The sequence below is a fragment of the Tachypleus tridentatus genome, chromosome 4 (assembly GCF_004210375.1).
Source record: "Tachypleus tridentatus isolate NWPU-2018 chromosome 4, ASM421037v1, whole genome shotgun sequence".
NCBI lineage: Eukaryota > Metazoa > Arthropoda > Merostomata > Xiphosura > Limulidae > Tachypleus > Tachypleus tridentatus.
Window position 1 is genome coordinate 6,456,601 of NC_134828.1, and position 231,323 is coordinate 6,687,923.

At 32.9% G+C, this 231,323-nt stretch overlaps 7 protein-coding genes and 1 long non-coding RNA gene across 24 annotated transcripts in view; 4 read left to right on the plus strand and 4 right to left on the minus strand.

Annotated features, from left to right (window-relative positions):
- The window catches only part of LOC143248503 (vacuolar protein sorting-associated protein 26B-B-like), a 17,958-nt gene extending 14,298 nt beyond the window's left edge, over nt 1-3,660 (plus strand). The window contains exon 4 of the mRNA XM_076496919.1: nt 2,914-3,660. Within this exon, the coding sequence (XP_076353034.1) occupies nt 2,914-2,985 (72 nt within the window). The 3' untranslated portion in view covers nt 2,986-3,660. The remainder of the gene's footprint in view (nt 1-2,913) is intronic.
- LOC143248506 (uncharacterized) overlaps nt 1-88,949 on the plus strand; it is a 167,629-nt gene extending 78,680 nt beyond the window's left edge. The window contains exon 2 of the long non-coding RNA XR_013027028.1: nt 88,540-88,949. This is a non-coding gene — a long non-coding RNA (uncharacterized LOC143248506). The remainder of the gene's footprint in view (nt 1-88,539) is intronic.
- LOC143248500 (SPRY domain-containing protein 3-like) lies at nt 18,004-56,363 on the minus strand. Of its 2 annotated transcripts, XM_076496916.1 has the most exons (12): nt 56,217-56,293; nt 54,841-54,996; nt 52,959-53,134; nt 44,545-44,693; nt 40,898-41,101; nt 35,528-35,675; nt 32,462-32,647; nt 31,584-31,733; nt 26,315-26,372; nt 25,834-25,896; nt 24,595-24,782; nt 18,004-20,636 (listed from the first exon to the last, which is right to left on the minus strand). In XM_076496916.1, the coding sequence occupies exons 3-12, from the start codon at nt 53,073-53,075 to the stop codon at nt 20,502-20,504; spliced, it is 1,398 nt and encodes a 465-aa protein (XP_076353031.1). In that variant the 5' UTR covers nt 53,076-53,134; nt 54,841-54,996; nt 56,217-56,293; the 3' UTR covers nt 18,004-20,501. The 2 variants fall into 2 exon arrangements, with proteins under 2 accessions (XP_076353031.1, XP_076353032.1); XM_076496917.1 differs by lacking the exon at nt 52,959-53,134 and having other exon boundaries at nt 56,217-56,363.
- On the minus strand, nt 62,917-106,614 carry LOC143248504 (uncharacterized). 14 transcript variants are annotated; one of them, XR_013027025.1, is made up of 7 exons: nt 106,457-106,614; nt 97,779-97,956; nt 95,808-95,897; nt 92,641-95,487; nt 86,266-86,494; nt 65,239-65,431; nt 62,917-63,118 (listed from the first exon to the last, which is right to left on the minus strand). XR_013027025.1 is itself a non-coding variant. In XM_076496920.1 (3 exons), the coding sequence occupies exons 1-3, from the start codon at nt 65,963-65,965 to the stop codon at nt 63,061-63,063; spliced, it is 417 nt and encodes a 138-aa protein (XP_076353035.1). In that variant the 5' UTR covers nt 65,966-65,968; the 3' UTR covers nt 62,917-63,060. The 14 variants fall into 14 exon arrangements, 1 of the variants encoding a protein (XP_076353035.1); XR_013027023.1 differs by having other exon boundaries at nt 92,638-95,487; XR_013027018.1 differs by having other exon boundaries at nt 92,634-95,487.
- LOC143248502 (transmembrane protein 53) lies at nt 74,127-88,949 on the plus strand. Its single transcript, XM_076496918.1, has 3 exons — nt 74,127-74,656; nt 81,582-81,798; nt 86,117-88,949. Exons 1-3 carry the CDS (start codon nt 74,487-74,489, stop codon nt 86,594-86,596), a joined length of 867 nt encoding a protein of 288 aa, XP_076353033.1. The 5' UTR covers nt 74,127-74,486; the 3' UTR covers nt 86,597-88,949.
- A 1,401-nt stretch (nt 106,615-108,015) lies between the features above and the next one.
- Nucleotides 108,016-159,868, plus strand: LOC143248508 (uncharacterized). Of its 2 annotated transcripts, none has more exons than XM_076496923.1 (3): nt 108,016-109,249; nt 151,837-156,310; nt 159,282-159,868. In XM_076496923.1, the coding sequence occupies exons 2-3, from the start codon at nt 152,629-152,631 to the stop codon at nt 159,311-159,313; spliced, it is 3,714 nt and encodes a 1,237-aa protein (XP_076353038.1). In that variant the 5' UTR covers nt 108,016-109,249; nt 151,837-152,628; the 3' UTR covers nt 159,314-159,868. The 2 variants fall into 2 exon arrangements, with proteins under 2 accessions (XP_076353038.1, XP_076353037.1); XM_076496922.1 differs by lacking the exon at nt 108,016-109,249 and adding an exon at nt 129,242-129,664.
- wls (Wnt ligand secretion mediator) lies at nt 159,848-195,542 on the minus strand. Of its 2 annotated transcripts, none has more exons than XM_076496924.1 (13): nt 195,178-195,542; nt 193,110-193,424; nt 192,275-192,405; nt 188,195-188,356; nt 186,958-187,094; nt 186,562-186,602; nt 178,265-178,392; nt 175,559-175,656; nt 173,452-173,515; nt 171,795-171,938; nt 168,484-168,567; nt 167,098-167,248; nt 159,848-164,122 (listed from the first exon to the last, which is right to left on the minus strand). In XM_076496924.1, the coding sequence occupies exons 1-13, from the start codon at nt 195,281-195,283 to the stop codon at nt 163,998-164,000; spliced, it is 1,686 nt and encodes a 561-aa protein (XP_076353039.1). In that variant the 5' UTR covers nt 195,284-195,542; the 3' UTR covers nt 159,848-163,997. The 2 variants fall into 2 exon arrangements, with proteins under 2 accessions (XP_076353039.1, XP_076353040.1); XM_076496925.1 differs by having other exon boundaries at nt 159,848-164,190; nt 195,178-195,421.
- An 11,498-nt stretch (nt 195,543-207,040) lies between these two features.
- On the minus strand, nt 207,041-229,885 carry LOC143248510 (histone chaperone asf1-like). The gene is made up of 4 exons (XM_076496926.1): nt 229,101-229,885; nt 221,601-221,716; nt 208,582-208,758; nt 207,041-207,373 (listed from the first exon to the last, which is right to left on the minus strand). Exons 1-4 carry the CDS (start codon nt 229,207-229,209, stop codon nt 207,173-207,175), a joined length of 603 nt encoding a protein of 200 aa, XP_076353041.1. The 5' UTR covers nt 229,210-229,885; the 3' UTR covers nt 207,041-207,172.
- Nucleotides 229,886-231,323: the final 1,438 nt, after the last annotated feature.

Below are 231,323 nucleotides of genomic sequence, written 5' to 3' on the forward strand. Positions count from 1 at the left end.
TGATAGGATTATTAGTTAGAGTTCAAAGATCAATAAAACAAAAGTTAGTAAGTTTAAATAGATGTATACTTTTATGAGATTTAAGCTATTTAGAATAAACATATCTGGTTTCTTGTTACAAATTGCAAACATTCCTGAAAGAAAAAAGAGTAGTTTAGATTTATTTTCTAATTGGTTACAAAGTAGGTCAAACTGACCAATCCTACATAGAGTTAAAGTTATAGTATAGCTACTTTGGTGGTTATGTAGTTGGTTCAGCACACACAGTCCCAGAGTCAAAGAGTTAACTGTTCATTTCTAAGAGTGATTGCTAGCAAAAGTAGTAGGTGTTTGAACAGTGTTACTTCTGTTTTGCTTTACATCAAAATCAGCTCAGTGTCCTCTGCAAGTATAAACTTTGACATTCATCCTTCCACTAATGAGCATGTGTAGACAAACAGTGCATTGCAGAGTATCATATCTAAATTTCACAATGCTTTAGCAATATTTTGTGAATTATGAATCAGTCTATTTCTTTTCTGCAGGATGACGATGATTTGAGATAGTATTTAAATGTCACTACAGTTGCCAAAAGCTAATTAACTTATACATAGAAATTTATACATTTTCTATGAAAATATAACTAATGCTATCAAATAATTTTTTGAGAATACTATTTCTTGGACAAATAAAGTTTCTTCTGACCTACATTCTATAAAACTGGTTCAGTTGATTTCTAAGTGTTACTTCTAACCTACATTTTATGAAACTGATTCAGTTGATTTTTAAGTGTTACTTCTAACCTACATTCTATAAAACTGATTCAGTTGATTTTTAAGTGTTACTTCTAACCTACATTCTATAAAACTGATTCAGTTGATTTCTAAGTGTTACTTCTAACCTACATTCTATGAAACTGATTCAGTTGATTTCAAAGTGTTACTTCTAACCTACATTCTATGAAACTGATTCAGTTGATTTTTAAGTGTTACTTCTAACCTACATTCTATAAAACTGATTCAGTTGATTTCAAAGTGTTACTTCTAACCTACATTCTATGAAACTGATTCAGTTGATTTCTAAGTGTTACTTCTAACCTACATTCTATGAAACTGATTCAGTTCATTTGTAAGTGTTACTTCTAACCTACATTTTATGAAACCGATTCAGTTGATTTCTAAGTGTTACTTCTAACCTACATTCTATGAAACTGATTCAATTGATTTCTAAGTGTTACTTCTAACCTACATTCTGTGAAACTGATTCAGTTGATTTCAAAGTGTTACTTCTAACCTACATTTCATGAAACTGATTCAGTTCATTTCTAAGTGTTACTTCTAACCTACATTCTATGAAACGATTCAGTTGACTTCAAAGTGTTACTTCTAACTTACATTTTATGAAACCGATTCATTTCATTTCTAAGTGTTACTTCTAACCTACATTTTATGAAACCGATTCAGTTCATTTCTATGTGTTACTTCTAACCAACATTTTATGAAACCGATTCAGTTCATTTCTAAGTGTTACTTCTAACCTACATTTTATGAAACTGATTCAGTTCATTTCAAAGTATTACTTCTAACCTACATTTTATGAAACTGATTCAGTTGATTTTTAAGTGTTACTTCTAACCTACATTCTATGAAACCGATTCAGTTGATTTCTAAGTGTTACTTCTAACCTACATTCTATAAAACTGATTCAGTTGATTTCAAAGTGTTACTTCTAACCTACATTCTATGAAACTGATTCAGTTGATTTTTAGGTGTTACTTCTAACCTACATTCTATAAAACTGATTCAGTTCATTTCTAAGTGTTACTTCTAACCTACATTTTATGAAACCGATTCAGTTGATTTCTAAGTGTTACTTCTAACCTACATTCTATGAAACTGATTCAGTTGATTTCTAAGTGTTACTTCTAACCTACATTCTATGAAACTGATTCAGTTGATTTCTTAGTGTTACTTCTGACCTACATTTTATGAAACTGATTCAGTTCATTTCTGGATAATTTTTTTTCTCACGTAGTTAAATCTATTTTGTTACAATTTCTGAAGAATGTTCATCTCATGCTATGTGGATCTATGGAGCTCATGTTTTGACACAACTCCACATATTTAATCAATTTAGAACAATAAAATAATTAATAAAAATCTTCCTTGGCCGTACAAAATAGCCCCTACATATAACTACCAAGATTTACAGTTGTAAAAACTAATTGTTGATAGACATAAATACACTAGGACCAAACAACATTCATAAATTACATTAAAATATACAAATTATCCAGATCATGGTGTTTGGTTATGAAACAATCAGTTATCTGTTTCCCAAGAACAGCAAAATATTTGGAATGAGTAACCAAAATGGCTCATAAACTAGTTAAGAAATTGTTTTGGTTCCGAAAAGCCAAGAGTTACATATCTGACATCCTTGGAATTTGGTTAAATTTATTTTAGTAATGTTTAATAAACATTTAACAATCAAATAGAATTGAGGTAAAAGTTGTAAACAGAATGTTTACTTGTTATATTCTTTTTTAAGCTTTGTGATAAAAAAAACTGAATATGTTTTTACACAGTCATAAAAGTAGGTAAGAAAGGTATATTTGTTGTTGCAAAAATAATGTCCTCTTTGTGTATGCGTTTGGTCTGTAATGGACTATAAAATAACATAGTCTATACATGTTTGGTCTCTAAAGAACTAAAATAACATACAGTCTGTGCATGCTTGGTCTGTAAGGTGATGATGCTTCACATAACAGATATGTATTTTAAATCTAAACTTACTTTAAATGATAATAGCTTGTAAGAATGAGTTTTCTTTTTTTACTTTTGGTTTTAGGTGGATAATTTAGTGAAGCTGGTGCTTCTATAACTATTTGAGCCATGCTGTACAGAGGTAATGATATATTCTCTTTTATTTCAGGAAATAGTCTTGTGGAGGAAAGGTGAGAAAACCAGAAAACCAATACAACAGCCCCAGTCAGAAAATAAGTAAGGTACCACTTTAAACCCAGATTGTAATGGACCTAGTGATTTTCTAGACTCAAGTGTGGGTATGGGATTATAGAGAATAAACCTCCAGTGGTTGGGAGGGATTCCTAAAAAATGTGGAAAATGTAACTCATCAGACACTTCAGGCCAAACTGTCAGGAACAGCTGGCTGGCTGGTAGGTTAAGACGTTCAGTCCAAAGTCCTTGCAATGTTTAGATTGCTTTCTGTAGAAAACTGAAGAATTTCCAAACAGTATGTTGTTTCATTATTTTGTCTTGGTTCAGATAGTATCAGATGGTTTGTGTTATCTGTGATTATTATTGTAAAGAATACATGTAATTTGAGCTTCATAACCATGGTTTCATATAATTTCCTTTATATAATAAGGCAAAATTGAGTATTTACTTCAAAGAATTGCAGGACATCTGTCAGTCATAGCACATGCTTTCAACGAATGATGAGTAAGAAAATTGGTTATTTGGTCTTATCAACTGATTTATACAAGTAGTTATAACATTCTATAATATGTTAGGTTTATAGTTAGTTACAAAACTGTTTAAAGTGTCGATGGTCCATAATATTTGCTTCCTCTATATAAAATACAAACTCTGAATGTTTCTTACAACTACTTTGTGTGTTATTCAGAACTGTTTTTTGAATATTAACAATTACTCGTGAGCTGTTAATAATTCATAGTAAGTTATTTTCCACACCTCAAGAGCGTTGTGTATATAATGGTCTTGTAATTCCGTAATAGAATTTCAATTTTCTTCACAGTTGCTGAGTGTTCTAAGTAGAGCCACTGATTGTTAAACATTTATTAAACCATTTAATCATGATGATAGAAATAAATGGAGACAAAATATTCTTATATTTAGTCCTGAGTTGTGAAGCTCTAATTTGTTTATTAGTGAGAATGATACATATTTGGAATAACTACAGCTTTTTAAAATCTTGCATTTTGACATTTCATGTGGTAAGATGCACATGTGCATTTTAACATCCAGAAACTGTTAACAGAGTCTTCTCAGACGTCAAAATTACAATGTATATCCAGTTTTGGTTTCCAAATGAACTGATAATATCAAAGTACAGTATTTTCAGATATGATAGAAAATACCATGGAGTTTGTATTTCTTTATTCCATAAATTATGTTGACTTTCTTGAATATTTGTAGCTTTTAATATTTAATTTGTGAATTTTAGTTTTTACTTGATAGGTAGTAATAATAGTGAAAATAACAGATATTTTTACATAACAGTCTGAACAATACTAACCAAGTAACCTGTATGCTACATTGTATTGATAATATCTGTTTATTATAACTAGTTTCCTAAACTTCAGACACACATCTCGGCTGTTAAACAGAAAAGATATAGTTTCAAATAGTCAAGATCTTAGTTATAAGCTGTGGGTTTGTTAGAACAGTTTATACTTGCCATTAGATGGGTTTTATATGTCTGTGTCAAGCTAACACGGTGCACCTCTATCCCCGACAATCATTACGGTAGGGTGTACAAGAAATGTCGGGTGTCCTTGTATACTAAAGTATTTTTTGGGCTGCTAAAGATATTTTAACATTTTGTAGCATACTAGTTGTTATATTAATCATAATTTTATTAATTCTTGTTTTTAGAATATTATTCACCATAAAGTTAAGTATTTGTGTTAGCTGACCTTATTTGTACAGGTGAGAACTTATTACAAAAAGGAGTTTTTTGGTTTTTAAATTAACCTCTAAGATAGCACCTTGACAAATATTAAAATTTCCACATACATGTAGCAGTTACATCACTGTAAAAGTACTGTGTAAATATGATATGTTATAAAGTACTAACATTACACTGGAGTGAATCTAGAAATGCTTTCTGTAGCTCTAACAACATGTGGTTAAAGAATATATACATTATCAGGTAAATTCTGTAACCACTAACATGTGTATAAATAATATATGTGTACATTATTGGATATAAATTGTTGTAACTGTTGTTAAAAAACAGCATAGCTTGTAGGATTCAGTTCATTAGTAATAAATATTATCTCTAAGCCATGATTATAAGCAACATAACTAGGAAGGTTATTACAGTGAAGTAATACATGAAAATTACTTTTACCATCTGTGTTTTGGGGCTGAATGTTTATTTATTGTGATTAGCATTACACATCAGTTGTGAAGGACAGTGGTTTGCCAGGACTGTTAGTGTCAATCACAGCTTCATGTTCATTTGAAGGAAAAGTAATTTTCATTAAACCTTTTAGAAAAGTTGAAAAACCTGTACATTTGTAATATACAACTCTGAAAGAAACAAAACATTCACACTGAAGAAGACACTGGATGAATGTTAATTGATTTTTTAATATAGATATGTAATGAACAGTAAGAAATCTGTAAGTGGATAAAATTATAATCTATTATTGAGTTGCTAAAGTAATATATTCACTAGAGAAATTGTAAAACCAACAACATGTACACTAGTATGTTGTACATACCAATAGCTAATGTGAAATGTTAATTACTACCAGTGCTCATAACTTTTAATATCATATGAGAAGCTGTGCTCAGTGTGACTAGTATTGAATAGAATCTATACTGTAATGGTTTTAACAAGAACTGAAAACTTCACAAATATTTTTTTATCAAGTGTGCTAGTTTGTGTTTGAAGTTCTTACAGAATGAATAGACTCATTATAATGTTATCTTTGTTTCAGTTAAACAATATTCATTATACTTTGATCACCTAAACAAAACTCCTTTATATTACCAAACTGTTGTAAAGTTCTGGTGAGAAACCAAAACTTTATTAAGACAAAAGGATTTCTGTTTGTTGTTACACATCACAGAAACTTTTCAAAATGTATTATATTTGCAATCATTAATAACACGTTTCTTAAACTAAATAGGACCTATTATGAATTAACATAGCTTGATCAAAATGGTAACAAATAGTTTTCAGAATTCAAACTTGTAGCTTCCAATAATATTTTGTATGCCTTGTTTTGTGACACTGATATTTTTAGAACATGTATTGAAATATGATAAATATAATCTCTCTCTGTAAAGAAATATTACTGTGGAAATTTCTTTGTACTGCTTTGGTCATCTGTTAAAACCACTGAGAGTGTAATTTCTTCAGCGTATGTTTTCAGTGTTCTGACATAGCTGCTCTCTGCATGAACCTGGTATGTTTACTTATCTTCAGTGTAGAATATTTGTTTGAAAAGTTTTTAATTTAGTAACAGTGTTTTGCACATTCAGCATTTCATTAAGCTTTTGGCATTAGTGTTGAACTCCGTATTTTGTAACCACATGCATTTGTTTAGCATCTGAAATTGTCTTTTTCATAAATACTGTTCCCACTTCAAAGTTTAAACTACTGCCTAACTTACAAAACTGCTAACTTGTTATAGTACACCACTTGCTATGTCTTGTCCCCCCTTTATGATGATGAAGCCTGCTTACCATATGTATCCATAATGCCTCCCCAGTAATTAAACTAGCTGTTTTTGTTAGATTGTTGTTCTGTTGATTTTGGTTTGTGGACTGACCTCTGTATCATACCTGATTGATGATGTAAATATTGATTGCTGAAGTTGTGCAAGGCTAAATCTGAAAGTATCATTTTGAAATTGTAAATCATAAAAATATTAATAAAGGTGATTAAAATATATGATGTATTTGTTTAAATAATATTATGCTGGTCTACTACTGTGATTTAGTAAAAATGTAATACTGTAGTGAGAAGAATGCTTCATAGCACTAACTCAGCATTCTGGTCATATAGCAAGGAGTCAAGGAAGGGCAGTGTTAAAGAAAGCTTGCCTGCTTACATGGATTATCCTTCACCATTTCTGCAGTGGCTCCTGTGGAACATTGAGAGCCAGATGGTAGTGGGTGGTTGATGGTTAACCATGTTTGCTATTAGTTGCATGTTCTGCAGGAAATTATTACCTTGAACCCCTTTCAGATGACTGTGGTCATCCACTGATTACCTCTAAAAGTAGTTTCTTTAGTGATTATATATTTTAAGTTTACATATTTGGCTGACCTGACCAATTGGACAATTTATCTTTCTTTTCAAACCTAGAGTTTTACTGTTGCACATCAAACTTTTAACCACTTAAGAACCTTGTTCTTCAGTTAGCCAGTAATGATGTCCATTCTTGTGTGTGCTGAAACTTTTCTTCAAGTTTAACCTGTAATGCAAAAAAAAACTACCAATATATAACCACCCCATGTCTCTAGGTGCTGTTTGATGCAGTGGAACACTTGGCGGAAGATATACGTTTTAGCTGGACAGTTAACACTTATTGTCAACCTGAAGTTCAGAAATATGTAATATGTTTGTTGTGTATTACAGTACTGATTTTAAATTCCTCATTTAATCTGTATGTGTGCAAGTTTGATGTAATAAGTGATTCAGAAAGCAAGTTTCTCATCCTAGCTGCTGTTTTACCTTTGTTCTGAATATGGGAAACATTCTTGTAATGTTGCAAATTGGGATCTTATCAGAAGTGTTCTTCAGTTGTAGGCAGGCTAGGTTCAAAGTTATGACCTCACCCGTGTGTGAAAGAGAGTTACCAGGTGTGGATATTGGTAGGTGCTGTGTTTCTTCCTAAGACAAGCCATCAGAGAGGAGACATACAGAATCCATATAAATGATAATATTCACTCGGTAAAATCAAGAATACTATATACAAACTGTGTTTTATTAAACGTTCATTCTGTATTTTAATGCGTGTCCAATCTCATTTATACAGAGATTTTGCATTATTCCACAACAAGCATCTTGCCAGGCAACCTATCCCAATACTCTAAAGTTTATTCTGTTCAACAAGCGTTGAAAAGAACATAACACAGCAGTAATGATATTGGGTTATCTGATGAACAAGAAAGTTTCATTATGCTCTGTCTAGAAGAATAACTTTGGAGATAAATGCCTGAGTTGTACCAATAGTGTACCACCTAATGGGACAGATACATCTGTTTTTTCAGACAAGATGGTAACCAGCTTGGCATAGAGCAGTTTTATTTCTGAATAATAGACAAAATTGTTTGTTAAACAAAAGTAAACAAACAAAATGGCTGTCTTTTGTTTTAATATTTTGAAACTATAATAATACCTACACACACAAAATTTTTACTCACAAATACAAAATGTTGTCTCTTTTTCTGCTTTTATTTAACTCTGTCTTGTTCAGGTTTTGATATCGTAAATTGTTAAATATGTGAAACATAACTAATAATATGACCTCACACATGCATATAAACTAAATATATAACTGCATCCTTGTAGGATTTAGACCTACCACAGTTACCCAATGTAAATTTATTCCAAATCTCTCTGAGAAACAAATTCTGTATTTTACTAGTATTTGTTAAAAGCACCATGAACAAATTACATCTTCATAAGACTACAACAGTGGCTAATGATTCATCTATAATTAAAGGGTTATATTTATTATTTAATGTCTTATTTCAGATACCATTTTGTAATCACTGATGGTTAGTGTTTACATACTTTACAGTATCCATTATGTTTCTCATAAATTACTACCTTATGCACGTGTCAGAAACTTGACATTGGACAAAAACAATTATTACTAATAGGATAAACACTTGTAGTGTGTCTACAAGAAGGTTAATTGTAATAACCCTCAGCTATCTTTAGATTTGTTAACCAGAAGGTGTAACATACAAAACAAATCTTACTCCGTTCCACTATTAAAAACTGTTTCTCGAAGCTATTATTTACTTTTATCTAAGTTTAAAATATTGACTGTGGAATATCAGAAAAATCAGTTCAGAATAACCTGAATTATTAGTACTGAAGACCAAAACTAGCAATAGATGCTAAATCTTAAAGTGAATATGACTGGAGAACCAAACTGCCATGTCTTACAAGGCCATGCATACATACAGTTACGTGTTTATACAAGATCGTCACTGGTGGAATATATTTTAACTTTAACTTCCTTCTCAAGATATTAAAATCATACTTAACACTAATTTATGACAATCTCTGAATGAAATTTCTTTTATGGCCAGATGGTTAAGGCACTTGAATCCGAAGGTCATGGGTTCGAATCCCCCTCACACCAAATATGCTCACCTTTCAGCCGTGGGGTTGTTATAATGTAAAGGTCAATCCTGCTATTCATTGGTAAAAAGAATAGCCCAAGAGATGGCAGTGGGTGATGATGACTAGTTGCCTTCCCTCTAGTTTTACACTGCTAAATTAGGGACAGATAGTCCTTGAGTAGCTTTGTGCAAAATTAAAAAAACAACAACATATCCTTCTTGTATAGTTATCATCACACAAGAAAAAAGAAAATCAACTGTCATTTTCTCTACCAAAATGACTAGGTGTGGTAATTGCCACAAGCTTTCATAAGTATGTAATTTAGAATAATAATGCTTTCAGAATTATGTTAAAACAGGAGTTCAAAATTTTCAGAGTAATTGTTGGTAGTTTGATTCACATAACCTTGTGAAAGAAAATAATTAACAGCCACAAGTAATGTTAATTAGGAACATCTGGTTCAGTACATTTGTATTATAAAACCTTATCTACAAAGTTTAAAAATAATTAACGAAGGAGAGTAACCAATAATACACACACTAAAAAGTCAAATGTTTAAAACAGGAAGTAAAACCTTGGTTATGTCAGACAAATCAAACTAAGTTCAGTTTCTAAGAGTACAGCTGTTAGCTGGCACATGAGGCTTAAGGGCTCAATCTGATTCAAGAAAGAGCATGTAATGACACTTTAACATTCCAGGTGGGGCTAATGACTTATGAAGGACAGAGAGAACTAGGGTCTCAATTTTCTCTCTTCTATTATCTTAAAGTATTCAATAAAGCAGCCTGACATAAGATAGCTGTGGAAGTTTCAAAGCACTTGCCAAAGAGAGCCAGGTCAAAAAACAATTTCATTGTCACTTTTAAATGAAGTAGGTTCCACCTCCATGCAATACACCATTGTCAATATGTGTGCCATTTCAACTATTAAATCTCAGTTGAAGAACAAAAAGACAGACAGGTGCATAGTGACCTTACAAATTAAGCGCTGATGCCTTGTGAGCGACTGCATGACTCTAAGCATTAGGATGGTTGGGTGTATGATTCTGGATCATGGCTGCTTTAGAGGAAGTGGAAAGGTACCATGAAAACAGAAACCAGAGTTGATCTAATCATTCTGGTACTACCAACAGAATCCAGCAAGGAGTTGAATTAATCACAGCTAACATACAAATTATTTGGAAAGCATAGAGATGCATTCCCATCCAGTACTGACTGAAAACATCCATTGCCACTGCCTAAGAATGAAGTATCAGAGATCAAAATGCTGGTAGTTAAGTCACAAGTGACAAACACATCGATTATCAGCATCCCAAATGGAACACATCCAATGCAAAACCTTGAGATGCAGCATCCACAATGTTATGAGAATACAGTTTGGTCAAGACAATTGATCTGCCACCAGATTCATCATCCTAGCAGAGGAACACCTATCAGAGAATTGTTCCAATCAAAATGCCACTTGAGAGCGAAGATGTTGCTAAATACAGAGACTAGCATGGTTGTTCATGATTTTCAGTCCCATATGGACAACTGAATGAGGAATACATATGGTGCCTACCCCCCCAAAAGAACCATCCATGCAGTTGAAGGGGGGCATGAATAAGTTAAACTGTCTGTTCCACAGGGTGGAGCCAGATAGGAATCAGCTAAAACCAACTGATATACAAGTTGAAAAAACACCCAGAGGGACAATTTATTGTATTTGAGTGAAGATGGATTTCTTGGTTTTGATAATAAAGCCTGCCTTAGTTGCTTCTGAAGATAGAATCAGGATTTAACATTCTTCCAACTGACAAGATGGTACCAACAGTAACCAGTCCATACATGTAATGGTGTGAGCACAGACCTTAAAATGGAGGTGACAAGAAAGCACTTGTACAATTTAGTGGAACATATATGGTGCCAATGTGTGTCCAAAGAGCAGAGCCCTGAACCACAGCACCTGACCCCTGTACACAAAACACAGCAGTATGATGATTCCACTATGGAAGCATGCACTTGATCATCCACAGTCCTGACAAGAAAAGTGAGAAATAACTCCATTATGAACTTTAGAGGATGTAGGAATCGATGTAGATGAAAATTATTGACAACTGAATGCCAAAGTCCTGTCTTTTTTGGACATAACTAAGAGATAGGAATAAAACCTTGGAAGAACTTGGATGTCTCTCTCCGTTACTCCCTTGACAAAAAAATCTGATAGTCCTGGAATGAAGTTCTGAAACCTAAGGATCTTTAGAAACACTATAGATTGAGTGGATAATAATGGCAAAGATGTGAAATGAATGGCTAATCTTAAAGCAATGACCTGCTGAGCCACGGATCCAAGCTTTTTCACATCCAGAAATTCTCAAAACAGACCCCAAAGGCATATAATAATCACTGCTGTCCTAATGGCATTTTGACCAAGTGGAGAAATCTTGTAGATATAGTCAGAATCTATTTTTATTAACAGTGCAAAGAGGGGCTGATGACAGGATTCATGACACACGAATAGGGGTGGAACTACAACTCCCTGTAGGAACTGAAGAAAGTTGAAAATCCAAAGACAAGGATGAATGTATATGGGCAACATCAACCCTAGATTATCAAGACTCTGGAACAACTACAGAAATCAAGGGTCGAAAAAGGGAGTCTCACATAACTCATGGAAGGTAGAAGCTGGTAGATGAACACCCTGTAACAACGTATCTCTATCCAACATACAAGCTAAGAGACTAGGGAAAGTGCAGAAACTGACAACTGAACCATAGTAGATGCTAACGATAATTTGGTGAATGCAACAAAAGTTAGAGGAATGATAAATATCTGTGCATTATTGTTAGGGTCAGACAAGTCCTAGAAAATTGTGATCCATTTAGGTTGATCATAGACTGTTTTGGAACTCTACATTTTCAGCATTGGGACTATTCTTTGATTCTAAACATGCACCACGTGGTGGTGGTAGGCTAAGACATGTTCTGACGAACATGGCAAACAAAACATAGCTGTCCCTTCAGGAAACTGAGCAGTAAACCTTCTTGCATGAACCAAAATTTCAGTGGATGGAAGAAGAACTAGATGTCTGCTATCAAACTCAAAAGTCACAGAGAAAGACCCACAACATCACATGTCCAATCTATACCAACAAAAAGGAGATGACAGAATAAAGAAAGGTGTTGAAAAAACAAATCTAAGTTCATTCCAGAATGTCCAAGATTGCTCATAAGTGTAGCCTCAGAGCCCAATGGAGAAATGCCATCAGACTGAATTCACATCTCCATCTCACTACTAACAAGACCATGGAGAGTCTCAAATAAGAGTGCCTATTGGCTCTTTGGCTGTTGAGTGATGTTAGACATCAGAGGTGGAATAGAAGTTAGTTGATCTGCCCCTGTCAGAAATAGTAAACTGGGAATTCATGCCACATGTTGGATGCCAAAAAAATATATTTTAAGAAAATCAACAAGATAACACAAAGGATACTCAAAGTATCTTCAATAACCACATTACACAAAACTAATCAACAAAGAGTTATAGCATTATTAAAATGAGTTATTTATATAGCGTACCACACAGGAGAGTGAATTAATGTAGATGCTGAGTGTCATGAGAAGAATATGCTATGGGGAATAAAAACACTCACGCAAGACAAAATGATCTGTTACTCAGACCAAACTTTTCAGGACCATAAGTTATATGATCTGTTACTCAGACCAAACTCTTCAGGACCATAAGTTATATGATCTGTTACTCAGACCAAACTCTTCAGGACCATAAGTTATATGATTTGTTACTCAGACCAAACTCTTCAGGACCATAAGTTATATGATTTGTTACTCAGATCAAACTTTTCAGGACCATAAGTTATAAAAATTGTTTTACCAGAAAATCCACCAATGAAATTTCCAAATTACCTGATAATGTGTTCACATCTGTTTCTTCCTCATTCTCTGGTACCTAAAAAGGAACTGGAAGTAACAACAATAAACAGTGATAATACCAAATTTTGAGTCTACTACACTTTTCTTTAATAACATTTGATTTTTATGGTTTTTCTCTTAATCTCACAATTAATATTCACCAACCAGAAGTAAGCATAAAGTATTTTAATGTGGATATATTCTGTAACAAACATCCTCACTAGATCATTACAAGTTGGCACCTGGATCAATAAAAAATTTCATCATATCTAGAATTCATACCAACTGCATTTACCCAAAAACTGTAATGGTACTATCAACTAATATCACCAGTACGTACAAGAGAAAATACCTTAAAATAGCAGCATTAAGTACCAATATCTCAACTTAAATAATTACAACATACACGAGAGAGTCTGTCACCAAAACATACTTCATAATTATAACATGCACGAGTCTGTCACCAAAATATACCTAATAATTACAACATACACAATAGAGTCTGTCATTAAAACATACTTCATAATTATAACATGCACGAGAGTCTGTCACCAAAATATACCTAATAATTACAACATACACGAGAGAGAGTCTGTCATTAAAACATACCTAATAATTACAACATACACGAGAGAGTCTGTCACCAAAATATACCTAATAATTACAACATACACGAGAGAGTCTGTCATTAAAACATACCTAATAATTACAACATACACGAGAGAGTCTGTCACCAAAATATACCTAATAATTACAACATACACGAGAGAGTCTGTCACCAAAATATACCTAATAATTACAACATACACAATAGAGTCTGTCATTAAAACATACTTCATAATTATAACATGCACGAGTCTGTCACCAAAATATACCTAATAATTACAACATACACGAGAGAGTCTGTCACCAAAATATACCTAATAATTACAACATACACGAGAGAGTCTGTCACCAAAATATACCTAATAATTACAACATACACAAGAGAGTCTGTCACCAAAATATACCTAATAATTACAACATACACACGAGAGTCTGTCACCAAAACATACTTCATAATTATAACATGCACGAGTCTGTCACCAAAACATACCTAATAATTACAACATACACGAGAGAGTCTGTCATTAAAACACACTTCATAATTATAACATGCAGGAGTCTGTCACCAAAATATACCTAATAATTACAACATACACAAGAGAGTCTGTCACCAAAATATACCTAATAATTACAACATACACAAGAGAGTCTGTCATTAAAACATACCTAATAATTACAACATACACAAGAAAGTCTGTCACCAAAATATACCTAATAATTACAACATACACGAGAGAGTCTGTCATTAAAACATACTTCATAATTATAACATGCACGAGTCTGTCACCAAAATATACCTAATAATTACAACATACACAATAGAGTCTGTCATTAAAACACACCTAATAATTACAACATACACGAGAGAGTCTGTCATTAAAACATACCTAATAATTACAACATACACGAGAGAGTCTGTCACTAAAATATACCTAATAATTACAACATACACAAGAGAGTCTGTCACTAAAATATACCTAATAATTACAACATACACGAGAGAGTCTGTCACCAAAACATACTTCATAATTATAACATGCACGAGTCTGTCACCAAAATATACCTAATAATTACAACATACACGAGAGAGTCTGTCATTAAAATATACTTCATAATTACAACATACACGAGAGAGTCTGTCATTAAAACATACCTAATAATTACAACATACATGAGAGAGTCTGTCATTAAAACATACCTAATAATTACAACATACACGAGAGAGTCTGTCATTAAAACATACTTCATAATTAGAACATACACGAGAGAGTCTGTCATTAAAACATACCTAATAATTACAACATACACGAGAGAGTCTGTCATTAAAACATACTTCAGAATTATAACATACACGAGAGAATCTGTCATTAAAACATACCTAATAATTACAACATACACGAGAGTCTGTCATTAAAACATACTTCATAATTATAACATACACGAGAGAGTCTGTCATTAAAACATACTTCATAATTATAACATACATGAGAGAGTCTGTCATTAAAACATACTTCATAATTATAACATGCACGAGTCTGTAACCAAAACATACCTAATAATTACAACATACACAGAGAGTCTGTCATTAAAACATACTTCATAATTATAACATGCACGAGTCTGTCACCAAAATATACCTAATAATTACAACATACACGAGAGAGTCTGTCATTAAAACACACCTAATAATTACAACATACACGAGAGAGTCTGTCATTAAAACACACCTAATAATTACAACATACACGAGAGAGTCTGTCATTAAAACATACCTAATAATTACAACATACACGAGAGAGTCTGTCATTAAAACATACCTAATAATTACAACATACACAAGAGTCTGTCACCAAAATATACCTAATAATTACAACATACACAAGAGAGTCTGTCATTAAAACATACCTAATAATTACAACATACACGAGAGAGTCTGTCACCAAAATATACCTAATAATTACAACATACACGAGAGAGTCTGTCATTAAAACATACTTCATAATTATAACATGCACGAGTCTGTCACCAAAATATACCTAATAATTACAACATACACAATAGAGTCTGTCATTAAAACACACCTAATAATTACAACATACACGAGAGAGTCTGTCATTAAAACATACTTCATAATTATAACATGCACGAGTCTGTCACCAAAATATACCTAATAATTACAACATACACAATAGAGTCTGTCATTAAAACATACCTAATAATTACAACATACACGAGAGAGTCTGTCATTAAAACATACTTCATAATTATAACATGCATGAGTCTGTCACTAAAACATACGTAATAATTACAACATACACAATAGAGTCTGTCATTAAAACACACCTAATAATTACAACATACACGAGAGAGTCTGTCATTAAAACATACTTCATAATTATAACACGCACGAGTCTGTCATTAAAACATACCTAATAATTACAACATACATGATAGAGACCATCATTAAAACACACCTAATAATTACAACATGCGAGAGAGGTTCTGTCATTAAAACATACCTAATAATTACAACATACATGAGAGAGTCTGTTTTTAAAACATATATGAGTGTCTGTCATTAAAACACACCTAATAATTACAACATACATAATAGAGACCATCATTGAAACATACTTAATAATGCACAAGAGAGGACGTTATTAAAACAACCAGTACTACACAAGTTTAAAAACACATGTAAAACATGATTTAAAAAGTCATGAAACATAATTGGTGATAACACAAAAACAATTTTACCATTATTTCCAGTATTGATATTTATCTTTGTTAGAAATATATGAATTAATTAAAAGTCAACTTTTCAAAAGAAAAACAAGGTTTATAATAATTGTTTTCAATACCTTCTTATCCAAGAAAGAAGATTCAATGTAAAAGTATATTTACATTTATTAACATCTTATTTTGTACCATAATATTAAATTCTTATATAAATTAACATGTTTAAAATAAGAAAAATGAGCTGAATTTCACGTTCATAATTTAACATAAAACTGACTACATTGGAAGCATTCATGATTTGACAGAGAACAATAACTTAACTTTACATGTACGTGAGAGAAGATCTCTAAATACCAGATATAGAACACACTTACAGAGTCAAGCTACACATGTTGTTGGCATAACTGGTAAAAACCTTTAGCAAACACATACATGGTGATAGATGTTAGCATGTTTTTCAAAACATCCAAAAATTCCACTATTTCTATCACATAACAGAACTTGGAATAATGAGTTTCTTTCAAAACAAATAATTACAATATGCTGTGGCAATTTTGTAACTGAACTTAAAGAAACAGTATGTTTAATAGTGAATTATCAGTTCCTTTTAATCAAAACTTAAACAAGGCACATATTTGCACCATTAGCCACCCTGAAAGCTGTCCCAGCCAAAATCTGTATCGACAAGTTTCACTGCTCTCCAAAAGCGCAATGAATATTTATAATGGCTGATTGAATATAAACAAAAACAAACAACTTTAGAATTACGTTTGTACACTAAACTGGCACTAAATTTAAGTAAAGATCGTGTGGTAAACATGTTTATAATTCTATTTTGAGTGATGTTTTTAAAACTTGCTAGAATATATATTAATATTGTAGACTTATCTTGATTTTGATAAAATACAAAACACATTAACTTTATTTTGATTAAAGATATTGTTCAATTACCAACTTGATTTTAAAATCTTATTTCAGAGTGTACAACTACCAACTTTAGAAAATGTAATATATTTGGTGGTTTTTCAGTTACCAACTCTAGAAAATGTAATGTATTCAGGGGTATCCAATTAACAACTTTAGAAAATGTAACACATTTTAGGATGTTCAATTACCAATTTGATATTAAAGAACTTAAATGTTTAGAAAATGTAACATATTTGGGGGTGTTCAATTACTGACTTAACTTCAAAGATCTAAAATGTTTAAAAAATATTTGTGGATGTTTAATTAACAACTTGGCTTTGAAGAACTTAAATGTTTAGAAAATGTAACCTATTTGGGAGTGTTCAATTACCAACTTCAGAAAACGTAAAGCATTTTGGGGTGTTCAATTACCAACTTCAGAAAACGTAAAGCATTTTGGGGTGTTCAATTACCAACTTCAGAAAACGTAAAGCATTTTGGGGTGTTCAATTACCAACTTCAGAAAACGTAAAGCATTTTGGGGTGTTCAATTACCAACTTCAGAAAACGTAAAGCATTTTGGGGTGTTCAATTACCAACTTCAGAAAACGTAAAGCATTTTGGGGTGTTCAATTACCAACTTGAGTTTAAAGAACTGAAATGTTTAGAAAGTGTAATGTATTGATTGAAATAACTAAACATAATAAACATTGTTTCAAGTTGAAACCACACAAATGACTCTCAATAAAAGTTAATGACTATAATTCAACCGAAACACTGACCAGTTATCTTTCTCACACTGAAGTGATAACCTTTATTGTTTAATATTTTCAAGATCCTATCACACCATCCCCACGTGTTTGTTACAGGTGTTTTGGAAACATACACCACAATGAAAAGTTTTTTTAAGAGTTATGAACATGCCTTTCAAGAAGCAATTTAACCATTTAATAAGTTACTTTGTAAGGTTTGTTTTAAGAATGAGAGAGAGAGTCAGAAGAAACTGTTCATTAGCTACCTAAGTTGGTTGAATAATTATGTTAATTACATGGTGTTGGGGCTCATGTTTCCACTGAAGTCTCTCACATGTCAGCTAAAAATAACCTTGGGATAGTAACACCCAACAACAAGTGAAACAATGACCTTAATATGGAAACTAATATTAGGTTGGACAATTTTAAAAGTTGCTTTGTAAAACAAAGTTTAGAAAAATTGTAAATAGTAAATTACAGTTTCTCCGTTAGAGTTTACTTTATTCAAACTGGGTAAAAACAGGAGGAACATGGTTTAGACATGAAACACTTACATTTTCATAATTATATATTTATATTACATTATTTAATGAATTTCATATCAGCTACTTATACACATCTGTTGTTAAATCTATTCTATTTAAGCAATTCCGTATGAGATAATTACTCCTTTATGTTATTCCATTTTCATTTAGCCGATGTAGTTTTATGAAAACTTCTCATATCGACCAGACTACAACTTCATCAGTGTCATGTATAAAAACCTACCCAAGAACAATTCATTTGTACTGCACATAACAAGCTGAAATCCAATTTCTATATAACTTAAGTTTCTCTTCTCTTTAGCCTAATACCAACAATCTAATAATTAAGGTTGTGGAAAGAAGGTAGATAGTTATCATTTTGAGAAGAAAAAGATTTATATATATAGAAATATATATATATACATATAATATACATTACTTCATTTAACAATCCTAACATTATCATTAGCACCTGGTATTTTCAGATGCTAACAAAATCAAATAATAAGTACAAACCAAATCAAGTTTACAACATGTGACCAGCCAAGTGCCACGTTTCTGCATTAGGTGATACTTTTTCATTTCTTTTTTATAAATAGTAGAGATACCTAACAATATAAAACCAAAATCTTTAATTTAATAACAACAACATTTAGGAGAAAATATAAATTAAAGTTGTTCACAGACTGAATATGTGATATCAGTTCTTCAGAGACAAAACTGAAATTTGATGTCAAAACTTTGGCTCTTACCCTGTACAAAATATTTTGCAGTATCCATTTTACCCACAAGTTTAGTATTCATGGTCAGGGTTTTCTGTTTGTTTATTATGGTATTATTAATAGTTTTTAAAGTGGCCTACACGAAGAATAGGAATAGATCATTAAATATTCCAATAAACTGTGACAGTCTCACAATTAGAAAACATTTTCTTAAACAAGATATTATAATAATTTATAATAATAATTGTTGTTTTTTTCTGGTACACTTACAGTTTGAGAGAAACAAACAAGTTTTAAAAATCTGATACAATCTTTTTTCATTATTATACCTACAGTTTCACCCAATTATATATTACATAGCTTATCATAACAATACCTTCATGAATTACTTTCATTTCGTGATATTCAATACTTTAGTTTCTAACAAGTTCACCACTACATCTCTAATGACAAACATATTTAAAATATAAAATTAAATAAACTTTACTTCTACACTCACACTTCCCTCTCCATAAAACATATCTAGCTTATACGTGAGTCCAGCTATATAAAGTTGTAGTAGTTATGCAATAAATACACTAACATTTCAAGGACTTAACAAGTCAGAACATTTGAAGAAATCTCACAGTATTTCCAAGGATATAAAAAACAAAGTTTGAAATACAAGCTAATAAAAATATGATTACCATATTGACCTGTAATGACAAAATATATCAGAAACTATTTCACACTACAGTAAAAAACAGCTCCTGGTTCCAAATCAACAAATACATCTGTCTGAAATAAATTTAATATACACGTAATATAAACAGATTTAACACGATACAAATTAATGATAGAAAACTAAACTTTTGAGGGCTACCAAATATTTATGAAGTCCATCTTTTACCAACCCATAAAGTTACATAAAATATATAGTATGATTTTATTAAGTAAATGAAGGAAAACTTACTATGTTCTTTTCCTAATATGATAAAAGAAACAAATGTACTAGATTTAGAAAGATTTTAGACACATTTCAGATAGCTGTTTTACTCACTTATATCCAGTTCATACAATTGTACAAACCCAAAATAATAAAGCTCTCTCTCATTCAAATGAAAGATTATAATAACTTCACAATTAAATCTATCATTACTACTCAATATTCACAGAAACAAACAACAAATTATTGAAGAAAATTTATGACAGTTACACAACAGTTTTGAAACCCATTTGTTCTTCACCAACTGTATGTACTCAACATCCACTCCAACCAGACACCAGTTTCTAAAGTACACTTCTGTCACCCCGTAAGAGGGTGGAGATCCACTTTTACCTTCTCTTCACTACTCAACATTCCTATAGTGGGGTAGAATCCACCTTTAGGTATACATACTTCTTTCCTGCCTATTGTTTTTCCATTCCTGGTAAAGAACACCTGTTCAAAGACCATACTATTTCAGTAATGAATGTTTTATCCCTTCAGTGTGTCATTATATCTGTCAAAACTTAGACTATAAAAAATATTAACTTATTTAAGTGTCACCTCAAAACATACACAGCCACAAGCAAAACTAACATTATTTGAAAATACAAAACATGAAACAATTATGTGTTTTCTAAGCTCATGTATTAACAGAGGATAACATTCAATATAAAATGATCAACCTCTGTACTACCTTGGTTTAGTGCAAAACCAACAGCATGTGTCCTATTTCAATCACATATTTCACAGAAACAACATGTATTGATGATAGCTACTTTGATACTATTTTACAGAAACAGTATTTGTTACTGATAGCTACTACTCTGACATATAAAACATTTTTGTAATAAACGTCAGTATAACAATAGAACTTGAGTAAATTATATAAAAATGATTTTTGTGGCTTCTCAACTTGTTATTCCAACAGAGTTTCTATTGAAAATGAGTTGGTAATACAAATCTCGTGTCATGGGTTTCCTTAAGTCACAAGATGTGTGAAAACAACAGTCAAATCACACAGATATTTAGAGACACTGCATTAGGTACTTGATATGTAATAACAGGAATACACGTCACTCTTCAGCTGCTTGAAGTATGTGACAGCTGGAGAGGTTTCTCATGGAACTAACACTTGTACATGACATCTGTTGTTTTTCTTCATGGAACACACTCTTTGTCATATTGGATACTGTTGCTTGGGGCACAATGACGATATTTACCATTGATGTATATATTTGTGGGTTCCATTCACTGAGGTACAACTTACTAAATATTTATTCCTGTATGGCAGTGATTTTCAACCTGTGTGCCGCAGTGTTTTGGAAACACATTCAACTTTCTTGGGATTTTACAAGCAAGTCGAACACATCAGTTAATAAAAGCTACTATAGAGACACTCTGAAACCTTCCAAAATACTCAATGGTTTTCAATGAACTCGAGCACTGAGAAGTTCATACTTAAAAATCATTCTCGACTGCAATGGTTCGACTGTTAGTTTAATTGTGGTGCAAAAAATGCTTCATACATCATAAATGATGCACCAAACAATCAAACTGCTTTCTGGAACATGTTCTCATTCTGTGGTAAGCTACAGCTGCTATGCTGTAGGTAGGAATTTTATATCTACTGCAGAACTTCGTGCTTATCGTGTATGAATTAGCTTTATCATTTATCCATGGAAAAATATTTAAGCAAGTCTGGTGCTGCAAAGGAGAATGTGTTGAATCAAAAGCAAGGAATGAAATGAAAGTACAAAAATGAATACACCGAATACGGTTTTATCACTTTGAAATCAGAACATTCTCAAATACCATTCTGCCTACTCTGTAATGCAGCTGTGAAGGATAAACCAAAAGAATACTTTGAGAATCTCACGGCTCAACAACATGAACAATCAAGGAAGCTTGTGAACTACACGAAGCTGCCTGAAAAATGATTGATTGCAAGTTATAAGGTTGCTCAATTGTTGACAAAATGCGAGAAAGCGCATATGGAGGCCGAATCAGTCATTGCGCCAGCGTTAGCAATCATCTTTGAAACTATGCTTGGAATGGATGCCGTCAAAAATGTTTAGCAAAATTCACTATCCAATGACACAATTTTGCTCAGAATTGTAGATTTAAAGGGTCAAGTTTGCAAACACTTCAAAGCGTCTGAAGATGAATTGTCTCTGATATGGTCTCTTCAAGTTGATGAATCTACCGATGTCAGTGGAAAAGCTCAAGTTCTCGCTTTTGTTCAATTCATAAAAGATAGAAAAATCATAAACGAATACTTATTTTGCAAAAATTTAAAAAGTACAACAAAAGGCCAAGACATTTTCGAGTTGGTGAATGAAAACATTTTTCTCTTCAAATTACATTGGAATAACTGTGTCAGCATTTGCACCGATGGCTGTCTTTCAATACAAGGAAAAAAGAAGGGATTCGTCACTCTGGTGCGCCAACAAAATCCAAACATTAGGATTGTTCATTGCATGATTCACAGAGACGCTCGCCACAAAATCTTTGCCGAAAGATTTGCAATCTGTTACGAATCAAGTTATTCAAGTGATGAATTTCATCAAGTCTCTGCCACTTCAATCTCGACTTTTCTCTCTTCTTTGTGAGGCGATGGATTCAGACTACAAAAAGCAACTTTATCACACTGAAGTTCGTTGGCTTTCGAAAGGAAAGGTGTTAAAGCATCTTGTCCAACTAAGAACTGAAGTAATTTCTTTCTTGGAGATTGAGAAAGCAGGTTTTGAATTTTCTTTTCATGATGAGATCTGGTGGCTGAAGGTTCAATTTCTCTCCGACTTGTTTGACAAATTAAATTCTCTGAACTTCAGTTTCCAAGGACCATCTGAAAACATTATTACTGCAACATCCAAACTGAAGGCCTTCGATGAAAAGGTGACGCTGTAAAAGAATAAGATCTCGAAAGGAGTCCTTGACTGTTTTCCTTCTGTTAATGAATGTCCATCAAAGAAAAAAATTGTCCCTCAAATTTTGAACACATTGAACGACCTACACTCTGCACTAAAACATTAGTTCCTGTCACTTGCTGTTGACGAATATAACTGGGTGACCTATCCATTCGGAATCAACGAGACAAGAAATCTTACAACTGAGGAAAAAGAACAGCTCACTGATTTACGAAATGACAAATTTTATCAGTCATTGTTTACCAAAAAGAGCTTGGATGAGTTTTGGATCTCCATTAAATATTCATATCCTGCAATCAGTTCAAAAGCAGTTAAAGTTCTGCTTTCATTTGCATCTTCATGGTTTTGCAAAATTGGATTTTCAGCACTGACAGAAATTAAAGCCAGAAAGAGAGTGAGGCTTCTGAGAGTCGATGATGAAATGTGAGCTTGTTTGTCTACGTTAGAGCCTCGCTTCAATTTGATTTGCTCTCGGAAGCAGGCACAAGCGTCACATTGAAAACATGTAAAAATAAAAAGTTTTGATTTTTCTGCTATACCACAAAATTGTTAAAAAGCCTTAGAACGACACTCATAGCCAAAGCAAGTGATAGTGTTGTCAATGTGCAGATGACATTAATATCGCTTGCTCTGACTGTGATTTTCGTTCTGAGGCTTTTTAAGTTAACTCTTCTGTGTTACATGTATCTAAACGTGATGCACAATGACATTATTATTGCTTGCTTTGGCTGTGATTTTCATTCTAAGGCTTTTAACACTTGGTTTCCAGGTGTGCCATGAAAATTTACAGATTGTCATAGTGTGCTGCAAGTCAGAAAAGGTTGAGAACCACTGTTGTATGGTCATGATGCCTACATTCATTCACAGTCCTTTCTTTACAAAACCATTATATATATTCTCTAACTTTAAATCCCCAGTTTGGAAAAATTTTTATGGTATGAATATTTTGTACAAATAGAGCTGTGACATAACCTAACTGAAATCAATAAATTTTTGGTTGCAGCACATTATCTATGAATTTCCATTAAAGGGCATGAGGTAGTTGTGATCCATGCTGCTCCAACATGACTATATCAGCTATGGTTGTCATCTGACTTACTGATTTGCTTATTTGCAATTATTTTAATATAACAGACTCAACGTTCTAGAGATTACTAGAATGATCTATTTTATACCACACTGCACTCAAATGCAACACTTGCTTTAAAACCAATCAAATTCATCCTTGTTTCAACTTATATGTTAGCTAATAATAAAATAATATTACATGCAGTGAATTTGATGTTCTAGTAATTTCTTAATGTACCAATTAATAGAAAAAACATTAATTTATGTAAAAGTCTAGCCTACGAGGTTCACTTACACCACTTGGAAATATTTCCTCCTACATGTTTGTGAGAAATATAAAGTGAAAAAAACAAGGATAAAAAGATAATTTCAACGAATTATTCAGGTCAATTTTAGAAGGTTACTCAATCAATCACCTGAACAAGTGATCCATTTTCAATGTTGTCACCCTCTCTCCACCATTCTTCATCTTCAGACTCACTTTGTGAAGCATACTCATCATCAGGGAACTCACTTGGTGATGGGATGATTTCTCTGGAGTCATCACTGTCATAGTTGCTCACATAATCAGATGGATAGATGATTCCACAACCCATGACATCACCTATTTGCAAGACAATCTATACAACTCTAGAAAATTCCAATTTTGAAAACAAAACAAAAAAGTTTTCAACTGTATGTGACAGACTGGTTACTAACAAGAACACTGAATGATTTAACAAGGAATTCCTTGAAATACTGTATAATCACCTTATACAAACAGGTTTATGATAATTTATACAGTATATATGAACATAATGATAATTAATAATTTCAAGACAAAAGATACAAACATGAATGTTCTAGTAATATAATTAAATATAAAAAAAGGTTTAGTTACATCAAATAGAATTTCATTGCTAAAGTGGAATTTTTCAAGTGAAACTAGTAATGTAAGAAATGTGTATCAAACTGGCATTAACCAAACTTCACTGTGTATTTATGTGTATTAAAACTGACATAAGAAAACTTAAATACTAATACTCATAGTAAAGGATTCTAGCCACCATATTAGGGTTGGAGAAATCTACTGAATTTGCCAGTAAAAATCTACTAAATTTATTCAATACACAAGTTTAATCCAGCATAGAGAAACAGATGCTATGTGGAAAAATAGAAGGGAGGAAAAGTAGAGGGTGTCAAAGAACTAAACATATCGAAGGCCTCAATAACTATGTCACCAAGGACTCAATGAGGAACATCGAGTTGATAAGGAGGATTGACAACAGAGAAGTCTGGCATGCCATGGTCGTCGATGTCTGCCGCAGATTTGACACATGAAGAAGAAGAAGAATCCACCATATTCTTCTAGTTTAAATACATTTTATTTTGTTTCATTAGCCATTAATATTCAATATGTATTTAAAAGTCTAGGTTAAAATTATTTTATCATAAACATGAGTGCAATTTTTAGGTTTTGAAAAGTGTCTCTTTAGAACTGAACAGGAATTTATTTCTTGCACTAGAAAACTTCTATAAGTGAAATATTACAAGATTTTACACTCATATTAAAAAAACGACAGATGTGGGTGAACAAACATCTTATACACAAGAAAGATTCCGTAACTGTGGCCAACTCCAAGTATACACAAGAAATACTTTATGAATATTCATACCTTTGTGACATCGGGGCCCAAAAGGGTCACCTACACCACTACCAACAAATATCTTTCCATCATCTGAAAAAGACAATCATAAACTCTTTATAGTTCTAAAATCTCACAATCAACATTTTTTAATCTGACTCGCAGTACAATAAGATGGTGAACTTATTACATCTTAAACTTATCTTTTCACTGGAAAACTTCATACCAGACATTTCAAAATTTGAGCCCTTAAACATTTAGAAGTAGGTAATATATGTGACTATATACATACAGGTATGTCAACAGATGTAACATTTTCTCACAGTCATATACCCTTTACTTTATGTGGTTTATAGACATTTATGAAGCTCTCTTTCTTGTCCATTGGATAACATAAAAATGCATTACTTATACAAATAGCAAGCAACAATAATTATAAAAATAATAAAGTCATTTATGTAATGACTAATATATATGAGTACTTGTAGAATAAGACAGAAGACAATAAAACCTGCATGGTAAGCTATGGATCCTTTATTCCATCCTGGGTGTCTACGTCTGGGGTAATCCTAAAATAAAAATTGTAAAATTTAATGTCATAAACAACAAAAATCATCAGATATTGGAATTTTGTCACCAACTGATAAAGCTTAGATATGTAAAACATTATTCAACTTTAAAATAGTTACATATACAGAAAGATGAATAACCAAACTGGTTATTGAAGTAGCAGAGACCTCTAATCCCCTACTTTATCACTGTATATGTGTTAATAACTAATTCTCTCAACACAAGCTTGCTCTACATGACCAACCACATGACCTCTTCATACTCATTTAGTCTTTTTTAGATTTAGTACTTTTAGCTTTCAATATAGTGTGCAGGTCTTCACAAACCATTTCACTTTATATATATGTAAAAACGGCTGGTTTGGGTTCAGAAAATGTTTTATTTTGAAAGATCAAAACGTTGTTCTCTCCTCTATGTAAAACATTTTCTCAACCCAAACCAGCCGTTTTTACATATATATTTTTACACATATATATTTTTACACATATATATTTTTACATATATATATTTTTACATATATATATTTTTACATATATATATATTTTACACATATATTTTACATATATATATATATTTTTACACATATATTTTTACATATATATTTTACATTTTTACATATATATTTTTACACATATATTTTTACATATATATATATATACATTATATATATATATATATTTTTACATATATATTTTTACATATATATATTTTTCTCTACAAGTGGGTTTTCTCATCACCACTGATTATTTTACTTCATATTGTAAGTCTTTAATATATAAACATATTTAACATATTTTTACCAAAATATTTACAATAAAATAAAGATTTGTCCATGAATAAACTGATTATTTGTTTTAAAGAGTCCATGTGAAAAAATAGATAAAATTTTCCTTATCTCAAACTTCCTTTGTGTAATCCCTAATACCTCCTAAATACATTTAAAATGTTTTTTGTTTTTTTTAAAGTAAAATATGATAGTTTATATATTATCTTCTCTAACCAAACTCAAAATGGGATTGATCAAATTGACTGACATAAATCACCAACAAATAAAAAATAAATTATAATTTTTTTCTTTCTAGAACAGCTTGATTTTGTAATATAAAACCACATCAATTAGTTTTAAGTTCATAACAATACACATCTATTTATAATTAAATTTATTCTTTTATTATGTTTTGTATTGCCCTTTGAACCATGAGTAACTACTGTTCACACCATTATGTAAATCCCTTGAGACACATGCAGCTCACATTATACTATGGAATTCAATTGCCAACTAGTACAAGCAGCTTGTGTGTGTGGGCCTCATGAAACATTTTTATAATAATGTATTTAATCTAATATTAATTAACATAAAAATATCCTCACTTTTTCCTAATAATAAATAAAAAGTAAGCATGAAAAACCAAATATTTAATATTTATCAAATATTTTTTATTGTTCTTGGTTGGAGTTCACACTAACTTTTTTATACTAATCAGACTATTGCAATTAATAATTTGTATTTAGTTGAATAATGCTCCAAACAATATAGACTAATAATGTGGAAATAACAGCCAGCCAAATTATCTTACATCTCAATAGTTTCTAACTCTGTGACAACAGTCGACACATCCAAGCTAGTTATCAACTTTCTTATGACATTCACAGTCTGAGTATAGTTGGCATTTAACTATTCAGAACATAACATAATACAACACATTATTTGATAGAAGAAACCCTCAAGTTTCCATTGGTAATACATAATTAAATGTAAGAATGAACTATCAACAAATGGAGGATATGACAGGTGGATGTAGCAGGAGGGGTTGATTTTCCATTCAAAAGCTCTGTAAGCAAACAAATTTGAAGGCTATAATAAATGTGCTTTATCTGACCAATGACAATATTATAGAGATTAATCTATATTTAATTTTGTACTTTTTGAGAAGTGGTTGATACAACAGGGATGATGACATGCCAAGGAAAAGTGTATCATGTGTTTCAAGGAAAAGTGTATCATGTGTGTCAAGGAAAAGTGTATCGTGTGTCAAGGAAAAGTGTATCGTGTGTCAAAAAAAAGTGTCATGTGTCTCACACTAAGGGAAATTCATGACTTTTTTAAATGTTACTTTACATACTTAAGATTAATAGAACTTTATATCATGTGCAGTAAGAAACACCTGATTTGATACAGGTTAAGATTAATAAAACTTTGTATCATGTGCAACAAGAAACACCTGATTTGATACAGGTTAAGATTAATAAACCTTTGTATCATGTGCAATAAAAAACACTTGATTTAAAACAGGTTAAGATTAATAAAACTTTGTATCATGTGCAGTAAGAAACACCTGATTTGATACAGGTTAAGATTAATAAAACTTTGTATCATGTGCAATATAAAACACCTGATTTGATACAGGTTAAGATTAATAAAACTTTGTATCATGTGCAGTAAGAAACACCTGATTTGATACAGGTTAAGATTAATAAAACTTTGTATCATGTGCAACAAGAAACACCTGATTTGATACAGGTTAAGATTAATAAACCTTTGTATCATGTGCAATAAAAAACACCTGATTTGAAACAGGTTAAGATTAATAAAACTTTGTATCATGTGCAGTAAGAAACACCTGATTTGATACAGGTTAAGATTAATAAACCTTTGTATCATGTGCAATAAGAAACACCTGATTTGAAACAGGTTAAGATTAATAAACCTTTGTATCATGTGCAATAAGAAACACCTGATTTGAAACAGGTTAAGATTAATAAAACTTTGTATCATGTGCAATAAGAAACACCTGATTTGATACAGGTTAAGATTAATAAAACTTTGTATCATGTGCAATAAGAAACACCTGATTTGATACAGGTTAAGATTAATAAACCTTTGTATCATGTGCAATAAGAAACACCTGATTTGAAACAGGTTAGGATTAATAAAACTTTGTATCATGTGCAATATAAAACACCTGATTTGATACAGGTTAAGATTAATAAAACTTTGTATCATGTGCAGTAAGAAACACCTGATTTGATACAGGTTAAGATTAATAAAACTTTGTATCATGTGCAACAAGAAACACCTGATTTGATACAGGTTAAGATTAATAAACCTTTGTATCATGTGCAATAAAAAACACCTGATTTAAAACAGGTTAAGATTAATAAAACTTTGTATCATGTGCAGTAAGAAACACCTGATTTGATACAGGTTAAGATTAATAAAACTTTGTATCATGTGCAATATAAAACACCTGATTTGATACAGGTTAAGATTAATAAAACTTTGTATCATGTGCAGTAAGAAACACCTGATTTGATACAGGTTAAGATTAATAAAACTTTGTATCATGTGCAACAAGAAACACCTGATTTGATACAGGTTAAGATTAATAAACCTTTGTATCATGTGCAATAAAAACACCTGATTTGAAACAGGTTAAGATTAATAAAACTTTGTATCATGTGCAGTAAGAAACACCTGATTTGATACAGGTTAAGATTAATAAACCTTTGTATCATGTGCAATAAGAAACACCTGATTTGAAACAGGTTAAGATTAATAAAACTTTGTATCATGTGCAATAAGAAACACCTGATTTGATACAGGTTAAGATTAATAAAACTTTGTATCATGTGCAATAAGAAACACCTGATTTGATACAGGTTAAGATTAATAAACCTTTGTATCATGTGCAATAAGAAACACCTGATTTGAAACAGGTTAGGATTAATAAAACTTTGTATCATGTGCAATATAAAACACCTGATTTGATACAGGTTAAGATTAATAAAACTTTGTATCATGTGCAGTAAGAAACACCTGATTTGATACAGGTTAAGATTAATAAAACTTTGTATCATGTGCAACAAGAAACACCTGATTTGATACAGGTTAAGATTAATAAACCTTTGTATCATGTGCAATAAAAAACACCTGATTTGAAACAGGTTAAGATTAATAAACCTTTGTATCATGTGCAGTAAGAAACACCTGATTTGATACAGGTTAAGATTAATAAAACTTTGTATCATGTGCAATATAAAACACCTGATTTGATACAGGTTAAGATTAATAAACCTTTGTATCATGTGCAATAAGAAACACCTGATTTGAAACAGGTTAAGATTAATAAACCTTTGTATCATGTGCAATAAGAAACACCTGATTTGAAACAGGTTAGGATTAATAAAACTTTGTATCATGTGCAGTAAGAAACACCTGATTTGATACAGGTTAAGATTAATAAAACTTTGTATCATGTGCAACAAGAAACACCTGATTTGATACAGGTTAAGATTAATAAAACTTTGTATCATGTGCAACAAGAAACACCTGATTTGATACAGGTTAAGATTAATAAACCTTTGTATCATGTGCAATAAGAAACACCTGATTTGAAACAGGTTAAGATTAATAAAACTTTGTATCATGTGCAGTAAGAAACACCTGATTTGATACAGGTTAAGATTAATAAAACTTTGTATCATGTGCAACAAGAAACACCTGATTTGATACAGGTTAAGATTAATAAAACTTTGTATCATGTGCAGTAAGAAACACCTGATTTGACATGGGTTAAAATTAATAAAACTTTGTATCATGTGCAACTTTGTAAGCAATATAAAACACCTGATTTGATACAGGTTAAGATTAATAAAACTTTGTATAAAACACCTGATGTGCAACAGTAAGAAAAGAAACACCTGATTTGATACAGGTTAAGATTAATAAAACTTTGTATCATGTATCATGTACAGGTTAAGAAACACCTGATTTGACATGGGTTAAAATTAATAAAACTTTGTATCATGTGCAGTAAGAAACACCTGATTTGATACAGGTTAAGATTAATAAAACTTTGTATCATGTGCAGTAAGAAACACCTGATTTGACATGGGTTAAAATTAATAAAACTTTGTATCACGTGCAGTAAGAAATACCTGATTTGACAAGGGTTAAGATTAATAAAACTTGGTATCATATGCAGTAAGAAATATCCAACTTGACACAGGTTAAGATATGTTACTTTTAGCAGCTGAGAAAGTACCAGTAAGTTATATCGTTAACAGTGGTACCAGTAATTTATATCATTAACAGTGGTACCAGTAAGTTATAATCATTAACAGTGCAAATGGAACTAAAAATATACCAGAAAACTTATAACTGTGTCAGATATATAACACAACATATTGACACACTAATTCCTGCTTACCCTTCTTGCAAGACCTATGGCAATGTAACAGTTTTCACCAGGTTCTACAATTTCAATCTCAAAGTAATGACTGGTGGTGTCAAGTGGGCTTCTTGCCTGGGCCAATCCTACATCTATTATGCTTTTACCTCTACCAGCATATTCTAGGACCTAAGCAAAGAAGATAGATAAAACAATGTCTCCTTATTAAATAAGACAAAGCACTCTAATTAAGTAAAAAAGTAATTTTATTAAACACATGTGTACAGAGTGACAATATGAGGCATGTGAGAAAATGTTTTATATATGTTATTTACAAACATAGCATATTACATGATCTTAAAAACTTCCCATGTACAATATAGAAGGAGAAAACAGTTTTTAATATAGTAAATATTTTTAAGCTAATTGTTTCTTTAACTTGAAGTCCAATCTTTAATGCTTAAATATGCTGTCGTAAGTAGCCAAACTTATTCTTAATGTCTTCAGTGCTTACAAGACATCACTGATAATGGCATACAGAACAAATTCCATTATACATGATACCAACTTCAGGAAACCCATACTTTGGCATTATAATCTCTCATACTTACCATGAGTCACCAGAGGTTAAAATGGTAACAATGCTAGTTAAATCTAATTTTATTGTTAAGTAGACTTCATAAACATCAAGATATTCTCAATTAACAATAGTTTTAAGGCTTTATTTAAAACTCCTGTGTTTTTTCAAAACACTTCTAAATCACTAGTTATTAAATATCTGTAACCACTGACAAGTTACCACTAAAACAGGCCATAGCAACATTTTAAGAATAAAACACAGATACTTCACTTGGTAATGTTTAAACAGTTTTAATCTACTTTTTCTGCAGTATCTCATAATATCCAAACTAACGTACAGAACCATTTAGTTGTATGTCATGTAGCCGAGCCCATTCGTCCTCGTTACTATCAATACACATGAAAATGTCTTCTTCAGCTGTCCACGTTGAACAGAGACTTATCCTAACCTCCTCTCCCAGTGAACTAACACCTACAGCTGGATAAAGACCTGAAAGTGGCCATGGAGCTGATGTGGAGTTAATCTGAAGTAGAAAACACAATCACTCTAAAATGTTTGTTTGTTTCAGAATGTTTGAACAAAGGTACACAAGAAGTTATCAGCACACAACCATTTCTAATTCTGATACGATAGATTAAAGAGAAGGCAGCTAATTAACAACACCTCCACCAGGTAAGATTTAGCCATTATTACTGAGTACCTATAGCCCTACAAACATAAATACTTTCTGACAACATACAGCAACCACTGAACAAAGGTACACAAGACGTTATCAGCACACAACCATATCTAATTCTGATACGATAGATTAGAGAGAAGGGTTATAGCATGCAAGTAAATATGTAGCTCTGGGGGTATGTGTTACACTTCTAATGCTTCACTTCATCAATAACTTATCCCACAATTATATCAAGCTACAAATTGAATATGAAACACAGAAAACAATAAAATATTTCATCTTTAAAATCTTAATGTAAGTTAATAACACAACTTCAGAGTCATACTTTATACACTCGAAAGTTTTAAAACATAAAATTGCATTTTTGTTGAAAAACTACATTTTGCATTTGGTCACATGTTACATTTATACTAAAAATGTTTCAACAAACTTAGAGGTCAAATTACATTACAGTTTTCTTATTTAAACTATATAATTAGAGTTACAAACTTAGGGTTTTTTCAGCAGAAGTTCTTTTGTTCTTTAAATTAGAACCATTTATATTATTCTATTTAAAATTCAATTTTAGTGTTATATGACAATATAACAGTTTCTCATTACACAATGTGTATTTGTTTCTCATTACACAATGTGTATTTGTGACTTGCATGTATGTATGACCTTACAATATAACAGTTTCTCATTACACAATGTGTATTTGTTTCTCATTACACAATGTGTATTTCTGACATCCATGTATGCTCATGAGTATCCATTTTCCTGTGCCTAATTACACAAATGTAAAAGTTATTCTTAAAGAATACAGTTATTATTTTAACACTAAGATTTCTGTACTTTCTTACATACTTTACATACTTACTTGCATTCTATAACCCCCACCAGTAGGAGTGTAATACATTCCCCCAGAGCTACATACTCACTTGCATGCTATAACCCCCCACCAGTAGGAGTGTAACACATTCCCCCAGAGCTACATACTTACTTGCATGCTATAACCCCCCACCAGTAGGAGTGTAACACATTCCCCAGAGCTACATACTTACTTGCATGCTATAACCCCCACCAGTGGGGTGTAACACATTCCCCAGAGCTACATACTTACTTGCATGCTATAACCCCCCACCAGTAGGAGTGTAACACATTCCCCCAGAGCTACATACTTACTTGCATGCTATAACCCCCCACCAGTAGGAGTGTAACACATTCCCCCAGAGCTACATACTTACTTGCATGCTATAACCCCCACCAGTGGGGTGTAACACATTCCCCAGTGCTACATTCTTGCTTGCGTGCTATAACCCCCACCAGTAGGAGTGTAACACATTCCCTAGAGCTACTTACTTGCATTCTAACCCCCACCAGTGGGGTGTAACACATTCCCCAGAGCTACATACCTACTTGCATGCTATAACCCCCACCAGTGGGGTGTAACACATTCCCCCAGTGCTACATTCTTACTTGCATGCTATAACCCCCCACCAGTAGGAGTGTAACACATTCCCCTAGAGCTACATACTTACTTGCATTCTATAACCCCCCACCAGTAGGAGTGTAACACATTCCCCCAGAGCTACATACCTACTTGCATGCTATAACCCCCCACCAGTAGGAGTGTAACACATTCCCCCAGTGCCACATACTTACTTGCATGCTATAACCCCCCACCAGTAGGAGTGTAACACATTCCCCTAGAGCTACATACTTACTTGCATTCTATAACCCCCACCAGTAGGAGTGTAACACATTCCCCAAGTGCTACATACTTACTTGCATGCTATAACCCCCCACCAGTAGGAGTGTAACACATTCCCCAAGTGCTACATACTTACTTGCATGCTATAACCCCCCACCAGTAGGAGTGTAACACATTCCCCAGTGCTACATTCTTACTTGCATGCTATAACCCCCCACCAGTAGGAGTGTAACACATACCCCCAGAGCTACATATTTACTTGCATGCTATAACCCTCCACCAGTAGGAGTGTAACACATACCTCTAGTAAAGCTGACTCCCTCAATGCAGTAGTACACTTACCTACACTTGAAGATAAGGTATGGAAAACACCACCACCAAAAATATGGAGGATGGGTGGAAAGTGTAAGTAGAGGAAAATGTCTATTGAAATACATTTTCAGTTTAGGAAAATATTAACTTCCATTACAATTACCTCCTGTCACAGTTAAAATCCTACATTAATCTGGTGTACGCACTTAGGAAGAGTACTCAAGAAGTGTGACATCTCAATGTAGAGGAAACACACATGGGAGGCTGAACTGCATTTGAACCACATGTCCCCTTCCCCAAGAATTTATCACAAAATGTGTGGAAATGGGGCACTCTGGCATATAAGGGCTAGAATACATCAAATGTGAGCAGAAGGTCAACTCTAGTCCAAAATTGGCAGCACTGAGGTTAGATCATCAACTGACCCATGGTAGAAAGAGGGTAATCAATCAATAACCTCTGACCCAGAACCAGAAATGAAGTACTTCCATTCTGAGAACCCAAGTCATCATGTGTACATAGGTTTATGTTAAAAGTATGTATGTATAATCTTCTATATTCCAAAGTCTAACTTAGGCATAACACAAGTATCAGGTCATTACAAAAAGTAGTCCTTTAAATTCACAATCCTAACTTTTAAATTTCTTGAGTTTTAATTGTCATTAAATAAAAATATACAATATACTTATATTTACAGCTGTTATCAACTGGTATCATACCTCTTTTCCATTTCTAGTAAAGAAAACAGTCACCACTTGTCGTTTCTCTTGAACTGAAGACTTTTCAAATTTGATACCACACCCAATTTTGTCACCAGTTTCACATTTAGGAAGACATAAAGACCTCTTAGATGCACCTTTAATTAATCTGAAATTCATAAAAAGAACATAATTAATGATAGCAAAAAAACGCATATCCTTGAAAACAAAAGTACTATTTCTATTGGCCTGGCATGGCCACGTGGGTTAAGGCATGCGACACGTAATCTGGGGGTCGCGGGCTTGTATCCCCATCGTGCCAAACATGCTCACCATTTTAGCCATGGGGGTATTATAATGTTACAGTCAATCCCACTATTCATTGGTAGAAGAGTAGCCCATGAGTTGGCGATGGGTAGTGATGACTAGCAGCCTTCCCTCTATTCTTATACTGCAAAATTAGGGACAGCTAGTGCAGATAGCCCTCAAGTATCTTTGCACGAATTTCAAAAACAAAAACAAACAATTTCTATTAAATGCCTTTTAAAATTTGCCTATGAAAATTAACAGTATAATATCCTATAAGGTCTAGATGTCAAGCCAGTTCTTCAGCAGATACACTAAGGCAAGGGTTCCCAAACACTTTGGACCTGCAAAGCTTCTCATCAGAAAGAAAAAAAAACATTACGGAGCCTTAATAAAAAATACGCTAAGAATAGAAACAACTGGTCACTAGCACCAGATAAAGTTCACTTCAGGCTTTTAGAATATAAATTTATTAAAAATATTAATACTTAAAGAAAAATCTGTACTTCTACTTACTTGCTCAAACATTTCTGCTTGCAACATTTATATCAGTAAAAGTCCAGTATATTTATTCATTTATTAGTGGCTCAGATGGGCTCAATTTTGTTCCCAAAGTAGTTCAATATTTGGTGTTATGGTTGTTATCTGGAAGTGCAAATCATCTTACCTGTTTCTAAATTTGATCTTTGTAGCTGTACACAGTGAAAATGTTTGACCACAAAGGTACGTTGTTGGAAAACACATCAACATTTTCAAAGCTCTGTTAATTATTTCAGGGTATTCTATAGGCATTTGAATCCAAAACTGCTGAAATTTTATTTTTAGGGTGTAATCAGTTGAAACTTCTATAAGCTGTTTTATCTCATTCAAAAGCAAATCACTGGTATTTGCAGAGTCAACAAAGGGGTTCTTAATCCACAGAAATTCTTCTAAATGAGGAGAGAAGTACACCCCAATAGTTGTACACAAATCAGATATATGCTGCAAGACTGAAACTTTTGCTTGGTGAAGATGCAATTTCATTCATAAGTAATAAAAAATCACCGAGATTTTCGAAGCAATCAAGTTCTTCCATAAGTATACATTTACCCAAAAGTTTTAGCTTATGTTGAAATGCTTCCATTTTACTGAGCTTTGAAGTACATTACCCTGCATTGTAGCATTCACTTCATTTATGTAGGCAAATATTCAGCATTTGTCTCTCAATTTGTATGCAAGTTCAAAATAACATTTAGATAAAAAGAAACCTATCTCCTAATGCAGTTCATAAAACCGAGCAAGCACTTTTCCCCGAGAAAGCTATCGAACTTCAGTATGAAGCAGCATATTTTTATACAAACTTCCATATCCTCACAGAGTAAACTGAATATCCTCGCATTGAATGGTCTTGATTTTATAAAATTAACTATTTTTATGACATCACCCAATACCTCTTCTAAGTCTTCTGGCATTCGTTTCATTACAAGTGCATGACGATGGAGACAGCAGTGGATACTCTCTATGTCCGGGTTTTCCTTTTTTATACATGCCACTGCACCCAAAAATTTTCCAATCATAGCTGCAGTTCCACCAGTACAAATACTTGAGTAAAGCTGTTATTGGATCTCATGTTCTTCCATAAATAAATTGATCAGTTTAAATATTTCCTTGCCTGTTTTTTAAGTAGGCAAAGGTTTGCAAATTAGCATGTCTGCTTCAAAACTAACTTCATGAATATAGCAAACAAACACAAACAACATCGCATAACCTGTGACATCTGTTCATTCATCCATCTGAAGCAAAAAGGTTGGACTCGCTTTTACTCGCCTTATTAACTCAGTTAAGCAATCTGCTGACGTATCCTTGATTCTTCGGAAAAAAACAAGTTGTCAGAAAGGGACACAGAGTTAATGTTTTTATGAAATTTCTCATAAATCATGCACTCTACCAAATCTTTTGCAGATGGTGTTATCAAATCTTCTGCAATTGTATGAGCTTCACCTACTTTTGCAATACAGTAACTAGCACAATGTGAAGCAATAAGAGCATCTTTGTTGTACTGATGGACAAACAAACAAAATATAGCTTTCCTTCCATTTAATTGCAAACACTTTCTTTTGAAACACTCAGAAGTTGGATTGGGAGTGTTTGGTTTCTAGATGTTTTAACTTTGCTGGATGCAAACTACTGTTACTCAACACTGTTCCACATTCAACACACAACCCACTAGGTCCATCTTCATTACCTGTCCATCTAAAACCATTTAAATAAAACTTTCATCATACTTTGTTTTATTTCTTGTTTCAGTACGTCTTGTATCATCCTGTGTTGAAGTGCTTGCACATGATGATAACGCTGATGAATTCGTATTAGGTCTAGGAAGATTTATACTTATATTCAATTTATTACTGATTTTCAGCTACTTATCCATTATAAGGGTGACAACTAATTATTAATTTGTCTAAAAATGTATTCTTATGTTTTTGGCACTTTAATAGTATTTTCATGGACACAAAATAGCTTCTTAATGAAAATTCGTTCAAGCACTTGAGTTTTATTATCATACAATGACATGCTGGCCTGAGATCAGTGTTGCTATAATGAAGTCAGAAATAAAAGATTCCTGGAAAAAAAGGCTAGGTCGCTAGAATAATATATTTTTCTAAAGAAAAGGGTAACATATTATTTTTACCAAATAACAAAATATTAAGCCAGCTCTGACGTGCATCTAAATCTCAAAAAAATAAAACATGATGTCATGTGGGTGTACGACATCATAGAACTCATTGGTACAAAGTTTATGTAATTAAACTACTATGAATCCAACCTAACCTAACATTTATCAATTATAATTGTCATAAATATAATTATACTTCATATAAATGTACTTTGAAATTGAAACAACTGATACTGCATATAATTACATCACAATGTTACAAAATTGGACAACTTTCAGCTATCATGTCATGTTTCATTTCATTTCATACGAGATTTAGCCGCTAATCCAGACCTGGCTTTTAAAATACAGTTGGCATCACTACCCAGGGTTGACCAATATTCCATACACAAATTACTCAGCTATCTTGCATCTCCAATGATGCATGAGATGGTGTCATATCTACTAGCAACCAGTAGTGCCACTATCGTAGTTAATTGAGATTGTATTACACTTTCACCACAAGAACTTCCCCTAAGCTAAATAAAATCATCTGGCTTAGTTTGTTTTGAATTCCCCACAAAGCTACATGTGGGCTATCTGTGCTAGTCATCCCCAATTTAGCAGTGTAAGACTAGAGGGATGGCAGCTAGTCATCACCACCCACCGCCAACTCTTGGGCTACTCTTCTACCAATGAATAGTGGGATTGACTGTCACATTATAACACCCCCACAGATGAAAGGATGGGCATGTTTGGTGGGATGGGGATTTGAACCAGCGACCCTCGGATTATGAGTTGAGTGCCTTAACCCCCTGACCATGCCGGGCGTCAAATCGTTTGGCATTTGGCACTATAAAATATTAAAAGGTCCAATATGCAATAAATGTGTTATATTAAAGATATATTTTACCTTTTTGTACAGCATATTCTGATTCAATTTTATAGTTTTAGGACAAAACTTTCATTGCAGAGCCCCAGATAACTACGGCAGAGCCCACGGGCTCCACAAAGCACAGTTTGGAAAACCATGTATTAAACCCTAACATATATTTTACAATCATACACTGGTTCAAGGACTAGTAAACATTGAAATTCTACAGAACTAAAAATCATTTAGTACTGCAAAAACCAAAGGTAAATTTCGATACCCTGTAATTTGGTAATACCAGAATCATACTGTTTCATTAACAATTAATACCTGTTGAAGTCTCTGCAAATGTTGTTTACAGACAAATATTTTTGATGCCAAATCAATCCTGTTTGCATCAACATAAGAACTGTTGTACATATTTTTGTTCACTTTATGACAGAAAACAATTAATAACTATGAGTACTAGAAGTGTTTAATACTAAATCAGAATTGTCAACTTGGCTTTGGAAGCCAGTTTTATTTGACGTATTTCATTAAAATGCATTTTCTGAAAATTCCAAACAAAAAGACTTGAAAGGTTAATTGTTAATATCTCTTTCAAGGTTTTATTTATTTGTTTCTAATCCCCATACAAAGCTACACAAGAACTATACGTATATATTGGATGTTCCTAATTTTAAACTGAAAGACTATAAACAGATCACTAATTAACTGCACCCACTGTCAACTTCTGGACTACTATACCTGAAAAGTATGATTTAAATATCAATCTAATAATGCATCAATAACACTACAATGTAGAACAAAATTTTTCAGAAATATTCACAGTTCAGTGCTAACTTGTCCATTATGCCAGACCAACCTTTTAAAGGTCGTCATAAAGTTACTCAGTCATCACAAAACTAGTTCATTACAAAGCTACAAGGTCATCACAAAACTGCTATGATTAGATTTAAAACAATATTTTTCATCTGACAGTTCAAGTTTTTAACCACATCTGCTAGTTTAGTGCACAATTAGATTTGATGTCTCTTCAGTTTTCATTTTATAAAATGGTGTGCAAAGATTATTTAATATAAAAACATCTTGATAAAGTCCATTAAATGGTAATAACATTAATCTAAATGTTATCAGGTTTGTTGAGTTACTTTATCAAAATACATATAAATCTGGTGCTCCCAACTCAGTGGTTCAGATGTTTGACAAATCTCCATTTAACAAGATTATAAGTTCATTTTAACCATAATTTAATTACAAATTATAAGATTTTCACAGTACTATTTAAACATTACTATCCTGATATTAGATAAGAAATGAAAACAAATACAAATATATCATCTGCATCTAATATTTTGTCGCTGTACATGTCCTTTTTAAACTTAGTTGATAGCTAAACTGAGATGAGAAATGTATTTATTTACAATTATTTGATTCTAGTTCTGTGTACATAATCAAACTTACAAATGTTATTTTAGAAACTTTATAAATATAAACAAAAGAATAATGATTAAACTTTTCCATTGTGGTCAACCACTAGAGAAGTTGGCTGTCAAGATGTCTTTCACCCACAACTCACCTACCACGTCCAGTATGATAACCTATAGACTGTATTGCACAACCAGGATGTTGCTGCAGAGAGTGACGAGACGTGACTAATCCTACAGATATACCACTCCCAATGCCCATGTCAAGGATCTCGACCTCAAAGTAGCTGTTTTCTGGACTAAGTGAATCAGCAGCAACATAGACACCAACTTGGTCTGTTTCATCAGGTACATAACTATGATATATAGAGAAAAATCAAAACAAACCAGAGTAATTATCTAATAACTGTATTCTATACCTATGTACAACTTGATTTACATTTGCAGGGTTTTGAAATTATTACAACACTTTTTTAAAAATTAGTTGATGTTCTGAATGGAGGGTCTTACCTTTTACAGAATATAAATAAACAAAAAATATTTTGTAAAGAAAAGTGAGGTGGGACCTAAAAGTGGTTGCTCAAAGTATAATTGAACCAGTTTACTTCGAAACTGATATTATCTATAAGGATCAATTCAAAACTTTAATTTAAACTTAAAAAATTTTAAAAATCTAACTTCCTTTTTCCTTAAAGTTCCTAAGTTCTTAAATTTTAGTAATTTTTCTTTAAACATACAAAGCAAATAAAAACTGCAGAAAACAATGATTTGTACTACTTACAATTGTAAAGAAGTTTGTACTCACTTACCGTACCTGGCATGTCATACCTTGCATGCTTAGCCTTGACAAGTTTTGCAAGTGGAGAATGTAAAATAAAGTAGTTTTTTTAAAGTTTTATACATACATTTTGAAATAAGTAAAATTATACATTACTCGACTAATATCTCAGAATTCTACTGTAATTTATCGAGCTTACCAACTAAATTGTATTTATGTTTAATACAATATTGTTTTATGAACATTTTCCCTTCCTAACAAGATTAGACAAAAAAACTTGGACCATTTCCACCTTCAACAGGATAAGAAAACCATATGGAGAAAATTTAGAGCTACTGATCAGTAATTTACATCATACATAGAAGTAGGGGTATGTAACCAAGTATTTCCAGAAATATGAAGAGTGGGGCCACACATAGAAGTAGGGGTATGTAACCAAGTATTTCCAGAAATATGAAGAGTGGGGCCACACATAGAAGTAGGGGTATGTAACCAAGTATTTCCAGAAATGTGAAGAGTGGGGCCACACATAGAAGTAGGGGTATGTAACCAAGTATTTCCAGAAATATGAAGAGTGGGGCCACACATAGAAGTAGGGGTATGTAACCAAGTATTTCCAGAAATGTGAAGAGTGGGCCACTGTGTTCACTTCTACAAATGTAGTGATATGCTAGCAGATATGAGATTCTTATTTTACATTCTAGCTTGTAAATGTAGGTAATTTGCGTTTTTAATTCGTAACATAACATTTGGACATCACAAACATCTAATCTGAAACAATGCTGTAATTCAACATACCATGTGGCATACAAAAACTGACATTTAGGATCTTTTAAAATATTTACATTCAAAATTAATCTTAGTAGTAAATGATTTTCTTTATTTCAAATATCCAAAATATTATTTGTGTGATGTCTAAAATGTCATAAATAAATTTTAAGTGTTTTATTCCAGTAAATCTTTATATTTATCTTCTCTCTCCTAACTTTATACAAGACTCTCAATTTGACCAATTTCATGACCACCAAAGAAAAAAATCTAAGTATCTCTATATGAGCCTTTTTTAGTTCCTAGAATGCTTTCTAATTGTAACATGAAACTACATTTGTTTATCCTAAACAGATTTATATTCATGTTACTCTACAACTATTCATAACCTAAATGTTTTGTTTTATTGCCTTTTGAACTACTATTTACACAATTATAAGTTGTAATCACTCATAATGTGCAGTTCACATTACCCTATTGAATTATAGTATGTACAATCTACTTGTAACAAAATATTATATTATTAATTATTTCACCTAATACAAACTTAAATAAAAAGTTTTCTATTCTTACATTTTACAATAATAAATAAAAAGTACACATAATAAATAAAACAAATGTCCTTACGTGGGTTATGTGGTCTGTTGATAACAATCAGTTTTTTTATAGTGATGACAGTACTGCACAAATGTCCTTACGTGGGTTATGTGGTCTGTTGATAACAATCAGTTTTTTATAGTGATGACAGTACTGCACAAATGTCCTTACGTGGGTTATGTGGTCTGTTGATAACAATCAGTTTTTTTATAGTGATGACAGTACTGCACAAATGTCCCACGTGGGTTATGTGGTCTGTTGATAACAATCAGTTTTTTTATAGTGATGACAGTACTGCACAAATGTCCTTACGTGGGTTATGTGGTCTGTTGATAACAATCAGTTTTTTTATAGTGATGACAGTACTGCACAAATGTCCTTACGTGGGTTATGTGGTCTGTTGATAACAATCAGTTTTTATATAGTGATGACAGTACTGCATTAAATTTTTCATTTAAGTAAATAATGCATCAAAAAACATAGAATAACAATATTCAAAAAGTAGATAATGTCCCACAAATATAACAATATTTCTGGCTTTCTAATTATGCAATAAAAGCTGTTAAAACTGCATTCAAACTTCTTGATGTGTTTCCCACAGAAATTAAGCTTGAACTGAAAAGGAAAGTGACACTTCTCTGTACAGAAATTAATATAATACAATGAATTATTTGGTAGATGAAAATCTTAACTTTCTATTAGTCATAAATAATACAGTATTTAACATATTTATAAAAGTTCATACTTCTTGAAGGGATGATAAATAGATTACAGAAGAGGGAATATACCTAGATAACAATAAATAGATTACAGAAGAAGGAATATACCTAGATAGCAATAAATAGATTACAGAAGAGGGAATATACCTAGATAGCAATAAACAGATTACAGAAGAGGGAATATACCTGGATAACAATAAATAGATTACAGAAGAAGGAATATACCTAGATAACAATAAATAGATTACAGAAGAAGGAATATACCTAGATAACAATAAATAGATTACAGAAGAAGGAATATACCTAGATAACAATAAATAGATTACAGAAGAAAGAATATACCTAGATAACAATAAATAGATTACAGAAGAGGGAATATACCTAGATAACAATAAATAGATTACAGAAGAAGGAATATACCTGGATAACAATAAATAGATTACAGAAAAAGGAATATACCTAGATAACAAATTCACAATTTATCAAAATTGTCATACCAGAGGAAATTCTAAACTTTTCTAAATATTACTTTAGAAAAGTAAGAACTTAAAAGTTGTATTCTATTCAAGTGTGGATCATTAGCTATATTGTTATGCTATATTTATTGGTGTATCGTGACAAAAAAATAGTTTAATTACATTTTGAATCTACTTTACTAAACAATGACACGAGCTAAAGAGGATGCCTGTGTTAAAAGAGTAATTTATTATGTTTTTATAAACTGCATATATTCATGTGCTGCTTTGTCAATGTGTCCTTGATAAGGATGCATATAAAATAAATATCACATTTTTATTTTTTTGGAACATTTACAATGCACTTTCACAATTAATAAAACTAGACTGAAGAAGCAGCTGAAACAGAAAGAAATAACTTCTGAAATGTCACTACAAGATTCTATGAAAATAACTGTTATATTATCAAATGATAGACTTACCTTATTAAATCCCCATCAACAGAAACCCTTTCATATCTAACATGCCTTTGTGTGGCTTCTTGTGGCCTCTCTCTCATGTCCCTACGGTAGATCCGTGAGAGCTGCCGATGAAGAGCACCATCCATTTTTTCTAACGATGAGGACAGGTGCTAAAAAAAGAGTGGAATTTTATTGTAGATCAATAGAAGTGACAGATGACTGCCAGAAAGCCTACCTGCCAGAAAGCCTACCAGATTTCAATGATGAATAAATTCATTACTAAATTTGCATGGAAGTCTAACAAAATAAATTAAAGTATTAAAACTGATACATTCAAAATAGATCTTAAATAATCAGAAACAACTTTTAATTTTCTAAAAACATGTACCGTGTGCAAGACTTGAGTCCAGCTGAGTTCTAACTATAACGACACTAAAAGTATAAATGGCTGATACATTTTCATTGATCTGTGGAACAAGTTTTTTGGGGGTTTGTTTTCACCAATGAAGAGGCAGAATATGTGTTTCAGTGACCCTAAACATAATGAAAGACACAAAGAAAGGTCTCTGAGAAACTAGTAAACTTAATATACTTCCAATTACCATCACATACAATAAAACCATTGGGCTTATCAAACAATTTACCAACACTGGAGTGGTAGTGGGATATTTGGTAGTAGTACCTGAACAGTGAGGTATTTGGTAGTAGTACCTAAACAGTGGGATATTTGGAAGTAATACCTGAACAGCAGGTGTCCGGGAGAGCTTTAATATCTTAGTGATGGAACAACTACTCTCAGAAGCAGTGCTACACTGCATTTGTGCTCTGTGAGGGCATATCTAGCTAAGATCTCCATTTTGGTTTTGGCTCAGCTAATGTACCTCTTAATACAGCTGACTCTGCTCTATCATCACTAAATTGAAATTCTGAATCCATTCTGTTAGCACTATCCATAAAAAGTGCATGTTTTCTTATAGCAAAGCCACATTGGGCTATCCGCAGAGTCCACTGAGGGGAATCGAATCCCTAATTTTAGTATTGTAAATCTAAAGACTTAACATTGTACCAGCAGTGTACATCAACAAAAAGAGAACAAATATCATGCAAGGCAACCATATGGTGAGATGTCTGTCAATTACTAATAAATAATCTTTTTAATAACAACATGTTCTGTCATCTATGTATAAGTCAATGAACTCTGGGAACACAGAACTGCTCAATCAAGAAAGTTAACATTTTTCTAAATTTAACATATTGGCTCCCACGTCTATTTTGCTAATACTTTCCAGGGTCCCACCAGTCATTTTACAATTACTTTTTTAGAAGAATGTATATGTAGCTGTTGTGCTACTTGTTGTACTACAGGTCAATGAGCGGCCTGTTGAAAAGAAAACAGAGCAACATCTATACACCCTAGACCCTGGAACAGTATATAAGCACTTCACTCAAATAATGTAATCACTTCTTCAAGACTTACAGCATCCCAATCACTAACAGCAGCTCTAAGGTTAGAGGAAGGGTAAGACAGTGTAAGCAGAGGTAAGTACTACTGGAAATACATTTTCAGTTTAGGAAAAGGTTAATTTTGATAGCATACTTATAATCCACTGACGATTTAGCTAGAATACAGCACTGAAAAGGTGGAAGAACCAGTGATGGCATGCTCTGTACAGAAACCTTCTGCATAGATCAAGGGTGTACCAAGATATGAGCAGTACAATAGTGATGGAACCACATTACAACCAGCACAGGTACACTCTTCATCCTAAACATAGTTCCTATATCAAGGGTAGAACTGTAAGTGATTACTACAATAGACCAGCACCAATCAAATAGCTGAGATTCCACAACTCAGGATTGGAATTAAAGGGTCTTAATGGCTTGGCAGTTGGACTGCAATAGTACATACACATATATTTTTAATTAGATCCTGTAGCCATAGAGTGATGTGTTCCAAACCATCATAACTGAAACAAGAATGTAAACAACACTAAAGTGGACAAACATTCTACTTCATCTGAAAAAGTCCAAAGGCTTGAAACAATGGGATGGTGTTCACCCTACTCAACCAAAAGAACTGAACTTATTTGCTCTGGAATTATGAACACTTATCCTCACTCCCTAACTAAGTGGGCAAGGAGAATTCCACTTTCCCAGGAATTATGGAGATGGTCTGGAACACTGTGCTCAACCAAGGATGGGATCACTCAAAACTTGGAATTATGTGAAGATAGTGAACCTCCTTTCATGAAAAATATACTGTACTGATATTGATCAAAAATGAAGAGAAATGGATACCTCAGATGCACAGCTAAACCAGTATTACAAGTAGGCAAGTGTCTCTCTTAATGAGCAATGCATACCCCAGCTGCACAGCTAAACCAGTATTACAAGTAGGCAGGTGTCTCTCTTAATGAGCAATGCATACCCCAGCTGCACAGCCAAACCAGTATTACAAGTAGGCAAGTGTCTCTCTTAATGAGCAATGCATACCCCAGCTGCACAGCTAAACCAGTATTACACGTAGGCAAGTGGCTCTCTTAATGAGCAATGCATACCCCAGCTGCACAGCTAAACCAGTATTACAAGTAGGCAAGTGGCTCTCTTAATGAGCAATGCATACCCCAGCTGCACAGCTAAACCAGTATTACAAGTAGGCAAGTGGCTCTCTTAATGAGCAATGCATACCCCAGCTGCACAGCTAAACCAGTATTACAAGTAGGCAAGTGTCTCTCTTAATGAGCAATGCATACCCCAGCTGCACAGCTAAACCAGTATTAGAAGTAGGCAAGTGTCTCTCTTAATGAGCAATGCATACCCCAGCTGCACAGCTAAAAACCAAGTGGCTCTCTTAATGAGCAATGCATACCCCAGCTGCACAGCTAAACCAGCAAGTAGGCTCTTAATGAGCAATGCATACCCCAGCTGCACAGCTAAACCAGTATTACAAGTAGGCAAGTGGCTCTCTTAATGAGCAATGCATACCCCAGCTGCACAGCTAAACCAGTATGAGCAATGCATACCCCAGCTGCACAGCTAAACCAGTATTACAAGTAGGCAAGTGGCTCTCTTAATGAGCAATGCATACCCCAGCTGCACAGCTAAACCAGTATTACAAGTAGGCAAGTGTCTCTCTTAATGAGCAATGCATACCCCAGCTGCACAGCTAAACCAGTATTACAAGTAGGCAGGTGTCTCTCTTAATGAGCAATGCATACCCCAGCTGCACAGCTAAACCAGTATTGAGCAATGCACCCCAGTGCTAAACCAGTATTAGAAGTAGGCAAGTGTCTCTCTTAATGAGCAATGCATACCCCAGCTGCACAGCTAAACCAGTATTACACGTAGGCAAGTGGCTCTCTTAATGAGCAATGCATACCCCAGCTGCACAGCTAAACCAGTATTACAAGTAGGCAAGTGGCTCTCTTAATGAGCAATGCATACCCCAGCTGCACAGCTAAACCAGTATTACAAGTAGGCAAGTGGCTCTCTTAATGAGCAATGCAATGCACCCCAGCTGCACAGCTAAACCAGTATTACAAGTAGGCAAGTGGCTCTCTTAATGAGCAATGCATACCCCAGCTGCACAGCTAAACCAGTATTACAAGTAGGCAAGTGTCTCTCTTAATGAGCAATGCATACCCCAGCTGCACAGCTAAACCAGTATTACAAGTAGGCAAGTCTCTCTTAATGAGCTCTCTTAATGAGCAATGCATACCCCAGCTGCACAGCTAAACCAGTATTACAAGTAGGCAAGTGTCTCTCTTAATGAGCAATGCATACCCCAGCTGCACAGCTAAACCAGTATTACAAGTAGGCAAGTGTCTCTCTTAATGAGCAATGCATACCCCAGCTGCACAGCTAAACCAGTATTACAAGTAGGCAAGTGTCTCTCTTAATGAGCAATGCATACCCCAGCTGCACAGCTAAACCAGTATTACAAGTAGGCAAGTGTCTCTCTTAATGAGCAATGCATACCCCAGCTGCACAGCTAAACCAGTATTACAAGTAGGCAAGTGTCTCTCTTAATGAGCAATGCATACCCCAGCTGCACAGCTAAACCAGTATTACAAGTAGGCAAGTGTCTCTCTTAATGAGCAATGCATACCCCAGCTGCACAGCTAAACCAGTATTACAAGTAGGCAAGTGTCTCTCTTAATGAGCAATGCATACCCCAGCTGCACAGCTAAACCAGTATTACAAGTAGGCAAGTGTCTCTCTTAATGAGCAATGCATACCCCAGCTGCACAGCTAAACCAGTATTACAAGTAGGCAAGTGCCTCTCTTAATGACATCTGGAAAAAAACATCCAGGGACTGAGATAGGAGAGACCCCAACTTTGCCCTCATTTCCAAGAGTAAAGGAAAATACACTAAAGGAAAAGCCTCTATCCAAAACCCGATATGTAGTAAACTCCTTAGCTCCACTAGTTAGAATCTGGAGGTAGGGTTAATGTACAGTAGAGTCCTGAGGAACAATGCAATAGATGAACCAAGTTCCCTAAACTTTTAAAAGCATACTGACTCTGATTTATTCAATTCAGGAATAAGAAGGGTCCCCCTTCAGCTTTACTCATAACAGTCCATGAATGGAAGTCAAGCAAACTATGGTAATATCATCTAGTGAGTGTCTAGATAGTCTAAAAGAACACTTCATTTCTACAGTCTTTTGCAACTGTTAGGAAGTTTAGATTAAGTGGTTGCTGGTAAAAAATTAAAAACTCTGGAAAGTAAAGATAAGACGAAGACAAAAATACTCACTCTTTATAATCTAGCAGATGCTGTAAAATGGTTACAGAGGGTCTTCAAACCCTCAGAAGAAGGAACTGCCAAACTGTGTAAAGATTATAGGAGAAAAATATCAGAAGTCCACACACCAGTCCGTCCTCCAGAAGTAAACTGAAATACGTAGTGAATACAGAAGTGTGACAATTCTGAAGAAGTCCATATACCAGCCTGTAAGATGCCCTCCAGAAGGCAATTGAAACAAGCAGCAAAAGACAGAAGTGTGACTCAGAAGATTACTTGTCTGTAAAGAAAGTTCAGAATAAACAGCATGGATGTTTGAGAATCCACCTTCTCTAAGTACTTGCAAAAAAATCTCTGGAAACAAAATGTGGATAATGGCAGGATAAATTCACTATATGAATGTGGGGAATGCATGAGCAGCATCAAACTTGGTTATTCATAGACCTGGTAAAGAATGCCAATGTAGGCTGAGAAAGAACTCCACTGTAAACCTGGAAGGATTGAAAAATTGGTTGAACCAAGTCTTCAGTACAACAAATAAATGGGAATAACATTCTGGAAGAATTGGATTCACTCTCATTACCACCTCTGACCAATGTATCTCTTACAGCATTAGAATGAAAATTCACACACTAGTGATCAGATAGGGGATGGAAATATGACAGGCTGGAAGAATGAAGGAGGTGAAAAAGTGAACAGAAAGCCCAACCCCAATGCAAGAACCTGAAGTACTCATGTATCTGCAGTGAAATAAAACCATATGTCTATCAACTGTAACCCCACTCCTACAAACCTACCTAAGGTGGACATGGACACCAACAACACTCAACTCAAATGAAGGAGCCTTTAAACAAAGGATGGCATCTATTCTGAAAATACATAAAGCCAGTGTCAAACAAATACAAGAAAGTGTGATCTGTTCATAGAATTTGGAACCCCACATATCCAAAATGAATCTAGTCTACAGAATCAAAATATACATCCACCAATGATAAGTCAAAGCATGCAGACAGAATATCAATGATACAAGGTATATTTATCCCATCTCATAATAAAGTAGTAAATCTCCCAACACGAATCAGCAATACAAAGGAAAGGAGAAAAACAAAGTAATTCCCCCACCCTTTCCACCAAGGAAAGAATAGACTCAAAGGCCACAAGGGAAAGCCTTAAAATCTTAAAAACTTGAATGACTAATTGAAGAAAAGAAGCAAAAGGTGAATAATCAAAATTGGTCTTATGAGAAGTCAACTTAGTACAGAAAGGTACTGGAAAAACTGAGTCCAAGTTCACCCCAAAATGTCTTGAATCACCAGGAAAAACACTCCCTGGTCAAATATATGTCTATCTCAGAATGGATCAAACAACCTTAATTGAGAGAGACTCTTCCACTGACCACAGAGACATGCCAGATAACAGAGTAGGGCTATTGGAGGTCTGATTGTATTAAGAAGAGTGACATGAAAAGTCATGCCTCCAGACAGCACATCAAAAATTAGTTTAGACTTTTATTAAAATAAACTGTAATGGCAAAGAAATCTACAAGATGCCAGCAAAACGTAACAAAGTCAGCATTGTTACCTCTTTCTTTGTGAACCTGACGATGACTGAAGAAGGTCGAAACATTGTTCGCTCTTCTATGTAAAATATTTTCTCAACCCAAATGAGCCATTTTTGCATATAAAAGAAGCTGTCTTTATATAGATTCTACATGTTACTGCAAAGCTAGTCATTTTGTAACAAGCCATATAAACATCCAGGTTTCACAGCATAGAACACAAATGGCATGCAGCACATATAAAGGTTTGGTTATTGTTCCAAGTACAGAAGAACATTCCTCCAAGTTGTATAAGAGAAAAACATTTCTTGCTAGCCATTATTCAGATATATTCAAACTAAACATCAACAAAAGTGTTACACCTGAAACTTAACTACTTAACGATAAATAAGTTTATAAAATTCCCTAAAATGGCAGCTGCACATATTCTCCAGTGAGAAGTCATTATAGTACCTAGCATTACACATATGAAAGGATACACTACACCATTCCATAACAACCAAAGTTGAGAAACACTGGTTAGCTGAAATCAGTAGAACTACACTGGAATTAAAGCTACAAGGTTCAAATAAACACTTCAAAACTATTTCAGCTTTCCTTTCAGGAACTATATGTGCTTATTATGCTTAGAAAATTCACAAACATTTATGTTTTCATTCAGATCATATTGAAATCAACCAAATAAATAAAATATTTTTTTAAAATAAATTGCAATTCCAAAGTTGTTTTTTAATTTGTGAAAGAATAATTAATATTATTTTTAATACAATTTTGCCTTTAGGGAAGGATGCACCTATCTGGATCCCAGAGAGTTCATCATTAATAAATGCAAGCATGCTCGGAAAGGAAGGCTGTTGTTTTGTAAACTGGCATATAAATAACCAATACAAGATTTTAAAAAAAAATGAAATTTGATATAAATATTTCATAATTAAAAAAAAATTACATAAACACAATACAATATGTGAAGAGAAAAATTCTAAATGTATTTTTTTTCTGTAAAGAAAATATTTTTGTTCACATTTACCTATCATTTTTAATGTCTTTACAGATCCAGCATTAATAAACATTTCTTTTAAAATAATTGAAATGGACAACTTTTAATACAAGACAAAACCTATTTTAAATGGTATTACTATAATGTGTATAGTGATAATCCACACAATATTCTGTAAAAAATAAAATATCACACCAGAATTAGAACAATTTCATTTTCAAATATTAACTAACTGTTGTCTCAATAACTGACTACTGTATTTTTATCATAAAAGAACTCACCTACCAGAAGGAATTTAAAAAAAACCTAAAAGATTTGAATGAGTCACATGACCTTAAAATACACCCCTGCTTCTACAAACCTAACATTAAACTATTTAAAGAATGAAATTTCTTCTCTGAAAGTACTGAGAGACATTTCAAACAAATTGTATAAATAATATACTTTATTACTCTAAAAAAAAAAAAAACCTCGAGTACCTAGTTTTGGCTTAGGCCCGCATTAGTTTCTTATACCAAATTAAATTTTGTGAAGTATTTTATTTCAAGAACAAATTAAGTCTTTAGTTAACAGTAACATCAATCTGATCTATAATAAAAATATCCATGTAATATTTTTATTTGTCAGGGGTTTTTCAGGGGAGATAATAAAGTATTACTTCCTTTTTGTATAAAATGTCCATAATCATATTATCATTTATAATTTAATCTTTGCATCAGAAGAACATAATATAAAAAAAACAAATGTTAGAAATAGCAATAAAATTTATTTAAAAAAATATCTATTAACCCTTTCACAACAGGTCACAGGTCAAGGGCCATGTCATCTCATTTGTTGACTTACATTCAAAATTTTATTAATCTACTATTTTAAGAATTAATGTCAATAAGTTTGGAATCAAATTGTAGATTATAATTCATACTTTAATATTATATATGAGTTAATTTCTTAATTTAAAAGTAAATGTTAAAAATCCCCACCTAAATACAAATTATAGTAAGTCATGTGATATCTTGAATGCAACACTGGTTAAAAATAGATATTTGTGATGTCAAAATACTATGTCTATAGTTTTGTAGAAATTAGGAACTAACAACACAAATATTAATAATATAGAATATAAAATAAGAACCTCGTATCTTTTTATCTTGCTGAGATAATTATGTATTGAATCAAACACAGCAGCCCCTTTCCCTCTTTCTGTATTTGGAAATGGTCCCTTATACACACACACTCCAATATATGGCATCTGAATAGCCAACTGACACCTTAGAGTGTCCCCTGAGGAGTTTTCTGAATCATTTGAATCTGTGAAAAGACTACCACATTCTTTAGATCCATGATTTCAAAAAGGTAGGTTGCATCTTTAATCTGCTCAAAGTTTCATACTGTTTTAATATACAATACATCTTATTTATTAAGCTTAATAAATTATATTGGAATTCTATGGTATCAGTGTAGTCATTTATGATTTTTTGGTTATTCAACTGTATATATAAAACCTAAAAATAATTGTGTTTGATATCCTCCATGTGCAAAATTTTAAAAGGCTTAGCACCCTGTGTCCAGTAATAACAGAGTTCAAAGGTCAGAGCTAGAAGAGATAATTGTTAGCTTTACTGTGTTCTATATTTTAAGACAAATAAGTTTCATAAGTTAATTCTAAATAGTCCTAATCTATACACGTATATAACTCATAATAATTTAAATGCTACTGTATAATACAGAATACTACTCCATTAAAACACGGAGAAGACTAAAGGTCAGTTTTATATTACTGGACACATAACATGAATACACGTGCACCATGTGAATGCAAGTTTATAATATTAACTAAACATGACTGGAAGTTAAAATAATAACAGAAAAGCAAATATGAATATATAATGTTATGAGACTTAAGCTTCTTGGACTATACATCTGTAATTTTGTGTTATAAAATGTAGTCATTCTAACATGAAACAAAACAATTTATATTTATTTCCTTTTACGATGGTTACAAGACTGGTCAGTTGACAGACCCCACATAGGGTATGGAAAATAGCACAATATACAGTGTCACTGAAAGCAAACGTTTGAAATGTATTTAGGAAGTTTTAGAGATTACACAAATATTATTTGAGATTTCTGGGACAAAGAATATTCTTTTAATTATAATATAAAATTACTTTGCACTCAAACTAGTAACCAAGCAGATTCAATATTTTCAGAAACAAATCTTTAGTAAAAAAATGTTTCATTAAAAAATCTGATTTTTTGTGTACAAAAAACTTGTAGTCTTTACTAAATGTCTACCAATGTTTGTGAAGATACACATACTGTATCAAAAGTTACAGGGTAAACACTTTCATATGTATAAATGTGTATACTACATGAACTCATGGTATACTACACTGAGCCTATTGCAAAAGGGTTAAACCAAGGCTTTCACTCATTTAAAGTGTGACAATTAACCAGCAACAAAATTAGCAACTGACCAGAATGTCCATCAATAAATGATAATTAGCACTGGTTGCTATGGAAATGGATAAAGACAAGGTATTGAGTTTTTCATTTTATTTTTCGTGCTTAAAAAAGTAAAACTCAAACATGAAAGTAAAGTGTCGAGAGAGTCACAGCAGCACTAATTATGGGCTCATTGGTCTGTATAATAGTAATGCTCCTTAAGGAGTTTCACTGTTATAGTGCAATGCTTAGTGGGAAAGGAGAAATTTGGTGTTGACTTTTGAAGCAGTTAAAACAAAGTGTTCAGCATTTAAAGGTGATCTGAGGTATTCAAGATGCTGGTAAAATACAATAAACCATAAAACCTATTCCACCTGCAATTCAATTTCCTCAGTAACCTCACTATAAAAACAGAAGTCTATAAACATGAATGTCAAAAACCAAACAAACTACACATATATATCAAATTTTCTAATCACACAAATTACTTACAGTTATTAATCATTAAACAGTGAAACTGTTGAACTAAATCTAGTTCAAAGCACATTGCTTATCCTAAAAAAACTTACCTTTTTCATCAAAGGGATAGGTTCTGTTTCCCAACCCTGCATCTGATAGTGTACCAATACTGTCTGTATTTTACCAACCCTGCATCTGATACTGTACCAATACTGTCTGTATTTTATAATCCTTTGTACCTTCTCTTTAATAAGCTACTTTCTTATCTGTAAGATATACAAATAAAGAAACCAATTTAAATATCCATTTCCAATAAAAGTTATCTAGAATTGGTAAAAGTAAGAAATATGTAGTTTAAAACACAGTTTAAAGTACTAGATCTTGTTACTATTACAAATGTTACATTTCTAACCATGTATGTTCACGCTAGCTATCAACTAATATTTATTTCAAATGTTTGATACTACGATTACATTGTATATTTTCTTGGCTTTCTTTTATGGCATTATCCTTACAGAATGGCTTGTAACCCAGCCAACATTGTACTCCAACAGCTGTTGTATATGGAATAAGTGATGTACCTTGGCAAATGGCATCATACTGAAGCCTTTCTCAGATTCTTAGCCTACCAAAATTAGTTATAACACAAGTACATATGTCATTCAATCTAAACCAACTAACAACTCACATGAAAGTGTGTTTATGAGTGTGTCACTGGTTCAACTGTAGTGTTTTAAGTTAATTTTTATCACACATGGTCTAAATCAATCATTCTAATGCTGTTATATGAAAATAGCCTAAATTTGTGTCACTGAACACTTATAAAAACTTGTAATCCAAATCCTGAACTCCAACAGTCTAAGTTAATTACTGTTAATCTTCTACTGCAGTAGTGGTAATGGAAGACTATAACACTTAATGAACTTGAAAATATTTTGTTGTTTTACATTGAAGAAGTTACCTCAAAAATCAATCACCAAATTTAATGTAAACCAAACAACCTTTTAACAAAATGTTCCGCCATCTTCAATTATGCTTCTTTTTTAGTAAGCACAAAGCTATACAATGGGCTATCTCAGTGTCTGTACTCTCCCTGCTACGAGAAATAAAAACCCAAGTTTTAGCCCGGTAAGTTCTCAGATTTACTCCTGAGCCAACGGGGAATTGTTATTAGTTTTAATCGATTTATCCTTAAGTCTCAGCCGTTCAATAAAAAACACTGCTTAGATTGATTCAACCATGCTAGCAAATTATCCAATACTTTTTCTGATATTTATTACATAATTCACATTATTTACTTTTCTTAGTGACTGCTAAAAAGGCTAAGCCTAATTAGTTAACATTATTCACTTATTGTAACTATTAACTTACTTTTTGAAGTTTTGTAACTAACTAAAAATATAAATTACACTACAATAAAAACTCAAAAACAATTTTTAAAAATCAAATTAAAAGTTTTCAAATCAAAATTTATAAATAATCTTACATTATATTTATTCCCAATCTCCAAATACATTTTGAAATACAGTTTCGCTTATCTTATCGTCGCACTAACACTACACATGACTAGCTGTTTACGTCTGTACCCAATATACGTTTCTACGTAAGCTCCGTCACTCTATTCGATACAGCTACACTGTAATATACGCATTCCACACCGTAAATATAGGAATGTAATCAGTCTCAGTACCGTATAACTTATGGTATAAGACATATAAAACAATAATAATTAATGGATCCGTAAAACTAGCAGTTTTTGTTTTTCAATTTGATTTAAATATGTGTTTGTTTATCGTTAAATATAAAGCTACATAATATGCCCACTACAGGTACAAGAATCTACTTTTTAGCGTTATTTTTGTTGTTCTCGTATATTGTACAGCTTTCGTTCCATTTCTAACGTAAATAATGACTCCACCTTTCACACATAAAGTAGAGCTAAATTAATATCGATTAGCATTCAATTAATTACCTTTATTTACTTTTTAAATAAAAATGATAAGATAAAATATAACAAAAATGTTCTGTTGTTTCTTGTCAAAATTACTTCACCACCCACCGCCAACTCTTGGGCTACTCTTTTACCAACGATAGGGGGCCCGGCATGGCCTACCGCGTTAAGGCGTGCGCTTCGTTATCTGAGGGTCGCGGGTTCGAATCCCCGTCGCACTAAACATGCTCGCCCTTTCAGCCGTGGGGGCGTTATAATGTAACGGTCAATCCCACTATTCGTTGGTAAAAGAGTAGCCCAAGAGTTGGCGGTGGGTGGTGATGACTAGCTGCCTTCCCTCTAGTCTTACACTGCTAAATTAGGGACGGCTAGCACAGATAGCCCTCGAATAGCTTTGTGCGAAATTCCAAAACAAACAAACAAACAAACGATAGTGGGATTGACCGTAACATTATAACGCCCCCACGGCTGAAAGGGCGAGCATGTTTGGTGCGAGGGGGATGCGAACCCGCGACCCTTAGATTACGCGCTTGGCCATGCCCGGGCCTGTACCAGCACAGGACAATTAGTTTAATAAAACACAACTCTTATTCAAGAATTTATGTATTGTCGCAAGACTGAAAGCTATATTTTCAACATTATAATTTAATTTTTTGTTGAGAGGGAATCACTAATAATGATGATGTTTGATAAATAAAGTTTATAAAAGTAGCTATAGAATATCTAGAAAGCTCGTGATGATCTAATAATCTAGAAATGTCATGGAATTTGGAGTAACGAAAATACGATATAAATAATGAGTAACTAGTGTGTGTATGTGTGCAAAGATTCATTAACATTTCATTCACTTATTCAGTGAATTATTCATTTCAGTGTTTGTAGAGATTTATTGTGTCTAATTAATTTTAATCAGTTGGTTAGTGGAGAAATTATTTAAGTGAGTTTATTTGTAAATTAAGCATCGCATCAGTCATGAAATTTCTGCTTTAACAACTTAGACAAAAGTAAACTTAGTTCGTAGTAAAAATTATTGTAAAAATGAATGAAGTGATTACAGTTACGTGAACAGAACTTAGCATTTTCGTCACGAGATAATTTCAAATAATCCAACACACAACATTTTTATTAGAAATGGGATTTTTTAATGTAAATAAATAGAAATTTGACTAAACATTGACTTTCAAAATTATCACACAAGAAAATAAGATGGGAAACCTGCTAGAGATGATAAGGCAATGAAAAAAAGAATAAGGTTCGATTTGTCATAAATTTCGTGTAAAGCTACACGAGAGCTTTCTGTGCTACCTGTCTCTAATTTAGCAGTGAAAGACTAGCGAGAAAGGAGCTAATCACCATCACCTGTCATCAATTCTTAAGCTACTTTTTTACCAACGAGCAATGGGGCTGACCGTCACAATATAATGCATCCAGGGCTGAAAGAGCAAACATGTTTGGTGGGAAAGAAAAATGAACTTAGAGATACAAGGTCAGTATGAAAGGGACATCATATTAAAAAATAATAAGCAAGATAGAAAATTAAAACAAAGCCAATGATAAATTCATAGGAAATTAAAATAAGGTCAAGAAGTAAGAAATATGAATTTAAGGAAATAGTTAAAAGAAAGAGACATGATATTTAAAGAAGTACTAAGGACAAAAATAAATGTTATAGAAAACAAAATAAATTAAGCCACTGGCAATGTACAGAGGGATTACTACAATAAGGTTGAAGAAAGACAAAAAAAAAATACAGAAAGGCCCAAGAAAATACAAAAATGATTTAAGAACAAACTTAAAGAAAAAGATTACATCACCAAAATCAATGAGGTAAAATAGAACATCATTGACAGCATACACCCTTGTGCAAATTAATTGAAACAAATGGCCATTTTACATTTTACAATATTTTCAACATGGCGGCCTGTGTAGGCTCGCTGGACCCGCTGATTTCCTTTAATAGTCATTTTTCACACAGACGGCGTCATTAGAGATATATGACGAAATTTTGAGGAATATTACGTCATTCGAAATTGCGTTAGAAGGGCGTGGAGACCAGTCAAAAAACAACTTCTTACCAATTCAATGAAGAAAAAACGGTATCAATTGGGTCTGAAATACAAGACGCAAGAAGAATGGAGGAAGGTGTTATTCAGTGACGAGACTCATTTCTTCGTACAGAATCAAAGACATCTGCATGTTCGCAGATCTCCAGGAGAGAAACTTCGAGAATCTCACATCAATCAGTTAGTAAAACATTCCCTGAAGATGCTTTGGGGCTTTTTCAGCTACAATGGCGTCGGAGGCTTACATATCGTAGAAGGTATGATGAGAGGACCACAGTAAATCGAAGTTTTGCAAAGAAGAGTTGTTCCAGAATTGAAAACGAGATTTCCGAATGGATCTGGCATTTTTTAGCAAGATCTGGCTCTGTGCCACACATCGAAACTTGTGAAGAATTTTATGACTACAACGCAAACAAAGGTGCTGGACTGGTCTGGAAACTATCCGGACTTAAATGCTATTGAAACTTTTTGGGTGATTTGTAAAGAAAGACTTCGGGAGAAAGACTGTACTACGAAAGATAAGCTAATTGAGGCCATAATTGAGGTGTGGTACTGCGATCCAAAAATTAGTAAAGATTGCAGTCAACTCGTGGACTCGATGCCAAAGCGGATTAATGATCTTCTGAAAAATAAAGGCGGTCATATTATGTATTAATTTGTGAGTAATTTTTGGATTCTCAGAAATAAAACGCAAATTTTCCGTCTTGTTTCAATTAATTTGCACAAGGGTGTATGTTGAAAAACGAACTGTTAAAAACAAATAGTAAAACAATTATTCCTTTTTCTGTATCTAGTGAAGAATCACAACCTAAAACACAATTCACTATAAATATTGGCTACGAAAACCTGTTTGGTATATTCTTTTTAGTCATTACTGATGCATCATCTGTGACTGCAGGACTTCATTGGGCTATATCATCACCAAACCCAGTTCCAGAGTTTAACTAGTCTATTCAACAACTTCACCCATTCAAAACAAAACAAACTAAGAGACTATAATGGTTATGTACAACGGGAAAATATGGTTTAAAATAACTTTCCAAGTGAAGAGATACAATAACGAACAACAAGCTATTCACCTCGCTAAACATATCAGGTTCTATTTAAAATAACTTCCCAAGTGAAGAGATACAATAACGAACAACAAGCTGTTCACCTCGCTAAACATACCAGGTTCTGTTTAAAATTACTTCCCAAGTGAAGAGATACAATAACGAACAACAAGCTATTCACCTCGCTAAACATACCAGGTTCGGTTTAAAATAACTTCCCAAGTGAAGAGATACAATAACGAACAACAAGCTATTCGATTTAACAGTTATTGTGTATTTATAGGAACTGTGGTTCATACGACAAATTTTGGAGACAAACCAGTAGGAAATATCTAGAGCAAAGTTTTAGAACAGGCTATGGAAAAAAAACAAGACCTTAAATGAAATTGCGAATGACTTGGAAAGGTTTGCTCAGTTGTCTTAAGCAGATGTCAGAAAAAAATGGTAGATTAATTGGTATGTGATAAACTTATAGATGTTATAACATTAGGTTGAAGCAAATTGGGTGTACATCTTTAAAGGAAACTCTGGTGATTCTTTACGTATTAGATATCTCATCATTCTTGCTAATAAGGTAAGTAAGAACTTTTTGAGCTTGTAAAAATATTTATAACACAAATTTATGTAAATAACTATGGTATATTTTAATATTTTAAAATCATTTGTGTAGCAAGGTGTGTAAACACCTCATATGCCACTTTAATATGTTTTCAATGTTCCGTACCAGCTACAGAAGCTCTTGGTCACGTCAGATACGTTACATACCAGTTATAGAAGCCTTTAGTTGCATCACACCACTTTTGATTATGTTGTTCAGCAAACATGATGATGGAAAAAAATACTTTACGTTTTTTACCAGAGCATGTCAACTTGTTGCGCTTGATTTTCAACCACTTAGATTTTTGTAATACCACGATGAATGAAACGAACGTCCTAATTTGTCTTATTTATAAGTATAATCCATGGTTACAGTCCCCGGTGATTCACGAATTAACTCATGTACCAGTTACGTTAGTAGCATCAGATGGATAGAACTCAGTCCAACCTAGAAGAGATTTTTGTGTGGAAACACTCAGCCGTTCAACTGTCTTAGGCTTAATACACTCATAAGTATTCCAGGTGTTTCAACTCTGTTAGATGAATCATCCCAACCCAGGTGTAGAGTTGTTAGGTGGGTCGTGTGAGGGTGTGGAATTTAACACAAATAACGGTTTTATAAGGTGTAGAGTTGTTAGGTGGGTCGTGTGCAGGTGTGGATTTTAACACAAATAACGGTTTTATAAGGTCTAGAGTTGTTAGGTGGGTCGTGTGCAGGTGTGAATTTTGACACAAATAACGGTTTTATAAGGTGTAGAGTTGTTAGGTGGGTCATGTGAGGGTGTGGATTTTAACACAAATAAAGGTTTTATAAGGTGTAGAGTTGTTAGGTGGGTCATGTGAGGGTGTGGAATTTAACACAAATAACGGTTCTATAAGATGTAGAGTTGTTAGGTGGGTCGTGTGCAGGTGTGGATTTTAACACAAATAACGGTTTTATAAGGTGTAGAGTTGTTAGGTGGGTCGTGTGCAGGTGTGAATTTTGACACAAATAACGGTTTTATAAGGTGTAGAGTTGTTAGGTGGGTCGTGTGCAGGTGTGAATTTTGACACAAATTATGGTTTTATAAGGTGTAGAGTTGTTAGGTGGGTCGTGTGCAGGTGTGGATTTTAACACAAATAACGGTTTTATAAGGTGTAGAGTTGTTAGGTGGGTCGTGTGCAGGTGTGAATTTTGACACAGATAACGGTTTTATAAGGTGTAGAGTTGTTAGGGGTCGTGTGCAGGTGTGAATTTTGACACAAATTATGGTTTTATGGACGAAAAGAAATGCAGAAAATAAATAAACAAACCGTGTTGTGTGTTAATCAAATTAAGATAATCTTCAATAAGATATTCAATATTCAATAGTAGATTAGAGATAATAGAAACTGCCAATGAAGTATGGCTTTAGGATTCTTTATGTAACACCTGAAATGGAATACTTTGCGTTAACGTCGTATTGAACAAGTCCGTTAATTTTCAACATATCACAAGTCAGCTAGTTTTTCAACATATCTTGATAACAAATTAAGCCATGTTTTCATGTCCACAACTTTCCCACGTGTCAAACTTCGGATGTTTAAAGTTCTGCAGACATATTGAGCGACTAAAACAGATTTCTCTATATAATAACACGTTTTGTTACGACAAATATTTAACTTTCATCTTGACCAAATGTCCTAAATTTTCGTTATAATGTGTGCAGCATGCTAGTAAACTGATCGCACTCAAGTATACGGAGCACGCAATACCTGGAACGAATTAAACCGCACAATACTGAAGCTATACTTATGAGCACATTATTTTAAGTCCCTCTATGGTCCCTTGTAAGTACACCGCTGCAATGAACATTATATCCAAGACAGTTTTTGTAACTAAATTTACTAATAATTAGTATTTTTATGTTCCGAAAGTGAAACACATTCTGTTATTTCTTTCATTAACAGTATTGGTCAGAATGTTTGATATATCATTGTCTAGTTTATTATTTCTGAATGTTATTATCAATTCGTATTATAGAGATTATTTTACATTGACATATTAGTATCTGGATTTAGAATGTACCTAAACTGATGGAGCATTATAGTAAGTATATTTAATTAGCTATGTTTATTTCACTTTTTGTTTAAGTAGCTAGCTTTCTCCAACTGAAAGTTAATTTTAATTTTATGGGTGATACGAAAAGTACATCTCCCAACGGTCTAGTCTCCACGTGTTTGATGTTAATGTGGAGATATTGGGATTATCTCGATGGCCAGAATGTGTTTCTGTCACTTTGATTGGGTGTTTTCTACCTTCAAGGTTCAATAAGAAATGTTTAAATATTATTTAGACATCGTGATGTTTTTTCATACCTAACAAACGACTTGGATTTAAATATTTTTATTCTTTACCTATTACAATGTATTGTTATACAATATGAATAATTATAGTGTGTAATGCGCGGAATGCTTAACATGCAGTAATGCAGAGATACGTGGCAGTAAATGTGAGTCTCCATGGGATACAAATAATTAGATATAACACTCCAAATCCAAATAATTGTGTGTATACATTTATTGAAGTAAGTCAATATACGTACAATAATATATATATATATGTGATTTATCCATAATCTTTCCAGCAAAGCCTCAAGCTAAGAAAATATATTTATTAAACTGAACATGATTCTTAGCTCAAAATAATTAATGACCTGGAAGATAAATGGGTTCTTCAGCGCTTCCAGAATTTAAAGGTGCAATTCTAGGAAAGAGAAAAAGGAATACCAGAAACATTCTATAAAATAAGACTGCAAAGTAAAACACAACAAACTTATAAGATCCAGACATAGTATAAATATTTAACTGAGGAATGTTACACACGATTAAGACAATATCATGTAACACGTTTAAAGTAAAAATCTGTTTCTTTTTTCCTTTCACTAAGTGATCTGGTTTAAATTATATTTAAAAGAAAATTACTAGTTTCTGTCTCAATTAAGTAAATCCTATGTTTCATTATTACCAGTGAAAATCTTTTTAAAAATATGATTTTACATTTTGTTATTTATAAGAGCCCTCTGATGGCTAAGTGGAAAAGTTTTGAGTCATCCTAAGTTTTGCGGCTGAAGATAATGGACATACTTCCTACATATAAAATCAATTTCCTGGATACCTTTTACATAAAGTAATACAGAAATACTGACTTAGGCAGCATATGCTATACTCCACTTTTTTAAAATGTGTTTATATCTCCAAATAATAGAGCTTTAAAATGTAGAAAAAAAAATCCTAGCAACAGTCTGTATTAAGACAACACTACAAAAGTAGAACATCTCAAATTAAAAATATTTATTTTGTTGTGGGACCTGATTAAAGAAAGAAAGAAAAACGTTATTTCTACAATGTGCCACAGTTATATTAATGTACGGCCATCCTGTATATTAAAATATTTTGTTCACGGTATCACAAAGAAATCAAACTAACATCATTTACAAGTGGTTGCAACACCCCTGAAATTAATAGTAAATAATATATCATAATTATAAAAACAAAAAAGGTATATATAGAGAAAGAGACTCTTAAACAAGGTGGCGCACAGTACAAAGATACAAAGAAGATCTCTTTCGTGTATTGTCTTAAACAATAAAGAACACAAGTATAGAAATAATGTTTGTTGTTGCGTTTTACAGGGTAAAGGTACAGAACGAACTAGCTGCGCTCTATCCACCGCAGGGCATCTAGCCCCAGATTTTAGCGTTTTCACTACAGAGACCTTCCGTTGACCCACCAGAAGGCAAGTGTAAAAAAATAAACCAAACACCTTACATAATGGCAATAGAAACGGAGCACTAGGTCAATAATTATACTGGGAAAGAACAGGAAAACGTTACTGCAGAATTGAAAAAGAAATAAAATAGCACGAGCTATCCAACTTTCGGATATCTTTCATTAACTATTCACGTAATTTAATATCATTACAAAATACATAATTTTATCTTTCATTAACTGTTCACGTAATTTAATATCATTACAAAATACACCGTTTTATCTTTCATTAACTATTCACGTAATTTAATATCATTACAAAATACACCGTTTTATCTTTCATTAACTGTTCACGTAATTTAATATCATTACAAAATACACCGTTTTATCTCTCATTAACTGTTCACGTAATTTAATATCATTACAAAATACATAATTTTATCTTTCATTAACTATTCACGTAATTTAATATCATTACAAAATACATAATTTTATCTTTTATTAACTGTTCACGTAATTTAATATCATTACAAAATACACCGTTTTATCTTTCATTAACTGTTCACGTAATTTAATATCATTACAAAATGCACCATTTTATCTTTCAATAACTGTTCACGTAAGTTAATATCATTACAAAATACATAATTTTATCTTTCATTAACTGTTCACGTAATTTAATATCATTACAAAATACACCGTTTTATCTTTCATTAACTGTTCACGTAATTTAATATCATTACAAAATACACCGTTTTATCTCTCATTAACTGTTCACGTAATTTAATATCATTACAAAATACATAATTTTATCTTTCATTAACTATTCACGTAATTTAATATCATTACAAAATACATAATTTTATCTTTTATTAACTGTTCACGTAATTTAATATCATTACAAAATACACCATTTTATCTTTCAATAACTGTTCACGTAAGTTAATATCATTACAAAATACATAATTTTATCTTTCATTAACTGTTCACGTAATTTAATATCATTACAAAATACACCATTTTATCTTTCAATAACTGTTCACGTAATTTAATATAATTTCAAAATGCATCATTTTATCTTTGGTTAATTTAATATCATAAAATAAAAACACTTACTGAGTGGGTTCAGTAGTTCCATTTGAACAGCATTGTTGTAAAAAAAAACAGCAGACAAGGTTTATTAAAGGGTTAGAGCAGCGATTACATCCCAGTGCTGACGTGAGGTTGGTTAGTAAGATAAGAATCAGTGAGACGGTTGTGATGAAAATAGCCCGAGTTTGTTTCATTTTCCACTTGATTTCTAAAATATCTATTGAAATAAAACAAAAATAGATATTATTTATCATATTAACGTATGCTGTTTTGTTATTATAATAAGTTTATACACCGGAGAGATAAGTCAAAAATTAAATAACAAATGATTAAGTTATGTGCTTACAAGGTTTTATTTTTAATATCAATTATCAATATTAAAATATGTAAAAATCTGGTTTGTAGGTGACCTGGATTACAAACCAAAAGCCTAAGCTAATTAAACTATGGCAGAAAACAAAATCCTGGTTGCGTAGAGACTCACATCTGAATCCCTATGAACGTGATGGCTTTGTTATTGTCTTTCTAAAAATTACAGAAAACTCACAATATTTATAGCTTTTATTGGTAGTGACATACATTTACCTCTTTCAGGTTCGGGGAAAACAGCTAATAGCAAAGAACGTGAATAGCCTTTTATGTGTATTGCTTGCTGATCATAGTATGACCTTTCCTGAGCAGGTGTCTCGTGTGTTCCATGTAACCCATATGATTCAAACTTCACATATAAACAAGGCATTGTTATTTTCATTTATCTTGGGTGACTTCATACATGAATAATAAAATACACAAAATTAGGCCCAGTATTTCATAAAATGTATGTTTTATGAGCTGTAAATATAGAAGTATGTTTATGTTGATAAGTACTTTTAAAACACTATAATATACAGTGGCTTTTGAATATGTTTTAGAATAAAAAGACATATACTGTAACAGAAGTGAAGTAGAATGAACTAATATATCTATTACATATGTTTTTTCTTCACATTATTCTTCAATAATTAAACATTTTGAGTTTCTATCTTACAATACTTGGTTATGCTTCTCAAGGATTTGAAAGCAAAAATGATTGTCATTAATCTGTTAGGGTACATTCTTTAGACAGTATTGAAGGCTGATGTTCAGGTAGGGCACATTCCTTAGACAGTAGTGAAGACTGATGTTCAGTTAGGGTACATTCTTTAGACAGTATTGAAGGCTGATGTTCAGTTATGGTACATTCTTTGGACAGTATTGAAGGCCGATGTTCAGTTAGGGTACATTCTTTAGACAGTATTGAAGGCTGATGTTCAGTTAGGGCACATTCTTTGGACAGTACTGAAGACTGATGTTCAGTTAGGGCACATTCTTTGGACTGATATTCAGAAGACTGATGTTCAGGCCGATGTTCAGTTAGGGTACATTCTTTAGACAGTATTGAAGGCTGATATTCAGTTAGGGTACTGAAGACTGATTCTAGGGTACATTCTTTAGACGGTAGTGAAGGCCGATGTTCAGTTAGGGTACATTCTTTAGACAGTATTGAAGGCTGATGTTCAGTTAGGGCACATTCTTTGGACAGTACTGAAGACTGATGTTCAGTTAGGGTACATTCTTTAGACGGTAGTGAAGGCTGATGTTCAGTTAGGGTACATTCTTTAGACGGTAGTGAAGGCTGATGTTCAGTTAGGGTACATTCTTTGGATAGTAGTGAAGACTGATGTTCAGTTAGGGTACATTCTTTGGACGGTAGTGAAGGCTGATGTTCAGTTAGGGTTTGTACAGACTGTTGTGTTCTTTTGTCAATGTGTCTTATATGGCCTCAGATGAAGATTTGTTTTCTGGACGTATTCAATAGCATATTTTATCTGTATCTTCCTAATACTTTAGATGTAAAAGAATACGAGGTTTGAGCTGTAATATGCTGCTGAACACAGTCTGTATTTTCAGCTACATTATAAAACTGAAAAATAACATTTCAGTTCCAGTTTTTGTTAGGACTAACGAATTTAGTTGCTTTTCAAATAATCGATAGTTTGAAGTCATGAACAGCTATACTTGAACTTTGATATCTCTGTCCATCTGTTAAGTTTATGCCACATAACATATCATTAGGTTGAAAATATCAGAGTTGCAGTGAAAAGTGTATCTATTTGAAAAATGATAAATGTTAAGGAATTTTTATTCTTTAACAGTTCATAATGTCAGAAAAACATATAGGTCCAAAAGTCCTGATACAAAATGGAAAGAGGTAATGGGTTTTTATGATTTTGTATTCCTTAGCAATATTCGAGCTTAGCAGATTTTCATTTGGTTTCTAAAATTCCCATTGTTTCCAATTTCTACAGCAATAAGTTCTCAAACGAAAAGTTAAGAAAAAAGTAAATTTTAACATTTTATAAAGCACTCTGGTTTGTATTTTAGATTATTTTGTTAAATTTCTGAATTTAATGGGTGGTATAAGGTTTAGTTGTTTTAGTACAAAACTACATAATGGGTTATCTGTACTATGTTTGCTGTAGGGATTGAACCTTTGAATAATGTATATATTACATTCATGAATGTTGGTCCTGATAATGGAAGAATATACAATGTAATACACATTCTAGCCATGTTTATGTGATTTTAAATATTATTTTACAATGTTTTAAGCATATATTGTTTCAGTAGGAGTGACAACTAATATATGTTTACCTACTGAGACAACATATAACCTTTCTAAAATAAATACTACCATATTCTTACTGTAGAAGTGACAACTATTATGTGTTTACCTATGTACAGTAGAAGTGACAACTAATATGTGTTTACCTACTGAGACAACATATAACCTTTCTAAAATAAATGCTACCATATTCTTACTGTAGAAGTGACAACTATTATGTGTTTATCTACTGAGACAGCATACAACCTTTCTCAAATAAATGTTATCATATTCTAACAATAGAAGTGTCAACTAATATGTGTTTACCTACTGAGACAGCATACAACCTTTCTCAAATAAATGTTATCATATTCTAACAATATAAGTGTCAACTAATATGTGTTTACCTACTGAGACAATATACAACCTTTCTCAAATAAATGTTACCATATTCTTACAGTAGAAGTGACAACTAATATGTTTACCTACTTAGAGTAGAAATGACAACTAACATGTGTTTACCTACTCAGAGTAGAAATGACAACTAACATGTGTTTACCTATGTACAGTAGAAGTGACAACTAATATGTGTTTACCTACTGAGACAACATATAACCTTTCTAAAATAAATACTACCATATTCTTACTGTAGAAGTGACAACTATTATGTGTTTATCTACTGAGACAGCATACAACCTTTCTCAAATAAATGACAACTAACTAATATGTGTTTACCTACTGAGTTTACATATTCTTACAGTAGAAGTGACAACTAATATGTTTACCTACTTGCAGCAGTAGTGACAACTAATATGTGTTTACCTACTCAGAGTAGAAATGACAACTAACATGTGTTTACCAATGTACAGTAGAAGTGACAACTAATATGTGTTTACCTACGTACAGTAGAAGTGACAACTAACATGTGTTTACCTACATACAGTTGAAGTGACAACTAATATGTGTTTACCTATTTACAGTAGAAGTGACAACTAACATGTGTTTACCTACTGACAGGAGAAGTGACATCAAACATGTGTTTACCTACTTAGAGTAGAAATGACAACTAACATGTCTTAAACATTAAAACCACAACTACTTCTTGACTTCCTGTTACAACTATACCAGTTCATAATCACATGGTATCAATATATGTTCTTGTGTATTTATCTCTGACTGGTCAAATGTCTAAGAATAACATTGAAACATTTGTCTACAAATTAACTTTCAGGTGAAATTGTAGTACACACAGTATGTTTATTCATCGATATTTGAGAAAAAGGTTATTATGGGACTTACATATACCAACAGGCCTGGCACAGCCAGGTTGTTAGGGTTGTTGTTGCCAGGTTGTTAGGGTGCTTGACTCGTACTTTGAGGTGTGGTGGTTCGAATTCCCATCACATCCAATATTCTAGCCCTCTCAAGCATGGGGTCATTATAATATGAAGTTAAAATCCACAAGTATGTGGGAGAGTGATGGTATTCTATATAAACTGCAATATTTATTAAATAAAGACAACTGGATGATGTACAGTATATGGGAGACTGATGGTATTCTATATAAACTGGAATATGTATTAAATCAAGACAACAACTGGATAATGTACAGTGTATGGGAGACTGATGGTATTCTATATAAACTGGAATCTGTATTAAATCAAGACAACAACTGGATGATGTACAGTGTATGGGAGACTGATGGTATTCTAAATAAACTGGAATCTGTATTAAATCAAGACAACAATTGGATGATGTACAGTGTATGGGAGATTTGTTGTATTCTATACAAACTGGAATCTGTATTCAATCAAGACAACAACTGGATGATGTGCAGTATGGGAGACTGATGGTATTCTATATAAACTGGAATCTGTATTAAATCAAGACAACAACTGGATGATGTACAGTGTATGGGAGATTGGTTGTATTCTATACAAACTGGAATCTGTATTAAATCAAGACAACAATTGGATGATGTACAGTGTATGGGAGATTTGTTGTATTCTATACAAACTGGAATCTGTATTCAATCAAGACAACAACTGGATGATGTACAGTGTATGGGAGATTGGTTGTATTCTATATAAACTTGAATCTGTATTGGTTGTATCATATTGAAACTAGAATGTGTATTGAATGAAAACAACAATTGGATGATGTACAGTGTATGGGAGAGTGATGATATTCTATATAAACTGCAATATTTATTAAATCAAGATAACTGGATGATGTACAGTGCATGGGAGACTGATGGTATTCTATATATACTGGAATATGTATTAAATGAAGACAACAACTGGATGATATACAGTGTATGGGAGACTGATGGTATTCTATATAAACTGGAATCTGTATTGGTTGTATCATATTGAAACTAGAATGTGTATTAAATGAATACAACAATTGGATGATGTACAGTGTATGGGAGAGTGATGGTATTCTATATAAACTGGAATATGTATTAAATGAAGACAACAACTGGATGATGTACAGTGTATGGGAGAGTGAAGGTATTCTATATAAACTGCAATATTTATTAAATCAAGACAACTGGATGATGTACAGTGCATGGGAGACTGATGGTATTTCATATAAATTGGAATCTGTATTAAATCAAGACAACAACTGGATGATGTACAGTGCATGGGAGACTGATGGTATTCCATATAAATTGGAATCTGTATTAAATCAAGACAACAACTGGATGATGTACAGTGTATGGGAGACTGATGGTATTCTATATAAACTGTAATCTGTATTGGTTGTATCATATTGAAACTAGAATGTGTATTAAATGAAGACAACATCTGGATGATGTACAGTGTATGGGAGACTGATTGATGGTATTATATATAAACTGGAATATGTATTAAATCAAGACAACAACTGGATGATGTACAGTGTATGGGAGACTGATGGTATTCTATATAAACTGGAATATGTATTAAATGAAGACAACAACTGGATTATGTACAGTGTATGGGAGAGTGATGGTATTCTATATAAACTGCAATATTTATTAAATCAAGACAACTGGATGATGTACAGTGCATGGGAGACTGATGGTATTCCATATAAATTGGAATCTGTATTAAATCAAGACAACAACTGGATGATGTACAGTGTATAGGAGACTGATTGATGGTATTCTATATAAACTGGAATATGTATTAAATAAAGACAACAACTGGATGATGTACAGTGCATGGGAGACTGATTGATGGTATTCTATATAAACTGGAATCTGTATTGGTTGTATCATATTGAAACTAGAATGTGTATTAAATGAAGACAACAACTGGATGATGTACAGTGTATGGGAGACTGATGGTATTCTACATAAACTGCAATATTTATTAAATCAAGACAACAACTGGATGATGTACAGTGTATGGAAGACTGATGGTTTTCTATATAAACTGGAATCTGTATTGGTTGTATCATATTGAAACTAGAATGTGTATTAAATGAATACAACAATTGGATGATGTACAGTGTATGGGAAAGTGATGGTATTCTATATAAACTGCAATATTTATTAAATCAAGACAACTGGATGATGTACAGTGAATGGGAGAGTGATGGTATTCTATATAAACTGGAATATGTATTAAATGAAGACAACAACTGGATGATGTACAGTGTATGGGAGACTGATGGTTTTCTATATAAACTGGAATCTGTATTGGTTGTATCATATTGAAACTAGAATGTGTATTAAATGAAGACAACAACTGGATGATGTACACTGTATGGGAGACTGATGGTATTCTACATAAACTGCAATATTTATTAAATCAAGACAACTGGATGATGTACAGTGCATGGGAGACTGATGGTATTCTACATAAACTGCAATATTTATTAAATCAAGACAACTGGATGATGTACAGTGCATGGGAGACTGATGGTATTCTATATAAACTGGAATCTGTATTGGTTGTATCATATTGAAACTAGAATGTGTATTAAATGAAGACAACAACTGGATGATGTACAGTGTATCGGAGACTGATGGTATTGTATATAAACTGCAATATTTATGAAATCAAGAAACAAGTGGATGATGTACAGTGTATAGGAGACTGATGGTATTCCATATAAACTGGAATCTGTATTAAATGAAGACAACAACTGGATGATGTACAGTGTATGGGAGACTGATGGTATTCCATATAAACTGGAATCTGTATTAAATCAAGACAACAACTGGATGATGTACAGTGTATGGGAGACTGATGGTATTCCATATAAACTGTAATTTGTATTCAATCAAAATAACAACTGGATGATGTACAGTGTATGGGAGACTGATGGTATTCCATATAAACTGTAATTTGTATTCAATCAAAATAACAACGATGATGTGCAGTGTATGGGAGACTGATGGTATTCTGTATGAACTGGAATCTGTATTAAATCAAGACAACAACTGGATGATGTACAGTGTATGGGAGACTGATGGTATTCCATATAAACTGGAATCTGTATTAAATCAATACAACAACTGGATGATGTGCAGTGTATGGGAGATTGGTTGTATTCTATACAAACCAGAATCTGTATTAAATCAAGACAACAACTGGATGATGTACAGTGTATGGGAGATTGGTTGTATTCCATACAAACTGGAATCTGTATTAAATCAAGACAACAACTGGATGACGTACAGTGTATGGGAGATCCACAGCACAAGTATACGTAATTTATCTGTGTTGTCTGCAATTGTTGGTTTGATCAAGAATGTATAATATCTACACTTTCCAGATGGCTTATTGATTGATTGATTGAACTGAATTAAGCAAAAAGTTACACAATGGGCTATTGGTTGATTGTCTGCCCATCACGGATGTCGAAACGAGGTTTTTAGCGATGTGAGTCCACAGACATACCACTGTGCCATTGGGAGACAAAAATAGCTTATTATTGGTGCGAAAACTGTAGGCATAAATTACAGAGGAAATCTATATTTACTTATTCTTATTACTTGTATGAAATATGAAAATATTTATTAGAGTAACAAAGTTTCTTATTTCAACTTTTTATTTCATTTGCATATTGATGATTGAAACTTATGGATTCAATTATGAATGTTTCTCAATTTTTTTGAGTTAAAATATACGTTCATTTATATGTTAAAATCCACATAAAATATTTGTGTAAAATATTACGGACAAATAAAGAAGAACTGGTGATTCGGAATTGTGAAAGTCTGTAGTCTACTGCCAACGAATGTTCCAAACGTGACTGATGCAATATTAGGTTATTTCATATGAAGCTTATTAAAGTACTTTTCACCTATCCTTAAAATGTAGTATCCATAACTTACGAATAATAACCTTGTAGCTTTTACGGTCGTGTCGCGACTATCATGTGTCATTTTACTTTCTCCCAGCTCAGGTTTAATTATTCACGTAGAAGGATGACAACTACATTTTCGGTGATAAAAGCGAGGCAGTATTCTTATTGGAATGTGGCAACTTTGAACTGTGTGAAGTTTGTATGCGAAAGGTTTGAACTTGAGAACATTGAGCCACTTTCAGCGTTTTTGAGTGTCTCATATATTTACTAGGTTTATTATAATGACCTAAGAAAATGAGTCTTATAGTAATCAACTTTTATTTTTCTAGCATGTTGCAATGCGATTCTAATTTTATGTAGAATTTAATGAAAGAGAAATAAAACATTTATTAAATATTTTTGTTTAAACGAAGTAATAATAGAACTGAAAATTTATGCGTTTTTAAATAAAACTAATTCACAGAATGTCTAATGAAAGAAAAGGTCATCATACATTTCGTAAGAATTAAGTTCTTCTTACCGACATTCTAGTCATGGGTACCTCATTTCCAAAATGAAACAATTATTACTGGAACCTTGCAAAAAAATTTAATAGTATGTCTCACACGTAAACTGGTCAGATAAAAACAACTTATAAATTACAATATTATTATAACTGGAAAATCAGTCTTTGCTTCATAATTCAGAATTGTATTTTAATTTTACGTACTGTAATATATTTGGTGCAAAACTTTTTTTTTATTTTGTTTTGGAATTTCGCACAAAGCTACTCGAGGGCTATCTGTGCTAGCCGTCCCTAATTTAGCAGTGTAAGACTAGAGGGAAGGCAGCTAGTCATCACCACCCACCGCCAACTCTTGGGCTACTCTTTTACCAACGAATAGTGGGATTGACCGTCACATTATACACCCCTACGGCTGAGAGGGCGAGCATGTTTAGCGCGACGCGGGCGCAAACCCGCGACCCTCGGATTATGAGTCGCACGCCTTACGCGCTTGGCCATGCCAGGCCTGGTGCAAAACGTTTGTTGTTGTTTTTTAAATATTGAACTATGTTTAAGAAAAACTGAACTGTTAAAATAGCTTTTGCATACTTCTGAAGTAAATTAAAAGCATCAAATTTATATTGCTGCTATAAAGTTGCATTACCAATCTAAATATCACGGTTTTCACATTCCACTAGGTAGGCGTTGCTTATCGCGATAACTTGAACACCATTTTGGACTTAAAGTCTCAAAGACGGTTTAGGTATATAATAGTGTTTTTTAAACGCCTTACTTCTCTTGTGTCGTAATTTTATTAATGCTTAAAATCTCATTATATCTATTGCTGTAAAATAGTAACAAATGGATGCTTATGATTTTGAGTTTCTTCTATCATTTCCTTCGTCGGTACCGTCGTCAAATACTTTAATCTGCAAGTTGAACGAGAAAGAACCCGTTGTTATTATGTTTGGTTGGTTAGGGTGCGCGGATCGATACCTGACGAAATATGGAAATCTTTATGAAAAACATGGGTAAGTAATAAACTTCACAAAAAGAAATACAAATTAAGGATATAATAATTTGTAATTTTCGTTTAGTGGTACTGTTTTATATTATCAATACCAATCTGATACTTAATTATTATTTTAGTCACTACTTCAAACATTACCATTTAATCGTATGAAAAGTTTCATTCAAATGTTTTGACTATCAAAATGTATAGTTTACCCTCTCACCCTGTTGCTAAATTACTTGTATAATAAAATCAAACTACATTTGAGGTCTTTGAATGAAGCATATTGTGAAATTTTTAATGAGTGTAGCAAAATAACTAACTAACTAGTAAGTGAATAGACTTAGGAATAATGTAGTAAACATTCTCTATTAGTGTATTAATTATTAAATTATTTCATAGTTATCAGTAAGCTGTCGTAAAAGTGAGAGGGCGCACTGTTTTCTCTTACAGCTACACATTATATCATACGCTTAACGAAACCGGTGCGCGACATTTTAGTATTAAGTTAATAGAAATCATAGGAAAATCGCTGCTTTATAAGTTATATCTACAATTATTTATACTTTCATCGGTGGTTGTAATGTTCTATTAGTTTGCTAATACAGTCACTGAGCTTGATTTTACTTGTAAAATTGTTCGTTACAATAAATATTTGGTTGGTTGGTTTAGAATTAAGCAAAAAGCTTCAAAATGGGTTATCTGTGCTCTAACCACAACGGGTATCGAAATTCGGATTTTAGCGGTGTGAGACCGCAGACATGCCGCTGTGCCACTAGGGAACTAAATATTTTGTTCCCTATTTATATTTTGTATTTATATATATATATTTTAAATATATACCCAGGAACGATCTAGGAATGGTGGTGGAAAGAAGGAAGAACGCGGCGCGTTTAAATATACTTGTCACTAGCACTTAGGAACAGATGTATATATATCTGTCACTAGCGCATAGGAACAGATATAAATATATATATGTCACTAGCGCTTAGGAACAGATGTAAATATACCTGTCACTAGCGCTTAAGAACAGATATAAATATATATATACCACTAGTGCTTAGGAACAGATATAAATATATTTGTTACTAGCACTCAGGAATAGGTATAACCAAGGGTGCTTAGAAAATCCGTTTCTTTTCATCCCGCACAAGATGTTTTTCTCCTGCTACCTGGAAATAAAATAAATTACAAGCGAGTAAATCTAAGCGGAAAAGCCGACGACAGACACCCAGCGGTTAGTGCGAGTATCACAAGATCAACGACCGATTTGTGACTTAGGGTTCATCAGGGCGACAGGGATCCATAAACCTAATGTCAAAATTTTATGTGGAGAACCACGAGAAAACCCACTTTCACTTCCCAAACCAATTCACTTGGGAAGTGCCGGAGCTAAGAGTTGAATGGAGAAATCTGGAGAATATGTAATAAAGAAGATAGTTAGAGCATATGAGTACACCTTATGTATGACAATGTAAAAAGGAGACTGGTGGGTGCGCCATGTACTAGGTGTATCAGCTAGAGTCGCAAAATGTTGGTCTGGCATGGCCAAGCGCTTAAGGCGTGCGACTCGTAATCTGAGGGTCGCGGGTTCGCGCTAAACATGCTCGCCCTCCCAGCCGTGGGGGTGTATAATGTGTCGGTCAATCCCACTATTCGTTGGTAAAAGAGTAGCCCAAGAGTTGGCGGTGGGTGGTGATGACTAGCTGCCTTCCCTCTAGTCTTACACTGCTAAATTAGGGACGGCTAGCACAGATAGCCCTCGAGTAGCTTTGTGCGAAATTCCAAAACAAACAAGCAAAATGTTTCGTGAGTGAATTTCATTTGTTCGACAGTTGGTAGTATTTTACCGCTAGTTTTCGGATCCTAGTGTTTATTTTGAGTAATATTTGTAGAGAGTCCAAGTTGCTCTAGGGGTATGTTTTGGTAAGCGATAACCTATCGTAATCACTAGATGTTGTAATAATTTTGATTTGTTCATAAGATCTTCGGACATGTTGCATATGACCATTCATCCATATTCGAAGAGTGGCCGAACATACGCCTTGTATATGGTAAAGATGATCTCGGCAGAGCACCCAGTAGGAATGGTGGTGTGATCGAATGAGTGTAATGTATATTTATATAAATGGAGTTGAGTGACGTCAAGAAGATCATCCTGTTTTTCGGGAAATGTTTAGTAGTTTTTTCCAAGTACTCTTTAAGTGTCTTCTTGACAGTACAATATAGCCAGTGACGAGACCATTATGTAAATAGGTGTTAGGGATATTTTACTTTAAGATTGAATATATAAAGTGTTTAAGTAAAATGAAGGTGACACCTGGAAAGTGATTGAGATGGAAATTCTAAGTTGATACAAACAGTTATGGAAAATTATCCTAAATAAATAGTAAGTTTTAGGAAAGTTAGGTTTCATGCTACGTGAAGGAAAAAAGCAAATAATAAAAATTATTTTTCTGACATAGATTGAACTGATGATTTAGACTGATTCTCAAAGACTGGGCATTGTTTAGATTGGTGATCTAACAAGCTTCTTTTATCTCTCTATCAGCTTTAATTTTGAATTCTGTTTCATTATGCATGAGATAAACATCTTTAATACAATGAGTGGGTTGATTAAAAGAGTTGATCTTTTCAGCCTGGTTTTAACTCTAATTTTAATTTCTAATTCAGTAATGAAAATTACCTTCAGATTAACAGTATTGTACTTGGTACCAAAACGGCTCACAAATATGACAACATTTTTATGAGTCATATTAATAGCCAGCTCTTACAACTAAGCCCTATAAAAGTTCATGTGATAAAACGATGTACAGACAACACATTCTTGAATCACTTAAAGAATTTATTTCATGTGCAAACTCTTTTCTTAAAAGCAGTCAAGTTTACCTTTTATTACTTGTTTATCTGAATTGACTTTATTGATGTTACAGTCTTGTTAATGGATGCAATTTTAAATATGGACAAAAAAACTTCAGACAGACCACAAGACTTTCACTATAAAAGCTATCACACATTACCTACAGACAAGCTCTTAGAAGAAAGAAAACAAGCTCAGGTGAAACAGACTACAATAAACACACCAAGGATCTAAAATGAACCATGTTGCACAAAAGATTTAAAAACACCATAATCAACAGACAGATCGAAAATGCTAGCAACACTCAGCTAACAACATCCTAAATTAAAGCAATACAAAACTTTAAAATAGAATTCCTCTTGTCAGTTTAAACTCAGAAATGTTTCACAAATTCTGAAAAAGCATTTTGCTCTCCTACTGCTGAACGACCGTCTTAAACAAATATTTCTTGAAGTTCCCATTGTCTCTTTCCAAAAATGCAGAACTCTAAAAGATATCCTTGAACTCACAAAAGTGAATTACGAATGGTTGTCATCCATGTAATATAGTCTGTTATCACACCTGTAAGTTCATAAAAACTTCTGACTCATTTTCTGATAAGCACAACAAAAGAAACATTAACTTATTCAAAGAAACCACTTGTGTAACACAAAACACCATTTATCTTGTACATTGTAAACAATTCAATGTTTATACACAAACAAATCTTAGAGAATGTTTCAATAACCATGAATCTTCTATTAACACTCTGTTGCTCAACACTTTAAACGATGCGATCATTCCATTAACTACGTTACTCACATCAGCATTAGCCCCATAGTGGAGCAACAATATGTCTGGAAACTCACATCAGTAGAAACTGGGTTTTGATACCTGTGGTGGGCAGAGCACAGATAGTCCATCGTATCACTTTGTGCTTAATTCCAAACAAACAAACTCATCAGCATTAAAGTACATGTATATACACAAAGAGTTGAATAGGGCGATTGTGTTTGGTTCAGTACATAAGCCATATCTCACCAAAATAAAAACATATAAGGTTCTTGTTTTACATTTTGGATTGCTGATATTTGTAATTTGAGTTTCTAATTTCGACAAAACTACAGACTTAGAATTTTGACATCACAAACATCTCAATTTCAACAGTGTTGCATTCAAGATACCATGTGACTCAATAAAATCATTATTTAAATGTGTTCTTTTAATATTTACCTCATTAAATTAACTCATATATAAAATTAAAGTTTGAATTATAATTTGATTACAAACTTATTGACATAAATTTATAAAATAATAGTTCAATAAAATTTTCAATTTCACCATTCTGATGGTGTTTATCACATCAGTGTATACATTTATAATACTAACACTGGTTCCATTCTGATGGTGTTTATCACATCAGTGTATACATTTAGAATACAAACACTGGTTCCATTCTGATGGTGTTTATCACTCCAGTGTATACATTTAGAATACTAACAGTGGTTTCATTCTGATGGTGTTTATCACATCAGTGTATACATTTAGAATACAAACGCTGGTTCCATTGTGATGGTGTTTATCACATCAGTGTATACATTTAGAATACAAACACTGGTTCCATTCTGATGGTGTTTAGCACATCAGTGTATACATTTAGAATACTGACACTGGTTCCATTCTGATGGTGTTTATCACATCAGTGTATACATTTAGAATACTAACACTGGTTACATTCTGATGGTGTTTATCACATCAGTGTATACATTTAGAATACTAACACTTGTTCCATTCTGATGGTGTTTATCACATCAGTGTATACATTTAGAATACTAACACTGGTTCCATTCTGATGGTGTTTATCACATCAGTGTATACATTTAGAATACTGACACTGGTTACATTCTGATGGTGTTTATCACATCAGTGTATACAATTAGAATACAAACACTGGTTCCATTCTGATGGTGTTTATCACATCAGTGTATACATTTAGAATACTAACAGTGGTTCCATTCTGATGGTGTTTATCACATCAGTGTATACATTTAGAATACTAACAGTGGTTACATTCTGATGGTGTTTATCACATCAGTGTATACATTTAGAATACAAACAGTGGTTCCATTCTGATGGTGTTTATCACATCAGTGTATACATTTAGAATACTGACACTGGTTCCATTCTGATGGTGTTTATCACATCAGTGTATACATTTAGAATACTGACACTGGTTCCATTCTGATGGTGTTTATCACATCAGTGTATACATTTAGAATACTAACACTGGTTCCATTCTGATGGTGTTTATCACATCAGTGTATACATTTAGAATACTAACAGTGGTTCTATTCTGATGGTGTTTATCACATCAGTGTATACATTTAGAATACTAACAGTGGTTACATTCTGATGGTGTTTATCACATCAGTGTATACATTTAGAATACAAACAGTGGTTCCATTCTGATGGTGTTTATCACATCAGTGTATACAATTAGAACACAAACACTGGTTCCATTCTGATGGTGTTTATCACATCAGTGTATACATTTAGAATACTAACACTGGTTACATTCTGATGGTGTTTATCACATCAGTGTATACATTTAGAATACTAACACTGGTTCCATTCTGATGGTGTTTATCACATCAGTGTATACATTTAGAATACTGACACTGGTTACATTCTGATGGTGTTTATCACATCAGTGTATACATTTAGAATACTAACACTGGTTCCATTCTGATGGTGTTTATCACATCAGTGTATACATTTAGAATACTAACAGTGGTTACATTCTGATGGTGTTTATCACATCAGTGTATACATATAGAATACTAACACTGGTTCCATTCTGATGGTGTTTATCACATCAGTGTATACATTTAGAATACTAACACTGGTTCCATTCTGATGGTGTTTATCACATCAGTGTATACATTTAGAATACTGACACTGGTTACATTCTGATGGTGTTTATCACATCAGTGTATACATTTAGAATACTAACAGTGGTTACATTCTGATGGTGTTTATCACATCAGTGTATACATTTAGAATACAAACAGTGGTTCCATTCTGATGGTGTTTATCACATCAGTGTATACATTTAGAATACTAACACTGGTTCCATTCTGATGGTGTTTATCACATCAGTGTACACATTTAGAATACTAACACTGGCTCCATTCTGATGGTGTTTATCACATCAGTGTATACATTTAGAATACTGACACTGGTTACATTCTGATGGTGTTTATCACATCAGTGTATACAATTAGAATACAAACACTGGTTCCATTCTGATGGTGTTTATCACATCAGTGTATACATTTAGAATACTAACACTGGTTCCATTCCGATGGTGTTTATCACATCAGTGTATACAATTAGAATACAAACACTGGTTCCATTCTGATGGTGTTTATCACATCAGTGTATACATTTAGAATACTAACACTGGTTCCATTCCGATGGTGTTTATCACATCAGTGTATACATTTAGAATACTGACACTGGTTACATTCTGATGGTGTTTATCACATCAGTGTATACATTTAGAATACTAATACTGGTTCCATTCTGATGGTGTTTATCACATCAGTGTATACATTTAGAATACTAATACTGGTTCCATTCTGATGGTGTTTATCACATCAGTGTATACATTTAGAATACTAACAGTGGTTCCATTCTGATGGTGTTTATCACATCAGTGTATACATTTAGAATACTAACACTGGTTACATTCTGATGGTGTTTATCACATCAGTGTATACATTTAGAATACTCTTACAGATTTGGAACTTTGAATGCCATATCCATCACACACCAACTTCTCAAGGTAAGTCTGAGTGTAGTAACATTAAGTTTGATAAAAATCTTGAAAGTTATTTCATTGTAGTTGCATATATTTACTACTGTGTGAAGTTACTTCAAAAAGTTTTACTGATTTGTGAAATTATTTACAGCCACAGCATCTGTTTATAAAATCCAATTTTTAAACTACAGCCCTTGTAAGGATATGCATTGGTAAAGATAAGTTGGAACAAATGTACGAATTTATTTATATACTAAGTTATGAATTTTTTTCTTATTTCAGGTGCATCACTGTGCGATATATTCCCCCAGTTCATTGTGTTATAAGTATATCGGATCACAAAACCTTGTATCAACATGCCTTGAAGTTAATTAGCTTTGTGGAAGATATTGGTTTGGATAAACATCCAGTGTTTTTTCATGTATTTAGTAATGCTGGTACAATGATGTATGGAATCATGAGTGATCTGCTACAGAAAACAAAAACAGTTTCACTTCAGGTAAGTTGGCTTTATAGGAAGATGAAATAATTTCTCTGTGGTTCTTATTTTCTAAATATTTAAAATGCCTAAATGTCAAGAGGTAAGAGATTAAACAAAATGTAATTGTAATGTTCCCCATCTTAAGTCTTGGAACTCACTAAGATACAAGTGTATTGTACTTGTTTATATTCTGTTAACTACAAAAGTATATAATAGTCATGGAAAAATGTGGATGTGTGTATGCACTATTAATAGTGAACCTGAAACTAGTGTTGTAAGTCCAGGTATGTATGTATGTCATGAATGTGTACACTATTAATAGTGAACCTGAAACTAGTGTTGTACGTCCAGGGTTGTATGTATGTCATGAATGTGTACACTATTAATAGTGAACCTGAAACTAGTGTTGTAAGTCCAGGTATGTATGTATGATGTCATGAATGTGTACACTATTAATAGTGAACCTGAAACTAGTGTTATGCGTCCAGGGTTGTATGTATGTCATGAATGTGTACACTATTAATAGTGAACCTGAAACTAGTGTTGTAAGTCCAGGTATGTATGTATGATGTCATGAATGTGTACACTATTAATAGTGAACCTGAAACTAGTGTTGTAAGTCCAGGTATGTATGTATGTATGTCATGAATGTGTACACTATTAATAGTGAACCTGAAACTAGTGTTGTACGTCCAGGGTTGTATGTATGTCATGAATGTGTACACTATTAATAGTGAACCTGAAACTAGTGTTGTAAGTCCAGGTATGTATGTATGATGTCATGAATGTGTACACTATTAATAGTGAACCTGAAACTAGTGTTACGTCCAGGGTTGTATGTATGTCATGAATGTGTACACTATTAATAGTGAACCTGAAACTAGTGTTGTAAGTCCAGGTATGTATGTATGATGTCATGAATGTGTACACTATTAATAGTGAACCTGAAACTAGTGTTGTAAGTCCAGGTATGTATGTATAATGTCATGAATGTGTACACTATTAATAGTGAACCTGAAACTAGTGTTGTACGTCCAGGGTTGTATGTATGATGTCATGAATGTGTACACTATTAATAGTGAACCTGAAACTAGTGTTGTAAGTCCAGGTATGTATGTATAATGTCATGAATGTGAACACCATTAATAGTGAACCTGAAACTAGTGTTGTACATCCAGGGATGTATGTATGATGTCATGAATGTGAACACTATTAATAGTGAACCTGAAACTAGTGTTGTACGTCCAGGGATGTATGTATGATGTCATGAATGTGAACACTATTAATAGTGAACCTGAAACTAGTGTTGTACGTCCAGGTATGTATGTATGATGTCATGAATGTGAACACTATTAATAGTGAACCTGAAACTAGTGTTGTAAGTCCAGGTATGTATGTATGATGTCATGAATGTGAACACTATTAATAGTGAACCTGAAACTAGTGTTGTACGTCCAGGGATGTATGTATGATGTCATGAATGTGTACACTATTAATAGTGAACCTGAAACTAGTGTTGTACGTCCAGGGATGTATGTATGATGTCATGAATGTGAACACTATTAATAGTGAACCTGAAACTAGTGTTGTACGTCCAGGTATGTATGTATGATGTCATGAATGTGAGCACTATTAATAGTGAACCTGAAACTAGTGTTGTACGTCCAGGGATGTATGTATGATGTCATGAATGTGAACACTATTAATAGTGAACCTGAAACTAGTGTTGTACGTCCAGGGATGTATGTATAATGTCATGAATGTGTACACTATTAATAGTGAACCTGAAACTAGTGTTGTACGTCCAGGGATGTATGTATGATGTCATGAATGTGAACACTATTAATAGTGAACCTGAAACTAGTGTTGTACGTCCAGGGATGTATGTATGATGTCATGAATGTGAACACTATTAATAGTGAACCTGAAACTAGTGTTGTACGTCCAGGGATGTATGTATGATGTCATGAATGTGAACACTATTAATAGTGAACCTGAAACTAGTGTTTATGCGTCCAGGGATGTATGTATGATGTCATGAATGTGAACACTATTAATAGTGAACCTGAAACTAGTGTTTATGCGTCCAGGGATGTATGTATGATGTCATGAATGTGAACACTATTAATAGTGAACCTGAAACTAGTGTTGTACGTCCAGGGATGTATGTATGATGTTATGAATGTGAACACTATTAATAGTGAACCTGAAACTAGTGTTGTAAGTCCAGGTATGTATGTATGATGTCATGAATGTGTACACTATTAATAGTGAACCTGAAACTAGTGTTGTACGACCAGGGATGTATGTATGATGTCATGAATGTGAACACTATTAATAGTGAACCTGAAACTAGTGTTGTACGTCCAGGGATGTATGTATGATGTCATGAATGTGAACACTATTAATAGTGAACCTGAAACTAGTGTTGTACGTCCAGGGATGTATGTATGATGTCATGAATGTGAACACTATTAATAGTGAACCTGAAACAATACTGTTTTCATTATTTTTCTGTTGTAGGCCTAAGGGTGTAGTTATGAATGTGTAAACTATTAATAGTGTATCTGAAACTATACTGTTTACATTATTTTTCGGTTGTAGGTCCAGGGGTGTATTTATGATGTGATGAATGTGTAAACTATTAATAGTGTACCTGAAACTATACTGTTTACATTATTTTTCGGTTGTAGGTCCAGGGGTGTAGTTATGATGTGATGAATGTGTAAACTATTAATAGTGTATCTGAAACTATACTGTTTACATTATTTTTCTGTTGTAGGTCCAGGGGTGTAGTTATGAATGTGTAAACTATTAATAGAGTACCTGAAGCTATACTGTTCACATTATTTTTCTGTTGTAGGTCCAGGGGTGTAGTTATGATGTGATGAATGTGTAAACTATTAATAGTGTATCTGAAACTATACTGTTTACATTATTTTTCGGTTGTAGGTCCAGGGGTGTAGTTATGATGTGATGAATGTGTAAACTATTAATAGTGTACCTGAAACTATACTCTTTACATTATTTTTCGGTTGTAGGTCCAGGGGTGTAGTTATGATGTGATGAATGTGTAAACTATTAATAGTGTATCTGAAACTATACTGTTTACATTATTTTTCTGTTGTAGGTCCAGGGGTGTAGTTATGAATGTGTAAACTATTAATAGAGTACCTGAAGCTATACTGTTTACATTATTTTTCTGTTGTAGGTCCAGGGGTGTAGTTATGATGTGATGAATGTGTAAACTATTAATAGTGTATCTGAAACTATACTGTTTACATTATTTTTTGGTTGTAGGTCCAGGGGTGTAGTTATGATGTGATGAATGTGTAAACTATTAATAGTGTATCTGAAACTATACTGTTTACATTATTTTTCTGTTGTAGGTCCAGGGGTGTAGTTATGAATGTGTAAACTATTAATAGAGTACCTGAAGCTATACTGTTTACATTATTTTTCTGTTGTAGGTCCAGGGGTGTAGTTATGATGTGATGAATGTGTAAACTATTAATAGTGTATCTGAAACTATACTGTTTACATTATTTTTCGGTTGTAGGTCCAGGGGTGTAGTTATGATGTGATGAATGTGTAAACTATTAATAGTGTATCTGAAACTATACTGTATACATTATTTTTCGGTTGTAGGTCCAGGGGTGTAGTTATGATGTGATGAATGTGTAAACTATTAATAGTGTACCTGAAACTATACTGTTTACATTATTTTTCTGTTGTAGGTCCAGGGGTGTATTTATGATGTGATGAATGTGTAAACTATTAATAGAGTACCTGAAGCTATACTGTTTATATTAGTTTTCTGTTGTAGGTCCAGGGGTGTAGTTATGATGTGATGAATGTGTAAACTATTAATAGTGTATCTGAAACTATACTGTTTACATTATTTTTCTGTTGTAGGTCCAGGGGTGTAGTTATGAATGTGTAAACTATTAATAGAGTACCTGAAGCTATACTGTTTACATTATTTTTCTGTTGTAGGTCCAGGGGTGTATTTATGATGTGATGAATGTGTAAACTATTAATAGTGTATCTGAAACTATACTGTTTACATTATTTTTCTGTTGTAGGTCCAGGGATGTAGTTATGAATGTGTAAACTATTAATAGAGTACCTGAAGCTATACTGTTTACATTATTTTTCTGTTGTAGGTCCAGGGGTGTAGTTATGAATGTGTAAACTATTAATAGAGTACCTGAAGCTATACTGTTTGCATTATTTTTCTGTTGTAGGTCCAGGGGTGTATTTATGATGTGATGAATGTGTAAACTATTAATAGAGTACCTGAACCTATACTGTTTACATTATTTTTCTGTTGTAGGTCCAGGGGTGTATTTATGATAGTGCTCCGGCCAAATTATCTTTCTTTGGAATTGCAAAAAACATTATTTCTGTGACACAAGGAAACAGTTTTTATAGGTACTTCCTAACATTCTTTCAGACATTGTTTATGTACTTGTATTCGTCTACCTTGTTAGTTTGGTTGGGTCAAAAGTTTCTTGATAAAGATCCACATCAGTATAATCGTGTGTGGGATAACCTTATCAGTGAGCCAGGCAAGCATCCACAGTTGTTTCTGTTCTCAAAAGCTGATGAGTTGTGCCCCTATAAGACGATTGAAGACTTCATCCAGTTGCGGAAGAAACACGGAGTTGAAATATCCTCTGTGTTATGGGAAGATTCAAAACACGTCCGACATCTAGAAAAGCACAAGGAGGAGTACACTAATCATATTGTGAAATTTTTAGAGTTCTGTTTGTCTTATCAGAGAGAAATGACGAGTGAAAATAAACATGTTTAAAAGACCAATTACTCTGACATTTATGTTTATAATAAATCAGTTCGTGGTTGTAACAGAATGTCTGTATTTTAATCAACATGGTTGTAACAGAATGTCTGTATTTTAATCAAAATGTGTATCACTAGTCCAGGTTTTCATGCACAGTCACTCATGAAGTTTTCTGATCATACCTTTCCCTGAACTTCAGTGTTTTTTTAAAGTTATATATATTTCAAAAATATTAAGTGTATATGTGAGTGAAAGTTGTTCTTCTGATACGGTACTGTTTTAAAATGTTTCCATGCTTAATGATCTAGCTAATAGCACAACATTAATCTTTCACAGCTGCATCACTTCGATTTGCTATTGTATAAAGTAATTATACATATGTACACTGATGATATCATAGAGTAATTTATATAATAACATTCATGTTTACTCATTTCAGTTGATATTTCAAAAAGATTCTTTTATGTAATTTATATTTATGAAATGTTCAAGTGCGCATGTCGTGTATTTATCGAACTAAGTTTCTGTATATTTAAAAAGGGATTAATTTAATTAGGAATCTCAATGATGTTGCCTTTAAACCGTGGTATATATTTTGTGTATAGTTGACAAAGCATCCAAACTTGCTTGTCAGTTGTTTAGTATAAAGAAAAGCGTAGAGTTAAGTGTTGTTTTAATTGTTTCGGATTACTTTTTATGTTCCAAATCTAAAGATAAAAGAAATAGAAACAGAGCTTGCAATTTGTGGTGTTTAGCCAATGGCCAACAAGTAACACTGGCATTGGTTGCCAGTTGATATGATGAATTTCAGTTTGCTGATAGTAATCAGATTGTCGTGAATTACTTAGTTTTTTTTATTTCAGGTGTCACTTCAACTATATCCATCAACTTCTTCTGAATAATTCTTATTACTTCTTTCATATAATAGAAAATAAACTAGATGTTACTACATATTAAAATGTTAAAAAGCTGAACATGTAATTTGTTGAATGTTCATAATAATTCATCAGAACCATTTCTTGTGAGAAACTAATTAAAGTGTTAAATATTTGATTAAACAAGAATCAATATTTGTTTTGGATCGTGATAGTTTTAAAAAAAAGTAAAACAAGTGATTCATGTGGGAAAATACTAGCACCTGTCTTTACAGATGGTAATGGGTGTTGTTAGCTGTAAAGAGGATGCTTTTGATTTACAAAAGTTTAGATCATTTAGTGAGTTGGACAAATAAATGACAGACAGGTTTTACTTCTAATAAATGGAAGATAATACATGTGGGCCATCATAATTTGAATTATGAGTATAAATTTGTATAGAAAAAATCTTGACGTGTGTCATGAAAGACAAGGATCTTGGTGTAATAGTTGATCAGTCTCTAAAGCCATCCAAGTAATGTGCTGTTGCTAGTGGTAGGATGTATCAACAGAAATACTGGGTACAAGTATAAAAACATATGATAATTTTTGTTTTACAGGTCATAGTTTTTGTCACATTTGGAATATTGTGTTCAGTCTTGGCTACTTACCTTATTTAGCAAGGACATTAAACTGTTGGAAAGGGGTTAGGGGAAAGCTACTAAGATAGATCCAAGAACAGTTTAAGATATCTGAAACTCTTGAAGAAAGAAGAGTTAGATCTGGATGAGGTGTTTAACCATTAGACAGCAGTAATGTAGGCAGAATCATCAGCTGATGATAACTGCTGTTTAAGGGTCAAGATTGTAAAGGGAAATGACAGTGTTGATACCTCATCTGTTTTTATATTTAACAGTGACAACAGTACAATGAGAGGACACAAGTATAGATTTTGTCAGGATAGGATAAATCATTAGTTAAGACAGTTTCATTTTTCTAACAAGGTGGTTGGCCTTTGGAGTGGGTTGTGTGCAGATGTTGTAGAGACAGTAAATTTAACTGAGTTTAAGAAAAAGTTTTATAAGTGTATGAATGATAAAGGCTGGCTTTAAGATTAAAAAAAAGTTAGTTTAGTTTGGAGAATGGAACAGCTGAGATGGGCTAGTATGTCCCATGTTGTCACTAAACTTCATGTTATAAGTTATGTTAAAACAACAGATCTAAACTGTGGTGACTACAACACAATCAAACCTTAAAAACAAGTTACACTATCAGAATTCACACATGCAAAATAAGTGTATGAATGATAAAGGCTGGCTTTAAGATAGTTATTTATTTGTTTGAGTTTTATTTTAGTTTAGAAGATGGGACAGCTGAGATGGACCAGTAAGTCCATTTATGTCCCTAAACTGTGTTATATTTTAAAACAAATATAATATTTTTTGTAAACAGTGTTACAAAGTTTGTATGAAGTTTGACTTGTAGTAGTAAACCAACCTCTTATTGTAAGCATGCTTGTGTTAAAGGCCTCTTTTATTATTTGTTTATTACGTATAACCAGTTTATATTGTTATACACTTACATAACCAAAGTTTGTGGTAACAGTCTGTTTTAGGAGGGTTAAAAAAATTCATAATATAAAACATTCATAAGAAAATAGAGCTTTAGGCCTAATAGGAACTAAAACATTTGTTGTCCAGCTCTATGAACGTTTAAGAAATTTGCTTTTATTGTAAGCACTGTTTAAAACTTATTGTTCAATGCTAAACACAAACAAGGTTTTAGAAAGTGTGGATTCAGTGTTGATGAAAATGTTTAGATTTATCGTAAGTTTCATGTTCCCGACTTGATTAGGAACATCATGAGACTTAAGTAAAACATTCAAAAACATAAATAATGAGAGATGGCATATACATACAGTTTGGTTTTTATGAATGATTAAAAAAAATTATGTTTGATATATTCTAGGGAAACTAAATGTATAACACGTTTTGCTAATTATATTGTAGTACAGTTTGACTTTATAGTTTACATACGTTCTTTCATTATCAACCCACACATATAATCACATTTCTATGTCTAATTTTACTAACAAATTATTATACTCTCTTATATGTTCATTGTTGGTCAATCTAATCACAGCAACTCTATTCTAAAACATGAGACTTTCTGTACTTAAATTCACTTTATTTTTTTCAGGTTTTCTGACATAATAACTTAGAACATCAACTAACTGTAACTGTTTACATCACTAGAACTGATGAGATGTATGGTTTTTTATAACAGTTCTCTTTACTGTAATATTATTTACATGTAATAGTACAAAATGCATTTCTCTTTAAGTAAACAAATACTGGTAGCATTAATTGTTTCAACAAGTGAAATTATGACACATATCACAATTCAGCATTAGATTTTAACACAGAAGTTAACCTTAATGAATGGACCAACTGATCTGAATTGTAAAAGGACACAATAACTAAGTTCCAAGAAAATGAAACAGCCATTAGAAAGAAGACAACATCAACACCATCAATAAGTAACTTATTATCTTTCCAGATAAAACTGAAAACATCCATTTCCATGAAATATACCCCAAAACATTATTTAAAATAACTTTTTCAAATAATTCTCACACAAAAGTATAAACAATGTCACAGAAGAGAAAGCTAAAAAAAAATTTACACACAAAAATATTAATTCTATAAACAACCGAAAACAAGACAACTTCAAAATTCTGAAACAAGATAACGGCAATGGTATTGTAATAATGAAAATAAACAACAACGTAAGATGCAAATACATTCAAACCAATCCTCACAAATAGAGAAAACGTGGAAAACAATTAGAGAAAATGCTACTGCAACCTCAGAAAACCGATAGGCCTACTTAGACCACAACTATACAACATACACAAACCTGATAGTCCACTATGACTCGTAATGTTGACCTTTAAATTATTTAAACTACAAACTTTGGTAAATACATAGCATGGGTATTTTCTACCTGTGTCGCATCAGTGGGTTTGATTTTTAAAAGACTCTTTTTAACTTTGAATCTGTTCTAGATCAACTAAACCATACACCCTTAGTGACCAGTTTTGATGTAATCTCAGTTTTCACTGAACTACCGAAGCCTCTACGATAACTTTAAGACTCCAACTCATTAAGACAGCAAATAATTAGTAGCTATTCTGGAATTCATTACCACAAAAAATTAGCTTAATGTTTAAAAAACAAAACTACATATAAATAACTGATCTAAGTAAGGACAATTCTAGCCAACATTTTTATGACACAGATTGAATCTTAAGAAATCAATTCAGCCTTACACCCACCACTATACTGGTACAGATATGTTGAAGATACGATGGCTGGACTTACATCTACAGGAATATACACAGTTTTTCAATCACGTTAACTCCGTACACCCCAATATTAAGTTTATCTATGACTAGGAAAAAACTAAAATAACATTTCTCAAACTCGAGATCACAAAATTCAACACAGAAATTCGTAGAAAGAAATCACCCACACTGAACTATACATTCCCTGGGACTCAGCATAGGGTCTGGCATGGCCAAGCGCGTAAGGCGTGCGACTCGTAATCCGAGGGTCGCGGGTTCGCGCCCGCGTCGCGCTAAACATGCTCGCCCTCCCAGCCGTGGGGGTGTATAATGTTACGGTCAATCCCACTATTCGTTGGTAAAAGAGTAGCCCAAGAGTTGGCGGTGGGTGGTGATGACTAGATGCCTTCCCTCTAGTCTTACACTGCTAAACTAGGGACGGCTAGCACAGATATCCCTCGAGTAGCTTTGTGCGAAATTCTAAAACAAACAAACAAGACTCAGCACATGAAACAAACAAAAATTCAACATATTAAAAAACCAAATAAACACAATCGAAAAACTATGCTCACCAAATGGCTTATATAGAAACTAGATTAAATTATAAGAAAAGTAAACACATCTTCCTACGTTTCTGAACAATGCAAATCAAATAAACACAATTAACCGTAGAAAAACCAACCTATAAATGTTGATAAACAAATGTGTAAGCAGAGTTTCGAATGTATTCCTTTATATTTATAATAATTAATCATTTAAGTGTTACGCCTCCTACAACCTCGTTCCAGTTCACACTCGTCCTTAAGATATAATCCAGGAAGAGAGAGTTTCAAACTTTAACATAAATATAGGCCCGGCATGGCCAGGTGGGTTAAGGCGTTCGACTCGTATTCTGAGGGTCGCGGGTTCGAATCCCGTTTGCACTAAACATGCTCGCCCTTTCAACAGGCGTGGGGGCGTTATAATGTGACGGTCAATCCCACTATTCGTTGGTAAAAGAGTTGGCGGTGGGTGGTGATGACTAGCTGCCTTCCCTCTAATCTTACACTGCTAAATTAGAGACGGCTAGCACAGATAGCCCTCGAGTAGCTTTGTGCGAAATTAGAAAAAAAACAACAAAATAAATATGGCCCAAGAAGGTCAAACGTTGTTCTTGTAATTTACATTCATTAAAGTTTTTACCACCCATACCTGTCATCTTTGCAATGTAAAACAAAATTTAATTTAGTAGAAAGTAGTTTTCTATATTAATGTCAATATTTCTCTCCCCACGCGAGACAGCCCATTAATTTCTAGTTTATTAAACAAAACACGTTTTATAGGTTAACGCTTCTCTTAATGTTAGGGAGAATCTTAAAACATATACATTGTGATAAATAAATGACTTAATTTTTGTCCATCAATTTTCTATAGAATATTCCCGTGAAGACGAAAAAAGTCGTATAATGCACGCTGTTATACACAGTTCACTAGAAACAAACCTCTAAACTTCTTTGCATACACACGTATGCATGTGTTGTTGTTTTCTTATAGTAAACCCACATCAGGCTATCTTCTGAGTCCATCGACTCAAATTTTGTGAAAATATGGAACGTATTTCTAAACTTTTCATAGAGTCTTTGAAACTTTTGTAGGACACTTACTGTTTCGTTTTCACTAGCAAAACGTACATATTATATTAATGAGACAGTTTTATTAATTTTAGTTTAGTTTTATCGTCCTTTATATTGCTACAAGTGAATATAATAAATTAATGACTTACTATTTAACTTTACTATTATTTAACATACTAAATTACATAAAACTTTGAGACTGTTTAATGCTAAGACACTATTAGGAAATCACATACATACAACCTGAACATTGTTGTCCACGCTTCAACCACCTTTAAGAGAGGTGAATAAACATTCATTTTGGTCATAGTCCGCGATGTTTGATATCCAACGTTACCGCCTGATTTGGTTTTCGAAAATATACTGGGTAGGACGGCAAGTTTAGAATTTATTTTTGACCTTTAGTATTAGCTAAAACAGATAACAGAAAGCATTCGATTGTCACTGTCTGTATATGTACACTATATTTAATATTAAAAATAATAACTACATAATTTTAATATTATATAAACTTTTTATTTGTCACTAAGACTTATAAGTCAGTAAACATAATTCATTACGTAGTGATACAAAACAAATAATATTATCAATATTTGACGAGTTAGCATACAATTATAATTATTATATTATATATTGTTCCCGAAAAACAGATTATTTTATTAGTTTAGAATAACTTTTCAAAATGAAAAATCAATTGAATTGTTATTTATGGTATTTATTCAGACTATATAAACATCATCAAAATGTATGATGTTTAATTACATATTATGTACTTGTTAGCTGTTCTCAAGTAGTGTCAGCAAACGTGTTCACAAAATAGGGTTTACAATCATAATAATAATAGGACTTTTAGTTATAAATCAAGTGATTATTCTTCAAGTATTTCATAACATATTTCTTGTGGATTTTAAAATTGTTTTTGTAACATGATTTATACATGAATTATCTTTCATTTACACTTTAGGGATATATAAAAATTATCAGTTACAAATCAAAGTTCAGTAACTTTTTAATATGAAACTCACTTCTCATCCTACGCTATCTTTAGTATATCTCAAACTTAAGTATCACAAATACTGAAACATTTGTTTAAATACTTCAGAATACAATTTGCAAAACTTCTTCATTTATAAACCACTGTTTTATACATGTTTAGCTAAGCCTTTTATGATAAATTATGGTTCATAAACATCAGTTTCTATCAAATTCCATTTACTTTTGATATAAAAAAACTCATGTTTCATCACAATCTGATGTAATATCATTAATATATGTAAGTAAAAACACATATTTAACAATCAGACTGAAACGTTATGAACAAAACTTTAAGATATATACTATTTACGAAAACATCTTAGATTATAAAATACTGACAGTTAAATATAATACTCGTAGTATATACTTGTTTTCGTGTGTTATTAGTTACATAGAATAAATCACCTTAAATGAAACATGAGGGGCATTCTCCAAAGTTTCTTTATTTTAGAAACTATATAAAATATATCGTGTTTGAAATCAGTAATTAAATTAACTGTCCCTATCGCGCTGCTTAAACTTTGACTTTGACATACTACTTCCCTACAGCTTAAAACAAATTGTGGTATTATTTAATTCTATGTGTCGTAATGAACAAATAACAAAAAGAGGGCGTATGAATAACATATAAATTAACTTATTTACGCATATCTTTATAAAATTATTTATAACATTTAAATATAACATTAAAATTTTAGACAGTACAATCGTACATTGTTTCATTATTACGAATTGGACATTGTATCGTTAATTTATGAAGTTCATTAACTCTGGGACAAGTAACTGACTCCAAAGTATAACAGGAGACTTCTCACTAGTTCGATTTTCTTACTTTGGTAAACGTAACTGTAAAGATCTGTCTTAAAACTAACCACATTCCAAAATTAGATATACTCGATAGTTCCATCTTCCAAAGGAATACTGTGAATATTTCTAGTCATCCAGTTACATTGTCTGTAGTCTGTGTATCAGATAAATTGCTTCAAAAACGCTTCATTAAAGAAAAACACATCTATATTTCACTGAAAAAAACATTTGAATACTGGTTCTTTAGATAAAATCATTCAAAATCCATCATGGCCGAGGTCATCACAGTGCATGGATATATATCACTTGGGTACATACAATACAGTCTCATATCCTGGAAATAAACCTGATTTCAAGCGTAATTGGTTATGAGTTTGTATATATCATATCGATAATTAGATATTTAAGTAGTTGCTTAGTCGTATCTTATTCAAAATATTTGACGTGTGTCAGAAATATGTCTCACCAAAACATTAGGCTAAGACTTGTCTTTCACATTCTGAAATAAAATTATTTATTTTAGAAATTAAACTAATGTTAGCATTTCTCTACTCTGATAAAATTTATAAAACAGGTTAAGTTCAACTGGTGACTTCGATGTTTAACAAGTTGGAACACTCGTTTATTTTCTTCATTTTCATATATAATATCTTCAATTATAGAAATATAGGATTTTAGGTGGTAAATTATTACAAAAAGTTCAGGAAAACCTTCAACAAAATAGATGTTAGGAATGGTGTACATTAAGCTAGTACACTACTGTTCAAATTCGTCATGGAACTGTAGAACGTTTTTTTTTTTTTTTTTTTTGGAGTGGGGTAAATAATATTACAGTAATTTGATAACACATTGTTAAGAAAGCGAGTTTTACCAGTTGAGCCTAGTATTAAACGTGATATTATATGAAGTTGACATGTGTCATGCCAAATAAAGATATCACAATGTCGATACTTACTAGATGTCTGTAAAATAATGAAAATATAATAAATAAATATGTAAAAACTAATAAATCTGAAAATGTGAAATTCAATTAATAATGTTAGAAAAACACTTAGGTTCAAGAAGTCTTGATAGAAATAAATAAAAACCCTAAAGCCCAAGCAATTCAGTTTTCCCCTGAAGAAGAAAGAAAGATCCACCTTTCAAAAACGTATAATTCAAAATATCAATATATATTCTGTTAGCAAAAAGAAAATATTTTATCTCTGCTTCACCTATATTGGATGAACATTTGGGTCCTGGGAAAATCTGGAAAAAGAGAAAAATGATATTGTAAACATATAAACTACCAAAATATATAAATCTTCAATATAGGTCATTAGAACATGTTTGACAATTATCATTAGAATCAAATATTGAAATAAACCTACAATTTTAACAGATACCAACTGTGGATGCATGCCCAACTTATTATTGGGGTAGACAAGACCTATATAAAGAAAGATACAATATCATACGAGTAGAAATGAAACACAGACTGTATAATTGAATAACTTTAAATACAATTACTCAAGCTAAAAAGACATGATAAGTACAAGTGTCAACAAGTGATTAAAATCATATATTACCTTACGGTTCTACATGGTAAACAGAGGGTTTGGTCCTAGCTAGAAGATTATAATATTTTATGAAGAAAGTCTCTTGCTTGTAGATCGAACCTACAATGGTATTTGACCAGGTGAGAAATAAGTATAGGCATGCCAATTCTTGGAATATATAATTGCAAATATAGAGGGTCTTGAAAAAAACAATATTTGTCGAGAAATTGCATAATATGATATATATGTACACTAAAACTGAAATGTAGGGAATAAAAACAACTTAAAACCATTCTGTATTATAAATAATGTGTGTTCCAGTTTCTTGTGGAAGTTAACTAACATTTCACCATTGAGAGAGAGAGACAAGTAACTTACTTCATGATACAAATATATATGATATATGACAGTGTCGACCCCATTAGCAGAAGCACTGAAACCAAATAAGTGTGGGTCTGTGTGAGCCAGACCAGTGATTGAAGCTAATAGATTTTCATTACTTTTCAAACAATGTAATTGAAGAAATAGGGCTAATTATACAGTCTGATTGAAAACAGTATATAGAAAATGGAGAGCCTACAAATTATGTAAAGTAACTGATGGGAGAATATGATAAGTAGAAAACTGTTAAAATGTGACGCACCTTGTTCAAATAATGATATTAACTTGTCAAGTGTTAAAACGTACCAGGATGTATGTAGACTAATTATTGAAATGAAAAATGGTAAATCACATAAGTTAATTTTTTTAACTTGTGATACATATATTGTTTTCAACCTGTACTGGCTCTCTCATTAATAAAAAGCAAAAGTGTATTTTCCATAATGCACAGCCGAAACACAGTTTCATTTCTGGGGAAGTCATCTTCTGACTGGAAGTAAAAACTAATAAATTTGACAAAAATGTTCTTTCAATTTTTTATTATTTCAATTTATTAACTCATGTATTAAGGACATGTTAATAAAAACCCATAGATGTAACTAACTATGAACAGAACTTATATAACAGTATGATAGCTTATATGATATTAAGATCACAACTAGTTGATTAACTAGTGCATCATGTTGTAATGACCATTTACTTTCACTATTTTTCACTACTTTTTTCTGAAGCAATAAAGAAATTAAAATTGAACAAAGATACTATATTCAAAAAGTCACATAAAATGAAACAAATTGTTATTTCAGACAAAACTGTTTATGAAAGAAAACTAGAACTTATTAAGGATGGGTATTTTCACTGAAAAATTAAGATTGAATCCTCTAACAAAGAAGGACTCTGATTTTAACAGATCACAACTCCTGCTTGTTACCCACACATTCTAAAGGTCAAAGAAGGACTCTGATTTTAACAGATCACAACTCCTGCTTGTTACTCACACATTCTAAAGGTCAAAGAAGGACTCTGATTTTAACAGATCACAACTCCTGCTTGTTACTCACACATTCTAAAGGTCAAAGAGGGACTCTGATTTTAACAGATCACAACTCCTGCTTGTTACCAACACATTCTAAAGGTCTGAAAATCTGTTGCTGCTTTTTGATGTATATTTTTTTCTTTCCAAAACACAAAAAGGACGTTGCCCATATTCTGTCTCTAATTTTAATGTAAGGTCTGTCACATAACCTTTATTTAATAATTAGCTGAGCATCCCTCCCAATTGTTCAAACAATCTGACCGTTATGCATTTAAAACAGTCTTTACAAACAAAATACTGACCTATGTAAAGAGAAATATTAATTGATGTTTTTACTACTTAATAAGACGTATTTAGAAGAAGATTACCTGAACTTATCATACAATTACCTGTTTCTATTGACATCTTTATCTCTGTTATCAAAATCATGTGAAAATAATGTATCTACCTGTCTTCGTGAATACTGTATGCAAAAAAATACCGAATAGTCAAGGGAAACCCAGTTTCTTCAATACTATGCAACATATATATATATATATATGAAATATTTTGAAATTGAATCATTTCATTTCATAAGTACAAACCATTAATCTTTCTCATGGTTCAGTTGTTTATCATATATCATTTCTTTGGAACCAAACCAAAGAAGGGATTTTGGAAACATCTTCAACAACACGGACCACCTTCATCCATTTTGGAAACTTCTTCAACAGCATGGACCACTTCTTCAACAACACGGACCACCTTCATCCACTATCAAATCTAACGATGAACAAGAAAAGATAACAAACTTCCTTTCATAGATCTTTTGTTAACCAGAACAAACGTAGAACCTGTTTTATCTAGATATCTTATGATGCCATTATAAACAGGTTATTTGTTGTTTTTTCATCTTTTTCTTTAAGTCTATACGATATGACACTTGACAACAGTTAAATATGGTATTAGAAATATCTTTGCTATTTTCAGATAGTGTCATTTCCCAGTATTTCATTACAATTTGCTATCTTAGAGGAAGAAAAATGTATTCCTTGAAGACTAAAATAAAATAAGACTAAGAAAAGAAGATATGATAAAAACACCTGAAGACAAAACAAGAAACTTACACAATACACACATTCTGTAAAAAGGTTATAGGTGAAACTAGAAGTGTTGGTACAAATGTTTGTAAGCATAAACAAAGCAGCTTTATTATTCAACATACAACCATATATGGCTTCACACTATTGGCAATACAATTTGAAACCCAGGAAGCTTCTGAGTCTTTGTTTATGGGTCACAATCTATGTAAGATCATTGGACACTCCTCTCTACCGACTATGTGACTAAGAAACTATTGCTTTCTCATAAGGATGCATTCGTCAAGTTTCAAGCCTGCATCGTTCATACATTCAGTACCATTCTCCACTTCTCATTTGCAGTTGAGTGTATCATATACATAGATGAAACACCTCTTCCATTACAGTCATTTCACTGGAATTCCATCAGGCTCTTAAAAGTCCTATTTAATTATACATAGATGGGATGTGTCTTGGTCCTATATCATATCATATGGGTGTTCTCAATAAACTCTTTATGAACTAATCAATGTGTACCTCATCACAACTTTCAATGAACATGCTTCTGAATCGATGTGTACCTCATCACAACTTTCAATGAACATGCTTCTGAATCGATGTATACCTCTCACAACTTTCAATGAACATGCTTCTGAATGCTTCCCCATTCAATATTCATAAATCATCCACATAAATGGTCAAGTTTTCATGAGGACTTGCTTTTGAGCTTTTAAACCATCTCTGCAGATTATTCTGTTCTTTACTAAGCTGAATTTATGGTGTAACTCATTGACATTTCTGTCCCAGACATTGAGTCATACTTCATCAAAATACTCTAAGATGTCAAATGATAGATTGGCTAATCTCAACTTCAGCATTAAACTGCTCTGCCATTCCCTGGGCTCGCTTTTGCAGTAAAATACCACCTGCTCTGCATGACAGCACTTTGATGATGTTTATCGGACTTCATCTATCACGTATATCTTGTCATTTTGATGATGTATATCAAGCTTCATCTGTCATGTGTATCTTGTCATTTTGATAATGTACATCAGACTGCATCCATCATGTGTATCTTGTCATTTTGATAATGTACATCAGACTGCATCCATCATGTGTATCTTGTCATTTTGATAATGTACATCAGACTGCATCCATCATGTGTATCTTGTCATTTTGATAATGTACATCAGACTGCATCCATCATGTGTATCTTGTCATTTTGATAATGTACATCAGACTGCATCCATCATGTGTATCTTGTCATTTTGATAATGTACATCAGACTGCATCCATCATGTGCATCTTGTCATTTTGATGATGTACATCAGACTGCATCCATCATGTGTATCTTGTCATTTTGATAATGTACATCAGACTGCATCTATCATGTACATCTTGCCATTTTTCAATTACTTTTGGTCACAAGTCACTGGTTGGAGCCATAGCATGTTGAAGACCTCCCACATCAATAGTATTCCATTAGTACCCACCCACTTACCTATTCCAGCCTCTTTATCTTACCTTGCCTCTCATTTTAGTTTGAAACTAATGCAGTCTTTTATTTACAGATATTTATCATTAATTGTAACAAAACATAATAATTAGTCATTAAACTGTTCCCATAATCTAAAGGGTAAAAACGCAAACTTGGATTACTCAAGATATTGAAGACACTTAGCCTAGGAAAAACATCTTTGTTGCATTAGGCTGTATCAGACAACACTAGACTGTATAAATATCATAAGACTATTAGATTTGGACTACGAGAGCTAGTAATCATATTAATTTCAGTCATATCCTTTTAGTAAATTAAGTGATATATTTTTCAGTGTTCCAGGAAGTAAAGGATTGCACACAATTACTTCATAAAGTAACTTTCAGTGTTCCAGGAAGTAAAGGATTGCACACAATTACTTCATGAAGTAACTCATTGTTCCAGGAAGTAAAGGATTGCACACAATTACTTCATAGAGTAACTCAGTGTTCCAGGAAGTAAAGGATTGCACACAATTACTTCATAAAGTAACTTTCAGAGTTCCAGGAAGTAAAGGATTGCACATAATTATATCATAAAGTAACTTTCAGTGTTCCAGGAAGTAAAGGATTGCACACAATTACTTCATAAAGTAACTTTCAGTGTTCTAAGAAGTAAATGATTGCACACAATTACTTCATAAAGTAACTTTCAGTGTTCCAAGAAGTAAAGGATTGCACACAACTACTTCATAAAGTAACTTTCAGAGTTCCAAGAAGTGAAGGATTGCACACAATTACTTCATAAAGTAACTTTCAGTGTTCCAGGAAGTAAATGATTGCACATAATTACTTCATAAAGTAACTTTCAGTGTTCCAGGAAGTAAAGGATTGCACACAATTACTTCATAAAATAACTCAGTGTTCCAAGAAGTAAAGGATTGCACACAATTACTTCATAAAGTAGCTTTCAGTGTTCCAGGAAGTAAAGGATTGCACACAATTACTTCATAAATTAACTTTCAGTGTTCCAGGAAGTAAAGGATTGTACACAATTACTTCGTAAAGTAACTTTCAGTGTTCCAAGAAGTAAAGGATTTTACACAATTACTTCATAAAGTAACTTTCAGTGTTCCAGGAAGTAAAGGATTGTACACAATTACTTCATAAAATAACTCAGTGTTCCAGGAAGTAAAGGATTGCACACAATTACTTCATAAAGTAGCTTTCAGTGTTCCGGGAAGTAAAGGATTGCACATTACTTCATAAAGTAACGTTCAGTGTTCCAGGAAGTAAAGGATTGCACACAATTACTTCATAAAGTAACTTTCAGTGTTCCAAGAAGTAAAGGATTGCACACAATTACTTCATAAAGTAACTTTCAGAGTTCCAGGAAGTAAAGGATTGCACACAATTACTTCATAAAGTAACTTTCAGTGTTCCAGGAAGTAAATGATTGCACATAATTATATCATAAAGTAACTTTCAGTGTTCCAGGAAGTAAAGGATTGCACATAATTACTTCATAAAGTAACTCAGTGTTCCAGGAAGTAAAGGATTGCACACAATTACTTCATAAAATAACTCAGTGTTCCAGGAAGTAAAGGATTGCACACAATTACTTCATAAAGTAACTTTCAGTGTTCCAGGAAGTAAAGGATTGCACACAATTACTTCATAAAGTAACTTTCAGTGTTCCAAGAAGTAAAAGATTGCACACAATTACTTCATAAAGTAACTTTCAGTGTTCCAGGAAGTAAAGGATTGCACACAACTACTTCATAAAGTAACTTTCAGTGTTCCAGGAAGTAAAGGATTGCACATAATTACTTCATAAAGTAACTTTCAGTGTTCTAGGAAGTAAAGGATTGCACACAATTACTTCATAAAGTAACTTTCAGTGTTCCAGGAAGTAAAGGATTGCACACAATTACTTCATAAAGTAGCTTTCCGTGTTCCAGGAAGTAAAGGATTGCACACAATTACTTCATAAAGTAACTTTCAGTGTTCCAGGAAGTAAAGGATTGCACACAATTACTTCGTAAAGTAACTTTCAGTGTTCCAAGAAGTAAAGGATTTCACACAATTACTTCATAAAGTAACTTTCAGTGTTCCAGGATGCAAAGGATTGCACACAATTACTTCATAAAATAACTCAGTGTTCCAGGAAGTAAAGGATTGCACACAATTACTTCATAAAGTAGCTTACAGTGTTCCGGGAAGTAAAGGATTGCACATTACTTCATAAAGTAACGTTCAGTGTTCCAGGAAGTAAAGGATTGCACACAATTACTTCATAAAGTAACTTTCAGTGTTCCAGGAAGTAAAGGATTGCACATAACTACTTCATAAAGTAACTTTCAGTGTTCCAGGAAGTAAAGGATTGCACATAATTACTTCATAAAGTAACTCAGTGTTCCAGGAAGTAAAGGATTGCACACAATTACTTCATAAAATAACTCAGTGTTCCAGGAAGTAAAGGATTGCACACAATTACTTCATAAAGTAACTTTCAGTGTTCCAGGAAGTAAAGGATTGCACACAATTACTTCATAAAGTAGCTTTCGTGTTCCAGGAAGTAAAGGATTGCACAGAATTACTTCATAAAGTAACTTTCAGTGTTCCAAGAAGTAAAGGATTGCACACAATTACTTCATAAAGTAACTTTCAGTGTTCCAGGAAGTAAAGGATTGCACACAATTACTTCATAAAGTAACTTTCAGAGTTCCAGGAAGTAAAGGATTGCACACAATTACTTCATAAAGTAACTTTCAGTGTTCCAGGAAGTAAAGGATTGCACATAATTATATCATAAAGTAACTTTCAGTGTTCCAGGAAGTAAAGGATTGCACACAATTACTTCATAAAGTAACTTTCAGTGTTCTAAGAAGTAAATGATTGCACACAATTACTTCATAAAGTAACTTTCAGTGTTCCAGGAAGTAAAGGATTGCACACAATTACTTCATAAAATAACTCAGTGTTCCAGGAAGTAAAGGATTGCACACAATTACTTCATAAAGTAGCTTTCAGTGTTCCAGGAAGTAAAGGATTGCACATTACTTCATAAAGTAACATTCAGTGTTCCAGGAAGTAAAGGATTGCACACAATTACTTCATAAAGTAACTTTCAGTGTTCCAAGAAGTAAGGGATTGCACACAACTACTTCATAAAGTAACTTTCAGTGTTCTAAGAAGTAAATGATTGCACACAATTACTTCATAAAGTAACTTTCAGTGTTCCAAGAAGTAAAGGATTGCACACAACTACTTCATAAAGTAACTTTCAGAGTTCCAAGAAGTGAAGGATTGCACACAATTACTTCATAAAGTAACTTTCAGTGTTCCAGGAAGTAAATGATTGCACATAATTACTTCATAAAGTAACTTTCAGTGTTCCAGGAAGTAAAGGATTGCACACAATTACTTCATAAAATAACTCAGTGTTTCAAGAAGTAAAGGATTGCACACAATTACTTCATAAAGTAGCTTTCCGTGTTCCAGGAAGTAAAGGATTGCACACAATTACTTCATAAAGTAACTTTCAGTGTTCCAGGAAGTAAAGGATTGCACACAATTACTTCGTAAAGTAACTTTCAGTGTTCCAAGAAGTAAAGGATTTCACACAATTACTTCATAAAGTAACTTTCAGTGTTCCAGGATGCAAAGGATTGCACACAATTACTTCATAAAATAACTCAGTGTTCCAGGAAGTAAAGGATTGCACACAATTACTTCATAAAGTAGCTTACAGTGTTCCGGGAAGTAAAGGATTGCACATTACTTCATAAAGTAACGTTCAGTGTTCCAGGAAGTAAAGGATTGCACACAATTACTTCATAAAGTAACTTTCAGTGTTCCAGGAAGTAAAGGATTGCACATAACTACTTCATAAAGTAACTTTCAGTGTTCCAGGAAGTAAAGGATTGCACATAATTACTTCATAAAGTAACTCAGTGTTCCAGGAAGTAAAGGATTGCACACAATTACTTCATAAAATAACTCAGTGTTCCAGGAAGTAAAGGATTGCACACAATTACTTCATAAAGTAACTTTCAGTGTTCCAGGAAGTAAAGGATTGCACACAATTACTTCATAAAGTAGCTTTCCGTGTTCCAGGAAGTAAAGGATTGCACAGAATTACTTCATAAAGTAACTTTCAGTGTTCCAAGAAGTAAAGGATTGCACACAATTACTTCATAAAGTAACTTTCAGTGTTCCAGGAAGTAAAGGATTGCACACAATTACTTCATAAAATAACTCAGTGTTCCAGGAAGTAAAGGATTGCACACAATTACTTCATAAAGTAACTTTCAGTGTTCCAGGAAGTAAAGGATTGCACACAATTACTTCATAAAGTAGCTTTCCATGTTCCAGGAAGTAAAGGATTGCACACAATTACTTCATAAAGTAACTTTCAGTGTTCCAAGAAGTAAAGGATTGCACACAACTACTTCATAAAGTAACTTTCAGAGTTCCAAGAAGTAAAAGATTGCACACAATTACTTCATAAAGTAACTTTCAGTGTTCCAGGAAGTAAAGGATTGCACACAACTACTTCATAAAGTAACTCAGTGTTCCAGGAAGTAAAGGATTGCACACAATTACTTCATAAAATAACTCAGTGTTCCAGGAAGTAAAGGATTGCACACAATTACTTCATAAAGTAACTTTCAGTGTTCCAGGAAGTAAAGGATTGCACACAATTACTTCATAAAGTAGCTTTCAGTGTTCCAGGAAGTAAAGGATTGCACACAATTACTTCATAAAGTAACTTTCAGTGTTCCAGGAAGTAAAGGATTGCACACAATTACTTCATAAAGTAACTTTCAGTCTTCCAGGAATAAAGGATTGCACACAATTACTTCATAAAGTAACTTTCAGTGTTCCAAGAAGTAAAGGATTGCACACAAATACTTCATAAAGTAACTTTCAATGTTACAGGAAGTAAAGGATTGCACATTACTTCATAAAGTAACTTTCAGTGTTCCAGGAAGTAAAGGATTGCACACAATTACTTCATAAAGTAACTTTCAGTGTTCCAGGAAGTAAATGATTGCACATAATTACTTCATAAAGTAACTTTTAGTGTTCCAGAAAGTAAATGATTGCACATAATTACTTCATAAAGTATCTCAGTGTTCCAGGAAGTAAAGGATTGCACACAATTACTTCATAAAGTAACTTTTCGTGTTCCAGGAATAAAGGATTGCACACAATTACTTCATAAAGTAACTTTCAGTGTTCCAGGAAGTAAAGGATTGCACACAATTACTTCATAAAGTAACTTTCAGTGTTCCAGGAAGTAAAGGATTGCACACAATTACTTCATAAAGTAACTTTTAGTGTTCCAGGAATAAAGGATTGCACACAAATACTTCATAAAGTAACTTTTAGTGTTCCAGAAAGTAAATGATTGCACATAATTACTTCATAAAGTAACTCAGTGTTCCAGGAAGTAAAGGATTGCACACAATTACTTCATAAAGTAACTTTTAGTGTTCCAGGAATAAAGGATTGCACATAATTACTTCATAAAGTAACTCAGTGTTCCAGGAAGTAAAGGATTGCACACAATTACTTCATAAAGTAACTTTCAGTGTTCCAGGAAGTAAATGATTGCACATAATTACTTCATAAAGTAACTTTTAGTGTTCCAGAAAGTAAATGATTGCACATAATTACTTCATAAAGTAACTCAGTGTTCCAGGAAGTAAAGGATTGCACACAATTACTTCATAAAGTAACTTTTAGTGTTCCAGGAATAAAGGATTGCACACAATTACTTCATAAAGTAACTTTCAGTGTTCCAGGAAGTAAAGGATTGCACACAATTACTTCATAAAGTAACTTTCAGTGTTCCAGGAAGTAAAGGATTGCACACAATTACTTCATAAAGTAACTTTCAGTGTTCCAGGAAGTAAAGGATTGCACATAACTATTTCATAAAGTAACATGAACTTTAATACTGCTTCCCCCATTTCTGAAAATTGGAAATTCACCCCTTCCCCCCCCTTATTAGACCACCCTGGAAACTCATTAGGCATTTAGGTTTATGATTGTCCAATGAGGTGCACATAATCTACCAGTTCCCAAGAACAATAACTGGTAAAAACATTTGGTCTACAAGGGAAGTGCTTCCATGGACCATGTTACATTCTCAGATCTAGTTCTTGTTTCTATCACTGATTTCTTCTCTTCAATATAAGTCTTATGTGACTTCAAAAAGTTCAATTCAATTTTAAAAAGTCCTATAGAGCCCAATAAAATATAAACATGTTTCATATAAACTCTATAATAACTAATACTTTTGTTGTCGTACCAAAAATGTTACTTTTTAATTAGTCTGTGCAAACTTTAACTGGTAGCTAAAACCATTCTTAATATAGCAAGTTCAGGGATTTTGGACAAGAATTTAAACTTTAACGTAGACAACAAAGGTACATAACAGACAATGAGGTAAGATGTATACAACTGTTTATTCGTAACCCGTAACACAGTGTTATCTCAACAAACTGGCTTGGCTTCGATTTTGAGTATCTGAGGTCTAGCTACTAGAGTGAATGATACCAAAATCGTAAAGCAAGATAAAGGAGCAACTGAGAACCGAATAAAATAATTCCAGCTTGAGAATTGTGTGAATTCATCATTTTTATTGTGAGACCAAATGTTCTGGTGCGGTATGTTATAATCCTTAGATTACTATTGTTATACACATATAATCTTACCTATATACACCTTTACTTTACCCTTTGCGTAAGTTCATGCCTCATGAAGTTCAGACATAAACTGTGCAAAATAGTGACAGAGATACGAACAAAATTTGTAATTTCTAGCCTTCCACGTGTAACCCAATCAGACGTATAACTTGTAAACAGTCAGAACGGATGTGATCAAACAACAGGCAGAACAGCGTAGAAATTGAGAGAAGGTATAAATTACATGAATTTATTTATATTAAGATACATTAAATATAAAATAACAAATTGTTACAAACTCCAGTAAAGTGCAGTTTTTACCTAACTTTTGCCTACAGTTTCTGATTTAAAGAATTATCACTGTATTTATCTCTGAAAAGACGGCTAAAATAAACTGTAAATATGAGAAACTTCAAAGCCGTAATTCTAGTGAAATACAAAAACATCACTGTATGTATCTTGTTACAACAAACTGTACATTATACAGCATTAGCAGCATCTCAAGTTACAACAAACTGTACATTATACGACATTAGCTGTATCTAAAGTTACAACAAACTGTACATTATACGACATTAGCTGTATCTAAAGTTACAACAAACTGTACATTATACACATTGGCAGCATCTAAAGTTACAACAAACTGTACATTTATATGTACAACATTAACTGCATCTCAAAGTACAACAATCTGAATATTGTACAACATCAGCAGCATCTCAAGTTTCAACAAACTGTACGTTATACAACATTAGCTGCATCTCAAGTTACAGCAAATTCGTGTTTAATTTGTGTTTTATTTCTTTGTAGGGTCTGGCATGGCCAGATGGTTAGGGCAGTCGTCTCACAATCTGCGGGTCGCGAGTTCAAATCCCTGACACACCAAATGTGCTCGCCCCTTCAATTTGGGGACGTTATAATATGATGGTCAATCTCAATATTCATTAGTAAACAGGTAGCCTAAAGTTGGCGGCAGTTGATGATGATTTTCTCTAGTCTTAAACTGCTAAATTAGAGACAGCTAGCGCAGATAGTCTTCGTGTAAAGTTGCGATAAATTAAAAAACATACAAACAAAAGGTTCGCAAACCCTTTAATTAATAGTCTATGTACACTGAACATCTGAGACGTAAATGAGAACATCGTTGATTTGTCTTTGTCGAGAGCAATGTTTAAAATAAACATTTTGAATCACGATATTAGGTCCTCAGTACGAGAAATATCTTGTTTTATATAGAGTAGTTTACGTGATACAAAAGAGCGGAAAGATTAGGTAAAAACCGAGAACACGAGCCCACGTGACGTACTATACACTACAAATGTATAGTTCTAACACAGAATAGCTTTAGCCTGTACATATTTCCGCTAAAAATGAAAAGAATAAACCACGTGACCATTTGTTGCTGGTGGATGCATTTCTAATGACACAATGTAGTTCATATAACCCTGTTATCCCGATGACACATTCAGTACCCTTGATAAGTTTCGTTATTTTCTAGCAGTTATTACGATTACTCTGTGTTTGTGAATCTCTGTAATAAGTACCAACACTGAAAATATTTTTTTTAAAGGTCGCTGTTTTGAAAACTAATTTCTCATGTAAATGGCTAACGTGTGTAACCAGATGTGTGTACAACATGTCTGACTGTTAGTTGTTATTTTTGTCCATATATTTTAGAAAATTAACAATTTAGGCCCAAGAACTTCTGGTTCCCACCCGATTCTATAGAAAGAATAATTTAAAAAAAGAAAACTATTGAAAATATGTAAGGACCTGTGTGGCTAAAGTACGTAAAGTTTTACGATAATTAGTAGACGACTAACCGACTATTTTAAGTACACTTACTACATATATGAAGTGTCACGAACAGTGTGTTCTAAACTAGAAGGGTTCTCTACTAAGCACTTAGTGCCAAGTGCCTGTGTACAAAAGTTAATTAGTGTGTTCTAAACGAGAGGAGTTCTCTTCCAAGCCACCTAGTGCCTGTGTACCAAAGTTAACTAGTGTGTTCTAAACTAGAAGGGTTCTCTACCAAGCTACCTAGTGCCTGTGTACCAAAGTTAATTAGTGTGTTCTAAACTAGAAGTGTTCTCTACCAAGCTACCTAGTGCCTGTGTACCAAAGTTAATTAGTGTGTTCTAAACAAGAAGGGTTCTCTACCAAGCAACCTAGTGCCTGTGTACCAAAGTTAATTAGTGTGTTCTAAATTAGAAGGGTTCACTATCAAGCTACATAGTGCCTGTGTACCAAAGTTAATTAGTGTGTTCTACACTAGAAGGGTTCTCTACCAAGCTACCTAGTGCCTGTGTACCAAAGTTAATTAGTGTGTTCTAAACTAGAAGAGTTCTCTACCAAGCTACCTAGTGCCTGTGTACCAAAGTTAATTAGTGTGTTCTAAATTAGAAGGGTTCACTATCAAGCTACATAGTGCCTGTGTACCAAAGTTAATTAGTGTGTTCTACACTAGAAGGGTTCTCTACCAAGCTACCTAGTGCCTGTGTACCAAAGTTAATTAGTGTGTTCTAAACTAGAAGGGTTCTCTACCAAGCTACCTAGTGCCTGTGTACCAAAGTTCATTAGTGTGTTCTAAACGAGAAGGGTTCACTATCAAGCTACATAGTGCCTGTGTACCAAAGTTCATTAGTGTGTTCTAAACGAGAAGGGTTCACTATCAAGCTACATAGTGCCTGTGTACCAAAGTTAATTAGTGTGTTATAAACGAGAAGGGTTCTCTTCCAAATTGAAATTACCGTTTTGCTGCACTCTTTCGACGTAAAGAAATGACTCAGCAAAAAAATGGAAAACGTACCGGAAATGCAAAAGGTAAGAAAAAATTTGAAAAATAAGGTAGGATTACATATTTGACGTGATTAACTTTTATCCATTAAATAACACTCACACATACTTAAAAATATTAATATGTCTTAATGAGGTCTTGTAGTGCTCGTATATTATAGAATATTTTGTAATTGTTTACGTTTGATGGTGTCTTGTTCTGCCATCCACAGTTTGAGAACAATAATTTAGGTTATTTGTAAGAGTTGGGTAAAGAAGAACAAAAATCTACTTAATAAAAGAAATGGTTGAACAGTGTTACACATCAGAGGAATATAATACATTTTAAAAGTTATGTTAATAATGTTTCTGTGGTTGGACGTTCACTTGTCATAGATGTCATGTTGTACAGTGACAGCTTAAATAACTGGAATATAAAACCATAGTTTTTTTTAATACTTATAGAAGCTTATATTATAGTTATTATAATTAATAAATAACACACAATTAAAATATTCCTGAAATGTGGACTCCACATGTTTTGACGTTTACCACGCCATCTTTAGGAGTGAGCCTCAAATATATGTCACATTTATTTCTTCTGAGATAGATCATGGGAGTTGTTTGAAAGTTTGCATTTCTGTTCCATTCTTGGAGGAGGTCCAGCCACATTCTTACACATATATTACCATTCTTGGAGGAGTTCCAGCCACATTCTTACACATGTATTACCATTCTTGGAGGAGGTCCGTCCACATTCTTACACATATATTACCATTCTTGAAGGAGGTCCGACCACATTCTTACACATATATCACCATTCTTGGAGGAGGTCCGTCCACATTCTTACACATATATTACCATTCTTGGAGGAGGTCCGACCACATTCTTACACACATATTACTATTCTTGGAGGAGGTCCGACCACATTCTTACACACATATTACCATTCTTGAGGAGGTCCAGCCACATTCTTACACATATATTACCATTCTTGGAGGAGGTCCGGCCACATTCTTACACATATATCACCATTCTTGGAGGAGGTCCGTCCACATTCTTAGACATATATTACCATTCTTGGAGGAGGTCCGGCCACATTCTTACACATATATTACCATTCTTGGAGGAGGTCCGGCCACATTCTTACAGATATATTACCATTCTTGGAGGAGGTCCGGCCACATTCTTACACATATATTACCATTCTTGGAGGAGGTCCAGCCACATTCTTACAGATATATTACCATTCTTGGAGGAGGTCCGACCACATTCTTACAGATATATCACCATTCTTGGAGGAGGTCCGGCCACATTCTTACACATATATCACCATTCTTGGAGGAGGTCCGGCCACATTCTTACACATATATTACCATTCTTGGAGGAGGTCCGGCCACATTCTTACTCTGTTTTATCTTTAGTGTTAGTTCTAATTTTCTTTACCTTATTCATTTAGGTTTAAACAGGACAGTAAAATATTTGGTGTTTTTATAAATTTTAAATAAAGTTGAAGGTAAACGTGCGACGTACGGTAACACTAAAGATTCCTTTCTAATTGTAACATAACTCTATTTTAATATATTACCACATTAGTGAGTCTGTTATATCCTATATTTAGAGTTGTGGTTTAAATCTTTCTGTATCGTGCACATGTGTGTAAACTACAGACATGTTGTGTGTTTCATCATACGATTTCTGACATGACAACATGTTCCTTCCTTTTTACCAATACATCTAAAACTCACAAACTATTATTTTTATCAGTTTCATAGATAATATTAATAAACTCTGTAATATTATCAGTATTAGGAACATGGTAAGTACAACTCTAATATTATCGATATTAGTATTACAGTGAGTTAAACACTCTAATATTATCAGTATTAGGAACATAGTGGGTTAAACTCTGTAACATTATCAGGATTAGGAACATAGTGATCTAAACTCTGTAATATTATCAGAATTAGAAATATAGTAAGTTAAACTCTCTTACATTATCGATATAAGGAACATAGTGAGTTAACCTCTCTAATATTATCAGTATTAGGAACATAGTGAGTTAACCTCTCTAATATTATCTATATTAGGAACATAGTGAGTTAAACTCTCTAATATTAACTGTATTAGGATCATAGTGAGTTAAACTCTCTAATATTATCAGTATTAGGAACATAGTGAGTTAACCTCTCTAATATTATCTGTATTAGGAACATAGTGAGTTAACCTCTCTAATATTATCAATATTAGGAACATAGTGAGTTAAACTCTGTAATATTATCAGTATTAAGATCATAGTGAATTAAACTCTCTAATATTAACAGTATTTGAACATGATGTGTTAAACTGTACAATATTAACAGTATTTGAACATGGTGTGTTAAACTGTATAATATTATCAGCATTAGGAATATAGTGAAATAATGTTGCTTCATTTGGACGACTGTTGGCTTAATTTTGAAAATATTGTAAATTATTTTTAAATTAAAAGTTATTAATTATTTTTAGAGATTATAGAAACAATCAAAGTAACCCCACAAAATAAACAACCACATTTGACGCATCCACCCTCTCGCATACTACAGATACTCTATGATGTAAAAGTCAGCAACACATCCAACTGACAATCTATACAGTAATAAAACTAAAAATATTCTGTGTCAACACATCCAACTGACAATCTACACAGTAATAAAACTAAAAATATTCTGTGTCAACACATCCAACTGACAATCTATACAGTAATAAAACTAAAAATATTCTGTGTCAACCCATCCAACTGACAAACTATACAGTAATAAAACTAAAAATATTCTGTGTAAACACATCCAACTGACAATCTATACAGTAATAAAACTAAAAATATTCTGTGTCAACACATTCAACTGACAATCTATACAGTAATAAAACTAAAAATATTCTGTGTCAACACATTCAACTGACAATGTACACAGTAATATAACTAACAATCTACACAGTAATATAACTAACAATCTTCTGTGTAAACACATTCAACTGACAATCTACACAGTAATATAACTAACAATCTACACAGTAATATAACTAACAATCTTCTGTGTAAACACATTCAACTGACAATCTACACAGTAATATAACTAACAATCTACACAGTAATATAACTAACAATCTTCTGTGTAAACACATTCAACTGACAATCTACACAGTTATATGACTAACAATCTTCTATGTCAGTACATCCAACTGACAATCTACACAGTAATATAACTAACAATCTTCTGTGTAAACACATTCAACTGACAATCTACACAGTAATATAACTAACAATCTTCTGTGTTAAAATAACCATCTTCCAACTTGCAGAGAAATATATCGAAACACAAACACCTAACTGTGAGCTCATCCTTATCAGCAGCGTTTAGTAACCTCTCCGTATAACATTTCAAAGGGACGCCCACAAAATAGCTGGTCTACACCCCAATATTTTGATCAGATATGTTGATGATACGTTCAAAATATGGGCACACACTGTAGAAAAGGTTCAGTAATTCACGAACCACCTGAACAACCAATGAAAAGATAAATAGATAAGCTCTAGTGTTACAACATGATGGTTACGATGATAAACAAGGTATATACCAGAATCCCACAGATACGTGTGAGCTGGCTATACATTAAACAAATTCACCACTGTAGATACAGATGTCACAAACTGCTCTTTTTCCAAAACGAACGATATTTGTAATGTCAAGGAAGCTAAGAAGATGGAAAAAGACATCAGTACAGATGTCCCACGTGATTGACATCTAGAAAGTTAAAATGAAGACCAAACTATACATAGAAAGAAGACTACAAACACATTTCCCTATGTCATATGTCTCTTTACTGGTTTTCGGCAAAGGTACTAAGGCTATTTACCGGCTTTCCTAATTCTGAACTTCCATCCACAAGAAAGGTAACCGTCTTGTAAGAATCGCACCAACCCATGGGGTATTATTTACATTTTAACGCTTCTATGGTTAAAAGGGCGAGCATGTTTGGAACCGTATTTCTGTTCCGTGACGAGGTCTCGCAAACCATGTTGAGAAAGTATAGTAAATATGAAGTCAGAGCAATATAGAGAAACTATAAGACAATGTGATCACAATACTCAAACCATCCAAACATCCAATAGAGACAGAGAATATCTGGTCATGGTATCTGATGTGTATCCCAATAAAGAGGAAGTGTCCAAATGCTGGAGAACTGAGAAACAACGGTATTTGAGCCCATTTTTCCAAAGAAGTCAATAAACTGGAATCCCAGTAAAATAAAAGGATAAAATAAGAGAAGCTTTATACCTAACTAATAGTACATTCAATGATCTAAGAACATATGTTAACATGGAAATTCCTCTTTTAAAATATCCATAGAAATTCAGGATCGAATCCCAACTGCTATCACTATATATATAATTCAGGATTGAATCCCAACTGCTATCACTATATATATATATATATATACCTAAAATCATCATCAGGACGTCTCTTAAGACTGAAACACGTTAACAACCGGAAAATGAGACAAAAATTATGTAATTATTAAAAACACTTACTAGTTCATAATCGCACTTAGGTGATAGTTTGGGTTATGTTTAAAAGTTGTTTGGTTCTTTACATAAATAACAGGCTACCGCCTATTAAGATTGAAGAGTTTAAATGTTTGTCAAGAAGCTGAATCTTTACAACTTATAATCGGGGGTTTCAAAGTTAGAAAGTTTTTATGTGTTCAGTCTTTATAGGTTACAACCAAGGAGGCCCGGCACGGCTATGTAGTAAGGGCACTCAACTCGAAATCTGAAGATCTCGGGTTCGAATCCCCGTTCCACCAAACATGCTCGTTCTTTCAGCCGTGGGGGTGTTATAATGTGTTATCAATCAATCCCATTAATTGGTGGTAAAAGAGTAGCCCAAGAGTTGGCGGTAGCTGCTTTCCTTTTAAACTTACACTTCTAAAATAGGGACAGCTAGCGCAGATAGCCCTCATGCTGCTTTGTGCTAAATTAGAAACAAACAAACAATCAGGGATTTCAAAGGTAGAATGTTTTTATATTATTCGCCACCTGATTGGACAGAAGAGATAAATGATATCGGTGTTGTGATTGGTAAAATAATAAAAAGGATACTTAGTTTTAGACACATTGGTTGGGATTGTATAGAACCAACTAGCAAAAGAAACAGTGACATTTGTTTACCGTAAAGCGAAAAGCTATAAAATAGGCTGGATTCGTGCTTGTTTCGTCGAAGGTATCGAACACTTAATTTTTGACTTAACACCAAGCCACCGAAGAGACAAGAAAGAGAGATATGGAGTAATTTGGAGTTATTTTTCACTACCATGTAGTCAAAGAACTAAGCGGGGTGAAAAACGTTTTATATTTAAATTTAACCACAAATGACAATTTGATTACGAGAGTTAAAATAGGGGAACATTTGAGGAGTAGTTATAATTGTACAATTCTGTTAGATATTTTGGCACATGTTGAGATAAAAAGAAAATTTAGTCCTCAATTTTCATGTAGCCAAATTTGATGTTATGAGAGAAGAACTAATCATAATGAGTTTAAAAGGTACGTAGTACAAAATTGAGATATTTAAATAAATTACTTTTTATTAAAAATATATATGTTTCTAAAAAACAAAAGGCATCAAGGACTATCGAATCCGGTTAAGAGATTTATTGGGATTTGGTTAAGAAATAAAGTAAGACATCTAAAGAGAAAGATCTAGCTGAGGATGTTAAATTAATAGTAAAGTATTCTTTCTGTGTGTGAGAGGTGAGCAGCATATTAAAATGGGGAATACGTGTGTTTGTTGCAAGGTTTTATCGAATATTGTAAGAAGTCTAAACGTTTAGACGTGTTTGTTTGTTTTTCTGTTCTGATAACAAATTACCACTTTATATGCAAAAACGGCTCGTTTGGGCTGAGAAAACACTTTACATAGAAGAGCGAACAACGTTTCGACCTTCTTCGGTCATCGTCAGGTTCACAAAGAAAGAGGTAACTGACCGGAAGCTGACCACATGTTTGAAAGGGGTTGTGTAACTGTGTGTCGAAATGTAGAGGGCGGTATTAGATGTTTGAATATATAATTTTATTTATTATATTAATATAGGTATAAAGGCGTTCCTTTATATTGGTTTATTTTGGGTTTAAGTTGTTGTATAAGTAAGGCTTCTTTAATTTTACGTTTGTTTATGTTTGTTTCTTTATTTAGTATTTGAGTGTTTTCTATGGTTATGTTGTGTTTATTTGACTTGCAGTGTTCGAAAACGTGTGAAGGTGACTTTTATGTTCTTTGAATCTGGTTTCCATTTTTCTACTTGTTTCTCAATATAGAAGTCGTGGCAGTTATCACATTGTATTTTATAAATAATGTTGGTGTGGTGTTTGTCAGTGTAGTTTTTACATAGTATAGACCTCAGTTTTGTGCCGGGTTTTGAATAAATTTGGTATTAATTGGAATGTCATATTTTGTTACTAATTTTGCCAAATGTTGGTTATTTGTTTGCTGATGTCGGGAATATATGGTATACAGCAGTATATGGTTTCGTGGTTTTTTGATTCGTGAGCTGTATTTACTTTAGTTGGTTGATTTTGCTTTCTGTCTAGGTGTGTGCGTATAATGTTTTCTACGGTTTGTGGAGGAAACTTATTGATGTTGGTGAAGTATTGTTTTAATTTGTCTAATTCATCGTTAATTTTATCTGGTGAGCATAGTTTTATGGCTGTGTTTATTTGGTTTCTTAGTATGTTGAGTTTTTGTTTTGTTTCATGTGCTGAGTCCCAAGGAATGTATAGTCCAGTATGGGTGATTTTTCGGTGGATTTCTGTTTGAAATTGTGTATCAGTTCTTGTAATTTTGAGGTTAAGAGATGATATTTGATTGTTTTCTTCCTGTTCACATGTGAAGTTGATGTTGGGATGTATAGAGTTAATGTGATTGAAAAAATTAAGTATGTGTTCTGTAGATTTGAATCCCGCAACCGTGTCATCTACATATCTGTACCAGTATAGTGGTGGATGTAATGATGTGTTAATTGCTTGTGTTTCAACTTGTGTCATAAAAATTATGGCTAGAACTGGTGATACTGGGTTGCCCATGCTTAGGCCGTTTGTTTGTATATAGTTTTGGTTGTTGAACATGAAGTTTGTCTTTATCGTGGTGAATTCTATGAGGGTTGCTAACTGGTTACTGGGAATTTCTGTAGTTGGGTTAGGGTCTCGGATATAGAGTTCTAAGGCTATCTTGCAGGCTTCAGTGGTTGGAACTTCTGTAAAGAGGGATATAACATCGAAACTGGCCATTAAGGCTTTATGATTAAGTTGATTTAGATTAGACTTGAAATTAAAAAGAGTTTTGATAAATGAGCTGGCTGATGTTACATATTTGGAGAATGCCCATGCTATGTATTTACCAAGGTTGTAATTAAACGATTCATATGTTGACATTATTGGTCGTAATGGACAATCTGGTTTATGAGGTTTGGGGATGCTGTATATTTGCGGTGTGCGTGAGTCGGTTTTACGTAGGTAGGAATAAAGTGTTTGTGAAATTGTGTTGGCTTTTTTCATTTGTAGTAGTAATTTGTTCAGTTGCGTCTCGTGTGTCTTTGTTGGATTTGTGGGTATTGGTTTAAATTTGTTCGTGTCTGATAGGATGTTATTCATTTTTGGATGTATTCATTTGTGTTCATTATGACTATAGCGTTTCCTCTATCTGCTTTTAGAATTTTATGCTTTTGTCTTGTTTTAGGTTTTTATGCAATTAATGTCTCTTTTGTAAGGTTGTTTTCAGTTTTCTGTTTTGTGAAATTATGTTGATGGTTTTGAGAAAATTCTTTGAAAAAATCGTTTAAGATGTTGTTTTAGGTGTTTCTGGAAAATATAAATTTGTAATTTTACCTGGGAAGGTTGGCTGTTGGATGTCAATAAAATTATCTAAGTTGTCTTCTTTCTGTTGGTTGTTTTTGGTTGTTTCCTTGTTTTTTGTTCTCTGTAGAAAGTATCACAAGTCTCCTGGCTAGGTCTTCTAAACATGTTTTGATTTCTATGGTTGGAATGTACCTAGGTGCTATAGCGAAGTTGAGTCCTTTGTTAAGTAGATGTATCTCGTCTGTGTTTAATTGACGGTCGGATCTGGTAATTATGAGGTTAGTCAACGGTTTGTCGTTTTGGTGTCTTTTCTGTTGTTTGCATCTTAGTTTTTCTAGTTTTTTGTTGTGGCAGATCTTTTTTTGTCTCTGTCGTTTTAGTATTGATTTGGTTTATGTTTCGTTGTATAAGTCCGTAAATCTCTGGTTTAATGCAGCATGCCAGTTGATGGTCTAGATTCATTTTTTGTTTTGTAAGTCATGTAGTTCTTTGTATTTTGTGTTCAACATGGCTTTCAGTAGTTTTTCTGTAAATTTTGGATAATGTTTGTGTATGTATTAAAATTTTTTTGAAAGTTTTACCTTTACAAAATTAGGGGTTAGTTGTTCTTTTCTACATTGTTGAATAAAATAAATGTCATTTCTTCTATTAATAATTCGTTGGTTTAAATTCCTTAGTTCCTTAACGATCGTGTGAGCGTGTACTGTTAATAGTGGTGTACGGTATGCTAGTTCAGACATAATGGTAACAGGTAACAGGTAAGTACAAATACACTGAGAAAAACACAAAAACTTACACTTCTCGTACAGTCGCCGTGATGAAATAATAATCAGTGATGACGAGAAACCCACTTGTTGAGAAATTTATATGCAAAAACGGCTCGTTTGGGCTGAGAAAACACTTTACATAGAAGAGCGAACAACGTTTCGACCTTCTTCGGTCATCGTCAGGTTCACAAAGAAAGAGGTAACTGACCGGAAGCTGACCACATGTTTGAAAGGGGTTGTGTAACTGTGTGTCGAAATGTAGAGGGCGGTATTAGATGTTTGAATATATAATTACCACTAATCGTTCTGTGACAAATTGACCTCAATCGTACAGATATAATTCCTTTGTATTAAGTAGAAATATTTAGGTTTTAAAGATGATCAACAGTCAGATATACGAGTTTCTTTTTTTTTTCCATTTTTAGTAGAACGTGGACATGTCATTAGTGATTAAAAGGGAGTTATTTCACACAAGGCGCGAGGGACAAAGGGCTGTCTGGAAAATTATGGACAAACTAGTAATTCTTTCATATTCCGAAAGAACTCTAAAATTAGGTACCAATTAGTTTTGAAAAATATTTCAAGTAAAATATACTTTAAAAAATCAACACCGAATCGTTAGAGGAAAATGTTGATTCAAATGTCTGTTAACGTTTTTTGAAGACGTAAGTTAATTCTTATGTGGACGAAAGGAAAGGTGTGAATTTAGAGTATATATATTTTTGAAAGCTTTTCGTGAAGTCTCACGAAGTTGATTACTTTAATAAATCACATGAATGGAGGTGAAGAAACACTGATTAGGTGGATTGGAGAGTGGAGAAAGCATGTATAACTGTTAGTTCCTGTGGAAGGTTATCGAGCCTGTTACCCATCCTCCAACCAAGCATGTATAACTGTTAGTTCCTGTGAAAGGTTATTGAGCCTGTTACCCACCCTCCAACCAAGCAGGTATAGCTGTTAGTTCCTGTGGAAGGTTATCGAGCCTGTGGTCGTTTCTAGAATCGTCTGACAGTTCTCAATGTACTCATACTTGACATTCAATAATGTTCATCACCAATGAGACAAGGGATTTTATTGAAATTAGTTTTTAAAAGAACTATCATCACAGAGTAGATTTTATTGAAATTAGTTTTTAAAAGAACTATCAGCACAGAGTAGATTTTATTGAAATTAGTTTTTAAAAGAACTATCATCACAGAGTAGATTTTATTGAAGTATTACGTTGTAGACAGTTTTTAATAAAAGTCTCTTGTTCTTATGGTGCAATATTCATAAGATTTTCACTTAAGAAAAGTTTATTTTCTAAATTTCACACAAATCTGCACGAGGACTATTGCGTTAGTCGTCCCTAATTTAGCAGTGTAAGACTAGAGGGAAGACAGCTAGTCGTCACCACCTATCGCCAACTCGTGGGCTACTCTTTTACTAACAAATAGCTGGGTTGACCAGCACATAATAACGCTCCAGCGGGTGAAAGAACGAACATGTTTGGTGTTACAGTGATTCGAACCCGTGACTCTCTGAGTGCCTCAACCACCTGGCCATGTTAGGCCTCACTAAAGAAAATCTAATATTTTTGTAAGTTGAGTTTTATTGTTTTATATTTAAAACATCTTTTTTGTTATTTTTATTTTTATTGGTTAAATCTGAAACATTGTTTTTGTAGAAATTAAAATTATTTTGTTTATTTCTCTGTTATAAAAATATTACCCAGTTATGATTGGTGAAGTAGTTTCAGAGTTTAGTACGTATACATATCTAGCGACATTCTACAATGATTAATAAATAGTAAAATGGCGTAAACTATTAGATGTTTGAGGATATTTAAATATTACATGATGACCTGAATCAGTTGGTAAATTGGACAAATATGTGAAAAGTAGCCTTTGATTCAAGTGTAAGATAATGAATTTCGGTTATAATACATTTAATACAGATAGAAACCATCTCAGTAAAGTGACTAAATAAAATTAGTTAGTATAATGATAAATAAGTGATGATAGTCATGGAACCAGTGCTGTACTCCTATTAATAAAGATGTCGGGGTTGCAGAGAGTATTATACACAGTCGAATTACAAACGAAACAAAGTATTAATCAGTGATGTCGAGAAAACCCACTTGCAGAGAACTATATATGTAAAAACGGGTTGAGAAATTTTTTCTCAAACCAAACGAGCCGTTTATAGGCATATATTTCTCTACGAGTGGGTTTTCTCGACATCACTGATTATTATTTCATCACGACGATTGTACGTGAAGTGTAAGTCTTTGTTTTTTCTTTGTGTTTTTTGTACTTATCTGTTACCATAATGTCTGAACTAGCATACCTTACAACACTAGTAACAGTACACGTTCATACGCTCGTTAAGAAAATAAGAAATTTAAACCAAAAAATTATCAACAGAAGAAATGACATCTATTTTATTCAACAATGCAGAAAGTAACAACTAACCCTAACTTTGTAAAGGTAAAACTATCGAAAATTGTTAATCAATACACAAACATTATCCAAAATTTACAGAAAAAACTACTTAAAGCCATGTTGAACACGAAATACAAAGAACTACATGACCTACAGAAACAAAAAATTAACCTAGACCATCAACTGGCATGCTGCATTAAACCAGAGATTTACGGACTTGTACAACAAAACATAAACCAAATCAACACTAGGAATGGCAGGGGTAGAAAGATCTGACACAACGAAAAACTAGAAAAACTAAGATGTAAACAACAGAAAAGACACCAACACGACAAACTGTTGACTAACCTCATAATTAACAGATCAAACTAACAATTAAACACAGACGAGATACATCTACTTAACAAAGGACTCAACTTCGCAATAGCACCTAGATACATTACAACCATAGAAATCAAAACATGTTTAGAAGATCTAGCCAGGAGACTTGTGATACTTTCCACAGAAAACAAAAACAAGGAAACAACCAACAGAAAGAAGACAACTTCGACAATTTTATTGACATCCAACAGCCAAACTTCCCAGGTAAAATTCAAAAAATTATATTTTCCAGAAACAACTAAAAACATCTTAAACGATTTTTTCAAAGAATTTTCTCACAAAACCCTCAACATAATTTCACAAAACAGAAAATTAAAAAATAATCTTACAAAAAGAGACATTAATTCCAATAAAAACCTAAAACAAGACAAAAGCATAAAAATTCTAAAAGCAGATAGAGGAAACGCTATAGTCAAAATGAACACGAATGAATACATCCAAAAAATGAAGAACATCCTATCTGACACAAACAAATTTAAACCAATACACACAAATCTAACAGACACATGAAACACAACTAAACAAAATACTACTAAAAATGAAAAAAGCCAACACACTTTCACAAACACTTTATTCCTACCTAAGCAAGACCGACTCACGCACACCACAAATATACAGCATCCCCAAACCTCATAAACCAGATTGTCCATTACGACCAATAATGTCCACATATGAATCGTTTAATTACAATCTTGGTAAATACATAGCATGGGCATTCTCCAAATATGTAACACCAGCCAGCTCATTCATCAAAGACTCTTTTAATTTCAAGTCTAATCTTAATCAACTTAATCATAAAGCCTTAATGGCCCGTTTCGATGTTATATCCCTCTTTACAGAAGTTCCAACCACTGAAGCCTGCAAGATAGCCTTAGAACTCTATATCCGAGACCCTAACCCATCTATAGACATTCCCAGTAACCAATTAGCAACCCTCATAGAATTCACCACGATGAAGACAAACTTCATGTTCAACAACCACAAACTATATACAAACAAATGGCCTAAGCATGGACAACTCAGTATCACCAGTTCTAGCCAGTATTTCTATGACACAAGTTGAAAAACAAGCAAGTAACACAGCATTACATCCACCACTATACTGGTACAGACATGTGGACGACACGATTGCGGGATTCAAATCTACAGAACACATACTTAATTTTTTCAATCACATTAACTCTATACATCCCAAAATTAACTTCACATGTGAACAGGAAGAAAGCAATCAAATATCATTTCTTAACCTCAAAATTACAAGAACCGATACACAGTTTAAAACAGAAATCCACTGAAAAATCACCCATACTGGACTATACATTCCTTGGGACTCACCACATGAAACAAAACAAAAACTCAACATACCAAGAAACCAAATAAACACAGCCATAAAACTATGCTCGCCAGATAAAATTAACGATGAATTAGACAAAATAAAACAATACTTCATCAACATCAATAAGTTTTCTCCACAAACCGTAGAAAACATTATATGCACACACCTAGACAGAAAGCAAAATCAACTAACAAAAATAAATGTCTCACGAATCAAAAAATCACAAAACCATATACTGCTGCATACCATATATTCCCGATATCAGCAGTAAAATAACCAACATTTGGCAAAAACTATTAACAAAATATGACATTCCAGTTAATACCAAATTTATTCAAAAACCAGGCACAAAACTGAGGTCTATACTATGTAAAAACTACACTGACAAACACCACACCAGCATTATTTATAAAATACAATGTGATAACTGCCACGACTTCTATATTGGAGAAACAAGTAGAAAAATGGAAACCAGATTCAAAGAACATAAAATGTCACCACACGTTTTCAAACACTGCAAGTCAAATAAACACAACATAACCATAGAAAACACTCAAATACTAAATAAAGAAACAAACATAAACAAACACAAAATTAAAGAAGCCTTACTTATACAACAACTTAAGCCCAAAATAAACCAATACAAAGGAACACCTTTATACCTATATTAAAAAAATAATATAATAAATAATAATAATAAAAATAAATAATATAAAATTATATATTCAAACATCTAAGCTTGCCCTCTACATTCCGACACTCAGTTACACAACCCCTTTCAAACATGTGGTCAGCTTCCGGTCAGGTATCTCTTTCTTTTTTTTGTGATATAAATACTTTCGCAACAAAGTATTTATCCTTCTTTATATAAATCAATAATTAGATCTCACTTTAAATACTGTGAAGAGTTTGGGTCGACTTCTGAAACTAGCTGTAGAAGAAAGATGTTAAAATGATACCTGAGTTAAAGTTAGAACACGAGCACTGATTTGGAATCTGGGGTAAATATGGGCTAACTGTGACTTATGTATCCCGCCCAATGATACCAGGTCCTTTGAGTCCGTTTGTAGATGCCACATTGGCACTCCTAGGCTCTCGGGTAACTACCTGTTTTACTCCCTGGGTTACAATTTATTAATTGGTTTGCACTGAAGTGTAGAAGGATAAGAGGTAATCTCTTTGATGTTTAGAAGATTATCTGGGGTAACAAAAGGATAAAGACCTCGGATTTCTTATTACTGTATTCTTAAGGTAATTGAATGAGACGGCACAACTTTAAGATTCGGAAAAGACATACAATAGTTAAGAGATTTTTATTTTTTAACAGGGTGATTGTTTTATAGAACAAGCTGATGCCGACATGCATAGAGACCAGCAATTTACGAGACCTTAGTTGATTTAGTTATGAATGCTATTTCAGCACGTGTACTGACGTAATAACATTCTATCTTTAATTGACCACTGTGTTTCAAGTAGCATGTTTTTATGCACTACTGTCTCATATATCACTTTCTAGAGAAGTAGTCATTGTGAAGGTTATCAATTGATATACAAGTAATGATTCAAATGTTTTTATTGTTGTAAAATTCCATCTCATGTTGGTTACAAAGGCAGTTTTAATTATTTACTACAGTTTTGTACATTGCGTGCCGTCCGGTACAAGCTACGTAAAAAAAACCAAAAAAAAAACAGATTTTTTTGTATGAATGACCCAGTGACGAATAAGTGTCAAAATGTAGATAACAGTTTATAATAAAGAGGATATAATAGTAAACTAACAGAATCAAATGTAGATAACAGTTAATAATAAGGAGGATATAGTAGGAAACTTACAGAATGAAATGTAGATAACAATTGATAATAACGAGGATATAGTAGAAAACTAACAAAATGAAATGAAGATAACAGTTGATAATAAGGAGGATATAGTAGAAAACTAACAGAATGAAATGTAGATAACAGTTGATAATAAGGAGGATATAGTAGAAAACTAACAGAATGAAATGTAGATAACAGTTGATAATAAGGAGGATATAGTAGAAAACTAACAAAATGAAATGAAGATAACAGTTGATAATAAGGAGGATATAGTAGAAAACTAACAGAATGAAATGTAGATAACAGTTGATAATAAGGAGGATATAGTAGAAAACTAACAGAATGAAATGTAGATAACAGTTGATAATAAGGAGGATATAGTAGGAAACTAACAGAATGAAATGTAGATAACAGTTGATAATAAGGAGGATATAGTAATAAACTAACAGAATGAAATGTAGATAACAGTTGATAATAAGGAGGATATTGTTACAAACTAACAGAATGAAATGTAGATAACAGTTGATAATAAGGAGGATATTGTTACAAACTAACAGAATGAAATGTAGATAACAGTTGATAATAAGGAGGATATTGTTACAAACTAACAGAATGAAATGTAGATAACAGTTGATAATAAGGAGGATATTGTTACAAACTAACAGAATGAAATGTAGATAACAGTTGATAATAAGGAGGATATTGTTACAAACTAACAGAATGAAATGTAGATAACAGTTGATAATAAGGAGGATATTGTTACAAACTAACAGAATGAAATGTAGATAACAGTTGATAATAAGGAGGATATTGTTACAAACTAACAGAATGAAATGTAGATAACAGTTGATAATAAGGAGGATATAGTAGGAAACTAACAGAATGAAATGTAGATAACAGTTGATAATAAGGAGGATATAGTAGAAAACTAACAAAATGAAATAAACAATATATATATGGACACAAACATATTGTGTAATGCCTTCTTTTATTTGTTTTCAAACCTCGAAAATCTTATATATCATCACTAGACAGGCCTTGATGAAGTTTTATCCTGACTGTCTGAAGAATTGGAGGAGCTGGATTTTTATGAGAGTCTCTAACTTCCGTAATTTGTAATGACTAAAGATCCACTTGAATTATAATGTATCTCAGAACGTCTGGTATGGATATTTACAATTCTACAAAAATAAAGCAGTGAACAACGGCTTCGATAAGTATAGCTCTTCATGGGCTGTAATGTGGGCTTGTTCAAGCACGATTTACTTGAGTATTAATTGGATTTCTAACTAATCTTTATCATTCAACTCTGATTGGCTAGTGGAGACACTAAAGTGTTCTTCTAATGTTTCCTCTGACAATAAATCATTATCGACTAATGTTTCAATTATATGTTTTTTAGGTAATTTTTTCTCATTGATTTTATAACCTCTAACTATGATTTTGACAATTTTGAGCAATATACTTTTATTAATTTTTACTAGTTCTTCGAGGAAGTAATTCAAGAAACCTTTCATTATCAGACACGTTCAAACCTTGTTGTTACTTATAAATATTATGATTTTAATTTATTTCGAATTTTGTCTTTGATTCAGATATTGGACACAAAGCCCTAACTTGTTATATTACGTATTATAATTTATCTCGGACGAGTCTCCGATTAATTCTACTGAGTTTTCTATTAGGTCTAGAACTGATTATGCTATTGATGGTCCACGACGAGCAAAGTAATTCTGACTCTATATTATTATTCCTTGCTTAAGCTAGCACTGTATTTTCTTGGCTGACCTCACACCTTACAAACTGATTTTTATCGACGAAGAAGTACTAGTAGAAATACTGATGTCCGAAGTTAATTCACTGAAATTAGACAATTTCAGTATCATCCGAAATCCCTAAAAGTTCCTAGCTAAATTCTGCAGTTTTCCGACTAATAAACACTAATCACAATTGCAGCTTCCGTGGCTTATAGTGTACTGACTGTAGTGACAAATAATATTAACTGTCTCTCGGCTCTTCGGTTTTATATACAAATCACGCAAGATTCACGAACGTTCAACAATGTTCGAAAACACGTAAACCACATATCGTTGATTCTTACTCTCAAGAATCTTCTGTACATTTATAGAACAAACGGGACTTGCGAAATACACATTCAACAATATACGTCACATGCATAAAAACAAGCGTATATATTAAAATAAACGTATAACAGTAAATCCGTCACAGTAGCTAATCTGACTATTAAACATGAGAGTAACTATCTTTGCAACTGTAGCTAATCTGACAAAACAATTGTCACATAAATGAAAGCTAGCCCGAAAATTTAAATAAAGATATTACATTTAGTTTAAGCTGTTCCAGTTTTGCGTGTAGAAACTCTTCATTTACATTAACATAACAGTTTTGTTTTACAGTAGCCTATGAAAGTAGCTGCGAGAAAACCACAGGATATATATATATTAGTGGAATTAAATAGTTACATTCAAATGAAGCTAAATGAATAAACAAAATTATGAGGAAGGACTGTGTTACAAATAACAAATCCCAACCTCTGATAAATTACACAATAACCACAAAATTTCGAGCCATAAGCAAAAAAACATTAACGTGAAATAAAATATGCTGCATATTTTCAAAAAAGGATTCTGAGGTACAAACTACAAAGTGGGATTATAAAATGTATCCTAGGTATTAAATAAATAGAAAGAAAGTAAAATCAGAGAAATTCTAGTAAAATTTATTTTTATTTAAAAATTAAGTCATCAAAGAACGTAGCACTACTTTATGCGAATGTACACCTTGAGCCGCATATTACAGCACGACAGTCACAGCAAACTGTCACTTTACAGATGTTATGTTAATTAGTACCTCTACCATATTGGGGCATGAATACTACCTTCAAGAGGCAAGTTTTATCTTACTTACATCCAGATGGTAGTATCTTATTTTCATCTTTTTATGTTTATCTTTTTCTTATTCAAACTTGGGAGAGCAGTCACCTTCCTACAGTGAAGGGTGATATAGATGAGACGTTATGGGCTTGAGCACCCACATCTCGCTCTCCTAATTTCTAATAATCTTACGTGAGACTAACGAATTGGAGGTTAAGACTGATAGACAGTGTATCCCACTGCAATGTGAGTCTTATGTCAGAAATCACCTCCAAAGCCAAGAATACATTTTATAATCCCAAGTTGTGGCTTGTACCATAGGATTCTTTTACAAAAATATGCAGCGTATTTTGTTTAATATTAATGTGTTTTATTTATGGCTTCACATTTATGGTTATAATTAATCAAAGGTTGGGATTTGATGTTTTTAACGCAGTTCCTCATGATTTACTTTACTTGTTTCGCTTAACCTAGATATAATTATTTAATTTCACTAATATATGGCCCAGCATGGCCATGTGGGTAATGCACTCGACTCGTAATCTCAGGGTCGCGGGTTCAAATTCCCGTCACACCAAACATACTCGCCCTTTCATCCGTGGGAGCGTTATAATGTGATGGTCAATTCTACTATTCGTTCATAAAAGAGTAGCTCAAGAGTTGGCGGTGGATGGTGATGACTAGCTGCCTTTCTTCTTGTCTTACACTGCAAAATTAAGGACGGCTAACGCAGATAGCCCTCGTGTAGCTTTGCGCGAAATGAAAAAGAAACACCAAAAATACACTGTTGGCCAAAATCTTATGGCCAATAAACATAAAGAAAAAATATGCATTTTGCATTGTTAGACTCAACCACTTATTTGAGTAGAGCTTCGAAAGATTAAAATAAGAACAGGGAAAATAAAAATAAACTTTTTTAGCATTTAATAGGGAAAATGTAAACACTATGAAATTAGACTAAATACTAGCTGGTCAAAAGTTTAAGACCATACTGAAATGAAGCGTTAGTCGGTAAACACGTAACGAAATTTAGTCGTTTGTGTTCAAGCATTAGCGTTCTCAACATCTCCCACTGACATCTCCTATGTTACATTGGGTAAAAATATGGCAAAGGCTAAAAAGTTGACAGAGTTTAAACGTGGCAGAATTGTCGAGCTGCAAAAGCAAGGTCTCTCTCAACGTGTCATCACTGGTAAGATTGGATGTAGTAAAACTGTTGTTGTAAATTTATTAAAAGACCCCGAGGGATACGGAACGAGAATTTCAAGTTGTCGGCCCAAGAAAATTTTGCCGGCGTTGAGCAGGAGGATTCGACGGGTTGTTCGGCAAAACATCAGCCGATCGTCGAACCAGATTGAGGCCCTTGCGGACGCAAAATGCAGCTCAAGAACAATAAGACGGCATCTACGAGAGAAAGGCTTTAAAAACCTAAAATGTCTTCAAAGGCCACGCCTCCTTCCACACCACGAAACAGCTCGGTTAAACTTTGCTGAGAAGCACCAAACATAGGATGTAGAAAAGTGGAAGAAGGTTTTGTTCTTTGATGAGAAAAAATTTAATCTGGATGATCCAGATGACTTCCGATGTTACTGGCATGATAAGGATATCTCACCGGAAACATTTTCTACATCATGATCTGGGGTGCTTTCTTCTTCCATGGGACAATGGAGCTGCAGGTTATACAGAGGCACCAAACAGCAGCTGGCTACATTGGCATGTTGGAGAGAGCATTCTTATTGACTGAAGGCCCTCACTTGTGTGTAAATGGATGTATCTTTCAGCAGGACAACGCTGCAACCCACAATGCCCGCAGTTCAAATTACTTTTTCATGGCGAATAACGTGATTTTATTTGACTATCCAGCGTGTTCATTCGAACTGAACCCCATTGAACATGTTTGAGGGTGGGTTGCAAGGGAAGTCTATAGAAATGGACGTCAATTCCAAACAGTGCATGATCTTCGTGAAGCCATCTTCACCACTTGAAATAACATTCTAGCCAGCCTTCTGCAAACGCTTATATCAACCATGCCAAAGCGAATGTTTGCAGTTATTCGCAATGACGGCCGTGCAACTCACTACTGAGACCTTTGTTGGGTTTTTCATACCCTGTTTAGAATTTATTTTTTGTATGGTCTTAAACTTTTGACCAGCTAGTATTTAGGCTAATTTTATAGTGTTCACATTTTCTTTATTAAGGGTTAAAAGGTTTTTTATTTTTATTTTCCCTGTTCTTATTTTCATCTTTCGAAGCTTTACTCAAATAAGTGGTTCAGTCTAACAAAGCAAAATGCATATTTTTTCTTTATGTTCATTGGCCTTAAGATTTTGGCCAGCAGTGTATATATATATGCGTTCAATGAGTATGATATTTTCCACTATTTAAAGCTGTTTCAATAATTATTATTATCTTTAACAATTTCGTGGCCTAAAGATATTTTTCGCGGCATGTTTTATTCCATTACGATTTAGTTCAGCCAAGCCTAGAGAGTTGAACATCCTCTGACACGTTTCCATTTCAAGGTGCTTCGGTTTTTTCGACAGCTTTAACTCATACTAACTTGAAGACCTGTTTATTTGCTGTAAGTGACCTAGCAAACCTTGCGGCACGTTCATCTGAAGATATTGTTTATTCGTACCGAGGCAACGTGCAGAACCTGTTGGTGGCCACGGACGTGTTTCTCCACTTCTCACAAGTTAGTTTTGTGTTTGTTGTCGTTTGGTGGGTAACGTTTGTGGAGTGGCGTTTCTGTTCAACGCCGACACCTCAAAATAATATGTCTGAATAAATCTCAGTTTCTTTAAATTAAACGATGTTTCATGTGAACTAAACGTGAAGAAATCTGAAATTTCTAAACGTTAAATGCTCGTTGATAAATGTCTTCTGATTTCGTGAGTCAATTTAAAGGTCAATGACTGCAGAAAGAACAAAAGCCAACACTGCAACAGAGGTGGGTGACTATTGGTCTTTTTAATACATCAAACTTTCAGGATCTGAATAGGTAACGATTATTATACTATATTGGCATTCTGTTGGAGGTTTAACCTATGCTATCATCTGTGTGCTACATACAGATTTTGATTTTTTAGTGAAAATTTTATTTTTATATTTCTCGTATTGGCAACTCTACTAGCAGTTATGCAGTCAATCTGTTAATAGTCGGCTTGCGATATTTGTGACAGGCACAGCACAGTTAGCCCACTGTTTAGTTTTTGCTTAACAAGAACTTCGTATAATTATAAAATATATTCTCTACTCTTTTCTTTAACGCGGTGTTTCTATGTTCTAGGTTTCACATTTATTTACGACTATTTTCGTATATGTGTACTTAATAACTATTAAAAATTGGGAAAAAACCCAAATCATAATTTAAAAAGAACTCTCATTGAAATCATTTTGGAATTTTTTCGCTTCTGTTCAGGCATCTTTCTCACTTCTGTTCAGGCATCTTTCTCACTTCTGTTCAGACATCTCGCTTCTGTTCAGACATCTTTCTCACTTCTGTTCAGACATCTTTCTCACTTCTGTTCAGACATCTTTCTCGCTTCTGTTCAGGCATTTTTCTCACACATCTTTCTCACTTCTGTTCAGACATCTTTTCACTTCTGTTCAGACATCTTTCTCACTTCTGTTCAGACATCTTTCTCACTTCTGTTCAGACATCTCACTTCTGTTCAGACATCTTTCTCACTTTTGTTCAGACATCTTTCTCACTTCTGTTCAGGCATCTTTCTCACTTCTGTTCAGACATCTTTCTCACTTCTGTTCAGACATCTTTCTCACTTCTGTTCAGACATCTTTCTCACTTCTGTTCAGGCATCTTTCTCACTTCTGTTCAGACATCTTTCTCACTTCTGTTCAGGCATCTTTCTCACTTCTGTTCAGGCATCTTTCTCGCTTCTGTTCACGTAATTTCAGTGATGTTTTAGTAACTTTTTTAATTACGCTTCTTTTAACAAAGGTTCGTATATTGTAGGTTCGAAGAGTCGACCGTTCCACTGTAGGTTTTATTTGTTATTACGCACAAAGATACACAAAAAGCTTTCTGTGCTCTGCCTATCATGGATATCGAGACCCGGTTTCTAGCAGTAAAGGTCCACAGAAGTACCACTGTACCACTGGGGATTACACTATAGACTACAATACAAACTGGACAATATATCAATTTGAGTAATAGTAAATTTAATCTATAGAGGTCTCTAGTTCTAAAGCTGAAATACGTAGAAGAGGATGGTTTCTGTAGTGTAGCTGTGGTTTCTAAATCATACAAACGAAGGATGGTACCTAGTAATTTCATTTTCAACTTAGAGAAAGCTTCTTGTGTTTTTGTGGTTTTCAAATATTATGCCTACAATGATTTACACAATATATCATAAGAACAGTAATTTTGCCACAAATTAAATGCAAATTATTAATACTTGTTACAATTCAAACTATTGTGTTTCATGTTATAAAGCTATTGTGTTGCATGTTATAAAGCTATTGTGTTGCATGTTATAAAGCTATTGTGTTGCATGTTATAAAGCTATTGTGTTATATGTTATAATTTACCCCGAAAGAGTTTCCAATTTATTATGTTACGTGTTACTACTTCAAACAACCAAAAGTTTTAATTTGAAGTAACTTGAACATCGATATGTTTTAAATGCATGATATTTGATAATAATGGCCTGGCATGGCCGAGCGCGTTAAGGCATGCGCTCGTAATCTGAGGGTCGCGGGTTCGCATCCGAGTCGCGCTAAACATGCTCGCCCTCCCAGCTCTGGGGGCGTTATAATGTTACGGTAAATCCCACTTTTCGTTGGTAAAAGAGTAGCCCAAGAGTTGGCGGTGGGTGGTGATGACTAGCTGCCATCCCTCTAGTCTTACACTGCAAAATTAGGGACGGCTAGCACAGATAGCCCTCGAGTAGCTTTGTGCGAAAATTCAAAACAAACAAACAAATTTGACAACAAGGTTGATACACAGTTTACATACATTTCTATATTAAGCTGAAACAAACATAGATATTAAAATATTTATCTAATAGGAAACCAGTTACGCGCTTTTCTGCTATAAAATTTAACAATTGAAAATCGTTTGTTAATCTACCATTGATATTATAGCCAACAGGTGGTTAGTATGCGTAAGAATTATTTTAAATTATTAAAAGCAAAATAAAAAAAAAAAGTAAAAACGAAGTAATTGTAAGGGAAAGAACAAAAACATTAAGAGAACAGCGCTTCTAACTTCTTTTAAGCGGTTTAAATCAGTGGGGAGTGTGAAATGGAAAGGTATTTGGTTTCGGTGACGTAAATGAAATGTTTAAGACAGCGTAACATCACCAACGCTGCTATTGCTGTAAGAAATAGTTTACTTAGCTGGGAAGTCCAAAACATACCGAGCAAAGTTATAACTGCGATATAAAGTAGGTAGAGGGCGTATTTTTCTCGAGAAATTTTAAGTAATTTGTCTTATTGCTGATTTGTTATGAAGTCAAAGCTTCACAATAAACTATATTTGCTATAGTCACAGCTGTTTCTGAAACTCGATATTTAACTTCGCAAGTCCTCAGAATTACCACTTAACTCCCGGAAAGGAGTTTACGAAAAGGAGTTTGTGTTATTTTTCAAGTATTTTGGTATAAATACACAGATATATTGCTTTCTTCCAAACCTTCTAGCTACCAAATATTACACAGTGACTTAAAATAAAAATCTTAATTTCAAAATGAGGCTCTTTCGTTTGTTCACATTGAATATATTTTTCGTGATGATGAGAAACTCACTTGAAGTAAAAATGTATTCGGCTGATATGGGTATTAAAACTTTAATGAAAATAAAGTACAGAACAACGTTTCGACCTTCTTAGGTCATCTGTCCTTTATTTTAATTAACGTTTTGATACCCATACCAGCCGTCTTGAGAATACATTGATATATTTTTATATTCTTTGATAAATTGTGTCTCCACAACAGACAATTGCCGTCCATTTTAGTCTCCACAACAGACAGTTCAAAGTCCATTTTAGTCTCCACAACAGACAGCTGCCGTCCATTTTACAAAGCTTCATCACATTTTCAAGGTGGTTAAAAAAAAGTCCAGTAATTTAAAACATGGATCCAATAAACAATCAGTTCAAAGTCCAGATGCTTGCTTAATCTGGTATTTATTGTCTTGAAAAGAAAACATCTACATAATTACTCATGTACCAAAAACATTTTGACTATTTTACAAGTGAAGAGAAACAAAAACACCAAACTCACTTAGAAACATATTCTATAGGCGTAACTGAAATATGGACTTTAAATTAATGCAGTGAATAAGCATATGGTTCATATGTGCTAAAGTGTTTCGTCTGAAATAAGTAAATATAAAAACAGGAACGTTTCGTTTCGGCGATATAGCATAACTTATTGCAGATATTTTGTAATTGAAAATATAATTAAGTATTTTATTTAGTTCTAATAAACGACCTACAAAAAGGTTAAAATTCGAAGTTCAAGTTTAAAATACTAGATGTTTCCTATTTATGTTTTCTACCCTCATCATCACATAATGAAACAATGTTTTTCTTTTCGTTATTTTATCATTCAACCGTTTTACCCTTATTATAGCCCAGCATGGTAAGCGTGTTAAGGCGTGCGACTCGTAATCTGAGGGTCGCGGGTTCGCATCCCCGTCGCGCCAAACATGCTTGCCCTTTCAGCCGTGGGGACGTTATAATGTGACGGTCCATCCCACTATTCGTTGGTAAAAGAGTAGCCCAAGAGTTGGCGGTGGGTGGTGATGACTAGCTGCCTTCCCTCTAGTCTTATACTGCTAAATTAGGGACGGCTAGCACACATAGCCCTCGAGTAGCTTTGTGCAAAATTCCAAACAAACCCTCAAAAAACTCTTATTATAAATCAGCAAAAATTGGGCTAAAAATTTTCTCACGTGGAAGGTGACAAAGATTTTTGTCACAGTTTGTCAGGACGTGATTGAGTTTTTACTAAAATATGTGAGTTATGTAATAAAGCTGACAGGATGGTTATCCTAAACCAAAGGTTATCAGACCATTCACAATATATAGGAGAGAGAGCTCTCCTTGAGTATTTGTGAATATGTTTTAAATTTTAGATTAAACAGTTTAGTAAATCATGTATTCGTAAATGACTCTTCTTAAAGCTTTATCCTCAAACCATAACTTCATTTTTATCCATATGTTTTTTTTAAAAACATTCATTCCAATATGTTAATTTATATATAGAGAGCACATTAGCATCTTTTTAACCAACTGTTTCAATGCTTGGTTGATTAATTGTTTGGTGAGAGACGATTTGGAGTACAAGCACAATTTTTGAACATTTGGTATAACGACTTAAGAGCAACAGGATAGTGATTTAATAAGACTATATATAATTTAATTAGTGGTCACTTCGATTATTGAATTTGTTCTTATTGTCTTTCGGAACATAACTTGATTTTCATTGTTTTATACAGCTAAACAAGGTCATGTGTATTTTTCTTTCTTAAGAACAATTTATTTGGTTTCTGCGAATTAGCGTAGACTAACTTATCCAATTTTTATGTAACTCTTACTTCATAGACCGGAAAAACCTGAACTGACCAGTTAGAACACTTACTACTTTCCTTTATGTGTTAACTCACGACGTTATGATGCACAAAAGCCGTGTTTCATCCTGACACATACTCGAACGATAACGAACTGAAACAATCATGGCTGACGCTCTCGTTTCGTTTCAGTAGAAAGATCCCAAAGTGGTTTCTGCGAAACTTGTGGTTGCTGAAGCAGAGTACCACCGAGCACACATCAGTAAATATTTGAATAAAAATATTTTTGAAGCAAAATAATAAAATCTTTGATCGTTATTGTGTTCTTATCAAGAGGAATTTTACTCAGCTGTTATAGTTGTTAAGTTTTTATTGTTGTTTCAAACTCTGCCATTTGTGTTATTTACTTCATGCTGTACGGTTTCGAAGCATAAATAATATGAGAATTTACAATTTTTATTGTGCCTTATACAATATTTTTATCTATTCAAATAATTTTATTCTTTATGGTATATTTAAATGAAAATAACATTCATGCTACATGGTCGTATGTTAGCAGCAAAAAGATTTGTTAAAGTTATAAAGCGATGTTTTTGTTGAGTTTTTATGTCCTAGTAGTTCCTTAACAAATGATATCAGGCTGACGATTTTCTTTCCTCCAGTGTATTTTTAAAATATCTTTTGCTTATTTATTATTTTTATTAAAAATATTACCACACCATAGTCAGTTAGGAAGTATCGTTGATAATGTACATACAAAAGTATGACACAATTTGAACAGACGACAAAGAAAATGTTAACACTGGATAACGTTTGAATCAGGTGCAGCTAGTTTGCCTATTTCTTTACCTATTTAAGTCACATGTAAACATAATCAGTCTCGTCATTAAATCAGATATAATTATTTTTGTTTTTATGACATTTGCACTCGAGCAAAATATGAACTATTGCATATCAGCTACTTAGTTTTGATTTGTTTTGAATTTCGTGCAAAACAACAAGAGGGCTACCTGCGCTAGCCATCCCTAATTTAGCAGTGTAAGACTAGAGGGAAGGCAGCTATTCATCATCACCCACCGTCAACTCTTGGGCTACTCTTTTACCAACGAATAATGGGATTGACCGTCATATTATAACGCTCCAACGGCTGAAAGGGCGAGTATGTTTGATGGGGATTCGAACCCTCGAATTACGAATCGAGTGTCTTAACCACCTAGCCAAGCCGAGCCGCATCCGTGTGAAGTGAATCTGTATAATTATAGAAAATGTAAAATTAATATATTATTATATTATTATAGCTGATTCAAGATATTTGTTATATCGTAACTCAGAAAGTGTCCCTTTCAACAACAGTTTGTTGAATCTTCACTAGGATTTTAAAAATTGTTCGAAATCACACACTAGCAGGAAGAGGGTTAGGAATCGTAGGTGTTCGACCGCAGCCACAGTTTTTGTAATAATGTTAACCAATTATATATTATTGTTATATATTTATATAGTTATGTATTTATATAGATATATATTTATATAGTTATGTATTTATATAGATATGTATTTATACAGATATATATTTATATAGTTATGTATTTATATAGATATGTATTTATATAGTTATGTATTTATACAGATATATATTTATATAGTTATGTATTTATATAGATATATATATTTATATATTTATAGATATATAATTATATACGTATATACTTGTGGTATTTAATTTCTACAGTCTGCATTTTTCTGATCTAGTTTTAGTTTTTGTTTCGTTGTTTTAAACAGTTACATCCAATGTCCTCTGTTGACACTTCGTAATTGGATGCCGAAGCCATTTTGCTACTACTTAAAACAGTAGTATAAGTTGACAGTTAGTAACTATTCTGCATGTAGATAGTACAGTACGTTACTATAATAAAACATGAATATTCATGTTAACTTAATCATAACTCAGCTATACACTGTTACAACAGAATGATGATTTGTCAACTTTTCATTGGCTGTTTATGTATTTTACGTAATTAACTATGAAATTGTGTAAGAAATATTTCATGCAAAATTACTTTCAGTTATAGCACCAATTTTATACAGATTTCCTTAGGAGTGGCTGTTCCTAAGGCCCCCCAACATTAAGATCTTTTGCGTGCATATTGTGCTTTTGAACTCATAAAGAATATCCCTCTATTTCAAATATTGTGCGTACGATCCCGTAAATAATTACTAAAATAGCACGTAAATTATAAAATATAATTTAGCTGTTTCGGTACGGAAACTTTTTAGGGTTAAACATCAAATTGAAGCGTCATATCTTCTTTTTTTATCCAAATAATATAAAAAATCACATAAATAAGTGGTTATTTATTGGGAACTCGAGAAACAAACAGAACGTTTTTGAAACGCCTTTAACGGTTTTATATCCGTTTTCGCGTGCCACATCTACCTTTGTATTATTAGGCAAGTTCACGACTTAGAATTATTTTGTATTTCGGCCGTTTCTTCTTCACACGGTGTAAATAAACAATATGCTAGATCATGACGAAATTCGTCCTTTCCTACTTTTATTTTCCTATAGGAAACAGCGAAGTAAAACACGTTTGTTTGCTCTACATGTCATCCAAATAAAAAATGAATGATCGTGAAGTGCTAACAATTGTTAACTATTTTCTGACGTATCTATCTCAGGAAGTGTAACAAACTAAAAGATAGTATAATGTAGCCGCACGTTTCTCGTTTTCATTTATATGCTGGAATACTTGTTAGGCTTTAGGACTTGAACAAAATTCTCATGTTAAGATCTTAGAATATATTTAAAAGTATGTCCGTTTAAACTACCATTACGGTAGTAAATATATATACATAAGTAAAATAAGAACAACTACAACTTCTATAAAAATGATTAAATCCAATGGAAGGACAGCGTGATTTTTAAACAGTATGTTCAAACCTTAGATAAAATATAATTAAATGTAATTTTATTGAAAGTGCCAGATTGAAAAACAACACAAATATCCAACACCGGTGTACAAATCGTAAGGTGGGCCATCATGTAATGTGGTTTGGTTTGTAGAGGTACTGGCGGAAGTGTGGGGGTACACTGTCTATCCAGTTTAACCTCAACTTCGCTGTCCTAACATATTTCTAAAAGAAGAAATAAAGACAAAAAGCGGTGATCTCGCCCTCAACGTCCCACATCTTTACCTCTTTTCACTGTCTGCAGCCACGTGTGGAAAGGTAGTTGCTCTCTCTCACACAGAAAACAATAATAATAACATAATTAGGATACATTATATCAATGGGAGAGACAGCAAATCTGTCCTTGAAGTTAACATTCAAGTCCTCAGTATGATGTTTGGACATTAATACTAAGATGTTAAGGTATCACGAACCCAGAATTTTCACAAAATTTCTAACATAAGGACAAAAACATCTTATAAAGCAGACTTGGTTTTGACACAACACTTCAAAACTTTTTACATCAAGACTGCTAGAGTACTGATAAAAACATGACTTTCTGAGTGTCAGATGAAATCCAAATGTTTCCATTTGTTATTATTATTTTCATATCATTCTTATTTCACAAGGCTACAGTAAACGCAACTATGAATATTTTTTTGAAACCTACTAAAAATGAGCTCTCGCGCTGGTCATACAGCTATTTCTATGCTTATTCTTAAAAGAGATTTTATCACTTTTTCATCGTTACTGGATGGATTTCTCTTTGACTCTATTCAAGCACCGAAGCGTATAGTATAAGCGACTAAGTATGGTGTGCCAAAACCTATGCACAGCTACTTAAAAAAACCCTGTGTGAAGGTTTTAGGGCTATTTTTAACTAGGTTCTTCAAAGTCGAGATTTCCACCATTTAAAATTTTCTAAGTTTTTCATTGTTATCAACGTAAGCTTATCAAATACATCCAAGCGTGGCAGAAATGTAGAAACCATTTAAGTATTGTTACACTAGTCGGAAATGTATTGTTTTAGTAGAATGTGTATACAATATATTTATAACAGTGTCTCCAGCCTTATTATTATTGATTATAGTTTTATAAGAGAACAGTAATGAATGCAGTATTGAATATTCCATATGTAATGAATGGAGTATTGAGTATTCCATATGTAATGAATGCAGTATTGAGTATTCCATATGTAATGAATGCAGTATTGAGTATTCCATATGTAATGAATGCAGTATTGAGTATTCCATATGTAATGAATGCAGTATTAAGTATTCCATATGTAATGAATGCAGTATTGAGTATTCCATATGTAATGAATGCAGTATTGAGTATTCCATATGTAATGAATGCAGTATTAAGTATTCCATATGTAATGAATGCAGTATTGAGTATTCCATATGTAATGAATGCAGTATTGAGTATTCCATATGTAATGAATGCAGTATTGAGTATTCCATATGTAATGAATGCAGTATTGAGTATTCCATATGTAATGAATGCAGTATTAAGTATTCCATATGTAATGAATGCAGTATTGAGTATTCCATATGTAATGAATGCAGTATTGAGTATTCCATATGTAATGAATGCAGTATTGAGTATTCCATATGTAATGAATGCAGTATTGAGTATTCCATATGTAATGAATGCAGTATTAAGTATTCCATATGTAATGAATGCAGTATTGAGTATTCCATATGTAATGAATGCAGTATTGAGTATTCCATATGTAATGAATGCAGTATTGAGTATTCCATATCTAATGAATGCAGTATTAAGTATTCCATATGTAATGAATGCAGTATTGAGTATTCCATATGTAATGAATGCAGTATTGAGTATTCCATATGTAATGAATGCAGTATTGAGTATTCCATATGTAATGAATGCAGTATTGAGTATTCCATAAAACAGTTTTAAATTTTATTCAAACTTTATTTTTTCGTCCTGGAAAACTTTTCTAAATCCGTCACTTCCCGCCACTGGAAACATTCGATGTTTTACTAATGCGTATTATTGGAAAATTATTTGTTCAACTTTTCTCGCATTAATTTGAAACAGCCACGTTAAGTATTCATTATTTCTCGAGTTCCTTGTCTTTACGTGGGTTTCTGTTATCATTTCAGTGAGCAGATGATTATTTAAGTAGATTTCTATAATTTTACTAATTTTCGTAGTCTGTTGAAATTGTGAGAGCGTATTTTATTATTACTATTCATATTTTTGTTTCACAAGCCTACATACAACAAAATAGTTTAGGCATTTTGCATCATGATCTGGACAGATATACCACATGAAACTTCCGTGACTCATATTTAAAAAGTTTATTATTTTTTATTCAAAGTCGATTTACGTGGTTATTAATACGTTATATATATATGATGTTTTTACGAGCGGGTTCCTTTATACTCAACGTTTGTTAAATGCGTGTTTACACGAAACTCCAGGCACAAAACTACCTGGCTCAGTAAATAATAGTTGAATGGAAAAACAAATCCAATGTGACAGTAAACTGTTGAAAAACATGTAACGTTCAACTAAGTGCAGATGCACGTTTCCCCTCGGTGGGCTCGGCAGATAAACCAACGTGGCTTTGTTATAAGACAAACACCCTACGCACGTATGTAGTTTAAAATTTATTCTTCACAAATGGAAATAAAAACTTTAGAAACAAGATAATTAAACATTGTTATTTTAAGGGGAAAAGGGACCTTCAGGAAAGTACAGAAACAAGTTAACCCAAAGATTACATCTTCAAGTCTACATCTAGAGACTCTTTAAAAAAAGGCTGAACAAATTTGATAGTGCTTTAAAGATGGAATCAAAATAGAACTGAAGCAAATAATGGAGACGCTAGTTCCAGCCTCGTTTCTTTATTTTTCTTAGAGTTACCTAGTTACAGACATGAAAACAATACTTTCATTAATTCAAGTTGTTTCTGTATTTTTTATATTAACAATTTTTAATTGTCTTGTTACTGCATTAAGCCTAATCCTAAATTATCAGTATAGTTCCTAACTTCTACACTTGGATGTTACTATTTAGTAACACTAGAATGTCTTACATCAGATCATCACTTAGGTAATTTTCGATTTTAGGTTCAGAAAAAGAGAAAGTATTTCAAACTCTTTTAGTGTTATTTAATCGATAATGTATGTTCCATTATTATTAATTACTTCCTACCAACGATTCATAAGCTTCTGAATGCCAGTCCTATAAAATTATTGGGGTTTGTAGGAAAATAATGTAGAGAGGGAAGTTTGATACCAACAATATCTCACCAAACGTTTAACAAGACTTTCCTAGGGTGGAGGTCCATTTTGGGCTGTGCTTTAGCCACTTTACCTGCACTGAACCATTGTTTGTGGCACTTAACACTTTTATAAAAAATACCCATTTTTTATCTTCAGTCACTAACCTGTCCAAAAAAGGTGAGTTACGTTCCTGAGAGTGCAGAGAAGTGCAAATGTCCACTCTTGCTCTAAGGTTGGCTTTTGTCAAATCATGGGGGACCCATTTTCCAAGTTTTGATATCTTTACAAGCTGTTGCAGATGACGGTGAACTGTTGAATGAGTTGAATTAAGCTTCTGTGCTAGTTCTTCAACTGTTACAGCACAATCTTCATCAAGTGCAACCAGCAACAAGTCATCATTAAACTCAACAGGATGGCCTGAATCTGGTGCATCACTTAAGCTGTAGTCACCTGATCTGAACTTCTGAAACCACCTTCAACATTTTCTTTCATTGAGACTCCGAACCATAAACACCTTGAATGTTTCATGTAGTTTCTGCTGCACTATTGCTTTTTTTAAACTCATAAAGCATTATATGCCTAATGGGCTCCTCAGCCACATCCATGTTAATAAGGGTTTACTTGATTAATGATCTGAAAAAGTGGAGTTGGGTTAGTTTCTTTTATTTGTCTGAACATTTTTATACATGTTCTTCTACATATTTTAGTCATTAAAGCCTGCTGCAAAGACAGAAATGATGATGCAATTTTAGTATTAAATTTTCGGACATTACTTATGGGATGACTTGATACAAATTATCCACCTACAGAACATGTGAAATGTCAAAATAAGTAATTCTAATTTTTTCCCTATAATAAATTTAGAAATTATTTTGATTGCGGATATTATAATATATAATATAATATAATTATATTATAATTGTGTTTTAATCACTATTTTGATATTTATATTAATATTGTTTATTTATAGTACTTAACGTTTCTGTCATTAAAAATCAGTTTTTTACTAATATATTAACATTGGACATTTTGTGGCTGAGTTCTTTATTTTTATTTTGTTTTCTCTCTCCATAATTACTCATAAGAATGTAGGAGCACGGGATTATTTTGAATTTCACTCAAACCTACACGAGGGCTGTCTGCACTGCCCATCCCTAATTTAACAGTGAAAGTCTAGACGGAAAGCAGCTAGTTATCACCAACCACTACCAGTTCTTTGGCTACTCTTTTACCAACAAATAGTGTTATTGACTGTCACGTTATAACGCCCCCCACGGCTGAAAGGGCGAGTATGTATTGGAGGTGATGGAAATTCGAACCCACGGATTACAAGTTGATACCTTAACCACCTGGCCATGCCGGGCCAACAAAAAATACAGCAAACAATCGTGATACTCTACACCCTTCATTTAATATATTGACAACTTCGCACTGGTTATTTAGTTTTCATATGACTACATTCGTACTAAAACATAAGTTTTGACAAGTTCCATTCAGTAGATTATATTACACTGAACGTTATTAGAAATTTTTAGTGTTAGCTTTGACTCAAGTGACCCTGCGTATTATACAGAGTTGTAACATCTAATTACAACAACTATCAACAAATATATAATTAAAACAACCCAACATAATACAAAGCAATGAGAATGACATCAACAGTCACTACTAAAACAGTGATGGTAAAGGTTGAACTAAATCGATTTATTGATTAGTAAAAGTAAAGTAAATAATTGAAAACAACCAACCAATGCTTATTGTTCAAACAGTAACAAGTATATATGTGTCGTGAGGGTATAAACCCCTTACTGACAAAACATTAAACTTACGCACAAGAGTGTTGAATCAGAATATGTTAAGAACCATTACATTCTTGTATTTCCGACTCATAACAAACATACTATGATTTACATCGATTATTTCAAAGTTCAATTAGAGATGAAGATAATTGTAGCATGACCTCCTCCTGGTGAAAGAAAATGTAATGACTTTAAATAAACTTCCAATCTTAAACATTAGCAAGAGTTCTTTTCAAATAGCTTTACTTTAAATGTATATTTTTTGTAATTTTTACCACTGCTTTAAGTTTATAAATAATAATATACTTTATTGTTTTTATTTTTATTTAATAAATTTGTCTTAAAATTGAAATGTTTAATCTGAACAACCAAGCCTGAGGCTCTTAGATTTCAGGTAGCGGTCACTAAGTTTTAACTACTGACCGATCGGAAATCAATCAGTTATGAACACCCGATGCCGTAAGGTCTTCGCCTGGCTCTTTGAACTCAATAACAGGATTGAATCTCACTTTTACAAGGTGTTCACCACAGTTGAAAGTGTTCAGTAGCATTAAGACTGGATTGAATCTCGCTTTTACAAGGTGTTCACCACAGTTGAAAGTGTTCAGTAGCATTAAGACTCAAACTCTACACCCTTAGCTCCTTACCCTAACACGCTAATGACTAGGCTACGCCATGTTCTTTCTTTCGTTTTCAAAAACATACTTTATCCTGTAGCTTTTGAAGATCAGATATATACAGTTTTTAAAAGTAATTTACTAATTGTGAAATATCTGACAGTTGGCCTTTCTGCAAGACGAACATAAATTTAAGTTACATAACTTCATGTCACCCCCCCCCAGTCCTGTATGAAATGTTTATCAGCTTTTCGAGGTTATGATACACCCTGGGAATTATTTGCAACAGAAAAAAGAGGTTTATTACGCGATATCATGGATATTACATTCAAATGATGTCAGTGACCCATTAGAAAGAACGAGAAGACCCAGAACGTTGTAGCTACATCTTTAATGGACTTGACCTTGTTTTTGTTATCCCCGCCTTAGCACTAAAACAAGCTTCAAAGAAGAAGTGTTATTTTAGGACAGAAGGTTAGCTGGTCTTTGTGCGGTAACTTTGATACAAATAGTTGTGGAAATCTGACCTACGTGTAGATATGGGTCAATAGGAAATATTTCAAACATCTTAATAACAGATCTGTTAATGGAAATGTTCATAATCTAGGTAAAGACGGCTTCGGTAAACAGCCAGTTCACAGCAGAGAACGGACACCATGTGGTTACTTGTTTACAGGTGAAAATATATAATTTTAATTCAGTGTGCATAACTTAGTGTACAGAATTTGTCAAATGTTTTGGTTAAAACAGCATAATGAATGAGTTTCCCTGTCAGTGTAACCCGTTACGTTTCAGTTTTATTCTGCTGGCAAGTTTGGTTACAACTTTATAATGTTTATGTGGCTGTGAAGTTCGCTAGCTACGTCTAAAAGTAATATTTTTGTACAGCTACATAAGGTAAGTTTCTTTTTTTATTATCGTAATTTCCCATTTAAGTGAACTTGTCCGTCAGTGACTGGTTTCAAACATGAGAATGTAACAGGAAAACTGTGGTATTCATTGTGAACACAAGATGTAAGAGAAATTACAGTAACAAACAAAAACGGATTATAGACTTTCCATCACTGTTAGAAAGTCCAGAGTGGAGACAGTTTAAAGCCAGTAACATGCTCAAATACATAATGTTTTGACTTCTGTTTGTTTTTATGTAAGCCAATACTTATAAATCAAACACACTCACATTAAATTAAGTACATTTCAAACAGTTGTATGTTGTGAAAATTTAATGATTAGGGTGGAAGCATGTTTTGAAAAAGTTCTATAAATATATGAATGTCTAAACGTATTAACATATGTCAACGGATTAACATATGAATGTCTCAACGGATTAACATATGAACGTCTCAACGGATTAACATATGAATGTCTCAATGGATTAACATATGAATGTATTAACGGATTAACATATGAATGTATCAATGTATTAACATATGAATGTATCAACGTATTAACATATGAACGTCTCAACGATTAACATATGAACGTCTCAACGTATTATTCAGTAGTTTCACAAAATTTTATGCTCATTTATTTTGTTTGCTTTTAGCATAAAATTATGCAATAAGCGTAAACACATGGCCAATTGGTTAGGGCGCTCGATTCGTAATCCGAAGCTGGCGGTTTCGAATCCCCGTCACAGTAAGCATGCTCGCTGTTTCAGCGGTGGGAGCGTTATAATAAACAAGAGTTGGCGATGGATGGTGATACTAGCTGCCTTCCCTCTAGTCTTAAACTGATGAATTAGGAACGGCTAGCATAGACAGCCGTCGTGTAGCTTTGCGAGAAATTCAAAAACAAGCAAACAGACGCTAATTACAAAGTAACTTTACACATTCTCGCTATTTGACAAAAACCAGTAATCAGTAATTTGTTGTTATCGTACATTTGCTTTACGAGGGAATTTGTGTGTGGTCTATAATGTTGATATAAATACTGCGAGGTATAAACATATGTGACACGCGAGATTCTAACCACATAGTGTCAGCCTTGAAGAAATACAATACACAAATATATAAAATAACTATACATCTATGGAAGTTAAATCACTGTCTGCTGAAGTCAGACCACTGAAGTCGTGGATAACGATTTCTTTGTGTTCTCATTTTGATATAATTAAATTTTTAATTTATTACGTGCACATCGTGACTATAATCTGGATAGGACGTGAATCTGGAAATCAAAATGATACCGTACATTCATTGGTAACTTCACGTGCAAAATCAAACTAGCTAGTCATTTAACAAGTCGGTATATACTCCCACGGACCTTACCCAGACAATACTCATGAATGTTAGTCAAGTTGAACAGCTATAGCCTAGGTATAAGGACATTATACATTCAAATATTGTATTACAAATATGTAATTTATCGTGTGCATGATCAAATATTTTCAAATTACAAAAAATGTTGAAGGTACGAGGAACCCATTATTATTGCCTAGCTTTGTCAAAAATCGCGTCTAAAGGCCCTCACTAGATGGGGTGACAGTGTTTTGTAAGTTCTAAATTTCCTTTGGCCATGGGAGCCTTATAGTACGTAGAGCGATAGACTGAGTTTCTTTTATATACAAATATGATATTCATTGCAATAAAGAGTACAGATTCTTCACAATGGCTATTCCATAGAGTAGACTCAACATAGTATAGAATTAGGCCCAGAGTACATTCTTTAAAATATAGTATAGTATTAGGCCGAGAGTACAGTACGACTTTTTTGTTTAAAGTTAAGCACAAAGCTACACAATGGGCCATCTGTGCTCAGCCCACACTCTTTCTAGACTGCACCACTTCACTAGGAAGATGAACAGAAGAAAGGTGTGATTTTTATCAGGAAAAGAAATGCATAATTTTATTCAGTATAGGTTTAATAGAACAATACAGGAATGATACATATGATTTATAGAACAATTACAAACAAACATCAAAGACACGATTAATAAAGTCATGAGAAACATACTGAATGGTACAAAAAATAATAACATGTTAAAAACATAAATGAGAAATGAACAGAAGTACGTCGATAGCAGGATAAAACCGTTAGAACGTGAATAGGTAATTGTAAGAATCAAACCAATCACACTTTCCTCTCTCTGTACATCCAAATATTACCCGAAACGTCTCGGGTTATCCATGCTAAATAGTAGAACCCGCCTGGACCAACTTGTTGTCTTTATTTAATATAAACCAGAAAGATTTTAGGATGCATCACAAGAATGGTAGACAAGGTTTATATGAAAATTATGTAGAAAGATGAATTTCATTTTTTTTGACAAGTTAACCTGTTAAAGAACCCAAGGTTCTTGTTGAAACCACTTCCAGATTATCATTAGGGATAAACCCATTAGTGGACTCATTCGTTCGACCATCTACTGAAGAGAAGTTCACTATCAACATGAAATCAAGTGTTGATAAAATAAAAAAAGAGGTAATTTCGTTTTCGTAAAATAAATCCACAAAACAAAATGAGTTGGTCAGCTAACAGTTCCGAAATACTAAGTGAATTAATTTAAATGTTGTTTTATCTCAATAACTACTCGTTTAATTATTGTAATGTATATCTTTGTGAATATTAATATTGTTCATCATTGAATTAGCGAGTTGTTTGTCGATTACTGTGCTTTGTGAATTTTTCCTTTGACAAAGGTACAGAAGTGTCGCACGTACGAGAAATTAACTGTTCTTTGTGAAGTTAAAACCTATCGCCAGCCATTGAATCCATGCAAGAAATTGTAATTGAAGAAATAAAACATTGGCGATACAATTTAGTCGAGCAGACTTTGCATTATTAAAAAAACAACCCGAAATTAGAAGTCATTATTATGGTATATCGCTAACACAGTTGGGACGTAAAACCTCTTGTTTAAAGAGTGTGGCTTAGTCTAACGCATTTTCGTTGTATCAATAGATGTATAATACGTCTACAACATTTATGCTGGTTAGAGATAAAGCAGGGGTACAAAAGCCTTCACTAATTAATGTGTAACCCACTTCATTATAAATAGTAACCTATATAACCTACTTCCTTATAAGTAGTAACCTGTATAACCTACTTTACTGTAAATAATAACTGTATAACCTACTTCATTGTAATTAGTAACCTGCATAACCCACTTCATTGTAATTAGTAACCTGTATAACGCACTTTATTGTAAATAGTAAGTAACCTGTATAACCTACTTTACTGTAAATAATAACTGTATAACCTACTTCATTGTAATTAGTAACCTGCATAACCCACTTCATTGTAATTAGTAACCTGTATAACGCACTTTATTGTAAATAGCAAGTAACCTGTATAACCTACTTCATTATAAATAGTAACCTGTATAACCTACTTTATTGTAAACAGTAACCTGTATAACCTACTTGATTGTAAACAGTAATCTGTGTAGCCTACTTCATTGTAAACAGTAGCCTGTATAAACCACTTCATTGTGAAAAATAACGTGGAAAGTTACTCAATAGTTAATGTTTATTTGTAATTAACTGTGAATATAAAACTGGGTATTTCTGTGAAGTATTTTAATAGTTTTGCAGAAGAAAATACATTAGAATATAGCTGTTGTAAGTATTTATTAAAAGAAGTATAGGTTATGTTCGTCACTGATAGTAACATGTAAAAGCGTCACTGACTTCGGACACAGTACAACTACGCTAATACTAACAACAATTTCCATTCTCAACAAAGAAACGAAGTCCACACGTTCAAGTTGTTTTTATTCCGTAATAGTGTTGTATTGAGATGTGCCGTGTTTGTGTGTTTACGTTATTTTAATTTATTGTTTTGTTTTTAGTTATAAGATCCGTACTATTAAAACTACGAAGTATAAGTATGTTCCAACTATATTTTTGCATTGCTAGCTTCCTGTGTCAAGATCATCCATACAGAAGAGAGAGAGTCTGTTAGGCCTAAACCGGTTACTGTACACCTGACCTGGTATTGGCTAGTATGCGGAAGTGCAAGGGTGTACACTCTTCACTTACTAGTAGTTACGAATGTTTATGCTAGTATTTTAACAGGAGAGTGTATATGACGCATTGTATATTTAATATTTTAGATATCAGAACAACCTCTTGTCTTTATGTTGAAATATGTCTAACTGGTGCCATAGGGACAAGTGCCAGCAGTCTTTTGTTTTTGAATTTCGCCTTCAGGCCTATTTGAAGTAATAGACAAGACGGAAGGTAGCCAGTCGACAGCACCCACGGCCAGATTTTGGGTTACTCTTTACCAGCGAATAATATTCTCGACTGTGACTTTATGACGTTCCCATGGCTGAAAGGGCAAGGTTGTTTTGTGTGGCAGGAATTTAAACCCGTAACTCTCAGATTGAGAGTCGAGTGTTTCAACAATCAGGCCATGCCGGACCTGGCACAACACCAATCGTACTATAGTACGAAAAAAACAATAACATTTCAATTCAGAAATCCCAAAGTTTCAATTGTCAACATTTATAAAAAACAATAATTAATGAACGTAACCATATTACATAATGTCACTAGTCACTATACGGTATGTTATATAATGTCGTTGGTCATCCTTTACAGATGGTCGCATATGGCAAGTTCAGGTTTGTTGGAATTCATTTCTCGATTAAAAACGTGTCTACAAAACTAACATTATCTGCCTTTGGACAATTATTTAAGTTATATTTACTATTATGAAGAAAACTGTAAACAGTCAAAAAACTCCCAGAAAAAACTGTAAATACTTGAAAATAAAGAGATGAACTGTAGATATATATAAGTAAACACGAAATTATTTCTGTTGTAATAAAATATTTCTTTGTAGGAATGAAAATTTGAGTATTGTCGATAATTTTGATTACTGCGCAATCAAAGAAATTTCCGGAAAACTTGGATGTGATGGCAACCCTGTTGTTCTAGCATTTAATGGTTGTTTTTTGTTGTAAATTTTAGATATAACGACAAAACTTCAAACGGGCACTCTGTGGGTCAGTGGTAAGCTTAAATTAAAATCAGAAATTAGATTATTCGCGTTGGACTGAGCGCAGAGATCATCTTGTATAGCCTTACGCTGCAACATACAAGTTTCAAAGTTGACTATCCTTCCTATTAAAAAAAAGAAACAAAGGTGTTTTCCGTGTTTTTTACACCTAATTTTTATTTTTCCTGGAAGCTATTTTAACTACGTGTTCTCATAGATGTGTATACTGTATATTCATAATGTCAGAAAACACGTAGGTTCAAGAAGCCTTATACAAAGAGACAAAAGCCTTATAACACGAACACTTTCCAAAGGTGGACCCTCTTTCTTCAGGGGCAAACTGGAAACTATATATATATATATATATATATACACACAGTCATATGTATGTGTGTGTGCTAAGTTTGAACTGATACATTAGAAGGAAGGCGCTTAGCCAACAGAAAATATTCTAAAAGTTGTGGATAGACGCCGTTGTCTAACTGTCCCTTCTCTAGCTTAAAAAACCAAAATTAGAGGGGCTAGTGTAAATAGTGGTTGAGCAAGTTTACAATTAGTATGACTTTTATAAATAAACCATTCTCTTACAATATCAGAATGTAATTTCTTGATTTGGAAGTTACTGTATTTTGGGTACGAATAATTAATTATTTTAAACGCTTAATTAAAATCAGACTTGTAATCATCTCGTCTTAGTAAGTAAAACAAATATAATTAAAAATGTATTAATGTAATTTTGATTTTTTAATATATTTTGTCACCATATTTTTTAGTTAAATTTTAGACTATCTTATACAAAGCAGTTTTATTAGAAGGTAAACACTAAAGTTAAGATCTTCCTTGATGTATGATGTTAAACATTTTGTTTGGTGAAAAACGTCCAGGTTTAAGTATACCCATCATTTAAGCGTGTGGTCAGGATTTCGGTTTTTGGTGAGAAAGGGGGTGGGAGAGAATATACCTAGAAAAATACCCCCCCCCCAAAAAAAAAAGAGGAAGTTGCCACTTTTAGGTATTTTCTTTGGGGGGGGGGGGCAGTACGAGTGAAATTTCGTGGAGAGACCAGCGTACATTTATGTACGTCTACTGTTAACCGGCTATCCTGTAACTTATTGTTACATTTATAACGCTCCTCCAGGTAGAACGTAAGGAGTGAGGTCAGGCTTATCGTGACTTTTGTCCTTTCTGATCCAAGGCCACCCGCGAACCATAGAATGTTTGACAATTCATTTTTCAAATTTCACATCCCTAACACTGAAAGGTCAAACGTTAGTGGTATAACACAAATTTTGTTCCTGGATAATATGTGTTAGTTCTTAATTGCTTATGTTGTAAAAGTACAGAAAATGGCCATTATTCCCTTCAAACTTTGCTTTTGTGACCTGGATAATGAAATTTAGAAATTAACCTATTTTCTATGTAAAAACGGGCAAATCTGCACATTTTCATTAACATAAGGTCTGAATAAAACAACATATGAATCAAGATTTACATGTATTTATACTAAAGTTATACAAAACTGTTTAGAAGTGAGTAGTTTTTCGATATTTGCGACTGTAATGTAAATCACTTTCACGTATCAGCCCCCAAATATAGTCTCCCATCATGTTTTCCTTATACGCTCCCAGGTTACAAAAGCAAAGTTTGAAGAGAAAAATAGGTCTTTTCCATTTACTTTAGGCATAAGCAATTGGAAAATAACACTTTCTGTCCAGGAACAAGAAAAAGTAAACATTTTGTTACATAGTGTAATTAGACTAGTGTTCACTATTAACAGATGAATCAGTTTGTTGTTTGTTTTATAAAGTAAAATTAAAATCGTACTTCTCTTGGTTACATCAAATACAAATTTTAAGACAAAACAAACGGTAACTCTTATGTATATGTCCTACACCTAATTACGTTAACAAATTACTTGAAATAGAATATATATTTTATCGTACCGTGTAAAGAAAATACTAAGCTAGCCACTGGAGGACAAAACGGGATATCTGTAAAAGTACACAATAAGTTATCCGTGCTCTGCGCAACCCAGGTATCGAAACCAGTTACAAGCCTTTAGCCTTAACCCTGAGCCGTCGCTGGGGAGTATGTGGTAAAAATATAAAGAAAGACTTTTAGATCTCTCAAAATGTTTTACTCTCTAAAGTCGCACGAAGAAAATAAGAAATTTCTAGTGCTGCTGACAGAAGCAGTGAATGAGTGACACCAGTTTTCTGATTGTAACTTACTCACACAATGGATGTAACTTTCACGCTTGTGTTGGTTTTTCACACACGTTTTTCCTCGTTGTGATTATTATATGTGCGTGTGTGTGTACATTAAAATTTATTGAATAAGTTTCCTTATACTTGAAGTGTTTTTTCGCCGTATTAACAGAAAAAAGGCCAAACATGTGGTTTCCTGCACTTTGAGGTTAGGGCTATTCATAATAAAGGTCGTACATATTTCAGATTCCACTATGTAATCAGGCTTGTTACATCTCTCGCTTCAACGAACTGGGAACTTGGTTGTCAAGGTGATGCTAATTTCAGTTCACGCTGTATCCCGGTCCTTGACCCTCCCCTGGCGGACTAATATGTAACTACATTTATGCCTTAGACATGCTCAACTGTGTCTTGGATTTTTGTAGAAATGTCACCCGTCAATATACGATCCCCTAACACAAACCATATCTACTTGAAGTTATTCGTGTAAATAACTTTGTTTTAAAGCATTATAATTAGTTAGCTGTGAACGACAGATTTTCAAACGAAACCTTCTTACAATTAATCTTTTTTTTTAAGAAAAAAACTCAAATCTGCATAAACCACGCCCCTGAAGGGTCATAAGACGTTAAGTTCCAGTTTTTGATATTTGTAGTGAGCACAGCATAGACAGTCAATTATGTACCTTTGTGTTTAATGACAGAGAAGTTTAAAGTGTCGAAAGTTTTGTTAAGAGAGGCCAGATTTCTATTTCACCATGAGAGTGAAAAGTGCTTTGTTAACGTTTGTTTTTTTTAATCAACAACTTTAGATGCTCTGATGAAGCCACTGGTGACTACAACACTGTCAGTGTCATCTTTTTCACCGTCTCCAACAATAATTTGTGTGTTGTTAAAGCCATCTAGAACTGGGATCTCCAACAATAATTTGTGTTGTTAAAACCATCTAGAACTGGGATCTCCAACAATAATTTGTGTGTTGTTAAAACCATCTAGAACTGGGATCTCCAACAATAATTTGTGTGTTGTTAAAACGATCTAGAACTGGGATCTCCAACAATAATTTGTGTGTTGTTAAAACGATCTAGAACTGGGATCTCCAACAATAATTTGTGTGTTGTTAAAACGATCTAGAACTGGGATCTCCAACAATAATTTGTGTGTTGTTAAAACGATCTAGAACTGGGATCTCCAACAATAATTTGTGTGTTGTTAAAACGATCTAGAACTGGTGTCTCCAACAATAATTTGTGTGTTGTTAAAACGATCTAGAACTGGGATCTCCAACAATAATTTGTGTGTTGTTAAAACCATCTAGAACTGGGATCTCCAACAATAATTTGTGTGTTGTTAAAACCATGTAGAACTGTTATCTCCAACAATAATTTGTGTTGTTAAAACGATCTAAAACTGATATCTCTAATAATAACTTGTGTTGTTAAAACGATCTAGAACTGGTATCTTCAACAATAATTTGTGTGTTGTTAAAACGATCTAGAACTGGGATCTCCAACAATAATTTGTATTGTTAAAAATTATTTAGAATTGGTGCCATGTGTGTGCAGTATTTGTTACATTGAAGAAGTAGAATAACTGGCGTCATCATGGGTAATACGTGTTCCCATTCCGTCCATCTTGCTCCCTGCCGTTCCTCCATGTTACCATCATTTGAAATAAAAGATAATGAACAAAAAGGAATATTGAAATACAGATCTTCTGCAACCCGACTCCTACCTCCTCCACAACCTGGCCAGTGTCTGAGAATTACTGAAAATGGGAATATCCTTCTAAATGGAGGGACTATTAGTGGTCGGAAACTGCCCAGTCTTATAGAAGAAGAAGCTGATTCCGAAGTTCTGAGGATTTTACAAAAACGGATGTCCAGATTAGATGAGCGTGAAAGAAACACCGATCACGTTCACAGATCTCACAGTGATCCCGACATTAGTCACAGTTTGATAGAACAGAAAAACTGTGGGGAGAAAAGACACTTCTTTAAAAGTGCTGCTGCTGTCAGTCCCAGTAAAGCTAAGATCAAATCGAGGAAGACAAACCGTGCCCCTGAACCACCTCGGTCGGACAGACGGCAGGATAAATCAGACCCATATTCACTTAGACATGGGACACATTTTAAACCGAACAGGAAAGAATGGAAAGCGAAACAACCTGCACCTCCTCCGCCACCACCTCTTTTATCCAGTGAGAGAGGTAAGTTGGAAACACTCCAAGAAGTTCCTGGAGATGGAGACAGCAGGAGTTCAAGCGATGCATTTAGGATAAATATTTCAGAAAACAGAGATATTTCGAAAAATATAAATAAAAACCTGTATGAAAATACAGAACAAAGTCAGAGTAAAGAAAGACAAGAGAGATACCCAACTAAAGTGGAAAGAGAGGCAAATGTTACAACCGATAATAAGTTTGAACAGATGAGAAACGTTGTGTTTAACAGTAAAAACATCACATTGGAAACTCACGAGTTACGATCAACATCGAGTCTCGTGTGTAATAAGACAGAGAATCGAAATGCTGGTACGTTCAAAGAACAGATTGAAGCAGCAGCGAGAAAACATTTCCAACGAAGTAAAGAAGTCTCGAAAAGTACAGAAAAAACTAAAACTGACCAACAGGGAAGAGGACAGCATTTTGAAAGTAAAACTGAGTGTTGTTCGTCCAGAAAATTTTATTTTTCAGAAAACGTATCCTCAAAATGTAAAAGATCTGAGGGATTGATATTAACTGAGGCCCACAATCCAAAAAAATCCACCGAAACTCGAGACAAAAACCCTATTGTCACAAAAGCTGTAGTTTCTCACACATTTTCTGCATCAGACCAGCCTGAGAAGATAACGAAAATTATAGAATTTACTAAAAATGAAATTTCTAATCAACTAGGGTGTCTTAGAGGTCATAAATCAACTAAACACACGAATTCTGAAGTTCAACAAGAAGTTCTAAACAACAGCATAAAGGCTGCATTAGATCGAACAGACACACCTACTTTAAGTCGTTATAATATGGTATATAGATCACTCGATAATAGATCAGATGAATCTGAAAGAACAGAGGTGAAACATGCAGACTACAAATCACATTTTAGTGATTCTGATGAAAATAACACTGACATTAGGCTTCAGCTTAAGCCTACTCTTCCAAGGAAACACCTTGAAATCCCTAAATTTTCTCCTTCAGAAGCCTGGAAGTGTTTGAACATTGATCGAATAATAGGTCATCACGAGTCAGACCTCAGCAGCAACGAGGAGGACATCCACGAAGAAAAGATCAATCAAAGGAACAGATCATCTGTTCCCCAAAGATCCATTGTTGACCTCTGTGATGATTCAAAATTTTCTCAAGATGGCGAATTTGCACATAAAGAAGAAGCACCACCAAAGATAGACACGAACCAAAGACCAGAAGTTCTGGGAAGTTCCTCTCCGGAGATGTCAGCTACGGACAGACAGACTTGGATTCCACAGAATGATCTTGAGGATTCGGAAACAGGAAGCGTTAATAACTGTGGATCTAATCAGAAACATAAATACAGTTCTCAAAACATGTTAACACAGGCGAAGCTATCACTTCCAGGTAATATGTTTGGCGGGCATCAGTCTTTACCAATACTCAGTGACGTTATGTGTGACAATGGTGTCAATTCTTCGTCTTTTAACAAAGGGAAACACGGAAAATGCAAAAAGAAAGACAAAGATGGTATGGTTACATCTCAACATTTTAACAGTCTCAGAAACATAAAGAAGGCGTTCAGATTTGGAAACAAAAATATCATTGATGAAGCCCACTCAAGATTAGGTCCTAACTGGTCATTAAGTCGCAGTATACCAAACAATATCTATAAAATTCACGAAACAGAAAATATAGGTTTGAGAAAAAGTCTGTCAGGCTCTATGTTTCCTTCTTCACACGACGAACCTGACAGAACAAACGTATTTTCAAAACAGACACAAGAAGTCCAGTCTTTTCTATTACAAGACAAGGGACCGATGATGTATTTACCAAAATATGCATCTTCACGATCCTTTAGCGACCCTAACAAAGAATGTAAACGAAATCCATCAACAACAAAAGGCCATTCTAAGGAGAAGAAAAGATTTGCCTTTGATAGCACCATTAGGAAGCACGAAAGGCAAAAGATAGAACTGAAGCTTTCCCGGCAAGCAGCAATGAAGGAGAAGGAGCGAGAAAAAGAAATTGAATTGATGAATAAAGTTGAAGACGAATTCCGCAAACAAAGAGATAAGGAGAAGATAAGCATTCGATACCAACTTAGAATTTTGAACAGGGAAGAAAACAAAGATGACTCTAATCTAGATAAACAATACATGATTGGCCAATTCCCAAATAAAAATGAGGAAGATGTTTTCATTAGTGACTCAACTACTGGAGAATCAGATGAAAAGCGTTCAGCATATACTTCTGAAAACTCTTCACCACAAATCACACCTCAGAACCAGCCTCAGTGGACAACAGGTATGAGAAAATGGTTAAGAAGACAACGACAAGCTGATGATTCTAAGAAGGAATTCAGCCCTCCTAGGCCAGAGCCAGAAGGAGCCAGGTCATCTGGAGATGAGAGTCAACAACGTGATGAATGCTGGTGTCAACAAAGTACAATGTGCCAGTCATTAGCTGTTGCAAATAACAGAGAAAATAGTAACGTTTATGACACGCTAGAAGTAAGAAAGGATGTGGTGAACAAATCATGTACGGATGGGGAAGTTTGTAACGATAACTCTCCCATGGAATACAATTTTACAAATTGGAACTGGAATTCCAATTTCAAGGAAAGACCAGTTCAATTCTGTAGTAGAGAGAACACTACTAGACAGACAACTGAAAGTGTAAATCAAGAGAAACATAAACTCAACACTTCACGTATTAACCCAAGACATGGTAAAGACTGTGTGTTTTCTAAACAACTCAATAATCGAGATGACAAAGAATACATCCAGCATCAGAAATCAAGATGTGCTCTGACTGACTGGTTGCCAGAAAGTAAACAATACAGCTGGAGTATGGGTTTGAGAAGGAAGTCTTGTGATGAAACTTCAGATGATGAATCTTCAAGTGCAAGTGACCACAACAAAAGTTCAAAACAAATGAAATACGTTAAGAAAGACTGCTTACTGAACAACAGTTCATGTCGACACATGTCGGACAGTGAACCTCAAACTTGTGACAAACAAGAATATAATGGACTGAATAAATGTGATCTCACCTTAGTACTCGTACAGCCCGTTACCACAGAAGGTGGAGCTGATATACAAGGTAAAACGAACTAGTTTTCACCAACTGAAGTTTTTAGTTAACTATTTACTTCTCAGTTGTGAATTGGTTGGACATATTTTATTCTTTTGTTGTTGCTGTTTATTTATGTATGTATAAATATTTTCATTTGTTTTCACTTTTAAAATATAAAAATAACATGATAGCACTTATCTACACAAAGACAAGGACGAGTGACTTTGTTAATAGAGATGTAACGCAACAAGTACGAGGGACTAGTAATACAGGTGTAACGCAACAAGGACGAGTGACTTTGTTAATACACGTGTAACGCAACAAGGACGAGTGACTTTGTTAATACAGGTGTAACGCAACAAGGACAAGTGACTTTGCTAATACAGGTTTAACGCAACAAGGGCGAGAGACTTTGTGAATACAGGTGTAACGCAACAAGGACGAGTGACTTTGTTAATACAGGTTTAACGCAACAAGGGTGAGTAACTGGTAATACAGGTGTAACGCAAGAAGGGCGAGTGACTTTGCTAATACAGGTGTAACGCAACAAGGACGAGTGACTTTGCTAATACAGGTTTAACGCAACAAGGGCGAGAGACTTTGTTAATACAGGTGTAACGCAACAAGGACGAGTGACTTTGTTAATACAGGTTTAACGCAACAAGGACGAGTGACTTTGTTAATACAGGTTTAACGCAACAAGGACGAGTGACTTTGTTAATACAGGTGTAGCGCAACAAGAGCGAATGACTTTATTAATACAGGTGTAGCGCAACAAGAGCGAATGACTTTATTAATACAGGTGTAGCGCAACAAGAGCGAATGACTTTATTAATACAGGTGTAGCGCAACAAGGACGAGTGACTTTGTTAATAGAGGTGTAACGAAACAGGGGCGAGTGACTTTGTTAATAGAGGTGTAACGCAACAGGGGCGAGTGACTTTGTTAATACAGGTTTAACGCAACAAGGGCGAGTAACTTTGTTAATACAGGTTTAATGCAACAAGGACGAGTGACTTTATTAACACAGGTTTAACGCAACAAGGGCGAGTGACTTTGTTAATACAGGTGTAGCGCAACAAGGGCGAGTAACTGGTAATACAGGTGTAACGCAAGAAGGGCGAGTGACTTTGTTAATACAGGTGTAACGCAACAAGGACGAGTGACTTTGTTAATACAGGTTTAACGCAACAAGGACGAGTGACTTTGTTAATACAGGTTTAACGCAACAAGGACGAGTGAGTTTGCTAATACAGGTTTAACGCAACAAGGACGAGTGACTTTATTAACACAGGTTTAACGCAACAAGGGCGAGTGACTTTGTTAATACAGGTGTAGCGCAACAAGGGCGAGTAACTGGTAATACAGGTGTAACGCAAGAAGGGCGAGTGACTTTGTTAATACAGGTGTAACGCAACAAGGACGAGTGACTTTGTTAATAGAGGTGTAACGAACAGGGGCGAGAGACTTTGTTAATAGAGGTGTAACGCAACAGGGACGAGTGACTTTGTTAATAGAGGTGTAACGCAACAGGGACGAGTGACTTTGTTAATAGAGGTGTAACGCAACAGGGACGAGTGACTTTTTACTACAGGTTTAACGCAACAAGGACGAGTGTCTTTGTTAATACAGGTTTAACGCAATAAGGACGAGTGATTTTTTTAATACAGGTGTAACGCAACAACGGCGAGTGACTTCGGTAATATAGGTGTAACGTAACAAGGATGAGTGACTTCGATTGGGTGTAACTCAACATTTGTTTAAGTAATATTTATCATCTATTGTACAGAAACTTGACTGGTGTACCATTACAGAGTTATAATTGTTTTAATAAATAAAAAGTATTATGATAGAGTTCCTCTTGCTAAGTATCCACATCTTATCAAGCTGAAAACACCTACTATAGTGGTCGGATATTATTCTGGCTTGAAAGCAACATACATTTATTATAACACTACGACCTGGCTTTCAGGCAATACACACGTACTATAATGTATGAACCTTACCCATAATTTGAGAACAATATATATTTACTACTATATTCAGATTGTGCCCGATTATCATTCAGTACACACTACAATATTCAGTTGGTGCCCAACTGTAAGTCAGTACGCACTACAATTTTCAGGTCGTGCCCGAATATAAATCAGTACGCACTACAATTTTCAGGTCGTGCCCGACTATAAATCAGTACGCACTACAATTTTCAGGTCGTGCCCGAATATAAATCAGTACACACTACAATTTTCAGGTCGTGCCCGACTATAAATCAGTACACACTACAATATTCAGGTCGTGCCCGACTATAAATCAGTACACACTACAATTTTCAGGTCGTGCCCGACTATAAATCAGTACACACTACAATTTTCAGGTCGTGCCCGACTATAAATCAGTACACACTACAATTTTCAAATCGTGCCCAAATATAAATCAGTACACACTACAATTTTCAGGTCGTGCCCGACTATAAATCAGTACACACTACAATTTTCAGGTCGTGCCCGACTATAAATCAGTACACACTACAATTTTCTGGTTGTGCCCGAGTATAAATCAGTACACACTACAATTTTCTGGTCGTGCCCGACTATAAATCAGTGCACACTACAGTATTCATGGCTTTAACTCAGTATGCACTACATGTGGTGGAAATGTCTATAGGTAAGAATTTATTAAATATTCATTTTCAATAGTTTTTTTTTCCTGCTAGAAAACTTGAAATGAAAATTACTTTAAGAAAATGTGTGTGAATGTGAATAATTAAATCATGTTAATTAATTTAAACAGGATTTTATAAAAGTTTTGAAAGTTGCTTTTGAAATCAAACACACTGATGTAAAGGTAACTTAACGTAATATTTCCACATTAAGTTTCAGTATATTTTTAGAAATCTAACTTGAGGTTTTTCATAAGTGCATGACAGTGTTATTCAATACAAAATGAACTACTACAAATTTACAAAATAAATAATAACGTTGGATATTCTTTTTTACAGATTTTGTAAGAAAGGAGATACAATTTCCTTGAAGAAATTTACCCAAAAGTGGCAGACATCACTTAAATAACATCCAATTTTTAATAAATCAATACTTCGAAGATTGGATGGATTTTTAATTTTTTTGGTTTTAATGTGTTGTACTGATCTAAGCTGGTAATACGTTTGTGACTGATAACAAGAAAATGTGTGTGCGTATTTGTTCTTACAAAACTTTGAGTTGGATACTAATCCATGATGGTTAGAAAAAACAATTCAACTGCATTTATTAATAATCTAATACATTAGTTTGAGACTTACTGAACTCAGAAATACGTTTTTCTACTGAAAATTTGGAAAAATACAAGTGTTTCATCCAAAGTGAAATACTTAAAACTTGTGTGTTACGTCAAAATATTTTTTTATAAGCTGCACATGTAATAACAAGGTATGTATCTATACAAATATGTTAAAACTTAAGTCTTTCTTACCAACAAGTTGTATATGTTTTGTTAACACCCTATATATTATATGAAGATCTTACTATGTGCATGTTGTGAAAGTGTAATAATTCAAGAAAATTGAAATTAAAACATTTATGTGCTTTTATTCGACTTTTAAATAACTTGGAAGCAGAAAAATGTTGGATATTAACATACATAAACAAGATAACATAAACAGCTGTCGTGGTTTTTCTCAACTAAAAACTGAGTTTAATACTCCAAAGGTAGAAACCTCACGAAATAATAAAACATACCTGTTTACACATGATAAGAACTTATGTAAAATGTTGCTCTAACTTATTAATGTGGAAGACATAAATTAGCAATATAATTAAGTTATACAATAAACAAATGTTACAATCATAATTCAATAGTATATGAAACATGTAATGTGAACTACACTAGGCACAAGTACAGTTGAACATGTTAATATGTATATACATATTACATAACACTACTACAACTAACAGATTTTAAGGGAAAAGTACAACACCTTATTTCTACTTAACATCCAGATCAGTCATACAAAATGAAATAAACAAATTCATGTTATTGTATAAACAAACTCAATATGTCTTCATTTATAAAACTTCAAATTACAATAATAACACAATGAATGAAAGTGTATGATAAAGTTACAACCACTACACAGTTTATTAAACTACTGTACTTTCTAAAAGTAAACATCCAATAAACACTAAACTATGGAGTGACATTTAATCATCAAGTCAACAACTTGCTGTTTCTCTCTATACAGACATTATCTTCACCAGTATAAATAACCATGATGAACATTCATAAACTTGCTAGTAAAAAGAAATAACTATCTTAAGTGGAACAGTTAGCACAATGACTTATTACTGTTAGTAAGATTTCAGTCTTAAGTTATTAAATCATTACTTTCACTTTACACTGAAATCAGTAATTAATTTTCTGTTTTGAAAGTAACTCCACTAATTACCTTAACAGCAAGACTCGCTATATGCATTACCAGCTTTAAACACAGTTAGTATTCCTTGATGAATTGTGGCCTTATAACACACAGAGAGTTAACAGAAATAAATAGAAGGAACTAGAAACTAATAGATAATGTATTAGATAGCATCAACAATGGAGTTGAAACAAGAAACTACAGATACTGTATTAGATAGCATCAACAGTGAGTTGAAACAAGAAACTAAAGATACTGTATTAGATAGCATCAACAGTGAGTTGAAACAAGAAACTAAAGATACTGTATTAGATAGCATCAACAGTGAGTTGAAACAAGAAACTAAAGATACTGTATTAGATAGCATCAACAGTGAGTTGAAACTAGAAAATAAAGATACTGTATTAGATAGCATCAACAGTGAGTTGAAACTAGAAAATAAAGATACTGTATTAGAATAGCATCAACAGTGAGTTGAAACTAGAAACTAAAGATAATGTATTAGATAGCATCAACAATGAGATGAAACTAGAAACTAAAGATAATGTATTAGATAGCATCAACAATGGAGTTGAAACAAGAAACTAAAGATAATATATTAGAATAGCATCAACAGTGAGTTGAAACAAGAAACTAAAGATAATATATTAGAATAGCATCAACAGTGAGTTGAAACTAGAAACTAAAGATACTGTATTAGATAGCATCAACAGTGAGCTGAAACTAGAAACTAAAGATACTGTATTAGATAGCATCAACAGTGAGCTGAAACTAGAAACTAAAGATACTGTATTAGATAGCATCAACAGTGAGTTGAAACAAGAAACTAAAGATACTGTATTAGATAGCATCAACAGTGAGATGAAACTAGAAACTAATAGATAATGTATTAGATAGCATCAACAGTGAGTTGAAACAAGAAACTAAAGATACTGTATTAGATAGCATCAACAGTGAGTTGAAACAAGAAACTAAAGATACTGTATTAGATAGCATCAACAGTGAGTTGAAACAAGAAACTAAAGATACTGTATTAGATAGCATCAACAGTGAGATGAAACTAGAAACTAATAGATAATGTATTAGATAGCATCAACAGTGAGTTGAAACAAGAAACTAAAGATACTGTATTAGATAGCATCAACAGTGAGTTGAAACAAGAAACTAAAGATAATATATTAGAATAGCATCAACAGTGAGTTGAAACAAGAAACTAAAGATAATATATTAGAATAGCATCAACAGTGAGTTGAAACAAGAAACTAAAGATAATATATTAGAATAGCATCAACAGTGAGTTGAAACTAGAAACTAAAGATAATATATTAGATAGCATCAACAGTGAGATGAAACTAGAAACTAAAGATAATGTATTAGAATAGCATCAACAGTGAGATGAAACTAGAAACTAAAGATACTGTATTAGATAGCATCAACAGTGAGATGAAACTAGAAACTAAAGATACTGTATTAGATAGCATCAACAGTGAGATGAAACTAGAAACTAAAGATACTGTATTAGATAGCATCAACAGTGAGATGAAACTAGAAACTAAAGATACTGTATTAGATAGCATCAACAGTGAGATGAAACTAGAAACTAAAGATACTGTATTAGATAGCATCAACAGTGAGATGAAACTAGAAACTAAAGATACTGTATTAGATAGCATCAACAGTGAGATGAAACTAGAAACTAAAGATACTGTATTAGATAGCATCAACAGTGAGTTGAAACAAGAAACTAAAGATAATATATTAGAATAGCATCAACAGTGAGTTGAAACAAGAAACTAAAGATAATATATTAGAATAGCATCAACAGTGAGTTGAAACTAGAAACTAAAGATAATATATTAGATAGCATCAACAGTGAGATGAAACTAGAAACTAAAGATAATGTATTAGAATAGCATCAACAGTGAGATGAAACTAGAAACTAAAGATACTGTATTAGATAGCATCAACAGTGAGATGAAACTAGAAACTAAAGATACTGTATTAGATAGCATCAACAGTGAGATGAAACTAGAAACTAAAGATACTGTATTAGATAGCATCAACAGTGAGATGAAACTAGAAACTAAAGATACTGTATTAGATAGCATCAACAGTGAGATGAAACTAGAAACTAAAGATACTGTATTAGATAGCATCAACAGTGAGATGAAACTAGAAACTAAAGATACTGTATTAGATAGCATCAACAGTGAGATGAAACTAGAAACTAAAGATAATGTATTAGATAGCATCAACAATGAGATGAAACTAGAAACTAAAGATAATGTATTAGCATCAACAATGAGTTAAGTACATCAATAATAACAAAAGATATTAAAATTCAATACAGCAACAAAAACTATACATCTCTATCACAAACATCCACAGCAGCTCCTAATTATGTTGAACGTACATCAGTTTATAATAACTGGATTTCATTCTTAATTTGTACACTTACATTTAAAACAAATAAAAAATACATGAGAATGGCATCTGATAGCTACCAAATATTCCAGTTACATCTACCAAGATGCACTAGATCCATCGTGTTGACATAAAAGATCAAATCACAACATATATTACTTGTCATTAGTTCTACTTTAACTATAAATGCAGATATTTTTAAAGTTAGCTCAAATTTTGACATTGTTATCATTTGGGTTTACTTCTACAGAAAAGGAAGCCACTGTCACAGTACATGAAACAATCAAATTACTTGTTTAAAATGGAGGAGTTTGACATGTGTAGGTGGATTTCATTGTTTCAAAAGAGCCAATGTTTTCTTTAAAATAACCAATACAAGAAGACCGTAGATTACAAAGGCTACACGTTTTTATTAAAACAGCACTGACACAAGGGCTCTTAATTAAGATTTACACAACATATATTTATTATCATGTGTTACTTACATACCAGTAACATTTGTAAGAACATTAATTCTTTAATGCTGTATTGGCAGATAGTTTAATAACAGAGACAAGTTCCTATGAAAAACCAATGGCACGATATTATTTAGATAAACACTTCAGTCAAGTACTTATTCACAACTAAAACACATTAGTACAAAATCTTCATAGACTTTTTACATGCAACAGATGCTAGCACAATAAAAACTTTAAGTAACAAGTTTAATGACATTGAGTTTACGTTAACAAGTTAAGACTAATTTTTTGGCATGCTAGGAGGATAACATCTTAAAGTGTAACTTTTAAAAGTAAGGTCTTCAAAACATGCTTCACACAGGTTGTGGAAAAGAACAGATACGCAGACCTTTGGTACAAAAACCTTACACCATAGAAAAGATCAGTCCAGTGCAGCCTTCCGAGCAAATTCTGTTAGAGAAGACATCTCAGACGGTTCTGTGGGGGAAATGTCAGAAGTTGTCAGTCGGCTAAACTCCACTTCTTCCTGACTTGAAGGGGGTCGCTCTTAGAAGATAAGATGTGGAACATGAAAGTTAGTAGTGTGAGTGCTATACCAAGTTTGTGTATAAAATCTGTATATCCAAATAAAAACCAAGGTTGAACGTAATTTCTTCAGATCTACATTTTGACATTTAACTATGATGCCATCCTGGGCAACATTAAAAGACTAAATATAGGGGCAAAATATCTTGGCCCCCCCCTGATTTCAACTCATCAGAAAATGACAATAATTAGGACACCAGAATTTGTTTAATGCAGCTAAATATCAACACTTGGGATTTGTTCAAAGAAAGTTAAAGTATACCTAGTCATATTAGCACTTGAAAAAAAAAAATTAGTCTTACGTATAGTATAACGTCTAGAGCCTTACACAAGGATTGCACATTTTCTGCAGTTGTAAGTAGCTTGTCATGAACTTGCTTGAATAAGTTTTATTTCCTCTAAATTTGATCATAAAAGTCTTGAGAGCCCCATAATCCTTTTTATTCCTTCAATACAGCTCGGATGGCACCAACAAGTGATTAATTTTGAGAAAGGTGTGTACCATCTATTTTTAATGCAAAATTCTCATAATCATATCATAAAAGTTAAAGGTGTCTTAATCAGAGATTTGAAGTTTCCAAGATGTGAATATCACCTGTACCTAATGGCACTGAAAACACTGAAATATGTATCAACTTGGGATGCCATGCCCATTCAAAAAGAGACCTGCAATAAGTTGTATTTAAGTCCTAGTAGGTAAAGTGTAGCCTTTTGTAACAGTTGAAAGTCTACAAACACAAAGTCAGTAGCAAAATCTGTCCACATGCCCTAAGCAAACAGTGTGCAATATATATTCAAAAAGAATGTCTATCTGGAAAAACATACAAGCTGCTTCTGTAACACACCTGTTAAACTGTTGCATATCTACAGGTGAAAATATAATGGGTACTCAGGCTATTCCACACGAAGACATACCAGTTAAATGCATCTGCGTATTCTGCTATGATCAGACTGTTGAAACGTACTGGGAAATTATTATTCTATTACATCAGGTAAATTATGCAAATCATGCAGAGAGGAATGGTATGCTTTAAATATGACAGCCTTACTGCTAAGCTTTTTGTAATGGAAAGTATGCTGCAAGTCAATTGTCAAGATGTATGACTGCATCATCATGAAACAAAGCATAACCACATCATAACAAACTGTGAAAGTCTTACAATAATTAAAAATCCATAAGATATATGGTGCTGTACATTTAAACAACATTCACAAAGACTCAAGTGTTTGAACCAGTTCAGTTCAATCAAGGTTGTTTGTAACTTAAAGTAAGATAATCCATTATAGTAGCTGAGAAGTCAAAAAAGAAACAGTCTGATAAGATTTTCTTGGTTTTTGAGAAATACAAGTGACAATACATAGGATTGCAAATTTAAACTTCACCAAAATTGTTTTGGTTTTAATAACAGATTTGTCCATAAATTCAGCTAGGAAACTTAAAATAACTTTTTTTCCATGTTAGGATTTTTTTTACAACTTGGGAACAAAAAAAACCTCTTATTTAGGTCAAATAATTGTTTTGTTTAAAAAAACAAAGCTTATTGTAGTAATCATGTTTTTTAATAAAAATACAAACTGAAGAAAAGAGAAGAACACTGATGTTAATATCCTCATTCATCCCGACTGTTCATGAAATCTACATCTGATGTTTCACTTTACATGGTACCTCCTCTCCTGATGTCTTTATCCCCGTTTTGTGATGATGGCACTGAGATCTTCAGGATAATAGTCAATACGTGAGTGCAAGAAATGAACTTTCAAGCTGATATTACTACCTAACTCTTCGAGTTTGTTCAGCATGTTGGCTATTTTTGTAATTTGGGACCTTTTTGTTTCCCGAAAAAATTGTTAATAACATCTTTAAAGGTAATTCATGTTTATTTTTCAACTTTTCTCATTGTCCTTTCAACTGTCCCTGTATAAAGTAAAGTACATTCTTAGCCTGAAATCTGGACCCCAAAAATCTCTAAAGAATCTTTTGGAAAGTCCAATTGTGGTTTACCACATGTTTCAGGTTGAAAACAATTTCTGTCATCATTTCTATTGATATCAGAACCAGATGCAACTGTGCCAAGAGTCTTCAGTGGAGTAGGTACATCAGGTCCACAAGCAACAGGTCTCATAGTAGATTGAAGGTTCAGACTAGATTTTCATTTATATTTTGAGTGTTGTAGTACTGCATGTTACAAGAGCAAAAAGAGCAGTCATCTCCATGGATTTTAAGATCATTCCAGATCATTGGAATTCCAAAGGCAAATACTTTTTACTTGCTTTCAGTTCACTGTCAAGACTCTTCAACACAAACAGTTCAAACTTTGTGCAGAGATCATGATGTGTCTTAGTTTCCAAGTTTCAGTCAAAAATATGCATAATACACATTTTTGACATATTCTATAATGTTTTGCCTCTATTTCTTTACCACAAATATAACACAATGTGTCACAAAACCTCTCATTGCCATAGTAATAAATAAATAATACTGAAAAGGAGACACAATGTTTGTACAAACACTGTCCAGATATGATGTATCACACAGCCTGTTAACTGTTTCTGTACTAGTTGTGTGTTTATTTTGGATTCTAAAACCATTGATAAAACTCACGTTACAACTGGTCTGGAGAAATCTAGACAACCAGTGATTGTCGACATTTCAAACGTAGCCAGATGTCACCCAAATTCAAATAAAAATTATTCACTTATGTAAAGGCACATATGATAATTTGTGAAAAATCTATACATGATGGAGAAAGATAGATACCATATTTGAATTCAGTGTACAGAAATTACTGTAGAATGTGTAAACTTTTCAAAACAATAAAACCACTGTGGGCCTGTGATATTAACGCTAAACAAAAATTTAATAGTGGTTCTGTAATGAAACAAAAAGAATGTATTTAACACAACAGCATGTATTGAAAAGAGATACACTTCCTTACCAGGAGCTGGAGGGTAGGACTTGTGTGAGGGAGCATAGAGAATAAGCAAGGTAAAGACGTACAAGTTCCACATCCCATAAACACCAGTGAGAAAAGCCGATGTATATTCCAGCTTCATATCTTCATCCCACTTCCAATGGCCTTCACTAACCTGTATCAGAAGAAAAACTTTACTCATTACAGGAATGTACAAGTGTGTATTATATATAAAACTAATTAAGAGAAGAATTATTTAAAAATAAATCAATTAATATAAAGTAGAGACGTTCGGTGATGTCACCGTTCAATAAAGTAGAGACGTTCGGTGATGTCACCGTTCAATAAAGTAGAGACGTTCGGTGATGTCACCGTTCAATAAAGTAGAGACGTTCGGTGATGTCACCGTTCAATAAAGTTGCGTTGGTGATGTCACCGTTCAATAAAAAGGCGTTTGGTGATGTCACCGTTCAATAAAGTAGAGACGTTCGGTGATGTCACCGTTCAATAAAGTAGAGACGTCGGTGATGTCACCGTTCAATAAAGTAGAGACGTCGGTGATGTCACCGTTCAATAAAGTAGAGACGTCCGGTGATGTCACCGTTCAATAAAGTAGAGACGTCCGGTGATGTCACCGTTCAATAAAGTAGAGACGTCCGGTGATGTCACCGTTCAATAAAGTAGAGACGTCCGGTGATGTCACCGTTCAATAAAGTAGAGACGTCCGTGATGACCGTTCAATAAAGTAGAGGCGTCCGTGATCACCGTTCAATAAAGTAGAGACGTCCGGTGATGTCACCGTTCAATAAAGTAGAGACGTCGGTGATGTCACCGTTCAATAAAGTAGAGACGTCGGTGATGCTACCGTTCAATAAAGTAGAGACGTCGGTGATGCTACCGTTCAATAAAGTAGAGACGTCCAGTGATGCTACCGTTCAATAAAGTAGAGACGTCCAGTGATGCTACCGTTCAATAAAGTAGAGATGTCCAGTGATGCTACCGTTCAATAAAGTAGAGACGTCCAGTGATGCTACCGTTCAATAAAGTAGAGACGTTCAGTGATGCTACAGTTCAATAAAGTAGAGACGTTCAGTGATGCTACAGTTCAATAAAGTAGAGACGTTCAGTGATGCCACAGTTCAATAAAGTAGAGACGTCCAGTGATGTCATGTTTTTATTTCTCTGAGACTCACTACACCATTTTTTTTAAACTAACATGAAGTTGATAAAGATATAAAAGCAAGATCTGAGAAACAAAACAACCTGATCCTTAATTTGTTTTATTCCATTACACACAGACAAGTATAATCAGACTGTATAATACAGAAACATGCAAGTTTAACTTGATTTTGTGCTCAAAACAATCAATAAACTTCATCCAAATGTTTTATTTCTTGAGATGATTCTTACCTGTCCTATGATGTAGGATATAACAGTCATGGCTGCACAAAGTAAAGTTGCCAGCATTAAGAAGTTGAAACGATAAATGATACCCTGAAAAGTGTGATTTAGAGATTTATCATTAAGTTAAAATTATATTAAAGGAACTAACAGTAATGTATGAAAATCTACATCAATTAAAAACTAAACTTTGCAAACAAATGATTACAGACAATATCTCACGAAAACAAAGCTGATGTACCAATGATTCCTCACTAAAACTGAAAATTATATACAAAAAATATTCCCTAAGAACTTGCAATATCAAAGTAAACATGACTTCAAATATTAAATTTACATAATACTGTTTAACACATAGAAATTAATGTCACCAAATGTACTCAAAACTGTTACTAGTACATTAAAAGCAAAGCAAAAATTAAAACTCCACTTCACAGTTTACACTGACCAGAATCCAAACGGCTTCACTGTGTAAAATACTATAGAAGGAGACTCAGCTGTTTCAAGTTAACTAGTTAGTGACTGTACAGTAATGAATGATCTAAGTTTCTGTAAGTATTCTAATGAGGCAGGAAGTGCTCTTGTTTAAAACTGATTTGTTTGTGTGGCTCCTTATATCCAAAGCAACATTACATTTTAATACTATGTAGTGCAAAAACAGAGGGTTTGGTCGAGTGATATTCTAAAAACAATTTTGAATACATAAATCAGCAAGTCACATAACAACCATGACTAACATAACGTGGACCAAGTCTGCATTCTAACATTGTTCACGTTTAGTAAGTAACGTAAAGACTTCAAAACTGATCCTACTGAGAAGGATGGGTGCATTGTAACATTCTTCACATTTAGTAAGTAATGTAAAGACTTCAAAACTGATCCTACTGAGAAGGATGGGTGCATTCTAACATTGTTCACATTTAGTAAGTAATGTAAACAGATGGGCAACAGAACTTTTGAACACAAAATTATTACTACATCAAGATAAGGAAGAAATATGATAAACTGAGAAACGTAAATTTTCTGAGATAAGAATATCTCTTGCACTAAGTGGCACTGGAATATGAATCGACTAAGGGTGCACTAAGTGGCACTGGAATATGAATCGACTAAGGGTGCACTAAGTGGCACTGGAATATGAATCGACTAAGGGTGCACTAAGTGGCACTGGAATATGAATCGACTAAGGGTGCACTAAGTGGCACTGGAATATGAATCGACTAAGGGTGCACTAAGTGGCACTGGAATATGAATCGACTAAGGGTGCACTAAGTGGCACTGGAATATGAATCAACTAAGGGTGCACTAAGTGGCACTGGAATATGAATCAACTAAGGGTGCACTAAGTGGCACTGGAATATGAATCAACTAAGGGTGCACTTAGTAGCCCTGGAATATGAATCAACTAAGGGTGTACTAAGTAGCCCTGGAATATGAATCAACTAAGGGTGTACCAAGTAGCACTGGAATATGAATCAACTAAGGGCACCAGAACAAGAAAGAGGCTTACAAAAAGTGATACCACAGCTGTGGTAAGCAAAGTGCAGAATCTCGTAACAGGTGAGAATTCACAAATACTATGATCAATCCTGAGGAAAAGTATGCAATATACTGATGAAGGACTTCCACTTAGAAAAACAGCATGAGGCACATTACACAAGTTGCTTTCATGACAGCTCAAACATCATGTCATGAGAAACTATAGAATTAAACAGATATTCAATTTAACCCACACAAAGTTGTGCCAGTCAGATCACTGAATATAATATATATGGGTTTATGTGCAATCACACTGTTAATATGGCCACTAGAAAACTATCACCCTTATACACCAAATGTAGAAAGCATGTATGGAGGAGTGATAGGCTTTGGACATGAAAGAATTATGACAGACTTTTACCATTAAATCTGTGCAACTGATAGATACACAGTCTTTAGGCAGAAGATGTCCTACAACAGTGACACGGACATTAATGATATGGCGAGGCTGAAACATCATTCTAAGAAAACCTTCTAAATAAGACAGGAATTCAATAGTACCTACACTTATCTTGCCACTTTCAAACAGATAGTATATCTGTATTATACACACAATTAACAAATAAACATATTGAGATGTAGTTGTTGTTTTAACCCCTCAGTACCGAGATTTCATTACACATATTAAGACGTAGTTGTTGTTTTAACCCCTCAGTACCGAGATTTCGTTACACATATTAAGACGTAGTTGTTGTTGTTTTAACCCCTCAGTACCGAGACTTCATTACACATATTAAGACGTAGTTGTTGTTTTAACCCCTCAGTACCGAGACTTCGTTACACATATTAAAGCGTAGTTGTTGTTTTAACCCCTCAGTACCGAGACTTCGTTACACATATTAAGACGTAGTTGTTGTTTTAACCCCTCAGTACCAAGATTTCGTTACACATATTAAGACGTAGTTGTTGTTGTTTTAAGCCCTCAGTACCGAGATTTCGTTACACATATTAAGACGTAGTTGTTGTTGTTGTTTTAAGCCCTCAGTACCGAGATTTCGTTACACATATTAAGACGTAGTTGTTGTTGTTGTTTTAAGCCCTCAGTACCGAGATTTCGTTACACATATTAAGACGTAGTTGTTGTTGTTTTAAGCCCTCAGTACCGAGATTCCGTTACACATATTAAGACGTAGTTGTTGTTGTTTTAAGCCCTCAGTACCGAGATTTCGTTACACATATTAAGACGTAGTTGTTGTTGTTTTAACCCCTCAGTACCGAGATTTCGTTACACATATTAAGACGTAGTTGTTGTTGTTTTAACCCCTCAGTACCGAGATTTCGTTACACATATTAAGACGTTGTTGTTGTTGTTTTAACCCCTCAGTACCGAGATTTCATTACACATATTAAGACATAGTTGTTGTTGTTTTAACCCCTCAGTACCGAGATTTACTCAGTACAAAACCTAATACTTCGTCCACTCAACTGCAACATATATTTGAAGTTTGTAGAAGTATCAGAGTGAAGAACAACATGGAAGTACACATGTGCTTCTTTAAATCAATACAAGTGAGTGAAATGATATACAAGCTTGTTTTCATCCGATTCACGAAGAGACAAAACTGAAGAAGATAATGAACTGTTATTTACACACAGATGACTTAGATACTGACACATGTAAATAGTGATCTCTATTATTTTGAATATTTAAAAAGGTGATGAGATAAACTCACATTTGAAATGTTCTTTAAAGATGAGTACAAGGCCATTAAATGTTTGTTGTTGCTCATCTCTATTTAGAAATAATTTATACACATGAAATTATGTTTAAATAATAGTACCTCATAAAATAACCGCCGAGTACTGCTCATGGTGGGAAGAGTGGTACGTTTATAACTGATGTTTCTCACTACCTGGAAAACCATGTAACACAAGAAAACAAAGTACAACGATGCAGACAAAGCTGCAAGTATGATAAAAACCAGCTGAGGAGAGTCGCTAAGGAAACAATTTTCTAAAGCCATCAATTACACACAATTAATAACTAATAATCTTACTTGAATCAGAGAAGTTATAATAATTATCTTTTCTACATCTCATCTCTTACTTCCCATTGTTTTCAATACTAAGTTGCAATAAGTCCCTTGATAGGATTAAATATGTCACATCAACAGACAAGGTTTCAACTAGAATAACATAAAACCAGGGAATTATCACTTACTGTAATCTTAACAATACAAAAATGTGTGTACAGAAATATGAAGTTAAAACAACATTTAGAAATTTTTCAATAAAACAAAACCTACAATAAACAAAGAGAAAAATGTAGTGACACTGATATTAGAGCCTCTAAGCCGTGTATCCAATTAGAACACTTAGCCATGACCAGCAAAGAACCTTTTTAAAAACTCTAACTAGTATACTGTTTTCTTTAATATACAACTATTTTATTGTAAGATAAGTACACAACCAGACAGTGACGTTTGAAATACAGCAATATTTCACAAAAACACAACAATCTCAAACTTCTATTGTTATTTACATACAACAACAGAAGTTACATACTCCTGGCTTTGTTACTTTAAGGCACTTGAAACACTAGACTGTTGTACAACAACAGAAGTTACATACTCCTGCTTTGTAACTTTAAGGCACTTGAAACACTAGACTGTTGTACAACAACAGAAGTTACATACTCCTGCTTTGTAACTTTAAGGCACTTGAAACACTAGACTGTTGTACAACAACAGAAGTTACATACTCCTGCTTTGTAACTTTAAGGCACTTGAAACACTAGACTGTTGTACAACAACAGAAGTTACATACTCCTGCTTTGTTACTTTAAGGCACTTGAAACACTAGACTGTTGTACAACAACAGAGGTTACATACTCCTGCTTTGTAACTTTAAGGCACTTGAAACACTAGCTTTTGTACAACAACAGAAGTTACATACTCCTACTTTGTTACTTTAAGGCACTTGAAACACTAGACTGTTGTACAACAACAGAAGTTACATACTCCTGCTTTGTTACTTTAAGGCACTTGAAACACTAGACTGTTGTACAACAACAGAAGTTACATACTCCTGCTTTGTTAATTTAAGGCACTTGAAACACTAGACTGTTGTACAACAACAGAAGTTACATACTCCTGCTTTGTTACTTTAAAGCACTTGAAACACTAGACTGTTGTACAACAACAGAAGTTACATACTCCTGCTTTGTTAATTTAAGGCACTTGAAATACTAGACTGTTGTACAACAACAGAAGTTACATACTCCTGCTTTGTTACTTTAAAGCACTTGAAACACTAGACTGTTGTACAACAACAGAAGTTACATACTCCTACTTTGTTATTTCTTATGTACAAGATATCTGAAACACTGTACAAAGGCTTTGGTTAGATACTAAAATCCACTATCATTTTGACAGATAACCTCTACTAATTTCAATTCCAACAATTTATGATTGTGGTTACAATTACAACAAAGGATACAGCCAAGTTTGTTCCCAAGTCTGTCACCCAGATGCTGTAGAAAGGATTCTTCAGCTGGACACCTCTGGAAAATTACAAAACATTTCTAATGTTCATAAAATGTAGTTTATATCAATTACTGAGGAAAAATAATTACATTTATTTAACTACTTATAAGGAGCAACAAGTTCTAAACTGCTACACAAATTGGTCCACTGGAAAACAATAATAAATTGTAAAGTTCTGTTATGAGAAAAAGTGAGTACATGACTTCAGAGTCTACAAGCCACAATAAAGTCAGTGTTATTTCCGAGTACTTGACTTTAGTGTCCACAAGAGAAAAAATGTCACATTTCTTACACCAGGGGAAATTCAGAATTATTTTTAAAATATTGGATTATAAAATTAAGAGCTTAAACTTTAATAATATTAAAAATCTCATTTACTAATTACACTCTGTCATTGTCGTTTAAACACACTGATAACAAAGTAGTGTAATCAAATGTCATTGTTATTTACACACATTGATAAAGTAGTGTAATCAAATGTCATTGTTATTTACACACATTGATAAAGTAGTTCAATTAGATGTCATTGTTATTTACACACATTGATAAAGTGGTTGAATTAGATGTCATTGTTATTTACACACATTGATAAAGTGGTTGAATTAGATGCCATTGTTATTTACACACATTGATAAAGTAGTTGAATTAGATGCCATTGTTATTTACACACATTGATAACAAAGTAGTTGAATTAGATGCCATTGTTATTTACACACATTGATAACAAAGTAGTTTAATTAGATGCCATTGTTATTTACACATTGATAACAAAGTAGTTGAATTAGATGCCATTGTTATTTACACACATTGATAACAAAGTAGTTGAATTAGATGCCATTGTTATTTACACACATTGATAACAAAGTAGTTTAATTAGATGCCATTGTTATTTACACATTGATAACAAAGTAGTTTAATTAGATGCCATTGTTATTTACACATTGATAACAAAGTAGTTTAATTAGATGCCATTGTTACTTACACATTGATAATAAAGTAGTGTAATTAGATGTCATTGTTATTTACAGATATTGATAATAAAGTAGTTTAATTAAAATTTAAATGGAAATTTGTCAAAGGTCATGACATTCACACTTTGACATACTTGATACAAAATGGTTAATAGTTTGACTTTAGAAAACTTACAGAAAAATAATTAAAAAATTTTAAAGAACATTTATTTGTATATCTATTTTTTTACAACTGAAATAATAAATGGTTGTATATTTGTAGTTGAGCACAAAGTTACTCAATGTATCACAGGTATCAAAATTCAGTCTTTAACATTAGATTTAATTCTGTACTACTGAGAGAGTATAGTGGAAGAAAATCTGCCCATTGTTAATTTTGATCAAATTGTTATTTCTAAATTAAAGTCTCTTTAGAAACAGATGGTGTTATTATGAGTTTCGTTTTCCAATTTAAATAGGCAGACTGGAATTACGAGAGTTACCTTTTATATACATTTCCAATCAAATTTATAGATTGATTACAAATGAACAAAATTAGGTAATTAACTTATCCAATCCTCACCACTCAGGGTTGAGTAATTACATTGAACTATTAATTAAACAGTACAAAACCAGCAGTTCAACAGTAACATGATATGGCTGTACAATAAAGAACCAATAGGAAAGCAGAACTAATGAAGACTCATGTTAAGAATTTGTAATCAATAAGAACTTTGGGATACCAATACAAGTGTAGCTGTGATATTACGTTTGGAGATACCAATACAAGTGAAGCTGTGATATTACGTTTGGAGATACCAATACAAGTGAAGCTGTGATATTACGTTTGGAGATACCAATACAAGTGAAGCTGTGATATTACGTTTGGAGATACCAATACAAGTGAAGCTGTGATATTACTTTTAAACATCATAAATTCATTATCAATGTATTTTCAGAATTATATTTTACTCTCAGCTATATTTACTTCTCTTGGAAAGGAGATAAATTCTAACAACCTTCATTATGTAGTACATTTCCAAACATTTACAGTTTATCTCTACTACTTGGAACCTTATTATAAAAGGTCAAAGGTCATAAAGTACAAACCTTTCACACATGTCAAAGATGAAGAGACACAGACAGCCAAAACCAACAGCACTCAGATGTTTCCAGTAGCTCCTCACACGACCTCGTGCCACCTCATCCTGTGCAGAATTAATGTACAAATATGACACATGAAAAAAGAAATGTAAAATTCATTTTCTGTACAAAAGTGGTGTATGAATAAAACACATGAAAAGTACAGAACCCTACTAATTAAAATAAGTTAACTTAAAAACTGAACTCCAATCTAACAATAGTCTGCTATAAGTTGAACTGTTTTGTTTTTAAGCAAGGTTAATTTTGCCATATTATTTACAATGAAATTAAAGTATTGTAAATACTCTAAAAATTATGAACATAAATAAGATATTGATGAAACTAAGTTAAATTATACAAATTAATGAAGACCTATAATAGTAAAAAATATTTTTATCAAATCAAAAGAAAATCACAAATAATTAAATACAATAAAATGCTTCTCAATAATAACAGTGCAGATATTTAAGTGTTAAAATACAATCCTTTGTATAATACTAAATCAAACAATTACTAGGGTTCATTAAATGGCATATTTTCCACACTATCTGGATTTGTAATGTTGAAATTTGGTGTTTCTTGTTACTTTGTTTGTGTGAATTGCATGCAAGATTAATCAGAGGTTTAATGAACAATATACTATAAGTATTATAATTAAATTTAAAATGCTTGTATCATAGTTGGCTTTGTAATTCATATCTACTACATCAGAAAAAAATATTTATATTCCAAAAAATTTGGTGTTTCTTGTTACTTTGTTTGTGTGAATTGCATGCAAGATTAATCAGAGGTTTAATGAACAATATACTACAAGTATTATAATTAAATTTAAAATGCTTGTATCATAGTTGGCTTTGTAATTCATATCTACTACATCAGAAAAAATATTTATATTCCAAAAAATTTGGCGTTTCTTGTTACTTTGTTTGTGTGAATTGCATGCAAGATTAATCAGAGGTTTAATGAACAATATACTACAAGTATTATAATTAAATTTAAAATGCTTGTATCATAGTTGGCTTTGTAATTCATATCTACTACATCAGAAGAAATATTTATATTCCAAAAAATTTGGTGTTTCTTTCGAGTCTGTTGAATTTATGAAAATTACAAAAAGACTACCTGTACTAACCATCACTAATTTTGAAAAGATAGACCAGAGAGAAGTCAGCAAATCACCATCACAAACCACCAGTTGTTGGGCTAATACTGCCCAACTGAATAGTATGATTTAACCATTGTTTTTACATTACATTCACAGCCACAAACTGCTAACAATGATTGTTTTGAAGTTATGGGGTATGAACTAATAAATCTCACAAACAGGCATAACAACTGGGGCACACTCAGCATGAAATTTTTATAACTTCTAATCAAGTAAACAAACATTAAACACAAAATATTAGCTTTAAACCTAACAGTGCAAGCAGGGTGACAATGTGTTACATATTTGTTTGTTCTAACATTTAAAATGCTTAGATTAATTGATATTTTACTTTATGAATTTTTGAAAATTACATTCTGAAAATGTTAAAAATACTTCCTTTTGTCTTAGTTGGTTATTGATATTTTTGACTAAAATCATTAAGTGTATAAAAATTGTATTGTCAATAAAACTATAACTGTGTTGTAATAATAGAAACATTCATTTTCTTGGCCATTCATTAAGCTCTTAAGTACAAAGAAAGCAACTTTTAAGAAACATGAACGAAATAAAACTGGATTTATTTATATATTTCTGATCAAAAAGTTTTATGTCACATTTACAACTGGATCTAAATTGTATTTTTTGTCAATTATTTACATTTGTTATTTGTCTTTACTTACTGAAAGTTATGTAGTCACATATCTCGTATAAAACAAAGAAGTTAAAAAGGTTAGCCAATAGGAACGCAGCTTGTACTCATAACACTGACCCTAAATATTCCTGTAGTATAAGTAAGATATAACAAAACAATTATCCTGATTGTAGATGTCATCTAAAGGACCCTCAAAACATTGTTGGTTTGTTCACAAGTTTTGTAAGCTACACATCAGAGTCCTCTGTTGTCTGTTATAAGAACATTTACTAGTCACTTCTCAGAAAAACTTTCAGAAGTGACTTCTAAGTGTTATCTATATTACAATGATGCAAAAGACAAGAATCTCTTCTATCCAATGATATTTAGCCATTAGTTTTATTTTCTTTGGAGGCTAAAATTTATTTAACCATGAGAAATAAAACATTGGATAAGTCTATTTCTAAGCATTACCAGGGGTGTGATGAAATATAAACCTATACTTTGAGATAAGCACACAAATTCTAGAAAAACAAAAATGCTTTCTTTGTTTACACACGACACACAAACAACCCAAGCAGATACACATGACATCCAATAGACCCAAGCAGATATACACGACACACAAACAACCCAAACAGAGATACACATGACATCCAATAGACCCAAGCAGAAATTAAAGTTCAAACATTTGACTTTGAAAATAAATAAGTAACTTATAAAATATCAATTCATAGACAAATTTGTTGACATATAATTAAAATTATTATTTTTACCTTTAGTGTGAAATTCACCCAGCAAACTTGTTCTCCCACACTCACTGAGCCACCCACTGGCCCTAACAGGGTTAACAGCCACTGTACAGCATGCAACAATACAACTGTAATACACTAACCATGAGATGTTCTCCACAAAAAATTAGCCAAAAGCTGAGGAGTGCAGCATAAAAGAACCCTTGACGAATGTCACTCAGCAACAACATGAAAGGTAGCTCCACCCACAAGGTGAGGAACTCTAGTGGTACTAAAGGAGAGAAGAAAACTTTGTAAAGCACAGTAATTTAGTGCAAGCATTGCACCAATAATACATCACAAATACTCACTGGGAATCTTAGATCATCAGTAACATTAATGACACGTCATTAGCTTAATTAAAAAAAATAATAATACAAGTAAATTGTTTTCAAGAAACCTTACACAACTTAGGAAAAGTTATGTTCAGGAAAACAGAGAAAATTAACTCATTCTACCTTTATTAAATAACAAATGTCACCCTTCTACTGCTGAAGGGATTTTGCTGTATTACGATATCATTATGCTACAGTAAATCAAGAAATTCTGATTAAATTAGGTAGAAGTTACTAAAGGCTAATGAAATGAAAATCTCTGACACAAGCACAGGGAAGAAGCTGCTTGGCTATCTGTGCTAAGCATCTGGTAAAAAGTTAAAGTGTGATTTGTAAAATTCATAAAAGAAAATTAAGGTAAAACAAAACAAAGTTTAAAAAAAACAAATAGCATTAAAACCAATGTTTACATCTAGTCCACAACGTTAAGAGAAAAACTACAGTAAGACAAGTTTAACAAACTTTCTGTAGCATAACTGTAATTATCATAACTCACCAGGAAAACAAACAGGTTAGTACACAAACCACCATCAGTCACCTGAAGCTGGCCTTTCCAGTCCTGGTTTCAGATTATTTGACGTTATGGCCATTTTCAAAAGGTAAAGTAATAAAAGTTTTAAAAGATTTGTAGCAAACTTTTAGTAATAACTTGCCAGGATGACTAACGGGTAGTTCAAACAGCAGCGTTAGTCACCTGAAGTTGGCCTTTCCAGTTCTGGTTTAGAGATATTTGACGTTACAGCCATTTTCTAATTTCAAATTGAATCAGATGGACTGTGATTCTTAAAAGGGAATCACATTAAAAAAGGTCTAATGTATAAATTAAGAAACTTAAATGGCATTAAAAAGATTATTAATCTTTTAAAAACTAAAAACATAACCATGGTGAACAGTGTCACCATCACCAATAACACTGTTTAATGTTATGGACAAACCTTGGGACAGAACATGTTTAAAATCATGCCATCATTGAGAGTTATAACAACGACAAGAAAGGTCTTTGTTGTTGGAAGAGGATTCCAATGACTGAGGACACAAATAAATTATTGTTTTGCATCTTGGGGTGAGAGAAGATGTACCCAAAGAAATGCTCGTACCCAGAACCAAAGGAAGTTGATCTTGGGATTTGCTGGAACATATGTTAGAGATAGAGATGAGTGTTGAATTTGATTCACTAACTTAAACTTTTTCATTTGTTTTGAGAACAAATCTTTGGTAGTCACAGAGAGATCTGTCTGCACTCCAACTGTAGTTGTGGAATGAAGTGCAACAGCAATTTGAGCCTCAGGATAAGTAATGTTATGAATAGTTTTCAAATGCTGCATTTCTTTTCTTCCAACCATTTAGGGCAAGAATGAAAGTAAGATGGGTGAGAGCCAGTGCAACTGATGCAATGAGTGTCCATTTCACACTCATAAGTATCATGGTCCTTGCCACTGAGCACACGTCAAGGAACCACAATATGATGTCTCTGAGTGACTGAACTGCTGACAATGGAAACATCAGAGAGGGTGTGGAATGTATGGCTGTACCTTGCAATTAAGATGACCTGCCTCGATGATGGCAGGTGAACGTGGTGACGTAAATGTCAGAATGAGGACACTGGTCAGCATCGTAATAACAATTCTGCGAGTGGAGATACGCCTCACTGCAGAAATCCTTGAGTGGAGAAACTATGGAGAATCTCTGACTCAGGGATGTTCTTCAAATCCCTCTCAACAATAACTCCTGATGAATTCAAAGTAGCATGAGGTGTAACCTCAATAGGTATATCTCCAACTGTTTTTGAATGCAAGAGGAGTTCATTGTGGTCAGATGTAGGGGTTTCCACCAATATGTCACCAAATTGAAGCTTCTTTAGTGACATTGGAGAGCCAGCAAGTCCCTCTAGACCCTTCTGAATGTAAAAAAGAGAAACATTTGCCCTAAAGGTTTGTCTGAAAGAGAATCTAGTATAAGAAAATGAGGTACAGGTGTTACAGATGTTGAAGATTGCTGCTCAGAATCTCTAAGACATAGTCGTTTACCTATGGACTATTTTCTCACTATTTTAAAGTTTTTATTAAGAGAATCCATAATAAAAAAAGGGAAATTTCAGTGCCCACTGACCCCACCCACCATGGAGCCTTATGAGGGGATGCACTACAATGTCAGGGTTTGGTGAGCACTATACCCAAACACCAGCATCAGATACAATGTTCACATCTGTTGACAACATCCAACACTGGTACTTGGTTGACCCTAGCCCAAGTGGACCAGCCGATTGACCCAAGGGGGCTACCCGTCTACAGGAATTCAAGGCCAAAGTGGTGTGTCACGGTTGGACCCCTCAATCACCAGGATCCTCTCCTCCCCTTCACAGCAAACATGTGGGTGGATGTTCAGATCCCAGAGGAGGTAAACTGAAAGAACAGCACCTTCCCTGGGAGGTCCCCTCACCACGTACAGGAATCTACACAGAGGGGTGTGTGAAGAGAGGCTGATCACAATGAAGATAGGCCATATCATCTGTATTAATATGCAATTCATATTTCATTCTACAAGTTAAAATTATCCACTTATAATAAAGACAAGCTTTAAAATTATTCAAGTCACATTACATCCCACTATATAACCTAATATAAATATGTTAATACTAATATGTTCCAAAATGTCTTATCTTCCAGTTCAATAGATGAATTATACATATATCAAAAGGTAGCATCTATTTTCTACAGAGAAAAATACTTAAAAACAAATTAGCTGAATATATACATTTGTGAAACAATTTTTAAAAATACCACATAAATACACAACTTTGAATTAAGTTATGAATACTTTATTATCAATCAATACATTTTACTATAACACTCAGCTCTTGCTACATGATCAATCAAAAAGCCAAGTTCATTATCCCAAACTGGCCTTTAGTTTTCACAATATAGCTCCTGTGCATCTTGACACAATTGTGTGAGCTTTCAGTAAATATTGTTGCTCTTTTGTAGATGAAATGATAGAATTTTTAATGAAGTATTTGTTTTAAAAAATTTCTCTGTAAACATATGAAATCAAAGAGTTGACTACTCCAAGTGCAAAATGATTTATATTCAAATTAAAAGTACTATTCTACATTTGAGAATTGTCATTTTATTTGCATAATCTCTAGAATCTCCTAAATAAAGTTCCAATGTTTCTTGAATAAAACTTTATATTCCTTCTATTAACTTCTCTATCTTAAATTCATATACAGTTGGTCAATTTAACCGATCTCATAAAATAGAAAGAAACAAACCTACCCTTTTTCCCTTTTAAAATGACTTCAAACTGTAACATGAAACTACATTAGTTTAGTTTGTTTTGAATTTCATACAAAGCTACTCGAAGGCTATTTGCACTAGCTGTACCTAATTTAGTAGTGTAAGACAGCTAGTCATCACCACCCACTGCCAACTCTTGAGCTACTCTTTTACCAACAAATACTGACCATCACATTATAATGCTCCCATGGCTGAAGGGGCGAGCATGTTTGATGTGATGGGGATTTGAACCCGTGACCCTTAGATTATGAGTTTATTGCCTTAACTACAATGGATTAGCCCTTTTATAACTGGTCATAGGTCAAAGTCCATGTTATCTCATTTGTTGATTTGCATTCACAATTGTACTGCACTACTATTTTATGAATTTATGTCAATGTCTGAATTCACATTGTAGATTATAATTCCAATTGTACTATTATATACAAGATACTTTCTTAGTTTAAAGGTGCACATGTCTCTACATAACGGTAGGTAGGCATACATGCCTGTCCGTGTGCTGCGCACGCATGGGAGAGCTTGTTTGTTTTCTTATAGCAAAGCCACGTCAGGCTATCTGCCAAGTCCAACGAGGGAAATCAAACCCCCAATTTTGGCACTAAATCCATAGACTTACCACTGTGCTGGCAAGGAACAAATATAGATTTTAGTGAGGCATGTGGTAAGTTGCATGTAACATTGTTTAAAATTAGAAGTTTGTGATGTCAAAGTACTAAGTCTATAGTTTAGTACAGATTAGGGGACTCACATTAATAACATAAACAGGCTAGAATATAAAATAAGGGCCTCATGTTTCTTAATTTGCTGAGATATGGCTTAAGTACTAAATCAAATTTTTTCCACTTTCTGAAGCAGTCCCCTATACACTCTTACCTGAATATATGACATGTGAATAATCAATCAACAGCTTAGAATGTCCAACTAAAAGTTTTCTCAGCCATTTTAATCGACAAAACAAAGGTTACCACTTTCTTTTGAACCATGATTGTTTCTCTAGCTTGCTTAAAGTTTCATATTTTGTTTTTTAACTGTAAGTTCATCTTAATAAATCACAGTAGAATCCTATGGTAAAAGTTATTTTCAATGTTTTAGTTATTCAACTGTTTATAAAAAAAAAAAAAAACCTAAAAGTAATTATTTTATTTTGTTCACATGCAAAATTTTAAAAGGCTTAGCAACTGATGTCCAGCAGCAACTGAGTGTAAGGGCCATAGCAAAAGAGCTAACTATTTGCTCTAATTCCAGGTTTGTTATTCAATGTTTTAAGAAGATAAGTTTAATAATTTACTTCTACATAGTATAATGTATAATAACTGATATGTAACTATATTACAAAATACTAGTCAACTGAAACACAGGGAAGGCTAATGGTCAGTTTTATATTATTAGACACGTAATATGAGTATGTGTGCATTGCATCAATGCAAGTTATGTAATGTTAACTAGCATGACTAGAAGGTCAATGTAATAATAAATATATAGTGTTATTAGATTTCAGTTACTTAGTCTAAACATTTGTAATAATATGTAGTCATTCTAACAGGAGAAAAACATAATTTAGATTTCCTTTTTTCAAATGATGGTTGGTCAAGTGACAGACCCTATAGTTAGATTATAGAAAAAAACAAAGCCTTACTGAAAACAAAGGTTTGAAATGTGTTTAGGAGGTTTTAGAGATTGTGCAAATAATATCTGAGATTTTGGACACAGTAGATTTTTAATAATAACATGAAATCACTTCACACTTAAGACTAGTAACGAAGCAGATTCAATACTTTCAAACAAATCTTTAGTAAAAATTGTTCAATAAAAATCTGATATTTTTTGTATAAGCTTTACTAAAAGTCTACCAAATTTTGTGAGAAACACATTGTATCAAAAGTTATATGGTAAATACTTAACACGTGTAAATGTGTAGACAAACTTGTGTATATTATATCAACCCCATCGTGAAAGGATTAACCTAAATAAAGTTATGCCAAACCCATCGTGAAAGGATTAACCTAAATAAAGTTATGCCAAACCCATCGTGAAAGGATTAACCTAAATAAAGTTATGCCAAACCCATCGTGAAAGGATTAACCTAAATAAAGTTATACCAAACCCATCGTGAAAGGATTAACCTAAATAAAGTTATGCCAAACCCATTGTGAAAGGATTAACCTAAATAAAGTTATGCCAAACCCATCGTGAAAGGATTAACCTAAATAAAGTTATACCAAACCCATCGTGAAAGGATTAACCTAAATAAAGTTATACCAAACCCATCGTGAAAGGATTAACCTAAATAAAGTTCATGACATTATACACCTGTTTCTATTTAAATTTTTTTGTCCAAGTAATAATCCTGCTACACAAGTTATAAATCAGTTGGCAGATGTGCAACTCACATTATCTTGCCGAATTATGTAATGGACTAACTGCTCACTACCACATATCAGGAAATCTATATTATCATTAATCTTACTTAATCAGTTTCTAATTTTTACATTTCAGTTAATTGGTCTTTTGTTGTTACTCTTAATGAAAATTAACCCCAGTTGAGTTGTTGTTTTCCTCCTTATTAATGGTACTATTACACTAAATTATACTTAATAAAAGAATACACCTAAGAACTATGGAATAAGCACATAGATGGCAAACAGTGTTCTACAACTATCACGATTTTATCAACTTTCTAACTATGAGATAAGACCAATTATAAATTTACCTAAGTTTATTAATGTGATTACTGTTAGAATAGTTAGAACTGGAAGTGAAATAGACAATTCTCTACACAAAAACAACAATATGTCACTTAAAAAAATAAAACTTTGGTTTTCTATTGGTCGTAAATAATTAAATGTATAAAGTGTTGGAGAGAACTGAGGTAATCTGCAAACAAGAGGGTGAGGCAGGTGAGTCTACTGGATGTGACAGGTGGAAGTACTGAGGGGGTGAAGCAGGTGGGTCTACTGGATGTGACAGGTGGAAGTACTAAGGGGGTGAAGCAGGTGGGTCTACTGGATGTGACAGGTGGAAGTACTAAGGGGTGAAGCAGGTGGGTCTACTGGATGTGACAGGTGGAAGTACTAAGGGGGTGAAGCAGGTGGGTCTACTGGATGTGACAGGTGGAAGTACTAAGGGGGTGAAGCAGGTGGGTCTACTGGATGTGACAGGTGGAAGTACTGAGGGGGTGAAGCAGGTGGGTCTACTGGATGTGACAGATGGAAGTACTAAGGGGGTGAAGCAGGTGGATCTACTGGATGTGACAGGTGGAAGTTCTAAGGGGGTGAAGCAGATGGGTCTACTGGATGTGACAGGTGGAAGTACTGAGGGGGTGAAGCAGGTGGGTCTACTGGATGTGACAGGTGGAAGTACTGAGGTAAGCAGGTGGGCTACTGGATGTGACAGGTGGAAGTACTGAGGTAAAGCAGGTGGGTCTACTGGATGTGACAGGTGGAAGTACTGAGGGGTGAAAGCAGGTGGGTCTAATGGATGTGACAAGTGGAAGTACTAAGGGGGTGAAGCAGGTGGGTCTACTGGATGTGACAGGTGGAAGTACTAAAGGGTGAAGCAGGTGGGTCTAATGGATGTGACAGGTGGAAGTACTGAGGGGGTAAAGCAGGTGGGTCTACTAGATGTGGCAGGTGGAAGTACTAAGGGGGTGAAGCAGGTGGGTCTACTGGATGTGACAGGTGGAAGTACTAAGGGGGTGAAGCAGGTGGGTCTACTGGATGTGACAGGTGGAAGTACTAAAGGGGTGAAGCAGGTGGGTCTAATGGATGTGACAGGTGGAAGTACTGAGGGGGTAAAGCAGGTGGGTCTACTAGATGTGGCAGGTGGAAGTACTGAGGGGGTAAAGCAGGTGGGTCTACTGGATGTGGCAGGTGGAAGTACTAAGGGGGTGAAGCAGATGAAGAACTTAAAACTTATCTAATACCAAAAGTTGATTCGTGAACTAAATTTCTCATACGATGTTCACTTGTACTATGATAATAAAGTGGGGTAATTAAGTTTTGAAAATAAGTCTCTAAACAACCAAGACATGTGCACTTTGAGTTGCCAACAGTAAGACGGCTATTCATCTTGAATTATTAAACCATATAAACAAATTTCCATTTCTATAAGATCATGTGAACCTGAAGTCTAAAAGAATGCTCTATAGATCATGCCAACCAAAATAAATATGAATAAAACAGTTTAACTTTGTGTTTCATGTGATACGTGTATCATGAAAAGTTAATGTGACAAAACATAAAATGAAATTCACCTTCTTACCCTCAACAATCTTCCTCAAGATACAAAATTTATATATTTCTACTTTGTCTTAAAGACAAGTTCTTTTTTAAACTCAACTGTTTCCTCAACTTTTCTGTTACCATGCTGATATATAAACAGCTCTCCCAGTACAAGGAACATGTGTTGTATGAATACATGTTGCTTATCACATCAACATGAAATACTTTTTAAAACATAATAACTGAAAACATTTGTCAGTCAAGTATGTTTTAAAACTGTAAAATAAATATTTGGACATTTATTTCCAGTCAATAAATCAACACTCAAAGTTTTTAATCAGTTGGTAGTTTTTAGCTGTGACGAGTTGAACCTTCAGATTTTAAACACAGCAAGTCCATGAACTTACTACTGACACAACAATGAACTTTCAATTACTTATAGCATTGATAATAAGAGAAGTTAAATCAAACATAGGCACAACATTATTTTATATAACTAATGGTATTTTAATAACTAGAAAGTTTTCAGATATTTTGTTATTATACCTACAATTCAACACAGATAGTGCTATTCCCAGGATCAGCAACATCCTGTCAAAAGAAAAAGTAATACATAATGAAATATAGTTTCAAATGTTTCAGCTCAGTGAAAATTAATTAAATAAAAGCCTTCCTAAAAATCAAAGAGGGATAAGTGAATAACAGGCTAACTTAGGTAAAAATCAAAATTTCAGTTTACATAGATGAAAATATAAATGAAGTTATTTGTATCAAGTGGCAGTTAGCAAGATATTTTTCAGCTTTAAGGTGAAACACTAAATGTAGTTTCAATCTATGACAAGTTTTTAATAATAAATCTGCTACTTCTGTTCAAGACTATTAAAGGTTTATCAGTTTGATATGGGATGAATAAAGACAAGTTGAAAACTGTTTGAAATTAACTTACTTCTCCAGAAGTGCTGGTGGTCGAGGTAAAAGCAATATACGGTGCCAAAACCAAATCATTAAACCAATAATAACTGGGAAGAAAACAGTTTTCAGAGAAACCCAAACTTTAGTAAAGCCACCATTTTGATTGATTACCTATGATAACAAGATAATGTAAGGATTTTATTTCTAGTTTTAAAAGAAAAACATAACATTTTTATAAATTCATTTAAGAAATAATAAAATAAAAGCAGTTCAACTACTCTGGAAATGGGTTTATGAAATACAGTTCTGAACAGTAGATTATATGTTGTGCGACATCTTTAACAGAGTTCAGAGACATCAAGGTAGTACTAATTATTCTTCTAAAGTTTCCGAGTTCTGTACTAAGTAGAATTTAGGTACATTTACTTTTTCACAAGTTGTAAAACACTAGTGATGAGTGGTAAATCATAATAAAAACATATATTTCACAAATAGAGACTTCCTGAATGTGAGGTACTGCTTGGTTTCTGTGAACAACTGCATATCAAAAAGACACCAAATACTGAGATACAAACACTGGTGAACAGATATCAGATCAAAGTAACAAAATGGACCATCAAGACATATGGCTTCTGTAACAACCTTTAAAAAAGTTTTATTTTAGAATTTTCATAAAAACTTTTAAAATTATAAAATACTTAAACAGTCACTAATTTTTAACTACTTTCTATAACACTTTTGACCAAACTTTTATTTATCTTATTTTTATGTAAAATGAACTATTTAGCCATGAATAACAATCAGAATTTACTATATAATTTCTGTAAAACCAACTACATGTAGTTGCATTCTTATTTTCAAACACCTAGTATTATGTAGATATTACATCAAACACCTTCACAAATATCTAAACAACTATACTGACATACACAGATAATATCACTCTACAAATTTCAAATTCCCTAGCTTATTTAACATTCTTGTTACGATCTAATAATGAAAATAAATTAGAAGCAATAGAAAAACTGATTTTTTTGTTTAGGTTGGAGCTACATGAAGATATTATTTTGAAATGAGGTGTTTCTAACAAGTAAAGATAAAACTAAGAAAATGACTCCAGCAGTTATTAAAAATCTCACACTTCAATGGAAAGAAACACAAAAAACTATGCTGTAAGATAATAGCCAAACTATGCTGATGCGTGTTTATAGAAAACAAAACAATAATAATAATAAAAAATAAAGAAAGTTGCTACATGATATAATACTTACCACCACATTAATATCTTCTATTTGACCAATTCCTTCATTAATTGGTTCCTTGTTACTTTCAGAAACTGGAAGACGTAAGTTAATCAGATAAAAATCGTGATGAAGACTCCCCAGTTCAAAGAGGGGCAAAAGATCACAGTCATACTGGTAACCTTCAATTTTCTGTAAAAAATGTAAACAACTTTTATTAAAGCATTCACTTGAAGATAGAGACTATCAATTGCACTTAGAAACAAACTTAACCCTCTTAATGTTGCCGACCATTAATATGTCTAAAACAGCCAAATGTCTGATCACCTGAACAGCAATTTGTAGAAAACACATTTGTACATCAAAAACAAGAGTATATTAGAGAGAAATATTCATCTTTTCGAATTTCTAAAATTTCCAATCAATATAAATATTGATCTGTCAGTCTTTGTATGTGTTGAGAGAACAAAAAACAGGGTTTCCTCCAGTGACTGATTGAAAGAAATATTTTAAAGACAGAAGCATGAATACAAAATTTTTAAGCAAAAAATGTTTGAGTGCATCTGTTGTTCTGTTTATATATTTTTGTTACCATGGCAATGAATGGTGTCTAGTTCAAAGATGCAACAAGACATGATGACGAGGCATAAGAAAGCTCCAGACCCACAAGCTTTTGATTTTTAATCCAAATCATTAACCATTTGGCCATTATATACCCACAACTATTGTTGTAAACTAGATTCTAACAGCTGTCTGGTGCAAATTGTCTGTACTGAAAGACTATGGTCTAACTTCTCAATATTTAACGGATACCAAATACATTCTCCATGATTAAATAGACCACATCAGAATACTGATATCATTTTTCTAAAGTCAGGCTAAAACAGCACACTGTTGTGCTTGTAGAAAACATCTCTGAAAATAGTTAATATCTTCAACTTTCATGTACTTCTCAGAAATAGGTTCCATAACCAATGAGAAGAATACAATCTGTGTCACAACTCTTGGCAACTGTCAGAGAAATATTTGCAATCCCACTGTTCCCCTGCATGCCCTAATATCCACATCAGACCATCCTTCATTACCAGTTGTCAATATTTCTGTTCTAATGGACTTTATAACTAGAAGAATGTTGCCAAGTCTTCTCAGTTACTATGAAACACACCATTATGTTCAGTTAATAGAGCAACTTTCACAAACCTAACAAAGTATCACACTTTGACAATGTTTCCAGTTAACGTGGCTTGTTTTAGTTTCACTCTTCTATCAAGATCTTTATGCTGTCAAATGTACAGATACTTAATGGTTTTAACTTGATCAAGTACTGTAATTAATTCATTACAAGTGTTTTTACACAGCCTGTAATACCTTTCTTCTACGATTCGTGCATTTCTTTTTCCACTTACTTCCACACTGCTTATCTACTACGTGTTTGTATTGTTAGAGTCATGGTGTCCAATACAGCCACCACTCACCACATGTGGAGAAACCAGTGACAAACTTCCACCACCTGTTTCAAATATAATTATTTATATCAAAAAATAACTGAAAACATTATCATGCATTTTCTACCCTTCTATATCCATAAAAAAAAGTTTTTGGTTTTTTTTCTTGTCATGTGACGAAAATGATAACACATACTGCACAATACTGATGCTCAAAAAAGAACTGTTGGACACTGCTATACAAGAGTATGATGAATGAACCACATTCAAAGTTGCCCAGAGACACCTCGAGTATTATTGTGTAATCATTTTAAAATCCTTCCAAACAAATTTAAACAACATAGATGTATCAAATCTATCTGATCCTAACAAACAGTAAACTTGTATGACTGACTTTCTATAACAAATGCATTACATAAAGAAAATTAGATTATTAAATGTATTTGTTGACTTCGTTTTTACAAGTATCTATAACTGATCATAAGTCAAATTCCAGTGTTCACGCAAGACCAAAAGTGAATGATGACTAAACGGTTAAATTCCAGTGTTCACACAAGACTAAAAGTGAATGACTTAAGAGCTAAATTACAGTGTTCACGCAAGACTAAAAGTGAATGACTAAAGAGCTAAATTACAGTGTTCACGCAAGACTAAAAGTGAATGACTAAAGAGCTAAATTACAGTGTTCACGTAAGACTAAAAGTGAATGACTAAATGGTTAAATTCCAGTGGTCACATAAGACTAAAAGTGAGTGACTAAAGAGCTAAATTACAGTGTTCACGCAAGACTAAAAGTGAATGACTAAAGAGCTAAATTACAGTGTTCACGTAAGACTAAAAGTGAATGACTAAATGGTTAAATTCCAGTGGTCACGCAAGACTAAAAGTGAGTGACTAAAGAGCTAAATTACAGTGTTCACGCAAGACTAAAAGTGAATGACTAAAGAGCTAAATTACAGTGTTCACGCAAGACTAAAAGTGAATGACTAAAGAGCTAAATTACAGTGTTCACGCAAGACTAAAAGTGAATGACTAAAGAGCTAAATTACAGTGTTCACACAAGACTAAAAGTGAATTACTAAACAGTTAAATTCAAGTGTTCACGCAAGACTAAAAGTGAATTACTAAACAGTTAAATTACAGTGTTCACAGAAGACTAAAAGTAAATGACTAAATGATTAAATTCTAGTGTTCACGCAAGACTAAAAGTAAATGACTAAATGATTAAATTCTAGTGTTCACGCAAGACTAAAAGTGAATGACTAAAGAGCTAAATTACAGTGTTCACACAAGACTAAAAGTGAATTACTAAACAGTTAAATTCAAGTGTTCACGCAAGACTAAAAGTGAATGACTAAAGAGCTAAATTACAGTGTTCACACAAGACTAAAAGTGAATTACTAAACAGTTAAATTCAAGTGTTCACGCAAGAGTAAAAGTGAATTACTAAACAGTTAAATTACAGTGTTCACACAAGACTAAAAGTAAATGACTAAATGATTAAATTCTAGTGTTCACGCAAGACTAAAAGTAAATGACTAAATGATTAAATTCTAGTGTTCACGCAAGACTAAAAGTGAATGACTAAAGAGCTAAATTACAGTGTTCACACAAGAAAAGTGAATTACTAAACAGTTAAATTCAAGTGTTCACGCAAGACTAAAAGTGAATTACTAAACAGTTAAATTACAGTGTTCACACAAGACTAAAAGTAAATGACTAAATGATTAAATTCTAGTGTTCACGCAAGACTAAAAGTAAATGACTAAATGATTAAATTCTAGTGTTCACGCAAGACTAAAAGTGAATGACTAAAGAGCTAAATTACAGTGTTCACACAAGACTAAAAGTGAATTACTAAACAGTTAAATTCAAGTGTTCACGCAAGACTAAAAGTGAATTACTAAACAGTTAAATTACAGTGTTCACACAAGACTAAAAGTAAATGACTAAATGATTAAATTCTAGTGTTCACGCAAGACTAAAAGTAAATGACTAAATGATTAAATTCTAGTGTTCACGCAAGACTAAAAGTGAATTACTAAACAGTTAAATTACAGTGTTCACACAAGACTAAAAGTGAATTACTAAACAGTTAAATTACAGTGTTCACACAAGACTGAATTTACCTCATTGTTCTTGAATACCTGACTTCAAATATAAAAACTATCACATTTGTTTTATTATAACTGATACATTTCAGAAGTTGTATATCACCATATCTAACTGTTCTGGTCATATCTTATGATACTGGTATAATTTGCTTTTCCCCTCAAAAACTGTATGGAACGAAATGGTGTATTCCACCTTGGACATAAATATAATGCTATTGTCTTTGTCAGCTGATATCCACATGTAAATTAAAAAACAATAAGTACTTAATTCTGAAACAGACACTTTTCAAAACCAAAAGTACAAACTGACAAGACATAAACATGTGTCAAATAAATCCACTGTCACAAAAAAATGGCCATCTACATTTAAATGTGTATTTCACATCAAATGGACTCACCCTTCGTTTTCGGAATGGCTGGTATGGGTATTAACATTTTTACAGGAAAGTTGAAACACTGTATTCTCCTTATCAATAAAAGTGTTAACAGCCACACCAGCAGTTCTGAGACACATTTTTATTTCAAGTGGGTGTCTGTCATCAAGAACTCACCCTTTTTTCTTCAATTGTACAAGACATGTATCGTTTCTCCGTTGACTTGGCAATCAACATGTACTTATCATCTGGATCCCACTTATTCCTGTATCCCAGCTTCACATCGAGAGAAAGAATGGGCTTCTCAGCTACAGAAACCAGTAATTTCAGAATAAACACTTTTCTGTGCAACAGATTTAGCCAAAATAAAAGTCTTTAAATTAATTGTTCTGCACTTAAAAGTATGGTTAAATATGATGTGATGACAGCTAAAGACGTTCTATCAAAACACATTTTAGTTTTCTAGTGAAGTCAGTTGGCACTAACTTTTTCTTATTAGAGTTGGAACAAAAGTGTTTGTTTTCAGCACTATGTAACAATAAATATGGATGTAAATGATTATATATGTGTTCATTACCGGACATCATACATACATGTTTAATACCACAGATGTTTGATGTATTTCACAAAAATCAAAACAAAAATTAATGTTTATGCAACTCTAGTACAGAGAAATTTTGTACACTTACTGCATGATCTAAAGTGCCTTCATTCTGGTAATGTTAACTAACATATCTTTCAAAAGGCTTTTATTACAAATCACTCACAAAAATAAATTTATTCACAGCATTACTGTCTGCTGCATTAAAAAGCTGCTACAAAATCTATAGTAAATAAAACTGGGAAAAATAAACCAGCTGGAATAATGAAAAACTATGTAATGTCCATAATACCTATGCCTAATACCGCCCCCAAAGCATCCATGAAAATGAACTGTGATGTCCAGATTGTGCAAGTCTGTGTTGTACAACAACAATACCACTTAGCTAGTTCAATATTAAACTGATTTTACCTATTGGAATATTTTCTTTGTACAAAACTTCTATGTGCAATACACCAATAAGATTTTGCATCCATCGGGAATAATCCAGCACATGATTAACCTTAGGGTTTGGAATCTGGAAAGCAAAGACAATTTTATTGGGCGTTATTCGTTCATCCGCAACAGCTTCAGGAGAATTTAGGTTATTTATTGGATGACAGTTTATCGGTCTCCTATCACGTCCTCTTGGTATGTGCCAGTGTTCATGAAATGTTCCAGGTGGAAGAGAAGTATCTACAAGACATTTTGTACCCAATACATTTTCCACATTGGATGGTGCAGGTGCTAGAAAAGAAATAAGTAGTTAATTAAGTCAGTTACCATAGCAACACAAATAAGCATGATATATATAGTTTCAATATCAAAAAGGAAGCTTTAAACTTGTGGTAAAGCTGCAGCAATCAGATATAAGATGGCCCAAGTCTCCCAAAAAATTCTGTCGATATACCAGCATTATATTAATTGAAGTGAAAGGTAACATGAATCTAATGTTTCCAGCGTAAAACTAGTGATCAAAGTAAATGTAAGAGAGAGTGAATATGATTTTCATGTTGATCTAGCTGCTAATATAAAGATCAGCAATGACAAGAAAACCCACTTGTATAGAAAAATATATACGTAAAAACAACTGACGATGACCGAAGAAGGTCGAAAAGTTGTTCGCTCCTCTACATAAAAAAAATTTTCTCAACCCAAACCAGTTGTTTTTACATATACATTTTTCCACTAATATAAAGATTTGTTACTATTGGAGAGTAATTTTACAGAAACCGATTTTTGTATTGTTATTTTTCACATCTCGTAGAATTGGTTTCTCATTCGACAAGATTCAACTGAGCAAAATGAAATTTTCAACATTGCTCTTGCAACTAATGGTGTTGGTACTAATACAGTAACGTGAAGAAATGTGAAGTTACAAGCAGACGTGGAAATCTGAGAAAAGACTTCACATGTGAAGGATATATTCAACATCTTGGGTGTATTTCTTGATAAAAACGTTTACAGTTTCCTGCTCACTGTAATAAACATAACCAAGAACTTTATTTGTTCTCTTTACAGGAAGTTAATCACAAAGCTACATAAGGGCTATCTGCACTAGCCGTCCCTAATTCAGAAGTGCATGACTAGAAGGAAGGCACCTTGTCATCACCACCCACCGCCAACTCTTGGGCTACTCTTTTACCAACAAACAGTGAGATTGACCATCATATTACAACACCCCACAGCTGAAAAGGTGAGCATGTTTGGTGTGATGGGAATTTCAATCCATGACACTCAAATTACAGGTTAAATGCCTTAACCACTTGGCCATCCTGGGCCTTCCCATAATATTATTCACATGTAGCTAACTTTTCTTAAAAGTGTAGTGGCAAGAGTTAGAGAGTAACTGACATGTGAACCAGACAAGAAAACTTAAATATCAATTTCATTACATGATATATTCAATTACAAAAGATTTGTAATGTTACAATAGCAATGAATAGAAATGACAGATGTCAGTTTCCATGATCGCAAAAGACATGTAACATACCCATACCAGTTTTATTTGTAGTTGTAGAAGCATCCCACGAATTTTGATAACAAATAATGTACAAAATTAAAAATGAGATATAAAACAAGTTTTACCAGCTAAATACAGATATATTTAAACTATACAGCTTTGGTTCTGTGCTTTGGACTTTATGATTAATGTCAGTTATGTATATAATCAAAGTGAACAAAACCATCATTTTTACCAAACTGTATTATACCATTTGATATCACGATTGACTGTGAAAGTGGTCTGTATATTCCATTTTATTGAGTAACTTTATGTACTTGCTTAATAAAACAATTACTATAAAATATAACGTTAACTACTGACCAAACAGATCCATTAAAATCATTTATTTTCATGTAAAATAACTAGGAAATCTTAGCAGTTATATGGGGAATTACAATGTTTCGGACTCCAGTAACCAGTAAGCAAAGCAATTTGATGGATAAACAGAAAACACAAGTCTTATTTTCATTGTATTAGTACTAATACACGACTTACCTATACAACCACCAATAAGGAAACATGCAATTTGACAAAGAAGTACAAAACATACAAGAACAGCTAATTTTCGTCCACTTAAGTTCTCTAATATTGTCCCTCCCATCTTCGAATATGTATCGTATTCACCACTTTTACTTTCACCGATTCGGTAGTCTTTGTTTCACCAGTATTTCGCCACTGAAGTTGGAATATATTTGTTTTTCAAGTAATCTGTCAAAATTTATATATATAGGTGTTAAAGGAGTTAAACTTTTTATTTGATAATTTTTAATACTATAATTTGTAATAAGATAAAACATAATAAAATACCTATAAAAAATTAAATTGTAGCATATAAGATCTCAGAAAAAAAAAGTTTATTTAATATGAACTAATTAATTAAAACTTTCCACTATCGACAATGTATTAACATTTAGTTTTAAAACAAAAAGTATAATGAGACAAAAAAGTAAAACGTAAAAATTAAAATCCAAAATAAATCTAAAATGTGAGGAACGTATTAATTTTTTAAAATCACCAACGTTTTGCCATAATATATTAGTTTTGCGCGAAGATTGTAAAACAGCAAAATAAACAATAGGTTTTAACGTCCTCTGGTGGGACAGTAGCTAGTCTACGGACTTGTAACGCTCTTATCTGAGGTTTAATTCCTCATGATGAACACAGCAGATGGCCTAATGTGATTTTGCTTTAAAACAAACATACACGTTTTCCTAGTGCAAAGCTACGCAATTGGCTACTTGCGCTATCTCTGTCCAAAGCATGGATTTGGTCCCAGGATTTTAGAGTTTTAAGATCCTAAACTTTGAGGGTGTAATAGTAAAGAAGCAAACGCAATATCAATCTACCCCTTTTAATATCCTCAGAAGAACTGATTTTCGAAAAGGTATCAGATCCACTAATAACATCATAGACAATGCAATGAGGAACTTCGTGGAGTAATATATATATAAAATTTTTACAAAATTTCTTGTATGCAAAATAACGAGACATAAAAGATTAAAATTAATTAAACAGAACCTTTATTATGAAACAAAATGAAAATGCAGAATGATTTGGTTTTAGAGCAAGGCTTCACAAGGTATATTTGTGCTAGTTGCCTCTAATTTAGCAGTGAAAGATAAGAGGGAAGACAGCTAGTCATTACCATCCATCGTCACCCTCCTTGGGTTACTCTTTCAGGAAAGAATAGTGCGATTAATCACACATTATAACATCTCCACGGTTGAAAGGGCGAACTTGTTTGGTGAGACTTATTTGGACCCACGACCCTTATGCAGAAAGGATCACCGTCGATTATTTACAAAATGGTGTTTGTGGTTAATAACTTTAATAAATTACAACTGCCTATTGAATAAAAAAAAGGGAAAGGCATTTCGACTTCTATATCGAGGCATTCTTCAGGTCATTGTATGTACCTGTATATAGTGTCTAAACAAAGATAAAACGACTTGAATGAGGCAATTTCAACATTTTTGGACCATGTATTTGTGCCAAAATTATACAAAACTAGACAAACGAAAATATTTTTAAAATCACACACAACTAAAAGTAAGTAGAAAATACAACAGTATAACTGTATATCACACCACTGACTCAAATCTCCAAACTCATTTTAGACTTTTTATGTGTTTCAATGTATTCTCATATGTGTTACTTTATACTGAGTCATTATTTTATTTAAAAAAAACATTCCACATCAAGTTAGAAATATCGTAATTCTATTGAAATTTATTTAGAGCGGGAACTGGTTCATCCTTTCCTAATACTTAAATAGATTCATTAACTATTAATAAATTCTTTGTGATAACTATAGAATCTAGAAGATACTGAGTCCTACCTGACATTAAAATGTATACATAAATTCAAATAAGAAATGATATTTTGTGGTATTTTAATATGTCATGCATTCCTATCTTCTTGTAGTATTACAGTATTTATTTGAAATAACACATAGTCATAATAAACAAATAAGTTTGTTTTGTTTTAGCTACGTTTATTTCTTTGTTTTTCTGTGAATGGCTAATACTTGTTATCATCCTTGAATGATACTGTTTAAGACGAAAACATTGTGTAATTTTGTTGAAAGCATTGTCCTCAAATGATTATTCAATAACTTTTAGAAGTTACGGCCTTTCCTATATTCTAATGAGAACGACCAGTCACGTGGATATTCCTAGTTGCACTGGGTAAACAAGATTTCTGTGGATTTACAGTGATTAACTTGCAGACTTTCTTTACTTTTCTTGGACAGCAGGAAGTCTGTGGATTTACAGTGATTAACTTGAAGACTTTCTTTACCTTTTTTGGACAGCAGGAAGTCTGTGGATTTACAGTGATCAACATGAAGACTTTCTTTACCTTTCTGGGGCAGCAGGAAGTCTGTGGATTTACAGTGATTAACTTGAAGACTTTCTTTACCTTTCTGGGACAGCAGGAAGTCTGCGGATTTACAGTGCTAAAATTAGAGGGTTCAATTCCCCTTGGTGGACACAGCAGATAACCCGATGTGGCTTTGTTTTAACAAAACACAAATGCACTCTTTACCACGTGTTTATATGAAAATTGAACATACTGAGAGAATAACTGATAAATTTTAAATAATACTAGAGGGCAGAAAATGCATTACATGGTTATATACCACTAAAGCATGATAAATGTTGAGAAACAAGGTAGTTTATCGTATGTTTAATAATTAAGTTATGCTGAATAAAACTTTGACAAAATGTAAAAACGTTGTCCATCACCCCTATCATAAGATAGCATCCTACTCTTTCCTTCAGACGTCAAATCAAAGTATTTTATGTCCTTTAACACCTTTCATTATAATTATATTATAACTATATTATAATTATATTATAACTATATTATAATTATATTATAATTCTTTGTTTCTTTCTTCAATAGATGTGTGAAAGCTAGAGCTTTTTTTTTCTATACCCTTGATAAATATAAATGTGTCATTTAACGTTTACATTACACTGGACAACAAATAATTTGATACTGAAGGAAAACTCAAGTGAATATGATGGCACTGTTTTCAAACATGTACTCAACATTTGTCCGTCACTTCTAAATTCTGAGTTCTTGTTATATCCCAATACTTTATCAGCATTATGTGAAATACCATGCAATCAGTTCAGTACAGTAGATTTATGTTATGAAATTAAGTAACGTAGACAGCTTAATAGGTAAAAACATATGTTTTTGATAACCACAACCACTAATTGTACTGTTTTAGTGTAAAATTCCAAATATATTTTGTTCATATATGCTATTTCTTCTTGATATAATTACAGCAGATTACGCTTCTTGCTTTACTCCCACGCTCATATGCTCTACCAAGGAATTACAAAAGTTTTACATGTTTAGTTTGCAAGGACATTCGAGAAACCCTCGAACGAGTATAAAACGAGTTGAACACCTCTCTCAGTTGCCTCTTACTCACTCAGTTAGTCACTTTGACTCACTCCATGTACAGTCAAAACAAAGACTGATCTTCTTCCTTGCATCATACCCACAACATAATTACATTCTTCAATTTTTTTAAATCTTCTAAATTCTAGTTCTGTAAATATGAATTATTTTATTTATTTTTAGAAAATAATTTGAAACGTTGGCTGCCTCCTGTTCAAACCTGTAAGTGTAAAAATCATCCAAACAGTTTCTGCTACATTTGTGTAAACATGTTACAGTTTTACGAAGGAAGAACATCACACAAAAGGTAAATGTAACTTAATACAATTTATTAAGATGTAATATTGGTGACCAATAAAAACATTGGACTCTACATGTGTGTTGTACGGTTACTACATCTGGCTTGACAAAGTGACTAAATAAAAAGAGACCAAGTATGTCATTTGCAGTTCTCATAATATGGTATAACCCCAAAAATATAATCTTACAGACTGCTGTTTTTTCATGAATGATATTTCTGGAAATTTAGACAAAACTAAAGAATATTTCTCTCATGTATTGAAACCAGTACCTCATAGGTATGGTATTCCAGCACCACATCCACCAATGAATTGGAAAGTGTTATCCTGTGAAGAAAACAATGAATCATGTTCATTCTATTAATTCTATTCCGGTGGCTTCTAAACATAAAGTGCCTCATCTAATCACACAAGAATAGCTAAATGTTTAGATTCGTTTATCAGAGTATCATGAGGAACCCTTGGCTCTGTTTTATAGCAACAGAATTTGTTTGTTCCAGAAACAAGAGTATGAGTTTACTAAAGTCATCATCAAAGTATTACTTCTCACTACAACATGAAGATACTTTGTGTTTCTTTACAAGCGTTGATACATTAATGAAAGAATTAGTTACTACACATCATTCTTAAGAATGGAGACTTTTTATCGACTCATATAAAATTGGTATGAAAACTGTGCTTGAACAATAGGAATATTAAGCCATCAATTTACATTGCTCATGTTGTGAACATGAAAAACAATTATAAGAGCAAACAGATTATAAATTTGTAAACGCAATTTTCAATAAATAAATAGTTATTTCCATGATATATAAGAATTAATTATAAGAGTACATGTTATAGCTCAAAAACTATAGGTGATCAGTAATTTTCAATTTGATTTTTAAAATGAGCATCGTTAAATCACTCAAAAACAGTTGCATTTTTTTCTATTAGCAAAGAAAAACGTTTTTTGTTGGCTAGTATTATTTTATCTTTAAGTAGTATTATTATCATCTTGGTTCGATTGAAATTTTGTTTGCTTTGAATTTCACGCAAAGCCACACGAGTGCTATCTGCGCTAGCCGTCCATAATTTAGCAGTGCAACACTAGAGTGAAAGCAGCTAGTCATCATCACCTACCACCAACTCTTGGACTATTATTTTACCAACAAATAGTAGGATTGACCGACATATTATAACGCCCCAATGGCTGAAAGGGCAAGCATGTTTGGTGTAACAGGGATTCGAACCGATGACCCTCAAAATAAAAAGCAAGTACCTTCACCATCGGTCCATGCTGGGCCTCGATTCAATATATTAAGAACTTTTCTGTTTTAAGATAAATTTCCGTAGAATTGAAACAAGGTGTTCTTAAAGAGTAGTCTTCAGTTCAAAAATTTGCAGCACAGTTGAACTAAGAAAGTGTATCTGTTCTCATATAGAAAATTTGGTTTTTTTACTCAGTTGACAGTATAAATTGCCAAATGTATATCTAACTAAACAAGCATAGTTTGATAATCAAACACAAACTTTTTAAGTAACTAAATAAGTCAATTGAATACTTAATAATTTCTCATTAAATTGTTCACTTTCATTGTCACTGAATGAAACTCACTGCCTCTTGTATTTATTATGTATCCTTATTGCTAAAACATTAAGTCTAATTTACTCTTATCTTGTCCCCTGCTGGTACAGTGGTAAGTCCACGTATTTACAATGCTAAAATCAGGGGTTTGATTCCCTGAAGTGGACTCAGCAGATAGCCTGTTGTGACTTTGCTATAAGAAAAACACACACACAACATCTTATATTCATGCGTCCTCTAGTTGGCATATAATTTAAAACGTAAAATTTATAACGTGTTTTGTTCATAGCTAAGTTTATTTACAATTATTATTATTCACAAGTTTTAGTACCTCAACAGTTGCTTCTCGATCTCTCTACAGGTAGCTCATTTATAAAGGTAAGATCACCTCCAATCAGTATCTTGAAGGTATGATTTACATCTTTCACACTTTTACTGATATTGTCTTCTTATATTATGTTAGAGGAATTCACTTTATTGTCTCTCAGGATTTAATATGCTGCTTGCCCTGTTATCTGGTGATAATACTTACAGTTGTCTAACTGTTCTTTGAATTTCTTTTGTCTTCCTTCTATACAGATCTTTATATGATACTAAAGAAAAAGTATAACCGAATAAAGTTTTACACTGTTCATATACCACAAAGTTTTTAATTTGTTTAAGAAACACATCTTATCTCATCAAAACACTTTTGTGACCACAACAAAACTTTAACTCTCTAAGGCTAGGTCAAACACACACCATACTTTCAGTTGTGGCACTGGAAGTTAGATCCCACCAAAAGTGATATAGGTCTACATATTTCAAACTGTCTTTGTACCTTGGCAATGCCATCTTAGATATCACTCTACCTGAATCCTAGGGACCATTATGGTACCACTTGATTATAGACCTCTCTCCAGAAAAAACAAAGCAACAACAACAAACTCATAAATTCAAGAGAATAGAAGCAAATAATTAAAAAAAAAAGCTTTGAAAAAGTGAGATCTTAGTTATACCTCATGTTGTTGATCAGATGTAAAGCAGATAAACACAATGTTTTAAAAGCTACAGTGAAATAAGTAACTTTTCTCTCTCTAACATCCTTTTAGATTCTTACATAAACTGTACATAAAACAACAATTATCCAACTTAATAGCCTTTATTCATCAATTACAATTAATCTTCTAGAAAACCTGACCAGATTATTTTCAGTTAACCTCCTTTCTTTCAAGAAACAAATAATAGTAGTAATATGTACAGCATTTACAGATATTATTCTATAGGTGCAAAGCTATACAATTCGTTAGGGAATCAAACCTCGTATTTAACACTAAGTCTGTAAACATACCACCAAGGACTTATAGATAAAAATAAAACATTGTTATTTATTACAGATCAATCAAACTAGTCTTATTTAAAGTAACACATTCTGTCTCAGTGTGTGAAATAACTGTAAAATTTCAGATATAGAATGTTTTACAAATTATAGTGTTTTCAGCAAAGGTAAGTTAATCTTTAAATTGAAGAATTACTGAACATTGAATTGTAGTAGACATGATATCAAGACACATGGAAGTGTCTCTTATGGTTAAAAAACCTGCAGGATGCACTGTGTTAATAAAAGAAAACTTGATGATACTCCACCTCCTGTAGTTTGGACTTTGGTAATCCAAACTACCACATACTTGGCAATACTCCACCTATTGTAGTTTGGACTTTGGTAATCCAAACTACCACATACTTGTTGATACTCCACCTATTGTAGTTTGGACTTTGGTAATCCAAACTACCACATACTTGTTGATACTCCACCTCCTGTAGTTTGGACTTTTGTAATCCAAACTACCACATACTTGGTGATACTCCACCTCCTGTAGTTTGGACTTTGGTAATCCAAACTACCACATGCTTGGTGATACTCCACCTCCTGTAGTTTGGACTTTGGTAATCCAAACTACCACATACTTGGCAATACTCCACCTCCTGTAGTTTGGACTTTGGTAATCCAAACTACCACATACTTGGTGATACTCCACCTCCTGTAGTTTGGACTTTGATAATCCAAACTACCACATACTTGGCGATACTCCACCTCCTGTAGTTTGGACTTTGGTAATCCAAACTACCACATACTTGTTGATACTCCACCTCCTGTAGTTTGGACTTTGGTAATCCAAACTACCACATACTTGTTGATACTCCACCTCCTGTAGTTTGGACTTTGGTAATCCAAATTACCACATACTTGGCGATACTCCACCTCTTGTAGTTTGGACTTTGGTAATCCAAACTACCACATACTTGGTGATACTCCACCTCCTGTAGTTTGGACTTTGGTAATCCAAACTACCACATACTTGGTGATACTCCACCTCCTGTAGTTTGGACTTTGGTAATCCAAACTACCACATACTTGGTGATACTCCACCTCCTGTAGTTTGGACTTTGGTAATCCAAACTACCACATACTTGGCGATACTCCACCTCCTGTAGTTTGGACTTTGGTAATCCAAACTACCACATACTTGGCGATACTCCACCTCCTGTAGTTTGGACTTTGGTAATCCAAACTACCACATACTTGTTGATACTCCACCTCCTGTAGTTTGGACTTTGGTAATCCAAACTACCACATACTTGTTGATACTCCACCTCCTGTAGTTTGGACTTTGGTAATCCAAACTACCACATACTTGGTGATATTCAACCTCCTGTAGTTTGGATTTTGGTAATCCAAACTACCACATACTTTCAGTAGGTGTGCTCTACAAATGAAAATTTAAGCCAATTCATTAAGAAATACCCGAGATATAACATTTTCAGTTTTCACTGTGTTTCTACTTTTCTTCACGCTAAAAGTAAAACTTTATTTGATAAAAACAAACAAAAAAACACTTAACTTACATGGATCGTTTTCTAATTTGGTACACTGACAGATCTTCACAACCTATAATCAAAAGTCTTGTTTGATATATATATAAGCAATAGTGCAAAGCTATTTAACAAAAACTACTCATATGTAATGAAACTTTTTGCCCACATCGATGCAAAGTTATGTGAGCTATCAAGCCTAATAGTTTTATTACAGTCACCTAAAAATAAAAGTAAACTTTTAGTTTTTCCCATTTGGATGAAAGACAGCTGATTTAGACCAGCAAAACTACAGATTAAAGGCACATACAAAGCAAATACATACCTATTGGCTAGCACATACAAAGCAAATATATACCTATTGGCTAGCACATACAAAGCAAATACATACATATTGGCTAGCACATACAAATACATACATATTGGTGAAGCAGATTAGCAGTTTCTAGTTCATGTTTTAATGGTTATTTTTTATTGCTAACTGTTAACTAAAATTAGCAATGTTTTATAAAATTCACCTAATTAAAAGATCATTTAGTGTCACATGATATTAGCTTAAGTTATGATACTTGTGATACAGCTATATCAATCATATAAGGATGATAAGAAACTGGTGATCTAAATTCCATGGCAATTGGTATAAAAGAAGCTATTAACACTATTTGAGAGAGGAAAAACCATCACCAAATACTTTAGAGAATTTAGTTGGTTCTGATCCTAAAGCTAATGTTGGTTACTACTAAGAAACACTTTCTTATTTGGTGTGTATTGACAAAAAGTCACGACAGCTAACGAAAAACATCTTAGGTGAGAAAAACAAAGTATGGACAAATCATACAGGTTGGCAAGGTATTTTCCGTTTCACTCTGTTTAGTAAAACGAACTCTTAAGCTGAAATAATGTTTTTCAAAATATTCAAAGATATAAGCATATTTTAACTGTAGAATGTTGGTCAAAGTTCCTTTCATCCTTGGTTGGGTAATATTCTGGGTCACTCAGCTATGGTATTACGTGCGCACTTTCCTGGTAAAGATTTTTGTAAAGTTGCTAGATCTGAGAGTAGACAATGATCTTTACCACTGGAGGACTACATTACTTATATGGAATAGCCAATGGTAGCATGGGTAATTTAACATACATAAAGTGACAAAACCCTATAACTTGAGCAATTTCATAAAGTTAATCTTTTCTCTCCAGTTTGCTCCTGAATAAGAGAGGCCTACCTTTTGAAAGTGCTTGGGTTACAGTGTTTTATCATTCTGTATCAAGATTTCTTGAACCTATGTTTTTCTGGCTTCATAAATGTATATTATACTTTATTTTTTTATTATGGAAGTTCTTTACAGAGAAATTGGTTTTCCTCATGAGCTCTCAAACCTCCAGTAAGACACTGTAAATAAACTAGTTATGTGTTTTGATTGTTTTTGTTTAAAAAATAATGTTTCACTCTAGTTCATACTGTCCACTCTCTTTCTTTGCTAAACTCAGCCCAAATAAAGTCAGAGGATTCAGAGTTATTTCTGTGCAACATGATCTGTCTATGCTTCTCAGCATTCTGTAGATTCTACCCACCTATTATAAATGAATACCACAATATTTCCCACACTATGTTTATTTTAGTAGAGTTCAAATAAGTACCAGTTATCAAATACAATGTACAATACCTTTTCTTTTCTTTTTTTTAAATTTTCCAGATGAGTTTTTTTGTATTTCTTGCAATTTAATTCAATTGAGATGTACTGTTCAACTGTTGAAAATTTGATATTCCATTAAGACACATTTGGAGTATTGTGTTCAGTCTTAGGCTCCTTACCTTTAATTGTCAGAAGACTTCAAAAGAGGGTTACTAACATGGTACCTGGGATGGAGGTGTTGTCACAAGAGGAGAGATCAAAATTCTTAAGATTGTTTTCTCTTGATAAAAGAACAGTTACAGGAGATCTGAATGAAGTGTTTAAGATTGTTGAATTGATAATGTTGGTGCATCAACATTTTTCATATTTAATTACATGAATGATAGGACTACAAGACACAAATATAAATATTGGTAAAGTAGAAATCATCTACAGTTAAGACAGTTATACTTTTATAACAATGTGGATGGCATTTGGAACGAGTTGCCTTTAGAAGTTGTGAAGGCAGTAAACTTACACGAGTTTAAAACTTGAAAACTATATGAACAAAGAACTAGATTTAAGACTTTCAAAACTTTATGTAATAGTTTAGTTTAGAGACAGGTGATATAGACAAATAGGTCCTTTGTTGTCCTAAAACATTAATACATTTCAAACACATCATAAAGGTTTTATCATAATTTATGGACATGTGGTCATTTGGTCCTTCAAGGTTAAAGTAAAACTTAAACTCTCCTTTATTCTTCTAGAAATGATCACTTCTGTCATCCACTACTGCTGATGACAGCTCATTCCATATGTCAATAAGCATCGACAAAGTATAGAGGTTGTAACGATAAGAAATAACTGTCTGCTTTATTTCATTTACTATTCTGTGTTTTTAAGAAAAACGTTTAAAAACTTGTTACAGCCAAGATAGTGTCACTTCGTTAAAGACTAAATGTCAGTTTTATATTATTGTGCACGTACACAACTTTATTGTACTTTCTGTAATGTCAGCCAGTCACAACTGAAAGGTCAACATAATATTAAATATTTGTAAATGTACAATGTTATGAGATTTAAGCTATTTAGTCTAAACAATTATGTTATAATCTTTGGTCATCCTAAAACAAAAGTATAATTTATATTTGTTTCTGGTCATGAGGTAAGTAAAACTGACAGATCCCATATATTTAGGGTAGAGAAAAAAACAGATAAAATATAGTTTTGCTGAAAATAATAATAATATTTGAGATTTTGGAAGAACAGATTTTTAATCTTAACATGAAAGTCAATTTGCACTTGGACTATTAACAAAACAGACTCAATATTTTCACAAATAAATCTTTAGTAAAATTACTTCATTAAAAAAATAGTTTGATTTTTTGTGTACAAGACTTATAATGTTTACTAAGTCTACCAAAGTTTGAGTAGACACACACTGCATTACAAGTTTTAGTATAAATACAAACTCATGTTTTTTATACCGAGTCTGTTGCGAAGGACTAATATTAATTTTAACTTTGGTATTACAAGATCCCGAGAGAACCTTACTGTTTTGTGTGGTCCACAAATATTAAGGCAGGTTCAACTTGAAAACTTCTAGTTAGTGGTACAGATGTTGTCTTACTCTATTTTCTACAATTATTAAAAGTTATGTTATCTTACACCTTTATAATGGACAACTACTGTACAGCACTATTACAAGTAAATGTAAGATTTCAAATGAGAAGAGTTGTGATTTTTCACAAGAGAATATTATTGTTACTGTAATTTAGAATTTGTAAACTAAAATAAATAACAAACTTACATTTTACACAAACTTGGCATGCATTAACAGAAACCCCCAAACATATTTATAAACTGAAACAAAGTTAAATTTAACACAAGCTGCAAGTTGAGAGATCAAGAAGAGACAATATAAATGAAAACAAATGTAACATGTACTTGTAAAATGTAACATGTACTTTAGTTTGGAATATTTTAACCCGCTAATGTAGATCTTCACTATGTTTTCAAATTTATGAAAATGGAAGTCCTTAACAGTTTTAAATAATACAACAAGTAATATTGCAAAAATATTAAAGGTATGTCAGAGAAAAACAATGTTAAGTTCCACAATGACATTTCTTTTATTCAAAACCTACCAACAATATTAATACAAAATGTAATTACACTTAATGCACAGAATTCTTTTTCAAAAATACAATACATACAATATGGAAAGTTCAATGAAAATGTTATGTTACTTCCATACTTTGGCTACTGTCATACGAAGCAGTTGGCTTAAGTGCCCCTATACTATCGTCGGACTGTTGAATGTGGTTATTCTCTGTTGAATTCTTTTCACCTGAACCGTTTACCTCTTCTATAATATTATCATTCCAATCAATTTTAAATCTCGTTACACGAGGACTTGTAGCCAAGATATTGCGCTGTAGCTAAAAATACAAAACATTAAGAATCAACTTCAACCGATATTTTAACCAAATATTAAAAACCATTGATTAAAGGTAGCCCCATTATAAACCAAAATTAAACTTGTAGATTAATAAAGCCAATTTTTACAAAATAAATTTACAAACATTACACTTCATAAACTAACTTACCAGTAGCCTACAGCCTAAGTATTAGAACAAACTGAATCATTTCACATATTATGTTTTTACCTGAACAGTATCTTACACAACTTAACTTCAAACTTCACATACAAAAACAGCAATGCAAGGTAGTCTCCAAACGTATAAAACTTAACAAAAGTAACATTCCTTAAGTATTTTGATCATACAGTTGATAATATTAATGAAGCCAGCTCTACAAGAAACTTCCTGTTTTGGAATTTTTCTTTTAACAACAATATTCAGTTTTCAATTATTCTATCAATAGCATTCTTTGATAGCAATGATAAGCAGAAGGTCTCAATTGAATATTCAGTTTTTTAAGTACATGTAAAAATCACAAAGTCATTTGAAAATTCCTGAACTTCAAGATAACTAACATTTCCAAGGCTCTTCCGCTTACCAGTGCTGTCAAAGGAAGTTATTGGTAGAAAAATTAAAAACAATTATCACAAAAAACAGCTAACTAACTAACACATTGTGTCTTGGTAAGCATTATTCATACTAAATGTGACATCAAAATCTACATTATATTAAACTATTTTGCTTTTAACAGATTGAATTTTATAAAACTTTGCTGTAATGATTAAAATAACACTTTGAAGAGCCTTATATACAAGGGCCTTTCAAGATCTATACAAGCTTAGATTTTAATATTATCAAAAGCTATATCTAATTAGAAACCCTGAAAGATTAGAATAGATATTCAGTGACTTTTTAATCATGGACATACTCAAGCATATGTTTAATTTGCACATGTGCATATTTTTTAAGCCAAGTCTAGCATCTTAAAACATTCTTTAAAACAAAACCTTTTGGTTTAAATATCTATCAATTTCCTGTTTAAAGTACTTAAAGTGTTAACTGATGAAAATAAGCTACAAAATATGTCACAAGTATTTACACACATATATATACTGTATATAAAAGTATATATATTTATATACATAATTTATCAACTTATTTTGCCTAAAGTAAGATTTTAAAAATAGAAATACCCTTCTCTATCAAGTTAAACAAATCTTTCTCACTTTGTCAAACTGTGGTACAGACGGAGGATTCTCCCGTAGCTCAGCATCACCGTACTCATTGTTGACATAGTAACCAACACGAATAAATTCTTTTCCACGATATGAGCAAGTTAGAAGCACCACTGTAACACCTACAGCATCTTGTACAGGTATCTTAGATGGATCGGGTGGATCAGCCTGAAAAAATTGAAATTTTCCTATAACATGATCAATGAGAAATAAAAATGTCTTCGTGTCAATACTCTGTAGAGCTAATAGCTCAGTTTCACCAATCCTGCCAAATCTTTTATTTCTATACTCAAAGAGTACTAGACTATTACAAAGTAGTAATGTAATCTAGCAGTCTTTATCAATCAGGAATAATAATACATGTGTACTGGGACTTTAATGGGATCCATATAGAACTGGCACATTATTCAAACATTAAAAAATTTCCTAATATATACTCGATCCCTCCTAAAGTACGATAACTAAAATAAACATGGTTCCTCACATAAAATGTTTTCTAACTACCATGCCTACATCTTGTCACACAATAAAGACTTGCATTACACTTTTCTAGCTATCATGCCTACATCTTGTCATACAATAATAAAGACCCACATTAAACTTTTCTAGCTATCATGCCTACATCTTGTCATACAATAATAAAGACTTACATTACACTTTTCTAGCTATCATGCCTACATCTTGTCATACAATAATAAAGACTTACATTACACTTTTCTAGCTATCATGCCTACATCTTGTCATACAATAATAAAGACCCACATTAAACTTTTCTAGCTATCATGCCTACATCTTGTGATACAATAATAAAGACCCACATTAAACTTTTCTAGATATCATGCCTACATCTTGTCATACAATAATAAAGACTTACATTAAACTTTTCTAGCTATCATGCCTACATCTTGTCATACAATAATAAAGACCCACATTAAACTTTTCTAGCTACATGCCTACATTTTGTCATACAATAATAAAGACCCACATTAAACTTTTCTAGCTACATGCCTACATCTTGTCATACAATAATAAAGACCCACATTAAACTTTTCTAGCTATCATGCCTACATCTTGTCATACAATAATAAAGACCCACATTAAACTTTTCTAGCTGTCATGCCTACATCTTGTCATACAATAATAAAGACTTACATTAAACTTTTCTAGGTATCATGCCTACATCTTGTCATACAATAATAAAGACTTACATTAAACTTTTCTAGGTATCATGCCTACATCTTGTCATACAATAATAAAGACTTACATTAAACTTTTCTAGCTATCATGCCTACATCTTGTCATACAATAATAAAGACCCACATTAAACTTTTCTAGGTATCATGCCTACATCTTGTCATACAATAATAAAGACCCACATTAAACTTTTCTAGGTATCATGCCTACATCTTGTCATACAATAATAAAGACTTACATTAAACTTTTCTAGCTGTCATGCCTACATCTTGTCATACAATAATAAAGACCCACATTAAACTTTTCTAGGTATCATGCCTACATCTTGTCATACAATAATAAAGACCCACATTAAACTTTTCTAGGTATCATGCCTACATCTTGTCATACAATAATAAAGACTTACATTAAACTTTTCTAGCTATCATGCCTACATCTTGTCATACAATAATAAAGACGTACATTAAAATTTTCTAGGTATCATGCCTACATCTTGTCATACAATAATAAAGACTTACATTAAACTTTTCTAGCTATCATGCCTACATCTTGTCATACAATAATAAAGACTTACATTAAACTTTTCTAGCTATCATGCCTACATCTTGTCATACAATAATAAAGACCCACATTAAACTTTTCTAGCTATCATGCCTACATCTTGTCATACAATAATAAAGACTTACATTAAACTTTTCTAGCTGTCATGCCTACATCTTGTCATACAATAATAAAGACTTACATTAAACTTTTCTAGCTGTCATGCCTACATCTTGTCATACAATAATAAAGACTTACATTAAACTTTTCTAGCTGTCATGCCTACATCTTGTCATACAATAATAAAGACTTACATTAAACTTTTCTAGCTGTCATGCCTACATCTTGTCATACAATAATAAAGACTTACATTACACTTTTCTAGCTATCATGCCTACATCTTGTCATACAATAATAAAGACCCACATTAAACTTTTCTAGCTATCATGCCTACATCTTGTGATACAATAATAAAGACTTACATTAAACTTTTCTAGCTGTCATGCCTACATCTTGTCATACAATAATAAAGACCCACATTAAACTTTTCTAGCTACATGCCTAGATCTTGTCATACAATAATAAAGACCCACATTAAACTTTTCTAGCTATCATGCCTACATCTTGTCATACAATAATAAAGACTTACATTACACTTTTCTAGCTATCATGCCTACATCTTGTCATACAATAATAAAGACTTACATTACACTTTTCTAGCTATCATGCCTACATCTTGTCATACAATAATAAAGACTTACATTAAACTTTTCTAGCTATCATGCCTACATCTTGTCATACAATAATAAAGACTTACATTACACTTTTCTAGCTATCATGCCTACATCTTGTCATACAATAATAAAGACTTACATTACACTTTTCTAACTATCATGCCCACATCTTGTCATACAATAATAAAGACTTACATTAAACTTTTCTAGCTATCATGCCTACATCTTGTCATACAATAATAAAGACTTACATTAAACTTTTCTAGCTACATGCCTACATCTTGTCATACAATAATAAAGACCCACATTAAACTTTTCTAGCTGTCATGCATACATCTTGTCATACAATAATAAAGACTTGCATTAAACTTTTCTAGCTATCATGCCTACATCTTGTCATACAATAATAAAGACTTACATTAAACTTTTCTAGCTATCATGCCTACATCTTGTCATACAATAATAAAGACTTACATTAAACTTTTCTAGCTATCATGCCTACATCTTGTCATACAATAATAAAGACTTACATTAAACTTTTCTAGCTATCATGCCTACATCTTGTCATACAATAATAAAGACTTACATTAAACTTTTCTAGCTATCATGCCTACATCTTGTCATACAATAATAAAGACTTACATTAAACTTTTCTAGCTATCATGCCTACATCTTGTCATACAATAATAAAGACTTACATTAAACTTTTCTAGCTATCATGCCTACATCTTGTCATACAATAATAAAGACTTACATTAAACTTTTCTAGCTATCATGCCTACATCTTGTCATACAATAATAAAGACTTACATTAAACTTTTCTAGCTATCATGCCTACATCTTGTCATACAATAATAAAGACTTACATTAAACTTTTCTAGCTATCATGCCTACATCTTGTCATACAATAATAAAGACTTACATTAAACTTTTCTAGCTATCATGCCTACATCTTGTCATACAATAATAAAGACTTGCATTAAACTTTTCTAGCTATCATGCCTACATCTTGTCATACAATAATAAAGACTTACATTAAACTTTTCTAGCTATCATGCCTACATCTTGTCATACAATAATAAAGACTTACATTAAACTTTTCTAGCTATCATGCCTACATCTTGTCATACAATAATAAAGACTTACATTAAACTTTTCTAGCTATCATGCCTACATCTTGTCATACAATAATAAAGACTTACATTAAACTTTTCTAGCTATCATGCCTACATCTTGTCATACAATAATAAAGACTTACATTAAACTTTTCTAGCTATCATGCCTACATCTTGTCATACAATAATAAAGACTTACATTAAACTTTTCTAGCTATCATGCCTACATCTTGTCATACAATAATAAAGACTTACATTAAACTTTTCTAGCTATCATGCCTACATCTTGTCATACAACTTACATTAGCTATCATGCCTACACTTACATTAAAGAACATTAAACTTTTCTAGCTATCATGCCTACATCTTGTCATACAATAATAAAGACTTACTTACATTAAACTTTTCTAGCTATCATGCCTACATCTTGTCATACAATAATAAAGACTTACATTAAACTTTTCTAGCTATCTGTCACATACAATAATAAAGACTTACATTCTTTTCTAGCTATCATGCCTACATCTTGTCATACAATAATAAAGACTTACATTAAACTTTTCTAGCTATCATGCCTACATCTTGTCATACAATAATAAAGACTTACATTAAACTTTTCTAGCTATCATGCCTACATCTTGTCATACAATAATAAAGACTTACATTAAACTTTTCTAGCTATCATGCCTACATCTTGTCATACAATAATAAAGACTTACATTACACTTTTCTAGCTATCATGCCTACATCTTGTCATGCAATAATAAAGACTTACATTAAACTTTTCTAGCTATCATGCCTACATCTTGTCATACAATAATAAAGACTTACATTAAACTTTTCTAGCTATCATGCCTACATCTTGTCATACAATAATAAAGACTTACATTAAACTTTTCTAGCTATCATGCCTACATCTTGTCATACAATAATAAAGACTTACATTAAACTTTTCTAGCTATCATGCCTACATCTTGTCATACAATAATAAAGACTTACATTAAACTTTTCTAGATATCATGCCTACATCTTGTCATACAATAATAAAGACCCACATTAAACTTTTCTAGCTATTATGCCTACATCTTGTCATACAATAATAAAGACCCACATTAAACTTTTCTAGCTATCATGCCTACATCTTGTCATACAATAATAATAATAATAATAAAAATAACCCTCACATTTTCATAGATTAAAACTTTACTTTTTGATATTCTGGCTCAGTCACTGGGTGTTTTGTTTGTAATTAAGCACAAAGCTACACAAAGTGCTATCTGTGCTCTGCCCACCATGGGTATCAAAACCCAGTTTTTACCAATATAAGCCCACAGACATACCACTATGCCACTGAGGAGCAGCTTAGTCACTAAAACTGATCAAGTTCTCTTGAACAAGAAACAAAACCTCAATCATTCTGAGGAACTTATTTTGTCAGAAAATTTAGAAATATTATATCCCAGTTATTCATGCTAATAGAAACACAAGAAAAAAATATTACTTATATTCTAATCCAAAACAATGTCCATTTACATCACCCTTAATTTGCTTTCTACAACCATAAAACTTTGAGTTCTTAAATTTCCACCTATTCCATGAAAATACAACTTATTAACCCTATGCATATACAGGTCACTCAGTTCAACCAACCTTATGGCCATGATGTAACTGTGATTTTGTACAACCATAGTTCTGAACGTACTAAGAATACATTCACAAAACTTACTATGCTCTTAGTACACATCACAAGTCTACTGGATTAAAAATAACATTTGTTAATAAAGGTTTTTCACTAAAATTTGTTTGTGAACTTAGTTTTTATCAAGGTAGTTCTAATAAAAGTGAGTTTCATGTGAAAAGTAAAACTACTTTTCATCCTAGATTTATATCTCATTTGACAGTAAACGTTTCTAAATGAAAGTCTTAACTTTGTTTCAGTAGACTATAGTTTCTTTACATTGATAGTAGCAAAATTATTAATGTTCAGTGAAATAAAAATTATGTTTTTTATAACGACTTTAATAGATAAATTTAACAACTTCTAAATGTTTCACTTAGTTTTATTGTTTTACTTTAGATTATTTTGTAGTAAGTGAAAACCAACATATCACAGTAGAACAACTCAGCTTATAATAATCAGTCAAGGTATAAGGATACCACACGACATTGGATGTTTTACATAGCTAGGATATTACCATAAGGAATTTTACTTAAGTTATAATGGTCTAATAGATAATTTTGTTCACAAATATGATACAATAAATTTAAAAACACATATAACAAGAAATTTATTACTTAATTTGGTGTTGTATCTATTTTTATTCTGAACAATATTTTTAACACACAGGTTTAAGCAATGCCACTGCTCCTTATTAAGCATTTTTACACTATTTACAAATGTACATTGTGTTCATAACAAGTTTAGTTGTGTAACTTGGTAAGAAATGTACATTGTGTTTATAACAAGTTTAGTTGTGTAACTTGGTAAGAAATGTACATTGTGTTTATGACACGTTTAGTTGTGTAACTTGGTAAGAAATGTACATTGTGTTTATAACTTACTGAATTCAAGATTATTGAATGTCAAAGGCTATTTATTGATGCCAAAGTTAGAGTGAACACACAATTATATAAAACAAATAAATAGTGCAAAAAAGTAGACAGACAAACAAAGAAAATGCAGACAAAAAGTTACAAGAAATAATTTGGCCAAAGTTAATGTATATATTAGGATGAGATTTTAGGGTGTTGAAAGAATTAAAAGAATAGTTTATTCATCAAGAGTTTTAAAACTATTGAACAAGCCTCAGTCATCTTTTACAGACAGTTGATTGTTAGAGATATATAGAGAGATAAAGGGGAAGACAATTTTAGAAGTATAGGATACAAACATGGTAACTCAATGATAAAGTAAGTAAACCATACTCAGATAATCTGGAAACTGTAACAGAAAAAAATAGTTTAGCTTGTCAACTGAAATTCTAAAACAACTGAATAGTCCCAAGTGGACTTTTGACAAGAAAAATATTATGTTTATGATATGCCTATGATGTTTATAATGTAAAGCATTTGTTGTATGTTTTTAACTAGTTCCAACTATATATTATTCTGAAAACAAGTGGAGTGTTGTTCCATGATTATTGAATTTATCACCAACAAGTCACAGACACCTACTGCAGAAGAATCCTATGCCTAACAATAAAACAAAATATACATCTATACTTACTATAAAAGCAAAAGCCTTTAGTTGACAACTGATAAACATTTGACTATAAGTGATGCAACATCACCAGAGAGAAAGCTACATATTAACTTCATTAAAGAATAAACAACTCCCATAAAGGAAATTAGGAAGGAACTTGGAGGTTCTGATCAGAACTTTGATTTGAAGAAAATGGGGAGATATATGTGCAATAAGGCTGCTAATACTGTCTTCAATCGTAACCAACTGTTTAATTAGTTTTGGTATAAGGCTGCTAATACTGTCTTCAATTGTAACCAACTGTTTAATTAGTTTTGGTTATGAGAATTATAATCAGTCCACAAAATTGATCCAGTTAAGTAACAGATCTACTTGTTAACTAGATATGTAGAGGAGAATAGCCAGTCTCCTAGCCCATAATAAGTAGCCATTGGTCCTGTTACCAGTTTGTCAACTGTAATCTCTACTGGTGTGCATGACCTTCTGCTGGTTGTATAAAACCGATGTTGTCTGAGCCACTAACAGTGTTGAAGGTATCTAACATTACCTACTCATGCTCTATTTAAGTGACTACTGCTATCTATATCAGAACTGAAAAATGTAGTAAGAAACTAGATGTACAGTGTTTAATATTAATGAACTGACAAAAGTTATGTCTAAGCAATTTTCAGTCAATGCGTTAACCCTTTCATGACGGGTTATGAGTCAAAGGCCATGTCATAGTGTTTGTCAATTTGCATTCAAAATGTTACTAAACTCTTATCCTATGAATTTATGTAAACAAGTCTGGAACAAAACTGTAGATTATAATAATAATAATATTATTATTATTATTATGAGTTAATTTCTTAATTTAAAAGTAACTATTAAAAGAACACATTTAAATATAGATTTTGTGAGCCATGTGGTATGTTGAATGCAGCTCTGGATAAAATTAGATGCTTGTGATGTCAAAATACCAAGTCTATAGTTTTGTACAAATTAGGAACTCAAATTACTAATATTATAAAGCTAGAATTTAGAAAAAAAAAACAATATATCTCTCTTTCTTTTTTACTGAGATATGGTTTATGTACTGAATCATACACAGTGGCCATATTCACCTCTTTCCATTTTTGAAATGGTCCCTTATATAAACTTACTTCAATATATTAAGTGAATAACCAATCAACAGCTTAGAATGTCTCCCTAGTGGTTTTCTCACCCATTTTAACATGTAAAAAAACTACCACATTCTTTTGAATCAAGATGTCAAGAAGTTGTGTCTTAAGTTTGCTTGAAATTTCATATTTTTTAAATTCTAAGTGCATCTTAGTTACTAATAAGCTTAATAAATTATAGTGAAATTCTGTGGTATCAATAGTTATTTATGACTTTGTGGTTATTCAACTGTATATGTAAAAACCTAAAATAAAAATTTGCTTCATATCCTCCATGTGTGAAATTTTAAAAAGGCTTAGCAATCTATGTCCAGCAACGACCAAGTTCAAAGATCATAGTGAGAAGATATAATTGTCTATCTTCTTGATTTATTGTTCTATACATTAAGAAGTATAAGTTTAATAATTTATTTCTAAATAGTAATAATCTATATACATATATTATGTATAATAATTGAAATATGTCTATCTATTACTCTATTACAAAATAATAGTCCACTAAAACACAGACAAGACAGGGAAAACTAAAGATAAGTTTATATTACTGGATATGTAATATGAGTGTACGTGCACCAAGTTAATGCAAGTTGTGTAATGATAATTAGACATGACTGGAAGGTCAATATAATAATATAATGTTATGAGACTTAAACTACTTATTATAACATAAAAGTACAAATGTTTAGACTATGTAGTCATTCCAGCATGAAAAAAGTATAATTTATATTTAATTCCTTTTTGTTTTATTATGGTTACGAGGTTGGTCAAATGACAGACCTCACATGGTTAGAGTAAAGAAAATAACAAAATAGTATTATTGAAAACAAACATTTGAAATGGTTTTAGGAAGTTTCAGAGATTACACAAATAATATTTGAGATTTTTGGGAAAAAGAATATTATTTTTAATCATGACATGAAATCACTTTGCACTCAAACTAACAATGAAAAACTATTTTTCCCAAACACATCTTTGGTAAAACTACTTCATTAAAATTTTGATTTTTTGTATACAAAATACTTGTAATCTTTACTAAAAGTCTGCTAAATTTTGTGAAGACTCGTGTGCAAATGTAAAGAATAACTCCTACATTATACCAAACCCGTTTTGAAAGGGTTACTTTGGTAACTTAATCATAGTATTAAGTAACTAATGGATGTTACAGAAAGTTTAACTGAAGTACAGTTAGCTGCTCTGATTGAAAATATTAATACTTAAACATTTCACCAATCATGATTTAGCTGAGTATCTTAACATGTTCCAGTAAAATGTTTTGAATCTCAGTCACTTTATTCTAACTGTAAACTTCTTTGGGTTAGTGATTTGTGTAATCCACTTGTGACTGTAAACCAATATTTGTAAACTGTTTTGTTAACTGGATTAAGTCAAATTCCAAACTATCCTACGTGATATTCTTGTTTTACTTGGAGAAGCAACTTTATTCAACACACATCAAGACATTCTTGCAAACTGCCAAGTTGAAAACCTAAATAAACAAATGTTTGTGGGCAGAACAATGAATCTTGCCCTTTTTGTTGGCTATGAACATGAATATTAATACATAGAAACTATACTAAAACTATTATAGGGTAGAAAGAACCAGTTTGTTGGGTTCATCATATGTTTTTGATATTTCAGCAAAGTGAGAGGTTCATATTATATATGCTGACCTGCCACTACTTATATTGTGTGCTTCTGATTCATTAGAAAGCCATAAAAGGGACAAAAACATCTAATAAAAAACAGAATGCCAGACACAGAGGTAATTTAGTTAAATATATCTTTTTAAAACTGAGAAAGTAAACCTTAAAATAATATAAACATTTTAATTATAAACTACATTTACTGTATTTGCTAGTGTATAAAATGATACCATGTATAAGACAGCCATGGATTTTGAGCAAATCACGTGTATTTCTTACAGGTTTGGTGAATAGGATGACCTTTATTATGGCTGCCATACGTGTAAAGTGGTTAATGAGTTAGAAACTTGAATTTGTGATATAGACAAGACAGAATATAAAATAAGGACCTCCAACTCCTTTGATTTGCATAGATGTCAATATATTTGGCCAGTCGAGTAGACAGGCTATTTCTAAAACCTCTTTCTTTTAATTGTTTACTACCAAGAAAAACAGCAGTTTCATGTGTACACAAGTTTGTTTGTAAATAGCTTGAAGGAGAAAGTCATAATTTCACTAAAACTGTTGAAGTGTGATGAATAAGTTGTTGCTCTGAAGAAATATAAGACATATTAAAAATCATATATTTTGTTTAGAAACCCAGATTAAATCACTTGGGTTTTGTGTGTACTAATGTATTGACTTTTTTTCACTGAATTACATATTTGAAGTTAAACGAAAACACTAATTTCTTCACCCTTCATTCAGAAGTATAAATGGGGTTGTATACATGATCTCCCAACATTGTGAGAAGTATAAATGGGGTTGTATACACGATCTCCCAACATTGTGAGAACTATAAATGGGGTTGTATACATGATCTCCCAACATTGTGAGAAGTATAAATGGGGTTGTATACATGATCTCCCAACATTGTGAGAACTATAAATGGGGTTGTATACATGATCTCCCAACATTGTGAGAAGTATAAATGGGGTTGTATACACAATCTCCCAACATTGTGAGAACTATAAATGGGGTTGTATACATGATCTCCCAACATTGTGAGAAGTATAAATGGGGTTGTATACATGATCTCCCAACATTGTGAGAACTATAAATGGGGTTGTATACATGATCTCCCAACATTGTGAGAAGTATAAATGGGGTTGTATACATGATCTCCCAACATTGTGAGAAGTATAAATGGGGTTGTATACACGATCTCCCAACATTGTGAGAACTATAAATGGGGTTGTATACATGATCTCCCAACATTGTGAGAAGTATCAATGGGGTTGTATACACGATCTCCCAACATTGTGAGAACTATAAATGGGGTTGTATACATGATCTCCCAACATTGTGAGAAGTATAAATGGGGTTGTATACATGATCTCCCAACATTGTGAGAACTATAAATGGGGTTGTATACATGATCTCCCAACATTGTGAGAAGTATCAATGGGGTTGTATACACGATCTCCCAACATTGTGAGAACTATAAATGGGGTTGTATACATGATCTCCCAACATTGTGAGAAGTATAAATGAGGTTGTATACATGATCTCCCAACATTGTGAGAGAGAAGTATAAATGGGGTTGTATACATGATCTCCCAACATTGTGAGAAGTATAAATGGGGTTGTATACATGATCTCCCAACATTGTGAGAATGCAAAATATTCATTTAGTCTTCCGTGTTTTAATAAAAATAACTAAAATTTAAGAATTTGTTAAAAATTAACAATATTTAATGGTTGATGAAAATGTTTGCTAAAATGGATACAGAATTTTATAACCAGGCACACAAATACTTGTATGCTTGTACAGTATATCAGCTACAAACCATATAATAGATGATTTTACAAATTAAAAGTGTAATCTTATCACTCAAAGCAGGGGTCAAGTTAGCTTATTTCTTTTTGCACACATTTTGTTGTTCTCAAGAGCATTGTATTATTGTGTCAAGTAAACATACTAATAACAGAAGCAGTTATTTGTTGGTTTATTTTCAGCAGACTTCCTCAGTTACTGACAATAAAATAAACACTGAACTGCAAAACATTTTACACTTATTTATGAGAATAACCTTGGAACTTCCTGAACAATAATAAAGAAAACAGATCACAGCTGCTCATTTAATTTTTGATTTTAAAATTTTTAATGTCATGAACCTTTGATGACTTGTGTACTGGCTGAAGAATAGAATATATTGTCAGGGTAGAGGTAATAACAGATAAAAGTTTTATTTAAAAATGATTTATATATTTATTTTTTGAAATATTAAAGGCTACAAAATAAAATTTGAAACTAAAGCATTTTAATCATTTGAAATTCCCTTTGCACTCAGGCTAGTACAAAAAATATAAGATATATTCCAAGATAAGTCTTCAGTAAAAAATACTTCATTACATTTTTTGTACACAAATGACACAATCTTTACTGAAAATTTGAGAGCTTTTATAAAGACAGAAGCACAATATGGTTGCAATGTTGGTTCTTGGGACCACGCCCAAAACGAGAGAATTAATAAGATACACAAACAGAGGAATTTGGACCTCTAAAGTATTCATAAAATAAGCAGATGTCCTATTTAAAAATCTCCAAAGCCAGGCTTAAGAATATTTTGTTTGCTGTAACCCTAAACTGATTTAAAATGTGGGTTGGTAGATAGGTTTTTTGTTTTTTTTTTCAAACTGCTTGGTAAAACATGTTTTAGAACTAACATTACTTCTGTGATTGCCTAAAAGATAACATTTCAAACAATGAATACAATTCACATTTACTGGACCTCAAATGAAAAGTTAAATTGACTGTTATCAACAATCTACCAGGTTCTTCAAGTATTTCATCTCATTCACCTACAAGTACCCTCTTCCATGTGGATAATTATCCAACTGAACTTAATTTATTTTTATTGTAATCCTCTATCCACAAGAAACTTTTTCACAGATGAATAAACAGATCTGTATTTGTCATGTTGTTGATGTATGCTTGTCAACAGTAAATTATCCTCTGCAGCCTTACTAGGTCGTGTATTTATTAGTTTAGCAGGAAGAATCATGGCAACAAATCTCAATGCATTGGCCAATCAGAATTAAGCTATTGATCAGTAAGTGATGCCTTCCCACATGGTTGCAGACTCCACAAATTTCAGAGAAAAAAAATAATATTCTAACCATAATACATTAATAAAAATTTTATAGTAAACACATTTTGCTAGATGGGTCAGTATATAAGCAAAATAAAAATTTTCAGGTTATAATGTCAAAAGTCTCAGTAAGTCCCAATTTTAGATGGGTGGTCAAGTTAGAGCAAACAAATATTGCTAAGTTTGGCCCAATATGTTTGTTATGTGAGGATATCTTCATTAAGCTGTACCGAGATATTAAGTACAGATTTTCTACTAAATGATTTGTGATAAGTTTAATACACCAACCTGGAACACAAACATGTGTTTTCCTTCTGGTACAGGTCCTACAAAAACTGTGTCAAGAACTTGATCATAATCTTCACTTTCCGCTGAACCAACATAGATTATTTTCCATTCCAAGTCTGGAAATAATTTAGAAAATATAAGTTAAAGAACAATCAACAAAAAATAAATCCTAAATGAAGTTACAAGTGAGAAGGAGGAACATTTGGAGAAAAGTGACTGTTACATAATAGGTTTGTTTGCAGTGTTTTGGATAAAGAAAGAAATGAAATTTTAGTTTGTGATTTTCTGAAAGCCATGAGACTCTTCATTAGTGATTGTAATAAGTTAAACAGTGATGTGGAGCAGACTCGATACATTTTTTAAAATACATTTGTTTTTTATTCAGGATAGGAAAACTCCAAAAAAACAAAAGAGGAAAGTGTCACAAGGGAAGATCAAACCTGATTGGGTTAGTATAGAAAGACAATATCAAAGATCTACAAAGTTATAAAACAAAACAAAAACTAGGGATTTGCATTTAAATTTACTGACAGGATGGCAGTTTTATAGAACTATAAGAAAGTTATGAATTTGGTTACATGAGAAATCAAAAAAGTTTATGAGAAACAGCTAGCTGATATTATACAAATTGAGATTTATTTAAAGTTGAACAAGATGTTAAAATGTGGATTAAGATATGAAAAGGACACTGTTGGCAAGATTTTCATTAGCAAGCATCCAAAGAGAAATATTGGAATTAATCATATGTGTATTAATCTCTGGGAAGTAAGTAGAAAGGAAGAAAACACAAATTTTCTTTACACATTAAAAAAAAAGTCAATAGATATGGAAGCCTTTCTCATTTTGTAAACAGTGTGTAGGTAGGTTCCTTGAAACTGGAGTGTTGCTACTGTTACTCCTGTTTTTAAATAGTGTGATAAGAATTGCAACATAACATATGAGCCAGTTAGTCTTACTTCTATAATGGGAAAAATTCTAGTGTCTAATAATGGAAGTTTTGCAAAATTATTCCTTTATGAAATGATATAAAAGAGAGCAAACATGAATTTAATATTAGGAAAATTTTAGTGAATAATTTCTGAAAAAAGATGGTGAGTTCAAAAGTTTACTTTTCTCAAGGGTAGGTAAGCCAAGATAGCTTTGATCAGGTGATGAAACTGTTATAAATTCACACTTCATTCATGTATATATCAGTTAACAAAAAACACTTCAACAATAAGATGCAAATTACATTTTTCTGTCTTCTTCAGCATTGCTAACAATCATCTCTCAAGGATACTATTTTCTAGTATTGCAACTTTGAACCCAAATATTAACTGTTACTGTTTTTATAAACTAATGGCTGTCTTAGGGCCACTACTCTTTATATATCTCAATGATAGATGAAAGAATAATCAGTAAATTACTTAAATTTCCAGATAATATTGAGGTATTAGGTGTTGCTAGCTGTGAAGAGGATGCTACTGATTTACAAAAATATTCAGATAATGAGTTGGCAAAATGAATAGCAAACAGGTTTTAATTATAAATACAAGATAATGCATGTTACCATAATTCAAGCTATATTTTGGTAGGGAATAACCTAACAGTGTCATGAAGGAAAGTGATTTTTGTGTAATAATCGATCAGTCTCTAAAGCCATCCACAAGTAATGTAGTGTTGCATGTGGTAGGACAAATAGGATTTTAAGTTGTATCTACAGAAATATTGAATACAAGTATAAATAGGTTATAATTTCATTGTACAGGTCCAGGTTACATCACATTTGGAATATTGTGTTCAGTCTTGGGCTCCTTACCTTAGGGAAGACATTGAACTGTTGGAAAAGGTTTAGAAGAGGGTTACTAAAATGGTATTTGAGATGTAGGGGTCGCCACACGAGTAGAGATTAAGATATTTACAACTGTTTTCTCTTGAAAAAAGAGTGTGTGTATATTCTTAGACACAATGTTTGTTTGTTTTATTCTTTGATCTGAATATTTGACAAATGATATAATTAAGTCAGAATAGAGAATATTTTTTTTGTTACATTGTTTTATGGTTGTGTTTGATGTTTATTGAATGATTTGATGAACCAAAATACCTTCTACCATGTTTATGTTTAAATACGTACATACACAACTTCTACTGAACAAAACATCCAGTATACAACATCTGTTGAGAACCCTCCTAGGATGTTAACTATTATCATTTATAATCTATACATAAACAATGATATAGTGTCTACTAATGTCCAACTGTTCTCCCAAATCACATTCTTAATAATTTAACATTACAAATGTATAAAAAGGGTTAAAATAACACTTAATTAAAAAAGTAATTTTTAATATACTCAACCTTTCTGAAACAATGCAAAACCTTGTTTTATATTTAAATACAGAGGTACCATTTAAGAAGGGTATGCAAAAATGGGGTGCAACTCTCCCCTGTACTTGTATATCACTAGTTTAGTTTGAGAACAATATTTGTATATAAAATGAGTAGCTTGTGTTGTTTAAAGAGATATTAAATAATAAATTATAAGAGCAAATGCTTCCTAAATAGAATAACTTTTACATTTTAACCTCTAAAAGCGTTTCCTATTAAATCTTTGATTAATGAACCTCTTAGTTTAATATTTATAATCTATTAGTTGTAACGAACCACATGTGTGTAGAAAATTCACAAGCACAAGATACTGCGTAAGACATTTCTGGAAACAGATAATGACATCACACACAGAGTACTCCCATTTCTAGCCTTCTCCAATAATTGCACACCTAACTCAAAATTAGTATTAATAGATATAAAAGTTGGACGCAGCAGACTGGCTGAAGGCTGCAAAAAACAAAATTAATCAACATGAAAAGCACATGGCCACATTTAGACTCATTTGACAGAAAAATGTGATCTCTGTCAAATATGTCTGTTGTAAAACTGTGAAGTGGTGCAAAAACTGTCAAAATTTGGGTCAAAGTGACCCACCCTAGAATTCAGTGAATGTTGTTCATTAAAAGACTGGTTCATATTTTTTAATTATCAGCAATGGAGAATATATTTTTGGAACCTGTATGGATCATTTCAGTATGTACAAGTCCAGTTCTGAGATTCAAATAAAATATCACAAAACAAAAATATTCACCGATTTCAAACTCCCATAAGCCATTTTAAGTTGTATAAAGATATTTAAATAAATATTTGTAAGTTAATCCAAATACCACAGAAGTGAAGACATCATGTTAATGTTCTCATAACATATATATCAAATGTTTGTAGTACACATGACATAACATAAGTTAGTCCAAACACCACAGAAGTGAAGACATCATGTTAAAGTTCTCATAATATATATCATCAAATGTTTGTAGTACACATAACATAAGTTAGTCCAAACACCACAGAAGTGAAGACATCATGTTAATGTTCTCATAATATATATCATCAAATGTTTGTAGTACACATGACATAAGTTAGTCCAAACACCACAGAAGTGAAGACATCATGTTAATGTTCTCATAATATATATCATCAAATGTTTGTAGTACACATGACATAACATGCCTATTCTTTTAAAGATGTAAATAGTTTAAATGTCTTTTCTGATTGTACTAGTATTACACTTTTAATTACAACAACTTAAAAATGTCCACATTTTACCAATGTTTTATGACTTGTTCAAAAAATATTTTTCATTTACAGTGTTTAATAGGATTTGTATCATTACTTACTCAAAGCAGCAAATCAACTGCCAAAATATAGGTACCATATGCAGTAATTATGCATCATTGTAACCTAATTAGCTTTCAAAACTTAAGACTCAGTACAATGTTTAGAGTGAAGGATTTACTGTTAATTAAAGCTACTGCAAAAATTTTATTCATCCTTTGTATGATTCCAGGATTCACTTTCATTTAGAATTCTGTAGACAGTGTATTAAGTAAAACAGTTACTGCTAGTGATGGTACTAGCCTCCTGAAGTTATCACTACTTTCAGAGAAACAAAAACTTCATAAGGGTTTTAAGATATGTGTCATCTACCAAAAATGAACTGGTGAAAGTTGCAGCAAATGTTGGGTTCCAGGCATTTATGTATAATAATAATTATAAAAACTTTCATTTGGAAAGCTTGAGTGAATGTAGCCTGTTGCATCACAGAAGTTGCATGCAACTGTACATCAGTACAACAAACATCTCAGCTTTATCTGGAGCAATGTTCTCTCCGTCAATGTCATCGTCTGAGGTGCTACACCTGTCCACCAGGCATCCAACAATTGGGTAGTATCCATCATTTGTCCACAAGCAAGGGAAAAAAAAGACTGAATGTTGCACAAAATCTAAACTTACAAAGGAACCAAAACAATTTTTAAGGCATCAAAGCAGATAACGATCGGCACGTACTCTATAAAATAAGATAATCTGATAGCATATGATAACCTGTAACACAGCAATATGTTCCAAGTTAGCAGCAGCTTAATGATCGGCACGTACTCTATAAAATAAGATAATCTGATAGCATATGACAACCTGTAACACAGCAATATGTTCCAAGCTAGCAGCAGCTTAACAATCGACACGTACTCTATAAAATAAGATAATCTGATAGCATATGACAACCTGTAACACAGCAATATGTTCCAAGCTAGCAAAACACTTGATAAAGAAGACCAAAATAATGATTGTACTGGATTTGGTTTGATAACATAAAAATTAAGTAATAGATGATGGTAAGACCTACACTATAACATTTTTGTTAGAAAGGTTCAACTGCCACTTTGAAATAAGTGTCAATGCAAGTCAGATTTGGTCAACTAAGCAACTATAGAGAAAGCTTTGATTTCCTTTTAGTGACAATATAACAATCCTCTCACAACAGGGACAAGGCATGCCAAATTCAATTCTTAGAATCTTCGTTAGTTTTGGCTGAAGTGAAGGCGACTTTGTCCTCTAGATCTAAGCTGTGTGATATTTAATGTGAAACTGAGCTAAGTACTTTGGTTGATAACAATGAACAATCCATGTTGCACAGTGCAGTAGGTATAATGAAGAAGGAAACTGCTACAGTTACTGTTCTTCACCAACAGATGGACAAGTCTGCTGTCATTACTGGACAAAAAGACCAATTCATACAAAAAGAGCAATGTGAACCATCAGCATGTATTCAGTGCAAAATCCTCTTGTTAATAGTGTATCAATACCACAAATATCTTCACACCTTTCCACTGTGGCTTAAACCTCCAACTTCACCCTGAAAATGGCTGTGTAGTTTCTCTTTAACAATAAATCACCCAAGATTTTACAAACTCAATTTTAAATTTAAATTACAAGTGTAAAACATATTTGTTTATCTCTAAATGCACATAATAATCACTATAAGCTACACTTGATAACTGTTGAATCATAAGGACTAGCTTAGAGTGCTTATCGCATGATTATAGAGATAAAACAAACAAATGTATTTTACAGTAAATTCCCTTAACAATCTTAAATATCTCAAACAGAACTCCAATTCTTAACTTCCTCTCTTAAATAAAACAGATTTTGTTTGTGACAACTTTTACATTTCGAATATCATTTTAGTTTATTTTCTTACTTATTTACTTGTAATCACAATTTCCTAAAATTAGTATTTAAACTGTTAAATGAATTTTAAAAAGTAAATAAATGCTTTGTTTTGCCACATGTTCACAGTACTATGCACATCATATAAACCAGTCTTATGACCTATCATTTAAGGCATTTTTGCACTGTATTTCACATTTAAATTGCAGGATAATTGGCTGTTAATATTTAAATCACAGAAAAGATCAGTATTAGTACCTGAAAATTAAACTTCAAATTATTTTGTGTATAATATTGAGAGTAAAAATAAATTTATTTGACAGGAATTGAAGTTTAATGGGTGATAACAGAATTATGGCAACAGTAACAAACGTGGCACATCCATGTTCAGTAACAAACAAGTATCCTGAAACATCCATCTTTAGCAAGCTATATTGAACATGGTAATTATTAAGTGCAGCCATTTTATAAAGTTTAAACATTCCATTAAAGTGATGAAAATACACCATAAAAATACAAAATAAATTAATAGATAATTAGATAAACAGAGAATACAATAATAAAACATCATACAAATATTTAGAATAGATTTAAGTGCAGTGAAGCTGTGTTATTGCTTAAATGTGGGAGTTCATTTAAAACAAATGAACTTTATAATTAAAAGTTCAGTATTTAATGACACAGATACTATGACTGGAATTTGTAATCACAACAAGTGGGTTGGAGTTTCCACTATGTGTGCAAATTGTGGAGTCCAGTGGTCAACAACTTTGTCTTTTATGGTCAGCTATATGACCAAATAGATGGCATGGAAATGGAGTCACTTTTAGGACCAACATATTCCTTTGTCACTTGTGTTCCTGTTAAATATCTGTCCTGCTGTATATAAACAGGTATTATATAGAAGGCATGCTGATCATACATTTTAACTCTTTAGAAGTCCTACTCACATCAGACAGTTTTTAGATTATTTACATTCAAAACACCCTAACATTAATTCACTTTAAAATTGAAAAAAAAACAAAACACCACCAATAAATAGCTTTTCTTTACATCCAAATCAACAGATTAGATAACCACTTCACAATATTGATTTATTGTAAAGAAAAAAAACATATACAGGCTTACATACTCAGTTTGAGTTTTATTCTAAATTTCTTTAAAAGCTACCTTTCTTAATAGAGCATATAGCACCTGTTCTATCTCTTTCCCTCTTCCTACAGGAATCACCACCTAACAATATTTTAATAAACAACAGCTATCCCATGGATTTTATTCAAGCTCTAACATAGAAGTTCCTTTCTCACAAACTTGAGTCCCCAAAGAAACCATACACTATTTACAAATAACCATTAAGACTAATCATTCTTTTCTTAGGTAAACAAAGTTTCATACTTAAATCACACATTTTATATATAATTTTATTCACAAGTTCAGCTACAAATGATAATTAAATCACCATTAAAAGTACAAAACCTATTCAAATCTAAAGACTTACTACCTGTGTCTGTGTTCCAGGATTGTATATAAATACACATGGAAGCTGTAATACTACTTACATTGGCAAAACTATCTGCTAAATAATCCTGCAAAAACAAAGGGGAGTATCAAACAAAACTAGCAATAAACTATCAGATCCGCCTGACTTCACAGTTTGTACACATTGTCAATGCATTATTCTATTCTCTGTTTATTTGATTATCTCTTTATTTCATACATTTATGCTGTTTTAAATACTTTGAATGTTTAAACTTTATAGCACGTTTACATCTAATAATTTACCATGTTCAACACAGATGATTAAAAACAGAATACATGTATTTTTAAAGTCCAACAATTAAATATTTGTAACTGAATATAAGTGTCAAACGTTCCTTGTTCCTACTGTTATCCTGTTATTCATTAATAATTACTCTAATGGGTATACAAATTTCGAAACTGAACAAATAATTTTTAACTTACCTTCTTTCAGATCTTCAATGCATTCAAAGGTTATTTCAAATTGAAATGGATTATAAAATAATGATGGGTTGTCTAAAACATTAACGTTACACACATGAACTTTTGCCATCAGGTTTATGATTTAGGCTATAGCATAAACTGTATGATAATTGAAATAAAAGAACAAAAAGATTTAACTTATAAAGGTACTGCAATCTGACAACGTGAACAGACAACGTAAATAAACTTGCCAAAAGTAACCCAAAGTTAAAATTGACACCTACACTACGGTACAATTTACTACAAATTAAACTCAAACTTCTAAAACGTTAGTTAAACTTGAAGTTAAAATAATAAATTAATACAGCGAGTGTAACTCGATGAAAGTAGTTTTTCTGAATTTCCACACTCCCTACACAGTATATAACAGAAAAGAATAAGCTAAGCTTTATTAAGGAGTGTCACAGTCAGTTGCAATTCACAATCACAGTATTATCATACTAATTTCATGCTTAACATAGGCCTAGCAAATCTTCACCGCATGGCACACTGTTGATATAAAAACTAATTATAACACAAGATACATCACTCGTATGTTTGTGACTTTCCACTAAGTTCCAAAGTGAAACTTTCTTCAACAAAACAACCACTTTCAATAAAATGTATAGTACTTTATAATAGATGGTAACACTTTGTAATACATATACGGGAACAACAATCACTTATAAACAGTTTTCGCGCTTCAAGTATATGTAACTCTCTTCCTCTGTGATAGATTGACATAGAGAGAGCCACCTGGATTATTTATTCTAAAAATCAACAATCTCTTGTGAGATCCTGAAAAGCTTAAGAGAAACGAAGAATTAATAAAACATTCAAAAGGTTTATCATTTAGTTTTATAAACCCTGAAGGTCAGGACCAAGCAAAAATATATATTTCATAAGGAGATTGGATAAAAAAATCAAGGCAAAAACTAAAAAGCGATCATTACTATAAAATAAAGAGTAAAGAGATCAATGTTTTTAAAAGCAAATGTATAATTGCAAAACTTATAAAAAATTAAGAACAAATAAGAGGATCCTCTAAGGCTTGAACATTTTTTTTCAAAGTGAAAGTGTGTTAGATGTTCTTAATTCCTCTACGAAGACCAAAGAGATGATATGATTAGCCACAACAAGGAAAACATACATGACAGATCACATCATCGGCATCACACCATGAAGACACATCCTGCAAAAAGAGGGCTCACGCTTATTTTTAGGAATGTGGAATTTAATCCACATATTATCAAAGATAGACTTCTATAAATAACATCTAGCCGCCTGTAAGGAAAACGTTTTGTTTGAAGTTAAGCACAAAAATACATGATGGACTCTCAGTACTCTCCCTATTACGGGTATTGAAACCTAGTTCCTATCATTGTTAATCTGAAGACATACCACTATGCCACTGAGGACGTGAAAAAAGAGAAAAGGTTTCTTGGTTGAGGAAAACAATACTAAAAAGTGAATGTAATATTCATCTATTTCCATTTCTGAACAGAAATTCCTAGTTTTGTTGAAGTTAGCAAACAAACTGTTATTATTATCAATTAATTGAGCAAAGTGGTTACTTGTGTAGAGTACTTTGAAAGTGTAACATGTTTTGGCACCAAATTATCTTTTGATATTGTAGCTCAGAAGATTAAATTTTTAGATCATAAAATTCCATGTAAGAATCAAGTCTAGATGAGTCCTTGAAAGAACGAGGATAAAAACTTAAAAATAGAAGAACATGCTGATGGCAGAACAAAAATACATTCAGACATAGTGCAACCTAATGCGAGGGGGGGGGCAAAGAAACTACACTAAGAAAGTCCCCACATAATTACGTAGACGAAAACTTCAAGGTATGCCTAATATTCGGACAATATTGTGGAAAACGTAGGCCAATAATGCAATCAAAGATTTATCTTTGTAAGTATATAATGAGTCAGAGTATTTAATAACACAAGACAAAAAACTATTCTTAAGAAATTAGGCAATTCTATTACGACCTTATCATTTATAAGCTGTGGGATATAGGCATACCACCGTGGTATTTTCCATGCAAGAAGGTTTTTCTCCAGAACAGTCAGCTAATTAACTTTCCTAACTGTATATTTGGAGAATAGCGGATTATAAATAATAATGATCTGCCTGATTTATAAACATTATCGTTTAAAAGAAAGACTCGACACTAATAGATTCACAAAACAGACATTT

Bases quoted from the DNA above. Each gene is read 5' to 3' on its own strand.
- LOC143248508 (XM_076496923.1), top strand. From the start codon at position 152,629: ATGGGTAATACGTGTTCCCATTCCGTCCATCTTGCTCCCTGCCGTTCC. The intron at 156,311-159,281 runs GTAAAACGAACT...TCTTTTTTACAG, and splicing joins AGGTGGAGCTGATATACAAG to ATTTTGTAAGAAAGGAGATA.
- LOC143248504 (XM_076496920.1), bottom strand. From the start codon at position 65,965: ATGAAAATAACAATGCCTTGTTTATATGTGAAGTTTGAATCATATGGG. The intron at 65,432-65,799 runs GTAAATGTATGT...TTATTTCAATAG, and splicing joins TTTCCCCGAACCTGAAAGAG to ATATTTTAGAAATCAAGTGG. The intron at 63,119-65,238 runs GTAAGTGTTTTT...TCTCTTTCCTAG, and splicing joins GGAACTACTGAACCCACTCA to AATTGCACCTTTAAATTCTG.
- LOC143248510 (XM_076496926.1), bottom strand. From the start codon at position 229,209: ATGGCAAAAGTTCATGTGTGTAACGTTAATGTTTTAGACAACCCATCA. The intron at 208,759-221,600 runs GTTGGTGTATTA...CAATTTTTTCAG, and splicing joins AACACATGTTTGTGTTCCAG to GCTGATCCACCCGATCCATC. The intron at 207,374-208,581 runs GTGAGAAAGATT...TTGTATTTTTAG, and splicing joins CTGTACCACAGTTTGACAAA to CTACAGCGCAATATCTTGGC.
- wls (XM_076496924.1), bottom strand. From the start codon at position 195,283: ATGGGAGGGACAATATTAGAGAACTTAAGTGGACGAAAATTAGCTGTT. The intron at 193,425-195,177 runs GTAAGTCGTGTA...TTTCTTTTCTAG, and splicing joins CCTTATTGGTGGTTGTATAG to CACCTGCACCATCCAATGTG. The intron at 167,249-168,483 runs GTAAGAATCATC...CTTCTGATACAG, and splicing joins TATCCTACATCATAGGACAG to GTTAGTGAAGGCCATTGGAA.
- LOC143248502 (XM_076496918.1), top strand. From the start codon at position 74,487: ATGGATGCTTATGATTTTGAGTTTCTTCTATCATTTCCTTCGTCGGTA. The intron at 74,657-81,581 runs GTAAGTAATAAA...TTCTTATTTCAG, and splicing joins AATCTTTATGAAAAACATGG to GTGCATCACTGTGCGATATA. The intron at 81,799-86,116 runs GTAAGTTGGCTT...TTTCTGTTGTAG, and splicing joins CAAAAACAGTTTCACTTCAG to GTCCAGGGGTGTATTTATGA.
- LOC143248500 (XM_076496916.1), bottom strand. From the start codon at position 53,075: ATGCCATATATTGGAGTGTGTGTGTATAAGGGACCATTTCCAAATACA. The intron at 44,694-52,958 runs GTTCTTATTTTA...CTCTTTTTTTAG, and splicing joins GCAAGATAAAAAGATACGAG to CACCTGTCCTCATCGTTAGA. The intron at 25,897-26,314 runs GTTTTATTGTCT...TGTCTTTTTCAG, and splicing joins ATCCATAGCTTACCATGCAG to ATGATGGAAAGATATTTGTT.